Source organism: Zosterops lateralis, assembly GCF_965231275.1.
Source record: "Zosterops lateralis genome assembly, chromosome: 7".
Taxonomy (NCBI): domain Eukaryota; kingdom Metazoa; phylum Chordata; class Aves; order Passeriformes; family Zosteropidae; genus Zosterops; species Zosterops lateralis.
Genome location: NC_139767.1, coordinates 4920709 through 5154231, shown reverse-complemented (window position 1 = coordinate 5154231; position 233523 = coordinate 4920709). Strand labels below are relative to the sequence as shown.

Genomic DNA, 233523 nt, shown 5'->3' with positions numbered 1-233523 from the left:
TGAGGTACAGTTGAGTTTCTTGTCAGAAACAGAAAAAAATTGAACGTAGTTTATGATGCAAAGCCAGGGATAAGTCCATTCTATTTTCAGTGGAAGCTTTTCTTTTGCTTAGTCGTTGATAAGCATTTGAAATTCTTTCAGCTCGCTTTTCTCCCCGATTGCCTCTGTTGGGCACTAGAGGGACCCTAGAGTTTTCCAACCCATGAAAACATCCCAACGATGCCGAGGAGGGAGCCCTGTCTTTCCCGGTCACCTACACCTAGGTGTTTCCAAGGAGAAAGGTGGGGAAAAAACTCTCAACGTGCTCACAGGCTGCAAATATGCCACTGAGAGTAATGTGCGAGGAGACTGTAGCCATACTTTGTTTCATTAACCTCACTGGTGCTCGCAGCTCTTCCCATCATCAATAAATAAGAGCTGACTTTGACTTGACTGCTGATTGCTCAGCTAATGTTATGGCATTGGAGCCAAGGCTTGAGTCACTGTGTTTTTGAGAAATTAAATGTTTCCTTCCCCAGTCTGAAGTGATGCCAAATACCCAGGTTGCCACTACTGCATCCCAATTAAACTCTCAGGGGAGCAGTGGGGAATTGTTACTTCACTGTATAGTAAGAGACAAAGTATTGACACAAATTCCTTTTAAAACAGCATTTCCCAGACAGTTTCAAATTAACCTGTTCTAAAGACAGCTATAGGGAATGTCATTCCTTTTTCTTTTAGCAGACAGGCAAAGAACCCTCTGTATTTGACTTACCAGTCTTCCAAACAGAGATCCATAATTCAGTATCTTAAAGCTTTACTATAAAGCTCATGGTTTATGAGGTGATGCAAAATTTCTTTTTTCCTTTATATAAAAAACGAAAAAAATAGTTTTGCCCAGTATCCCTTAGTGGAATGATGCTTTCTGATCTCTGCATTAATATTTCTGATAAAAATATGTGCATGCATTTTAATATCTCTAACAGGAATTAAAGTACTTTTTTCTGTCTTAAAAATCTAGTGTCAACACTGCTGCTGAATGTTTCATGTGAAGTACAATGTAATTTGCCTAGATAATTATCTCAGGCAAAATGGTGACTGCCTGTTTTTTCTGTGCTTATTTATCATCATCTTTGATGATTGTTTAAAGGAGAGATGCAACTGAATGACTAACTTCCAAGACTCACCTTCTCTCTCTCTCTCTGCAGGCTGCTGCTGAAAAGAGACAGGCTGCTGCTGTGCTGCATCTGAGCTAGAGGCGTTGACTCTCCGTCACACATGGAATATTCTGAGCATGTCTCTGGTTAGTTACACCACCCCTCTGATCTCTAGGAATGTTTATGGATGGTGCACATTGTACATGTGTCTTTCCATTAAGACATCTTTTCATCTTTTCCACGATAGCCACTGCAGTATTTGCTGCCAATGAAAAGTATAGGCTGTCTTTTCCCCTCTCCCTCCTCCCCCTCCCCTTTTTTAAAAAATATTGTAAGCTTTAAATTAATCTAATTTCCATCTGGATGAAGTTTAACTTTTTCTCCTTGACCAAGTCAACTGCTCATTCCCTCTCAGGGCTGCTTCTGATGAGGCTTTATGTAAAGCCTGCATTTGCATTATCTAGGTGGTGAGAGGAAGGACAAAGCTCCTGTGCTTGTGGAGAGAACTCCATCAAGGTCTCTGCATGGACTCCTAGGCCTTCAAGGAGAGGCACAGAAAAAAACCAGCAGGAGAAAGGCACTGCTGGGTACTGCAGACACTGGTGCACATTCCTCATGCCCTGAACCAGGCTCTTTTCTCCTAGCAGCCTGGGAGAAAGACTGCAGCAAATCCATTTCCTCTGAAAGCATCTCCTCTGGAAGGATGTACATCACTGACGGTGAGTAACGAGAAGGGAACGTGATGCCTCTGTCACTTTGGCAAAATCCTGCTCCCTTGGCATGGCACTGATTTACAGATGAGATGTGAGAAAACAGCAGTGGTGGGAAGTTCTCTCAAACAGCTTGAGGAGGGCTCAGGAAAAGAACTGGAAAAATGTTTGTAGTTTTCACTGTTTTTTTTTTTTTTTTTTTTTTTTTTTTTTTTTTTTTTTTTTTTAAATCGTGATTTACGAATACATAAAAAGTACTTAACAAAGCAATTTGGCCTTCCCAAGTCACTTGATTAACACTGACATACCCTTACCATGGAATATATGTGGTAGCTGCTGAGGGATGGCCATTTCTTTATGAAGAATCAGAAGCAAGAGCGGGACCCAGGCTTTGCTGAACTGCATTTTGACCACTCAGTCTAAGACATATATGGGCAAATTACAGGTATGAAACCTTCCAGATAGCCTGTTAAAGCCCATCAAGAGAACAAGTGCTCAGTACACCTGAAAATCATGCTTGAAATCAAACTGGCTACCTAAAATTAGTGACATTTTGGAAAAAAATGTTGATAAACTTGCTCAGTGATGCAGCAAAATGCAACCAAACTGAAATTAATGTTTAAAGTTTTTCCGCTGTAGTGTGGGTAAGAGTGTGCAATCTAGGTCCCCAAATGTAAAGAAAAATAAAGATATTTATCTTCACTTAATCAAAATATAGTACTTTAAAAACATCATTAGAGGCTAATGCACAAATGACATGCTCTGAATTTTGGTTAAGATTCTGACAGACTGACTTTCGCAGTCGTGAATTTTTAACAAACTAGAATTTGCTTAGGAAATAGAAGAGGTAAGAAAGCAGCATTTTACTCTTTCATCTCCAGCACAGGTTGGTTGAAATGAGGCTGTAAGAGGTGAGCTGGGCTGACCCTGTGGCCCTACACCAGTGATGGATATTGTGGGAGGGAGGAATGACTTTGGAGCACAGCGAGTGTCCTGGACACCCCGAGGGGACAGTCCGGCTCGCCAATGTGGCGAGTGACAGAGCCACGGGCTGTCCTGTATTGCCAGACCGCAGGAAATGGCAGTGAAGGCCGGCCCTCAGAGCACGGCGGGGAAGGAGCAGCACCGCGGGGTCTGGGGGCGGTGTGAACGCGGTTTTTTCACCGATCCCACTATTATTTGCTCTCTTTCTCCAGAGGAGAAGGCGGAATCAGACTGAGCCGGGCTCGCACCCTGGGCAGGCCCAGCTGCAATCAGGTGAGGGGTTTGGGAAGGTGCTGTACCCGGAGCCGGGCCGGTGTCCCGGAGCGCGGTGTGTCCGCAATGCAGGGGCCGGGGCGGGGCGGGGCGGAGGGGCGCTCCCGCAGCTCCTGAGGCGCGGGGCCCTGCGGAGCGGCGCGGGGCCGGGGCGGGGCCGGGGGCGGGCCCGGGGGCTGGCGGCGCGCAGGCGGCTCCCGGCCACAGCCCCGGCAGCGCGGGCGGGTGGCGTCCGGCCGGGCACGGCGCGTCCTCCCGCTGCTCCTCGGTGCCGCCGCGGCGCTCAGGTAAGGGACGCGCCGGGCCCGTCGGGCGAGGAGGGGGCCGGGCGGGCGGGGCCGCCGCGGAGTGAGGGGAGTGAGGGCAGCGGGGGGAGCCGGGCGCGCTTCCCGCCCTGCGGCTGTGCCGAGCCCTGCCTGGCGGCTTGTGCCGAGCCCTGCCTGGGGGCTTGTGCCGCCCCGGTCCCGCCGTGCTCCTTCCTTCCTCCCTCCCTCCCTCCATCCTGCGGTCCTTTCTTTGGGCCCTGCGGCCCCGGACCCTTCAGAGCGGAGTTGTCCGCGGGTCGCCCCCGCCCGAGCTCCCGGAGGTGAAAAGGGAGCGGGCGGGCCCCGGTCACGCCCGTTTTCCCCTCCCGGGGGCGGCCGCTCCGGGAGCATCCCCGGGCTGTGAGCCCTCCGAGGATGGGAGCCTGTCCGCTCTGCCCCCGCCCCCGAGCTCCGCTGAGGGGGTCTGCGCGGCGGAACAAAGAGCGCTGTGCCAGGCCAGGGCTCTAAGCGATGGTCATTTGCATCGGGGAGTGGGGGAAAAATAACACAAACCCACCTAAAGAAAATGATTCCCTGTGTCGGATGGATTCCGTGCACGGGAGCCCAGCGGCGAACAATGCCTTTCTGTGCAAGGGGAGATGATGCGGAGTGTGGCCGGCTGGGATGGGCGCAGGTAGCAGCCGCACCGAGCCGCCCATAGCCCCGCCGCCTCCATCCCCCCGGGCCATCCCCGCACCCCACTGCCCTCGGACACAGCTGCCCTGTGGAACACCTTCGGGAGACGAGGGGGTGTCCGCTCACCGGGAGAATTGCTCTCCCTGTGGGAGATACCGACCTGGGTCATTTCCCTGGGTTAAGCCGGAACTTTCCGTTTTCCTCCAAATAAAAATAGTCTCTCGTGGTTTTTGGTGGATTTTCATGTGGGATTCTTACCGAGACAGACGTGTAGGCTTTTGCTTGTAAGTGAGCATTAACGTAGAGTCATGCAGTATAATGGGATGTATGCACACATATGTTGCAAGTCTTATTAATTCTAGGTCTCTAGCATCAATTTTCGTAATTTGTCATGTCTCTGTGGTCATGTCAATAAATCATCTCCATCCTTCCTCAAAGAATCACCTGCTGTCCAGCATTTGTGCTGCTTGTTGTTCAGAAAACCTGTCCCTTTTGTTTTCAGAAGGGTTCTTCCATGTGAGATTGAATCATCTATTCTTTTGGTTCTGTTTCTTCCCATTTTCTCCGCAAACCTTTGTTTTCTCTCCATGAAAGAACCTGTTTCTTTTCACCTCTGCTGGTTTAGACTAGCAGGGGTGTCTAGACTAGGGATCTTACAGCTGGTAGACCCAAGAGGAGGCTCAGCTGCAGAATGTATTTATTTGCTATGGCTTCTTTCTCTTCCCTCCTGGCTGGGTGGCGTTATCTCAGCATCTCAGCCCTTGCCTGGCAAGAGAATGTGCTGAGAGGGCACAACACAGTGAAGTTGCCCCTGCCTTACGTCATAGATCATGAAGAAGTGATTCTGAACAGTGAAAGGCTGGGCATTTTCCCTGATTGTGCTACAAGCTCTCTTCAGTTAGTGCCAGGGCAGCCCAGTTAAGTTTGTGGATGGTGGTTCATTTCTCCAGCTGATGTTCTGAAGGCGTGCCATGTATAACGGAGCCTAAACTCACCCGTGTAGCAGCTGGGACTGGGAACCACCACATTCCTCGCTGTGTGTTTCATTTGCTGGACACTGATGGTGTGCTCAGCAGTGGGCAAGACCTCAGTCTTCATGTGGTACCAGTTTCCTGGAGCTCAGGCATTTACAGGTGAGCTAAAGAGACAGATTGGAAGCAACCCCAATGGCTTAGTGAGGCTTTTCTGCATGGTAATGAAACATGAAGGTGAGCCCTGGCACAGGGCTCTGGGAGGAGGGCTGATCTCAGCACTGGAGCATGGTGCCATGGATTCCATCTCTTCTAATCTTATCTCATCAAGGGACAGGATTTGGTTAATGGAACTTTTCAATTTGTGGCACCCATATTGCATGTTTCCTGTGGGTGTTTGAGAGAAGCCAAAGAGCTGTCATCCCAAGAATTAAAAGTTGCCGTTCTTCTATGGAGAACACAGCAACACTGAAGGGTAGGTCATTGTGCTTGTAATGCAGTTTGTTACATAAAGCAGCATTTGCAGCCTTGATTTAGAGGTCTGATATAATTGTTATGGTATATTATATCATACCCACTTAGCTGTGTTCTTTAATACATTTGGATAATAAAGAAATAGCTGTAATTTAATGACCCCTGAGGTGCTGTGCCTAGGCAGGAGCGATGTGATCACAGCAGTCCCTAAATGAATTGCTGCAGTCTGTAGGTTAAGAATTCCCTTGTTGCTAGATGTTTTTTCTAGAAGCATATCTTTCCTTTCAGTCCATGTCATGCTCTTTTCTGTACAAGTTACCTTTTGCTAAACCATATACCTGAATTCACAGAGGAGATATTTGCTGTGTGTGCTGACACCAGAGTGGGCTCTGGCTCCTCTAGCTCTGGCACTGTGCTCACTTAACAACTGCCTGTGGAAATTGCTAGAAATATCTAACCACAGAAACAAGGGTGAGGCCCATTGCAGATTCTGCTGGCCTGTTTCAGCTTCACCTCCCAATGTGGCATCTCATGCACCTGTGTTGGAGACAGGTTTGTTTTCTTAATGGAGTTGGAAGAAGAAGTCAAAAAGAATTTAGGTTGTGAGGACTTTATGACAGTGGTTTTCTGAAAGTCACCTCTTGATTACTGATGTCTCTACAAAGGCACAGGGTACTGACAGAGCTTGTAACACATCTGCAGCATATGAAGGATCTGAAGCCTCGTCTGTCATGGTGGGACAAATGATAATAAGCTTAAGAGAAGAAAATAAAAGCTCTAATGGTGCCTAAAGCCTGGGTGCCTTACAGATCTTTTGCCTACCGTGCAGGCAGTGGCTGTGCTGTGCTGAGAACTAATCTGGTAAAACTTCTGGCTCACAGTCAGAGGAAAAAAAATCCACCCCTTGGCCTTATTTGGGTTCCAGAAGAGGCATTTCTGGCTGCAGGACCCTTGAAGCTGAACTGAAGCCTTAACTAGGAAGGGATTAGGGAGTGTTGCATTTAACATGCACACAAATAAAGACCAGAAATTTGGAAAGGTGTAATAGGGGTCCTAAGACTAGGTGACCTCGTAAGGTCCTTTCTAAACTGAGTTATCTGATCTAGATATTTTGGGTTTTGTGCTATCATTAAGTCCATGTGTGCAGTTGATGAAGAAATAAAAGTATGCATGTGCTGATAGGTAGAATTGTTCTTTAAGACTCAAGGATGCTTGTTTTGGTCCATCTGTACCTGTTCAGTTCAAACACATGCTTAATTGTGCTTGAAAGTCAGCTGTAAGCATGCTTAAAAGTTAAGCATGCTTTTACAGAAAAGGGAATGTTTTTTTCTGAAAAGAGAAAGAGGATAAATTCATGGCGTGTGGGCTCGGTGTTGTAAACCCCTTGATGATATTTAAGAGATACCAAATACTTCCCGAGAAAGCACGGAAAAATGCAGTGTTCTCGGATATCGTTACATGGCTTATCTCTTCCCAAATACACATGCACACACTAAGGCAGGGTATGAGTGGATCTTGACAATTTAGGGCGGGTGCTTTTTCTTCCATCCTTCTGCTTCATGTACAGGTGTGCTGATTAGCAATGGTGCTGTACTGCATCTCAGTTAATAAGAAAAACAGCATGAGGCTTATTTCCATGGGGTGGAGCTCATTTAGAGGATTGCTGCTGGAAAACAGAGATGGTTTAAGCTGCCTGCCTCGGTAAAGGAAAAAAGCTTTTATTTCATGGTAAGGTTTAATCACAGGTTATGCTATTAAACTGTACGAGAGTGTTTTAGATGGACATTGAGTGTGACATTTTTAATTGCTTTCTAGGTATTGGAGGAAAGAACTGCTGTATCCATGGGGTTAATTTGGATTGTTGTGGCCACATGAGTTACTGTACTAGCTGTTAAGAGGATTTGAGGTCTTGATTGACCCATTTTACTTTGACACTAATTGTTTGCCGTTGTATTAAGGAGAAAAGATGAGCTAATCCTCATGGTTTTACACTCACTGCTGTTTTTCCCTACTGCTGTCTCACAGATGAAACTGATCTTTGTTCCTTTGTCTTGATTGGGGAGGTGGCAGAAAGGGAAAACAGACATCAGCTTCGAAGTGTTAGTGTTTGTATTCATTATTCTGCATCTTTGTTAGGGTGCCAGTCTGAAAGGCATTACGGTGAAAAGGTGTGGCTTGGTCACTTCTCTTTGTTTTCTCCAATCTGTGAGACAGGTTAGTGCTGGCTGATAGGCTTGACCAGTGTTATGATACACTGTTTCTCTTTTAGCGTTTTTAAAGTACATGTTTTTCTAACTTTCTGTCATGTAAGGAGACTATTTATTACTCCACAGAAACTATTTATTTATTTTAGCATATGATGCTTCTAGATAAAATATGTATGTGTTTCATATAGTATAAGGGAGACAATAGCCTAATTACAACCATCAGTGTTAAGAGGTGAAAATCAGAATACTGTGATGAGTTCATTGAATCTGTACCTGACTTGCACCATCTGGAAAGAGACAATGCCATTTGCAGCTCTGTTTTCTGATTATTGAAAATCTGGGGTACTTTATGCCATCAGGGGAATAATCAGTTTACACCTGATAATTCTTAAGTTATGGATTTGTAGGGAGAATTAAGGTCCTCTAGCAAATTTTGCTCCTTCATTTAGGCTTGGCACTCATGGGGATGAGGAGCTGAGGAATATTTTTTGTCTTTTGTCAAGCCCTTGGCAATAAGTAGGAAGATTTCTTTCTTTTAGTACTTCTAGTAGCTCTGAGACAGACTGCAGTAGCTTCCAGTGACTTGAGTCTATGAAGTTACTTTTCTTTCTGCAAAACTTGTAGTTTTATTCCCTGCGAGAGTTTTAAACTAAATTTCAATAACTGTTTGCAAAATTAGCAGTATTTAAAGTATATGCAACCTCTGGATAAACAACACAAAACACCCCAACCAAACCCAGTAGTCCAATCATGTCAGCTAACTTGGCAGCATTTAATTATAGGGCCTATTGATTCAATTAACCCTATGTTTTCACTTTGTTTTCTGGAGAGAATGATAGAGGCTGGTTTCTGGTTTAGAACTAGGAACTGTCAGTTCTGTCTTTAGAAACATAGATTATCTTTTAGAACAGCTGCCTGGCTGTACAAAACTTGCCACTTTTCCTGAGGTTCTCAATTGGATGAACAAAGCTAGGAAATGTCTCAAAATGAAAATGTATTATGAAGGTTCTGAACACAGTTTGGGATGTGATTTTGAAAACTCCTGCATTGGTCCAAATTTGATCCAGAGTTGAACAGTAGAAAATGCTGTAAGCATTCAAAAGTGGTCTGTGTGCTTCACTGCTGGGCCAGAATCCTGCATCTGCTGGCTGTGAGCAAAGATGGATTGGCCTCCTTCCCTGTGTGTCTCAAACACAGTGTTGTCCAGGTTGAGCCTGGAGGACCTTCAGCTGAGTTTGAGGTACAGATAAGTTTCTCTCCTTTTGTTCTCCTCACTTTGTGTAGAAGGTATCTGAATAGCTTGTGCAGCAAGTGCAATTGCAAGGTGCCAGGCATTAAGTGCAAGGACACCTTCATCTCTGGGAAGGCTCAGGGTCTGAGAGGGACTGTGAAGAAAGCATTTTTTCTGTGAAATGGGCTGAAAGCGTGTGTTCAAAACCCTTTGACTTAAAGGAGGGTTCAAGTGTGGATTTGAATTCTGGTTAGCTGGAGGTCTGGTCAGCTGGTTTTAGCTAACCAGGTCTTCTTGTACCAAGTTACTGTTTCCCACAGCATCCCCTCTGTGACCATCAGGTCTGAGCAGAAAGACCTGATCTCCTCATGGGGACTTTGGCCAGACCCAAGGCCATGTGCTGTGCCAGAGCCTACTGCTAAGACTTGCTTTAACATGCTTTACTGTCCCCTGGCTGAGTGTTGGACAAAGAGACCCCACAGTCTTTCAGTGCCCCTGCACACAATTCTTGCAGCTGCTTCAGTGTGATGTCTAAGGTGTGCCCAGGCATCCCTTCCTCTTCTGACCGTGTGGTATCGCTCAGACAGCAAAGCTTCTCCTTTTGTTTGGAGTGCTGTGACTGTGGCTTGATGACCAGCAGCTGTACGTTCATGTGTAGGTTTCTGCTGACAGAAGAGTCCTGCTGACACATCCCTGGCTGCTGGTGCCTGCTGTGCGTTCAGGTGTTGCAGGCTGTGTTACAGGGTGTGCCGGGCAGGCAGGCTGCCCTGCCTGTTTGCAGCGAGACTCCAGTCATGTGTGTAGGCATTTGTCTGCTCCCCTTGAGTGTGCTGAAACTAATACTAGCTTTTATTTCCATAAGCAATTAGAACATTGTTGAAGGAGGCTGAGAAAAAGAAATGCAGGGGTGGAGCTGGATGATTTGCAAAGGAGGAGAGCAAGCCTTGCTCAAGGAGTGGTGTGGATGGTTGGTCATTCATGTCTCATCCTTCTTGTCAATCTGTAGCTTGGGGCAGGAGGGCAGCAGAGATGAAGGCAGGTGTGATGGTCCTAAGCTGATTGGATACCCTATCCTCCTTCAGTGCTCCCCTACTACCTGTATTACAAAATACGTAGTGCAGGGAGGTAGTCACAAGAATAGAAGGGATATTTCTGAATAAGAGTGTCAGCTCCTCCAGATTTCTATCAGAGTTCTTGATTTGCTGATTCACTTAGGGCAGTGTTTGGGCCAAAGGTTGCTCTTCACAGGCTGTTGGCATGCTCGGAACATACCTGGACTCAGTGTCTGTGTTACCAAGAGTCCAGAGCAGACCTAGGTGTTTAGGGTTGTGGCTGAGTGTGTCGCGAAGGATGTGGCCACCCTCTATCTTTTGCAACATGATGGAGTTGATGCCCTATAAAGAAAGTCTTTTCCAGGAGAATGATAAACAAACATATAGATCAGGCAGAAGGAAGCTGTGTATTTCTGTTGTTTTAGGGAGATAAAATATGTATAGTTCTTTAAGTAGTAAAGGGAGAGTTGACAAGTTTGTGAGAGTTGTCTTGATGTGAAAGACAGGTATCTGCCAAGGAAGGCTGGAACCTCCCTTGGAATAGAAGGTGTGATCCCCTTCCCTCCAAATTATTATAACTGAAATTAAGGGGCTTTCAGGCAAAAATATGAGGAAAGAAATAACAGTTTGTTTCTAATATATATATATATAAAAATATATATATAAAACAAGTCAAGCCAAGAGCTCAGAGCCCCCAGCCCTCCCGGGCTCAGCCCTTTCCCCCGGTGCAGTTCCGCTGGCGGCCGCCAGGGGCGCTGCGGGCTCCGGGCAGGGCGGGGCGGTGACTGCCCCGCGCCGGCAGGGGGCGCTGTGCCCGGCCCTGGGGGGAGGGCGGCCATGGCGGGGGAAGCGGCCGGAGAGACGGAAAAGGGGATTCCTTTACAAACCTGCAGCGGCAGCCGGTCCCGGTGCCCCTCTGGATGGGGAAATGAGCTGCAGTGGGAACCTTGGAGCAGCAGCTGGAACAGCAGAGGCAGGCACATCCCGGAGTGGCAGACAAAGCACAGCACAAACTCCACAGCTGTAGCAGGAACCTCTGGGAAGGGGGAGGGGTTTGGGGTCCCCGGTTGTTCCTCTGAGGAACCCGAGTAGGTGGTGAGGGTCCTTTCCTGTGCCATTGGGTGTTCACTGGCTGCTCTTACAAGGCTCCCCCACGGCAAAGAAGAAGCAGTTTAGGGGCTAGAGTCTGCAATGGCGGTGAATTCTCCCCGTGGTGGCAGCAACTTGACTGTCCCCCTCTGATCCCAGAGTGCTGAGCCCAGCCCTGACCCCCAGCCAAAATCTCCAGGTGTCTTTGCCCTTTCCAAGAGAAAAAACGCCCAGGTAGGAGTAGCCAGCTGCTCCCTTCCTGCCACCTTGGCCACTTCTTTTGCCTCCTAAGTACCAATCATTATCATCTCTTCGGGACAAAATTCCCTGAGAGAAAGAAAAAAAAAAAAGAAAAAACCCTAACTTCCAAAAAAGAGTAATTAAAAAAAAAAAAAAAGAAAAACAAACAAACCCCTGTGTGTATGTGGAATGCTTAATAACCCGATTCATTCCAAAGAGCAAAGGATAGAGTGTGGTAAATAAGCTTTCATTCCGTGTTGTTCAACAAAGTTAAGCTTTTCAGGCTGTAAAGAGCTGTTTGTGCTTCTGAATAAAATGCAGCAGAATATTTAATCTAAGCATTTCTTATTACTCAGTGCTGTCTCTTACAGCATATAATAAATTTATGTTTAAACTTTTAATAAAAGGCATTTTGTATTATTGCAAATTAATATATATGGTTTTATACTCCACAGTTTGCCAAAAATAGCAAAAGTGATTTATAGATAATACTTACAGTCTTTTAGTTTAGATAATTTTTAATGGTGTGCTACTAGTGTTGCTTCAAACATTAGCAGTATTTTGAATGCAGTATTAAAAATTCTTCTAAATGTACCTTTCAATAGGAATAGTTGAGAACATTTTTTGTGGAATGCATTTGGGAAAAAAGAAATCCAACTGTATGTATGCACTTAGAATGACCTCTGGTACTCTCCTCTGACCAAAAAAGCTGAATTCACTTAGGCTTTTTTTTTCCTTCACTTGTTCTGATCCACTGTATGCTTGCAGCATTACCCTTAGCAATAAATTGAATTAATAATTTGTTGCAAAGCTTTAATTGATAACTACAGGCACTTGGAAATCAGAGACACATTTCTCATTTTGCCATATTTCTGATATTGATAGTTCAGATGCTGCAATGTGTGTTTATTTCGATGGCAGTGCTGGTATCAGGATGTCAGGGCTGACCTGCATCATTACCTGTGATTAGCAACAGGCACACACAGTTACCACAGGCACAGCCACCCCTGCAGACCGTGAGCCTGTTCACACTGACCTCTGGGTGGGTGCTGACTGGTGAAAGTGCTGCCAGTGTTACCTGATGTGCCCTGAGCAGCTGTAATTATGGGGACTTGTGTCCTTTGATTCATCTGGACTAAGCAGTCTTTGAACCCTGTATTGTGAGCTCAGGCTCTGTGACACTTAAGAGTATCTGCTGAAATAATGCCTGATTCAATGCTTTGAAGTCTTTTTATGAAGTTGATTCTACTTTTTGGTTTTTTTTTATGCACAAATGGATTTGTACTCTGCTATTTATGAGAGAGTAGTCCTTGACTGTAATTAATTTATTTTTTAAAAGATGCTGACAATGACAGTATTTAGTTGGTGGAAAGTGTGTACCTCCCTGAGCCAGCAGATAAAAATTCTACTGGCTGTTTTAAAGCAGATACTCCTTTTTTTGGGGTGGTGTCATGATTTTTCTGTTTTATTCCAGTGATGGGAACAGAGAAACTTGGTGAATGTGCAAGCTGTGCTTAAAGTAACTTCTTTACTCTTTAAGTTGAGTATTTTAGGACTGAATTATTTTACCACCTTTTATTACAAGCAGGAGGAGGGAATAAATACTTGGAAAAAAATGTTGGACAAAACAAATGTATTCCATACTTCAGGGTCGTGAAGTATGAGTCGCGTTTACTACCAGGGTCAGAAAGACTTCCTTGCAGACCCTGTATTGCAGATTGGGCATTATGGGGCATTACTCTGAAATAACTCTGTGGTCAGCACTGGGCGGTTTGTCCTTACTGCTCAGCCAAACCCATGTGAATTTAAGTACTGAAGATTCAGTTACTTGGAAGATTTGGGTTATTTTTGTTTCCAGTTTGTCTGATCTACTGATAGAAGCTGTACATTTTTTTCTGGAGAGGATGGAATTTTTTTCTGCATTTTAAGTTATTGCAAGATGAGTCTTAATGATACTCTTATTCCAGTGTGTAATGGAGTCAATTGTTTGTTTGTATCCTGGGATGGGCAAGAGAATGAGTGTTTTACTTGTACTGTTTGCGTTTTCTGTAGCAGTGTTTTGGTGCCTTTTTCTTGCTTGCTTAAGGGAAAGGGAAGATAAGTGAAACATGAGCTTTCCTCCAGTGAGAAGGTGATCTCTGGGCACATTAAAAAGGCAAGAAAAAAGACATCAGAGAAATGTGCTGTATTTTCACTTGAAAAACCAGCTATGGAGACTTTGTTTCAGCTATTAGAGGTAGATTCAGAGCTGACAGGTCAGTAGGAATAGAGTTTTCCTGTTCCAGCACCTGTTGAACAACAGATAAAAAATAAGTGACTTTTTCCTTATATTCATCTCTTTTCCCCATCCAAGCATGACATAATTTTCTTTAGGATTCTGTTCCTTTCATGCCCTTGCAACTGGAAAATCTGGTGGATTTATCTGCCCTACTGCTCTTACCTGCAGGCAAAGGCTGATCTAGATTGAAGTGTAATCCTCCCAGATTAATAAATAAGCCCTGCCCCATGTCTGTGTCACTAAGCAGATGAGTAGCTCTCTGAAGAATGTTTTCAAGCTTGTGAAAATAATTCCTAGCAGAAACTTGCATTTGAAAAGATACTAAAACATACAGATAGCAGAAAAAATGAACAAGCAAGTAAGTGTGCCTCAAGAATAAGGTACTATATCTTTAGTCACTTGTTAGTATTTCCCTTTCTGTGATGGATTTACTTGGTAGCTGAACTTGAAAATCCTTCACAACTGGCACTGGTGCTGGGCAATTTCCCCTTCCAATGTAGATCTGTCTGCATTTATCTCTTTCAGTTTGTTACCTTTCAGTTTAATCACTCATTTTATATTGAAACATAGCTCTGGGCAGAGCTCCACGTTACTACAAAACCTGCTGTGTAGATGAAACTGTGGAAAAAGAACATTTGATGTTCTTCTGCTGGGTTTTGTTTTGAAATGAGATGTTGCTTGTTTTCCGAGGAGTTTGGGATCGTGGGCAGGACAACTGTGGGATGAGCAGTGCACATGAGCTTGGTGGGGCTCTGGGGAAGTGGTGAGAGCTGCTGGCGTGTCCATCACAGGTGTGCTCTTGGTTTTGGTTTTAGGTTCTCCTGTTTGCTTAGGTCTTGATCCACAGTAGAACTGGAGAAGCTCTTCTTGGCTTGGAAATGATTTGTGTTGGAATTTTCTGGGCAAATTTTAGCTTTGTCTCTGTATCCACCAATAAATGGATCAGGGCCTGTCATATCCCCATAGGCAGTGAAGGCATAGGACGCCTGTAGACTGTGCTGAGGACTGCTGGGCCAGTGGCTCTCTGGGGAACTTGGGTGCCCAAGACCAGCAAAGCAGATTCCTGGCTGCTGGGCAGAGTAGGCATTTTTGCCCCGTGTGTCTCTGACAGCAGCTGCTTCCATTTCATAACCTGCTAATTCCCAAGCACAGCAGGAGCATCCCCACTCTTAGAGATCCCCAGCATAGACCCCTTTGCCATACACTGGAAGGAGTCACAGGGGCTTTTTGTCTTTGCTGTAAAAATGAGTTTTCCCTGTCATGTTTGAGAAATACTGACACAATTTTTTTATGCATGCCCACTGACCCTGTTACTCATATATAACCAGTCTGAAACATTCCTGAGAACTGACTGCTGCAAGTACCCAAGTAAATGTTTTCTGGCTTTGGCCAGAACATTTCTCACAATAAATGGCTCAGTACCCCCACCAATCTGAGTCCCTGCAGTTAGTTGTCACAAGCCTGAAATGTGAGATGCCTTATATGAACTAAATCCTAGCAGGAACCAGGAGAAGCCTTCCTATTGAGTAGTGTGGGATGTGGTCTCGTGGCAGCCAGGGCTTATCCCAGCTGGTTCTTGAGGGTCTTGTGCCTATTTGCTCCTGTGATGCCTGGTCCTTGCCTGACCCTGTGGGAAGCTGGGTCAGTAAGCTGAGCTGGGGCAATGCTAGTGCTGTACAAAAATTGCTTATTTTCTATCAGTCCTAAATTGTTCCAGAAGGGGAAGGGCAGGAATGGGTGTCTGGAAGCTGAAAGGCTTTTACATGTCTTAAAGACAGGGATTTTAAGAAGTTAAACTCTCCATTTTGAAAATAAAGTTCACAGGATCTAACTGCACTGATAGGTTGTGTTGCTCCCTGAAAGAAATCAAATTACCCTAGTTGTCAGTCTTGCTTAATACATTTCAAATCACCTGTTTTCTGTATAAATGGTACTATTATAAAAACTGCTCTTACCTTGGAATTTAATTTTTTTTTTCTTTGTGAAGGACAAAAAGCATGGGGTCACAGTGAAAATGTTGCACTTCCTATTAGGAGTCAGAAATAGTCCTGGCACAGTCTTTTGGTGATAGTCACGGGGAGATACGTGTGATAATAAACATCCCTTCTTGCCTTTCTGCTGTGGGCTCTGAACTTCGCTGTGCTGCAGCTGACTTGCTTGCAATAAAGCCCTTGTCTGTGTCCTTAATGAGGGACTTTCCTGAGGTAGAAATTGCCTTCCTTGGAATTAGGGGAGGAGGAGAAGAAAAGCTAAGCCAGGAAAGCTATTGTGAAGAAAAGCTAAGCCAGGAAACACCTGGCAACCAGATGGCCCCTAGCATGTTGCATTGTGCCCACACCTTCATTAGGGATTACTTTGGCTGTCTTTGGGTAATAGATTTAGGGGTTTGGGGTCATAAAGAATTAGAAAATTGTAGCCAGTTGCAATTAAACATGAGTTATTTTTAGAGGACAAAGAACTGAGCTGAAAGCTGAATTAGAGCTACTTGAAGTGTTAGGGCTCAGATAGTAGGGTGGTATTTTCTAGGTGACAGACAAAGTAGCCCATGCGCTGCAGTCAGAGGCACAAAGCCACCCAGGGTGGTGGCAGGTGGGCTGGAGCTGGCAGAGCTGTGAGCAATGGCAGTTATGTGCAAGTGGCATTATTCTGTTTCCTGAGGGCAGTTGGCCTTAGGTACTTCTCTCTGAATATTCATGTGTGCAACAGATTAGGGTTACTTAGGCTGTTAGAACAGAACTCCGTGGTTTGCACCGTGATTTCTATAAGCCTGGCTCAGTGTCTTACACTTGTGTTTTACCCACATTTAATTTTGTTCTGTGTTTCTCCATCAAAATGCCTGCAGTCCAAAAAGGGCAGGCTCAAGGTTTTAAACTTTTCAGGTGAATTTTAAGAATATTAGTAGGGAAATAGCAATCTAGGCAGAACAGTACACAACATTTTTTGTGTCGTTGACCAGTTGGCAGCAGTTGGTGGCGTGTGGGGGTCAGGAATTCAGGCTGACCGCGTGTGGGTGCACAGAAGTGAGCAAGAGGAAGCTGCTCTCCCTTCTATGTCCTCAAGACTCATCTGCTTACTCCAGCAGGTAAAAAGGGGCACGGCAGTACTGAGGAGCCGTGGGTATGTTTTAGCTGTCTCACAGCTGCTCTGGGAGATGCCTTTTCTTGAGGGAGCTGCTCTGTGATTAAATGGCCCAGATCTCCTGGCTCTTGCTGAATCCAGGACTGATCGATCCCACCGTGTAGTGCTTACCTGCTCCTTGTCCTGCCTTGGAAGGTCTTTAACTACCTTGGGAGAATAACACATGCTGAAGGAACTTTGCTCTCCAGGGGCCATGTAAATGCAGGTTGCCTTCCTTGCAAACACTTCGGAGCATCTTCAGGAAGCTTAAGTAGGTTGTTCATTATGTACTTTCTCATGTTGTTGGTGAAATAATTAAGAGTGTTGCTGGCTTTATCCTGTGTATTCTTTTGAGCAGCTTCTTTGCAGAGGGTGTATATCTTTGTCAGATTCATGTTAAAATGTTTGTAAGCACAACTTGAAAACACTTAAGATTGGACCACCAATTTAATTACTTGTTAGCATTGATAACAAAGCTTATTGTGAATTTAATGCAGTGAGTTCTGAGGAACCCACCTAAAAACCTTGTTTTACGTATTGCTTCAGTTTTTAGGTCTACATCCTGTGGGGCTGGTTCTACAGCTGAGATCCATGGTAAAGATAAACTTCCATTATGCAACTGAAGTGTTTGTATTTTATTAAAAACAAACCAATGGTACTCTACCACCTGCTATATGGGGCAGCCACATAAATATGGAACAGCTGTCTTGAAAGGGTGGATCAAGTTGTTCAATAAGTCTTTTAATTTTCATGTCTCTGAATCTGAAAGGCTACATGGCGTTTCTCTTACCCTCAGGAGAGGAAAAATAAATCTTTGCAGTTCTTGGAAGCTACTGGCCCAGGTTAGGCAGTCCTTACACTAATAGTTTCCTAGGCAGAGAGGCAAAAATACTCTGTGGCTGTGTGTTGATGGTGTCTTCAACCAGTGAAAACCCCACAGCAACAGCTTGGAAGGAAAAGCAGGAGCAGCGTGCCTGAAGGATTTACTGCGCTGCTCTTGGTTTTCCCTTGAGAAGAGCCCAGCTGTCTTCAAGTTGAAATTAAAATGTAAATCCTAAATTAGGCATAATTAGAGTACTTCCTTTAGACAATGTGATGCAGGCAGCTTTCTTTGGTTTTGGGAGTGTGCAGTTTTTTTCAGTGTTTGAGCAGTGAATGTGGGAGGAGATGATTGGCAATTAGTGTATTGTGTTGGTGCTTTCCAAAGTTGGGACAAAAACCAGAACACAAATTCTTTTTCCCCTGGAGTCTTGCTGCTAACAGTGTGGAAACCTGATGAAGACTTGTACTTCTAAATGTACAGAATCACTGCTCCAGTAATACACTGGTGTTAAAATGAGCAGAAGGTTCTGGTATAGGTCTTTCTGTCTTTTGTGTGACATTTTGCAGACTTGGAATGGAAAAGTCTTGGGATGTTTGGCCTTGGTGGGGACTACCTTGGGCCTCCCAAAGTGTTAAAGATCTCTCTGAGTTTAGTTGCAACGTAGCTTGCTTAGCTAGGAATCTTTACTTTGTCTCTGTTGGGCTTGGGTTAATCCTTGAAAGAAGTGTGTTTTGCAAAAACATTTGAAGTGGTGACACAGGCACAATAACTTCATTTTTTGTCAGGGAGTTGAAGTTAGTTCTAACACTGTGTGGAACTTGCTGGAGGCCTGAGCATGTATGAAGCAGTAGAGTTTTGGTTGGAATGGGCCTGGGGAAGCAGGCTGGGACTCATTCCCAGCTGGAAGCTGAATGACTGTTGTGTTTGTTATTCTTGGGGTTTTGGCACCTGCTCTCACACTAAACCAGCTGTTGAGAATGTTGTAAAGGTCTGTAAATGTCTCTGTAAAGGTGCTTAGGGCTCTCTGCTTGTGTCTGACAACTTCAGGCTTCTTTTTCTTTCGTATCTTTTTTCCCCAGAAGACTTGTGGTGTAGGGTAGGAGATGTTAATGACAAAATAGTTTCAAGACTTCAAACTTATAACCAATTAATAGTAGTAATTATTGTTTACAGTATTACTGTTGCTAGAGAATGTCATGAAGTACATACTGAGATGTGTCATACAGACATTCATGGTCTGAAGAGATTGTAAATGGTCTTGAGTTTTGTGGCTAAGGCCAAAATAATTTTTCAATCTAGAAAAAGGCCTCTTTCAGCCTAGCTTTTTAATAGTGTTATGAAGTGGTCTTGTGTGTGATTTAATCATGGTCCTGTACATTGATGTTTAATTTGATGGCTCAGAGACATAAATAATATTATACCAGTGCTTTTAAATAGCGCTTTTTCACATGGTCCAGTTTAATGTATTAACTAGGGAGGCAGAAAGCAGAGCAGATGTTTGTTTTCCTTTTTCCATACTGAAAAAGCTGTTGTTTGATTTTGGTTTTGCCATATAGATTTTTTATGGTGACAACTGGTGAAATCATGCTATTAGTCAGATGGAAAAATGCATCTTTATAAAACGCCATTTGGGATACTGGAAAATGCCTAGCTGGGCTAATGCTGTCACTTATTCTAAGCAAATAGCTTAGATACTTCCTGCACTTTCCTGGAGTCATGTAATGGTCTGCTTTAAGTCCTGGATTTGTGACTCTTGAGCCATGACTCAGTGATTTAGGTGTTTTTTTTTCCATTTGGGGAAGAGACTAAAATAAAGATGATTTTCTACAAGTGCCCAATCCTGAATCTGACTATTTTATAGAGAATTACTGCCTTTCTGTGTAAGTTTTAAAACAACTCAGTCCTTTACTAGAGAATTATTTCTGCTTCATAATGCCATCTGTTGCTTAGAAAAATTCTTCAGGAAGTCTTTTTTTCTTACAAAGAGCTAGGGACATTAAAATTTTCTTACAGAACTGATTTGCAATGCTGTGAAGTTCCCCAAGGATATTCCATACTGCTCAGCATTGATCCTTTTATTGATTTCCAGTAAACTTTTCACTGTACATCCTTACTGATAAAACTATTCATGCATGTGCATGTTTACATGTGCACATATATGACTCCACTGAGCTGAAGGGTATTTAATGTGTAAATACTACTGGAGTCTAATACTTGAATTGTGTTAAACAGAAACAGTGTCAACAGTGGGGACTTGACAGCTCTCAGGTATTGGCAGTCACCTTGAAAGCTGTCACCTGGACAGTTTTCAAGTGAAATATGTTTTACCTGCAGTCGATGCTGCATCATTCAGTTTTGGACTGATGTGCATGAATCACTAAACCCTTCTGCATCCTACAATCACATGCCAGGATAATAGCTCCTGCACATACAGAAAAATTATAAATGGGAAGCTTTTCCTATGACAGAATGACTTACACAATAAGAATAACGCTGTATCAAGAAATGTAACAAATGATAGAAAAACCTGTACGTGTCTTTTGAAATATGAACATTCGTATTATAACAATCTTTATGATCAGTTGACAAGAAAAGACCTATTAAATAATCTTATTAGATTCTTGTTTTACCCACTTGCCATGCTGAGATGATTTCTACAGTATATATTGGTAAGAATGCTTCTTAGTCTTTTTCCCTCAGTTGCTTGGTTGTATGAATCATAACTGTGAGAACATTAGATGGAATAAATAGGTTTTGTGTCTTGTTCTGTAAAGGGGAAGGTTCTGAGTTCTGCTTCCTGTTGCAGGAGAGGCTGATGTCAGCTCTGGTTGTGAGGCTCAGGTTCTGGATTGCCAGCTTTACTCTCCTTAAGGAAGGGAACTGTCATGCAGGACTTTACCAGGAGCCCTGGATATCAGATTGGATATCTGCTATTTCACTGTGAAATCAGTAGGAGAGCAGGAATACAGGATAGAAAAGAGATGGTGTGTAATCTAGAGCCTGTTTGATTCACCAAAAAGAAGTATGTATTGTTAATTATCATCTTCCACTGAAAGAGCTTCGCAAGGCAGATTAAATATTGTGAGGAGCTGCTGTCTCCTACTGAGACATTCTTTACCTAGAATCCTCACAAGAAATAAAGTCTCCTTTATATTCAGTTGGTAAAGTTAGTACAGCATCCGTTTTATAGCAAGCTTGTGGGAGAGACAGTGGTAACTTGGATGAGATTTTTAGTGATTTTCCCATAATTTTCTAGGCTGTCCTACAAATGAGCAGCATAGTGACCTTGCTAAAAATTATGGCATAATTACTGATGTGTGGAATTTTGAAGGGATTCCTTGTAGAGCAAGGACAACGTATAACAAAACCAATGGGCTGCCAGCTTTAGATCTTTTTTTAAAGGGAGAAAGTGCGGATCCTTCAGTGTCAATTGCACGTTATCACATGTAACTTGTACGGTGACTTTTGGGAAGGATGAGGGAGACTTCCTACCTGTTTAGACCATGAACATAAGCTGGCAAATTAATATAAAAACACTAGTATGTGAATGTGTTTTGTTCTGTATTCATTGAAACAGTAGAGAGAGAGAGATTATTTTCACTGCAGTGAAAACTACAGTGTTTCAAAGGTAACTGACACTAGTCACTCCTTTTTTATGTGGAGTTCTATGGACTTGATAGTTCAACAGTTAAGCCTGGACTGTAATCGCTGGGAATCTTTTTGTGAGAGTTATTTTGCAGTTAAACAACTAGCATGATTTATAAATCTTGATGTGTCAATGGAAGGTCACCTGCTTAAACACCACCAGGTGAGGATTTACTCTCTAGGTGCAAGTGAAATCTGCACCTGAATTGTTGGACATTAGATAATTTTTAGTTACTGTATCTAAGTTTCATTTTGGCATTTTCCAGTCAAGGACAAAATCTAGTTTTGGGTTTTTTTTCCAGTTGCGATTGAGACCCTTCTCCTTTAGCAAAAAACAGTTATCTTGTGGCATTGATGCCAGCCTGTTCATTAGGGATAACAAGGAGTCTGTGCTTGTAGATTGCTGCAGGATTAGCACCTAAAGTGTGGTTATTCCCTTTCCTGCTCTTCAAACAGTGCATACCTTGCTGTGGCACTGTCCTTGGAGCTGTCAAGCCTTTGGGGAAAAACTTATCCTTTGCTTGGAACAGCCTGTGTTAGGAGGGAATCTGTGGGTACAAATTTCAGGTTTGTAGGTGGGTTAGAAACAAGGCAGGTTTCAGTCTGCTCTGAAACGGCCTCCTAAATATGCAGGGGAGATATGTTGGTACCAAGGGATCTAGAGAGGGAAGGCATGCTTGAACTGAGCATTTTCCTGTGTTCTGTGGTCCTGGACTCCTGTGCTATGTCTGAGCTAGGTGGTTGTGTCTCTTTGGTTAGACCAAGGGTTGCCAGTGAATGCTTATAGAAAAGGCAGCCACTTCCTCTGCCCAGCCTCCCTAACTAGTCTTTCTTCTAGGAGAAACAGCACTTCCCTCTGTCCTCCAAGGATGTCTGGGTGATTTTGTTATTTCCTTCATGGTTTTCATCTCAAGAGTATTATTTTGGTGCAGGGCCTTAAAGCCCTAAGGCTCTTCCCAGATGCACTGGTGGTAACACCATGCACTCTCCAGGTACCTCTGCAGACTTCCTGATTGATAAATGTTCATTAGTTCTTATCATGGACATTAATCCCATAAGCCAGCTCCAATCAGCAGCTGCGTTGGGGCCAGATTTAGGGAGAGAACCAAGTCTCTCTTTGAGCTCAGGGCACATAGAGGAGAAAAGGGCAGGTCTTAAATCAGGGTGTAATTTAATTGTTTTGGTTTTCTTGAGGCCTTGAAGCAATGCAGCGCAGGTTTTTTGAAGCTGACATAACAAAATACTGGGATATGCTGCCAAGTCCATGTGGGTGGAGAAAAAAAGGAGGTGTTACTGATTTTTATAAACACTTCTCAAGAAAGAAAGAAAAAAAGGAACAGACTTTCCCAATGGTTCTCTCAGAATGTAAATGCCATGAGTATTTTGGTTAATGGCAGAAATGGCATTTCCTGTACTGTCTTTATTGCTCAATTGCCTTGTCCTAGTTACATAAGTTGTATTTTATGAACTGGAGCATATGCATAGAAAACCAGTTGGAGAACTCTACAAGTCATTCATCACTTTCTCACAATTTCCAGCTAAATTACTCACAGTTGTTGTGAAAAGAGAGCTCAGGTATTCTGCATCAAAGCTTTCAAGTTGCATCCTTTCATCTGTAAACAAAATATTTTTTGCCACATATTTGATGATGTATTGGTGGAAAACTTGAAAATTAGCACAAACATCCATCATTGAGACAAACCTCTAAAGTTTTTAGCAGTTATGTGACTTTTTTTCATCCTTGATAAAACCTTATTTCTTGTAGTGGTTGGAGACAAAGTAATTGTCACACTTACAATTACACCTTATGTGGTGAAGGATGCTTGTCAGCAGCCTACATAAACCATTTGCTTTACAACAATATGTTGATTAGCCCAGTATGTTTTATTTATGTGACCAAATCTAAAAAAGATACTTTTTATGGAGACATTCTATGTGTAGATGATTAATTATGACAGATGTGTAAATGGTGTAAAGGTAATTTTGAGTTCTTCAAAAGAGGACAGTGACTTTTTAAGTATTTGGCAGTGCACAGTGTGGCCTGGACATGGAGACTTATCTAGTGGCTGTTCACTTTGATTTGTAGAAGAGGCTTGGAACTGGACTCAGCACTGTTTGCTCTCCATTCTGGTTCTCTTGCTAGGCTGTGATGGCCCTCTAAAGATGCTGTGTGGTTTCTATTAATCTTACTGTCAAGTGCACTCTGTGTTAAAAGAGTCCTTTGCTGTTGAGAGCTCTGAGATGCTGCAGAGCTGGGGCAACATTACTTGAAACAGTGATGACCAACTCAGTTCCAGGCAATCAAAGGAAGGAGATATTGGAAGAAAACAAACTAAAAAATCTAGCTCCATATGGAGCAGAGGACAGTGTTTAGAATAGCAGAAATGTGTGAGGGAATCTGTGAGGCTCATCTTATATTGCATGTCTCTCTTTGGTGAGAGCAGGGATTTAAATTGTGTAGTGACTTGTAGTGAATTGGGATGTGAATGGAGGGACATCCTTGGTTTTGTCTCTTTTTGCCAGCCTGACCTGAACCTGCTTGCTGGTGGAAGCTGTTAGCTGTGGAGCTGTTGATCCCAGCAGTGAAAACAGCCTGTTGTACTAATCACTGGATCAGGCAGTGGGACTGCTAGGTCTTGTTTGCTGAAATTGGCCTAGTAGTGCCTTTCAGTCAGTGGCACTAGGGTGAATAATGTACTCAAAATTTATCTTGGTATCTTCATTGTGGGCCATAGGTCTTACAATGTAAGTTATTAAATTACTGTAGATGAAACACCAGAGAGATTGGTCCTTGAGTCCCTTGGGGACTGCAGATTTGCAAATTAACTCCTCACAATTTACTTAATCAGAGCATGTATTTATTTTTTCAGAAAACCTTCTCCTGTGACAAAAGTTCATGGAGCGGCTAATTGGAGCAGAGGTACAGCTGGGACTCTCAGCTTCCTTCTGAGAGTAGCAAGCTCCTTTTGTCCTTTCTGTGCCAGCTCTCTATGGTGTACTGATATGTAAGGACTTTACATTGAATCTCTGTCAGGGGCAGATGGACCCAAAACTCCTCAGCACTCGCTGTGGAGGAAAGCCACTGTGCTGACTCGGTGCCTCATAGATAATGTGGCTTGCTCCCAGTTTCCAACATGCCCTTCTTTGTTCTTCTCACATGAATTAATGCTGCAGGAGATATTTTTGTTAATGTTACTTGTCTTTCAAAACAAAAAATTATATTCTTTTGTTATATATTGTAAGGTGATACGTCTCCAAGTTCATTGGACCTATGGTGTCAATTACAGTTTGTGTAGTTTAGATTGTAGGACAGCTTTAGAACATCTTTCCTGCTAGTCTGAAAAATCTAGATCCTCAAAGGAAATGAGTACAAATGTTTGTTTCTTCTGTGAAGTGATCTGTTGCCTTCCATGTGCTTGCAGGTGTGGATGTAGGAGCCAAAACCCATAAGGCTGATCTGATATTGTCAAAAGTATCTGAGTGAAACATAGTGGGAGTTGGGATGCACACAAATCCTGAATTTCTTTGTACACAGGCCCAATAAATCACATGCCGCCCATGAGGGCTGGCTGCTGCCCATGTTGTTTGTGCCCTCAAATGTAATCCTAGTGAAATGTTTTCCTTCTGAGCAGCTCAGTGTCTGGGTGGGTGACTGCATGGAGCTGTGTGAGGTGGACATTCAGGTGCCACCTGGCTGAGGAACCTGTGCTCCTCCTCTCAGCTGTCCCAGAGGACTTTGGCCCTGATGTTGATGTCCCTAATTCCCTCCATGCAGGGTAAGTAAACCGTAGAAGATAAAAGCTCCTAGGTCTGGAGTAAAGGGACAATGTTTGTCCTCAAAAAGTGTGTCATTATTTCAGCTCATGAGATGGAATGGGGGAAGAGGCTTTAGTAGTCATAGTTAAGTTTTTATTTTGAGAGAAAGAGAACATGAGGTGAACTTGTCGCTCAGTTTACTTTTCCTAATGCTCATTAAACTTATCTTCGGTGTATCATGTTCAGGTTATCTAATGGACTTGCAATTGCTCCTTTTCTTTTTTCACCCCCAGTTCTCATCTCTACTATCATCACCATTAAAAAAAAGCATTCTATGGCAATAGGTTTGCTGCTCTAAATGAAGGGAGTTCTTTTTAATAAAAGTTTATGTAGTATCTGAAACCAGAAAAGTTTTGTTTGTCTCCTGGATCAAGTGGCTGTAATGGTGAAGACCAGCTGGCACAGGAGCTTTTTGTTTTGTTGATGGAGACAGGTATTTTTATGATAAAGAAAGACATGCAACTTAGGAAATTGGGAATTATAACTTATTTAACATCTAATGTTGACCAAAAAAACCTGAGTGTGCTCAAATATCAGGATATTATTTTTCTGTAGTTAAGACTGTGTTTCCATCGTAAAGACTTTTAGTATCTTTACGGATTACAGGATAATAATAACTTGGCAATTAAAAAAGAAAAATTTGCCAGTTGAAAGTTGGCTACAAATATCTCCTCCTGAGTAGATTTTTTTAACCATATCATAACAAAAACAAACTGTTATATTTAGATCATATCAGATAAAAAAAATTCCTAGCAGTCTGTCATCTGGGGTTGGATCTTTGTGGTGAGAACTGCCTTCTCAAAAGGAGAGATTCAGTTTTGGTGTTTAAAATGCCTGGTGGGTTGTTGTTGTTGTGTGGTTTTTTTTGTTTTTTTTTTTTTTTTTTTTTTTTTTGCTTTGCTGGAGTGGGGTGGTGTGGTTGTCTTTTTTGTTGTTGTTGTTGTAATAGCTAAGCATGCTAGCTATGCTTAGGTATCCTGTAGTTGCAAACAATATGCATGTCTCCAAATTCTAGCTCTGCTGGAAGTGCTGAGAAGTGAGGTTCTGGGGTGGTATTGGTAAGTCCTGGTCTGCCCCTCTAGAGACACAGGTGTGCTTAAAGGTGTGTCCTTGCATGCCATGGCTGTTAGTGAGGGCTGGCTTCTTCACCATGCAGCCTGCTGTGACAGTGCTGTATGGATGCATGTCTATGGATACAGATCCTGATCCTGCAGTGTGCTCTGGAAAGAGCCATTCTGGTTCCACTGGAGTGCTTTGAAAAGGAGTGGATTGCTCTGGGAATCCGTGACCCCACTGTGGCTCTGCCTATGAACAGGCTCTCCATTCCCCCTTCTTCCTTCGCCTTGAGGAGAACTAATGCCTTGCACAAACCCCAAGTGATTTCCAGGAAGTCATTCTGGTCTGCTTTGCAATAATTCTCTCTGAGTGAATTTGTTTGGTAAATTAGCAGTAGTGTCTGGCACACTGAGTGCAGAGTTTCCTGAAGGGAAAACAAATAGGAAATTAATAGAAGAGCTAATTTACATGTTTCTATTTTGAAAACAAATTTTGCACTGTTCTGGAAGCTGGATTAATAGTCCTGGAAGCACAGAGAGACAGGAATAGGAAACATGCAGCTTGAGTGCAACATTTGAGATGCTGAACTGGAGACTCCAGCCTAGCACTTTGGTGCAGAGTTGCTGAAATATTCCTCTCTAAATAACAGACCTTAGAGTTTATTTTGCTGTTTTTATAAAAAGTCTGTTGTGAATCCTTGTTTGCATTATTCATTGGGCCTCAAAGATGGAGGAATAGGTTTTAATGAATTCATGTGCTAATATTTTTCCATCAATAATTGAGTCTATTCCTGGAGGGCAGCATCTGTTTCCATTTGAGATGTGTGGCCACTCAGACCTTGGCATCTTTGCTGATGCTGCCACTGAAGAGGCCAGCTGGGTGGATAATGGATCTTGGGACCCGGATTGCACCATCATGGAATTTCATGCAGCCCCTTTGCATAAGGGTGAAGCAGCACCACTGAGTGAGGCCTGGGAAAATATAGCCCTGATAGGCAGTGCTCCCAAAATAATTCTTAGTTTGTCCTCTTGGAGCACATGTGCTTGTGGCAGAGGTTACTGCTTCAGCCACTGGTGCCCATTCCTGGCTGAGGCAGCTGTGCTGCAGGCTCTCTCTCCCAGTTTGCTGAACTGAGTAACTCTGCTAACTGAGCTTGGTTCAACAAATTCCTGTGAGTAGCTGGACTGGCAGCCCCAGTAGGAGATAGTGTGTTTAATGTGCCTGAGGAGCAGTAACTGGAGAGATGCCGATGCATTTTCTTTTGTAGGCAATATGGGAAGACCAGCTTTGTGTTTATTTTTAAAAAATATTTCTTGCAGCTTAAAACTAGCTCTCTGTTTAGTGCAAGTGTTTTCATTTGAGCCTTTGGAAGTGCTTGTGGTCAGAGGCACTAGCAGCACCTGCAAGTGGACATCTTAGCTAATGCTTGGTCCCTTTTCAGTTTTGTGACATCTTGGAAAGGGAGATCAAAAGATTTGGGAAAACTGATGGGGATGAGTGGGTGAATTGAAACCAAAACAGTTTGATCTGTGGTTGGAGGAAGATGTGTTTCTCTGTTTTGTGGATAGAATACTTTCAGGGCTTTGCCCTTGCTGATTAGGATTACGTGGGCCATGTGACAATCAAGGGTATTCTCTGCTGCCATAGACCAGTGGTGACTCATAACCGGGTGGGTCACTTAATTTCTTGCTGTCAGGTTAGGAATTTTTTCTGTAGCTTGTACTCTCTCTTGTTACTAGGCCTTCTCTGCAGAGTTAGCCTTGACTTGCTCCTCTGCAGGGATGAGGTACTTGCTGGCAGGAACTGCATAATCTGTGTGTGCAGGTTTGAGTGGTTGTTCTGAAAAGTCTGATAGAGTCAGGTGGAGTTCTTAGGTTTCACTGTCTGACCAAATGATGACAGTGATTTGTTTAAAGATATTCTGGCTGCTTAATTATGTGCTTTATTTTTAAAGGGTTCCAGTCACCTCAAATGAGGGATCATAAATAGCTAAAATGTGTTTCTTTTCCAGACTTTTATATAGCTAAATGCATTGCATGACACCAATCTCTCCAGCCACTGAGACGCTCTTGCTGCACAGAGACTCAAGTTTGTTTTCAGAAGCTAGTGAGGGTTTTGCCTTTCACTCAGGCTCAGTTTTCTGAGTCACTTAGTGAAGTTTTATTATATTTTCTTCTTGGTAGGGAGTCCCATCACTGAGAGTTCAAATGCTTGCTCCTTTTTTTATGAGAAATATAGTCTGTCACAGCAAGCAGTGTGGGTAGGCCTGAACTCCACATTGCCGCTGCATTTCTCGGAGATTCTGTGACAAGTGGTATAATGTGTCATTAGAGCTACTGAGCTATTTCCTAGTAAGATTTAGCTCTAAGCTGGAGTTGTATCCATAAAATACTTTTGTTCAGATGTAATATCCTGCATCAGAGTGTTTCTTGCTTTCAAGACAGAGGAAAAGCATTGGATCTCCAAAATGCTTCACAATGGGAAGAGAGGTCTCACTGCAAAGTAAGTTAGGATCAAAGGTTTGACAAAGTCAATCAGAATTTCTAGTAAGCATCTTGTCTTACATCTTTCTTTGAGGGTGCCACTCTGCAGAATTGTAGTGCTTTCCTGTCTCAGTTGCACATGAGTGCAATGTTTTTACCTGAAACATGCTACAATCCACCCATGAGACAGGAGAGCTTTGGAATCACAGCTGAGTATGGCCACTTTGAGGTTCTGTTGTGTAAAACCAACATTGATGTGTCCTGGAATGAATCCAGTGGGTGATAACAAGGTTTGAGGAGACACACAGAGGGAAATGTTTTTCTTCCATCTGGAAGTGTTTTTCTTCCATCTGCCAAGAGGGGAGGTTGTGGGTAAGGGAGGGTGTAGAACAGGTGCTGCCAAACTTTTCTTGAGTGCATGATGAAGGAGCCAGGGCAAAGCATATGAGTTGAAACAGGGTAAATGCCAGGTATATACAAAAACCCCTTTTGTATTATGAGAGTGGTCAAACACTGGAACAGAGTCTGTGAGGGGTTGTAGACACTTCAGTCCTGGAGGTGTTTTGAAGCTCAGTTGGATGAGGTTTGGGTGAACTGCTTGGAATAGTTGAGTAGACAAGAAACCTCAAGAGGCCCTTCCAGCTTGTGTCGTTCTGTGATTCTAGATCTCTGTGAAGACTGTGGCCTCTTGAATGGAAACTGATGAGGAGGATCAGATGTGCTTGAGAGTTGTCAGCTCTTGTGTGACTCATGGGTTGAGTTCTAGCATTGACTTTAAGTGTTCCAGACACAGTAAAGCAGGTGTGCAGGTCCTCCCCCCATACCAGCTCATGCTCTGCTGCCCTTCTGGTTTGGAGGGTTTGCTGTAAGCTGTTGGACAATAATTTTGTGTGGATGTGGTGGAGTTGTGAAGAACAGCAAAGAAACATCAGCAGATGTACAAAACAAGCAGAGTAGCTTTCCGAAGCAGACTAGGTTTTTTGCACTCCTATAGTTTTATACCCTGGCTGCTTATTAAAAGGAACTCCTCTATGTGACATTCCTGGCCTGGCAAAGGGTCTTTTTGAAGTGCCAGGGAAAGAGCTGTACTGCTTTTCCTGAAGAGAGAGGGCACAGTGGCCCAGATGGGTCATCGGAAAATCATAGCAAAGATGGGAAGAGGGTGGTTTGTTTACAACACTTAGCAGTTCAGCTGCTCAACAACCACATGGCCCATGGACAATTCATGGCCAAAACAGCTGATTCTGCACAGCAGTTATTCTCTCTAAGCATCAGAATATGCCCACTGATTGTAGGTTGCTTTTTTCCTCCTCTGGCTAGTCTGTGGGTGACAAATGATTTAACTGAGATCAAGCTGCTGGCTGTTTTTATAACTTGTGCCAAGGTTAAATGTCTTCTGTCTGGTTAAGACTGACTTTTATGAGGTAGGATGTGAAAAGTAGGATGTGAATGAACCTGGGAGAAAAACAGGAGCAATACCAGCTTCTGGTTTGTGTCTCAGTACCATCTTGGGAATCTGCTATGGAAATGCTTAGACTAAAAGATGTCTTTTTTAATGATTGAAAACATCTTTCAGAAGCTCTTAAGTGTTTGAGATAAACAGCACCTTTCATATGTGGGTAATATCAAACTATTATTAAGATTTATTGCTCTCACAATGATCTCTTCATTCCAGCGCATTACTGTGCTTGGGCTTTCTGCCAGATCTGAGCCCTGCACAGTATCCCTTAGCAAATGAATATGACATGGGGACATACGAACGTGGTATTTGTGTGACCATCACTCTAACAGCAGAATTTCACTGACCCCTGAAATTTTATCTGGTAGGTTCTGATCAGACAAAATTAGTCAGTATCATTTCTCTGGTGCTGAAAGCTTCACGTGCACTGCAAAATGGAGTGTGAGATAATCTACCACAATGTATTTCCTGAACCAATCTTGTTGCTTCTCTGTCCTGGGGAAGTGTCGCAGCAATAATTCTCTAGATAAATTTGCTTTCCATCTGTCTTGGTGAATGAGAAAGGGAGATGGAGTAGGAGATGTAAACTTTGTTTTTGAGATCTCCCAGGGACCATTGCCTATAAGGCAGTATGTTGTTTAACAACTCGGGCTGTTTGCTAAAACTACGGGAATTGAGCTAGGACCACTTTACTTTTCTCAGTAATAGTATATTCTTTGGGAGCAAAATGTTTGTTTCTGCTGTACCAGTGTTATTACTGCACAGTAAAGCTTGAGATGACTTTTGCATTTGTATTTAGTAGATGGATCACACACAAAGAAATGTTGAAGAAGCAAACCAACAACAAGAAAATGAAAACATTTGTATCTGGGTAGAGATATTTAATTAGTTCTCCTCTTGGTCTCTCTTAGCTCTTTCTTAGCTTGCTAACATTGCTTTGGTCAGTATAAAAAATACATACCTTGTAGTTTCCTAAATATTACATATTAAATATATGTAATTCCAGACAGCAGCTGTGATGTGTGATTTGCTTGTGTGGGAGAAGGAACTGGGAGGATTGGGACGTGCTTGTGTACCAGGATCTCAGCCTCCACCTCTTTGTCCTCCCTGCAGGAACAGCTGGGAGCTCTGCTGCTCCCCTTGGGTGTGTTTGGTGTCTTTAAATCAGAAACTCTTCAGTAGTTCTTACGGTATTTCTGACACAGCATGACTCAGATGAGGTCCTGATTTCATCTGTGCCTCCATGTCATATCTAGTATAAAAAAAGAGTCTGATAGATTTTATTTTCATACTTGGTGGGTTGTTGCATACCACTAACCTTTTCTTAACAAGAAGATAAGTTTATTTCCATTGATACTTATTATATTAAGACACAAAAAAGAACACTGTACTACAGCCAATAAAAGTGGTCTGTGAATGGTAAATAAAACACAATTTTTTAGTGTCATGATACTAAATTAATTACATTTGCATAAAATAATCCTTCATTTTCTGTATTGCTGCTTCTGGTTTGCTACTTCTTTCCTGCTATTAATTGCTTGGTCAAGTATGATAGCTTTGTCTCACTGCCTTTGTACTACTCATTGGCCTTAGAATTTGTGTTTGCTTGCACAGTTAAATATGTTATAAAAGGCTGAAATAACAAGTATATTATTGCTGCCACTACAAAGCCAGACATGCTGCTTACATATTTAAAAGTCATTATTTAGGGCTGATTGAATGACAAGTTTCTTCCCCCATACTGGGTAAAGTCTGAAAATATTAGTGTTTCTTACAAAAATGCCCTGCAGAACTACTGTTTGCTTAGGTTTACAGTCCTTTAGAATATTACTGATACCTTAAATAAACTGTGTGTCTGCATAGGTAAACATATATTCTGCTGATAAACATATTTTTAGATTTTACTGTTCTTGACTAGGACTGACAGAACTGCACCAAATATACATCACAACTTTGTGAGAAGATTTATTGTCCAAGGAGATAGGTAATTTTCTTTGGGCCTCTATTATTTTGATCTTCTTGGAGGCATAATCCATGAAGCCAGTTGGGTTTAAGGGTATAAATATTGTTGTAAATGAGCCACTAAAACAATTCCTGTGAGAAACCTGATGGATAGTTGATGATTATTAATCAGTCCTTTTTTTTCCTCATTTCTAAATAGTAGAGAACAAAGCAGAGTGTCCATCAAATGAGTAGAGAAATTATTGTTAATCCTTCTGAAGTGCCTTCTGGTGGTAATGAAAACTGCATTAACAATTAAAAAGAACCAAAAATAAGTATTTGTCCAGATGAGAAGTCAGGAGGAAGAGATAAGGCAACATTAATGGAGCTGTCAGAATTGTCTGTAAGCCAAGAGAACAGAGAATAAAATCAGTCTAGATTTCAGCAGCTAATTTAGGACAGAACATCACTGAGGGCAGCAAGCCCCAAACTTTACCAGTATTCAGGGTATGTTCTGATATGTCCCAGGGTATGTATTTATTTACTGTTTTTCTTACTGAACTTGAGGATGTTGTTTAGCTCCTAAAGCAGAGCTTTCCCTTTTTTTTTAAATTCAGCCATGTGAAAATCTTGGTGTGTGCAGAGTTGTCAAGTGGAGTCTGTGGAGTTGCAACAAGACTGAGAAGTGTTTGAGATTCTTGACATTGGGACCTAAGTTTTCACACGGCTTAAGGGATGCTGGAGCTCAGTGTCCTTGCTATAAAACTCTCTGTGCTGTAGCATAAACTGTGTGTGCTGCAAGGGAGGCTGCCTAAGCTCAGTGACATAATTACTTGTGGTAATATGTTGTTCTGGACACCAGAGTAAGACAAGGATGGAGGAGAGCTAAACGCTGATTCATCCAGAGTTACAGCTATGCCCTGCTGTCCCCACACATCAGTAAAGTATCTGCTCTCTATTGTCCCCAGCCTGCACATGTACTTCCCTTTGAGGAGGACATCTGCCTTGCAAGGGTTGCAGAAGGTGTGTTCTCCTCTGAGCTGGTCTTGCTGTCAGGAAGGGCTGAAAATGTAGAACTTTGGCTAATGGTGTTTTCAAAGCAGTGGCTTGCAGCAGCTTCAGTGTTCATGGCAGAACTGTGAACTCTGCTCCAAATGACTGAGGACCAGGTGCGAGGTGTTTGTGTTAGCCTTGGTGGGTAATGAGGTATGATGTCCTACCAGCTGCTCACTGTGCTGCACCATACCCATTCTCTCAAATTAACCCTTGCGGTGCATCTTTCTGCTGAAATAATTCCTTATCAGAGGACCTGCAGTAGTTGTTTCTCTTTTGCATTGAAATTTTTCGCCTTTTCCTCTGTGGGCTGTTTTGTTTATTTGGTTGGGTTTTCTTGCTATGATGTCTCCCTATTCCAGTCTCTTCCTTCCCACAAGGTTGGTTTTTTGATCCCATCCTGTTGTATAGTCCTGGCATTCCACAGGCTAAGAAACAGAGCACGTGGCTGGATGCTCCTGAAAAGAGAGGTCAAAGAGTAATGAATGATGCACAGTAGCCTAAATATGCCAGACAGCCCTGGACACCCAAAGAGGACATTTATGATGTTATGGTGTTTTAACCTATTGCAGGGTAATTTATGTTAGTCTAAAACAGTTTATATTTTATCTGCACTTTCCCCTTCAAACACTGCATTGAGTTCCCCATGATCTTTGAATCATAGACTAGCCTGAAATTGTTGGCATCACCAGACACAGTATATGCTGGCAAACAAGGATGCTTTTTTTAAAAATGTAAATCAGGCCAGCCTGATAGTTACATTTTAAGGGTGGGGAGAGAAAGGCAGTGAGGCATCTGTGATTTAATCCCCTTATCATTGTTTTCATGGCAGTAGATGAGAATTCAGGTTTGCAGGGAGGGCTAGTGAAAAGTTATGTGCATGATTGGATTGTTGCTGGGCTTTGCTTTGCACTGCCACAGCTAGTTTTACTTGTGCATATGCCCCCTGGGTATGTGTTGGCCAAGACCACTTTCTAGTAGAAAACCAGCCCAGTTCCAAAGCCGGCATCAACAGTGACACCCTCCCTTCCTGTACAGTGGAAGGAGAGCTCAGCAATATCCAGCAGATGCTGCCCACTGGATGACAGATGCAGTTAAAATGAGTTGTAAAACTGGATTTGGGATTTTGCAAGTTGAATTGAACAAGAACATGCACTATTTGATGCTCTGTGTGCTTTAAGAGAGAGCTGTATTTTTGATAGACTGAAGTTCTGTGAAAGAATAAAAACAGGTCTTGGAGCTCTGTTCTGTGAAATAGAGTTCCACCTGGGTACTGGAAAGACAGGTTTAGTCCTTGTTTTGTATATAAACTCCATGTGGGTGATCATATGCACCTACTTTGCTCTGTGATGCCAAGATCCCTGATGTTGTCCAAGACTCAGCAGTGGGCTTATAAATGGAGATGTGAAGATGATTAGGTTGTGAACAAATGTTGCACTGTTGCAGCTGTAGAGCTGCTGGGATATCAGATGTATTTCTGGTCCTTGTAGTCAGAGTAGCCATCTTTGGATTCTGTCATACAGGACTCTCTTCTGGTCTCTTCTGCTGCCAGAGTGACTTGGTGGCAGTGAGGTAGCTGGATACAGCTGTGGCGAGGGCTCTGAAACCTGGGGAGTTACTTTGGTTGTGTTCTAGAGTGTTCCAGACCCAACCTTTGAGGTTGTGTAGGGGCCAACATAGATTATGTTGCAGTACACTGCTCTGTTGTTTGCTTTTTTTTCCTTTTTGTTTTTCTTTTAATTTTGGAGGTGTATGCTGCATGTATGGGGGGAGGCCAGACAAAAGTCAATGTCAGTCATTTTTGGGAATTGAGAGTTGAAACAGTTTGTACTGGTACATTTTGAGATGTTCTCTGAAATAACACCTAAACTGAAATCCAACTTCATAAAGAGTAATGTGCTGGGAAGGCCATTTTGAGGTGTAAACAGAGGCTGAAAACCAGGGCATTTGCAGTACACAATGCTCTTCTCACCAAGGCCTTGAGGTGGAATGGTGGTGCAGGATTCTGCCACTGCCTCTGTTTATTTTATCTTTCCATGCATCTGTTGTTCCTTTGAAGGATGTGTCCTTTTGAAGTATCATTTTGATGATTTGGCGATAGGTGGAAATAAGGTGCTGTAACATATTGTGGCTGCCTGAATGGCTGAGTGGCTGTGCTGATGGGAAAATGAGGGAAGGATCAAGAAATCACTGCTAAGTAGAATATCCCACCTGTCCCAAGTACTGAGACTATAGCGTATGATAGAGCAAAGCCCCCATGTGTTGCAGAAAAGCACAAAACATAAAAGAAGTAGCACTTAAATGTATAAAATAAAAGATAAATACACTTCTAAATGTATAAAATAAAAGATAAATGCACTTCTAAGAGATGTCTTATCGTTCCTTATATTGCTTCTCATTTGAGAATGGAAAGGAAAATTGTGATCAGGTTCCCAGCTCTTCAGTGATTGCTTTGAGGAATATCTGTTTCTTTCTGCTGCATTGTGTGGGTGCAGTGCCCTGCTTTGTCCTCATCTATTGCCAGCCTGATAGAGATGCCATAAAAAAGAAGATTGAGGAGACGTTATGACCATCTCTGCCACCCTGCCATTGTACTGCATGGAGATCTTTCCCTTTATATTATGCTACTGTATAATATACTGAAAAATCTCATAGGAAAAAAAATCTCAACCAAAATACTGGCATCTTTTACAGTTTCAAAACATTCCTTTGGGATAGAGGGCATGACAGTTGTCAAACGTCTCTTTATGGTGAATTCAGTGGCATCAAAACAAAGTGAAAAGAACAGAAGGAGTGACTAAAATGCCTTTCCCCAGAAGGCTGCTATTTGCAGAGGAAACTCCTTTAATGTAATGAACATAGAATCTCCTTTGAAACTGTGATATGCTTAAGAAAAGAAAGGGAGGGATTCCCATAGGGAAACTTGAGATCTACAGAATAATTGCCAGGAATGGAGTATAAAGTGTAAAACAAAGATCTACATCTGGTCCACACAAAACTGAAATGGTTGGGAATGTTTTCAGAGTTTGTCATGTTATTACAGGAGATAATTTAGAAAAGAATCTGAAATGTTTGTGTCTGATGGACAAGTTTCAGAAATAGTATTTTATTATTTATCTAGTAATATAAATTCTTCTTACCACTGCAGCAAGTACTAGTAAGTATCTTCATTAAATGTTACCATATTGTTGCAGAAATTAATTTTAATTTTATATACCATAATGAGGATGGCTTGAATATTATAAGCAAACGTTGAAAAGAATGGGAAACTTTCACTACCATAATTTAGAGTAAATTTAAAAAAAAAAAAATTTCCTTCGTTTCTCCTGAACTGCTTGCACACTTTTTACAAACAATTTAAAATTCCAAATGTTTCAATGTCTGGTCAAACAAAATCAAGCGACCCTGAAGGGTAAAGGAGACTTGACTAAAAATGGAAAGCTTTTTGCTGTTTTTCTCTAATATGTTTTTCCAAGACTTTACCTGTTTTAATCTGCAGGCAAGACATAATTGAAAAAGGGTGTGTTACCATTAATTAATCATGATAAAATTAGATTTATCAAAAAATTCATCCTCTTGTATTTGCTTAGAAGTTTTAAATATGTAAGTGGGCAGTAAGCCTATTCTGAAGAGCACAGAAAAGGTAATATTTCTATAATAGCTGCCAAGGCAGCTCCATTAATTAGCCTTCTTTGTTACAGCAGGAAAATATTGAGATGTTTGATTTTCTTTTTCTCATGGCCTCTGCAAAAGGAGTATGTTGTGCACTTTTTCACAAGGATACTTGCCAGCACAGATGTTGCTTTTAAAATAATAATAAACAGGATTGTACCTTTTTTGCTGGAAAAGAGCATTGAAGGTTACGTTATTGTCAAACAGAACATAATACGAAAATTCTTTATTTCCCCTGGTAACATGCAGTTTGATCAGCTTTAGTTATTCTGATTTTTTTCCCTTAGCTGTTGTCTAAATGTTTAATGCTGAGTATAATTTATCTTTTGGAAATTGCAGTTAGATTTTATAAGCTCCTCCTATTACAAAGCATAATTCATGTGTGTATGCTTTCCTGCAAAATTAGGTAATTTGAAAGTCTGGTTCCTTGGTGTGGAACTTCTGCTTTAGTAGAAGGGCAAGGCTCTGGAAACTCATGGTGAGGTATTTGCAGTGAGAGAATGAAATCCAATGGCATTTTTTTGTTGTGTTAAATACCTTAATAAGATAAATATCACCAGTACAACATTTTTTTAATTGGAGGATTGCTGCTTTAAAATTCATGGAAATATTTTAAAGAAAAACCAAAGTCTTTTCCTTGCAAGGTGGAAGAAAAAATAGAATTATCCACAAAATGGCAGATGGAAAGAAGATTTAACTTTCAATTTTTCACAAAAGCTGCGTGATTCATACCCGCATTATGTACCACCAGAGAGCTGTTAAAAGTTTATTTAATTACAGGATTAGCCAGGCCACAAACACTTGTCCACTTTTATTTTCCTTCAGAGGCTGTTGCTCCAAGAGAGAGAGCTGGGTGCTTTGTGCAGGGGTGAGGGGACACTGTTGTGGCCAGAGGCCAGGCCACCTCCCACTTGTGCCAGAGGGACTCTGTGCTTACCCACAGTGTGATGGAACTGAAAAACTTGGGCTTCCACTGGGATGCAGGACAGTTTCCTCTGGCCTAATAACAGCGTGTCTGGTAGTCATCCAAAAGTTGCTGCTGTGTGCTGGACAGTTGTGGTCTCTGCTCTTGTAAAACCAACAAGGATTTCCCAGGCATCTGGGAAAGGAGGAGCAGAAAGGATATTTAGCTTGTGGTTCTTCAGGGAAGCAGCCACTACTGTGTTTTGAGGTATGTCTGTCTATCTATATTGATATCTTTGTGTATGCTGCCTCCTCAGTGGCTCATCCAAACATGCAAGTTAAAGATCCTTCTGACAGTTTAGCAGCACATTTTAGGTTTTTCCTTTTTGGTTGCAGAAATCACTTATGTTTTGCTTGATGAAAGAATATGGTTTACAAGACCCAGTTCTGGGTCGTATTTTATGTGTATCTAGTCCTGTTACACTCATCAAAAGGCACAGAATATTAGATGATATACTTTTTTTTTTGAGAGGTGATAAGGAATTTGTACTCTCTGGTCTGTACTTGCTACCGTGTTTTCAGAAATTCCTCCCCTAAAGCTGAGAACTCTAAAGAATTGGTATAATCTCAGCCATTATCTTGGAAAGTAAGTGTAATTTTATCAATTTATATTCTAATCTGGCAGGAAAATAAATCCTTTGATCTAGTCCCAATGTGCCATGTTAAGCAGGTCTCTAAAGAAATCCATGTTGTAGCAGTTTATGGAATAGTTCATATGAATTCAGAGATAAGGATAGAATATGTAGGTGAGTATTTTAAGTGATGGTTAGTAACCAGAACTGGTGTCCTGGACAGGTGTGAAAGGTGAAAGCAAAGCTGTCAGTTCATATCATTAGAGTTAACACTATAAGATGATGTGAATGGTTTCCTTGTAAGGATAAAACAAGGAAATGTATAAAACCCTGAGCAACCATTGAGGTTTTTTATTTACTCATCTTTTATTCTTCAAGAAAAGGACAAGTGAAAACGTTCTCTGTTGGGGATGATGAGGTGTGTTCTCTTAGCTTGTCTCATTTACGTTGGTTGGTATTTTATTTATGGTCTCAGGTGAGAAGTTGTACTTTGGTTCTGTGCCTTGCCTTAAGGCAAGTACTTTCTGAGCAAATGGGAATGACAGAAAGCACACAGGCTGTGGCCACACAACCAGCTCAGGTGTGCTGAACATCTTCCTGCTTGTTGTGCCTGCAGCTCCACTCTGTTGTGCTACAGTGCTGTTAACCTGCCATGCTATTGTGGTGGCATCCTCCTCTGTGCCTTGGCAAAGTAATTCATCTGTGCTTAAAAAGATCTATCCTCAGTGCCCAAGACACTTGCAGGTAACAGTGGGTACTGAAGCCTTGTCTAACTGGGGGTATTCTGGTTTTTGATTCAGTCTTTGCCAGGCGTTCTCTCCTTAGGGCAGAATTATCCAGTTCTTTGGTTCAGTTACCATTACTGCTGGCGTGTTTGCCTTTGAGCTAGGGGCATTGCAAAGTAGGCCTTAGCCCCGAACACATCATCAGCTCGATGTACCCTTGTTTGTAACTGAGTGTATTTGACTTGAGTGATCTTTGCCCATTGCTGCATGGTCATTTGCTCTGTTGAATGTTCTTTATTCTGTGGTCAGGTACGCAAGAGTAGTCTCTGGGGTATTTATAGCTATGCAGTGTTACATGTAGGGCTTTAGCCCAGACATTTTGCCTCTCTGGTGAACACATCCCATGTCTGCCTGAGGACCATGGAAGGCAGGACGTTGTTGTAGTCAGCTGATGGGGAAAGCAACTTTTGTATTGAACTATGAGCACTTATATCTTGAGTTTTGTAAGGTGGAAGGTTGAGATGAGACATCAGGGCTAAGCAGAGAAGAGAAATCACAGAGTTCTTGTGCCTTATCTGTTGGATGATGATGGTATTACCCCTCGACTGTTGCAGCACTTAGCTTTACATCTTCCTTGGAATTTCTGGAAGTACTAGGAAAAAAGTGCTGACAAGGACAAAGGTAGCTGGCATTATACCAGCACACTGCTAATATTTAAATGGTGTAGAGGAAAGGTGATGGAGGATTGAAAGAAGATAGTGGGAAATCAGAGAAAAATGTGCAGAGCAACCTGCTGAGAGGGATGCTGAGGGAGAAGTCTAGGAACAGTGTAGTTTGTTTGGGTGGATGATGACAAGTACTTGAGCACTGACTATTCTAGGTGATTTTAAGCATTGACATAAAGTGGAGTAAAGACCCATATCAAGGTTACCTGACAGCACATGTGCTTCCTGATGTATTCCATGTTTTTATGCAGGGGCCATAAATTCTACAGTCTTCCTGGGGTCTGTGTGTCTGGGTAAGATCTTACATTCAATACATGAAGGGAGGAAGTGGGAAAAATCCTAACACTTAGACAGAAAAGCCTATATTTATTTGCTCTGTTTAGTTTTCAAACAATTTGGCACCCTGAAGGTTCTTGACTGCATGTCGTAGGGAGTGTCTGCCTCAATTAGTCTTTACCAAAAGTGTCCAGTTCTCCAAAGCCACTGTATGTCTCACTAATGTGAGACTTGTCAAAAGATGATAGTGGGAATTGATTTCTCTGCTGAGAGATTGCAAAAGGCTGCTCAGCAAATTGGGAATGGTGAAAGAGAGGAAAAGTGTAAAACATAAAGCCATTATAGTGCAGATACAAACTGAAAATTGGATGATGTGATTTACCAGTAAGAAGAGTGAATTCTTTTCTGAAGAACTGCAAGCTCACTGTATATAGCAGAGAAGAATGAGCTTCAAGTGTAGAGGGGGCAGTGAGACTGCAGAGTCACTAAGTCATGTTTTCTGCAGCTGCCATGATTTCTGAGCTCTGTTCAGCAGAGTAAGCTGCTGGGGACAGACTGAGCAACAGAACTGTACCCCTGGTGCCAATGTCCAGTGTTCAGATAGTCAGTTTCAGCCCTTGTCGTGTGAGGTGTATGTACCTGACTTCAGGGACTGCTGTGGCTCCTAGGAAGTGATTTATGCTTGCAGTGTGCTCTTGCAGCTATTGGCTTAGCATACCTCTGTGAACCACATGCAGGTAATTCTGCCTGTGGTTTGACATTGATGCTCCTGAGGAAATTGCAGACACTAGGCTTTGCATAGAAAGGATTTGGCATCTTAAAGTCCTTTTCTCGTTGTGCTGTCCTCTGCATTGCTCTGTTAATGATCTTACTGGCGCTTTTTGAAACCTGTAATTAGAGTGGGCTCTTTGATTGATGGGAACCAGCATTAAAGGATTAATGAGTAGAACTGAATATTTTGTGATCCTTGAAGTGTCAACATCAGCATGCATTGGCACATTGCTGATTAGCCTGATTTAGTCGTTGGCAGCCAGCACAAGGCTTTTTCCTGAGAGTGTGCACGTCAGCCACTGCAGAGGGACTCGGTGTCAGAGTTACTATGTTATAGGATTTAAAAAAAAAAAGAAATCTGTGGCTCCATGCCTTTCCTGTATCAAGTGCCACAGCAGAAGGCTCAAATCAGTGGTGCTCTTGGTTTCATCTCAGAGTGGAAGTGGTAATTCTCACTCAGTGGCAGTCTTGTGCTTGTAGAAGCCAGTGCTCAGAAAATAATTGTAGAATCTACTACAATTGAATAGCATGTTAAATTTTTAATGTGTTTGCTCTTTAGATGTTTGTGTCCTGGTTAACTTTCCTTTTCCACCTGCTTTCCATTCTTATATTTTTATAAAAAATAGTTTACATAATTACTCTGTGTGTGTATGTAAATATAGATATATACATGCAAATGCATGCATGCATCCATCCATGCACACCCAAATACTGAGGACCAGAACTTGTGCAGCTTATAGACAGTCTGCTCTTGTTCACGTGAACATAATGACTCTAAGTGGCCTCTGCCTGTGTGGTTGGGTTAACATTGCACACCCTGTCCAACACCTTCCCTGTCTTAAACCAACACGTTGTCTAGAATTTTGACAAGTGTATTCTAATTTATTTAATGCTGCAGCTGGACTTGCCTGCTCACAAGTGCTTTCCTTGTATCTTTTGGGGAAAAAAAAATAAAATAGGCTGTCAAAGAGATTATTCCAGAAACAAGAAGTGTTAGTGGAAATGTTGCATGGGATCCCTTCAGCCCTGTGCTTGGTATGTATTGATTTTACAAGTGGTTATGTGATAAGACTCACTGAGGTTAACAGGACTGTTTAAGTGGTGGAGGGACTACTTTGAAGAATTACATCATCTTGCTGTGCCAGAGCCCAATTTCCTTTTTTTGCTCATAGAATAATTGCCACAGTGGCCAGCTTAGGGCTATTTGAGCAGTTTTCTGAGTATCTGCTTTGAGTGACCAGGTCCCTATTGACTCAAACTCTCCATTTTGAAAGCTCCTTGAACCTTTGAAAATCTCTCTTAAAAAAAAAAAAAAAAAAAAGCTGAAGATGAATTATATATGTAGCATTTTGAAATGTACCTAGACAAGCTCTTTGCTCAGCATCTATAATTACAGTGTTCCGATCCTGAATAGAGGGTTTCAAAAGAAGATAACATTCAAAGCTACTCATTAATTGTGTTACTAAGTGTCAGCCCTTTTAATAAAAGAAAAAGTGCATTCTTCCTTCACTGAAATACAAATACAATAGAGATAATGCCACTTCCCAAGGAAGGATTATTTAGAGCTAGAGTGATGCTTGTGCCTACTAAGTAAAAGTTAATAAATCTGCAAAATATGGGGTTTCTAAGCCAGATTTGAATGAGTTTGAATTGTTACTTGTAATGGAGGTCTTGCTGGTAAGGCACACAGAAAGCCCCACTAGGAGTCCTTGCCTTCCCCTATTAACCTTTTGAGTGGGAAGTGTTGTTAGTGTGCTGTTTCTGTGATGATACTCTCTTTTATATATGGTCTAGGAGGCCACCAAGGACTTTGTATTTACATATTTTATTCAGAATTTAAACACCCTATTTACTTAAAAAGCTTTAAAATGAATTCTAAGTTCTGTAGACTTCCACATGTGTTTCTGGTATGGCTGTAGAAATAGATCCAGTGCTGGTCAGCCCTTGCAGCTCAGACAGTGCCTCTTTTGTCATGTTGCAGCACAAAATGTTACACAGATTCTTAATGCACTGGACCTCAGTCACACCAGATGATGTATCACAGACCAAAAAAAGGCTGTTAAAGGAATCTTTTAACATTGCCGAGTCAAATGGCCCATTTCAGGAAACACTGGAAAAAAGGGTGTTTGTGCAGTCTTTGTGGCAGCCTTCTGCATACATATTACAAAGCATTCTTTAATTATGGGATCACATTATTTCTTGTTTCTGCAGAACTCCAGCCTCATTAAGTGCATGTCCCTCTGTTTGAGAACAGCCACTCAGTGCTTTTGCTTTTCTCCTGTATTTCAGAACACATCCTAATTCCTTCTGTTTTCTGCAAACTCTGTAAGACTGCCCTGACTTTTCTGTATCAGTCATTCTCATATTATCTTGTGTTTAGGAATTTGTATTTCTGAGTCCTGCAGTGAATGGATGGGCACTTCCACTGTAGAGGTGGAAAAAGTCATGTGAAGTCTGAGTAACTTTACCTGCAGGTATCCAGTGGAAGCTGCTTGGGGTCACTGTCAGCACTCTGCTCTGGCCCTGTGTGAGTAATTTGGGCGTGGGGAAGGGGGTTGCTTCCCAGAACCTGCCTAGAGACTGGGAATGAAAGAGTTGTCTAAACTGTGCATCAGGAAACTGGAGTTCAAACTGCTCAGAAAAGGTAATTCTTTAACTGTTTCTTTTCTGGGATGGCAGAGTCTTTTTACTTTATTCAAGATTCATATATCATCATTCTGTTTGAGTATTAAAAGCCTAGGCTGCCACAAATTGAATTGATTTGTTATCTAGTTAAAATAAGATGCCCCAAAGTAATCCTTCATGAATGTGACATGTAGAAACTCCAGAAGAACTCTCATTGATTTCTGATATGAATGCCTTAAACTGAACTTGATTTTTAGAAGTGAGTGTCACTCTTCTCTGTATTATTGAAGCTTTGCATTTTATTCTTGGATTTGCTGTTTGTTGAAAGGAAGCTGTCTATGGTGGTGTTGAAAGAGGGTTTTTTTAACTATTAAACCTTAATTAGTGCTGCTCCTAGACTTTTCAAAGTTGTGTACTTGCCATGAGCCTGTTTGATTAGAACTCAGCATCAGTTGAGACTGCTATGGATGTCATCTGACTAGAGGTCAGTAAATGCTTCCAAAGATTTTACAGGGAACTTGCAATAAACAGTTTCTCTGTGCCTCAGTAACCCTTCTGTAACTGGGGTAACTAATCCTTTCCTGTATGGTACTAGAATTGGGAAGGAGAAGATGATAGGCTAGAAAGTGTTTGGACATTAAAATAGTAGGAGCCTGTAAAGGAGAAGGGAAACTATTCATTTAGTATTTCCTCTTGAAAAGTTGTGATTGGCAGGGCTGAGTGTGGTGATGTGGTTGGAAAGTAATGGTCAGTGGTGAAGCTCCAATTGACTTTGTGGGCTCAGGACCACATGTGAGAGTAACAGAAGAAATGTTTGAGGGTTTTTTTTAGGAATATGTAAATTCTCAGCAAAAGAAAGCAAAGATACTTCTCAAGCATATTTTCATTACTATGGAGAAAAGAATAACTCACTTTGGGGTTTCCTGACACAAGTGTCCAAGATGGATCCTTAACTCCTGTGAACTGGTGGCATTTCCTGGAATTTTTATAGAGCTCTGCTGATCTGTCCTAGCCAAGAATCAGGCCTTTGAGTATGAAATCTGATGGAAGAAGAATAAAGTTTCAGGCTGTTCTTTTCTTCACAGAAAGCTTCCAACCTTGTTAACTCTTACAGTGTAATAAATCAAAAATAATTAATAGCAGATAATAAAAGGATATGATTTAATGTTACTTGCAACTGGATAAACTGAATTAACTCCTGGAAATCAGAACTGCTGTGGGGAGGACATTGCCTATAAATGAGAATGAGAAGCAATTAAAAATTTGCAGACTCATACTTACAGAAGTACCTTGTCATGAGGATAAAGGAATTACTTGAATAAGAAGAATGGTAACAAAATTGATCTCTCTTGAAAGTCAGTGTTTTTTGTTTGTTAAATATTTTCTTGCACTGTTGGTACCCTTGCAGTGTTTTGAGTTGCACCCTTGAAAATGTGTTCAAACGTTAAAAAAATGGATAACAGGATCATTTAGAATACCAAAGAGAAGCTCTGAGACTCTTTGCTGCAGAAGTACTGACAGTCTCAGTGTAGATTTTGTGTGAATTCCTGTCCCTGAAACTGGCAGATTAAAGTTGAAAGGGTATGTACTCCTGGAAATCTGGGCTCTCAGCTTCCATTAAAACTGTTGAATGCATATCTGCTCCTTTTTTGCTCTGCAGGGAAGGTGCCCTAGAGATCTGTTATGTTACTGCCGCTTCAGTTCTGAGCCACAGATCATTTCTCATGTGTAAACAATCTCAAATGTTCTGGGGGTGTTAGAACTCATTCAACTTTCCATTTCACTAGAAGTGGTCAGAGAAGCTATCAAAAAGTACCACAGCAGATGAGGAATGGTCTTAGGTCAGTTAAAGCGAGCATTGAAATTTCTGTCTTTTTAAGGAAATGGAAGATTATTCTGTTCTTCCTTCACACAAACTGCAGTGAGCAGGCTGCTGAACCAGTGGGCTTCAAATGTGAACCCCAGTCCAGGCTGAGTGTGCCTTCAGGGCTGAGGCCTTCAGAGTGCAGCCACAGCTCCTGCAGCTCAGCTTCATCACATGCAGGCAGGTGAACAACCAAAATCTTGGACTGCCCATTATCTTCAGAGCAGATCAAAGAATGGTAAATGTACAAGGCTGGAAGAAATTGCGGGAGGTACAATGCAGGTCTTGGTTTGTGGCAGCAGGTTCCCTGAGATATCTCTATCCCGTCTACCTGTTTTTTTTCTGACTGTCCAGTGAAGGCAACTGACAGCTTCAGAGGGTTCCTAATTTAGTTAGATTACCCTAAATCGCCTTTGCAAGTCTTTCAGACATGTTGAACAACTGCTAGCTTTGTACTTTGTAGGATTATCTCCTGGGCTAAGACATGTCTGTGTGTCAGACAACAGTTAACAGTATGAGGTTGATGGCTCTGACAGAAGAGCTCTGGAGAACCTGTTAGGAACCACCTCTTCAGTGGAAGCTGAATATTCAATTGTTCACTTTGCTGTTACTGTGGGGTGTGACTTGCCTCCACCTAAGAGCCAGCACAGCAGAGAGGAATGTGGGCTTGCACTCCCAGCTCTGGCTGTGTTGTGTACCTGGGCTCAGCCTGTTGGGTTTCAAATAAGATGCTGGTGAATGAAGCTCTATATGGAAACATTTCCTTTTTGCTGCCTCTGCAGCAGCACTGCTGCAGCACTTTGGATCAGAGAGTTCCATGGCATTGATTCTGGATGATTTTGCATGTGATTAAATACTCATAAGCTCTCTCGGCTCAGTGTTTTTTTCTGGCTGCTCACACAAAGCTTTGCAAAGAAGGGATCTTCAGGCTCACCAACTGCAACCCCTTGAGCACACATTCAACCATGCCCCTCCAGAAGAGTACAGGGTATATGTGCTGCCCTTTTCTAGTAAATGTGATATATTGTAACAGAAAGCTGGGTCAGACCAGTTTGTTTTGGTTGGTTCTTTACAGAAGTAGACTTGCTGATGGGGCCATCTGTCTTTCAGATATTTTTAACTAATTCACAGTTTGTTTTGGGAGTCTGAGTTAAGCTGACAGGTCTCCAATTCCCTGTGTGGTTATCATCCTCTTTCCTTTTTATGGTGGTTGCTGGTTCTGTGCTTGCTTTTAGGCAGTGCTTCCAGTCTTCCCTCATTTCCTGTGAGTTCACATTGTCATCTATTAGTGTGTGGTTGGTTTCAGTCTGTTGGTTGGGTTTTTTTAAAATGATAATTTTAGTAAGATTTTATCTTCTTAAGTTGACTTTCCTACATGAATCCCTTCTTTAAACATACTTCTCTGGTGAGCACTGTAGTCAGTTGATGTCTCACCTTTGTTTTACCATAAAATAGTTTTTCTCTGTATTTTTATTCCACCTCTAGCACTTTTCTGCACTTTTTTGGCCTCCTACAAAGCCTCACTGACCTGTGTGGAGTTGCTTAAAATCTCTTTTTTTTTTTTTTTCCTTTGAGATTCACTGCCCTTAATCTGCTGTACTTGTTCCTTCCTTATATTTGAATACTTGATGTTATCATTTTGTGATCACCATTACCTAATCTGTGTTCCACCTTCAGATTTCCAAACAGTTTCTCTCTTTTAGCCAAACCAGCTCCATCTTCTGAAGTGTAGAAGATTGTTGGAAGATGCATCCAGTTATGCCAATGAATTTTTTGGATAAGCTCAGCTCTTGGGGCAGGTGTATACTGAAAGATGGAAAATACTGGACAGGTTTATTTTCCTGTCAGATGTTACTGGAAAGCAGTTAGTGAAAGACTTTGGTAACCAGAGCTGTCAGTGTGACACCAACCTCACATAAAAGCTGACAGCATTAGCAAATGCCACTGTAGTTAGAGAAAAAGGGCAGATAGTTTTGTTCAGTGTAGACTTTAAAGACAGCTCCTGATTTTATCATCCAGCAAGTGTTCAGAAGTCAAAATGCCAATATGTCACAATGCTAATCTTGTTTTCTCTGAGTCAAGCAGTTGGCATGGTATTTTATTAGTAGCCTTTTCCAGAATATGTCCCCTGCTCACCACAGGCTGCATGAGTCAGGGCTGTGATTTGGAAAATCTTGGTGTTTTAAAAACAGAGTTAACTGAGTGTAACTGTAGCGTAAATAGGTGCCTTATTGGTGTTTCATGGCCATTTTTGCAACAAGTCTGTTTCCCTTTTATTATGACCACAGATAGTAGGATGAGTCTGGAGTCCCTAAAGAGTAAATAATTGTGGACCGAGCTGTAAAAATGCTGGAAATTCTGCTTTCTGGAGGTGCTGGGGTAGTGTGCTTGTCCATCATTTGCTCATCAGAAACCTGAGAAAAGGGGTCCTGCTGGTACAATTTTTCCTTGTCTTTGGTTTGGATATGAACTCGGAGCTCCTCAGAGATTGGAGGGTGCTGAGTGGAGTTTTGCTCAAAAGGGGAATATATATGAAAGAATGCTAGAATGCTCAGTCCGGATTTAAGGAATGGTCAGTCTTTGGTGCCTGACTCTGCCCCTGGGGGTGGTACCTTGGACAAACGTTGGTGAGTCTAACCGGCTTACACCTGATTCTCTTCTCAGACATACAGAATTAACCAGAGATAATAAGATCCATGCCTGGCTGGTATATTGTAAGAACTGACTTTTCATTTGCGGCTGTAGAAAGGAAAGAAGAAATAGTAGAGCTTGACTTGCCTTCTTCTGTTCTCCTGGTTGCACCTCCATCTTCATCCTCCGTTAAGACAGCAGTGTGCTGTAGAGACTTAAGTCTTTTTCTGCCTTCAGAAAGTTGTCTCATGCTTAAAAGGAGGGAGGAATGGGGTCTTTGCTTTCTGCTCACAGTTCAGCTGCTGCTTCCTGTTAACTTTGGCAAGACATTGAATCTGCCCTTCTCTACCTTTCTGGGAAAGTAAATGTTCTCTTCTCTAGTTTTGGTAAAGTCAGAGATGAGATTCCCATTGCTTTCAGTGACAACCCCTATGCTTATGTGTACAGGGAGGCATAGCAAAGTTCACTAAAAGTACAAGGTGCTTTTAGCCCTGATGACATTTATCTTCTCCATATCTTTCCCCTGTGGAGCAATGAGTATCTTAAATAGGTGTGTCTGGCTGTGAGTTTTGTTACCCACATTTTGGCAGGAGTTAATTCTGCAGGTAGGGTTCACGCTGATTGAAGGCGATAGGCTGGAAAATGGTCCATTTGTTGGCTGTTGACTTGAAGCTGGGCAGGGAAATCTGTACTTCTTCCTTCTTGTGCAATTCAATGCAATTTGTAAATACCAACAATTTGCAATTTATAGGTGCTTATCCCTTGCCTAGCCATTCCCAGGATTTGCAAAGCAGTAATTAGTCCTTGTTTATGCCATTGTGATGATATTATACCCGTGGTTAGTAACTCAAGCACAAGGCAGTTAGGGACATGCCCAAGGTCCTGTAGTAAAACACCTGTAGCACCAGAGAATTCTCCCCTGGGACTGCTCAGCAGCACTTCCCTCTTCCAGATTTTCTGTTGTACATGATACCACGTTATCTGATACTGAATTAATCGGTCCCATCAGTCTGGTCTGCAGCTTGTAAGCACATCGTTTGTTACTGTGCAGTGTGTCTGTGGGATTCCTGGCAACAAGGAAGCTTTTGGCAAATGAAGTTGTTTGTTTGCTGACTCTGTGTACTTAGGGCAGTTGCTGTTAGTGTCTTCTCTAATTTTTGGCAAATCATCCCCAGTGAATCTAGATACATGAAAGGTCTTCTGCCTTCAGATCATCTTCTTTCTATAAAGAAAGAAGGGATTTAATTGTTTCTATGAAACGCTGATCCTAACAGACACCACAGTGTAGCCTGTGCTTCAGAGTAATCAGCTTTTCCATGGATATTCACTTTATACCAAAGTAGGCATTCTGAAGGCCCGGGCTCTTTGGTAAGACATGGCCTGATGCAAATCAAGGGATGTAAGCAATAATGGCAAGAGAGGTTCTAGTCACTGGAAAAGAGCATTTGGTGTAACTTTGCACATTACTAAAAGCAGAGAAGGAAGATGTTTTCCTATTAACATGTTGCAATTCATGAGTCTTTAATTCATATAATAAAATCAAACCTTTTCCTTTTAACAGCTGCCACTGACTGAGAGCTTTTGTTTTGTTTTGTTTCAGATTGTGGAAACCTGAAATAAAATATCCTGTGACTGACAAGGTGACAACACCACCACAAGGTGGGTCTTCTGTTTTTGTTGGTCTCATACCAATCATTCCAGGGCTCTGGAAATGTTGTGCATCTTGACTTTACTGGGGTTAATTGCCTAATGAATCTCTGGGGCTTGTTCAAACAAACCCAAATAGTTTGACAGGACTCCTCCTGTGCCTGCATATACATGTGTTATGTATTGTAATGGTGTTTTAAACAAAGAAAAAATGTACATTTTCTGTGCTGCACAGTGAAGGTGTTTTTGGCACAGAGGTGGAAACAAGTGAAAGTAAAAACACATTGGGGTTTTTGCCAACTTTTTTGGGTAGACATCTTTTCTGTAGGAAATGTCCTCTTGTCATTGAGAGTTGAGCTATCCAAAAGCTGCTGCTGCTGCTGAGCACAAGCTCTGCAAGTTGAATCTGTGATGTGGCATTTTTTTCTTTTCACACTTCAAATTTAGAGTTCACAGTTAGCAAAAAAAATTCCTTGCAACATGTGCTGATTACTTGTGTGTTAGTCACCACACGCTCACCTTGTCTGAGCATTCGTTGCTCTGTTTTGTTGAAATGTTTTATTGAGGTTGTTTATGGGGTATGCAAATTTGCAACACAGCCCAGATGCCAAGAGATGCTGATCCCAGGATTTCCCACTTGCACCCTGGTATTATCTGTTCAGAGAGGAGTTGCTGTAATGGGTGAAGACAGCTTTTAGTTATTTGAACAACTTAAGTGAAAAACAGCACAGAGAGAGCTGGTAAATGGCATTTTCAACTTAGCCATTGGTTACTGGAAAAAAAATTACTTGGTCATTTCTCTTCCAAGAAAAGTTAAATTTTCAAGCACCAGGTTTATCTGGTGACACCCAGAGTCATGATGAAGTTGGATTTTGTTCTTGAATTTGGTGTTTTCCTTTTCTGCAGCTGCTTCTTGTCAGTCTTCTTTATAGGGTGGAGAATAAAGTTAAAACTGGGATGTGTTGCCTGTATCTGTGTGCTGAGGGCAGTTTTTGGTCACAACATTGCTGCTCCTATTGCAGCCTCACATTTCTCTCTTGGAAGTCGTAGTTGTTTCCTTTGTGTGAAGATGTGGGTCTTTGCAGAGTGTGTCCCCAGCCAGAGAGTGAGTGGCGGTATTTCAGTGCAGCAGTCTCTCTGCTGGGTATTTCAGAGTATGTTTCTTGTCACCAGCTCTGAAATAGTGCATTATAATAGCTGTGACAGGCTGCAGTGCAGATGTACCACTTGTATTTCTCAAGATGTTTTAAAAAATTGTCACAGTTGTGCAAGCCTCCTGTCTTGCAGTGAGAGAATCAGGCAAGATGTGAGAATTTATCAGCAAGGCTCCTGTTGTCATTGTTCTCGAGTGGAAACTGCCAGGGGCCCTGCTCATGGTATTGATCTTTATCCAGTGAGGTCCAGCTTTGATTTCAGTGAGTACATGAGGTTTCTTTTATCTGCTCCTTGTCAGCCTCTGCATGTGATTGAACTTGAATCATTAGGCAAAAAGTTAAATGGTCACGAACAGACAGGTCTTTCAAAGCTGTTGTAAGGCCAAATCCAAAAACTGTAATAGGAAGAAGCGATTGAGGATGTGAGCTAAAAGTATAGACAAAGCTGTTTGGTGGGTGCTCTTTGCAAAGAGCAGCAGGGAAGTTGAGGAGAGTTCATTCTGCATTTCACTTCACTGGTGCTGGTCTGTGTTTCAGTAGTCTTTGTGGCAGGGTTTGAATGCCCTGTCTGTTCTTACCAAAGATTTATCACAGTTCATGCCTGTAACCAGGAAATTCAGAGCAGGCTGATGAACTCAGCTGAAAGGGGTAGGTAAACTCCTGTCTGCTTATAGAATTGAGTAGTAATGCAATTCTTCCAGTGCCTAAAATACTGGTACTTTCAGCTGCATTTGGTCTGCTCACAGTTTATCAATAGGAGCTGTGTTCTTTCATAAATGGGGAGCAAAAGACCTTCTTGTAATTAAATAATTAGTTGTCTAAATCTCATTTTTATTAAGCTGCACACACAGCACAGACTAGACAAGCAGCCCTGTACCAGGGCTGTTTAAACACATCAAACTTTTTCATTTTATTATATTTTGTTCTTCTCTTTCTGTCTTCTCCACGTGAATCTAAGGCACATGCAGATCATGCTCAGTTCTCTTTTTTTGTCTTGGTAGTACTCCTTATAACCGGCTCTTAGGCTTGTACACAACCCATATAATGGCACAGAGAAGCTCTTCACCTATTTATTGGTCTCACTCTGTTGCATCATTTTCTGAACTGCCCCAAAGCACTTTATTTGCTCATCAGACAGTAGTGCATCTTGCACAAAGCAAGACTTTTTTTCTCATGCTTGTCTCTGCAAGCTCAGGCATGTATTGAACATAAATATTACTTAATTTTTCATGCTTGAAGGGCAATAAACCCCCAATCCTCAAAAGAAAATATTATATGTAAGCAGAACTATTGTGTTTTACTGAGAACCTGGGGAAAAAGAAAAGGCAACAAAAAGATGGTTTTATTTCTTACGAGAATATTTCACAGGAACAACCTAAGTGTATGTAATGCTACCAAAGCCTGTAGTTCTTAATGGTGAATTTCTCTGTAGTATGAACAAAAAACAGAAGAGAATTTTATCAAAAAGCCTGTAGACCTGCATTGCCTAGCCTAACATTAGGCCCTTTTATATCATTACTGCTTGCAAGATGTGTGCTTACCCTGCTCACCTGCTGCAGAGAGCAGACAATCTACATGAGCATCTCAGGAAGCTGGGAAGGTCATGTGTGATTGAACCATTTTCTGAAGAACCTCTCTCTTTCCATTGAATCTAGAAGAAGAATATAGAATATGTAGAATGAAAGGAATGAGTGAGCTGCTGTTCTTAGAAGCCCTATTAACAGACAGAGCTAGCTGAACATTTGCCTTTATGTTGTTTTTAAAAGATACAAGAACTGGCATCACCATTTACACTGTGGAGTCTTTTGTACTTCTGTCTCTAAATTGCTGCTGTTCTGGACTGTTTCTCTTGTACAAGTGATCTGCAGTAACCCTGCAAATAAAAAATTGTAATAAGGCACCTGATCTCTTGGAGAAATCTAAGTTTCATTCTGTCAGGGTATACTGGTTCTCTAGTTCCCAGTGTAAGATTATGCACCTCAAGTTATTTTGCAGAGCTGCTCATCTGTGCACACCATTACCATTCTCTCCTACTCTACTGCTAGGAACAGAAAGTGTAAAGGGATTCAGCAGTTCAAATTTGCTCCCTCAGAAGAGGTTCCTGAGGAAAGCAATGTCATGTGTGGTACAGAGGACTGAGAACAGTCCACATGGTCAAACAGCAGGATATTATCCTTGGGCCCTACCTCTTTCTCTGTGACAGGTATTCTGTATGATATTCTCCTTGTGCTAGAATAAAAAAAAAAAAAAAAAGAAAGAGAAAGGCAAACCTACCTCTTGAAGGCATTGAGATTACAGCCTGGAACATCCATTGGAGAGGATCTCTTTGAGAGAGAATAATGTGAGACAGAAGCTATTTAGACTAAGCCTTCACTATTTATGTTGACGTTGTAAGCAACTTGAGCTTGCCCCAAAAAGACCTACCAGCATTCCAATTGCTTGGAAGTGCTCCTTGTCTTGTTGTTCCAAGTTCTCCTCTTGTAAGAAGTAGCCCTGCAGTGGGGTGTTGGGCAGAGGGAGAGTTTCTCCACTAGAGTTCTCCTCTGGTGTTTGCCCCCAGCAGTGCTTTGCTGGGATGTGCAGCACGCTGTCTTGCACTCTCAGTGGGCAATCCTGTTAGCCCTGGGCAGTGGGAGAGCTGTGGTCCATCCACTATGGTGCTGACTTAGAAAAATACATGACTTGGGCTGCATCCAGTAGTTCAGGATGGAGGCCACCAAACTGTGACATCAACCAGCCCAGCTTGTGGCCTTGCAGAACTGTGGGATGCTCCCTGTGCTCATAGGTGAAAAAGCAGGAAAGGTGTTGGTGTCTTGTCTTCTTCCCCAGAAGCTTGTGGGTATGATGGGGACCTAAGTCCTGTATCAGGGAGGAAAAAAAGGGGGAGATGCTGAATGAGATAGTGGCTGTAGATGTTTTGCAGATAAATCAGTTGGCACCCATATGACTCTGAACCAGGTGTGCTTGTAGTATGAAGTCTAAGGGACCAGATTTCTTGTAGGAGAAGGGAATACAGGTGACCTGGTCCCTGATCAGGTAATTAACAGCTGTGTTAATTACAATACAGCCTCACCCTTGATGAGCCACAGCTGTATCCAATAAAGATAAGTGTGATAAAAAGGAGTGGGTTAGCTGTGAGGGGGAACCATGAAGGAGGAAGCTTGAGGAAGAGGGAACCATGTAGAAAAAGGATCCTGGGCAGAGAGAATCCCTGCAGTGAGGTCAGTGTGGGTGTGCAGTCAGAGCCTGTTGTTGAACCTGCAGTCACAGTCTGGCTGGGGAAAAGCTGCAGTCACAGGCTGCAAACTGATCCCTGCAGTCAGAGCTCAGCAGGAAATAAGCAGCAGTCAGAGGCTGCAGGGGAAAGCTCCAGCAGGAGCTTGGTGCAGGCAGAGTCAGTGAATGGTTGGGGTCAGGATGGCTGAGGTGTGAAGAGGAATAAACCAGGGCCCTTTTCATGCTGTGGTAAACAAGAAGTCTTTGACTCAGCTCATTTCTACCCTCCAACAGGAGGGCTGCTGCGACAATTGCTCATTAACATGGCTCTACTGAAGTCCTTACAAGAATGTTGTTATTGCACAGCAGCAGAGCTGGGTTGTGGGTTTAGTTCTCTTTCAGGTACATCTGAGCCACTTGGGTTACATGTCCAAACTCTACCTGCTGAAATAATCCAAAGCCTGAGATTATGAATATACAGAAATAGGTATTCTTTTAAGGGCCACTTTACTTCACTCCCTGAGATTATGTATGACATATGAAAATGCAGTTTTCTGAGTAATAACAAATACCTGGGTTACCATTCTGCCAAACACCAGATGTGAAACCCAGAGGCTAGCAAAGTATCTATTGAGGGAGTATCTGAGGAAGCTGTTCTTATTGATGACAGCAGCTCCTGTGTGTTAGTTAGTTAACCAAGTAAATGTTTGTGGGTTGTTTTTAATGGTTAATTCCATTGCCAGCAATGTCTTCAGAAAAAAAAAAAATGGAAGGAACAGGTGGTGCACAACTTCTTTTTAAAAAGGAAACAGCATACTGTAGAACTGCAAGCATCTGCTTCTATTTAATGCTTAGTCTTCAGACACTCTGTGATGCCGTTCATTTATGTGGAATAAATTGCTATACCAGCTAGTAGCCTCTTACAATGTTTTTTGACCTTATTTTATTTAGTGGGGCAAAACCACATTCCTTACTACCTTCTGTGTACCATACCAGGAGACTGGAAGGCAATAGGATAAACAGTTTTGATTAGATCCTTCTCCAGAGTAGAAAGTAGAGGAGTTTTACTTTTGACTTCAATGGGAGTAGGAGCCAAACCTTTTTTGTGATGTGCAGCAGTGACATCTTCTGAGACAGTCTTGAAAAAACATTATGCCTTTTAATTCTAACCTGAAAGGTTCAAACTGAGCAAGACAAGTCTCTTTGGAGATAGAAAATGTCATTTATGAGATTATTTAATACAGCAGGAAAAATAGATAAGTTTGCAGGTGAATGGTGAAGACCTTGATAAAAGCTTTTATTCCTGAAAGATTTTTCAGTGTGTGTTTTTTTTCTCCCTGTCCCCCAAGTGTAGGAGATACTATCTTTATCTACAAGATTTGCTTCATGTACAGCCTTTGAGAATAGTGGTTGTAATGCCTTTACATCTTCAGTGTCTTTTATTATTAGTGGGGAGAGAGCATTTCAGTCAGTGTGTGTAGCACTCAGAGGTAGAAGCTCTTCTGTTGCTTAGAGCCCCAACTCATATCCTGTTCATAGATTTTTATCTCCATTTCTAATGTCTTCACAGGTTTCTGGACACATTACCACTTAACAATTGATATGTCAAAAGTCCCTCTTCTATAAAGTCACTCATAGTTCGGGGTTTTTTCCTACTGATACTAGTAATAACAGAACCAGTGTTAAAGCTATTCAATCTGATAAGGCTATATAAAATGTCTCACTGAAGCTCTTCCTAAAGGCAATGTCAGATTTTCTGGTGTGGCCAGGTCTGGAATAGAAAAGGGCTGACATCCTGAGGAAAAAGAGATTACAGTCATGGGAAGAATCAGTTATTTTTCTTCCACTTCTTAAATGCTGCAGGCATAAACATGCCTCATCATCTAAAGGTAATACAGTTTTTCCTTTTGTGTTGCTTCTCACCTTGGAAGTATATGGTATTAATGGGAAGCCATTCACCAAACTCTTGATTTTCAGGTGGACTGTAGAATTCACTTCATTTGTCTGAGCAATGGATCAAGACAGGAGTTACTGACTTAAAAACCTTCATGTGAAACCCAACTGATTTTGCTTGGAACTGATTTTCCTTTTTACTATTAGAATATAGTGTGTGTATATGTATGTCAAAAATATATAAATAATATATTATTTGGTTATTTTGTGCTATGAACGAAACATGTAACGCTTTTAAGAATACACAAATTATACATCCTGATTACACCTGTATTACATCTCTGGATATGTTTGTGTAGCTGAAATAACTTTGTCAAGTTTATAATTCCTAGTCTGTTAAGACTAGTGTCTCAAATCCTGATAAAATCAAGTCACCTCTACAATTCTGGGGGGCTGGATAATGTTCTGATTCTGATCAAAAAAGAGGAAAATACTTATTTAGATGCCCATGTCTCTGTTGTCCATATTTACCCACTGCTGGCACACAGGGCTTATGCTTTGCTGTGTTTCTCCATCACATAGGTTTGTAATCCAAATGCTATAAAATGTGGTGCTTTACACTGCCAGAATTGATATAAATGCACTTTTCTCACACTTTATTGTTGTGATTTCTCATACTGCATTTGTTGTGGTTGTTTTGAGCTTCCAAAAACCCATTTGAATACAAGTCAATGGGAATGGTGTGGCTGAAAACATCAATCCTTAGTTTATAAGAGCATTCTTAGGAGAGATTTAGTTGTGGTCTGGAGCTGTAGGCAAGAATTCAAATGATTCATGTGCTTTTGACAGAGCTGTCTCACTCAGACTGCTCTTTCTAAATATTTGAATCAGAATCTCAGAGATAGAGGAAATTTAATTAATCACAATGGTACTGCATTTGAAATCCAGAGTTTTATAAGCTTCTGTTAACTATTTTTTTACCTCGAGGTACCTGCTGAACTAAATAATAATCTTTCTATAGAAAAGATTATGGAAATGTGTGTAATGGAGTTAGCAGCCAGGTGGGTGGTGAGGCTCTGTGTGTTTGAATGTTTACATTTGAGAAGGGCTTTTGGATATGGTTTGGAAAAAAAACAGTCAAGAAGTAGTGTCTGCATAAGAATTGTTGCTATGGAGGTGAATGTAAAGGTGCAGGAGTCGCAAATGAGTTTGAACTCATCCAAGACTGTGGGTAGAGGGAAGCCCCTGTTCTCCAGCAGTGTACAGTGTACAGCTCTGTGTCTTTGCTCTCCTTGTGATGAGGAGGCCAAGTTTAGAAGCCAGAAAAATGCCATGTTACTCTTTTGTGAAGGTGTTTTGTTCTAGAGTTGGGGCAGTAAAGGGGGGAGCGTTCTTGGGCATCCAGTCCTGAAGTACAAGGTGTCTCCATTAGGAGACTCTGTTAGTGTTTCCAGTTTGCATCTGAGGAAATGAGGAACGTTGAGATATTAATGTTATCTGCAGGCAATAAGTATAGGCAGGTCTGTGACCCAGCTGGGATCAGATTCCAATCTCTTGAGCCTCATGCAGTGCTTTGTTGTTTCTCCCACCAAAGTGGCTTTTCCTGCTGTACATCTTAATTAGCAGCTTTATCCTGATCTAACAACTGAAATAGCTTCATAGTGCAAACAATAACAGTACCGGCCGATGTGTGTATACAATTGTATTTTGTTTCTAATTAGAGCACGGGTGCATGCCTCTGAGACACTTTACAATGTGCTCAGAAGGAGAAAATGTGGACTACAACCCATCTAGTAGGAAACTATTGCTTTGGATGAAAAGCTGATGCTTTTTTCAGGCAAGTTTCATATGTGGGTCATGAGAGCTGAGCAAGAAAGCTTGGACTTTAAAATACAATTTGGACTGATTCTGCCAGTGTTTTGTATTGACAATTTTGCATTTTCATAATCAGTAAGATCTGAAGATAAGGATTGCTGTACTCAAGCTCTTCTTGTCAGAATGCAATTGTGCATTTTGTATTTGTGCTAGATGGCTTGAAGCAACAGGGCCACATGCTTTTTTATCTCTGAAATTGCTTAGGTCCATTAATTTCAAAAGACTTGCACCCACATGCAGTTACAGCCAGCAAAACCAGGCTCTTGAGTCTCAGAAATACAGCATGAAGGTACCAGGCAACATCTGTAGCATAGCAACAGGAAAACCTTTTTGCCTCATTTACAACTGGTCTTGGACCTTGGCAGTAATAGCGAGCATGTTGTGAAGAGTTTGCTTTCTTTTTGGTCAGGCTGGTCAAATCGTTTGGGAGTGTAATGTTGACTGAGTTTAAAGCAACCAGATGTGGTAGTGGTGCAAGGACACAGTTTTGAGGAACCTCATCTTTGGTTCAGTGGTAAGGTCTGGAGAGATGTCACACATCAGCATGAGTCGGTGATTCTTGCTTGCTTTCCATGGCATTAACCTACCCCCTGTGTTAAGTTTGGCCTTCCGCATTCCATTAGAAACTGTGCCAACAGGTTCTGGCCTGTTTCCTCCCAGGCAGTGCAGTTGCATGCTGTATGGGCAACAGAAGGCCCAGGGTTCCATCTCCTGGTGTGCTCTTTCAGGGAATGAAAGGAAGTGCCTTTTGTGCCCAGCAGAAGGAGGTGCTGGGACTGGGAGAATAGCTGGGGGCCGTGAGCAGGCTATTAAATATTCCTTGGGATCAGCATTTCTGCTTCTGATAATCAGCAGAGACCTGAGATCAGTGTGGCCCCTGCTGATGTGGCTGCTTTTTGTCTGCTGTCAGGTGTCTCAGAGTCTTATGCAAATAAACCATTAAAAAAACCTAATTACTTAAATCAAGCCATTCTGGAAAGGATATCACCAGATTCTGTATCAGCCAGATACCAGAAAGATGTCCTATATTTACACAAATGTAGCAGGTGTGTTTTCCCCAGCATCTTTTGTGGTTTTTACATTGTTTGCCTTTAATTTCTTCAAGGGCAGAGTGGGAAGTAGCATGAGTGTTGTAACTATGTCCTGTAGTTATACAACCAAAAGAAACAGAAAAAAGCCTTCTATGTGTCTTCTACATATTGGGATTTTGTTAAGTGTCCATGTGCTGACAGAACATGATGGGAAATTGCTTTCAGTGCTCACCTGTTACCACGTGAGATGGAAGAAACAAGTCTCACAAAAGTACTGTAGTACAAGAACTTGCCTTTTTTGTTTCAAATAACTTGAGGTGCATAGTCTTACACTGGGAACTAGAGAACCAGGGTACCCTGATAGAATGAAACTTTGATTTCTCATCATGGGCACTTTCCTCCCTTTGTTTAAAATGGTTTTCTGATGTCTCAGTGAATAGACAAAAGTGATTCTGTTTTCATAAGTGCAGTACCGGGGTAAACACCTCACGTAAGAAAGGGTATTTCAGAACAAAATCTGGAGCTGAGTTTGAAGTGTTAGTCTGTTCCTACAGCACTGCTAATCATTAACTAAGAATAGATTAATTTGCAGTTCAGAGAAATGCTGTAATCTATTCATGCCTGTGGGAAAATATTGCTTTCACTGTGTTCTTTGGGACAACTGCAATAATTTGAAGGAAAAGAGGTTAGGAAGGTGTGTTTTGCTGCATGTCAGCTGAAGCAGCTCTGTGTTTTCTTGGCTACTGTACTGATGCAAACCCCTCCATTCAGGAAGATGGTAAAACCAAATGTGCAAACAGAAGCAGCTTGCCAGTTGTCCTACCCAGTTCTGTGCTCAGGCTTGGTGGATGAACTCAAACTACCCGAGTGCTTGTGTTACTCCTGACTGGAAAGGCCAGAGAGAGCAGTCAAAAGAGAAACAGGAGATGCCCAGACCCAGCTCCCTGCTGGTGGGAGGACACCACCCCGGCACCCTCAGAGTCAAACTGTTCTGTATTGTGTGGTTGCAATGAAGGCAGCAGGTGTAAAGATGGGTGGGCCTTGCAGCCTGTTTGCTGGGACAAGAAAGTTGGTGTTCAGCTGAGCCATAAATGGAGAGGCTGCTGAGGTGGAGGAGACCTGTGGGTTTCATGGAGAATGTGCCATTTAGACCCTGCAGGTTACCTGGAAAAGCAGTGTGGTAGGTAATTTCTTTTGAAATAGGGTCAAAGTCTGGTATATTTTTTAGCTAGAAGTCAAGAGCAGGATATCAGTTTTCTTTATGCTGACTTCACCCACCCTTCCTCAGTGAGTCCCTGTGGCTGTGAAAAGACCTGACTGGCACAAGGGGGCTGCTCTTCTTTATGGAACTATTTCCTGTATTTCTCGTTGAGAAGATGAGTTTTGAAGATGGAAGCACTCCTCTTTGGAAACAGTATTCATAGGATGGATCATGCATGGATGCTGACTACTGATATTGTTGATGCAGTCTTTTCTAAACTGTAGTCTCTTCAGGCAGCTAAGGAATGAAGCTGAGGCTGAAGGTTACCCAGGTTTTTTCAAGCTTACAGAGTATATTTGCAGGAGAAGCAATCTGCACCTCATCTTTAGAATTAGTGTCAGTGCAGAAGAGAGTAGGCAACCCTCAAACAACTTTATTGTGGTTATGAATCATGTGTCTAGGCACAGCAACTGTGATTTGTGGTTTCAGGGCATTTTTAAAGTGCATGACTTTGTGGATAAAACTTGCTCTTGCAAAGGAGGAAAAAAAAAGAGAAGGACATTTAGATTAAGTGGAGTGACTGAGACTTGGACCAGAAGCTTTAAAAAAAGCAGTGGAGTATTTTTCTGCATTGAATGTCAGTTTAGAGTCTCTGAGTAGGAAAGCCTAAGATTAACTTCACAGCTCTGGAAATGTTGCTGGTCTGTCCACAAATCCTGTGATTTCCCACTTGCACAGAGCCCTGTGTAGCTGTAGCAGGGGATGGCATTTTGCAGAACCTGCTCTCCAGTGGGCAGCATGACCCAACCAGGTCAGGCTGGCTGAGCCCTTGCTATGAGGTTAAGGGGGTGGTCAGTGTGTTCTTCTCAGTCAGGGCAGGGTAGACACTGACCTGCTCCTATTAGGCTGTGTCTGCCTTCATCAGGAAGCAGGATTTGCTCCCTGATTAGCTATATACAGCAGCTGGAAGTTGGAGTTTAGGTATAAGTTCAGTTATGGCCTATGTGGAATCAGAAAGACATAGAGAAATGGGGTGAAAGTCTGAGTTTTGCATTTGCAGGTGCAGGCATAATAAAGGGGGATGTAAGCCCACAGAGTGTTTTTCATACCAACTTTCACAAGGGCAGTAGATCTCAGAAGGCTGTTACCTACCCTGTGAATCTGGAAATAGACTCTTTGGAGCAGGGGATAGGCAAGAAGAGGCTGTGTTAATGAAAGAGTTTGGGACCTGGTCTGGTTGCATTGCTCTGGGTCAGTTTTCCAGGCAGATTGAACAAAATATTTTAACTGTGAAATCCTGAGAAGCAGCCTGTAAAATGTCAGTGCTTGCATTTCCAGAAAGGCTATTTTCTTCAGCTCTGGTTGATTTCCTCTGCAAGTATGCTATTTAGTTTTGAAGGTTTATGTGAATTCGATGTGTCTCAATACATATGCCCGTAGACTCTTTGCATGGGAGCTGTCACATTCTCACCTTGACTTCAAGCTGTCTTTAATTCTCCTGTTTAAAATCTTGCCCTCCTCTGGAATTGTCTTCTGATTTGCCCTTGATTAATAAGTATTGCTGCAGACCCTCTTCTCCAGCAGCGAGCAGTGGACCAGGGTATATTGGTGAGTTGTTGGGAAAAGGGCTCCCATACATGTCTTGTGTTTCAGGGACGTGCATTTTATGGGCATTTTATGGGGCATTGTGTCTCTGATTGTGTCTCCTCTCAGTCTTGTGTAATGTGGTTGTGCTGTATTGTGCTAGGTCATGCTTTTAAGCCACAGAATTTCTGAGTGCTGATTGCAGATTGAAAAGGAAAGGCTGCTTGGATTATCAGCAGGAAAACAGTAGACGACATGACCTTCTCCTACTCCTCAGGGCGAAGCAGAGATCCTTGTAGCGTTCTGCTTTGAAACAAATTGGTAAATAGCAGGGATGTTTTGATCTATAACAGCTTAGCTGCTGAGGTCTTTGTAGGCTTCCTGGGTGCTAAAGGAGATGGAGTGGAAAAGACATTTTATAGATATAAGAACATGGAAAGAAAAGTCATGTAGAGTTGTAGAAATAGCTTATTCAGGCAGGAATAATGAAATCTAGTAAAGTTAGGCCAAATGAAGTGGTGCAGATGAAAATATTGCCTGAGTGCAGAGAACAGGCTGTGACTATTTACCATGATGAGGTTAGATCAGGGATGGTGTGAGCTGCAGGGAGTGCAGCAGCTAGGAAATAAAAGTGACCAAAAGGTTAGTGCTCAGAGCCAGGTAAATGAGCCATGCCATAGGGCAGGGGGCAGTGCCAGGGCTCCCTGGAGATGGGATTGCAGAGGTGATGTATTCTGGTGTTGTCCTTGACAAGGAGAACAGGGCTGACAGTAACTGGCTGTGCCTTATGTGCTGGTTTGAATTCATGAGAATTTGGTGTGATGAGGTTAGTACACTGTGGTCTGCCCATAAATGATGCCTTGAGAGGGTACCTAGAACAGAGGCCAGACAGTGTTAAAGGAATAAAGTTGGTATTTATTAAAAAGCCTTCAAAGGATGTGCCTTGGGCACTACAAGAGCCTGGCTGAGGCTACACCCAAGATGGACAACAGGTCACATATTTTCACACTTTTATAAGTTTTGATCCGTTTACATGTTGGGGTTAATTGTCCAATTACAGCCTCAGTAAATATAACTTCCAGATCCCCTTTTCTGTTTGTTGTAAGATGGATTTCTGTTATCAGACATGAATATGACTTGAATATTTTTCCTGAATTTTCAATATCAATTTTGACAAGTACTTGGGAAATACACAGTTCTTCCAGTTGCAGGACACTTCTTTGAAATGCTTTTCATTTAAAATAACAAGTGGAACAAGATACTTGTTAGTGCTATAGGAACAGTTGTTGCATAATTGTATTATGAAGGGTCTAAAGTAGGCATTAAAATTACTTTAAAGCCTAACTTCTGAATTACTGTGATTTTTGACTATTACATAATTCTGAGAGTGAGCACCAGAAGCTGACAACACCACCACATACCTCTGCATTCAGGCAGGGAGTCCCACCAACTCACCTACACTTCCCAGACCAGATGTTTGATGTGTTACATGCTTAGATTTGCAGTTTCATATAACTTCTTCTCCAGACCAGTCCTTGCTTATGGTTTAGATTTTGGCCTTCACACCCATGTCTGCAGCCCAGCAAACGTCTGTAATTTGGCACTACCGCAGGTCCCTCACTGTTGTGCTTGGCTGCATGAGAGCCAAACTCTGCTGCAGCATCACATTTGCAGGACAGCAGTGGGAGTGTTAGAGGGAGAAGCTGCTAGTTAGTATGTGTGTGGGGAGCAGAATATGGTCCTTAGAAAGCACAGAAAAAAGGTGCTGGGGATGGGGGAGTTACTAAGTTCCTAGAAAAGCTGGTGATGGCTTTTCTAGGAATGGTAGTTTAGAGCCACATAATGGAAACAGCAAAACCAGCCTGAAAAATTGGCTCAGTGAGGTCACAGAAGCTCAAGAAATGGTAGAAAAATGTCCTAGGTTTTCTTGTTCTTTTTTAGTGTGGTACCAGGATTGGTTCTAAGTTTTCTGTGCATGTATATGTGTATGTGTGACCATGGCTGGCTTTGAACACTGTGATGCAGAGCACTGTGTAATTAATATCTCTGTGAATCTTGGTCCTGTGGCCAGCAGAAAGGGTGAGTGGGTTTCAAGCAGGCTGTGCTCCAAGCCCAGTTCTGCTATTGACTTCCGGGGGACCTCAAGCAATGTAGCAATACAATTAGCTTGCTGCAGAACCATGCAGCAAATTTGCTGTCCTTAGATGTGCATTGCTGCTAGAAAACTGGTTTCATAAACAAAAACAAGCTTTAGAGAGGAGTTGGCATAATTTGAGAGAAGCCTACTGTTTATTGCATGCCAAACATTGAGGAGTAACTAGTAAAATCTGCCTCAAGTCCTAGCCAGATGATACAGCCAAATTGTCATTATCATTGCACATCGCAAAAGCTGTTTGGGAGGAGATTCAGCTGTTTGTTCATTGATGGCTTAGACCAACACCACCACCCTGCAATAGCAGCCACGTTTGTGCAAACATTTCCTCATTCTGTGACGAAAGCACTCGTATTGGCAGGTTAGGAAATTTTTGTATTAAAAGGCTTTGCCTGTAGCTGTGGACCTGGTTAAGTAATATGCTATTAAGCTCAATTAGAGTGGTACAGTGAAAATAGATGTAATACTTCTGCAAGGAAACAGCATGTAAAGGCCTGAATAAATGAGGTGCTAGGAATAATGCTCCCTTACGTGAGTAGAGCCATTCAAGTCAGGGGCTCTGCAGTTCTGTTTCATGGTGTGTCTGTTACTGTTTTGTTGACTTTGTTTTGATGCCTTATGTTGACTGAAACATTTTAATGTTTTTATCTTAAAACTCAGTAACTGAAGCTTGCTAATGCAAATAAACAAAGTGGATAAAGCATCTCCTGGAATCCTTTATGCTTTGCTGTATGGACTGGAAAGAGACTGCCTCTCTATTCCCTTTTTTTTCAACCATATAGAATTGCAAGTTAGGTTGTCCTGTGATAGCATGCCTTTTGGAGTGAGTGTAAAACCATCCTGTCTGTGCATGATCCATGTAATACGTGAGAAAAAATTTTCTATCTAGTAACTGATGAAGACAATTTCCTGTAGGCCAGTTCTTGTGGTCTCTGGTCTCTAGCCAGATCTATTTTTACTTTTTATTTTCTTTCTTTTTTTTTTCCCCTCTCCCCTAGTTTATTTTTTCTTAAGAAGAAAAAAATGTCTGCTTGGCAGTGTTATAATCATGACTCTTACATGCAGATGGGCTACAGTTCCAAAAGGCACCAACAAAGCCCTGAAGGAAAAATGTGTATTCTGATCACCTTGAATTAAAGCTTTTGAGCCACATCATAAAGTCAGCATCAGTGCACGAGAGCAGAAGAGACTGAATGAACATTTGCCTGTGCTGGTTATCATTGTTGAGCTAAAGCCAGGTCCAAGTAATTCTGTATTACTGTAGCCAAAAATGTTTTGTTCCTGACACTGCTAACACTTAGGCTGATGTCACATAAGGATCTAGGAGCAAGTAAGTAATTGCAGTAGCAGGCCTGATAATTCACCTGACTAGTAAATAAAGCTGAGGAGACTTACACTGAGAGTGCAAGGGGAGTCCAGCATTGTCCAGCCTGGTGTTAGTGAAGGAGGTCCAAATGTATGGAGGGAGTGAGCAAATTAAATGGGATCCAAGTAAAAGTGCAGGAGGGTAGAGATGTGAGAGGGGAATAATTTAGAACAGTCTTTTTCCACTAATGTAAATGGAAATCCTGGTTGCAACTATAGAAATGTCATGCTGCAAGTCATGTGTGTATTTAAAACCAATCTCAGTCTGTTTGAATTTTTTTTCCCCAAGACTTAGGAATCTGTGAATCTTTCAGAAAACAGTTAACATCAAGCAGGAGAGTGGGTTGGAGATATGAGTCTATGGTGATAGACATTGAGCTTGAAAGATTCTAGTAGCCAGATTCTTAGGATTGCCAAAGGAGAAAGGCAGGGCAATGCTGTCACAGCTCCTGCTTCACAGATGGGAATTTCAGCTTTGGATGACTCTCTGTAGTCATCCTTTTCCCCCCTCAACTCATTTGCTTTTTCCCCCTCAACTTTGTAAATCTTATTTCTGGACTGGATCAAGAAAGCTGCACATTCTGCAAGCAAAAAGCCACAAACATGCAATGTACACACGGGACATAGGGTCGGTTTCCTAATAAAGGAACAGTGAGTGCATGTCTTGGTGCTTGCAAGCAGATTGCCCTGGTTGGTACCCTCAGTAAGGTGATTAGATATTTAATTAGGAAGCTGAGTATATCTACTTTCCTATAGGTAGCCACAGCAGGAATCATTTGGGATCTGAAACACAGTTTGTACAAATCAGATCTAGCAATAGTTGGATTTTCCTCCCATTACATTAGTATGTTGAATGGTTGTTGGTTATGTTTTAAATGTTAACCTGGCTACTCTAGGATGAGCACATCTGGTCCTCTGGTCCTGGAAATATTTGAAAAATTGCCTTTGGGTTTTTCCTGTGGTTTCTGAATACTGATCCTTAGATCAGTCACTGTGCCACTTTTTGGTTTTCAGTGAACAAATGCTTTCATGTGTTTCTTAAGAAATAGATTATATTCAGAAAAACGTGTGCTGAAATGGCCTTTTTGTAAAATAAGATGTTGGCAAATTTTTTATGCTACAGTGACAACAAATTATCATTGGCAGATTCCAGAGGAGGTGTGACTTCTGCCCTCTTGACAAGGTGCCACTGTTGCTTTGGAACATTGCTGAGAGGTGGGAATAGTCTTTCTGGTCTTCACTGGACACAGCTGTCACAGCAATAGCATTGGACTGGCATTTTGTTGCAGGAAACAATTTGGTTATTGCATGTTATTCCTGACAGTTGCAGCATTACTTCAGCTAAATACTGTTGAGTAGACTGGCAGTGATGTTTGCTGTGAATCATCCTCACTAATGAACATATTTGATAGAGAAGCAATAATTATTAGCAAGTTGACGTTTCTGTTCTGAATCACTGTGCCTTTTTGTCTTTACTGTCCTCCATTAACTATTTTGCAAGTTTCCATTGGGCTGAAGGGTTTCATTCTCTTCATTCTGGAAACAAATATGTTGGTGTGATTGGAAAATACTTTTAATAGCAGAAAGGACTCTTTATTTTTGCACTCCAAAAGTGTTTGCTTCTGTTGTGTTTTTATTCTGTTTTCATTTCGCATTTAAATTATCATGAGTGGCTGGAAAACCTTGAGTCAGTGGTATTGGAAGTCCTGCAGGCAGACTGTTCAATGGTATTTTTGAAGTGTCTAACTGAGGAACATGAACATTAAATGATAACGTTCCTACAGTTGTCTTGGAATGCTTCGATTTCCCATCACTTTAGGAAATGATAGGCTCCTTCCCTCCAGAAAAATAATGAAATGTAGTCTTAATTTTCAAGCCTGTAAATAGATTCTAGAGAACTATGTATATGGTTGAAGTTATTCTCTTACATAAGAGCTTTTTCCCAGGCTGTGGCCTGAAGCCTGAGATGTGAATGTTGCTGTTTGTCATCTGTCTGCTTAAACATCCTTCTTCCCTTGGCTCTTGGTTGTGCAGAAGAGATGTTAATGAACTCAGCTCCTGCCCAAGAAGATAAGCCTCATGGTCAGTGAAACTGCTGGGTGAATGGAACAAAATGTGCCAAAAATCATTTAAAATGGAGATGATTTATTACATTGTCTGGAGTCCACTGTGTTTGAGCCTGGGGTACAAGATTGGAGGAAGCTCTGGTCATTCCAGCTTGGTGATGCTTATATCCCAAGTATCATCCACATGGTGCATTGAGGGTGTGAGGAAGTATTACTTTTAGAAAAACATCTCTCTCATGTAATCCAGACTGCATCTCTCTAGAGAAAAAGCATGCTTATACCATAAGAAAATGAAGTTTACAGCTGTTTAGCAATACATCAGATAAAGGAGACAGTTCCTTTCCGGTTGTAGCTGAAACACTCAAGCTTTGGGTGGAACATACTTGGGGTGTGTCTACACATTCATCTGTCCAACTTTGTTTTTCCTTGCAAAATTGAACTGCACACCATTATCCCCATCTTTGGAAACACACTGATTCCTTGTTTGACCTTAGAATGACTTGAGCTGTGGAAATCTCCCTGCTCCCCACTCTGATTTTAAATGTTCTTGATGAGGCAGAGGAATCAGTGCTCTAGGGGAAGCATATAGGATCAGTCCAGGAGATGTCTGTGGATGCAGGTGTGCAACAGACAGTAAAAGCAGATTCTTTAGAAACTTGAGAATTAGCAGAGGATGTAAAGAGGTTATGTGCTTATATGCTAGTGGCCCAACAAATTTGTGCCAGTACTTCCAGGGCTGTCCTAGTGGTGGCTCAGCTCATGAGGAAACATCGAAGACCTTGAGTAATTGCATTCTCCAGAGCTCCTTTCAAAAGCAGAAAACCATTATGGAAGTGATGCCACAAAGGCTCACCCAAGTGGGTGGTTTTATCTACACAGTTTCTGGCCTTTAGGCAGCTGTCCTTCCAGTTTAATAATACTGAGTCATACCTTTTGTTTCTACCGTTCAAGTCACCAAGGTATCTATCTTGTCCTCTTCTCATGCAAAGCAAGAAAGGATTCAAGACACTTTCCAGCCAGGAGAGCAGGAAAGGTTTCAGCAGCAAGGGGATCACCCCAGCTGGTGCTCAGTCTCAGAGCAAAGAACAGTGGTGAGACCTGTGTGAGGAGCGTGGGGCACTTGGCAGAGGGGTGGCTTTCCTGGCCATTTATTTGCTGGAGACTTCTCTGCTAAAGCAGGTGCTCTGTTGAGAGCTTACCCCTGGATTTTAAAAATCACAGTCCTGTGTCCTTTTTTATTTCATTATCTCCTATGCATCTTAGACGTTGTCTTGTACCCTTTCCCATTTTTTCTGTTTTCTTTCAGTTTTTTTTTTGTCCTGATCCCTTTAATGGAATGGGTATGTGTATTAGTGTAAGTTTTAGCCATACTTCAGAAAACAAGTGGGTTTGCATTTGTATCAGACTTACATCCCTTTTTTGTGATCTTCTTGTAGTAGGACAGCAAGTATGGTTTAATAAATAGGACATGAAACACACATGTTTTGCTCAGCCTTTAATGACATGCAGTGTTTTATACAAGCTATGAGACTTGATACTGCCTCTTTCATTTAGAAGGCTGTGTGCACTTTCTTTCTTTGATGTAATTCAGTTGACAGTAGTGGGGTTGTTCCTGACTTACACTTGGAGAAATGAATAGGCCGTCAAGAGCAGCACAAGTTCACACCCAGTGTGTGTTGACTCATTTGCTCATTGTCTTCTGTGTAGCAGAAAATGCTTTTAGGGTACCCCTGAGGAATGTATCCAAGTGGAGCCAAGTTTGAGATGAGGTATGACTTTAGCTGAGGGCTGTGCAAAGCCAGGGATTATCATACGATTTGTAATGAAGGTGAAAATCGGTATTTTCATGTGGGAAAGGACTAACATTCACTGACCTGACCAATTAACATGCAGGCCTGTGAGTTTTTTAATTGCATTTCTAATTAAACTGAACCAAAGGGTTGTTTTAGCTGTCTTCTGGACAAAGAGTTGCTCCTGTGAACATGTGCAACCCTGCTTGTGCACAGGGGTTGAACAGGGCAAATCTCCAGAGGCCCCTGCCAACCTCAACTAGTTGGTGGTTCTGTTCTGGAATGCACAAGGACTTATGCTTTTATTGCAGTAGCTTGCTTTTTGCTCTGACTGTGTGTTTCGTTTGGGACATTTCCAGTCTGTGAAGTTACCTCATCCCAAATTCCTCCTTGCCTTCTCCTTCCTGCTGCTGGGCTCTCATCTCAGATGTTCGTGTTTCATCACTGTGGTCTAGGAAACTGTTGCCTTCTTATGGTAGTTCTTGCATCTCTTTTAGCTCTGATTTTTTAAAAGTGAAATAAGATGCAGGGTCCAGCACATCAGGCCTCACTGTGGCATGCCAGAGCTTGGCTTTATTTCTGGATCAAAGCATCTGAACAGTGTTTAGGTGCAGCCATCTTCTCCAGTCTGCTGTCAGTAGCTTGCTTTACTTTTCCCATGTCAGAGCTGTCTAGATCCCATTAATAGTCTGGGCTTGTGGCTAAGATGCTGAACATTACTAATCCCTTTGTCTGGAGAGCTTGGGATGAAGCATCCTCTCATCATCAGCCAGGGACTTATAGTATGGATGATGGGCAAATCCAGTCTTCACAGCAGGCTCCTAAATGATGGTGTAGCTGTGTGCTCAGTGTCTTCTGTTCCTCTGGCACTCTCTGAAGACAGCTTGATCCTGCCTCTGTGTCTTTCTGGCTCAGTTTTCTCTTCAGCCAATGCTCTGTTGTGTCCTAGTTAGCTTTTTCTTCTGTGTACACAAAAGCTGTGTGCCTCTGAAAGAGGAACATCTTGCTCTCCTGTGTACAGCATTTCTAAGTTAATAAACAGAGATGTTGCCATTGCTCATCTAGGGGAAGAAGTAGCACTAAAACTGGTGAAATAAGTTATTGTTTAGAGCTGTAATTAAACTTCCAGACTTAGGCAATAAAAGGTCAGTAGACCAAAGGTTTGTGCCTGGGAATTCAGAACCTTTTTTTTTTCTTTTTAATTAAGGACTATTTTGTTTGATGATTAGATGAATGGGACCAGAAGTAACTGAATCAGCCAGCAAACCTGCCAATGACTGGTGAGTTTGTTGTGAAAACTGTCAGATAGTTGACACACAGCTCAGATTGCATACAGTGCTCAATGCCAAAGTAAATCATATAGTCTGTTAACCTTGGGACCTGGAGAGGGTAGATTACAGAGCCTTGCTGGCTGGAGCGCCTGTAGTAGCTCAGCATGTGGAGGTATATGTGTAGAGGAGGCTTTTAAATAAATGTCAAATGTCTTCCAAGTTGGCTGAAGGCAACCTAAGGGAGAGGGGTGGTATCTTATAACTTTAGATGTGTTACCATGGTGACATGAGCCAATAAACTAGAGCAAGCCTGGGTGTGATCTATAATTGAGAAGTATAGGAGAGGCAAAGTGGCATTGCTGTTTGCAGAGATTCAGGTGAACCTAATGCTACATTCATTGTACTCATTCTAAAGAGTACTTAGAGTTTGTTTACTGCTGGTTTTCAAAGGCTCCCTGTCACTTGAAATACATACATTTGTTTCATTTAACAGCAAGTTGTTGACCCCTGCCAGCCTCTGATCCCAATCAGTGGTTTTTATGTACTGCACAAATAGGATATACATGCTGCATCTGGGAACCATACTGTAAAAGCAAAGCAAATTTTGGTCTGAAACTTCTGGAACTGCTGGCTCTGTGTTTCAGTTGCACTGTGGCAGCTGGATAGTCCCGTAAAGACATAACTCTGAAGCCTCGAGTCAGCGATGCCACCAAGCGCATGATTTAGTCTAAGTGCTTAAGTGCTCTCAGTGAGGATGGATAGCCCAAGTGCCTAAAGTTATACACATGCTTAAATGCTTTGTAAACTCAGTGTTTAAGGACTTTATCCCAAAGGATGCTGTAGAAACCTCCACTGAAGTAAGTGAGGATGAAGGAGTCCTCATGCAGTGTCAGCAGCTACAAGAATTGTATGAAAGAAGGCATGTTATTGATATTAAGTTCTTGCATACTTTACTGTGGAAAATATAATCACCAAAATTGCTTCTGGGTTTGGTTTGGGTTTTTTTTGGGGGGGGCTGAGGGAGTGCATGGCAGAAGAGGGGCATACAGTATGATAAGTATTTGGATAATTTTATCAGCATTTAAACTCATTTTAATTATAAAACCAGTATGGGTGGGAAGTGGAACAGAATCCACACAGTCCATCCTTTTGAGGTCATGAATAGCCCTTTTCATTTACATAGGGTTTTAAAAAATGTTAAAATAGGAAGAAAGTATTTTCATTCAAGATGGTGTTTATGATCCATGCTTTACAACAGTTTTCAAACCGATGTTAAATACACTGGAGTACTTGTCTTTTAACATTACTTACAAATGTTAATGGAATTGAGCACTTTGTTTTACTTGTGTTTTAAATGTGAGAGATCCTTTACAACAAACAAAGCATTCCTGGTATAAAATGTTGACTATCCACCACATCTAGGGTTTTGCTCTCTAGCTCAAGTTGTTTAAAGTAATAAAAAAAATCCGCTGCTTTCATCAGAAGTTGCAGTGTTCAAAGTAGTAGTCTCTGTTTAGACAAACAGTGTATTTACACTATGTAAATGAAGAACTTTATTTGTTGTTTTCCTCCTCCATTGATATTTAATGATAACTGAGATAAGCAGACTTGTTGGGACAGGGATCTTCCACTGTCCTTCAGTAATACTTGCATTTTCAGAATCTGTGGTGGTTTTTTTTTTTTTTTTTTTTTTTTTTTTTCTTCTTCTTCCCTACAAAAGAGTTCCCAGGAAATGAAAATAAGTGCCTGTAGCTTCAGGCAAAGCAGCATTTTTACCCCACTACAAAAGAGTCCTGGAGTTGCTAGAAAATCTGTTTGTGAAATGCTTTTACTGCTCATTTTCCACAAAAACATCAATCCCGTATAACCCCTATGTATCCATATAAACATTCTTGCTGTGTTTTTGTACAGCACCTGGTAGAAGGCAGAGCCATTCTCAGCTGATTCCTGAACACTGTTGTGATCAAAATAAGCGGTAATGAGGTTTTACTTAATAGCTGTAGCCTTTCACAAAGGGGTGTTGGGGAGAAGCCTGTTCCTGGGAAGAATGGGAGAAGCTGTAATTGTACAGGGATTATAAAGAACATAAAATCCTAAGATGCAGTCACTTCTGCAGAGCAATTGAGCACCAGTATGAGTTTGTTTGTGGTTGCATAGCTGGGTTTTTAGCACTGCTAGTGTGAGACATGTAAGCTGTGCCAAGCCTTGATGTGTAGAACGCAAATTGCATCATTCCTCATTGAGCAAATCATAACTCCAAACTCCCTACAACAATGTTTTTCACATTGCTCTGACTGGTTCCATGTGAGACATTTGAGGAAAGAAAAATTTTGTGAATGAACAAAACGTTTTGAGTTCATTGCAGTTTCTCTTTGATTTGGGGGCAGGAGTGGCAAAACCCAAATAAATCCCTTAGACAGTCAAGAAAAAGAGCTGAGGGTTTGTGAATGTTTTTCCTGTTCAGATCCTGTGTATCCCTTGAACTGAAGTATTTCCCCCAATGTTTCTGAGGCTCAGAGTCATATGCAAGTGAAGGAAAAAGGCCATGCATTTTCTTTCCCTCCTGCCCACCCCTCTGTACTCTGCTCAATTATTTCCTGTGTTCATACAAATAAAAAAGATAATTGTTTTCCTCCTAACCTTACTTGAAAACAGCCCTCATTAAACTCTTTGGTGGAAAAAGGGTTGGATAGGATGCCAGTGTGTTAAAGGGCTTCTCTGTCTGGCTTGGGAAGTGCCTTATGTAAGGAGCTATGACACCGCAGCACAGCCGCGGGAACAGGGACGAGACGGCGCCTTTGAACGTGACCATGGCTGGGATCCCTGATGGAGACCTTGCAGCGACTGTGGTGGCGCTGGGGAAACAAAGTGGGGGTTCTTCCCCACCATCCCAAGTGCATCTGTGCTCTCCCAGTTTGGAGCTACGTGTTGGTGTGGCCTTTCTGCTGCCTGCTGGGGTAGCATTGGCACAGAGCTGCCTCCAGCCCTTTTATGACAGACAGGCACTGCAAGGGAGACAAGACTTGGTCATCTAATAGCACCCTGCTGCCTGAAGAAATGGCATATTTAGTGTTTTTCTGATGTTCTCCTAGCTGCTTTTTCTCACCAAACAACCCACCTAGTGCCTAGAAGATGTCCATGGGATTGCTTCTGAATTAAAACTTCCTGCATAAAGTGGTGCATTTCACATCTTGCAAAGTGGAAGGCTACGATCCAGCAGATGTGCTCTATGCTGCCTCTGGAAGCAGGAGGGAATGTAGCAGGACAGAATGATGGTGTATTAAATTGAAAATCACAGCAATGGAGGGGAGAAGCAGCTGTGTTGGGGGCTGCCAAAATTGAAAATAAAATTATTTGGCTGGGTTAAGGAAGGTGGTTAGCTGGAAGTTAGAGTTTGTTCCCCAGTCTCTTTGCTGTAGTTCAGGGATGCAATGCATGGAGTGGTGCTACTGCTGCTTAATTTTTTATTCATTGTCCTTACTGATAGAAAATTCCTCCAATACTGTTTAGATTTTTAATGCTTTAATGACCTGTTTATCATGTCCACTGCATGTGTTCTCTGTTGTGCACAGTAATCGTGCAAATATTTGAATATGATACTTTAATCTCTGCTATCGTCTGAACATCTGTTGATTTAGTCTTTCTGCATAGGTCTTGCTTTATTGAAGTAGAGTTATTTTTATTGCTGCAGCAAACTGGATAGCCAAGGGGAATGAACTCTAAATAATCCTCCCAGAAAAGTGGCTGTTGGTCTGTGGTGGTCATGGAAGAGCTGCACTGGCTTGGCAGCTGAGCAGAGCTGCAGCTGTGTGACACAGGTGAGGAGGGGCATGCTGCTGAAGCACAAATGAAATCAGGATCTGTCTGGTGATGTTCTCAAGTCCCATCCTCAGCTGTGTGTGGTTCAGTGGCTCAGCAATTGATTGCTTAAATCTGAGGGGTTTTTCTGCCCTGTCAGCTTTATTCTTGGCCACATCAAGTACTCTGAGCAAGTTGCCTTGGAGAATTCAGCCTTTGGGTGCTTCTAATTCAGAAAATGGATTTTCTGGATTGTGAATAACATGTTTGTGTCCTTGGATTTCCCTGTGGTTCTGTCAAACTGAAGTTTTTATTTGTCAGCTTAGAGAGACAGTGAAAGGCAGAAGAGTTGAAAGAGGGAAGAACTGCATTCAGTTCAGGAAGAAGTGTGGTACTTTGCACCATCCCAGAGTGCTGTGAGCAGTGATGATCCTGCTGCTTGTCCTGCAGCCTGGTGCAGGCTTTGGTGGGCATGGAAATGAATGAGCACTTGTTTACCATTGAGGAACTTGTCTTTCTCTAATATGAGTACAGCCCTTCTGCAATACAGCAAACCAGCCTGGACTTGGGCATTAGGAATTTTGCACCAGGCTGCAACCCTGATATTTATGGTTTGTTTATATAGATAGGCATACCTCACTCTACTAGAGAGGTACGGGATTGGGATTTACCAGGAAGTAGGCTGTAACAACTACTCGAGCAAACAAGGGACTTTGCACTGTTAGTAGTTTACTTTTTGTATGTCAATTTCAAAGAGTTCTCATGGTCCTGTGCAGGGCTCTGGGGAGACAGCAGAGAGGGAATCACAGGGCCACCTCACTGTGCTTCTTATGGTGGTGACTTTTATGGGTTGAAGGCTGCTGGTGTACATGTGTATGGATGTGGCCACATCGCTGTGAGCTTGTGGCAGTCTGGGCTTTGAGAGCAAACCTGGCCTTCTGTAAGTGTGTGTGTCCTAGGTGAGCAAGCTGTGAGGGCTCTTACGTGCTGGTGCAGCTGCTCAGCTGTCACACTTAAGTGTAAAGTGGAAGAGGCTGCTGGAACAAAGTGAATCACATCTATTTAGCAAGTGCTCCTGAGTAATTTGGTGGACTGACACCAGATCTTGACAATACACATTGAAGGGTTAGTGGTGTCATCAGTCAGCTTGTGTTTGGCTGCTGCTCTGTTGTGGCCTCTCTTGCTCTATTTCTTCTTGAAGAGCTGTGTAGCTGTAGTTATTTTAAGTTTTATCTTTATCCTAACTGCAGGAGATAAATGCGATATGGTCAATATTATGACAACCAGATTCCCTTGGTCCATTCACTGGCTTCTCATTTGGTTTAATAATGGCGATAAATCTAACAGTTCCTGCTTCCACACAGAGCATACACCTGTGTTTTCTGTCATCCGTGGCTACAAGAAAGCAGGTAAGTGAGGCCAAGATGTAGAAGAGTAATTTATGAATGGCTGGTTATCAGAGTTGGGTTTCTGTCGTGAATTTATGATGGTGTAAGAGTGAATGGCAAATTTTGTTTGGTCCATAAAACATTATAATAGAGTCAATTTGGACATGAAGCCTTGTAAAGCGCATAATGCCATCTCTGAAATAATGCTGGTTTCTTAAACACATGTGCATAACAGATGCTTCTGAAGCAACTATTTGTACAGGGTGTTTAAGAAACTGTTTTGGGTATCTTTCTCAACAAGTTTACTTGATGTTCCTTTTACCCCTAGGTTATAATGCTCTCATCTGCTGAAGTCTTAGTTAAGTAAGGGCAATTTTCAGTAAGATTAGTTTTGCATTCAAAGTTACAGGTATGTTGATGCTCTTCTTGAAGAAGGAGGTTGTTTTTTTAGTAATCCAGTGTGTTATGAAATACTCTTTTAGGCAGTGATGTAAACAGCCATTAGCTTTCAGTAGTAGTTAGAAAGAGAGGCAACACATGTCTTTGCAAACTAGGGCAGGCACAGATGAGTGTATTAAATTGAATGTTGGGTTATATGAAATGATGAGTGGAGGGTGCTGGTGTCCCATGCAGACTGGGTTGAAGGTGTACCAGTACAAGCAGCTGTAGAGACTCTCCATCATTTGAGATGACAGGAGTCCTTTGCTTTGATGCCAAGGACTTGGGAGTCCTGATTTTCCACCAGCATGAAAGTGAAACATCCACAGTAATTTTATTTATCTGAATGTTTGTTATGTTGATTCACAACATTGGCATCAGGCTGTTGGATTAAAACTTGTTTTGGACACACATTGTACTCCGCTGAGTACAGAGATGCTGCTTTGTATGTGATTGTGCAGATGGGACCCCAATGTGTCTGGGTGAAACATAAGTGTACAGCTTATTTCTAGGCTTCTGAAAAAAACTTAACTTGCAGAAATGAAAGAATCTGGTCCTGGGGTTCACCCACGAGAAGCATTCAACTGCTTTTCAGTAACATGGTGAAGATGGAGCATTTGGCATAACAGCCTGGTGTGAGGAGGCTGCTGCCTCAGGGTGTGTGGTGAGTCTCTCAGCAGTGGCGCAGGACTCTCTGTGGCTACAAACTCTGGAGAGAAGCAATAAAGCCAGCCAGAGTCACATGTCAGTGTTTTGAGGGTCTGTTTAGGTAAAGTTTATTTAGCTTTCTAGGAAGCTGCAGTATTTAATCTGACCTGAAGCAGCAAACAGATGGAGGGATGTATTCTGTCAGAGAAGAGAACTGTATTTTTGGCTTTCACTTCAAGCAAGAGATTTGTAGGTGGCTTGCTTAGTGTTCTATGAATTGGATGCTCTATATATTGCTAAACTGATCCTATCTTTTGTAAGCAACATAATTTTACAGCCTCCTTATGCTTAAACTACTTCTTTGCCCAGGAGTTAAAAGCAGGTTCCTTCCAAATTTGATTCCCTGTTAGACCATACGTTCTGCTGCTGCAGGGAGCAAGTCATTCATGTCAGTCAGTCAGCCCTTGGCTTGACTGGGAGTTACTTATATCCTCCAGTGGAACCATGTGTTTCACTTTACAGATGAGCCAGTGTATTCTGGTTTTGTGTTTACATATCTGAAAGGCAGGATTCTTTCAGGATTCATTTCTTTATAAGGCTCTTTACTGAACAGAGGCTCTTTCCTGTTAAATTGAACTCAACTTTCACTAGTGCATGTGTGTGTGTAAACTTCTCCCTCCCCCCGAGACCATGCCCAGTTAAGAGGAGGAGAAAAGTGAGCATTCTTGGGGAGGTTTGTTCTCATCATATCATAGCCTCTTATAAAACAGAAACAAAACTGAAATTGTTTCAATGCTGCTTACGTAAATAACAGTGTAAGTTGGGGCTTGAAAATAGTTAGTTCTGCCTTTTTTTTTTTCAGGGTTTCAGCTTTTTTTTGAAAGCTATTCAGCATTCCAAACTGGCTTGTGCTGCGAGCAGACATCACCAGCAAGGTATTTCCTGTCTCCTTTTGCCAAATGCTAATAATAATAATAACAACAACAGTAAAGATTTAAAAAAATATACTCAAATCAGAACTATGCCACACATGACTTCATTTGGCAGCACAGGGCTTGCTCTGTCTTTATTTTTTTTACTTAAATGCCTGCCAAGAGCTTCTGAATTAATTTGGCCCTTTCTCACTCCGTGTCTTCCCCCTGCTGAAGGAAAGGCACAGTGTATGACAGTGAGCCAGAGGAACATATGGGATGGAGGAGCTCCACCTGACCAGTTCAGGGGCTCGGCTGTCATGTGAGGACAGTGTCTTGGTCACTGAAGCTGAGCTGTGTCTCCCCTTGAGCTCCATCTCAGGCAGGCTGCCTCTCCCCAGCACTGCTGCTTCTTGAAGGTGTAATTTCTTACTGGCTTTTACTGGTGATTATGTCTCAATTTGGGCTTCCTTTCCAATTGAGTTTGGCCACATTGGCCATAAGAAATAGGTGCCCCCTTCTTTCTGACCTCCTCTGAACAAGGAAGAGTAGTAGCTTTTTTTTTTTTTTTTTTTTTTTTTTTTTTTTTTTTTTTTTTTGTGGAGCACAGGGTCTCTATTCCTTTAAGTGGGTGCCTAATCCATGACAGATTCTAGTCATGCTCTAAAATGTTTCAGATCTCTTTGATCTATGGTTACATCAGGAAAAATGAAATAAAATCTCTGGTACTGACTGATGAAGAGAAAAGAGAGAGTTTGCCTGTAAAGAGTGAAAAAGTGATATGCAAGAAAGCACAGCCTTGCCAACGAATATCCCTGTCACAGGGAAAACCATGAGAACGTTTCTGAAGTTTCAGTTCTGCAGATTAACCAAGAAGGAATGAGTGGGAATTTCTTTTTCATTGAGGGCAAAAGAAATATGTGAAAGTATTTTAAGTGTGATACTCTGAGCTGCCTCTGCTTGTGAAATGGTGGTACCCTGAAGAGGCTGGCTTAGATTTGTGGCACATTAAAATGAAGTAACAGTTTCATGGTAGTTGATAGTAGTTTATGACACATCAGTTCCAGTTTCTGCTTTGTTAAACATTTCTAAAGCTGCTTCAGTGCACCCAGCTTCCCTTCCTTAACTACTGGGAACTCTGTGAACTCCTGGCTTGCTTGTTTCAGTCACAGCTGGAAATGCTGGGTGGGTCCCAGCACCCCATTTTGCCTAGGCAGCACCTGTGTTTTCTGAGGTAAAATCTAATATACAAATATGAACATAATTTCTGGAATCAGTTAGAAACTGTGTATCTACATGATCCTCTGTGTACATGTGAATTGTTTTTCTTTGTCTTGTTAAATTCATTATAGAAAAAAGTTTCTGGTGGAGCCCAGTTCTGATGAGCCCATACAGGTTAAAAGGGAAGAAGTAGTTACTGTCCAGAAATCACTTTCTTTTGGCATTTGTTCCCTCTAGTCCTTTGTGATCTTACCTGGAGGTTTTTATCTGATACTGGTTTTGGATTGAGTCTGCATTGCTGATGGTGCATTTGGCTGTAAAGATGAGGTTTAATTGATTTTCAAGGGTAGGAGAAAACGGTGTTCTTGATAACCATAGCAATTGCAGGCAGCATATGCTAACACTGATGTGTGTGCTGCTCAGAGCAATAACTGGCTGACCTGACCTACCTTGGCTGTAAGATGCTTAGTAGAACTTGCTGTGGCCTTGTAAAGAGTTTTTTGTATTTTCATGTCTGTCTGCTGATGGATCTCTAGTGTACATCTCCCTAGATTTGCATCAGGATTTAATAATCAACATAGAAACAAATCAGGTTGCTCCCTGCTAAGACTTCGACCTTGTTTTTTCAGCTCTTTAGTGTGGAGGGGCTTTCAAGAGTGGGTGAAAAAGCTGTATACCTTCCCAGTTTGTACCAGAGGACAAAAAACTCCACCTAGACCCTTTTCTGTCCATTTCCTGGGGCAGCACATGATTTGTGTGTCTCCATGACATTTCACGAAAGCTCAGGGTAATAGCTGTATGTGATTGATTAATAAATACCTAAATAGCTTTGACAGGGAAAACTAGCATCTCATGGCTACTTCAGAAGGGCAGCAGCAGGCTGGAAAAACTGCAGTGTGCTGACTCTCTCCTGACCTGCTGTTCCTGCAAAGTTCCCACCAAAGAACTCTCAAGGGAGCTGAGTTTTATTTCAGAACACCAAAGAAAAATATGGAAGGGTTTGGAGATGTCAGTGCTGGAAGAGGGGCTTGCCAGGAGTAGTAACAGACCAAACTTGTAAGGCAAACAATGCTGCACCACGGGCTGACAATATCCCCCCATAATGTGTATTAAAAATAGATTTTGCAGGCTCCAGTTTTAGCATTATCCATTCAGTAATTCATACGGCATTCCCATATGTTAGGGTGAGAGGAAGGTGGAAATTGTGGGAGTCGGAGAAAAAGACACTGACTGATCCTTATGCCATTTCAGTGCAGTTAATTGCATGTGTTTAAAATGTTGTAACGTGAGCAGATGGGGTGTTTCACAGTTATGTGCTCTGTGTCTGGGTATATATACACACACGTATATATGAAGTTCTCTAGCATTGATTCCACAGAGCTGTGCTGAGGCTTTACCAGCCACAGTGGGTGAGAGAATGCCATCAGTGGTGGGATGGGGGATGAGTGATCTAATATTGCTGTCCCCAAAACCATGAGATGTGCACATGTTCAGTGAGCAGTCCCATAGCTTGTGGCTGTGTTGTGTTTAGTGACAACCTCAAGACACTCTCTCAAAGGTTGTCGTGTCTTCTTGTTTGAAGCCACACAGCTCTGAAATCAGTAAACAAACTTTTTCAGGAGTCTATGTCTCAAATGGACTTAATAATTCATTATGAGGGTAGTTTCAGTCTGGGAATAACTTCTAGAAGAAGGAGAACTGTCCCTGGGATCAGTGGTGGTGTATCCTGCAAAGTTGCAGGAATGTGTGTTCCCTCCTCTGGCCAAGGTTGCTGGAGCAGCCTGGCTGCCAAGAGCTGGATGCCAGTGAGCCCCATCCAGCTTGGGCAGCATTCTGGTCACAGCTGGGATAATGGGCGTCCTACTGGCCATGGTGAAATCCCCCTTCAGTCCTGGCTCTGCAGTCTCCTTGCTCCCTGTTGCTGGCAGCATCAGTGCTGAGCCAAATCACCAGGCTGCTTTCCTCAGCTGTTTTCTGGTCTCCTTCCCTCAGTTCTGTCCCTCTTGCCTGCCCTGCACCCTGGCCCCTTCCACACAGGGGCTTTTGGGGAGGGGGCAGCCTCCTCTCCACACAGAGCAGCCTGTTGTTCCTGTGCTCCTCAGCAGGAGTGTGGCAAACAGGCTGTTTTCCTCCTTGCTGCAACAGCCCTCGAAGGATAGAGCAAAGCAGATGGCACAGTGCTTAATGAACAGCCAGCAATTGGGTGAGCCTGTTTGTCAGCTTGGGCTTTGCTCTGCTTGTGTATCCCATGTTTGCCAAAGCTGGGCTTGTCAGTTGGAGCCTCTGCTCCTGCTGGGATCTCACTGGGAAGATGAGGAGCCCCTCCTCTTTCCCCAAACTCTGGTCCCGAAAGCCAGCCTTTGCTCAGATCAGCTCTTCCCTGAGAGCAGCCAGCTTTTCAGCAGGATCTGTGGGTATGGCTGGGCTTCACTCTGTGTAATGTAATTTCTCTAAGTCTTCAGGTAAGACAAATCTTTTATTTAAAATCCATTTTTCTTTTCTGTTTTTCTTAATGAATTCTTTGAGGTAGTTTGTAGCTTTTAAGAGCTTGAAGACACCTGGCTGAACCCAGGGGTTTTGCTTTCTTTTACTTAGACTGGTAGAGACATTCTTGGTCGATTTCATCATGGGCTGTAAGTGATTTGGACCCAACTGCTCTTTGCCTATAGGGATTTTGTTTCATTGGGTTTTTTGTCTGTGTTAGTTCTAGGACCAGTCATTCCATACAGCACTTGGACTCAATTTTGAAGCTGCATCCTCTTTGCCTTCTTTCCTGCTCCTCTCCACATGGATTGAGAGGTGTGAGGAAGGATCTTGTGGCAGCCAAAGCACTGTGCTGTTCCAGAGGATTCCTGTGTCGTGCAATACCAGGTGAAAGTGCCTCAGCAGGTGGCTGAGACATCACCTCCCCTGCAGCTGGCAGGTGTGGTCCATCCCTATTTACACATGCCAACCGTGAGCTGGTACAAGTGAAAGCAGGACTTCATACTCTGGGGCTGATTTGGAACTGAGGTCTCAAGCTGCTTCTGTGTAACAAAATGGAAGCTACACAATAATCTTGCCCTGCTATTGGGTAAGAAAGGCCAAATATGTAGTAAAGCTGGGTTGAAGAGATACTTTCTCACACAGTTTCTGGAAATCAGGGCAGAGATGCAGGAGCTGAGTTGAGCTGTTGCCTCTGGCTCCAATGAGGTACTTGGTGCCTTACAGCCCTTTCCTCCTCCCACCCATGATTTTGTCTCATGCATTAATTTCTTAGCAGGTGCTCTCACACTAGGAGAGCTTTAATACTGAAGAGTCTTTGTGGGCTTCAGAAGGAAAATAAGAATAATTGACTGGGCAGTACAGGCAAAGATCAGCTGTCACTACCCTTGGTATACCCAGGGGAAATAAGGAAATTCAGTCCAGTGCTTTTCAAGAATGAAAGATTAGTTCAGGATGAGAGAGTCTTTTGGTCTTTTAAAGGGGCAAAACCTTGAGCCACAGAAATTAAATAGCAACATGTAGAGTAGTAGCTGAATAAAAATAAAATGAAAGCACAAAAAAAAAAAGCGCCTTAAGCTCTTAAGTTTATCTTACTCTCCAAGTTCTGTATCTGATGGCAAGTACCTCGATATTAGGGGCATGCAGTCAGGAGACTTTTTATCTTCAACTATTACCTGCCTTTACACTCTGCCTTCCATTCATGTGCTGATCACATGTTGCAGGGTGAGAAAGCATTTTCTGGTCACAGTGGATTGTTTTTCAGCTTACTGAAGTGTAAAATCATTTCTACCAAGGCATTACAAAATAAAATAGTTTCCAGTTATTTCTGTCTTGGCTGTACGTTGGAGTCAATCTGAACCAATGTGTGTGTTTATACTTATTAATAAAATATAGCTTTATATAGAGAACATTCCCACACTTGGTTTCTCCCTTGTTCAAGGGAATGAAAAGAGACAAGGGAAAAGGCTTTAAGGTACGCTAAGAGATGGATGAAAGCCAAAGTCAGAGAATTTTATGAATTTCAGGAAACAGGTTGAAGAACAAGGGAAAAAATGTAAAAAATGGAGTGTTAGTAAGGTGACTATGTATTACACATTTGTCTAATTTTAAATTCACTTACATTTGCTCCTGTATTTATAGTACAGAAACATTTGAGAGTTATCCTAAATCTCTCAGGAGAAGACAACGTTTTCTTACCTGAAAGCATGTGCTGTGACCCCTAGGAAGAGCCTCTAGAAACAGACATCAGAAGCTCATTCCTTTTTCTTTTTTCTTCCCCAAAAGGTTTTAATGCTTTTAAAAGTTCACAGTGTTTAACAGTTGATAGATCCTGTTAAACTCTAGAGTAACAGAGTATTTTGGATTTTGGGAAAGGTGAGTGTTGTGGTTTGACACTGGCCCAATGCCAGGCACCCATGGAAGTCCCTCGTTCACCCTCCTCTGCCACAGCTGGGCAGAGGAGAGGAAAAAAGATTAACTAAGTGTTCATGAGTTAAGGATTGGGAAATAATACTCCAAGGGCAAAACAGGCTCAACTTAATGTTGCAAAGTGAATTTATTACTAACAGAGTCAGAAGAGCATAATGACAAGTAAAATAAGCCTTTAAAATACCTTTTTCCCCCCACCCCTCCTTCCTTCCCACTGACAGCACAGGAAGACAGGGCATGGCGGGGTTTGGTCTGTTTGTCACCTGAGGTTTTCTTCTGCTGCTCTGGGAGAGGATTCCTTCCTCTTTGAGACTCTGGGGTCTCTTCCCATGGGAGACAGTTCTCTGTGACCTCCAGCATGGATCCACTCCCATGAGCAGCAGTTCTCCAAACCTGCTGCAGTGTGAGTCGCTCCCTAAGGCAAACAGTCCTCCCCAGACTGCTGTGGCCTGGGTCACTCTGCCACGGGGTGCAGCCCTCCAAGGACAGGCTGCTCCAGCCTGGAAGCAAAGGCCTCCTCTCTCCACAGGGTCTCCCACTGGAGCACAGCCTGATCCAGGCTTCACCTGCTCTGGGATGGGCACCTCCCTATGGGCTGTGGGGGGATCTCTGCATCCCCCTGGATCCCCATGGGCTGTGGGGGGATCTCTGCATCCCCCCTGGATCCCCATGGGCTGTGGGGGGATCTCTGCATCCCCCATGGATCCCCATGGGCTGTGGGGGGATCTCTGCATCCCCCATGGATCCCCATGGGCTGTGGGGGGATCTCTGCATCCCCCATGGATCCCCATGGGCTGTGGGGGGATCTCTGCATCCCCCATGGATCCCCATGGGCTGTGGGGGGATCTCTGCATCCCCCTCGATCCCCATGGGCTGTGGGGGGATCTCTGCATCCCCCAGGGATCCCCATGGGCTGTGGGTGGATCTCTGCATCCCCCATGGATCCCCATGGGCTGTGGGTGGATCTCTGCATCCCCCAGGGATCCCCATGGGCTGTGGGTGGATCTCTGCATCCCCCAGGGATCCCCATGGGCTGTGGGGGGATCTCTGCATCCCCCCTGGATCCCCATGGGCTGCAGGAGCACAGATCATGGTCTCACCATGGCCTGCAGAGGAATCTTGGCTCTGGCACCTGCAGCACCTTCTGCCCTTCTCCACTGCCCTTGGTGTCTCCATGTTGTTTCTCTCACATGTTCTCACCTCCTCCTCTCTGACTGAAAGAAAAAAACCTGTGCCCCACATTTTTTTATTTTCTTCTTAAATCTGTTATTACAGAGGCATTACCAGCCTCTCTCACTGGCCCAGCCTTGGCCAGCAGCAGCTCCATCCTCAGGGACTGGCTCTGCCAGACATGGTGGAAGCTTCCAGCAGCTTCTCACAGAAGCCACCTCTGTGGCTCCCCATTACCAAAAACCAGGCTGTGCAAAACTAACACAGTGGGAAACAGCTGGTCTTTTTGACAGTCAGGACATGGGATATGTGCAGAGATGTCTTTTTACTGATAAGATGCTCCTAAGGCTCTCCAAAGATGTAAGGAAAAGAAATGCCCTTTGGTCCAGCCAGCATCTTTCACTGAACCTTGGCATGTGCTCTTTGAGTGACTTGCCTCTTTAATGTTGAACCCTGCCCTCAGGAGAGGCTGAAGAAGAGATTGGAATAGAGACCTATGCACGTAAGGTCAGGGAACAGTGGCAGAAGAAAATCTGAGCAAGTTTCATCAGGGCCCCCTCCTGCTGGACTGGACAGGGGCAGTAGCTGGAAGGATCACCAAAAATGCTCTGTTGAGGGAATAAAAAGGGCTGGAAGAAAAGTCTACTGCCCAGCACTGCAGTGGTTAGAGCTGAGCACTCATGTAATCAGTGGATGGTCTTTGTGAAACATTTAGCATGAATTTTAATAGAGCTCCAATAGCTTAACAGGTGGCATCTTGTAGCAAAGAATTTAAATATCCTGGAGGAATATCACATGTTAATAAAGGATCAGGCAGCTTTACCAGATGTGAATTTTCTTTCTCTTGACCTGCAGCTCTCTGTACGAATTTTGTCACCAGCTGGTGAAGGTTGGTTACTTTGGCATGGCCCTGTGTATTTTTATTAGTAAAGCTGTTGAGTTATAAATGACTTTTCATGGGTCCTTTTATTAAGAGGTGCATTAAATATTTCTTTCTCTGTTCTCCAAGATTTTGTCTCTGAATATGAAAGAATAAGAGATTAACTCAAGCAGAGGATTGGTAGTTTCCAAATCAACATGCAATCTCTTAAAAACCTCACATATGCAATGAATAGAGTATAAGTTCTATAAGAAAAACCTATTTCTTTTTCACTAATCTCTTGTCCTGTGAAAGCTCTGTCAGGCAGAAGATTTATATCTGAGTGTAAGCAATGAAATGTTGAGGTATGATTTTGCCAGTTGCAAGTTCTGAGGCTTGGGGTTTGTGTTGACCGGAAAGCAAAAATGATTAATGATAGTACAAAATGTTAGGAAATTGCTACTTCTGCTGTTGAGAGAGTTGCATCCCAAGTTTTTTCTATTTGAGTTGATTTGGGGTTTGCTTTATAATCTGAAGTCAGTTTGTAGGAGATGAGTGTGTATCTTTGGGAGAGATTTGCTGCACTGAGGTGGGTGGAGGGAATGGCCCTCGGAGCTTCCTCTCTGCTCACTGAAATGCTGCTGGGCCACAGGCAAAATGCAAATTCTGCAAAGGGAGAATCCCAGGGAGAGTCAAGAAAGCAGCATTGTGCCCAAATCCAGGGCTTACGAAGGTGAGGCTAAGATGAGGAAAACATCTCTAACAAGATCTCCAGCAGCTAAAAAATAATACCAAAAAAGGCTAGTATCCTCATAAACTAGATTCTATTTATAGGGCTTTTGTGGCTCTGTGCATGTATCTGCAGCCAGACTGCAGCCAGGAACGGGCTCTGTGGGATCCATTTGGCCACGCTCACCTGGATGAGTGGCTCTTACAGCTCCAGCCATCCTGCTAATGGCAGCAGACCAGAAAATACAATCCTTGTGTGCAGCTGGGCAGAAGTCCTACTAAGGTGTGGAGGGTTGCAGGAGGATGCCCTCCTGTTCATGGCTTCTGCTCTGGTGGGGCTTCAGACACGTTGAGCCATGCTCTATTACATTTTCTGTCCTACCTTCTTGCAGAAAAGTGGGCTAGTTGCTTCTCATTGACTTAGCTGTGGTGAGTGATGATGTTACAGTGTAAATCTAAAAAGACTTTTGTGATTTGTGCTGCCACAAGCCACGCTGGGAACTGGGAAGATTTGCAAGGATAGCTTTAGGACATCAGGAGTTAATTTGGAGTTGGTTACCCTAATAATGTGAGCTTTTGGTTCATGGTAGGATCCTAGTAGTCCTTTCTGTAAATAAATAGAGTTGTGCATTGGTTTTATGGCATTTTTGGTTGTTTGGTTTTGGGTTTTTTTTTCCTCTTTCTTTTTGACCTTTCATCCTCTTAAGAAATTTATCTAGTCTGATCTCTTTCAGTTTTTGAAATTCTAGCTTTTTATTCTTCATGAGAAAAAAAAATGCATTTCAGTCTTACTGAGTTTCATTAACATCTTTCCCCTCAAACATGGCAGCAAGCCAGTAAAATTAATGTGCTGTTTGTCTCTTAGCACAGTTTATTTGCTCAGAAACTGTCTTGTGCAAAACTCCAGGCCTTGAACTAGAGGCTGACATGAGTGTGCCTGACTCCATTGCTGATGGGCCTTTAAAAGGTGTCAGTGGAAATTCCTCTGTACAAGATTCAGCTCCTAGGAGGGGATACCCTCATGTTTTGGTCCTGAGTTTGTCTACAGGGCCAACTTCCAAAAGCAGTGAAAGCTCAAGCTCTTATCAACTATGTGCAGAGAATCATCAGTTAAGAAAGGCACAGAAAACTGGGTGCTTGTTAATAGTCATCCTTAAATGATTTAAAAGGCTAAAAAGAATAAACAAGTGACACTTTATGTTTTGCTACAGCAGTCTCCTATCCTTGTTTACTATTGTTAGTGGGGAGCTTGAGTCCAGAAGGGTGTTTGGTGACACCATCAGCTGAATAAGGTCTTTCAGACGTGTCTGTCTGCATTAGTAATGAGAATGCTTGCTCTTGTCTTACAAAGGAACCATTTCTTTAAAATATAACCTCCTCCTTCCCAGTCCCTCCACAAATGATTCCATCATCAGAATTCTCATTACAGCCGTCTTTCATCCCTTTAACATTGGATGAAAATCTCTTTGTCTTCAAGTTCCTTCAATTATTAATGATTCAGTTGTATTCTTTTTGCCAATTGGTGCAGAGAGAACCTTGGAGCAAATGGGTATTAGTTATTTCATTTATTCTCTCCTCTTCATTCCTTCTGTGGTCTTTCTTAATAGTGCTGCTCTCCTGGTTTCTCACTCACAGGTTCTGCATCATTGCATGGGGGTTTTTTACCTCAGATAAAGGAGCCATTGTGCCCCAAACACTAACTTTATTTTTGAAACCTTCTAAAAAGAAGTAGGGAGCCTTCTTGCAAATGCCGAGACCATCTTTATTTTTCAGTCTTTACCGTGGTGTTAATAAGTGGTCAGACACCTTTATCTGAGCCAGTTGCACCCTGTGGACCATGTGGAGGTCTGGGGGATGGCAGGTCATAGAGACAGTAAAATTGTTAGCTCCAGATGCTAAAGTACAATCTCAATGGCACTGTGGAGAGGCAAGGGCCAGCCTTAGTGCCCCCTCCACCCCACTGAGGTCCTCCAGCAGCAAAGAGGGAAGGAGTAGGTGGGGTTCATGTGGAGGAGCTACAGGCCTTGTCCTCTGAGGGACTGAGCTGACGTAGTGGGAAGCCCTATAGGAGCTCCCTTTGGCCTTCCTTTTCCAGCCCCAGTGTCCCTGAAGCTGTAGGCTTTGCAGCTCTCTGGACATTAAAGGCAGATTGGGGCTGAGATTCCCAGCACTCCAGCTGGCCCACATTAGGAAGGTGTGGAGGGAGCAGTGCTATACTCTGCACCAGCAATCCTCATTAGGCTTGGGAAGGATGGAGAGAATGCAGGGTTAGTTAGTCCTGTGGCCAGGTGAGCTTTGCTGGAGGCTGTACCAGTTGCGCATTTAGAGAAACTAGATGCCTGTGGGACAACAGGATCCTTATTCTCTTCAAGGAGGATTCCAGCTTCTTGGTGCTCTTTGTAGAAAAATAAATAATTTATCCTTCCTCAGTAGCAGGGGTTTTAGTAACCACGCACACCACACACACAGAGGTTTGCTTTTAATTAGCCCAGTGAATTATTCTTTTATTCCCCCCTCCTTGATCCCCCTCACCCATCCCCCCACTGATTTAGAATGTAATTGCTTTCTTCCTTCAGAAATTGTATTATCTGGAAGATTTTTGTTACTGTTTGGGTTTTCTGTACTTTGGAGAAACCTATCTGAAAACATGTGCTTTACAAGGAAAGATTAGAAGAATGTTTTCCCAAACTCTCCTTTTTGCTTATCTGGACTCTCCCCAGTTTGCCAGTATCTGTCTCTACTGTGCAAACTCCACATTTTGGCATTTCTTCAGCTGAGACACCACCACCAAAGAAAATGGAATAATTATCCTTGTGTTTTAGGGATAGCATCCCCATTAGGATAAATAAAACCGCGGTTTATCGTTTTTCTGCCCACAGTAAGCCTTTTCCTGTCAAACTACTGCCAAGCTACTTACTCCTGATTTGTCTAGTTATGTGTCTGAGGCCTTATCTCTCAATATGCTGTTTAGTCCTTTTTTTTTTCCTGATTTCCTGCATTTAGATCTTGGACTGCAGTGCAATATGCTGCAATGATCTTGGTTTTGGAAGATGCTTTCCTGTGACAAACTCATCCTAACTTGGGGTGAAACCCAAATTTTATAAAAGCGAAGTCAGGAGTGGTGAGATGAGTTTGTTGGCATTTATTACTGACAAGCTGTTATTGCCAGAAGTATTCTTTTACTTGTACTCTTACCCTGTAGGTATTTAGGTACTTGTAAACTACTTGGTTTATTTTTTTTCCAAAATCGTTGCAAAGATGGTGTTTAACTGATTGGTTTGTAATTTTCCATGGCTTCAAGAGACCTTTCAAGAGAGAGTGTGGTGTTTGGGAAGATGTTTGTGAAGATAAAGGAGACTCTTTTCTAGTTTGTTCTGAAGTCTGAAATACTCTTCTTGAGTCAGGGAAGATCCACACAACTTTCTAAGCTGCATCTGCCTTGTTTTGAGTGTTTCTTAAGTTGCTCTTTCCTGTTCTAACCTGAAGTTCTGTTTCTTTTTAAAACAGTCATATGCAGTATGTGCTCACTGTTGGTCTTGTGAAAATTGAATTAGTTGAGTATGTTGAGTTGTAGCCTTCTGTGCATCATTTTTGTTATGCCTCTCTGCTGAACCATGACTTGTCCTGTCTGTGTTTCAGATCATGTAGATTCTTCTTTTGTTGCCTTTTTTGTTCCTGGCTAATCATAATTCAGTTTGTTCCTTAGCTTTTCTGATTATATTCCCATACTTTCCCTTTTCCTTGTTTATATGGGATTTGTCTCTGTTTTCTGCATGCTTTTTATTTGAATATTCAGGCTCTAAAAAGGCTTAGCATATTCTTCCTATGTATTTGTAGAATTTGTTGTTAAAGATGCTAAACTCTCTTAATTCTGCCTTTCCTTTCTTGTTGTATATCTCTAGAGCCTTGCACAGAGCATAAACCCCCTTATCTTTTGAGCTGTCCATCCTTCTGTTCCCTGCCAAACTGAATAGGAGTCTTCCAAAGAAACTCAGGTAGGATGGTAGAGGAGCCAAGACTGGCAACTCCTCTCTCCATCCTCCCCTCTACCTTTCCGCTTTTAAAATCCTGATCATATTCTCCTTGGTGCCCTAGAGTTGCTGTAGGATCACTTCTCTCCTGAACAGTACCATCCTTTGAAACCAATGTACACCAGTGTCTGGATGGCTTATAGTAGCAAGGAGTCCTGTGCCAGTCATAGAAATAGCAGGAGAAGTTTCCTGACTTACTGGCCATGCTGCTGTTTAGGCCTGTCATCTAAAATGCCATTGATCAAAGTATTACTTCATCTAAAAGAAGGTCGTATCCCTTGAGGTATATGACATAAGGTCCTAAGTCTTTCATTTATCCAAAAATCCCTTTTGTCTAATGACTTTCATGTTTTCCACCCTATTCTGATAAAATAGATTTGACTATAATCACATTACATTTCCCAAAAGTCTCTGTGATGATGGTGACTGGATGTGGTACCCTGAGCTCATGGACAGTATGAGTGCTGTGAAATAGCTACTGCCTTTCACCCTTGGGGCAACTTCCTTGTTGAGATGAGAGAAGTTATTTACATGTACAGACAGCATAAAAATAATTGTGGACAGCACTGAATGAAGGCTGTGCTTAAGTTACCTAATGCAAGTCTCCAGTCATTAAATGCATTTTAGTCTTGATGTGGTAAGTACTGTGGATATGGTGGAGCAGTGGCTGGCTTAAATGTCTGTCAGCAAAGAGGGAATTGGAATCATTGTGTTAACCACAGGAAATCTGCTTTTATGATGATGAAAACAAGACTCAATCATAAGCAGCTAATGAATTAGCCTACAGTATCTGCTATGTTCGTTTCACAGTAGATGTGATAGTCAGACTCCATTAAGAAACCCTTGCGAGGGGGTCCTCTGCAAAGGGTATCTGTAACGTGCAGTGCCCACTGCCAGCCCTCCTCACCTTTATCTGAAATGCTACAGGAGTGCGCATAAACACAAGTTCTGATCCAGGTGCACTGGAGTCAGGAAAGGGCTTCTGTTGGTTTTAGCAGGGCTTTGTCTGGGAGGTCAGAGTGGCTGTGGGTGGTTTTACTGGAAATCTGCAGTCTGTGAAGGGCAGGTACTGGACAGGCTCAGCATGGCTGCCCATGTGAAGAGGGGATAAGCTGTTACATCATGCTGGCAGTGTCACATCTGAGCCCATGTGGGTCAGGCTGACAGCCAGGCAGTGTTCTCATAAGGCTGCTCTTGTTGTCTCTCCTCTGAGGTGAGGAGAGAGCTGCTTCCCCTCCACATGGCTCAGCTGCCGGGAGCTCTTCCATGGGTTTCTGCCTGACTGCCTTCCTTACATAAAGTGTTCCGGAGTGAGAAGCTGTTGAAACCAATTGTGCTACATGTTACTACATGTTTCTACAATTTCTAGTGCCTGTCTGGTTGGTTTTGCTGTCGAGGAACAGCAGTTAGCTGAGCTAACCATATTAAAAAAAAATCATGAAGGAAAGTATGGACATGAGAGAAAATAATCACCTGGCAGCTTTTAGGAAGGCAGTACTTATCTGCTAGAGAACATATTTCTGAGAAGAGATTGATGTTTAAGTTAAGGAGCAAGGACCTTTTCACTGAAAGGGGTGACAGATCCATCTTCTTTCAGTCAAACCTCTGTTGTCAGTAGGGCATTAACTATATTCCAATGTCCTATTGACTGAAAAAAGCATGTTTCCCTAAATATAAGTGGTATTTGAATTGAAATACTATTCAAAACCTAGGACTAGACAAACAGATAAATCTGTGTATTTTGCATTGCAGTTATGTTTTATATGTCTTTAAGACCATGTCAGCTTTGTTTATATTTTAATTGCATACTTTTCAAAATCTGCTTCAACAAGTGATTCATTAGTTTAGAATGTCTTATTTATAAATTTAATGTAGAATAATAGCTAAGGCCTCTGTTAAAAGTTATGACATGACACTTAATTTAAAAGCATTAGGTTACTTGATTAAGTGAAGTACAAACTGATCCATAAATAAATTCTATTTTGCAGTAGCTGTGATATTTTACAGTAAGTTTTTGTCTTGACTCATCACCCCACTGGTAGGCCAGGAGAGAGAAAAGGTGAGAACAAGTGGTACAGATTCTATCTGCAGTATTTTCTTAGTCATAACCCATGTGATAGGATGGAGAAACATTTGGTGTTTCTCTTAGACGCACAGCTTGTCACGTGGACCCCCATCAGGACAGGGGCTGTGTGTTCACTCATACAGTCTCTGAGCCTCCCACTGATCCAGCGTTGCCTGCACAGGGTGCAGCCTTTGTGCTCCTGGATGTGTGCAGTGCAGTGATCTGGTTTGGTCTCAGCTGGCATTGGTTTCTGCAGGAGGGTTGGTGCTGTCAATTGCTACTGATACTGTGGGCACAGGGAATCAACTGAAAATTTAGGTGGCCTTCCAGGAGCAGTGCAGTCACAAAGCACTTTCAGGCTGTACCAGCTGGGACGCGTCAGATGTCTTCATAAGGTTCCAGCGATTCTCTGAGGTGGAGGTTTGCTTCTGCTGTGTCAAAATTTGGGGTGTGATTGCTCACTCACCTCTTTGCTTTTCCTTTGTGGATGGAATTTGAGGTTGGGGTGTTTGTTTTTGCCCAGCTGTCAGTGACAGTAGCACCCCAGAAACAGCAGGCCAAACAAAGCAGTGAAACCTCACCGTGTTCCTCCACATGCCGTAACCAGGGCAGAGGGGGTGGTTTATTTTAGGGTGACTATACAAAAGCTTGCACTGCAGCTGTTACTCTGTATCTCTGCCACATACACATACAAGGTTTAGGGACTAACATGTTTCATGAATTTTGCTTTCTTATTCTTTTGTCCTCACTGATCTCTAAGCTAGAAATGAAGAATTTCCTCAAAAAGCCAAAGAATTTGGTAGCTTCAAAGGGTTAAGTGCAATATTGGTTGTTCTGACAATCAGACCTGAGAGTATTTGAATATCCTACATCTTCAGCTTGATTTTAGTGACATGGTGGCACAGAGAGAAATAGAGAATCCTTTTCTAGATATTCCACATATCAATTATTTAGATGAGGAGAGTCAGCTAGGATTCACAAAAGGGAGATCATGCCTGAAAGTATCTGTTTGACACATTTAAAACAAATAAGCTGAAACAGGGGAAAGAGAGGCTGTAATATGCCTGGGATTTGAAGATTCATTTATATAACCACGCTGCACAGAGCCCCATGTTGTATCAGCTGGTGTGTCAGTGGATGCAGGAGAGCTGGCCATGATAGTCAGTGTGAGGGATGACTTTGGCTGAATGCTGAAAGGGTGATGTCACCAGTACGGGCCTGTTTTATTGGTACACTGGGAGGAAGGACAGATGAGTCCCATAAAGATGTTGGGATCTGCTATGGATACAAAGCTGGTGGCACCACCAGTGTAAAGGAAATAATAGTATGGTTGAAAAGGCTCTGGACTGGCTGCATGAGGTGGGCAGTTCAGCTCTTGCATGCTTGTACTTTGATGAGAAGACTGAAAACAAAACCAGGGTCCCCCTGCATCCTGAAGCTTTCTAACCTGCCTTGAAGTCCTTGTTATCCACAGAGGCTACTAACCGGGCCTGTGGCTCTTCATAACTGCTCCACATCCATCCTCAGTTTCGTCAGTGACTCCAGCCTTATAGCCATCCTCACTACATAGCCCTGGTGAAAGAGCTAGTGTGTAAACTGCATATGTTTTTCTAGAATTCATTAATGCTCTTCTGTTTTGTTTTTCCCCTGCCTTGAGAAGGAGAAAAAAAAAAAAAAAGGCAAGTTTTTCCCCTCATATGAATCGTAAAATAAATGGTCTGATGTTTATTACTACTGCAGAAGATCAGACAATATTTAGAGAGTCTGGTGAAGCATTTGTCTCCTCTCAAGCTCTCCAGAAGGCAGTCATCCCTGTTTCAAGTGCTAAGACAATAGCGAATAAAAAGAAAATTCCCTGTTCCAGGGCTATTTTTACCAGAGTGGTGCAGTTCCTGTTCAGTAGACCTATGCCTCTTAATCTACATCACTGATGATATTGGAAGCTATTTTAGGCATTGCATAAAATGTTCATCCAGTCTTTGCTAAAAAAGAAGCAACCAACCCACAAGTCCTTTGTTAAACACTGGTTGCAAGGCTTCAGCAGGGATTTGGGTAGAAAGATCTCAGGCTGAGGTTGTGGAAGCACCTTGCTTTGTTTGGGAACAGAGATTGTGTATGACCTTGGGAAAGCCCAAACTGATGATCGTTCTTCCCCCACCCCCTCATTGTCCTGAAAATGAGGAGAACACTACCATAATCTCGTTAGGGTTTTCCCCCCTCTTTATAATGGCAGCTGTCTTCTGTTTTGCCCAGCATCTTGCACAGAGGGACCCAGTATGCAGATGGACAGGAATGACATTGAGTTCATTATCTTGTGTGAATGTGGTCATGGAATAAAACACACCTGAACCAGCAAAATCTTTTGGAGTTTAGATCAGGCCTCAGTCACCTCCTCTACTGAGTCTCACCTCTTTACCAAGATTGTAAATATCTTTACTCCTCTTCGAGAAGTACAGTGCTGAAACTGTAATTTAATACTTTCCAGGATTTTGACTTGACAACTTCCTTACATATTTGTGTTTTCACTGTGTTGGGATGCATTGATTTTATGTGATGAGTTTCGTATGTCTGTGAGTAAGTAAATATGAGGTTAAATCTCAGACTAGGCTGAGTGTTCTCTGTGTTCCAGCATCTATCTGGATTAGGCTTTTCATCCCTGTCTCCTCCTATGCCTTCTGTCTTGTCAGAAGTATTTTTATAGGTATGAAAAAATATATTGCAGGGCAGCCAGAACAAACTTGATGATTAAGATGGTTTTTATTTGCAGTGTCTTAAGATGAAACCATTGGCCATGGGCTGTTTCAGCAGATTGTGTCTCTGGAAATGCTTGCATGGGCAGACTGAACATGTTTTGGGTAGCTGGTTGAAGATTCATCCCTAGGCTTCAGGATGTGGGACACAGGCTGGCCACATTTATCCATCCCAGATGAGTTCTGTTAGGAACCTCTGAGACAAATTACAGGAGAGTTTTCAGGACTTCTTATTCTTCCACTGTCCCAGCTCCACGGTGGGACCTCCCAGAGCTCCTGGTTACTTTGACTAGTGAAGGAGAGATCATAGCAAGGTTGTGAACAAGCACCAACTGGTAAATGGTGGAGCTGAGGAAGCCGAGGCAGGATTAGGGTTTCCTTGGTTTCTGCAGAGGATGATCTCTGCAGTGGGAGGTTTGGCAGCAGCAGGCACCCCTTCCCATGAGTCACAGGAGGCTTTTTCTGAGGAAAGGTCTAAGAATTGTGCTAGTGCCACTCTTACTTGTTTTTTTCTGTTCCTTCCAAAAGGTCTTTTTGCCGCCATGTGGAACTTGCTCCACTGTCATCCTTGTCCCATACAGCATACCTTCCTTCATTTCCTCATCCTCCTCACTCCTGTGGTGGTTGAGAGAGTGGGGAAAAACTGTCAGCTCAGGATAGATGCTCTTAAGTTACTAAGATCTGTTTATAGCAGTGAGGGTGGAATTTCTGTTTGATGCAACGGTTGATGGATGTGTGAAGTCATCCTGTGGTTGTGGGGGAAGACAGAAGGGAATTGATTCCCTTTGCAGCCCTCTACCCCCAAAATTTGGGGAGACAACCCCTGGAAATTAATGGGAGATTTGTTACTCCTTCCTGTAAGCCCCCTGGCTCCCACCCAAAAGTACATGGGGTTTGTTGGACCTCTCCCAAATTTTGTGGTACAGAGATGTTTTATTTTCCTGGTGATAGCCTTCCCTGTCAAGTGCTCTGCTGTCACAGGGACTGAGAAACACCAGCTTTACTGCTGGCAAGTGAACCTAGTTGACTTCTGTGTCCTGAGTGCAGGGAAATTTAAGCTTGTCTTCAGTCCTTAACTGTGTGCTGGTTGCTCCTTGGTTACTCTTAATTGCTTCTTTGCTGTGTATGCTGTTTTATTACAAACTTAAAATGCTTGAAAGCAAACCAGTTCATCTTTTAATTTTTCTTATATTCTTTTAGAAAATTCGTTTATGTTTCTCTACCTCTTCTTTACTGTCCCTCCCCAGCTGAGCTGTTTAGCACCCCAGCTCCTCACAGAACACGGGGTGATTTCCAAATTCACAGGTTCCTTTTCCTACTGAGATTAATATTGTCCTGAAGAAAGCCTTGGAATAAGGAGATGAAATCAAAGCAGACACAACAACTGAATAGTGGCAGTAAAACTGAAGTCCTCACTTCACAAAGAACTTATTTCTGAGCTGAGCTGTGCAGTGAGCCCTGTTACACTCTTTTATTAGTCCTGAAGGGTCCTCGCTTGCTCCTGCAGTCCTGCAGCACTTCTGCATTTTCCCTGGTTTTATTTTCCCTTGGTGTGAATAAGCAAATGCAAGGCTCAAATAGCATAGTCAAGCTGGTTCCAACATTTGAACAGCACTAGATAGAAAAATAAAACGAGGAGAGCAAATTGCCTTCTCATCTGTAAAGCAGAAAATCCCTCCAGACCTCTTTTTTATTGCATACTGTCCATAAACGCTGTTTGGGATTTGGATCAGCAGCGCGGCAGAACCGGGCGCGTTGCTGCCTGTGTGCAGCGCAGGCTTGTGTGTGTCTGGCAGCAGCACAAAAGAAACCAGTCGATGATATTCATCGGATTAAAGGCCCCATTCCTGGGGACACACTTGGTTGGATGCAATTAAAATGCCTGTCAGGCATTTGATACCAGCAACCCCTTGACAAACTGCCTGAGCAGCCGCGAGGTGCAGCATCCTATTGTAAGTGGATGATGGCGGAGCCGGCTGGCTCGTCGTCGTTCTCGAAATTTCTGTGGCCAGTGAACTCCCTCTTCCTCTCCCACTCACCCTCTTTTCCTCCTCACCACTGCGGGGACTTCTCCTAATTTGCAGTTTTCCTTTTCCTGACGTACACATGGTAGATCCAAGCTGGTGGCTTTGCAGACTGCGTCTGTCTGGAGATAGGCAGCGAGCCGATGGATAACACAGCACTCCGGGAGAATGATTATGCAGCAGTTATTTAAGGATAGGCTTTTGTGGTATGGCAGCACATGAGCTGGTAATGATTTTATTTAAAAAATGTCAGCTTTGTTTGCTTGTTGAGAATTTGAAAGAGTTATACCTTTGTGCTGAAGCTTTTTGGATTTTGTCTGCTGTAGATTAAAAAATCTGTAGTAGTGCACACTGGATGAATTAAAATGAATAGGTAATGAACTTCTGTGGATTTGTTTATAAATACATTGATGCATGCACAGTACGTGTTATATGCAGACACACCTTCATACATACATGACTGTATGGATATGTTTATGCATTTTTGTCTTTGTATGATAGAAGAAACACTTTTCTCATAGCTAAAGACGGTTTTTCATCAAAAAATAAGTGTTTTCAGGGTTTTTTTTGTCCCTCCCTTTGTTTTGTATTAGCAGATTCTTCAGTGTATAGTCTTGGACGCAGCGTGCTGATTGGAATCTTCTTGTTCAAAGATCGGAAAGGTAGGATGCCTCTCTTTGAATGTGGTGCAGGGTGTGGGCTGCTCTTCATTATTTTGTTTTTCCTTTTTGATTGAAACAATAATATTTTTTTAAAATTTTTTTGTGGTTTATTTTTTTTAGACTGTATTTTTTGGTCAGCTTTGCAGAGATTTTCATATTGTTGTGCCAGGCACTGTAAAGTTATTTTTGATGTGTAAGCATATGCTCTAGGTACCTAATTAGTCCTTTTGGCTGCAGCTACCACAAACCCGAATGCTTGTCTGTTGGCTTGTGGTAAGTGTAGTGAGGGTGTAAGCTGTCTCCTGTGACACCACGTTTGGGTTCATCCTAATACTGATTTAGCATCAGCAAGGACAGGGTTAAACTCGCAGGCTTATTGCAAGAAGGTACAATCTCTCACAGGAAAGCAGCTCGTGGTTCCAGCAGCCTGTCAGTGCTGGCTGAGCATCTGTCTGATGGCTTTTTGACACAGCACTGGCACTTCAGAAATTACGTCTGTGTATCAAAACGAGGAAAACAAGCTGAGTTTTTTGACTATGTCCTTGCTCATTCCCAGCAGTAGCAGTTTATGGTCCTCTTCTCCTAGTACCTTTTGGCTGTGGTTACTTTAAGCTCTTGCCTCTGTAAAGGAAGAAGGGAGATAAAATGTTACAGAATAAGATCTCTAAGTTACCTTGTATTGGACTTCAAGGTGTGTCAAGTAGCTAAGGAATGAATACAGGTTTCATAGATTTGAAATGAGGACTGCACTCCAAAAAAAAAAAAAAAAAAAAAAAATCAAAATCTAGGCAGAATTGGAAATCTGCTCCCTTCACTTTGATGGAGACAGGAAAAAGTATATCCATCTTGAATTAACTTCTTAGGTGCCAGTTCTCACCCAACACCTACCAAACCAGACTTTATGATATTCTTCTCTGTTATGGTGCCCTACAGGTGATCATAATTCTTAGGTCAGCATTTAGACCTCGTGGGAATGTGTGCAATCACAATATGCATGTGTCTTTAGTCTGAAGTTTTAAGGGCCCTTTTAAAAACCTGAAAAAAACCCACATAATTTTTCCTGGAATGGCAGTTACGTTTCACTCTTTGAGAAAGCCTGGACTCCTGAAATGGCTGTTGTGGCTCCCCAGACAGGCAGAAATCCCAAGCCAGAACCTGACAAAGGTGTGGGCCACTGCTAACAGCAAAGCATGCCTCACAAAGGTGATGAATAATCAATATAATTGAAATTAATTTCTGTGACTGGTTGATAAATGCTGTTTACTGAGGGAAGGCATTGTGAATTTTTCCAGATAGTCTCTGTCCTGTTTTCTTATGTACAATTCTCTTCTTTGTTTTCCTCTTCTACACATCTTTCCATTCTCTTGGCCCTTGTAGTTTTTCTGTCTTTGGCAGAAAGCTTTTTACCTAATAGATTTTCCTGGCTGAATAAAATTTTTGAAGGGAATTCTTTACTTGCTAGTTTATCTTAGCTGCTTTTAATACTGTTTCCTCCTGCTTTCAGTTACCACTAGACTCATTGAAATAGAAAAGCCTGTAGTAAATAGTGTTTAAAATGCTTTAATTTGTGAAAAATGCATTCAACTATTTGATTTTAGCTAAGAGCAAGTTATTTCTCCTCCCTCTACTTTTAATTTCACTTCCATTGTCCAAGGCAGCAAGCCAAACTGCAGTCTCATTCTGATTTCATTAATGTTTTGCAAACTCTGTCTCAAGGACTAATACTGCTTGCTGGGCTTGATGTCAGAATCCAAGGTTTTGCTGCAGCACTGGAGAAGGGGAAAGGAAGGGTCTCTCACAAATAGAAATTACAGCAGTGTTAGCAGACAAGTAGAACTGCCTGGTTTTTATAATATTGGTGGATAAAGAGTCCAATTTTTTGACAACGTGATCCCTTCAGATCCCGGCAGGTTTTCATCTGCTGTGGAAATGGATCTTATCTCCTGTGCACAGCATGTTAGCAGTCCTCTATGGTATCCTAAAAACAAAGGAAGGGCATCAGCTATTTGTTATTAAATCAGAGTTGGTGGAGACTGGATTTTCTTATTACATATAGAAATACATATACATTTCTTGTATTTGTGATTTAGCACTCATTTTGGCCTCCTTCTTTTATCTGGGTTTTTAAGATTCGTGTTACAAACCATTCCTTCAGGCTACAGAGAAGCAAATGAGATGCTATACTGGCAAAAACGGAAATGATTTCAAACAATATAACTTTCTTGCCTAAAAGGTAAGGGGCACTTAAGCTGTAAGAAGAGAATTAATTCTAGATTGACAGGATTTAAAAATCCTGTGGCCACAGGGGTAGTGTAACTCGGCTTGGAATATCAAAAGAAAAACATTTTGTTAGCTGATACAAAAAGGCAAGAGAAGCCAGAGTGTGCAGTGCAATGAGGTGTGCTGGGTTAGAGTTGGTGACGTGATGTTTGGCACTTGCCTTCAATTAAACATATGACACGGTGACCAAATGCACCAAAGGCATCCAAGGGAAACGTGGTGTCAGTTCATCCCCAGGGCTCCCCTGCAGGGAGCAGCTTCAGGGGTGAACTTGGGCCTCCATATCTGTCCCCACCCTGAGATTGTCAAATGGGTTTTAACCCTGCTCGTAATGACCCTCACAGAGGAGGTAAGGAGGCCATTTGCTTTATGACTGTTCTAGGCTGAGTCTCAACATGCTTGCTTTGTTTGCTAGGGTTAGATCACCAGGAATAATGTTGTCTTGTCCTATGATTATATGAAACAAGTAGTGGTTTGAGCATTGGAATAGATGGTGCTGACTTGGATTTATGTCTTGTGCTTGGTGAACAGTTCTCAACGATGATTTTCTTGCTGTTCTACTAATTAGAAAGACTGTGTCCTAGGCAAATCATTTGGTGGCAAATAATAGTCCTATATTATGGTTTTTCTTTCAGCTGCAACATGAGCAGGGTCCCTTGCAGGGTCTGCTTTTTCTACTTGAATGCTGGTTTTCATGGGACTTGTAGGAAGGCAGTTACCTTTGTGACAAAACAGGCTGAAATGGGTCAAGGGACTCAAAAGTTACTAGCTGCAGAGAACATAATCTACATAAAACTTTCAATGACTAAGACTGGAGCCAGTATATCCTTATGGAAGTTCTTTCATATGCATTTGCATCTTGTGTCCTCTCTTCTCGTGCCAGAGCTTCCGTTATTCCAGTTTCTGTGTGGCTGTGTGCTGCCAGCTGGGCAGGTCAGAGGCAGTGAATGGTGAGGTTATGGCAGTGCTTTCTTCATTTAAAGGAAGAACTCAATTTAATTTCCTTTTTCATTTCTAGGAAGAGAAGTTTCTGTCCTTAATTCTCTGTCAAGCTACATTTAAATATTAAAAGCGAGGTAAAAAGTTATCAGAAGTTTTGGTTTAGTAGTGTTAGAAAGGACCCTGCGTAACTTGTCAAGAAAGTAATCATTAAAGCACGAGAATCCAGTGGAGGATGAACTGGAGCAGGAGCTGGGCTGGCATGGCCTCAACTGGAGGAAGAAGGTGCACCTGATTAGGTGCAGGCCTGTGGTTCCTGTGAATGGCTGTCAACTGCCAGGTTAATTCCTGAAAGTTTGTGTCCTCTTTCCCTTCCTTGTTTTCTTTGTCTCTAAAACAGACAAAGAAATGCCAGTGTATTTCTCAGGAGAAGTATTCATCAGCTTTGTAAAATGGCTGGGATCCTTGGTTACAGAAAACTGCCAAATTTGATCATGAGACTTAGGATGGTGAGTTTTGTCTTGGCTGCAGTGACAAAGGTGTTTGTGGTATTACTGCAGTAGCAGTAACGATAAAAAGGTTAAAATGCATTTACTAACACTTGATTTCTCCCCGCTTCACCCATCAACTCTTCTTCTTTGCTGTATTGAATTATGTTGTGATCACAGAGGTCAGTGATGACATTTAGATGTTAATGAATAAATAGTAATCAATTAATCTGTCCCATTTCATACAAAAGAATGGCTGTTTCCTGATGGACACTTAGCTGGCATACCAAAGCTGTGAAAGGCAGAGTCTGTGCTGCCAGTAGCATGCTAGAAAAAAACCTCTCTAGCAGCAATGCTGCTGACTCATGCTTTACAACCCTGGAACATTCCCTGAAAGGCTGGAGATGCAGATTAACTTCCTTTCCCAGTCCTGGTCAGGGGACAGTTCATTCTATTATTTGCCACCAAGTGAAGCCTCTAGATAGTTATGCACTGCTGCTGTTTTCACTGACCTTTCACGGAGTGCATTAGCATGGAGCTTGCGAGAAATCATGGGCAATTTATTTTAATACCTTGGGTGTCAGTCGGTGCTAAATCACAGGAGCTATTTACGTTTATTTCCTGAGTCATCTCAGTTCTTGGGATAAGGTGATTTTTTCAGTGTATATGGTTAGTAAACTGCATTTATCTCTCCTTTTTCTTATTTGGTGTGTGTATTTTGCTTTAAAATGCAAATGTATGCCTTAATTGGCTAAAAGAAAATGAATCATATATAAGAAAATGCCTTTCTTTGCTTTTTCATTGTCAAGGGGAAAGGGTTCATGGCTGCTGGAGACAGAATAGAGAATAGTGGGGGAAAGATCAGAGATGTGTATTAAGTGGCAGGATAAAAGTCCCTGTACCATCCAGTTGCCTCTGTCTCTATGGTTCCCAAGTTGCTTCCTTCCTCATGCCCAAAGGGACCTGAGATGCTCCTCAGCATGGTAGCATTTGATACTGAGAAGCTTGATCTTATGGTAGAATTCATAGCCCTGAATTTGGCTGGGGAGAAAAATACGTGCGGGACAGCTCTGGGGACTTGCACATCCTCAAATATCTGTTTCAATTGTTTGAGATGTGGAAACAAGGTGACAACACATCTCTGTGAAAAGTTCCTTGGCAAATTGCTGCCAGCTGCAAGTACAAGGCAGCACAGTCCAAGCAAAGGTGGTGGGAAGGCTGATCTGAAACAGAAACTGGACAGAGCTAGAGAATAAAGTAGGTATTTATTGAGGGACCTTTAGAGGCTACACCTTGGGCAGGACAAGAGCCTGGCCAGGGCTACAAGCAAGGTGGACCCAAAATGGTCGCAAAATGGACAAATGGTCATGAGGTCTCACACTTTTATAAGTTTTGGTCCATTTGCATATCGGGGTTTAATTGTCCAATTACAGCTTTGGGTTGTGAAGTACCATCCTTCTTGTTCTCCTTCAGTCCACTGTTGTTCATGCTTTTGGTCCTGAAAGTTGTCCTTGGTCTCCATCAGGAAAAGGATTTGTTTTGTCTCCCTACTCTGTGAAGAGCTGAGTGACACTTAATGTGAGGCTCAGAACTGCACCCCTGGGCAGCACAGAATCTGAAAAACATGAAAGTTAAAACTTAAAGCATCATAGATAGTACAGAGAAGGGAAGATTATGCTGAACTGGTGTCTCATTTTTGCTCTGGAGAAAGCCCCTGGTTTTTCCTGCTCTATAGTGCCAGGAGCACTGTTCACCTGCCCGTACATCCCTGTGCTGCTGGGCTGTGGTGTTGGGCAGTGTGTTCTCAGGCCCCACGTGGGCCTCTGGCAGCACTGCACAGGTGAGGGACTACTGCTCTCTTGCCACTGTATTCTACATCTTCTCTGAGCATTGGGAGGGTCTCTATTTAAATATTATTTATTTCTGAGCTGACAATTTGCAATATTAGATGTCAATGGAGTTGATTTGGAGTTTCAGAGGCTTAGAAGTCTTTTTTGCCAGGGTGGATTTTCTATACCCACACCCTCTCCCCCCCTATTTTTTTAAATACTTGAGGCTGAGGTATTATGGAGAAAGAGCAGCAGAAGTGGACAGCACAGGGCTGTAACAACATGGAGATTGATCAGGTTCAATCAATGGCCTTGGAAACCAGCCTGCTCTGTTTGGGATTCAGCACTGCTGCATTGTTCTTCCCTTGGATCCAGCCCTGAGCGCACCAGAAGACAAGTTCACTGGTAGCTCCAGCTTTGCCTTTGCCTCTGTCTGCAATCAGAGATATAAAAACCCTGTCTGCAGTCATAGTCTACCTGAGGTTGTCTCTGGCAGGGGTTAGAGAAGGAACAATTCTACTAACATTTCATGATTTAGGACAGAGCTATCTGCTTTAGGATTTCCATAGTTGCAACAGTTTAACTAAAGTCTGTTTAAAGATGGATTTACTTGTATTGATCCAAACCCCTTCTCAGCACTTTTTACTGGGATTATGGTGACCTGGCAGATGAATTGGCATTAGACTCCTCCAAGCTGGAAATGGGGTATAAACCAAGTTTATGATGAATCCAGATGGCTGATACCTGTATTGATAAATGCATATTAAATCTGGGTTTAGTTGTTGCTGCATTTTTAGCGTATGCCAGCAAGTCTGTGTTGCCAGGCCTCATCCTGGAGCTACAGGTGTAACCCTGCCCACCACAGAGGTGCTCACCACCCTCATGGTCAGCTATCCAGTGAGGACAGATCCCTGACACAATGGCATTCTGCTCCAGTGGCTTCCCCAGGCTTCTGGCAAAGTTGACTGGAGTCTGACTGTTGATCCTGACTGTTGATCCTGCGTCTCTTTAAAATTTACAGGAAATTGGAAACATGCATATGTCACTTCTAAGTGAAGCAAGGTGCAGTTGAATGTGCAGTGAGCTCCTCACTCATAATACGTACTCTGCTAGAGCCAGTGTGCAGCTCTTACATGTATCTCTGAATCTCTAAATGACAAGACAACATTTGAGTAATCTTTTCTTGGATTTAGCAAAATGATGATAAAATTGAAGGAACATTAGAAGTTAAAAAATGAGTCAAGATGGCACTGATTTTTTTTTATAAACATGTAACAAAATAGAAGGTAAAACTACAAATTGAGAACCTCAGTAATGTGCCCTCAGAAAAAATAGAAAGCTAAGATGTAAATTTCTGTGATCTTCCCATATCCCATAGTCCTGTGCATATTCAAAAAGGGCTGTGCTCTCTTTCCAGAACCTGCTGGGGTCCGCAGAGATTTATGCTCAGCACCAGTTGGGCTCACTGGACTCAGAGCTGCTCTTGATGTCCCCTTGAGCAGGAGCTTGTTTTTTTTCTTCTTGGGTGGATGTGCAGTGCCTGGGAGAAATGAGTCCTCTTCTTGGAAAGTTGCCATGAAGTAGGGCTGCAGTGCAGCTTAGCATATTAACAATCATTAAAGTAAGAATTGGTGCCATTATTTGTAGTGGTGGTGTTACATAGTGAGTAATAAGAGCAGCAGTACTCGTAAGGGCAGAATGAGGCATGGGCAGAACTGCTCATTTGGACAGCCTTCCCTGAAATGAATGCTCATGAAGGTCTTAATGATTGGGCTCACGGTATTTAGTGTCCATTAGTAAACATGTCTTTTAGCAAACACTTGTGGAAGTCATTATGGAAAGGTAAATTCAAGACCAACTTAGACAACTACTAAAAGTAGTTTTATGATTGTATGCTAGCTGCGGTGTGTAAAATCTTTAAATACCAATGTGTGTGTTACAAGGCGGAAACTTGAGCACTTTAGTGATTAATTATAGAACAAAAGAGATGGAAACCATGCTCCATGACACAAGTAAGGCATCCATGCAGCTCATAGTCTGCAAACCATAAATAGCTCCTTGAAAGAACCCACTAAAGAATAAAAATCCCCAAAGAAACAAAATCAAAAGAAAAGAAAACAAAACAAAAGCAGAGTTCTCTGTGGTTTCCTGCACTGTCATTCTGAACTGATGCACATCTCTTGGTTCCCATTAATTCTGCAGTGTCCCCTGAGAGTTGTGTTTTGCAACTCTTGCAGTGGGTGGGTAGGTGTAAGAGCAGAGTAGTCAGAGATTTTGATCTTCATAAACCTATTAGTTCAATGTGGTGGGATGGCCCTTAGTATATGGAACTGGCTAGGCTGGATTCTGGTGTTTGAGTGGGCATGTTGTTATTGTGGTGAAGTCCTGTTATTTTCTGTGGTGTTGTCCTGTAACTTTTACCTCAGAATGATACTTGCAGATTGAGCAAAGCCTAGAGCCAACCTTTTTTTGTGTGCTATCATTTCTCATTTTGTGTGTCAGTAGGAAATGCAATGTGTTTAATCTTACCTGGCATATTGAATGGAGGGAACAAGAGCAGAAGGGTGTGTTGAATCCAACAGTTCCTGCTCCTGGGTGTTTGTGCTTGGCAGCCCAGGTGCAGGTCAGAACCCTCCAGGCAGAAGGCTGTGCACAGCTGTATTGCTGTGGTTTGCCTGCACAAGTTGGACATGGATGTCTTTAGGCAGGAGGGTCTGCACATGAGCAGAGAAATGCCTCCTGTTGTGCTGTTTCTGTGCTGGTGGTGTTGTTCTCCACCACATTGAAGGCCACCGCTCCTGCTGTCAGTTCTGTCACACTGGTGCTGGGTCTCCAGCTCTCCTGCACAATAGGAGGGACACATCTGCACCTTTTGCTGAAGGTCATGTTGATTTTTTTTATTCTCTCAGTTGTAAAGAGATCTGTGCAGGAAATATTCCTCTAACTTGTGCTGCTGCATTTGAAAAAGGGCGTGTAGAAGCTTAGGGCTATTGAGAAGTCCTTTATAGGTACTTTGGCAGATGATTGTGGTTCTGCTTCAGAGATGTCTTGAGCACCAAAGCCACCTCAATTACCTTTTGGATTGTGGTTTGATGTGACTGTGACTGTGCTACAAAATACTTCTTGGCTGTGCAACCCAAAACTTTTTTTGTTGTTACTGTTCTTCATATGTTAAAGGTAAATCTGAGCCCAGCAGACTGAACATAAATATTCAGCCAATGGTGGATGGCTTTGAAAAATATTTGTGGTTTTCCCCCTAAAATATCAATCTGTCGTTAACAGTGGAGAGAAGCAGTGAGATGTATGAAAGGGGATACAGTCAAATCATTGCATCAGTGTCCACGTGTTCACCTACATTTTGTTAGTGTTTGTGTTTGCATTTTCCAGAACTCTCTTTACTACAAATAGTGCTTGTAATATCACTGTTGTGACCTGTGAAATTCCTGTCTGCAGTATCCAAATGGGCATGAGAAATACCAAAACAAACTCTTCCATATAACATCAATGAAGGAGTGCTGGAGTTAGAAATATTTTTGAGATCTGTTGCAGTAAAGTACTGTGGACAGACCAATTCTGGAACAAATAAGCTTCTTCCTGTAACCAAATTTGTCCTATGTATATATAAATATGTGCATAATCAAATATAATTTAGAAATGGTGTCAGGAGGGGAAGAAAATAGTGTATCTTCTTTCACTCACCCAGAATTTCACTCAGTTTATAAAATCCCAGTGTTTGGGTTGTTTTAGGGTGGGTTTTTTTAACTTTCTACATCTATCAGAGGGGAGATGATTGTTTCTATCTTGTCAGGCGGAAGGGTTATTTGGGTGTTCTGAAATATTTTTGCTGAGCTAAAATTGATAAAATAATTAAGAAATACTCTTACTAGGCCCATTGTAGCAACTATTGACTGTTGCCTTGAAAAACCTTGAAAGATAATCCCAGATGTGGGCATCTGCTTTCCCACATGTATTTCTGTTTGAATAGTTTACTAAATATAATGAAAGGCTCAAACTGTTCATGTATATTCTGTCAAAAATATGTTACCACCTGTTATGAACAGGTTTAAACCCAGAACAGCAAAGAAAGCTGAGTCTCTGTGTAAAAAAATGGGAAGAACTTGGAAGGTTCAAAATAGTCCCGAAATCGAGATTAAAACCAAACAAGATTAAATGTTGGTGCCGAAAAAATTGATACATTTTTATTTAATAGAAAGAGAGGCAAAGAAAAAGGTTAGAAAGAAGCCAAGGTTACTTTAAAAAGCATTGGATAGGTCATTACCACACTACTCGCCTTGCTGCTGCTGAGACGGGGTGGGGGGAGCAGAACAGTTTTTGCCTTTTTTATGTTTTTCCCTGCTGTTTGAAGTGTCTTCTCTGCCTTTCCTGATCTCTGGAGCAGTTTGGATGGGATGCAGCAGCCCATCCTCTGAGATGCAGGCCTTTTCCTGGGCCATGGTCTGTACCACGTGTAGTTTTCAGGTGTTGAAGAGTGGTTATGATAAGCAGACATCATGACAAAGCACTTTTTGAAACCTTTCAGATGTTAAGCAGTCACAATGACAAAGCACTTTTTGAAGCCCTTCTCTTATTATTAGGTTCTTACACCACCTTTGGATTCATGTTATGGTGCTAATACGCTTTCTTGCAGTTTTGCTCCTTCTTAAATCAAGAGGAAGAAATATTTGTATAATAAACCATGTTATGAGAAAGTCATATGTTATGACAAAGCTTAAAAAGGCTTTTGAGGATTTACAGCCATGAATGTTGATGAGAACTGAACTCATTTTCATTTCCCAGCAATCCTATTTGCAGAGATCATCGGGAGTCGGATATCTAGAAAGGTGAATTAGTGCAGGATGTCAGGGAGGTGGGAAGCAGGGACCCCCAGCTCCTGCAGGAAGCTGCTGGCCATGTCTGGAATGCTGACTGCTAGGACTGTGGCTGATGGGCCTGCCTGGCAGCACAAAGACAGTGGCACTGTCTCTGCAGGTTTGCTGTAGGAAGGTTAAGCCTATGGATTGAGGTAATCCTCACAATATTAAAAGCCCCAGTCTTGCAGTGTCTGTAGGGAAAGGGTCTGTCGGACATCACAGAAACTTGCTGATACGTCTCTGAGTGTCTCTCACCAGCCCCTCCAATGTGTCCCCTGCAGTTTTTTGGTTTGCTCTGGCTGTTTGTCAGGCTGATCAGCAGCTTTTGGTTTTGGTGAAATGTTCTGTCCCCCAACAGAAATTGGCCTTGGATCTGAGCCTCTTGGCTGCTTAGCGGAATTAAGTCTTTCACCGCTCTGTGTCATTCAATATTCACTGCAGCCCACTGGCTCTGGCTCTCCTGGCTGACACTGCTTTTCTGGTCCTTTTGCCCTCTATCTGTCACTGATTCTGTCAGTGCAGAAAGTTTGTATCTCTGAAGTGATTTTTTTTTTCTTCGTGCTCTGCTGTCCATGGCAGCTTGTCTCAGAACCCCAGTGAAACGCTGGGCTTACCAGGCTGTCTGCCACATTTCCAACAGTGTGCCCCTGCCTTTCCCAGAGCTGTGCTGTTTTGTTCCTGGGTCTGAAGCATGTGTTTGCAAGGCACAGAGGCCTAGCTTATCACTGCTGGGCAGGAGCATCTGTCCAGGCTCTTCTTACATTGTGCTTGATGGAGAGAATGGGTGAATTGCTAAATGAAAGCATGGAAGGAAACCCCATGACCTCTGCACCTGTTTTAGGTTAGAGGGCTTCATGGGACAAGAGCCAGCCTTTGAATCAGCATGTCTAGAGCTGGGCTGGGCGTAGGAAAACTACTTATCTGTTTAAATAGACTTGATGGCTATTGTGTGGCTGCCATCTGTCCTATTTCACACACGGTAACTTTGTTTTATTATCATCTTTAACCATGTCTTACTAGGACTCTAAACTGCTGGTCAGTCTGCATTCATTATTGAATAAAGAGGCTGCCACTTTCTTTAACAGAAAATAATCTTACTACAATAGTGGTAAATGAGCCTTTCCCCCCTGTTTTGGCGTGACTGCCTTTCTGCCCAAGAAATGTGATTGATAGCAGGGACCTCACTGCAGCATTTATCATCCTGATTAATCACAGCATTTTAATAGGGCACTTTGCTTTAAACAGAAGACAGTGGCTATCTAAACAATAGCTGGAGCATTAAGCATTGAAAGCCAAAATGCATGTTATGATTTTTTTTTATATTAGGAGGAGAAAAAAAAAGCAAAGCAGGCTCTCAAGAGAACAAGTGTTGGATGTGGAGGATGCTTCAGGGAACTCTGTGAAAAGTTTGTTAGCAGGAGTTAAGATATTTGAAGGAGTTTTCAAGGGGGATAACAGTAATAAAAATGTAATAGCAAATGTGTAATGCACTGTAAACATTGTTTATTGTGCCAATGCATATCCCAGTCAGTCTGCTTACCTGCTGTCAGGAGATGGTAGTGATTCATGTGCTGATGGATGGTTCCACTGTCTGCATGGCAGTAGGGAGCAGACTGAAAGTCTTGGTATCTCTGGACCACCTCTGGATCCAGTTACATGCAGCAGCTGCAGGAGACCTGCAGCACTGCGTGGGAATGGGAATGGGAGTCACTCTGCAGTTCATGTTTTATTGGTCTGTTCTTTGCAAGTGCTCTCAACATCAGCAGTGAAGAGTTTTAAAAGGTTGCAAGCATTGAAGTGCCCAAGTGGCATTCTTCCCTTTGGCAGCCTGTCGTTAGAGTTTCAATACTTGCAAGAAAGCAGGAATTTTCTGGAAGATTTCTGAAGGTGTTTGTTGTCCTCAGACAGAGGTTAAGCCCAGGCAAGTTCAGGGTTCTCCTGTTGCAGTTGGAAGTGTCCTCTTACCGTTGTGGTCCTGAGGGCTGCAGGGAGCCCTGTGGTTGTGCAGAGATGATCGAATTGTCTTTGGGTGCTTAACACTGTCACTTGCCAATGCACATCTGTGAACTCAAAATTGAATGTGGTCTTAGCTCTTTCTCTTTCTGTAGCAAAATCCTACACAGATTTCTGTGCTGACAGGGCAAGAGGGAGGGGCGAGTCCTCCAGGATGTGAAATACACCACTCTCAGGACCTTGCTTCCTTCACCAGAGGTGACAGTTGGGAGGTGGTTGGTATGAATGAGTTAATAGATAATTGAGAATTTTAAGGTCTTTGCAGAACTGTGTTGGTCTCTTTTTGCCCATTTCATTGTCTTTGTCTCATTGACATCTGTTGAACTTCTACAAAAATTTCGAAGTGCCCCAGTAAGCACTGCAGGAATCTATTCTTAATATATCCTAAAGAGGTTATTGCTATGGAGTGCTGTGCCTAGGCTGTTGAGTCAGTGGTGGTGGTAGTTGACAATATCAGCAAGGGAATGACCAAGAGAATATTTCCTTTTGGGTGCTTCTAGTCGTAACTACTCTGTGTTAGGAGTCCCTTGCTGCTTGGAGGGGAAGCATCTGTCTGCAAAACTTAAGCCAAAACTTGAAAAAAAAAAACAACCCTAATGAAACAAAAAGAAAAGTGGCAGAGGAGGAATAGAAAGATTCTGTTCTGTTTTGAATTCCTGTTGACTAGCCACCTGTGTGGCTTTGGTATTGTTCTGTTGCAGCAAATAATAATCTTTATAAGCAAGTAAATAATGCAGCAAGTAAAGTAGAAAATGACCATTCATTCCTCCTTCCCCGACCACCCTGAGCACTGTTTGCATTTAGGATGGGAGGAGGAAGGACTATGGGGTTGCTGCATTGTCACTTAAGCAAAACTAAATAGCAACTACAGGGTGTTTGGGCCATTATAAAAGGAAACCTAAGTAACTGTAGATGGTTAGACACGCTGAATAAAACAATTTGAGAGAAGGGAAACTGGTGTGGGGACACTGATACATAACGCAATTGCGCTTATGAGAATATATTATTTCACTTGCTGTGATTTTTAAGTTCAAAATAATGGAACAATTGTTACCCTTAAAGGGTAAAAAAATAGATAGGAGCAAATAAGCACCCTCAGATTAGATCCTTGACCCTACAGTATGTTGTGGATATGTAAAATGTACAGGTTGGGAGGACAGCTGTTCCCAGAGCTTGCAGCGTGTTTGTGTCAGTACTGCTGTGGGAACCTGCTGCCATATCTCCTTGGTGGCTGCAGAAATAAGCCCAACTGCATGTTTGCTGACTACTCCTTGGGTTGTCTTGCCTGTAGGGTTTTCCTCACTTTGTTGTTCCAGTTTTAGTTTTTGTCTTAGGCTCCAGTTGTACAACTAGTGATCCTTGCTTACCTGGTGTCAGTTGCAGTTTCTGGCAGGGGGGAGAGGAGAAGGCTGGAGATGAAGAGGCAGTCCATAAACTTTGAGTAGCTTATGTGATGGGGCAGCTCTGCAGTGCTTGAGTTCTCTAGAAAAGCTGGCAGACAAAATTGCTTGCATGAAGACAGTTTCCTCCTAGATCTTCCACTGATTCCTCTGTAGTTTGGGATGAGTAGTTTAGTTCCTGCTCTCAATACATTACCTTTTCTTACATAGAAAATATGTGGAAAACATGTTTCTGGAGACCATGGGATAGATACCTAAACTGTAGGAATGTGAATAGTTATCTGAAGCCTGTACATATCTTACATTCACTTGAAACTGAGGTGACAAGGTCAGTCTCATGTCAGGAGTGGACCCTAGACCATGCAAAAGGATTCACAAGTTGAAGTCATTGCTGTTAGAGTGTGCTGTGGATGGGGTAAGTGCAAAGAACTAAATGACAGTACTTTGGATTTTGCAGCGAACAAAACTCTCTGGTCTGTAGCATGGCAAGGCACTAGCCTAGCATTTGCTTACATAAGCAGAAATTACAAATGGTTTTACTTTGGTATTTAAAATACCAGAAATTAACATTTTAACTGCTTAAAAGTCATCATATGGGAAACTTGCTGTTAGGGCCTAAGTTTCACTGTACAGCATATGGTATATGAAACGCCTGTGCGTACCTGAATCCTGATTATGCCAGGACAGAGTTATCAGAAGACCTGGGTTTAGTTGTTTTCTGGTCTAATAAAGATCAAGTTGTTGATGCTGAAGGCCACAAAAAGAGAAGTACTCCTGGACTCAGAGCAATGGACTTTGTATAACTTTTCTCTACACTCCATCAGAAAGCAGAGATCTAACAAATGATCTTTTTAATATGTTAATTTCACCTTCCCCTTTCTTGAGTCATCTAATCTTGCCATAAACTTTTGTGTGTGTTTGTGTGCAGCTCTTAAAAGCTTTTCTGCATGCAAAACCTGTACCATTTGACCCATAGGTGTATTAAGGGGCTGTGGATAATTAAACAAGTGTGCACTTGCTTTGTTTGTGCCCAAGAAAGACTGAAGTTTTTTTTCACTCTGCGGCCACATCCCTTCTCAGTCAGTCTGGCTTGTAGGTCTGTAGAGATTTTGGTGGTATGTGACACCTACGTGGTATCACATCACTTGGATACTATGGTTTGTGTGGTTAAGGTTTGACATAAGAGTTCCCTTTTGGGAGAGAACTCACTCCCTGGCAAAGGAGTAGGGACTGGAGGTGGTGTTCACAGAGGCAAATACTGGACTACTCCTGCCTCTGCATGACAGCATCCAGGATGGGGAGCAGATGCTTTCTGTGAGGGCATATCTCACTGTGTCCCTTCAGCTAGGAGCTGTCATTGCACTGTGCACCACAGCTGTAGACCAGCATGGGATGGGCTTCTGAAACCACCTCTCAGCTCCTAAACACTCCTGATGTAACAGAAGTTTCTTCTGACCACCCTTTTCCTAAGGGCAGAGGAACACAGGATTGCATAAAACAGATTTTCCCCCTTTTCTCTCTGTGTTACATGTGAGAAGTGTGTGATGCTGTCAAGAGAACATGGTTCAAAGCCTCTTGAAACTCAGGTGAAAACTTCCATCAGCTTCAATGGGTTTTGGATTGGTCCCCTAAGGACCTGCTTTGATCAGTAAAGAGAGTGCACTGGGCAGATTTAAGTACTGACACGGGAAGGGCTGCTCTTGCTCGTGGGGATCTTTTCTGCTGAGGTTTGCAGGTGAAGACAATGGCTCTTCGGGTCCAGTCCCACTGCTAAGGGAAGGAGAGGCAGGCTGTCTGCAGGGCACATGGCAGCTGGGGAGGAAGGCACGTCAGATGCCAGCTCAAACAACGTGCAAAATGACTTGAGCAAAGTGAAGCTTAGATGGCATGACCTACTTGACTCAGAACACCACTTCACCTCAGCTGCAGTCAGTCTTGTTCAGGGAGAAGATGGAGTAAACATGCATTTTTTAACAGGTGACAGGTGAGATAAAGATGAGGGAAGTTAATTGGAATTGTCACTGCAGAGTCTTTTGCCAGAGGCTGACGTTATGCTGAAAAGTGCTGACATTAATCATGTTTGCAGGATGGAACAATCTATTGTTTAATATTAACAACTAAAGTTCACCTTCTAATTATTCATTTAAATTGAGGTGGGAGAGCTTTGGCTTTCTTTAGTTTCCAAACTGCCGTTTCCTCTGAAGTGCTCCTGACTGCCACAGATAGTACTGTAATACAACCCTTACATCTAAAAAGCTCTCACTGTTTTGCTGGGGATGTCTGTTCCTTGGTTGATCACCTTTAGTGGAGTAAATGAGTGTAATGATCCATGTCTTATTGATCAGCTAAGGTATAGCTAAGGTGCAATTGGGTGTGAATTTAGAGGTGTTTGAGTGTGTGCTCTATGTATACAAATTAAGGTGCTTTAATTCACATATTTACATAATTATAACAAATACTTAGACAGTAATTGTGATGGACCTGGCTGAATGTTAAAGGTAAGAATGGTGAAGGAAAATACCAAAAAGGCCCTTTAAAATAAATTGTTACTTACAAGTGGTTTGATAGCAACACATAGATGGGGAGGGCTCAGCCTTAAACCTTTTAAATTTACATGAAATGCTTTCATTTTTCTATTCAAACAAACTAGTATGTTTTTATTAACTGGTTGCAAATAGTACATTAAAGCATATGCAGTCAAAATGGTGTTGACTTTGGGGATGGCTTTTAGCTTCCTTGTGTGTTTCAGGATTTTATAACATGACAGAAATGATTATTTGCTATTTGGGCACCTTTTCAGCTGTTGGGGAAAGGCTAAAAATTGGGTGCAAGTTTTGAGCTCATGGCATTTGTAGGGCAGGCCACAGTGAATATCTCCCCCCTCACTTGGTTGTGAGCTTCTTTAGCTGTTGCCAGTTGAGGATGCTTTCCTGTTAAATTGCCTGTGTCACTTTTGGAGATGATTTTCCATGAGTTGGTACTTTTAATGATCCATAGGAAAGAGTAATGTTATGGAGAAGACTTCTAGTAGGGATGCACATCTCATTTTCAGAGGTGAAGCCATAGGTGGACTTTAAAGGCAGTTACTGTTTGTGTACACATGTGCTGCAGTAGGAAATGCACCTTTTGTGCCCTGATTGCTCTTAGCTTATCACTTCTGGAAGCCAAAACTCATGCTAGCCCTTATCATGCGAGATTTTGCCTATTGTATAGTGTAGTTCAGTTTTCAGTTCCAGTAATAAAAATATCTTTTGCAAGGTTGTTTTTTTTTTTTTCTGTAACTAGCAAGTTTAGGGTGGATTGTTCGTTTATTTAACTAGTTACCTTAATTTTCTTGGGAATAACAAGATTGGAACAAGTAATTCATAACATGCAGTTTATCCAAAAGAACAGGTCCCCTCTTCCAACTCTTCAAGACCCATTAGTCTCTTAGGGATTGAATAGCCTTGTGGAGTAGTGTTAGTGAGACTGCATCTTCATAGGCTGTTAACAACTGAACAGAGTTGAAGCAAATTTATTACAAGTGCACATATAAATACAGTAAATTGTTTTGCAGTATTATTTTCTTGCTTTAAACAGTTACCTTCATACCAAGAATGTGCTCGGTCTTTATTTTGGCATTTCTTCGTTTCACTTTTTTGAGGTTTGGGCTAAGGGTTAAATCCTCTTGATCCTTTCAGGCTGTTACCGGTGCAGTGATGAGTAAAGTGTACCATCTCATATATCCATCTGAATTGAAAATACCCTGGCTAACTTTACAGAGTGAGCCATTGAGATACCAGAATATGGCAAAATTTTATCCACTAGTTACTGATACATCAGGGCTTGTTTTCACCCAACTGCACAGTTGCCAAGCAGAGGTTGTGTGACAGCAGGAGGATATAGCCTAATCGAGGCAAATTGATTATTTATTTTGTGACACTGAGCACATATACTGGGTTACAGGGGATTAATTCTGTCTTCAGTTTCACAGACTTTATGGCCCCACTGTCACACATGTTCAGGATGAGTTGTGTCCATATTTACTCCTGGTGGAGCCTGTTGCTGGGACACCGTATGTCTCTACAGAATTCAGACACACATTTTAGGTAACGTTATATTGGTGGCAACTTCTCCTGTCAAATGCCTTTTTTTTTTTTTTTTTTTTTTTTTTTTCTTCCATGAGTGAAGAGCACCACATTGTAATTCTGCCTTTGTAAGTCAGACTACACTTAATCATTGGTAGTAGGCCTTTGAACTTCCCTGTCTCAACCTTGATTCTTGTCTCCCAATATCCCATGTCTCCCATGTGGAGTGTGGCACAGCTTGGAGCAAATGTCTGTGGACTCTTTGGCCAAAAGAGGGAAGGGACTCTAGGTTCCCTCAAGCATTTTTGGGTTACTGCCACCATGGCTGGGGTCTTGCATAAAAAACCATGGCAGTCAATAAGGAGAGCAAAATGCAGCTTAAAAAAAATATGCTCAGCCAAGAGGCAATTAATTTCAAAACCCGTAAAACTGTTTTAATTAGTTTGTAGGGGTGTGCTACTTCACATGGCATATGTTATCTGGGAAATGGTCCAGCTCAGTATTTAGAGGCTACAAGAAAATTGTCACTAAATATGTGGATACAAGGAGCTTGAAGGTTGAAACCTTAATAAAGGCCAGTACTGTTTGATTTACTTCAAAGAGGCTAAGTTCAGGTGTCTTCTAGGAGTACTGACAGTTCTGTTGCCTTAAACAAGTATTCTGTTGGTGACCAAATTTTGCATTCTAGCTCATGCTTTAAGGCCACACTCCCATCTGATGGAGTCTAGAGTTGTGGCATTCAGGGCACTCTGCTTGTTTTGAGCCGAACCAGGTCTGGTAACAATATACCTCTTTAGGAATAGATAAAATACTGACCAGGTGAGCACAGAGAAGTGCAAGTGATAGGTGTAGTTGTATTAATAGGGCACAGTTGTATTCTTGTGTATGCTGTGATGTCATCACTGGATATAGGGAATTATCCTTTCTTTGGAAGACCAAACCCAGTCCTGTTCCCGTAGTCTTAGAGCACCTTCCCCAGAACAGACTTAGAACTGAGGAGCCCATCTCCCAAAGGAGAGAGTATGTGTACAGGATGTATATCACCTGACATTCTGCCTCCTTACCCATTTGGGTCCTCATCCAGCAGGAAAGAGAAAACATACCATGGCTAGTCCAATTAGCCAGGAGTTGTGCTTTCATTTTGGGGGAGAAGGTGCTGTTCAGCAAAATGCCCTCGTGTGTGCCCAGAAGGAAAGGTGGAAAAAGGAGTGGCTGTCCATTTGTAATAGGTAACTGAGCAAGGTTTTCATTCCTTCCACACCTCTAGTTTGGCTGTTACTTCCTTTAATCTCCAGACAGTGTTTTCTGATCAATGTGGAGCTGAAGAGGGTCCCTTCAGCATCTGAAAAGAGAAGTGGAAGGAAGAGGCAGACAAAGCTCCCTCCCACTCCATTGCTCATTGCTCATTTCCTGTTTTGATGTATTTCCACAATTCCTACAAAACCCAGAGAAATCTGTTTCTTAATGCCTTAGAATAAGAAACAGCAAAGCACTGGGATTTCTTAGTTTGCATCCAAAATACCGTGTCTTCTAATCATCTCAGAGCAGCAGACATGAAAGCTCCTTCCAGAGAGATGTCACAAAGGTCACACGTTTTCCTTTGAATAAGGAGATTAAGATAAACTTCAGGCCTATGGCTCATATGATCTGTTTACTTCATATAAAGACTGCAGCCCTGAGCTAAGCAGGAGCAGTGATTCTGTCACTAGAGCTTGAATTGAAACTCCAAAAATCTTGCATGTGATTTCCTGATGTACCATAGAGCCCGCGCATGTTTTCAGGCAAGGCATTTTATCTTACTTAGCCTCAATTCATTATCTTTAAAAAAAATGGGCACAATACAACACAATTCTTAACTATTTTTGAAAATGATTCCAAGAATCAGGGGCAGGGAGCAGAAAATAGTGGAGCAGCTGGGGAATGGGAATCAGGTTATGGAAGAACAAACATAGATACAAACATAGATAACTTTCCTGTTGTATAACTTGCATCTGAACAAATTCTGCACTGATGCTGAAGGACAAGTTGTTTGATTATTACAGAGACATTCTGTATCATAAATACAGGTACATAGAAACAGCTGGGGTTTCCTTTTCTCTCTTCTGTTTGCTGCATTGGGGTATAAACCGTTCAAGGATTGATGCCTTTTCTCAGTATGGGCACTGCCTACTTTTATGGGGTCCCATTGTTGGCCACAGCCTACACGTGTTAAAGATGTACTTGGCATTTGGGTGTAAACTAGAAATAAGTAGAATCAGATCCTACAAGGTTGTTGGTGCTTACTCTGCTGATTAGAACCACAGAATCACAGAACTATTTGGATTGGAAGGGGCCTTAAAGACTGTGAAGTTCCAACCCCCTCTGCCATGGGCAGGGACACCTTCTGCTAGGCCAGGTTGCTCCAAGTCCTGTCCAACTTGGCCTTGAACTCTTCCAGGGATGAGGCATCAACAACTTCTCTGGACAACTTGTTCCAGTGCCTCACCACCCTCTCAGGAAAGAATTTTTTCCTAGTATTCAATCTAAACCTCCTCTCTGTTACTGTGAAACCATTCCCCCTTTTCTTTCACTTGATGTTGTAATAGGTAGTCCTTGCTGGCTCCCTTCAGGTACTGCAATTGAGTTATCCCAAAGGCTGAACAATCCCAGTTCTTTCAGCCTTTCCTCACAGGAGAGGTGCTCTAGCCCTCTAATCAACTTGGTGTCTCTCCTCTGGACTTGCTCTAACATTTTAGAGCTGATAGAGCTGTGGGATACAGAACTCAAAGGCACTCTGCTGAAAAAATGAAGTCTTTCAGGCCCTGTGGTTGAAAACAAAACCTTTTTCTCAGAGTTTAGGTGCCTCAGTCCCTGGCCCTGAGGCAGAAAAAGAACAGCTAAGAACAGGTGAGTTGGTTTGACTCCGTAAGGTGCACCACAGGGTGATCCCATAACTGAGATGGGGCTCAGCCTGAGCTCAGTCTGCATGGGGCTGTATGAATTGACTCCAGCAGTGATTCTCCAGCACTGTGCCCTCAACAAAGAGATTCTGTGGCTGTAGTGTCTGGCAGTCACTGTCTGGCTAATTTGTTGCTGGAATCTGATAGTAGCTTTCGTGTGTGCAGGAAAAGCTGCCTCCTTCAGCTCTGGGAGCATATGGAGCTTTCTGCCTTTGCACAACAGCCATGGAAGTTTGCTGTTTCTCTTGGCTGAGAAGGTTTTGATGCATCACACACCTTGCTTATGTTTCTCTAGCACAGGAGTTTGTCCTCAGCAGAGCTCATTGCCTGACAAGTGCTCCCTCAGGATCAATCCCTGAACTTTGGACCGAGAACTGCAAGTGTTGTCACATCCTCCTGCATGTGATGTAAAGGGCACAACAGTTCTGGAGTTGAAAGTAAAACCTTTACTTCTGGCATCATGTTAAACAGTGTGATCATCCTCCTCTTTTAAGGAGATCTACTATGTCTTTACATTTTTGGAAATAATTTTTGAGCTATAGGGTGGGATTATAAATTGTAATAGCCTCAAAATAGAAAGCATTAATTTTATTAGCAAATGCATCAATGCAGTAATTGAGATTCTCTTTATTGTGTTTTTGTTGCTGTCCACAAATGTTTTTTAAACAGCTCTTTATTTTAAACAGCTCTGTAATGTTGTCACCAGATCTTGGAAGCCATTTTCAAATGTGTGAATTGAAAGTGTGGAGTTGGAATGTAAAAAAAAAAAAAAAAAAAAAAAAAAGGCATCTTCCAGGAGGGCAGAAATGCTATTCTCTATATAACTGAATTTTCTTTAAGTCTTCCCACAATGTGTGACTCATCATTGTGCTTAAGTATCCCAAATCCTTTGTTGCAGAAGGCTGCAGCTCTTGTGCTCAAATAGGTCAGTAATCTTTGATTTCAGGCACTTTCCTTAATCTTTATTAAGGTATTTCTGTAACAGAGCAGTGTTTTAAGGAAGCTCTTATGTGGTTCTGAGTAATGGCCTTTTGCTTTGAAAGATCCACAAGTTCTTCATGCTAGCTCTAAAAAAGAGGCAAGTTTGCTAAGAGAATTAGGGAATGGAATACTTATTTTAAAAATTGTTCCAACAGCTGTTAGGTGTTAATGGCTTTACTGTGATGCATAAAGTCCATAATCTTAAGGTCAAAACAGTATTTTTGACTCGTTCTGTTTTGATAAAAGTGTTGCAATCACTTTTGGCTTTTGTTGGAGAAAACATGGCACTGTGAGTAACTGATGCAGCCTGGTACTTACGTAGTCTCCAGCAAGTGAAGCACAGCTTTTCACCAGGCAAATCATTTCCCAAGATTGGTCCACTTAGGGTAAAGCATTGCTATTTTAATGCATTTTGATACAATCAGAAGCATGTGGTGCTGAGAGAGAATAGTAATTTTCTTCAAGGGATTTAATTTCAAGACATTAGGAATCTGCATTTGTCCAGCTTTTCTTGTTGGCTTCCGCTTGCTAAGTGTTTTCAGTTGCACCGTACAGTTCTTTTGGGGGAGCAAATAAGCCATCCTAATGCTTTCCATTGTTTTACCCCATGTTTTCTCATCTCCTTAGCATTGCCTGCTTGCTAGTCGAAAGCTAATTAGAGTGTAGTAGTGGAATACACTTTAGAACTGCTAATATAAATGAAGGGAGTTATTAGAGAAAGGGTGTTAGAAAATTAGGAGGAGGAGCATTTTGTGAGCATTTTGTCTGGCAATATAATCTGTGCTTCCTGCAGGGCAGGCAATTACTGTTCCTGGTGAGTTTGTCTGATTTTGTCCAGTCACTGACACCAGGATTTTCATAGGAAAGGAGATATTACAATGGGGATTTTAGAGCGCACCAGGACCCTTTCAACTTCCTGTGGTTTTTATTTCACTGCTTCATCTTGCCCTAGTCTTATGTCACAATCTTATCAGCCGTTAATTAGTTGTGTGTTGGGAATTGTCGGTATCCCCCAGGACCTGAGGCAGGCCTTGCTGAATCCCCATGGCACAGATACCCCCCTGCCCTGGCAAAGCTGTGGGGAGGTGCAGGGTCTCACCCTGGAAACCTCAACAGATCAGTGTTCACTGGCCCATCTCAAACTTCCTGCTGGAACCAAGGCCTTTCACATTAACTGGATGGCACCTGATGCTCAAAGCCCTGGCAGTTTGCAGAAAGTTGCTTTTAGATTTGCAGATCTAAAAGCTGAGTGCCCTGTGAGGTTGATGGTGGACAGTAATGGGCCATAGTGATTCTTACTTTGTATTTTGCTGTGTGTCACCCACAGTGGCCGGGAAGCTCAGACTTCACCCAGAATTTCCCACTGGAGCCTGGTGAAGCAGTGGAGGGTGACACTTCCTCTGCAGCTCCAGGCTCAGCTGTCACAATGTCTTGGTTTGGAAAGACAGGTGTCTGCCAAGGAAGGCAGGAGCCTCCCTTTTAATGGAGAATGTAAACCCTCTCCTTCTAAATTATTATAATTTTGAAATTAAGGGGCTTTCAGGCAAAGATAGGGGAATAAGAATAACAGATCTTTACTAGGAAAATTAATAAAAATGTAGTACCAAAAAAAGTGCAAACAAACAAAAAAACACTGACAGAAAATACAACCTGACACCCTTGTGTGGGTAGCAGTCCAGTTAAGTCCTCCTGCAGTGACAGATGCGGTTCTGTTGGAGCAGAGATGATCCTGCAGAAGGGGTGTAGTTTTCCTCTGAAGGTCCAGTGGTGGTGAGATGGGTCTGGTCTCCCTCTGGGAATCCAGTGCAAACAGGCTGTGCTGGTGTTCTGAATGGTTTTATCCAGGTAGGAATGCTGGGCTCCTCCCCCTGGGTGGAGCATCTCCCCATGGGATGATGTTGATACTGCAGTGAGCCTGGATGGCCCATGGACAGCAGAGATCCCCTGGGGGGAGGATGGGTCTTGGAAGAGATAAAAAACACAGGCCCACCTGGTTGAACAGCTGGTAATAGAATACAGACTGCTGGTTACATCTTGCATTGCAACCCAAGGCACACAGGCACAGCTGGACTGAGTATTTTATTGTAAAAGAGGAGGTGGGACTGATTTCTGTAGGATGTTTAAGCCCTCACTGCAGGAACCTCCACATAGCTTCTGGCTTGTAACAAAAGTCGTTAGGAGTTTGTGTTATTTTTTAAGTATGTAGGGGGAAAAAAGTGCAACAGTTCCTCCTGAACTCACAATACAGTGGATTTCCACTTCTGGCAGCTTCTAGTTATTTTAGACTTTGTGAAAGATGTGGGGTATTTTATTACAGTAAACAAAGCTGTCTGAAATGAGTGTTAGAAAAGGAAAACACTCCTATTTTTACTAAACCCCTAAATTTCAATAAAGTTTGTCAATAAGGTCACAGAAGTGTATATTCTTTATGGGCACTCTGGCCTCAGCTCAACCTCAGTCAGCTCTATTTCTTAGTAACTTACATTCTGCTGAATTGGGCTTTTATGAGTTATAGCTTAAGATACTGAATATAGAATGTTTGGTTTCCCAGGAACTTCATGATTTTCAAATAAACAAGTGCTTTGAATATATACATTACTGGGGAGAGTCCTCACAGCAAACTGATCCCCCAGATGAAAGCTAGTTAGTTCATTCTGTCTTGTCTCTGGAGAAAGTAAGGAAGGCCTTGTTTCCCAGAATTAGGTTTGGAGTTGATACTGAAGTAGGAAGTTGAGCTTAATGGAGTCCATTTACTCAAACAGTTATTTTAACAGGGGGAAAAAGAATCTGTGTGAAATGCTAACTGTTTTCTGGGGAAAGGATTAGTTTCAAAAACATCCTGTTCCTGAAAATTCCTTCCCCTTTTTTTGATTTTAAAATGCATTTTTTAGGCATTTTGGAAACAGAAAAAAAAATTCATTCAGTTTAGAATAGCTCAAATTTCTGAGGGAAAACTCGAAGAAAAAAACCAAGTAAAACATAGCTGAAACATTTAATTTGACTTAGTCTGAAATGCTTAGGGTTTTTTGATATCTTGAGCTTGGATTGACAAAAATTTCAGAAACTGTCTTAGGAACTGGCAAGGTGATCTCTGCCAGCTCTGGGCATTGATGATCAGTGCAGTGCAGCACTGATCTACTCAGGGGGTTCCTTCCTGGTTTAGTGCAGCCCAGTAAGGAAACACTAACTTGTGTTTCAAAAGCACCATGACTGCTGCAATCCTTCATGTTTCAGCAAGGCTCATGGGCTCTCAGTGTGAGGTGTGGGATCAGCCTGGATTCTGCTGGAGCTGGAGAGGGTGCCCACAGCATGAAGGAACCTCTCCAATAGCCACCCATGTGGACAAGGCCAGCTCATGATTTTTTTCAGAAGTAAAAGAATAATGTAATTAATAAAAAATGTGATGGGAGAAAAAAAAATCAGCAGTCAAGTGGTTACAGGAAGATTTGTGTCTTTAGCTGTGTTTATGGGCACATTATTTTGTTCCAGTCCTGCTGCCTGCATCCTGTGTGGAAAGAGCCCTGAAAATAAAGTAGGATTTCTTGTAAGAGCAGACAGGCAGAATGGATTAATGACAGGATGCACTTACAAGTGCCCTTGAGCCCAAAGCCATGAGGCTGGCCCTCTGTTCCCATGTGCTCCAGACATGGAATGTTAGTGCTGGCAGGCACTGAGCCTGGCTGAGGGTGTGTGGGAATGCATCCTGAAGAGCCTGTGCAGGGTGAGCTGGGCACTGCATGTTTGTGGGACCCCAGGAGAATGGAGACTGAAGATTTCTGCGGTCAACTGGGCTCCAGACACCTTAAGAAGTACATAAATGGAGGGTGACATACTTGCTGGGTATAATGGTGTAAATTTTGTGACTAGAAATTGTTTGCAGATGTTTTTTGGAGAGGAGATTTGAGCCTGGCCTTTACAGCCTCTCAGGGAGCACCCATAGTCTGGTTTGGACCCCCTACCCCAGCTTGAAATTCTCTTTTAGGGCATCCCTCTGCCCAATCCCAGCACTATATTTACAAATTTATTAGCTGCATGTAGTGAGATATCTGTACCTGAATTCTTATCTGTAAAAGCCACCTGTACTCTACTGAAAATAGCCAAGGGCTTTCATGAAACTGGGACAGCAGGAGAAGAGACTTTGCCACTATTTTCCTCATTTCTTTATTAGATAGAAAAGTCAGAGCTTGGGGGTTTTTACAGGGAATCCAGGGACACTGAGGCTCTTAAGGACTAGAGAACTATTATACTGTAGTCTATCTGGACAATTTTCCTACTGTCACACCTCTGTGGCTGACATGACTTGTGGGACCCATGTCCTGTAAGCATCAATCACCTTTAAATGAAATTGGTATTTCTTACCAAATGACTGATGATAGGCAAATATCACTTGAGTTTGCTGCTCTTAATTGTTGAGCAGGGACAAGAGAGAAGACATGCTGAATGAAGGGAAAATACTGAAGGGAGCAAGGCTGGATGTGGATGTGCTGGTGCCAGCCATCCTTGTGTTCTAGGAGTGATACTGTGACTACTGGCGAGTCCTGTTTCACAGTGGAAACATCTCTTCCTGGGTGGTTCTGGTATCATATTTTCTCTGGCACAGAGCATTGCTTATTTGCATAAGTCATCAGCGGGTTACTAGTTTTTCCACAAAGCAGGATGCATGCTAAGAGGAATTTTGTGGCAGGTGTAGCTGCTTCAGCAGTCCCTGGCCTGGGGGAGACACTCTGCTTTTGTAAACATTGACTTGGGTCGAGCAGAAAATCTAGTGATGCTGTATTTCGGATTAAGCCTGGTTGTGCTATGAGTGGTGGTGGGCTTTTCTAGGGGCTCTCAAAGTGCAGACCTTCAGGCAGGCCTGGAGAAAATGATGGCAGGAGATGTCTGGAAAATCCCCAGCAGAGCAAGCAAAAAGCTTGCTGTTTTCAACTACTGAAAGACTCTGCTTTACTTAATTCCTCTTCACACTGTGACAGGTAACTTGTGCATTCCAGATTGCTAATGGAGATAAGTGGTTTAGAGGTGACTTAAGAAATAACAGGTTTAAAGCCTCTGGGAGATTTTGCTCAGCAGTTACATTGTGTATAGGAAGTGCGTGTATTATAGGAATATTTGTGCAGTGGGCTTCTCAGTATGATCCTGAGCAAAATTCCTATGATTCTGTGGTTCTTTCCAAAACAGTGTCAGTAAAACTTCCAGAATGTGCCATGGGATGGGATCAGTACTGCTACAGTACTGCTTGATTGTAATGCTCTAAAGTGGGGAGAAAGAAAAAGCAGAAATCCAAAGTATGGTAAAAAAATTATTTAAAAAGGTGGGGAACACTGGCTAACCTGTACTGCATCCCCTGTCTTATTTTGCTCCCATGTGGAGGTCTTCAGGCAATGGTTTTTTGCCATCTATGTTTATCTTGGATGTCTCTGGTGGCACATAAGCTGTGACATTGGAGCCATGCCTTTGAGGATGTACTCTAGCAAATGTCTTGTGTGTCCCTTCCTTATTATGGTGCTTTGGGCCTTCTGATCTCAAAGACATCCATATCAGTGCAAAAATCTGCAGCTTAAGCTCAGTTTCTAGGGTTGCCCAGCACAGCTTGCCCAGCTTGCTCTTGACTCTTCAAAGTTAACTTAAGTGGCTTTGAAATTAGAGATAACACAGAGGCACCTGATTACAGAAACCCATGTACTGGCCATAGGCGTCCCTCTGCACTCCCAGAGCAGCTGTGCACACTGAACTGGTGCTCTTCTCTTGCCATCATTTTACTGGGAAAAGGCTGTGCTTGGTTACTGCAGGATTACAGAGCTGTTAGATCATGGCTGTGCTGGGAGTGGATGTTCAACCTTATCATAAGGTGCAGGATCCGAGAGACCTTGGTTTTGGTCCTGTCTCAGACAGTAACCTGCTTTGTTACCCACAGAAAGTCTCTCAGTCTGTAATCCTGTCTAAGAGGGCTTTTACTTTTTCAAGAGAATCATCTGAAGTTTTATTGACACCTTTAATTTGTATCGTGTCACACGGATGATCAGAAAAACAAACTCATCACAAGCCAAAATAAGTGATATATTTTATTGTGTCTTATTTTGTATTTCCATCACATCTCTGATACACCAGCTTGACTCTTGGGTTATAGGATGTACTGAGGAAATTTTCTATCTGCCTGTAGAGATATCACAGAAAAATCTTTAGGATAAACAGAACTGGTGTAAAAGAAAAGACTACTCAAGGAAGAGGATGGGCCCAAACCAGTGCAACAGTTCTTGCTTTCTAACCCTGTCTCATAAACTCATATATCCTCAATTTCTTACTGACATAAGACTTGCCCCAGCTCTGTTAGTAACAGAAAGGCTCCTGTGCTGTCCTTTGGAAGGTGGTTCATCTGTCTTGTCTGTTCACCTCCACCCCATGCACGGGCTGTAGCTGTGTTACAGTCCCGGATGCTGTAGGGAAAGGAAACACATCTTTCATTTTGGACAAAAGAGCCTGGAAGCCAAAGCAGCAATGAGCTTATCATGGAGCAGCATATGCTGCTTTCCTAGAGTGTCCTAGAGTTCAACAGCAGCAGCTGAAAATGCCCTCACTGCTGCCGAGTTGAAGTGTGTCCCTGGAGTGGAGCAGCACAGACCTGAGGCCAGTCTCCAGTGTGTGCTCATGCCAGGCTTGTCCAGATGTGCAGCATCCTTAAATCCTTGCTTAGCAAAGCTGAAGTGGCTCTGGCCAGCTGTCAGTCTCATTGTGATGCTTTGTCCTGACACTCCATCCCAGCTCCTCAGGCTCTCTTCTTCCATCCTCCCCGCCCTGCCTTTTTCCTCCCTCTGAATTACTGTGATGATTAAGGGAAAGACTCTTACACTTGTTGGTTTGGAACATCTTCACTGTCAAGGCATTTGTAAGGAGATGAAAGGCAGTGGCTGGTTTTCTCTGTTGATTGTGTCTGTCACTCATGAGTGAAAGCCCTTTGCACATCCTGGCTTTATTCATTGCAAGAGCACTGCCTGGGAACAGCCTGATTTGAGCACACACTCTTGGATTTGTATCACCACAAACATTTGGATTTCCATCCATAGGCTAACTCAGGAGTAGAGCTTGTTTTAGAAAGTGCTATTAGTCTAAAGACAGATTAAAAGCAGAGTTCAATAAGATGCACATAGTACAATACCTGTATTCTGAAGTAGGTTATTTGGGTTTTTTTTGCTGTTCACTGAAAAAAAAAAAAAAAAAAAAAAAAAAAAAAAAAAAAAAAAGAGAGAGAAGTTATAATAACTTCTTAATAGTCTTTTTCATTGTCTTGTCTCTGTGATGTAGGGGGAATGTAAAGTAATGTCCCAAATGGGAAAGTCTCCAGCTTCCAATGGGAGCTCTTTTTTGTAGTGCTGGACCAAGGTATGGAAACATATCAAACATATCTTCCATGTGTGTGATGTTGATAGGCGTGTTCCTAATAGATGGAAGATTTCTCAGTCCCAGATGTTAAATATTTTCTTTTGGATACCAACTTGTAGGGGTGGTGGTTTCTGTTTCACTAAATGACTATTAGACAGTCCCTGTCCAGAATCCCTAGTGAGCTTTTCCTATCCAGCATGGAAGGATATAATTGTATATTCTATGGGTGTCTGAAATATCTGAGGCCTCCTGAAGTGAATGCAAAGACTGTAGTACCTTGCTATGGCAGCATCTTCATTAGCAGTGAAAGTCCTATGACAGCCTTTCTTCTGGAGGTAAGACCCTTCAGTGGAGGGAGATGGGCTGAGCTGTGGCCCAAGTGGGTGACAAGAGCAGCTCAGTGACTCTCTCTGCTTTGCTGACCAGCTGGGAAAAAAAAATAGGCCAGCAATCCATTTTGCAAGTCTCTTAAGCTATCATAAGAATTTATAGGAACTCATTATACAATAAATTATAGATATAAAATAGCGTGTGGTACATCTTTCAAGTATTATGTATTAAAATTCAACTTGACAAGACCAGGAAAACAGCCCCCAGACCTATCTTCAATGAGTAACTGCAGGGGAAGTGAGTTGTGGTTAAGAGAAGTGGAGTGTTAATGACAGGTCTGTGCCAGTAAACACAACAAAATGCCTCAGTGGTAATTGTCATCAGAACGATTTCCTTCCCTGCTAGTTACAAAATCAAATAAACTATTAGAAACACCATTTGTAAAACCCAGACAGCGTATATTTCCATCAAATGTAGCAGTTGTCTCTGTCTCTGAGGTTCCTGAAACAAACCCCCTTGGGGTTCTAGCTGGGCTGCTGAATAGAAGCTGTGAAAATACTGCCATGCTCATTTTATCCTTTGCTTTCCTTGTCCTTCTCTGATTCCATTCTTTAATCCTTACTTAGTGGCAGCCACTGATGTAGCCAAGTTACTTCTGCGTCAAGAGGATCAGGGAACTGTTTCCTCTCAGGCCAAATGTGCTGACACTGCTAACCTTGGTTTCTATAAATGATTGAACAGTGTCTCCTGTGTGCTGTGTATTTCAGGCCTCACTTAGCCAAGATTCTTGTATGCTGAGACAGCTTTTCATCTTCCCCGTCTCCTCCTCTCAATCATAACCAAGCCAGACTTTGTCTCCTCTGCCTTCATGACTGTGAGCAGCTTAGACTGGCAGTAGCAACCCCAAGATGCTTTTCCCTATGAACAGACTTTTCTCAGTTGGCAGGGGTTTAAAAATTTCTTTTACCTTACTGAAAGACTTGGTGTAGATGTTTTAGTGAAAACGAGTCACCAGACAAGCAATGGGAATTAAGAGGTGTTGAGAGTAGTCCAGTCATTTTAATGCAAATGCAGTGCAGTAGTTTTATGGAATAAATAAATGTTGATGGTATTATCAGCACTGCTTGGTTTTGCATCGTTAAAACCTTTTCTAAATCAGCTTGGTCAAAAGGAAACATGTCCCTACTGCTGAGCTGGCTTTCAGAGGCAGCATGTTGCAGGAGTGAGAGGAGTACTGAGTTATGTGCTGCCCAAAGCCAACTCAGACTGGTGGTGAAAATCTCAGTACGGGTTTTCCCTCAGTGTGGCTCTGGAGTCTTGATTCTCAAGTCGAGGCAACATCTGCTGCAGTCTTTTCTGAATGTCAGGGCCACACCTACAGCCACAGCAAGCTGCTGACTTCTGCTGATGGTTGGTAATTTACAGCACCACAACCTGGCCTCTGGTTTGCCTCCTTTAGCTGGAGTGGTTTAAAGGCATTTGCTCTCTGCATCAACCCTAGCTGAAGTTCAGATATATTTGACCTTCATTCCCTAGCACTTTGGAAGCCGAATAATAATAATAATAAATGTTTAGTGAATTCTGCCCTGCAGATAACCAGAATATGGTTTTTTGCATCCCTTTGAAAAATGTGTTATTTTAAGCCTCTGCTGCCAAGGGGGAATCATGGGGTACATGGAAAGTAGGAAGGAGGAGGAGAGTGTAATGTAAAAGGAAGAAGCTGTGGGGAAAGGTTTGGTGCTCATAGATTGGATCTATTTGCAGCATTGTTGGGCAAAGCACTAAAGGCTGAAAAGTAATTTGTGGCAATTTAGGCTTTTATCATAGTGTGTATGTTGCTCTTGAGGTATATATAGCAAAAGACAAGGTCCCAGACTGAAGAGTTTATAACCTTAAAAGTGCATTTCTGCAGGCAGATTGGTGAAGCTAATGGATATCTGCAAGGCACAGTCAGGGCCTCGGGTGAATGGGCTGATCCATCAGGGCAACAGCACAGCTCCTTTCTCAGAGGAGCAAGTGGAACATCTTAGGAAAAGAATGCACTTAATCCTTACAATTTTCATTATAGGACTCTGCAGAACAGGTGTATTGTTGGGTAGGTCATACAGAAGTATTTGAACACACACAAACCCTCCAATGAGAAAGTAAAGCAGCTCCTGAAAAAGACAGATCTATTTTTTAAAATTAGTTCAATATATAAATTTATCAATCCGGTTGGTTTTGAGAATTTTGTAAGAGGAGAAGTAGGAGTAAGTAAGTGCACATTAATGAAGAATAGTTACAAATACATTGTGCAAAGAATAAAACCTCAGTCCTCTGTTGTGCATGTGTATGTATATGCACACTGGGTTTTTTCCATCAGTTTTTGTAGGTAGAAGTCAAAGTGTTTACCAAAAAGTAGAAATGGCAATCCCTAATGGATACAGCAGAGGAAGTAGTGTGCTTTATCCACAGACAAATGGCAGAGCCAGAATGAGCAGGCTTCCTTGGATGTTGATGCTTGGTCACACTGCATCCAGCCTAGAGCTGTCCAGCCCTTTATTAGTCTGCATCAACAGAGAATCTGTCTCATGTTCTTCAGTGAAAGAAAACGTGCTGAATGCACTTACCAGGCTGTATTTGTGGACAAAACTTCAAGTTTGCTTCATTGTGATAAGCTTGTGTGTCCTGACATAGGTTTCCATATCCAAGATAGAAGATAGTAATCACAGCTTCCCATTAGGAGTGAAAAAACCAGCTCATCTGTTTTGTGCCCTGTCCCTTGTGGAAGGTGTTGCTTGGAGCAGCCAAAGTTCCATCCCCTGCCATCCTGCCTCTGGGGCATCAATAAGCCAGCAAGTCCCTTCATCAGAGCACAAAGCTTTTCCAAAGACACTGCCAGTTTCAAGTCATTCCTTCTTGGGACAGGTTTTTCTGCATTTCTCTCCCAAGCAACAGGGTTTGGGAGAAATACAAACAAAAATCACTCTTCCTAATACATTCTGCACTGTGATTATTAGAAGAAGCTTGCGGGAAATGGTAAACCCCATTTGGACATGTGGTGCCTCATTCTGACCAGGCACTGAAATGTTAACTTCTTGCTTTTTGTTTAAATGCCCTGAACGTGGATTTGTGGGCATCTCTGTGTGGGTGGGTGTGTCTTCTGTTCTCTAGCAGAAGAACTTTTAAATCATCTTGTTTTCCTCCCTGTCAGCAAGAGGTGGAAATGGTGATAACAGCCTGAATTGAGCAAATTAGTGGGGCAGCAAAAATGCTGCCCACTTCTGGCATTTGTATTTTGATTGTCTGATATTTTTGGTATTCTGCTAGTGGCTAAAATCACGTTTATTCCAGTCAGCCTTCAGCAGAGAGGTTTCAGTTCAGACTACTGGGACACGTGTTTAATGGTGGTAGAATAGATAATGAAAGTGCAAAGCCAAGTTTGTTTTTGGTAAAAATGCCATCTCACCATCTGGCACACAAGTAGCAGGTGTCTCCATCCTTCTGTTAATGTCCCTGTTGAATGAAGGCCTCTGTCTTCCGTGCTGGCCCCTCCCAAGAGGGATGTTCCAGCTCCTCTGGTTCTGACTGTGGACCTTTGTTGCAGTGGTGACACGTCAGGGGCTGTTGGGATGCCACGTGCTGAACCCTTGGCTGTCAAGAACATTGATCTTTCTGCTGAGCCAGAGAAAATTTAATTAGCTTATTTTAACATTCATCTTTGTCCTGTGGGTTGGTAGAGTTGATGCTGGCTTGAGTCTCATTTCCACCATAGCTCATTTACTGTAACTAATTATTGCTTGTAAGGTGGAATTTATTCCATTTCAGATTTTTAATTTATTTGCTGTTAGAACCATACGAAACCTTCCCCCTTTGGGGCAGCAAAATCTTTCTGTTCTTGTTAGATGTTAACTGGGCAAACTGATGGAAAGCTGAGGTTAGCACAACTCCATGCCAGTGATGTGGTAGAGACAAGGTGACTAATTCAGTGACAAAGGATGACAGTCCAGGAAATAAAACCTGAGCTGCTCTGTAGCTTAAGGTTATTCGCCTTTGTCACTCTGATTTCACACTTATGTCTTACTTCTTGTCATTACCTTCTATTCTTCTTTTTAATTTGGTTTAGTTATCTTACTACTCTGGTTCCTGGGAAGGCCTGTCCTGTTCTTGCTAAAGCTTTTAAGACAGTGAAATTTCAAACAAAAGCATTAACCTGAGTCAGATACCCTGTACAGGGAATTAATTTCTGAATGACTAAAGTCAGAAAAGTCGCAAGTGCCTTAGTCATGAGGAAGTGCAGCCTTAAATATAGGTGATAGTCCTAGCTGGCTCCATAATACTTGGGGATGCTCAAAGAACATGTGGTAGGGAGACCCCTTTCTCCTTGATTGGAGCCACTTGTGTGTCTGTCTGCTGCTTGTACCTGTAATGTTTTCCCCAGTGTCCTCTGGTCAAAGACATAGAGAAAGGAGAGAGGATGTCTGGTGGGGCATGCAGAGGCTGTTTCAGCAAGATAACCACATTTACTGCCCAGGCATTTCTCCCTGATCAAAGAGGGTCACAAAAAGGGCACTGACATCTGTGGTAACCTTTGTTGCTTTTCCCAGCTAAACTTAAGACCCTCTGCTAGAACTTGGGCAAGAAAAACAGTTTAAAGAAGAAATTGTGCAAGTTCCCTGCCTTGGTATCTTCAGCTGTTTTGAAGTGTTGATATTGGGAAGTCGATGAGGGACTCTTGATCTTCTTCCATTACTGTCTGTGCATCTTAGCAACCGCTTTGCTCATTCCTGCTCAGGATTGCCCTGCAGTAGAGAATCTGCATAAAGCAGCTCTGACAGTTGTCCCAGTGGAGGGAGTCTGGCTGGAATTGTGCTGTGCTCTATTTGCCTTCCCTGATGGACAGGTTTTTGGAGCCAGTGCCAGCTTTTTTTAGGGCTGGCCTAGGGAGTAAGCAGCTCCTTGGTGGTCCCACAGCAGGCTGCACATAACAGGGAATCTGAATTAATGAGTCTTGGGAAATAAAGCTGAGAGAAATAGGCTCAGACAGAAATGTACACATAAGATGTAAGGACACTTTATAGTCCATTACAGTGTTGAGTTTATGCTAAATTCACTGTATAGAGACTAAATAGTGAGCATATTTTTCTATTTCTTTGTAGGAACAGAGGGTTTCCCTTGTTTAACAACCAGACACAGCATCCTATCACCTGCCTACCCAAGTATGACCTCTTAACTTGTTAGCCTAGTTTAACAACCAGGCTGCTTCAACAAACTAAGAAAGCTTGAGAAAATGTCTCTGGCTCCTGCAACACTTAATGTTTCTGGGGCTACTTCCTGTTTTTGCAGTACTCCTACTTTTAAAAATTAGGAGTATTTTAAGTAGGTTTATTTTAAAAGCCTCCTGTATCTGATGGGAGACACAATATCCATTGTCAAAGCAGCTGTCTCACTTTTGGCTTAGCAAGAACCTGCTTACAGCCCTGGGTAGAAAGGGCCTAAATGGTGATGATACAAAGGCAGAGCATCTGAGAGAGGTGACAGTGCTCCTGCACTCTGCTCTGGTTTGTCATATTCTGCTGCTGCACTGAGTCGTACACAGAAAAGATGGGAATGATTTGGCAGAGTAATCACAAGCACAATGCTTCCAGATCTCCAGAATCAAATATGATTGGCTTGGATCAAAGAAACATATTTTGGATCAAAGAAATGCAGAAATTTTTCTGCTTTTTGGAAAGAGAAAACATTCAGGAGACTCCTGTCCCAGAAGAATAAAAACAAGCGTTAAGGAAAACCTCTGTAATGTAGAGGAGCAGATACTTGTTTTGTCAGTATTTCTGTATGCACATGTATTCACTTCAGTTTGATTTTCAATGAACATAGTTGCTGTTTTCACAAGGATGAGCTTAAAATGCTGAAGACAGAATACTGAACTCTAGTAAATGGGAACAGGGTTTGATTGAAAAACTACCTCTGAAGTGTAAGGAAGAGATGCAGTGTGAGCAGGGCGGCAAAATGCCCAAGCTTCTGCTGGTGTAACTTGGGCAGGGGGAAATGCTGCCTTTATTTTGGGAAGAAGTGGTGTGTTTGCTCTGGCCTTGCAACACAAGCAAAACGAGGGTTTCAGTGAGCACAGACACCTGTGCAGGAGATGCTCATGTAAGGCATAACAGGATGGTGGGCCCCTTCCCTGGGTGTCCTCTCTACCCAACAAGTTAGAGAAGGTTCAGACTCTGCATCCTTTGAAGGGTAGCATGAACACATACATGAGCCTGAAAGTTTTATTCAGGTGGTAAAAGTGCCTGCTCTGCCTTGTCACTAATGAAGAGGAAGGTGCTGGAATATGGCAGTTTAGGACACATTTCTTCTGTGAGATTCATACTTGAGCAGTGAGCAAAATCAGTCTCCTGTATTCTCCTTGAGTAGTCAGTGCCATGCTTCTGAGGCTGCCAGGATACTTAATGATGAAAAAGTGGAAGGATCAAGCACAGGTTTAAAGGAAGTCAAGCTGATACTACAGGATGAAAAAAGGTAATAGTGTATGATGTGGGATTTGTATGGATGTGCACATGTGCACTTGTGTGTATGTATTGGGTACAAGGCTGGTTTTGGACTTGAGCTATTATAAGCCTGAAAATCTATCAATTTCCCAACCAGCCCCTAGTTTACTGCTGCATGCAGTCTCTCCTGGATTTATGAATTTGAAAGAAATTGAAATAGAGAATCAAATTTGGTTCGTGGCATTTGTAGGCTGTAAAAAGCAGACACACAAGTACGAGGCAGTTGACTTTCATATGTGAACTTTTCTCTCTCACAAGCCATGGCAGCACGGGCCTGACATGGGCTGTGGAGGCACATAAAGTGTGTATGTGCCAGCCTCTCAAATCTCTGAGACTTTTGATGTGCCTGGGGGTTAAGGTGCTTCTTGTTTTGTAAAATTTCAGTGCTACTCCTCCTGGAAAGCACAGTACAGGCAACCTAGCAGTTTTGGAAGGAGCCTTTCACCTTCTGTGCCTGAAACTGTGGAGGGGCAGGAGCCACCACAGGCCTGGCATTTGCTCCTGTGAGGCTCCTGTTTGCTCCTGGAGGCAGCCAGCATGTCCAGCACCCTGCAGGCTCCTGCCAGCCTCTGCCAGGCCAGAGAGGCACCGTAAGCAGTGATCCTGCACGCTTCAGGAATTTTCCCATGGCCTCAGAGTACCCTTGCAGCAGTGCAAGTACTAAATGAAGGATTAAATTAGCCTGCAAGACTTAAAGTAACAGGCAGTTTTATTGCAGTTGCCATTTCACTATTGGTAATATTCCACTAGTGATAAAGTAAGTTCTCAGTTGTCTGCTGTGCAAAGCTTAAATTGTCTCTGCAGATCCCAGCCTTAACTGACACACTTAAATTATTGCTCTTGAAATAAAGAGTATATCTATGGAGTGTTCTTGATGCTGCTCAGAGGCCACAGACAGTTTAAGAAGCTGGCAAGTCTGAAATGGAAAGAGAGAGAAACAATCTTACAGAACTAGCATTTTCTTCTCAGGGTTGCTACATCAGTGATTGGGAGATAAAATACTGGTGTAAGATCTTGTGAGCCTTGCGGTCTCTCCTGTGTTCTTTGTCTCTGTGTGACTAAAAGTAACAGTGAGAATTAGCAGTGGAAATTATGTATCACAGCTGTGTGACAGGGAAAATTGTGACAACGGAGGTGAGGGCTCAGCAAAACGAGATGTGTTTGCCCCCTGTGTAAGAGCATCCCCCAAGGCTGGGCTGCTGGATGGGGAGGGGAAGTAACAGAGCCAGGAAGGTGGCACAGAGGGCATCAGGAATGGGGATGGATGATAAAGCTCATGTTCTTCTGAGCTGGAATGTCAGTACAGCCTTTTGCAGCATTTGGAGCTGAGGACTCAGCTCTGGAGGAATTGCAGCATTTTCTGATTCTGCGGGATGCTTCTGGGGCTGCTGCAGTGAATCTTCATGCTGGTCACTGTGATTCCCTGTGCATTGTGAACGAAAACAGCATCTCCTCCTGACACAAACATTTCTCTGTGTGAGCTGTCTCTCTGAAGGGACCCCAAGACATGAAGGTGCCAAGATTTGCTCATCTGGCGCTGTTTCTAAGCAGGAGAGGGGAACTTTTAACACCCTCCTAGGGCTCTGTCACATTGAGATTACATGTAATTTTGCGTAACCTTTTGACTGTAAGCATTATTTGAATTTCTTTTTCTACTGTGAACCTAATACTCAGGAGACACATAGATGGGGATGGAGCTTGGCAACAGCCATCTGGAACAGAGCCTTGAGGGCAGCAGGAGGTCAAGTGTACTCAGGGAGAACATTTGTGTATTGATACTTTGTTCGATTAGGCTGGAACCTCTTTGGATACAGGCCCATCTTAGATGAATTTTGTACAGAGCATAAGTACACCATAGCTTGTGTTTTAGAGTTAGAAATTTCCCATATCAGTTATTAAAAGTTAACATTATACAGAAAGAAGTCAGTGAGGAATGATTACAACAGTTTTTTAAAAAGGGATATGAATTGATACTCACTAGGAGGGTGAGTAGTAGCTGTAGAAGAAATGTTGGCTTGATTTCTGAAGAGTAAAAAATGCTAGGGAGGTTCTTGTTTTTCATTTTGCTTACTTTGGGTTGTTTTGTTTGGTTTGTTTTTTTGCAGTGATTGTAGCACTAGGGAAAGTTGGCAAGTGGGCAGAGTGCAAGGTGGAGCTTAGTGGCATTATTGGCATTGTCTTCTCCTTTCCCACGCAGTTGGCTTGAGTGTCTCCTGCTTAGCGTTGGGGGGGGCTGCAATGAGGCATCCCCACCTGATTGTTTCTGACATGGGGCTGCAGGAGGCTCTTGGCACACTTACTGTCACAGTCGGTGTGGCATCCATTCCTCTTTCACCAGCCTTACTCTTAAAAATAGTCTCCTACCAACCAGTAGGCTGTTCTACAATCTCACTTGCTTCCAGGTAAAAGTTACAAAAGGTCCTTGTACCAAACCAGCCTTTGGGATTTCCTCCTTTGCGTTTATCACGTAGCACCAATCTACCTGCACCTTCTTTCATTTGCAAACACCTGTTTAGAGCACAAGCTGGTTTGAATATTCTGTTACTTGTATTTATGAATGTCAAAGGTAGAATTTGCTACATTTTGAAAGGATTCAGACGTGATCCTTAAGCAGTGGGAAGGACACAGTGTCCTGTGTTACTGTCAAATCATGATGACAGTGGTGGTGTTAGTAATACTCCTGTATAGCAGACTGAGTCACTAGTAAATGCTTAAAAGCTGTTTACAGCCAAGAATCAAAGCAATTCAGGCAGAAATTGACAGACGGGTACCTGACTTGCTGCAGCTTTTCTGTAAGCCTCTTCCAACTCTTTAGATGCAAGAGGTGGACTAGAGAGCAAGAAGGAAATGCCATCCTTCCTTTCCCCTCTGTTGTGAGGAGCCACAGAGTTTAATTTCAAGGAAAAGATTGGTATGGAAGGGAAACAGGTGTCCTGTGTGTTGCAGCTTATGCTTGATTCCTTTGTCAGGATCAGCAGCCAACCCCAATACAGAACTTTTCCATTTCTGTGCAGTACTTAAAAGTGACTTTATGGAGTGGCAAAATTAAGCAAGTGATGGTGACTTGCTGAGCTGCATTTTTGGTTTTGTGAACACTTACTGCAATTATTTCTGCATCTCCAGCAGTCAAGTCAACATAATCCCTCTTGTAGCTCAGGAACCAGTTCAGCTAATGCTGAATTCTCACAACTGTGAGTTTTGTCCCCTAGGTGACATGGAGGGAAAGAAAACACCATGGAATAGAAGCTCATCTCTTCCAAAGGCAGTTGAATTTTTGCTGTGAACATCCTTTTGAAAATAATATCTTGCTAAGGATTATAGCTTTTCAGCTATATGAAAAAGGAATTGCTCACACTTGTAAAAATTACAGTTGCAGTTTTCCAAAGTCCTTGCTGAGTGGTGCACATCAGCTCTTCTTTCTCAGGAACTGCAGGGCAGCTCTGTGTTGTTCTGATGTCACAGCACTATCTGCCAGGTGTGACTGCTCAGAAAGGCCTTGTATCACCTGTCTCCTCGAGTGGTCTGACAGACCACTTGTCCCTTGTTCATCTTCTCAGCAAACCCTGCTGCTGTCTGAAACCACCTTAGTCCTGTGCCAGGCTTTCTTGTACTTTCCTGTGGAGCATCTTGTTCTGGTGTCAGGACAAGGGTGCAGCACACAGGGATGTGCTTCTGTCTCTCACTGAAGGGGGAGCTAGAAGTCAGTGCTGCCTGCAAAGCAGCTGGGGGGAAAAGGATCCCAATTCACACTTAGTACCTGCAAATAACTTTGTAATGCAAGTCACCAGTTCCTGAGCAATACAGCTTGTAAGTTCAGCGTTAGAGAACCTGACACTCAGAGTTAAGCCTTCTTTAAGTGTAGTTAAGCAGTTGTGATAGTAAACATGCTGTTGAAAGAGAGAGTGGGAATACAGGGTGTGCTGTGAGCATTCTCCAGGAGAGAAGTTTGAGAGGCACAGATTGGTTTGTATTGAGGAATGACACTTATGAGAAGAGCAGATGTTTAAATCCTAGTGTTTTTTCCAGCATAGTTGATAAAACCTTTCATAATCATGACCAAAAATTACTGTAGTTGTCATCCTTAAGATGAGTCCTTTTTTTTTTTTCCCCTCTTATTTTTAATCCCTCTGAGACTTTGGTCCCTTCTGAAGCAGGAAGTTATAATTCAGTGCAGTCTCTAGCCATGACATTTTGGACAGCTGGAATAATTACACAGGGAGGGGGGTATAATACACCATGCCAAGCAAGGTCTTGATGTGAAGCCATCCTCCCATGGCTTGTCTCTTTGTTGATTTCCAAATCATCCTTGAATTTTACATCAAAAGACTTCAGGACCTTACTGTAAGATTGCTGGTTGTTCTGCCTTTTGCCATGTCTGTGTGGGAAATCTGGGGTAAATTGCAAGGCACTGTGATCAGGAGTCCTGCTTCAAATGACTAATTCCTAATGTTGCCCATACCTGCATCTCTGTGAGCTTCCTGCAGCATACTCTTAATAACAGCTCCCTGGTATTCTTATTTCAATTGTAACTTCTGGGGTGAGGAAAAGGGTTTTGATTTTTTACATAGTTACTCTTGTATCAGTTTGACTGCTAACAATCATAAGAACATCCACTCAGTGCTGAAAACAGACACAACAGGATTTTGAGTCTAAGGTTAATGGTGATATGCCTGGGAACTGGATACTGTGTACAACAGCTTCTGCTGTGATTCTTCTTAATGCTGCATGATTCATTGCTGTATCTATCATAATATTAGTAACTAGGTGTCCAAGTCTGTATTAGATCACTGTTGTGTTAGATGCTGTGTGCTCAAACAGCAGAATTGTTCCAGACCCCAAGGAGCTTACAGTCATATCTCCATAGAGGCATGGAGCATTAAGCAGCCAGAAAGGACACTTGGTGAGACCATATTTGCCAGTGTAATTAGTACCTTAGAGACTCCATAGTTTGTGCTGGGAAATTGTATCCTCATAGGATATGTTGCCTACAAGGGATCAAATCCTATTTTACTTGGGGTTGTTTCAATTTAAAATCCAGTGTATGGTGAGTTTTGAAATACAGGGGGTTAGTTTCACCTCTCATTTGTCTCTGCTGTTTTAGTATGTTTTCTGTTGGGAATGTTGTTTTCTCTAATACAGCAAAACTCTAGTTATTAATGCAGCTCTGTTTCTGCATATTGTTCACTGTAGCAAGTAACATAAAAGGACAAAATAGTTCATCTCCATTTAAAAATAATCTAAATGTTGATTTCCTGACTTACTGTTGCATTTTTAATTCCTATCAAAGACAGTTCTTTGTACAAGTATTTTTAGAAATGAGCATCCCATCAGAAGAAGAAATGCAGCAAGCTTTATATAGATTCCTGGAGGAAAGATGTGGGAAGTGCTGTGGAGTATTTGTGAAAGAAGTCATTTAGAGACAAGGTAATTGGTCAGGCCAGCAGCCCTATGGAGTTGAAATAAGAATCTGCATTTTTGTTTGTTTTTATGATAATACCAACAGCAGGGACTCCTTAATGTGGTTTGTAGGCTGCAACCTTCATCAGAGACTTCACATCCAAATTTTAAACTGTGGCTATTCCATCAGTCCTTGCACATGGGAAGGAGACAGCCCTTTCCCTGAAGGGTTTGCAGCATAAATAGGCAAGTTACACTCTGCCTTTCTAAAGATCCTTGTGATTGTAGGAATATATGTATTACACCACAATTATATGAGGAAGGAAACCTCTTTTTGAGTGAAATAATCTTGAAGGCACTTCCATTGGTGCATGAAAGTCTGCATCCCTTAATCAACTTCAGCCAATTCTATGTAGGTAATGCCTAATGGAAGAAGACAGATTACCACAAAATAATAAATCAGCAATAATCCATAAAAGACATGAAACAATCATGGTCTTAGCAGTCTATAGATAATAAGAGGGAAACCTCTTTATTTAAAGTTTTTAATGTTACTAATCTCCTGGTAAATCCATGCCTGTGAAGGATAAGTCAAGCTTTTTTTTTTAAACGTGGTTTTCTTGTCAGTGGGAGGTTTGGATGATCATAAGCATTTTTCTTCTCCTATTTGCAGCTCTATTGAGGGCATGATCCCAGAGTCACTGCAACTGGCAGAAAGAAATTGAGGAGGAAAAGCAATAGAAAATTGTGCCATTGAGCCAAGGGGCTGCCTGAGCTGGTCCTGCTGGCCTAAACTGGCACAGACACTGTGTTGTGGGTCATCAGCATGAAAGTGAGTTGCACAGAGCTCATGGCTAATGTCATTCTGATTGTTCTGTCATCAGCTCAGCCCTCTTCTCATAATCTCTTTGCACCTTATCTCACCCTCCAGTATGATGTGCCCATGGTCTTCTGAGTATCCAGGGTCAATCTTTGCTTGTTTTGCCTATGTGGGGTACAGCCCATGGAAGTTGGTGGAGTCAGTTCTGTATGTATGCAGGAGCAGGAATGGGTTGACATGGAAGCTCCAGGCAGTCAGTGGGTATGGATTTGGGCGTGGGGTAAGTGAAGGTAGTCCTCTTGACCTCAATGAAATTACCTGTGGTAGATGCTCCTTAAAATTCTTCCCCAAAAGATGACTGACAGTGATCTAAAAAGTCTTTTAGGATCTTGTCTGGTGGAGGTTATGATACTCTCTACATCCGATGTTCTAAGTTCAAGCAAATACACTTGTGGTTTTCTGCATGGCTGAGAGTCTGTGGTGACACTGGAAGATGTTTGTGCCTCCCCCAGCCTAGGTGGTACAATCTTCCCGTGCAGCCTGTGTGATTTGGATAGGACAGCTCCATCTTTTAGGGTATCCCTGCTGCTGGTCCATGGGTTTGTTCCCTTCTCTGGTGGACCCTTTATCATCTGCAATGCAGGTGAAAGTACAGCTGCAAGTGCACACTTTACACATAACGTTCAAAATGGAGAGAGCAACTACTGATGTTGTGTAAAGATGCAAGTGAAGGGCTGGGAGAGCTGCCTGCTCCACTGAAGTTATATCAAAGGTCTGTTTTATCCTCTTTGTTTCAACTTGGTACGTTTTCCTTTTGAGAAAGGGATATCTAGGGTTTCTGGGACTGTTCAGGTTCATGCCATCTCTCTATCTGGCTGAAAGATTTTTCCTCATGGAACTGCTGCTTTTGAAGCATAAAGGATGCCCAGTGTTCCAGAATGGAGTGTTGTGGGGAGGGTGATTGATCTTTTTCCAGGGAAATTCATTCTGTTCTCACCTTTGATGAGATATAGTTTGGCTGGTCCCTTAATTACAATAGCAATCGTTTCCCTCCTGTAGAGGAGTCAGAAATGTCTTTCAAGAGAGGGCTCTGTGAGATGGCTTCTTCTGAGTAAATGCCTGTAAGTTGTTCTGATTAGGGGTGTGAAACTCTTCCCCCTTTCTTGCCCACCACTGCTTGCAGGCTGTTCCTGCAGTCTGCATCAGTTGTGGCATTTAACACACACACTGCTGACCAAGCTGCTTGCTGTGGTTTGTGGCTGGCTTTTGTTTCAGCCACAGTCTAATTGTCTGTTTTGACATGGCTGAAGGCTTGGGGTGCAAACTCTGGCTCCTAACCAGACTGCAGGAATGCAGCATCCATGGCCATTAATCCAAGTGTAAGGCTGTAAATTAAAAAGGAAAAAAAAAACCCCAAAAAACCCAACCAAAACAAGAAGCCTAGAAGATACAGTGCTATCACTTGAGTTTCTACAAGTAAATAGTCATAAAAATGAGCATAAATTTATAAAGTTAACAAATTTGTAGGATGAAGGGGAAAGCAAAGAGTTTCATAGCTTTGATTTATCTCAAATATCAACAAAAAGCCTTTTTGGCCTGGGTGGCTGTCGGAGTTGCCCTCACATTTAACATACATGTAATGGTCTGGTTTTCAAATCAAACCTTGTCTCATGGTCCAGAACATGTGTGTGTGCTTCCTTGAATCGAATATTGTATAAAAGTACTGGACAACAACCAAACTGTCAGCTAAATTTTTTCCTGAATAAAGTATTCAGCAAAATATATCTCTCTGGTTGTCTCTGCTGCCTCTTACTGCAGAAGGCTGGGGAGCTTGTGAGAATGCTGCAATGCAGCAAGTGTACTACCACTGATTAAAAGTATGTATTTTTTTATTATTTTATTTTTTCTTGTTTTGTTGTTGTTTTTACCCCCTTCCTGCAAGCTTGTGGGTGGCATTTGAATCGAGTTCTCATGGTAACAAGCATAATTTAAAAGCACCAAAGCCTACAAAATTAGGCTTTTTTCTCTATGTGATTGAGGTGGGTGTTCAAGTCATTACAACTGCAGTGATGCTGGTTATTTCAGGGTTTCTGGTGCAGAGATGACAAGGGAAGTAAAATGGAAGCAGGTGCTGCTAAATGCAGAAAACATTCATCATCTTTTTACCAGATTCCATTGTTGTTCTTTCTGTAAAGAGGGTGCAATTAAAGTAGCATGTAATGTACTCCTTACGTTGCCATTTCATTCTTTTAGATGTATTCTGGCATCACAGTTATGCCATATTTGTAATTCCTGAGGGAGGCAGGTTTATTGACTGATGTTTTGATTTACTATTGCAAACATGAGCCCCCATCAAAGCAAACATGAAAATCCTTGAGAAACTGTGGAATTCTGTATGGAGTTATCATGTATGTCTGCACGTAGGAAAAGATGCAGGGAAAAAGCAGCAAGAAGGGGTTAAAATGAAATCATGAAGGACCTGATTTGAGTGCCTAAACCTCCTGTTAATGAATTGATCTTGAGAACATTACATGGCTAAAACATGCTAACTCATGGAAGTCTGTTGGATGTGTCTGGTGCTTTGCCATGTGTGATGTAAATATGTTGTGTTTGATGCCGTGATTTTATAGTGCCATGTGTTTGCACTCCTGCAAAAAGGCAGTGACAAAGGTAATGCAGGTCACTAATCCTGTAGGGGTGTTAGAAAATTTAAGATACAGCTCAGTCCTAGCTGCTGAGGGGAAAAAAACCACTTGATTTACAATGAAAAAATATACTGATATTTCCACTACCTCTTAAATACATGAAGTTTCATTTTTTGTGGTGTGGTGTTTTTAGTGGTGGTGTGGTTTGTGGTTTGGTGGTATTGTTGTTGTTGTCTTATTGTCATTTTTTTGGGTTTTTTTCTGTTCTTTTGTGATTTTTTTTTAACTGTTTTTTTTTTGTATATTTGGTTTTTTATTTTTTGTTTTGGTGGATTTTTTTGTTATTATATATAATTTATATATATCTATATATATGCTATTTTGTTAGTATATAAATTATATATATATATTTGCTTACATGAACAGTGAAGGATTGAAGGATTTAACAGTGTAACACCCCAAATATCCTTGCCTAGCTTATTTGCAGAAGAATTCAATCCTAGTGTCAGGAGCTGGATGTCAGGGATCGTTGATGCTTCTTGGTGATTTCCCAGCAGACATGCCTGGCTTTGTTGGTAGGACCAAGCCCACACCTTCAGAAGAGTGTTGGAAGTAGGATTTTCAGGCACACCAGGATTGCCAGTAAGACAGAATGCTGCATTTAGGGGTTGGGGAAGGATAGAAACATCTTGGCTATGGAGAAGGAAGTTCTCCTTGTCTCCCTGGCTTTCCACACAGGTATTGATCTGTTTTGCTGCAAGGCTCTTCCTCCTGCTCAAGAACATCTTGGATACTTAGACTTCTTCCTGCCAAGGGACTGGCTATTCCTTTTATTGTATAAAAGTCCAGTTCTGCCCTTTTGTACCTGATTAGGCCTTGCATTAGCACTTCACAATGATTTGCAGAGAAGGGGATGTCCAAGGGCCTGAGTGTATGTTCTGTACCATGGCTATGGCACTGGGCTTTGCTGCTGTCCCTGTTCTTATGACCATGTGTCTTGTTTGGCAGTTGCTGAAATGGGAAAACGAATGTTGGGAATTAAATTGCAATGAATTTTTAATCTAGATTTTAACAAGAGGTAAAGTGAGAAGTGTTCTTGTACCATGTCTTTAGAGTATTCTCCCTGTTTTTTATACCATTGACTGAAAACTAGGGTGGGAATTTGAGCAGAAGGCTGTGAATTCTGTACTGGTCATCCCTAATGTGAGCTCTTTCTGTACCTCTTTCTACCTGCAGAAGATAGTTCTGCTGTGATAAAGAAAGCTTTGGACAGTGTTCATAAATCTTCCTGTTGTCTTTGGAAGTCTTTCACATTAAAGCCTTCCAGGGTTTTGAACAGGTAAATCAGTAGAAAAAGCAGTAAAAGGTCAAGAGCCAAAGAAAATAGAGCTGTATTGGGTTTCATACTAGGGAACAAAGAGAGCAATGAAATATTAACTATATGGAGAGAACGGATTAAACAGTAACTTTCTGTCACCTTTGTCTTCGTTTAGTATTGATAGAAACCTTTTATTTAAAAGCATACCTTAGCAGTTCCTTTCTGTGGCTAGAGGAAGAATACCACCTGCATTTCAGAAGCTGCAGGTGGCTATGAGCAAAACTTCCAGATTCCTTGGAAGCTGTACAACAAAGTGAAGTGCCCTGCATTCTTCAAAGCAGTGTATCATTGGAATGGTTGATGTCTGAAACATCAACTGTGTTTTTTAAATGGTGTGGGTTTTTTTTTTTTTTTTTTTCACTGATCATGGGCTTTATGTCAAATATAATGAAGTGGATATTGTAGTCTCTATTAGCCTGATGTTAACAATATATAGTTCACAAATAAAGACCCCTACACTGATCAGAAATCTGAAGAAAATTGAAATGTCTTGAGGACTGCAAAAATTTGCTTCAAGAAAAATCTCCTGACTTTTTTTAATATTCACAGAGGAACACTGACAAAGCAGCAGAGTAAGCCCTCTCTGAAAATCTTTGCCAATTGGCATGAACACAGTAGGATTTGATCCTAGCAGTGCTTCAGGAAAAGGAGCTTTTAGGATTTCATTATTCTAGTTTGTGCTGCAGTCCCACTCATGTAAAGTGTTTCAAACTGGTAAGAGCTAAAAGGACAGCAGCAAAGTCATTCTTGTTATAATATGTAAGTATTCTGCCCCCCCCCCCCCCCAAAAAGGGGGGGGGGGGGGGAGGGGGTTCATAATTTCTTGGTCTTTGACAGTGTATATGTAGGGTACCCAGTGATGCTGGAAAATACTTCAGTCCTCTACCCTGGAAAAATGCCTCCAAATGCTACATCATCCTAATAAAGTGCAGACATCAGGTGTGGGGTGGGAGGGAACCATGACAATCTGTGAATTGATCAAGAAGTCTCCATCGCTGAACTTGTCTTCATCTTCATTTTCACGGCCACAGGGGTGTTTCAGAGATTGCTGTAGGGCTGGACATGGGCTGTGTGCTGAGGCACATCTCCTGTGCCCAGAGAGGGGCTAAGGGGGAGTGAGACTGAAGAGGGACACACTGGCACAGGTACAGTTAGTTTGTGTCTTACTGAATTTACTCCCTGTTTATTCACAGCTGCATTCTCACAGTTTTGAAGCCTGTGATGGGGGGAGTCTTCTGTTTCACATGGTGCAAATCTGGATGCAGAGAAAGCAGTGGTGGTTTATTGCTCCTGGTAATTTTTGGAGGTGGGGCAGGTTCTTTTTCTGGACTTATGAAAAAGGTGTCGATGTTCTGCATGGGATCTGTTCCTTGGGCTGTTGGCAGCCTCAGTAAGACATTTTGGCACTGCCCAGGACAAACCTTGTCTCAGGGCTCAGACTGAGTAAATTCAGGTAATTTTGTACCTTTGAGCCTGGATCTGGGACAAGTATCTTGCTGCTTGTTTCTCAGCACTGGTTCTCTGGGAGATGGGAGGGAGGCCCCTGGCATATTGTGCCCCTTTGGATGGCCAGGACCTGCCTGGGCGGCACCTGTGGCTCAGACACTTTGTGCTGGCAGTGCCAGAGGAAAAGACCAGAGGTTATGGAATCCACAATAGGAGAAATGAACACTGCATTACTGTCAGCAAGAGGGGCTCAGAAAGTCCAAAACCATTGCCTCTGAACTTCCAGAATTCAAGCTGACTCTTCCTGAAAGCCATTCCAGCAGCACCAGGAGTTTGGACAGGAATAGAGCCCAGATCTGAGTGGCAGGCAGCACTCTGCTGATGAAGAGTATATGGCAAAGCCTTTGAGATGCCTCTGTTGGGAGTTCTTAGCTTTCCCCTGACTGGATCTTGTACTTCCTTTCAGGAGATACAAAGAAGGGCTGTCTGCCTCTTCAGAAAAGTCTTTGCAGGTCTCTCTACACCTTGTACTTCAAATCAGACAATCAGACTCTGGCCTGCAGTGTGGTCAGCGCATGTCTTGCCACACATATGGATATGGCAATCCTGTCTGCTCATGCATCTGAGCCTAACATGCCCATCCCCTTACTCGTTTTCTGGTCAGGGTGTTGCAGGTGGGGGTGCCAGCCCAGGTACCTTGCTACTTTTCATTATTAGACCTTGTTTCTATTACCACTTTGCCAAACTCTTTTGTAGCTTAGGTTATAATATTCCTCTCTGGCAGTCAGGCTCATATTGCTCTCTTTTAAACGTGTTTTGGCCCAAGTTGCCCTTTCCTGGGACAAAGCTGCCTTCCCAGGCTGCATTGAGGAGTCCAGGTTTGCTCTTTTAACTCAAGTTAAAACTTGTCTTTGAAGTTCTTTAATGATCTTGATGTTGGGGAGGGGATAACACATCTTTTCAACATTTACTGTCAGGAGAGACTTGCTGAAGCCTCTGCTGCTTCAAACCTCCCTGAGCCTGACCAGCCTGATACATATCATATCATAACACTGTGAGTGAGGGGGAAAAAATAAGTTACTGCCTTCTCCTTAGCTTACAGTATCTGGAAGAGGAGAAGAAAGTATATGCTTTAAAAATCAGGGGAAACCAAAGTTAGAAAACATGGCCAAGAACTTGTGAAAGCAGGGAGTGAAGGGCAGAAGAGACAGCTTTAATAAAAGATGTGTGGGGAAAAGTGAGGATGGGAAAGCAGAGAAATAGAGGCAGGTTGGAGAGAGGGGCTGAATGGGACAGAGAAGTCCAGGAAGGAAAACTGGAAGTTAATAAAGGAATGGGAAACCGCTGATTGGAATGCAGCCTGCAGGAGAGGACCTGGAAGTGGCCCTTGGTGTGGGAAGGATAATACTCGCAATGTCTGCAGTGGTGAAAGCTGCACACTGGAAAGCAAACATGGACAGGCCCTGGGAGAGGGACTGAAGCCTGTGGGGCAATGGCTGGACAGCTGGTGCAGTAGATACTGAGATAACCTAGACAGAGGGAATGGGAAGAATAAATTATGTTTATTGAACTAGGCAGTAGCCTATATGTGCAGGAGACCCAGTTAGGGTTATACAGTTATCTCTCTTTTCTTTCACAGCTCAATTCCTGTGGTGTAACTGTGCAATCTTAATGGCATTTTAGATAACTCTGTATGTGTGATAGATGTTGATGCACCTCTAGACAAAGTGTGATTTGTGACAGTTACTTGTTTTCTCCTTTTGCATTATTGGCAGTTTTTAATATGCTCTGTCAACAAAAGCAGAACAAGACTTTCTATTCTTAAACAAATAAAGTTAAGCACTACCCAGATATGTATATTCAAGTGGCTGCCATGGCTGGATTTTGTTGCTGCCTGACAGATAATGATTCATTCTGTAAGTTTTGTGCCCTGAGCTTTCAGAAATACACTACTTTTCATCATGAAGCCCTGCAGAAGTCTAGCAGTAATAATTAGCAAGCCATAAAAATCGACCTGATTTGTGGGAACCACTGAAGAATGCAAGGAGACATTTCTGTTCAAGGAGCTAGGAACAAAAGCGCGTGGTTACTGACCCAGTCATGTCAGACCTAAATTTTGAGGGAATCCCAAGTGATAAGTGTTCTGCAGTCTGAATACTGCCTATTCATTCAGCCCTTCTAGCAGAGTGAATGAATCATCTTTTCAGCCAGAGACAGCCCCTCTGGGTCAGAGTCGAGGTCATTGGTGGGACATGTGTTTCAGACTGCCTGCCCTACATGAAAAAGAAAACGTACAAGACTTTGCTTACACTGTTGGAGCTTTCAGCCTCTCAGCTATAAAACATTTACACACACTGTCTCGTCAGACCTCTTACAAGTAGTGGCTCTAACCAGGTCCTTCTAAAAGGGCCATTTGTCTTCCTTGTTGCTCATGTGCTATTCCTCTTCAGCAGCACCCCTGGGCAGAACATTTTTCTCAGCCGATCTTCCTGGTGATGTCCCCTACCTCTGTGTCACTGTAGTCACCTCAGTGCTGCCTCTAGATTTTTAACATGAGGTGATCAAGTTGATTCCACAGAATGAGTTGAAATTGGGCACTTCCTTTCTTCATGTAGTGAACCAGCTCCATGCAAGTAGCAAGACATGGTCTGCAGGGAACTTCTTTTGCTGCATCAGCGGAGGGATATCTGGGGTTAATGTTGTGTTTCAGTTAGGAATTTATCACAGCAACAAAGCTGTTCATTTGCTAGAGCCTGCCTGATCAGTGGGTGCTTTTCATTTGCAGAGCAGTAGTCTATGTCATAAAGTGTTTTTTCATTAGAAGTTGTTAAACGCTGTGGTGCTCAGAGAGGGGATATGACATTTTATTACGCTTTAAAAATGAACGAAGAGACCACACAATGATTTAAAGTCAATATTAAAATAGCAAACAAAACCTCTAATCCGCATTAGAGCTACATATTATTTATGTGGTAAAACATTGCTTTCCTCAAAAAGGCTCTCAGATTGAGAAACCATGGGAAAAACAACAAAGGGAAAATTCACCAGTTTGCTCTTGAACCTATGTAAAATTCCATCATGCACCACCTGCTGCACAGTGTAATTCCATACAGTGGGAAGAATCACTGTTGTATTTTTTTGCAGGGGGCCCATCACCAGTGAGTTCTGTTTGATGCACTGTAGCTCTTTGTGGAGAGAGGATTGTTTGTTTTCTCTTCTCTGCTTATCTTCTCCCTGCACACTTGTGTGCGTTTTTGTAAACATTTATCCCATTCCCTTCTTTCCCAGGATGAAGAGTTAGCCTGTGAAAGTCATTCCTTTCACAGAAGCTTCTCCATGTCTTTTATCATCCTTGTTGAGCTCTCTGTACCTTTTCCAGGTCTACTTTATTTCACTTGTGATTAATAATTAATGCTTTCAGGCAACCTGAACAAACATCAGCATTAGTGCCGCTGACAGACTTTGCAAAACAAAATATACAGAGAAATTCAAGATGAATCTGGGATCCAGGCTGGATCCTGGGCACCTTTAAAAAAAGACATCAGAAGTCCTCAAGCACGTGTGAATATTCTGTGCTCTGCATGACCTCTTGGACCTGTTATGCTTTTTTTGTGTCTTCTTGGCCTTTTAGTAGAAATCTCTGACTACTGTCCATGGAGGGACAAACATAGGCTCCTTTCCTTGTCCAGAAAGTCACCCTGTGAGTGCCTTCTGTGTGTAGTGCTTGAGTATTGGAAAGAGTGTGATGATACAGATCCTTGTGGACATGAAGGCACCTGGTCCTGATGGAAATCACCAGAACTATGTCACTTGGTAGAGACTGAGTTGGGGAAATGCAGATGTTTGGCCTGAGCTCTGTGGAGCTCCTTGTTTCTTCATGTGGAGCAGCTCATGCCGGCCACTGCCCATGGCAGGAGTCTGGGCTGGATGGTTGGGTTGGAGATTAACCTGGCTTTCCTCCTTCCCACCACCTGTCTGCATTAAAACAACACTCTGCCCCACGGCTTGGGGTTTTTCCAGGCCTTTTCCTCAGTGAATGTGTTCCTCAGTCACATCTTGCCATTCTTGACAGGCTGTTTCTTCATCCAATGCAACTTCTTACCTTTCCCTACTCCCTGGTCTGGGCTTGTTCCTATCTCACACCAACTCTTCATGTTATCCCAGGAGTGTGCCATTGACTGAATGTTCATCAGCTCCTTGGCACTGGGTGGCAAGAAAAGGGGTGGCAGCAGAACAAGGTTAAACTCAACCTGTAGCAGGATTTAGGTAGTTGCACACACCCACAGGAGCTTAGAGAGAAAATGAGTCTCTGGACCTTTGCTGTGACAGAAAATCCTGCAGTTGAGATTCAGAATGGCTGAGTGTCTCAGTGACTTGGGTCCTGCTCATGCTTTAGATACCTTGATTTTCTAAGTTCGAAAACACAAGGAATTAAAAATTAAACTTTTCAAATATTACTGTAGTTAAAGTACAGGCTGAGGCATATATACTTCTCTTTCAGTGCACAGTCCAAGAGCTTAATTGAAACACTTTTGAAGGAAAATCTTCCTCTGAAAGTGAGACTGCAAAATCAGTTCCTGTGGCTCCAAGTTCCTTCAGTACTGTCTCTGTCCTCCTTGCCCTCTTGTCTTTGCCTGAGCAGGCTAGAGGGTGACTTCAGGCTTTATTTTCTTTGTATGTTGGTTGAGTAAAGATCTGGCAGGGTAAACCTACCATATGATAAAACTATATCCCAAATATTGTGATTTTACTGTCTAGAGCATTTAGAGCATAGAGCACAGAAGATTCCTGTGTATTCTCATTTTGAGACTGGAGAGATTATTTTATTTGCCAGGCTATACAGTCATTGGTCATACAAGTGGGTGGTTGAGTGTGGGTGGACAGCATATTTTTAAATCATACAAGTATAAGGGTATATTTAATTTAAAATAAATTCTTTATTTGTAACATCATTAGTTAAAAAATAGTATGAAGGGATGAAATAATCTTACCACTTCTGACCAAGGATTTGCAAAACAACAAACAGTACTCAGGCATTCCCTAGGAAAGAAAATTCTAGCACTAACTAATCCGTGCCAAGTTTGTTATAAATATAGAAACAAGCTGAATTTGTGGATGACCTCTCTCCCAATCAGTTTACCAGTGCTTTGTCTCCTTATTTCTATTTATTTATTTAGAGTTAGAAGCTTTGTGCTGCAGCTAAAAGCTTTGACTCCTGTTGGCTATAATGGGTTCCTGGGCCCTTTAAGGTTTCCTGACCAATAATCTGAGAATCAAAGCTGCTGAAGCGAGTCTGGGTGGAGGGACCTGGGCACCAGCTTTCTTTTGCCTGGTGCTCTTTTTCAGCATGAATAAACAATGTCTCTGGTAGACAGTGCAATGCTTTTACTTGACTGTGTGCCTGGCATGATTGCCTGGTGTGTCTGAATGTTAAGAAGAGAGGCTCAAAGTACTCTCAGCAAGAGAATAATCTGCTACCCTTGACTTAGGGAGAAAACTTCTCTCACAGGAGCACGAATTTTTACCCAAACAAGCTGGAGCAGCTTGAAGATCCTTTCCTGTTATCCCCTTCATACTTCATTTTAGTATCATCATCTTTGTGGTGCTCGTTCAGTTATAGAACAATTGACCATATTCCTTTAATTCATCCTATGGAAAGACAGAATTAATTTAGGATGGCAGCTGGATCAGGAACTCCATCTCTGGATCTCCTTTTGGATTCATGGCCTTGGAGAGGGTGCGAAGAGCTGTGTTTTAGAATTCTACTGTAGGCTGGTTCCCTGCATGTATTTAGAGGGAAGAATCTGCCAGAAATTAGCCCAGGACATATGTTTTACCATTTGCAGTAGCTGACATGATGATGTTCCCAAAGATAGCATCTAGGTTTTTTCAAAAATTGTGTTGTAGCAGGGGTAGAATTAGTTTACAAAGGTAGGGAAGACCTTTGAAAAATCAAAATGTGCAGACACATTTATAGAGGCAGCATTTATTGTTTTATCATTAAAAGCTCACTGAATAAAGTCAAGATCGTGAGTAAATGTGTCATGCTTGATGAGATCTTGGTGAAACCAGAAGAAATGAGGGTTGTGTCAATAAATTATGTGTGCAGGGAAGGCAAAGACATACCAGTGCAGTTAAACAGCTTTATTCTGGATAAATGAGATTTTGCTGTGTGTGTGTCTTTGCTTAGCAGACAAGTTTATATGACCTCTGCTGAATGGTCCAGTTTGCCTCACCTGCATGAAGAGCAGCTCACCTGCAGTTGGCAAGAGCACAGACTTCTGCCCTATGTGGAGAATATGCAAGTAATATATTAGCATAATTAATTAATTCCTCACTGCCCAACATGAGCTGTCATCCATCCTGGAATCTCTTGAGAGAAGAGATACAACATCAAATCAATGTATCTTGGTAAAGTCAGTGTGAGGAAAACAAACCTTTAAGGTTTTCACTCCAGTCTTTTTGTGGGTTACCTGCACCAGCCCCTGTCCAAATGCAAGTGCTGATCAGTTGTAATTTCAGAGCAAAGGAAGCATGTAGCTGTGTGGGCTGTTTGCAGGGTCTGTGGCAAATGCCCAGATTGGCTGACATTTCACAAAACAGGTTTGAAAATGTGAGGGTGAGAATTAGATGATTGTCTGTGCAGTGTATACTGTAGCTGCTTTCTGTACCTGTGCAATAAATACAAAGGTGATTACTTTGTCTCAGCTGTTTATAAGTACTGAAAAATATAATGGAAATGGCAATGGGAAGGGAACTAAACATTCAATATTCATTTCTATTAGTCAGCCAAGGTTTTAGCTGGCCAAACTTGTGAAATGTTGGCAGCATTGATAGTGCTTTTAATGTGATGTCTTTGTGATTATTTGTTGTAGTTGTACCTTGTTTTCCCTAGCCTGCCATGGCTATAGCACCTTCTTCTTCCCTGACCAGGGAAGAATTTTCCTCCTTAAATAGTATTTTAAGTACTCTTGTCTTATCTAGCCCATCCTCCAGCTCAGCTGTGGTGTTGTCATGGATCTTCAACTCTCTCTTTACGGAGGTTTGAAGTGATTGTGCTAAGAGGGAAATATGAAGAAAAAAAAAAAATAAATTCTTCTTTTAGAGTCAGATTTCCTGGGTGCAATCTGAATCATTTTTTGCCTTCAAAATCACCTCCATAAACTAAAGGTTTCCTCTGTTCTTCTTAGCTTTTTGAAGGTTTGTTTATATAAATGAGGCAAATCTTTTATAATTATTTTGGTAGGAAAAAACAGACTCTAAAAGTAAAAGTAAGGACTCGGTTTTTGAGTGTTCATTTCATTAAGCTTTCAGTATAGACCTGAAAATCTCTGAAGTGTACCATGAAGAAAGGTTTGATTTCCAGTTAGATTATTGCAGTGTTTTAAAGAACAAGGGGGTTAGAGGAGGAAAGCTGTGCAGAGGGTGACAAAGTATTTGAACTGGGAAAGGACCCACTGCTTGGTGTGCCTACCCTGAGCAATCCTGTGTAGCAAACCAGTGAACTGAATGCCCTGAGAAAAGCTCTAAGAGGACCCTGCCTTTGAATATTTCCCTGTCTGATCACAGCCCTTGGAGCCAGTGCTGTTTGTTTAAGGTGGGTTTTAATGTGCCTTCTGCACTGGGGGTGAAAAAGCTGATGTAGCCACAAGTGCTGGTGAATCTTTTTCTCTGCCAGAACTGAAGTCAGAGCCTTGGCACAGGTTGTTTAGATGGCTGCTGGCTAAAGGCTGCAGAGCCTCCTGTTTCAGCCAAGTCTACCAACTGCAGTGCCTTCTCTGAAGTGGATGCTGTCCATTTGCAATTGTGCTTGGTGGAAAAGTCAATGCAGTGTGTCTGACTCAGAGATGCTCCCATGAGAGGAACCCTGTTCTTCTTGTTCAGGCCTTGTCTCAATGACTCTCGTGGAAACAAAAGGCTCCACTGAGAAATTTGGGAGCTGCCAGGAAACTTCCTGGCTTCCCAGAAGCACTCCTTCCCTCCCTCCAGCTCCCTTGAGACAGGAGAGGTCTCAGCTGGGGTTGAGCAGAGACTGCCTTCTTTGTTCCCTGATCAGAAGGCAGGGCAGTCGTGGTGCTTCACCTTAAGAGGAGTGTATGCAGTTTAATCCAGGGACGCTTGTGTGTTGTCACCTGCACTAATTGCTACAGCTTCTTTGGTGCTTTTCCCATCCTTATTGTGGACCAAATTTATTGGTAATAAGTTCTTGCTGTATTTCATGTTTCAGATACCACTTGTAGTTGTCATGGTGCTGTTGTTATGGTTACCATCTCCTTCACCAGCTAAAATGCCTTTCCTGTATCCTGCAGGAAGCAATTATGATAGATAGGAGTGTGAGGGTTTGTTGAAAAGGGTTGGTGTTGAAGCAATAAGGGGTGTACAGGGATTCTGTTTTATCTAGAAGTGAGCTCTAATGGATTTTTTTTTATTAGGGTTTTTCTTTCAGTCACAAGCTTCTAGTACCATGATGTCACCATTTCAAGAGAGAAGGGCACTCAGTTTTACACTTCTGGAGTTTGAGCAAGTTAGTGTATGGTCCCTGAGCATGGGAGTGAGGGCAGCCCTCCAAGCTGGGCAAGAATGTCTCAGAGGGGAGCACCCAAGAGGAGTCAGCTGAGGTGTTTTACAGCAGCCCAGAGAAGTGAACACCTTCCCAAAGGAGGAAGGAGTAACAACTGAATGGCTCATTCTTGTACCTGTGCCTGTGTTCTGCATTGGGACAGACCTGCTCCTACCATTGGAAATACAACCTACTGCGTCTCATCCCTCTCTGTTCAGCCCTGGGTGCACCACCTGGCTGAGCAGGGTTTGCAGCTTGGCACAGAGCAGGGCTTGGTAAGGTAAATATTTCCCAAAATGAAAGTATTCCCCTTTCTTTAGGACCTGGGCAATTTCTGCAGTGGGATAACCCACCCTTCCCACCTGCCTGGCTCTGCTGGTATCCAGCTCAGCTGCTGGGAACTCTTGAGAAGGGTTTAAATCTCTGCTGTCAGAGGCCTGGACACTGCAGGAAGGATCAGAGGATTTGTCTCTGCTGTGCCGGTGCTGCAGGTCTGATCCACTGCTTTTGAGGCTGCAGCCATCCCTCATTCTTGGCTCTGGCAGGCACGCAGCTTGTGGTTTGTTTTCTTCCTCTTCCCACAGTAAGCTTCCTTTGTTCAGCCTCTGGTCCAGGCATCATCTGTTGGTTTTCATCTGTTTCGTAATCCAAGGTACAATCCAAAGGATTGTCTACAAATAATGTGTAGCTATTGACTAACTGTTTGCAGTGTGGAAATGGAAAAGCCTTTTAAACCCCCCAAATGCAAGTAGAAGTGTGGGGAGATGAACATTGCCTGCATTTTTAAGGGGTGCAAGATGGTGTTTAAGTAACAAGGTAGTCTGGCTCTTGTTGTTGAGAAAGAGGGATCTAGCTGCAAGCTAATAACTCAAGCAGTGGAACAGAAAGAAATAAATCATAGTTGTTAAAAAATATCAGAGAAATTTGTTCATCATTTATTCAGCTAGAGTGGCTCCTATGGAGAGAATGTGTAATTCTCTCTAATAATATTCCATATTACTGCACTCAGACATTTAGCATCAAGTGTAGCTTTGGTTAATTGTTTCGTGGCTTCTGGACCATGACTCCTCTCAGGAAGCTGACATGGTCCCCATCAGACACCATGAGACTTTCTCCCTCTCCCTGCTGTGTTCTGTCCTTTTGTTTGAGCAGTGTGAAGCACACCACTCACATCTGAAAATAATCACATTGATTTGAGAGATGTATGTTAGCTGAACTGCAAGGTTGAAATGGCATCCAAAATTGGCCTTCTTGTTTTGTGAATGTGTGGAGAGTCCATGAAGACAGCAGTGATGGTAAGGTTTGTTTACTATATACCACAGCCTGAGCTTTTGATGGTGGCAGGAGGTTATTGGAACTTGTCCATATAAATTTCCTACCTTCTGCCTCTTGTTTCTATTCCAGCCTCCTGATACCTCCTGCTTTCCTTGGCTCTTCCAGATGTAAGTTGTTAGCAAGTTCAATTTACTGCCAGATTCCATTGGGACCTTTTAAATAACTGTGCCTAGTATTTAATATTCAGATCCATCATCCCTGTCGGACAGTTGGTGTGTGGTTATGAAATTTCTTTTGTTGTGTTATTTACTAGTGTTAATTCAATTGCACCCTATTTGTGTATAGTGCAACTCATTTTGAATATACCTTAATTTCTTCTATAATTCTTGGTGCCCTTCTTTCTGCAAAAAATGATGAACACGTCACCTCATTAATTTCTTTTCTCTGAAAGAAATTCTCTGAATTTCTTAAATTTCTTTAAAAAGCCCCTCTTCTAGGCAGTCTAGTTGAGGAGTTTTGGAAGCCCTGGACACCTGAGGTCATTAGCCATATCTGTGCACTCCAGCCTGCATCTGTGGAGCAATCCCCTCCCTCTCCTCTCTCTAGACTTGGAAGCAGCTGCAACTCAGAGCAACTGAGTCAGTACTGTGGTGCATCTGAGTTAAATTGCCCTCTGGGAAGCAGGATTTGGTCCTGGAGCCACGCCCAGGGCACATCCCCTCTTCTTCCCAGTGTGCTCAGGATCTGGCCATACACCCTGACAGAGTTCGTTTTTCTTTTTTTAAAGAGTGTATTGTCTCTCCCTTCAGGAACCTCCAGTGATAATTTTTTGCCTGAACTAGAATTGCAGCTCTTCCTCCATGTGTCGAGGTGGCTGTTTCTCTTAGCTGATAAATTAGCTTCCCTGAAACTAAATATTCTCATTTTACTCTGATTGGGCTCATAGATACAAGAGCAGGTAAAAACATGGCTTGAAGCAGGCTATTTGCAAAAGTCTTCAGTATTGGCCTAATTCTGTGGTCTTAAAAAGTAAGAAATTTGTTGGAAATGCATCCGTCTATATGCAAAGGCAATGTTAATATAACACTAAGATGATTGTGGACAGCTAGTGCGACAGGGAATTTAAATCAGCATTATCTTGGGTTTTGCATATCATGGCATATCATGCTGTGTTACTGTGGGTGATTTGCTATGCATAGAGTTCAAAGTGTTCAGGCTTGGTTCAACCCAGCCATGGCAGCAGGAGCTGGTGTCACATAGAAGAGCATATGGATTAATAAATATATGTAGAGTGCCTGCAAAAGGAGGAGGTGACTGCAACATCAGACCACATATCACCCAGGAGATTTGTCCCTCTCTGTTGAAGTATTTTCTGTCTCTGTACAGATCCCAGATGGCTGGGAGGGTTCATTTTTATCATAATTTCTCCTCCAGGTTATTAGTTCAGAAGACAAGATGTCCAGTTCAGATCCATAATGCTGTCTCCTCAGTGCACTGCCTGAGTTATAACAACATGAACTAAAGGTCTGTGAAGTGTCTCTTCACTGCTGCATCACTGCTGCTGCCAGTGCAGCTTGATCTCTCCAGACAAGCAATGGCCTCAGTAGGGTCCTCCATGTCACTCTGGACAAGGAAAGCCTTTTGGGAGGGCTGTGCATGGCCCACAGGTGTGGGTCAGTATCACTGATGTGATCTGTGGTGCTCAACAGTACCTGCTTGATCCCTCTGGAAGGAGGGGACATTTCCCACCCCCATCTTATACTGTGATTTGTGTGGGTGACTTTGATCAGACTTGAAGGTGAGGGCCATCCTGAGGGAGGAGTGTTACCACAGTCCTGTGCTGTGTAGCTCACGCAGCCTGCCCCAGTGTGGGCCAGAATGGCTTTGGAGTAAGGGGTTGTGCTGGTGGGTTGATGCAGCCAGGGCTGGTACTGTCTGTGAGCTCTTTCTGCTGTGCTCAAGCTCCTGCCTTGGTCACCCTCCCACTACCACTGGCCTTAGACAAAGAGTGAGAACATGCTGTAAGGTTGCTGCTGTGCGTTCCCTGATAAAGCAGCTCTTTTGTAATGGTTAGCAAAGAAAGGCTCATGAAGACCCAAATCAATTTTAACTAAAGCAGCATGGCATTCTAGAGGACTGGCTGTGCCTTCTTATCTATGTTTTTTTGAAAGCCTTCACTGCAGCTTATGCAAAGAATAAGAAACTCATGGTAAAAAGAGGGACTGTTTGCTTCCTTGAAGTACAGAGCTCCCCTAGGTTGTCCAAATTATTCCATATTTTTTCTTGTTACATAGCTATCACTATTTAAATTCTGCTGTATTGTCTGGCTACTCTTGGTATTTCTGTCAATATTTACATTACCTGATTAATTTAATTTCATTGTATGCTAATGATATGAAAGAAAAACAACTCACTTGATGGTGCAAAGCACACCTGTGTATTCTGGATTTTAACCCAGGCTGTAGATGAATCACAGCACACAGCAGATAGTCATTGCTAAATTGCTGAGTACAAAGATGCATTGTGTGACTCACTCGCTGTTTCTCTCCTACCATTATAAACCCTGAGAGCACTTGATGAATAACAGGGAGGCAAGAATGAATTCATCCATGCTTTACTCTCTAACCATCTTTTCTAAGTACTGAGCCAAATTCTGCCTCCAGATACACGCAGCTCGCATTGAAGTCTGCCCACTGTATTTATTTTTAAAGATAAAAGCACTTTTGTTATTTTCACTGGGGACTTCTGTGACACAGTCCATTGTGAGGATGTGAATATCCTTCCTCAAGAGCTTTGAGTGAAGCAGGGAGTGTCTGCCTGGAACCAGGAAGGATACTTCAGGGATAATAGCTACCAAACTGCGGTGGTGGAATATAACCATTCCATTTTGTCCCAGTGATTTTCAGAGCCACATTCCCCACACTTGGCTCTTTCATAACCCTTCCTGTCCTGCTGTGCCTCTGGGCTCCTCTCATGGGTGACACAGGGGCTGAACTGGTGAAGCTGGTGGGCAGGTTCATCCTGCTCCTGGGTCTTGCTCTCAGCTTGGTGGGGGAAGTCTTGAGTTAAGTCTTGGGCTTTTTCTTTGGTTGTTTTTTTTTTTTTTTTGTGTGTGTTTTTTTCCTGAGCTTCTCCAAGGAACGTAAATGAAAATTGTCTCATTTTCCCCCAGAATAGGATTTGTTCTGTCTTCATATCCCAAATGTTGAATGTTGGTGGCTTTGAATGTGTGCTGCTCATTCCTGTAAAAAGGGAGACGTTTGTCCCATGGCCTCATGTTTTGGAAAGACTCTGATCAGAAAATGTTCTCTAGAATCATGCAGTAAACAGATCTAGAGGCAGAGGTGTTTATTTTTTGTTTCTAGGAGGAGGTTTTTGACCATCTTGGGCTGTTTTTTGTAGTGATGCCATCAGTTCTTCTGGTATGACATGAGATATTGGGGAAAGCAAGGGGATGTTGTGTGTGCTTACTCTTTCCTTACCTGTGTTTGACTGAGGCATGTCTCCTTCCTTTGTCATACTGCTCATCCCATCATTTTCATTACAGCTCAAAGGAAAACCTGGGCTGCAAGTTTCACCGGCTCCTTCAGTCTTTATGCAGTCAGTTACCTCCAGGGGATGATGCTGGGTCAGGGTGAGAGCGGGCAGAGCACTTTCTAAAACAACAAGATTTCACCGTGAGGCAAAAGAGTTATTAGTCCTTTTTGATATGGAACTCCAGTTTGAGTCACATCATGTGAATGAAATCTAATTTTGTGATTCACCACGGTTTTTAAAAAATCCAAAGTAGCTCTGAAATTTAATTATTATGAAATGATAATGTCTGATCAGAAAGAGGTAAAATTATCAATTATGAATAATTATCTGACAAATAGCCTTTTCTCACATTTAGAGGTTTTCTTCAAATTGACCTGACATTGTGGAAACTAATTTCTTTTTCTGGTTTGTTTTTTGTTAAATGTCTGCAGAATAAATGCACTATCCAGTTTGTGCTGCCTTTTCTAGACTGCTCAGCCTCTTGATATGTGGCTGGTTGACTGCGTTCAGATCTCTGCTTTTATGTTTTTTCCTCCCAGGGAGAAAAAGAGGTGGCAAGTGCTTTTGGAAAGGCCTGCTGGTTTCCACTTTGAAGTCGCTAATTCAGGGCGTGTTGCCTTCTCCTCTCCAGAGGCTGCTGTATCATCAAAACATGATGATTTATTGCCTTCCTAGGTTTACATATTGAGGAGCTACTGCTGCATTTATCTCTGAGGAATAGCCAAGTGCATTTGGCTTATGCAGTGGCTTCTTTCCTTGGCTTGGGCAGATGAGAGCTAACTAACAGGAGTGAAATATATGTGAGGGATCAAATAATGATTAGTTTTATTTCTGTGTAAGTGCTGATAGTCAAAAGAGAATGCAAATGCTTGTGTGAGAAACAAACTGTTCCCCATGGACTTTTTTGGACAAAAGGTTGGAAAAATGTGTGTGACTGTTCACATAACAGCATTTAGAGGGGATTTAACTGGAGTCAAACAGCATGGGTGTTCAGGAAGCCAGTGCACATTCCCAGACTTGGCTTCTGTCATGACAAGTAGCAGATTGCATGTGCTAGAGAGGCCATGTCACCTTGTGCTTCTGTGCCTGACAAGCCCCCCTGGGTGCCACTGCAGCAGTTGTGGTATTTCTTCCTTTATTGCCCTGGGAATGGCTGGTGGCACTGTGATGACAGATTCACTTCTTGTTAACTGGGTTGGTATTTTAACTGCAATTAATGCGTTAAAATCAGGTTAATGAATGGGCAGCCATCAAGAAAATGGTGCTAATAATTGCAAGGCATGTGAGAGTCAGGGAGGGCTTGACCTGTAATTTTTACAGGTAGTTTCTCTTGGGTTTAAATCAGTGCACTCACGGCTAGGACAAATACACAGGGATACTTTCCCTGTGCCAGACTCGAATTTACCAGCAGCAGTGCTGGTGACATGCTTGTGTTTATGGTCAAGAACGCAGTCACCCATTGGGAACTGACCTCTCCTGCTCATGTCGTTACAGGCCAAGCGGTGAAGGCAAGGAGCCATGGCCGAGGATAGGAAAGACGAAGCCAAGGCGCCACACTGGACTCCAGGTCAGCTAACAGAGGCTTCTTCACACCCACATTCACCTGAAATTAAGGATCAGGGTGGCGCAAGCGCCGGACTGGTGAGGAGTGCCAATGGATTTCCCTTCCGAGAGGATGAGGAGCTGAGGCTGGGCGGCCACGAGCAGCCGGGGACGTTTGCTCAGACCAAAGAGAACAGCATCAACGGAGAGCTGTCATCAGGGAACAGGGAGACTGCAGGTAATGCTCCTCGATGCCCTGCTGCACAACACAGCACATCCTTGGGTATTTCTCCAGGAGGAAATGTTAGCTGGAGTCGAGCATGGCACGAGGGAGCTGACATGAGGAGGGTGTATGCATTTTGGAAGGGCACTAGCTGGGCTACATCTTCACCCAGGGTTACAGAGATGATACCTGCTCAGGATTCTGGGCAGTGCTCTGAGAAGGCTTCAGGAAAAGGTCTTCTTCCTAAATGAGACAGGGTTACCTGTTAAAGGATGTGGCCACAGGCTGGTACAGAGCAGCTGCTCAGGTCCTCTGGGCTATGAGGGAATAGGAAATGGCCCAGCTGTTGTACATGGATGACTCGTGCATTTGTGTGTGCAACAAGGATGGATTCTCCTGTTATTGCTCATGAGTAACAAGACCTTCTTGAAACCATGTACTATTTGCAAAATAATGCATTGCTCATGCTGGCTGGGAACACCGCAACTCAGTATCAGCATTTGTTTGTCCTTGCCCAGCCATATTTCACTGGATGCTCACTGGGACTAGGTCTATTTGTAAACTATGTAAGGTTTTTAGAATTCAGCTTGTTATTTGCAGAAAAAAAGAAGAGTGTGACTGTGTCAAAATGAAATATGCAAAGCAAGTTTCCTGTTTTAGAAGTAAATGCTAATTATCTTTGTGCAGAGTTCTCACTCCAAACCCCAAAAGCACAGTGCAAGAAGAATTTCTCTTGTATAGACACAACTGCCCTTGATGCATCCATTCATGCATGCTAAGGAGATCTTTCTAGCAATGTTTTTTTTGGCTGTTGACAGCATTTGGAGATGCTATCCATAATTTCTCTGCAGCTGGAGAATTTTAAGGCTCCTGAACTGTAGAGTAATTTCATAAGTAATTGTGCTGGAAATGGAGATCTCTACTAAAAGTAAATGTTTTTTAGTTATTCAGTCTCTTCTTTCAGGTTGGCTTTCAAATTTTGGCTGAGGTAAAACAAGCATTCAGGTGAACAGAGTGTTGATGATGGGAGAGATGATACCAAGGTCTTGTCTCTTTGCTGTAACCCAGCTTTATTCTATGTTTATCCAGCAGATAAGTGAGAGAGGTGAGCTGATGTAGTTCTTAACAGTGAGGAGACTGAGTGCATTTCTTTTTGCCATAGATTTGTTGCCTCATGTTGGACAGGTCCCCCCCATACAATCCCCCCCATGGAAAAGTGGGGATTACTTTACAGGGTGAAGAGGAATTTCCTATCCTTAGAAAGGGAGGAGAGAAATGCTTTTCTCAGGCTATCTCAAGCTCAGTTTCTGAGTGCTGGTCAGAGAGAGACCCAGATGTTTAATTGAGTTTGTAGCTAATGGATGACAGCAGGAAGGAAACCACTGCTGGCCATCAGAAGGCATTACAGTAGTGCCTTTTCATGATGCTTTTTGAGACAAGTGGTTAAAAGCAGAACAAATTGAGGAAGCATGTTCTAGGGCATGCAGTGGTGCTGGGGACGCCCCTTTGCTTAGGGAGCAAGAGTGCTCTTGATCCAGGTGAAGTTTGCTTCTGTCACCACTTTGTGGCCTCATTTCCTCCTTCCTTCAGTTTCCTCACTGTCTGCTCAGACTCTGAGATCTCTGGTGTGGAGACTTACTGTCAGTATGTACAGCTTTTGTTTGGGAGTCTTAATATAGCTTATCTCATGACATCTTTGTCCTTGAGCCCTGGAAAAGTCCCCAGAACTGCTTGCCTTCATGCCTGAATTCCTCTGGAGCTCTCTGGAAACTTGTGCACTGCACACTCAGGCCTTCTTAGAATACTTAAGATACATTTCTTTCAATATTTTTTCTCATTTTGAAGGAGAAACCATTTAACAACTTACTGTAGTGATAGAAAGGGACCAGGGTGTGCATTGCCACTTCATATTAGTATTTACTGGCTCGATGTGCCTAATGCAGTGTGGGACAGGACTTCTAGATCTTTGATGTTCAGTTCAGAATTTGAAATCAGGATTCCTATTCACAGCGAAATTGTCATCTTTGCTGTGTTTGTCTGCTTGCAAATTGTGACTTTGGTGGGATATTGCATCAGGTAGGGCTTTTAAATGCCACTCTGATACACATAATTGTCAATAATGTAAATAATTTAATCATTTGTAGTAGCTTACTAACTCCAAACATCTGAGGAGAAAATGCTCAGGAAGCCAAGGTCGATGGAGATAATTAAGCCAAGCTGTGGGTTTGAGTGGATTTACAGGGATTTTATTTTCTCTGGTACAGGTCCAGCACTGTAACCTAGGGAAATCTTTGGCTTCTCAGCCTTCATGTTGGAGTCTGTAAATCCCCAGCAATTGCAACAACCTTATGTGCAGCAGAGCACTAGTTTAAACAGGGATTTCCCAGGCAGCTGTGCATCACCCAATCCCTGCTGCATTTTGAGGTGTTTCCCCTAGGGAAGGGCTGCTGCATTTCACTGACCCAGGAGCTGGGATTTAGCCACAAAATGCCTCTCTCCTAGGGAGGGGTGTTCTGTAGCAGAGCAATGGACCCTTCAAGGCACAGCAAAGCAGCAGGACACCCATTTGCAGGGCTTGTGCTGTGAAATCAGAGGGCTGTGTGTTAAGGGCAGAGTTAGGATGAGGCCACCACGACAAAGACACTTTGTGCCAACACTGATGCTGAGGCAAGGGATGTGATGGGGGAGGAGGTGACAGTTCTTCCCAGAACTCACCCAATCCATCACTACAAGTGACATTTTTAGATTTGCACAGTTAAAATCTGCCTTTCTGTATATGTGTCTCTCTCAGTGTCTAAGAGTTACAGAATCTGACCTCAATTTTTGGAATCGTGTGAATCTGGCTGTTGTGTTGCCTTTGATTGATCTGTCTCAGCATCGTGCTGGTAATAGCTGCATTATGGAGACACATCAATGCTCTCCTTTCAAACAGGCCGATAGCAACGTGGGAGAGCACACAGAGCTGTGGACAGGGCACCCTCAGGGCCTGGTCTGGCAGCCACCCAAGTCCAAGGCAGATATGTGCAAGAGAATAGGCCGGGGTTTTTGGCATAGCCCACAGGAACCCATTAGGGGTGTGATATAAGTGTGGGTGGTAAAGCACCTATTTCTTCTCATATGCATTTTGTGCATATAAATTTGTATGTATACTTGGGCCACCCCTGGCAGACCATGTGCTTCTGGCACACACAAATCCCACGCTGCTCTGGAGGTGCTCCTGAGGATACCTTGCCTTTGGTGCTGCATCCCACAGCCTGAGACCACTGAGTTTCAGTGTGTTCTCCCTGCTCCGTGCTGTCCATGTCCCTTCTCCCTTGCACACACAGAGCATCTTTGGTGAAGACCATGGAATTATTGAGTGGAGAATGAGATCTGTAGGTTTTGTCAAGCCAAACATTTTCATGTCGTGTGAAATGTGTGATGCAAAGGGACATGCTAGCGTGACCCTCAGAAGCTCACTCTGAAGTAGGCTAACAAGGAAAGCTTTGGATTGGACCCAGTGGTAGAGTACAGGATGTGGCTGACTTGCAGTGAAACACAGGAGTGGCAGCCTTTTCTTTGCTCACTGGAAAGTTGTGGTCAGCTAACTGGGAGGAAGCTATGAGGAGGACTACAGATGCTGCAGCATTCTCTGGGAACCAGCAATTCAACATAATCCATTTTGTTAGAATTGCAAGAACATCAAGCTACAAAGGTTTGGCTTTTTGCACTTAAAATGCATCTATTTTTTCAGTAATGCACTAACTAACCAGTCAAATTTATATAATCAGGGATAACAGTGGTGAACATTGTTACAATATATCTTCTACAATATATCTTTATATATAGTGACTCAACTGATGAAGCGCTTTCTTCATTATATGCCAAATTCAGGTTTGTAATTGGGAGGGGTTTGGATTACCCACACTGTTATTTGATGAATTATTTTTTTGACAGATGAGGGGAAAGCATTTCCTGAAATCCTATTACCAGAGCCTCAGGACAGTGTCTGTGTCCTGGTGTCAGACGGTGTTAAGGACAGTAACATGTCATACCAGAGTGACAAAATGTAGCCCTACATTAATTGGCAGGGAACCCAGACCATGTGGGATGCAAAGGGACTCTGTGGTGCACTACAGCAAGTTCCCTGACATGGCAACAAAAATGTGACTACAGGCTGGGCACTTTTGGCTGTGGAATCATCAGGAAGGTGGGTGAGAGGGCAGCCCATGGCACATTCATGAGAGGGGCTGGGGGAAGGCAGACACTGCTGTCTGTCAGTCTGTAATTGAACCAGAAGGAGGGAGCCCTAGACCTGTGAAGAGGAATGAAGAAGTGACAGTATTGATCTGAGGGAGGAGTAAGGGCTGACCAATGTGGGGAAACAGACTCAGCTGCAGGAGAGCTGGTGAGATGGAGGCTATGAGAGAGCGAGGCAGGGGAAAAAAAGAAAATTGTAGGATAAGCTAAGGACAATGGTAAAAGGTCCAGTTTTATCTGCTGATCCAGGACAAACCAGCTTTTGTGTGATGCCAGATACTACCCCAGAAAGGAGGAGATTCAGACAGCAGGAAACATCTGAAGAGAAAACTGGGAAGGGACAAACCACATTACAGCTTGGAATGTAATTTATCCTAATTCAGCCCTTTGTTTCAGGCTTTGTAAAGCTGGACTAAATGGGTATCTGGAACAGACTTAGTCCTCTGACCATCTACTCTTTTAGACAAGCATATTTCTATAAGGTGCAGAGAATATGAGCCTGAAAGACTGCCCTGTCTTGGCAAGTAGTGCTTGAGCAGAGTCCCTTTAGGTTATGCAAAAAAACCCCAGTTGTGTTGAAGGCAGGAATTATGCTTGTTTCAGCCTCCTGCTGTGTGTCAAGGAAACTGTCTGTATCTCATTGTCTTCCATAACCTTGCCTTGTAGTAGGCAGTGTCCAGGTAAAGTGGATGTTGTTCACAGCCCTCATCAGCACAGCACTGTCAGAAAATCACCGTGGTGCTCAGTTGTGCAGGCTGAGGGCCCTCAGCCCCTCTGCACTGAGCTCTGTTTGGAGTCACCCAATGCCACAGCCTCCCCAGGCTGAAATGCACTGTCATAGCCTGGTCCCATGGTGTGCTGGTGGTTTGTTCCCTCCTCTGGTGACATCTCATTAAATCTCCATTTCCTTTCTCTTGCCATACAAGTGGTAATATTCTGATGGCACTAGCAGTAGACATACAAACAGGCCTTCTTTGTACGGGGATATTTTTGGTCTTTCCAACAGGACTGCTTTTGTCAGAGCTTTGCTTTTTGTTTGGCTGTTTGCACTGGCTGCCCTGCTGCTGCCCAAGCCTTGAGGAGCTAGTAAGCCCCTCCCCAATAAGCTCCCTGAATGCCTATTTCCCAAAAGAGCCTCCCAGCCTTGTTGTCAGATGTGCATTTTCAGCAAGCGACGTGTCTTGAGCAATGCAGACAAAATGCACAGAAGGATGTAAAATCAATGACATTCAGAGCTGGATGTGACTGCTGGGTTTGTCCCATTTCTGTTATTTAATTTACAGAGCTGGAAGAAGGTGTCTTACCATGTCATTGATGGCTCCCATGGGAGAGAAGCTGTTAATTAGGCATTTTGATCTCATTCCCTTTGCCCAGGAAATATGACAGTAATTACTGTACACCATCATCTCTGCCAATTTAGATACAGGCAAACATACCAGTCTGAAACTTTTCTTGTCTGTGTGAAGTATAGTACAAATGTCATTTTCTGGGACACGTTATTGGAATGTTATGGACAAAGTATGTTGCTGAAGACAGTGTAGGTGGGGACAACAGAACCCCTCTGGGGCACTTGTAGAAAATGCTGAGAGGTTTACTCTTCTCTACAAGTCCTTCTCAGTTGTTCTCCTGCAGAGGACCAGGAATAAAAGCACAGAAATTCCATCTTTTCACATTCCCTACCCACAGCTATCTTCTCCCTGACTCTAAAATATTCAATAACTACTGTATAGACCAGTCTCTCTGGGTTTTTCTGTGGCTGGCCCTATCAATCAATCAATCCAGTAAGACATTTTTTTTGTCCAGTCATAAGCTCTCTGAGCAGCTGGCTCTGCTCTCCCACCTCCTCTTAGGGCTTCGGAAATCAGTCAGTGATTGACATGTGTTGGTAGGAGCTGGAGGGTCTGGCACAGTTGTGGGCAGAATGCAAAAATTACTGTCTGAAAGGGAGCAAGGTGAGGCAACCTGGTGTGCAGGTGCTGTTGGTTCCCTTGGCTGGGAGTCGGGCACCTAGAGAACATCAGCCATCAGTCTCTTTCATCCCTAAACTCCTCTGGGAGTGTGTGGCTCAGATTTGCTTTTGAAAACCACATCTCAAGCCAGGTGCAGTAACACCATTAGAGCCAACTGCTGCATCATACCACATCAGTGCTGCATTTGGCCCAGAGAAGACATCAACCAAGCCATCTCCTTTTTAATTCACTTTGGTGTTTTCTGGTTACAATACCAGAATTGCAAAAGCAGCTGTGTTTCCTTAAGAAGTGAGAGCAGAGCGCCTGTGAGCGTGTTGGCTTGGCAACCAGCACGCACTTGATGCTGTCAGTGCTCCCAGAAAACATCATCTATAACCTCAGAGATGTAACAAGGAACAACAAGAAGCATCTTTCATAACATGTTCCAGCCACGCCATAGTTCAGATTGTACGCCATGAGCTCTGTTTGTCAAAGTTCCCTTTGGAAACATCTGCAGCCCTTCTTGGGGGACTGCTGTACCCAGGAGAGTTATTGCTGCTGCAAACGTCAAATATCAAATGCATTTTGGGAGTTTCATTTTTGCCTTGTCGTTGATTTTTATGTTTGCCTCTGCTCTCCCTCCCCACCATCCATGTTTGAAGTACCTGTTCTGATGAGGGCTGTAAATGTTTCTGGTCAGATCTCGACCATCCAGCAGTGGCATTAGCTGAGTGACTGGTGGGGCAGGTGTTCCCAGGAGACACATTCTAATTTGTGGCCTGTTCTGTTGGAGTCCTTTTCAGTTTATAATGTGTGTGGTAGGAGACAGCTTGTGCATTTATCAATTACATAAAGTAGACAGGACTTGTACAAGGCAGGAGAAAAGGCACAAGGGTGGAGAGAGGTACCCCAGGTGAGTCAGGAGGTCACAGCCACAGGTGGCCCAGCACTGTGCAGGATTGTGTGTCATCTCCACTCGGGCTTCTGCCCTCTGGGCTGGGCTCAGCTAGCTCTGTCCCTTGAGGGAGGTAGAGATGGGATGCTTCAAAGGCTCATTCCTGTTCTGTTTAAAGGGTCTATCATGGTCTCCATCACCATGAGGACATCATAAAGGACATTCAGAAACACTGGGTAATATTTGGCACCAAACAGCTGGGAAGTGGTATTGCTGGGGACTGTGCCAGCATATAATCTTTTGTTCCAGTTTTGATCTGAGGGCAGAAGGATTTGGAAGGAGGTTCGTTACTAAACAACAGAGCCTTGTTATGCAGGCACACAGCTACTCTTGTTTCAGGCAGAGCTGAAATGGCATCTTCTCCTCCAAAGTCACCTTGCAAGGGAAGCAGCAGGTTCGTAGGTGACAGCCTGGGATGTGCTGGTGAGCATTGCTGGCCCCATTTCCAGGTCCCTTGAAAGGACCCTGTGTCACACTCATTAACCCCCTCAGTCCTGTGCTTCACAAATCCTTTCCTCCCATTTTTCCACTGTGGTGTTAGGCTGATGTACTTTCCAGCCCAGGACAAGGAAAGCCCAGGCCTGGCTGCTGGGGGCAGGTCCTGCCAGCACACACAGGGTGGACAACACACAGCCCTGCCTCACCCGCTGGGCACAGGTTTAACTTTTGGTGGAGAGGAGGTAGGTACCATCACATCTCTCACGAAAACGAGAGTCACACAAAGTCTGCTGCTCCTGGCAAGGAGTGCCAGGCTTGCTGATTCCTTTTCCCCCCCGTTGCCATGCCAACGTGGCCCTGCTCAAAGTGAGATCTCTTTTTAAGCTCCGCTGAGAGAAAGTATGTAGCCTAGGAGATTATTTAGCATTCAGAAGTGCACAGGCTCCCTGTGACGTCTGTGAGCCACAGTCAGGCTGGCTGACAAAGGAAAGGAGGATTTAGGTTTTTTCCTCTTTTCCTCTAGCATTTGCTTCTCAAGGTTAAGAGAGATAGGGAGGGACTGCAAGCACTTTGTGATTGGGACCTCACTCTGTAGTCCTCCCTGAGGCACCATTTCCATGGAAATTAAAAGAAAATATTACTTTGGGGTACATTTTCTGTACAAGGTACAAGTATGAGAGAGGTATATGTGCAAATTCCTTGATTTGACTAACCACGATGAGCTACTCTATTAAAATTGGAAAGCAAAGGCAATCTGGATTTTAATTTGAGTGAGAAACTCAAAGGAAATAGTAGAAGGAAGCAAGGGAACACCCCCTGTCTTTCATGTTGTTTTAACCTGTGAGGTTTCAGTAGAGAAAAGAAACCATCTCTTCTCTTGCTGTATTCATATCCTGGGTAAGGACAGCAAAACTTGGTGTGTAGTAGTGTTTTGGTTAGGGTTTTTTGTTCTGTGGAGTTGCTACTGGTAGATTAACTGCTCACTTTAAATTCAGTCTTTCTAATGATAATACAGATTTGCTTGCCTTTGCCAGCTGAGGAGATGGAAATCAGCACAAAACAGCTGGTATTAGCTGGCAGATGAGCACTGATGATCCAATGGCTGATCTGGAAATTCAAAGACAAGACTTAAAGTGAGATGTCTGTGTAATGGTGTTTACACTCATTTGTTCTTTGGGAGATTTTGAGCAAAACATTTACATTTTCTCTGCTGTTTCACAGACTGACTACAGATCATAGTCAGTGGTGCTTGGAAAACCTCTTCTTGAAGTGAAGATTTAGAAATGCAGTTTTGATTTATTTTTGGGATTTTGTTAGTACTGAGGCATTCCTCATGACATGCAAGGAGTGCAGGAAACCGAAGGCACTCCAGCTGTGTACATTAGATTATGGGAGTGAGCCCTTCTCCTGTGTTTGGAAAATAACTGTTCAAAACTTTAGTTTTAGTTGCATGCAGTATATGGAAAATAACTGAGAGATATCATTAGCTCCAGGGCAGGAAAACCTCTCAGCTGCTTCCCAGAGAGTTATTTCACTCAGGACTGAGTAGATTGAATAGTTCATGGAAATCAGTTTCACTGGGAGGCACTGTGTATTTTGGGAGGGAAAAATAAACCCCAGATACTTCACATTTGTTTTTATTTCTTTCCTTGAAACTAATTCATAATGATACATGATCAATTTGCTAGAGCTTCCAACAACCCATATAGCCTATGGCAGTTGGGATAAAACTGATTTGCAGTCTGGTTCTCTGTCTGTGGCTCTGGCCAGACAGATACTTGTGCTCCTCTTTATGAATGTGTCAGCTGCCAGTGCTGTGTAGATGTGGCCGTCCTGCTGATGCCCTGAAACTGTTTTCATCCACAGCCTTGCACCCCATAGGAGAAGAGGGAATGGGATTCAGTGGTGACTGTTGCTTTTTTACCCCAAATTCAGAATATGTGCCACATCTAGGGTAATACAGCCTACACAGGTTGCTGGTGAGCTGAAACTAGTCCCTAGCTAGTCCTGTGTATGAGTTGCTTTCTCTTTCCTTCCCCTGTCATCCTTTCTCTGTATTTAAGAATATGTCATCTTTCTCAATGATTGATGTGTCATTTCTTCATTCTCTTTCTCCTTTCTCACTTCTCTTGTCTCTACCTTTTTTAATCTTGTTCTCCATATATGCTTCCAGCTTTATCCCAGCCATCCAGTGTAGCTCCTCTGCCACCTGGAATTTCCACAACTGCTCCTCATTTTCAGTGCACTAAGGAGCTCAGCCTCTCTATGCAGCTCTCTTGGAGGCTGCAGTGTCCCCAGCCCTGGTCTCAGCTCTCCCCTCAGCAGCTGGACATCTTCTGGCTGCAGAAGCTTGCAGGTATTGAGGTGCCCAGACAAGACAGCTTTGCCAAAAGAGGAAGAGGCAGTTCAGAAGGTCACTAAACCATAGAATGGTTTGGGTGGGAAGGGACCTTAAATCTCATCTCATTCCAATCCCATGCCATGGGCAGGGACACCTTCCACTATCCCAGGTTGCTCCAAGCCCCATCCAGCCTGACCTTGGACACTTCCAGGGATGGAGCAGCCACAGCTTCTCTGGGCAGCCTGTGCCAGTGCACTGATAGGCACTGATGATGTGCACCTCTCACATTTTCCTTCTTCAAGAGCAGGTGCACATTTCTCTTTTCTAATCCCATTGCACACATAGAGGTGTGAGCTGGTTCTCTCCAAGAGAGGGCAGACAGTGGGCCAGGAGCAGGCTGTGTGAGCATTCAGGGATGAGTCCTGGTCAGAGGCAAGGCTTCTTTCAGCTGCAGCAGTGCCAGAAAAGAGGGGGAGAGGTGGGAGAACTGCTGACCTTGGCTGAGAACTGCTCTGAAAGTCCATCTGCAGCACAGCTTCTGTGGGACTGGGTTAGTCTGTACATGACCCAGGTCACATTCAGTCTGCCTGTCTATGGACACACTTGCACATGCTCCTTTGGAAGGATGCAGCACCATTGCTCTGTTGGCAGGACAAACACACCTGCCTTGGTACGGGTGCAGGCTGGACTGGGAAGCAGGGCTTGAAAGAGATCAGCCGTGCAGCAGCCCTCTTGTTAGAGGGTAGAAATGAGCCCAGACACAGACTCCTTGTTTACCACAGCATGAAAAGGGCCCTGGTTTATTCCTCTTCACACCTCAGCCATCCTGACCCCAACCATTCACTGACTCTGCCTGCACCAAGCTCCTGCTGGAGGTTTCCCCTGCAGCCTCTGACTGCTGCTTATTTCCTGCTGAGCTCTGACTGCAGGGATCAGTTTGCAGCCTGTGACTGCAGCTTTTCCCCAGCCAGACTGTGACTGCAGGTTCAACAACAGGCTCTGACTGCACACCCACACTGACCTCACTGCAGGGATTCTCTCTGCCCAGGATCCTGCTTCTTCATGGTCCTCATGATCCTTCATGATGATGGTCCCTTCACCTCCCTTTATCACACTTATCTTTATTGGATACAGCTGTGGCTCATTGGGGCCAGGCTGTATTGTAATTAACACAGCTGTTACTTATCAGGGGCCAGGTCACTTGTATTCCCTTCTCCTAGAAGTGCAGAGCTGGACCAACAGCACTGAGCACTGAGATGAGCAGGGCATGGCATTGCTGTATTTTATGTGTTAAATATCCCTTGATGGGTTAAACCAGCCTTCTGTTGGCATTGACAGATTGATCTTCAGTCCTCTTGACCAGGCATGACTAAATCCCATACAGTATGTGCACAGGTTAGTGTTCATTTTAAATTTAAATCCAGCGACATTTCTATAGCATAGTGTAGATCCTTTTTAAAAAAGATCAGAGAAAGCACTATAAAAAGTGTTTAAAATCATCCCAAAAGGAGCTAAAAATGAACCTTAAGGGATGCATCACCTCCTTCTGTAGGTGGCTGATGCTTCATTGACTTCTGAAGAGGTTTTTAAAAGTCTGTTTGTTTAAAATGTTAACTTGTACTAAAGTCCAAAAGTAATATTGATTTAAAAGTGAGTCACTCACTGTATATTTACTCGCATTCAAAGGATTAAATATCTGGTTCTTTGTTTTGAAGCCAAAGTGGTTTCTTCTGTGTAAGTCCTAGGGAATAAATGTTTCAGATACAGCTGCTTTGTATGTGCAGGTGTCGTTTTGAGCTGATACCAAGTCCCAGGAAAGGCAGTGGAACATCACTGCAGTGCCCTGGCTGAGGTTTAGAGCTAATATTGCATGTTAGCTCTAAATTGTGTTGCTCATGCATCAGACAAAACAGAACTGATAGCTTTTCCCACCTCTGATATGTCTGGGAAATGCTGACAGTAAATATTTTGTTCCAGGCAGTCGACTTAAGAAGATGGACTCAGGGGATGCACAGGAAACAAGTATTGCAGTAATGAGGGCTCATTTTTAAAGCATTGCATTATTATACTGACATTGGTATGACTCCTTTTTAACAGACTTACATATTTCAGGGGGGGCTGAGGAGGGGACTGGTCCCTTGGTGTTTTGTTCTACAGCTGCCTGACAGTGTGGCAGAGGCCTCTGCCTAATAAATGTGCTAGGGAGCTGGAGGAGAGGGCTCACTGGAGCTTTCAGAATGGCTCCTGCTCCTAGCATCAGTCACTTTAGATTTTACACTGTGTGCCTTGGAAATTTGCACTATGTGTCCAGCTCTCTCACTGAAGAAAATGACCAGGAAAATTCAGTCAGAGCTGGGGACTGAAACACACTTAGAACATATGGAAGCAATCCAAGGACAGGCATCCTGAACTTCCCTGCTGCTTCCTTGAGTGGTGCAGAGCAGCTGAGGGTGCCCAGGAAAGCCACCCTGAAGCCTTGTGTTTGTATCAGAGCACAGCCAGGCCAGCACTGCTCCACTGCAGCCAGGGCTCCAGCTATGCACCATATTTATTCTGATACAAAGCAGATAGCAGAAGGATCATAGATTCATTGAGGCTGGAAAAGACCTCCAAGAACATCAAGTTCAAAAGTGTTAAGGAGCTCTGAGTAGTGGTAATTCAGATTTACAATCCAGAGTTTAGGGACAGCATAGGAGGGGCTGTTGAATACCCCAAAACTCAGAGGTGTAACATTTGCAGTGGGGCTCCCCAGGGTATGGAGCTGCTGTGCCAGGTACTCAGCTGTAGCTCACCTGTTCTGCCCTTCTCACACAGTGACTTCAATACATCTTCCCCGATGATAATCTGAATGTTCATACCTTGGGAATCCAATGCATTAAACCATCAAAGCTCTTCCTTTCCCAAAACACAGACCTTTTCGGGCCTGTTCTTTGGATAGCTGGTGAATCCTGATGATTAAATTAATCTGTCACTATCCTCATGCATGCTGCAGTAGCTTAAAGTCAGTGAGTTTATTAGGGAAATGATACTTGTCAGTTGTGTTGTGGCTGCATTTAATTTAAAAGCTGATGTTCCTATTATTTGCCTTCATACCTCCTGCCAATTATTGTTAATATTGCCAACATCCAGATCAAGGACCTACTTACAGCAAAATATTTACACTCACTAAAACCCTTTGAAAGCCAGTATTTGAATTCTGTAAAGCTACATTATGGCTTTTTCCTTCAATCTCAAGCACTTTAATAATCTGTTGGCACTTTTTGGGGTTTATATAACTTATTCATAATACTTTGATTGCTGCTGTGCATTTACCTTTTAATCTGCATGCAAAAAGGCAACATTTAGAGCTGTCGTGATCCCAGAGATCAACCCCCAGATGTATCTTTGGTATTTCCACCCCAAAAATGTCACTTTTCCCCCCGCCCCGCAACATTTCAGTAGTCTTGACTGAAAGAAGTCATCCACCAGCTTCCAGGAGAGCTGTGCATGAATTCAGGAGCTGTCCTTGGGGGTCTGGCTAATGCCTCTAAACAAATCGAACTGCTCTTTGGTTTATGGCCCGGCTGCACTCGGAATTGTGGTTCCCCGGGGGAAAAAGATCTATATAGGTCCTGTTTTGCTTTTCGAATCATCTAAGATAGCAAATAGCCATTTTGTTTCTTCTGTCTGCAGGAATATGTGGGGTGTTTTGCCTCACAAGGCAGTGCAGGTTGCTTTGTGCTTTTGTTGTTGATTCAATTCCACTGTGCCAACAATTAGTGCTGGTTACCTTGGAAACTGCTCTGAATCCCACTGAGGATTTTGACAGGCACATCTTGACTGAAATTGCTTTGTTTTCATAATTCTGCAAGTATACACATACCTAATCCTTTTGCTGTGCTCTGCCTGTGTTCTTTCCCTGAAATGTAGCAAAATTAATGAAACATATTATTTTATCCTTTCCATCTCATTGCAGCTTTCTTTAATCCCTTGTTTTGCCTCAGTGCTCCAGGGATATTAATTACCCCTTACTTTAACCAGACTCACTGGTTTCTTTTGGTAGGTGTTTTGAGAGGTGACCCTATGAGTGTGTGTCAAGTTTTGACAAATTTGCCATCTCCTTCTTTCTGTCCTTCCTTTTCTTTGGTTTTCTCCTGGAGCATTTCTTGTGCCATGCAGTTCAAGCACGTTAAACTTTGTTTATGCCTCAAACAAGTTGTGCTTGCACCTCAGAGACCAGGTGGCATTTTCTGTGGCCACAGGAAACTCAAGGTCTTGCTGCCACCTTGGCATTGGGTAGAGCTGTTGCCAGAAAGAGGAAGAGGTGATCTTGCTCTAGTCTGGGAAGACTGTTCTGATGAAATTGTGGAGACGTGATATGCATTTTCATATTAGGAGGCACTGTCCTTGTTGCTGTGAAATGGGTTCTCAAGGTGAGAAGAAGCAATAGATAAGTGGGCTGAGTGATCTTGCTGAATGGCAGTAATGAAACACAGGTGACTACAGGCAGGAAAGGAGAAGAGCTGAGGAGACAAGCTCTGATCTGACTGGAGCAGCTCCTGAGAAGTCACTGACACTGTTAGGTGAGGTGACAACCAGGCAAGCTGTCCTAGCTCTCAGTTTGCTGCCAGCAGGATCCCTGCATCAGTGCCAGTCACGTACCTGTGAGGCAGGGAGAGGCTGAGAGCCCTGCCCATAGGCAGTGTCTCCTGTCCAAAACAGCCCTCAGAATAAGCACACAGCATTGCACTTCTCTCTAGGGGAGAGAAGATAAAAGGCACTGCTGGATTAGGGCTGTCAGAAACAAACAGCTAAGAAGTGGTGTTCATAGCAAACTCTGCTTCTCCGTGAGCTGAGTCTGGGGTTGTGGTAGGTTGGAAGAGAGGAAAAAGTGCTAGAGGCTGGAGGACAACCGTTTAAAGGGCACATAAAGAACAGACATCACCTATTACTGTGGAGATGTCTCACAGAGCTGATTTTTGCTCTTGCTTTTATAGTTGCAGATTTTTAAAAAACCCATTTTTTAAAACTATTTTGCAGAATTGTTTATGTCAGGATCTGAAAGCTCAGACACCTATTTTAAAAGGCTCTTGCCACTGTCTGTGTGTGTCTCTGGAGCTTGTAAACATGTCTGTTATAAAACTTAATGGAATGGAAGGCTGTCATGGGAAATGAAAGTATTGTAGGTAACATGCCAGTGGAGACATCTGCAGTCCATTGACAAATGCAGCAGGATCAATAAGGAATGAAGGAGAGCTTGGAAATGACATCTTGGCCTTGTACAGGATCTGATCCCAGATACTGGATGGTGCTGTAGCCAGTCTTTGGCAGGTAACCTCATTTAACAGCCCCTGAGTCTGTAGGAAGGAGGCCTTGGGTATCAGGAGGGAATGATGCTGCTTCAGTGTCATTCTCAGTGCTGGAGTGCCTGGGGTAGGGACTGGGCAGCTCTTGTGCCCTTGGGTGCACTTGTGAGGAGGGCAGCAGCCTTTGGAGGCAGCAGGCCTTATAAACACAGCCAGGAGGGAAGGCTGTGGCTGGTTCAGCATCCTCTGTGCACCTTAGTGCTCTGGAGAGGGTTTGTGTCCCTGAGTCATCTCAGGGACACACAGATTCTAGATCTCCTGATTTGGTCTGCTGGGGTTTGTAGAAGAATTGGGCTGACTTCCAAAACCAGAAGCACAGAGTGCTTAGTTTGTTTAACTTTGGTTTGAATCAGTGTGGTGCCCCAGACAGGGCTCTGTCCTCTCAGCAGGGCAGAGTCCTCTGTTCCTGCCACAGAGCAGCTGTGGCACTGGCAGCAGCTGGGCAGAGCTGACCTGGAGCCCTGTTGGACTGTGCTCTGAAGTGACCTTTGAGGGAGCAGCAGAACTTCATCCTGCTCTATCAGCCCCTGGCTTCTCACCTCAGCCTGCTCCCTGTCAGGGCTTTGGAGAGTTCATGCTGAGGGTTTTCACTGTGTTTTCTCTCTGGTTTGGGCATCCCATTCAAGGACTGCCTGTACTTTAGGATACTGTATTCCCTGAAATCAAGCTTTGAAGCTCATTCTGTGTCCTGTATCATGAACAGCTGACATCTTGGTAAAAAGGAGCAGCATTTTACTCTCTACAAAATACAAAGAAAAGGCATGTTGCTGTTCCTTGTTCTGCTGGAGTCTAATGTAAAGCTATGCTCTTATTGCCTGTAAGAAATAAATCTATTGGTTGTAACTTGTTGTATGTTAGTGCTGTTTCTGTGGCATAAAGTGGAGTCAGAGAGAGTCTGCTGGTTTAAATGAGGAAAAATAAATGTCTACAAGCAAAACCATGTCTAATAAATACATAGCCTGGCTTCCACAGCATCCAAGCTCCCCAATTTTCTTTCTTTGTTTTTGTTTGTTTGGTTGATTTTTTTGTTGGTTTTTTTTGGGGGGGGATTGTCTGGTTTCTTGTTTGTTCTTTATCATTGGGCTGCCTTGAACTTTAACTGAACCATAAGGAAACTATGAAAAGTCTCAATAGCAGCCCTGTGAGGATTTGACTTACCCGCTGGATCTTCTATTTATAGTGTCCATTAGTACAGAAAAGTCTGTCCTTTTGCAGCAGTCATGTATGGCAAAAGCACTGTTCTTCTGATGAGCTGCCCATGCCTCCTGTGTCACCCAAAATATCCATCACCAGAGTGTTCAGAAGTAAGCCTTTTTTGATTAAAGAACACTGCCAAACAAAACAAGCTGAACAAAACCCTCAAGCCCAGAGGCCATTTGTGTTTTTATTTACTTATTTTGCGTAGCCTGAAATAGAATTTTTTTTTTTTTATCAGGAGACAACCTTTCACCCTCTGACATAGCTCCCAGTGGAACATTCTCTTTGTCCCAAGCAGATTAAATCAGGAAGAGAGCTGGGAGGGTGAGAACTGTCTTCCGGGCTTATGGAACCCATTTCTACTAGAGAACCAGGCTGGCTGGGAACAAGCAGAAATTCTATTACAAAGGAGGCAGTTTTTAATTTGTCTTAACCCTGCTGGGAGGAGGGTTGCAGTAGATTGGCTGATGGAAAGCAGTTGACCAAGGGGATTTCCTTTGGATATGCTCCAGGGTACTAAGCCTGATATACATTTGCATATTCTATATCAGAAATTAATTGGAGGCTTTCATTAAAATTTCTGTGTGAACATAAGCTTCAAGAATTCTTTTAACACTCTTCCTCACTGAGCCTTGATTTGTTTATCTGAGCTAATGGCATAGTCTTGATGATGTTGCTTTTGTCCATGGTGTTGTGATTAGTGGCTTGGTGGAACTTCTGACAGGAGGGCTGTGTGTCACATCCTTCAGGTGTGAAGGGATGGCAGGAATTGGTGCAGGGTCTTCTGTAGCTGTGGCACTCAGTGAAGCCTGTGCTGTCCTCCACGCTCACCAGAGCTGTCAGGGTGATGCTCTTTCCTGCTCTGAAGGAGCAGAATCTGAACAGGGTGTCCAAGGATGCTTTCTGGAGGAGCAGCTTGTCTCCAAGCCATGGAAGGTGCTGCAGCACGCCCTGGTGTGGGGAGGGCCCCGTGTGCCTGCAGGAGGAGATGGGCCAAACCACAGGTTCGTTCTCCCAGGTTTTCCCAGCATGTGCTTTGCAGGCTGTGTGTGCCTCACAATCCTGAGGAGCAGTCAGGGCCTCTGAGGAGCCCAGATTTCTGTCCAGTCCCCTGGTCTGCAGCAGCAGCACCATGTGAGGGGCTGGGAAGTGTCTGGTTTGTGTTTCTCTCGAGAGGAAGAAAGCAAGATGTGCCAAGGAACACCCCCAGCATCCAGCAGGTGTGGAAGCAGCCCAGAATGAGGTGCAAAGCCCCCAAATGACATGTAGGCCCCTGAAAGGCACCTGAGAAAATTGCTGGGCTTTAAATCAATATCCCTGTTCTTTAATCTATAGGACTGCCCATATGCATTACTTGATTGATGGGGTTATGGTGCTCAATTTGGTCTGCTTGACCACAAAGGGGAGTTCCATCTCATACTAGGGACGTGTTGTTGAACAGAAGAACAAAACTAGAGCTACTATTTGGAGTCTCCTCCTACAGGCACCTATAGCATACATAGCCTCATCTCAAAAACCATTTTTTTTTCCTCCAATGTGGAAAGCTGCCAGAACTCCTCACCCCTGACAGTAGGAAAAGCAGCATCTTCAGATTTCTAATCTGAATTTATCCTCAAGTTTATATTCATGTATTTCAAATGTGGTTTTTTTTTCAAATCAGCTTACTTTTTTCATTGCTTGGTAGTTTTTCTGGTGTATTCACCCATCTACTTTAGCTGTTGGCAGCAGCCAGTGGAACTGTTGCAGTCACTGCCCTCCAGGTGACCAGCCAGGAGAGCAGTGAATTGTAAGGTATAAACACCAACAATTAGGAATGTTCTTTGCCAGTATTCTCATTAAATAGTTTGTGTAAAAGAAAGATTAACCTAGCACTTTGATTTTAGACAAATGTGGCTGTGGTAACTCACATCTGTGTATTTTGGGGAAAAACAATTTGTTTTTCTAAAGGACAAATGAAGAGGGATAGCTTCACATTAAAAGTACAAGGGAATTCTGTAAGAGTAACTGTGAAAGTAAATCATTATTAATCTAATGGACAGTCCCTTGTCAGCGTGGTTGCTGTGAAGTTACATGTAGGGCATTGATTCCCAGCCAGTTCTTGCCTGAAGGACGTGGTAATGGGTGAGCAGAGCTTTCATTCCTGCCCTCAGGATGGTGATTAATGGGGGCTCTGGCAGGAGCAGGGTGTATTGACATCTGCCATTACAAGCCTCTGTCTCTGCACAAGGGCTGGAGAAGCAGTGAAGTTTTGCTCTGCTCCCAGGTGTGCCCAGCTGTGCGGGGTGGCCTTCCCTGGGGGTCAGCTCCATCTGTTGGAAACAGTTCTCAGACAGCGCTTGGATGTAGCTGGAGAGGGAAGGGTTTATTTCCACTGAGTTTGGCTGAGAGAGAGAAATACATTGATTAATGACTAAGGGAGGGCAGGCTCGTATACAGGTGAGAACCACAAACTCTTTGCTCTCTGGATTCTGCTGGACCAGCCCTTAAGATCTTGATTTGTTACATTGAAGGTATGTGAGCTTCCAGAGGGGAGGAAGCTTCTCTGGTTGCTTCCACCTGCAGCTCTGTGCCTGGTGACATTTCACTGCACCTTTGAGTGGGTCTGGAGTCGAGCTGAGACAGTTTCTCAGTTTGGAAGAATTCTTTCCCTGAGTGGTCCTACTGCTACTTTCAGCTCACCAGAGCAGGCAGATCCTCAGCCCTTCTCCGGCTGTGGGGAGGAGCAAAGTTTGGGTTCTGTGGCTCCCAACTCTGCCAGGCAGCAGTGCCTGAGTCAGCTCCATGCACAAGAGCATGTCGGGGGCAGCAGCAAAGAGCTCATTCCACCAAAAAAATGTTATTCTCTGCATGATACTCAGACCTACTGTTTAAATAAAGCTTTGTGTGGCAGTGCTGAAAGGGGCGAGGAAGATGAAGTATTGATTTTAATCATGCAGGAATGTTATTTGGCCCTTCAAGTCCCTCATCAGCATAGCTGACTGTATGGGAAGTGCTTTTAATGCATACTGTGTGCTGCTGAGGAGGAATTAGCATCCAAAGGGCATGTTGGAATGCAGCTAACTTCATACATTGTCAAGAAATTGCATTGCTCAGCTGCCCATTCTACCCCTGTTTGCAAAACAATACCTACAGAATTTTTTCTAGATCTTTAGTACATCATAGTCTTAAAATACTGCAGTTGCTGCACATTGTCCCTAAAAGACAGAACATTTAATAATGATGCTTTGTGTATCTTGCATAGAGCAAGCTCCTGATTTTTATAAATACTTGGCATTTTCCACTGAAACCTTTGGAATATCTTGTCCTCCTTCTTTATTTTTAACAATTTTCTTATATTTCGGGGAAAAAATACCTTTTAGAAATGAATTAAGTCAGCCTCTTGAGTTTTTTATTGTTTAGACTAATCTTTCTGATTTTAAAACACCATTCTGATTAGCATGCTTTTCTTTCTTTTTTTTTGACTTTGCTACTGCCACAGAAGAAGTGTCTGCGAGGATAGTACAAGTAGTAACAGCTGAAGCTGTAGCAGTCCTGAAAGGTGAACAGGAAAAAGAAGCCCAGCACAAAGATCAGCCTGGATCACTACCTTTAGGTAAAATGAGACAAAGAATATTCCAGGTATCCTCGTGTCTGCAAATGTCTGTATGTGTTTTTAAAAATGCAGTTCCAGCTGTGTATCCACATTGGTTACGGTTGTAGCCACCACTGGATAAATGCTGCACCCACAGGATTATGGCAGGATCTTTGTATTCTTGGTTCTTCATGGCCCTGTGTCTCATTCCCTGTTTGCTCTACCAGCAGTTCTCCCCCTTGTTTCTGACTCCCAAGGAGCCCAGCCATGAGTGTGTTTGGTGGTGGGGTTTTGTCATCGCCTTGGTTGGGACTGTTTGTGTTCAGCCACATACAACACGAAGGATTAATGTCTGAAGAGGCAAACACGGAGTGACACATAAAAAGAAAGTGAGGCTTTGCTGGTTGGGTGGTAACTGCTCAAGTAGATGGAGGGGGAGCAGCTCCACGGGAAGCAGAAAGGAATGGGGCACACCAGGTTGAGAGCACCTGGCAGAGTGAGGGCAGATTGTGGAAGGAGTGACATGGTAAAAGCAAAAGCCAGCAGTCTGTACAGGAAGGGGTAACAGTGCCACTGGTCCATGCTGTGTCTCCATCCTGCTGTCACCTCCTTTGTGAAATATCTCTGAAATAGAGACACGTGTGTATTTATCTATCTATAAAGGAAGGTAAGTATATGGCCATTTGTACCTGAAGTGCTTGCTCCTTGCCAGAAAACTTCTGCAGTAGCTCAAAACATGTTCACCAAAGGCCAGAGAAAGGACATACTCCATCTTGAGGTAAGGAAGTCTTGCAAGCCTGTCCCAGGAGAGATTCTGCTGAGTTGAGTGCATGTTCATTGTGATTAAATCAAAACAATGCCCTGAGGTGTTTTCCCCACAGGCAATCTGCCTGCTTTGGTGCAGTGCTTGGCCCTTGCCTAGGAATGAATAAAGTCAATGAGTAATTTAGAATATTCATTGGAAATTTGGTTCCCACAGTTTTTTGCTTCATTGAGCTAACTTAGAACTGCAGCAGGGAGATGTTGCTTGGTAATTCCCTTCTTTACAGAGACTCAGTTTTACATGGAAGACCCCAATTCTCCAAATCACCCAGGCCTAGGAGAGGCAAAATGGATATTCAGTTCCCTCTAGTCAGATGAGTAATTTAAAAGATACTGTGGGAAGTATGTTTTTAGTTGGTGTTACAGTTCCTGCGGTCAGATGAATTGTGATGAGTTTATAAATACTCTGTCCCTGGACAGCCCATCTTAAGGACAAGTCTCATATGGTCTTTTCCAAATCACACTGAAATCAATAGGAGGAAGCCTGGAAAATTCTGCTGGGGCTTTGAAAGTGGCCTGTCTGTGCCAGGAAAGAAGCTCTGAACAGTAAACTGAGATCTGCCTGTTGAAAGGTGCTATTGATAAGACAGATCTCTTAAAACATATTTGGTGTTTTTTTTAAAAAATGCTGGTTAAGACCCAGGAGATGATCTGTTTTTAAAGAAAAAAAATTCTCAAAGCGATTGGTATGAGATCTAATGCAAAGGTTATGCTGAGTTCATTTAAGAAGCTTGTTTAGGATTTCATCATTCTTGAATTGAAGTAATTGAAATAAAATAATTTCTTTTCAGCATCTGGTCTCCTGCCTGGGAATTAATGTAAATTCCAGTCCAAATACATCTAAGTTTTCACTGTGCCTTGCTCAGCTGAATCACTGTTATGTCACAGCTGATATAAGTTCCCTATGCTATCTTTTGCATTTAGACAAGCAATATTAGCATGTGTTCTGCAATTAACCTTGAACTCAGCAGAAGAAAAAAAGTGTTCAGAATGGAGTTTTTTTCATGTACTCAAGGTGGATTAAAGAGATTGGATGCCAGTTTCTGATCATTGGTGTGAGTTTATAATACCTCTGTGCTCATATGCTTTTTTATTGTTGCTTTGGGTGACTGAATGCTTTTTAAGAGGCAATACTGATTTAAAAGAGTATCTGCTGTATTTGATTTTTATATTGTTCTCTATAACCAGAATTTTGTAAATAATTCATACCATTAGAAAACAAATCAATGACAGAAGAATAAATCATTTTATTATCATTTTAGAAGTCCATGTATTCTGCGAGAGTCTGTCCAGAAATCCAGCAGGCCCCTGAGTCCCCATCAGATAATTCCTCAACTGGGCAGAACTGCAGCTGACTGCAGCTTATATCGTGTATTGGTCTTCCTGGAATTAATGACTGTATCTCATTTTCACTGTTTGATTTCTAGCAGTTGAAGAGTCAGCCAACCTGCCTCCTTCCCCACCTCCATCACCAGCTTCTGAGCAGACTGGAGTTCTGGAGGAAGGTAAGGGTCTCCTGGACACTGCAGTGCAGAGCTGTCAGCAGAAGATGAGACATGAATGTAAAGGATGGGGGAATCAGAGAATGGAGATGCTTTCTGCAGTGGAAATACTTCTCATGTGAAAAGATAAGGCAATCTCAGCAATAACTCCTTATCTGCAAACCAACTGCAGTGCATGGATGAGGTAGACACATGCACAGAGGTAGCTGAGGGATATGCTAAGTACATCCATGCTAAAGAAAAAGAGATAGTGTTGTTCACATTTTGTCTGTTGTATGCAATCTGAGCCAAGGTGTCTGCTGTCCCAGTGTGGTCATCCAAACTGCCATTAAGTATAGGTCATCTTTTGTTTCTTGAGATGTGTTTGGTGGCTGCATTTTTAAAATTACCATTGCCTTTTGGTTTGGAATCTTAAATGCATGAAAGCAAGGAGATTCAGAGCTGGATCATTTCTTTGGCTTCGACCTGTAATTCATGCTCCAGTGCCTGCATGTATTGGGAGTTCTGTACACCAAGTGCAGCAGTCACATTCTAGTCTTACAAAGCAAATTTCTGTTCTGCTCAGCACAATGTTCAGTTTCAGTAGCTATGATCACTGCATTTTCCTCCTTGTGGAATCTCCTCCAGCAAAGAGCTGAAGTGTTGGCTTGGTGTTAACCAGGGGCCCAAATCCCAGCGAAGCTGCTGTGGTGTAGGCGTGTGCGTGAGCGCTTGGTTCAGCAGAAGATCGCTGCTGCATCAAGGCCAGCAGTACAGGGAGACAGCACTGTGTTAAAACTCAGCTCTGTCATGGGGATAAGGAGGAGGGATTTGGGTTCAGAATCTCCAGGGGGACTGTCAGTTGAACCCTGCCATGTCAGTAACGTCTTTGTGTCTGCTTACCTCCTTCTTGGATTTTCTTTCAGCGTTTTCTGTTTGTTACATAAGTGCATGAAAATAATTTCCTATCATCTGCTGAACAAACCTTGTTGGTATTTTAACACAGAGCCTCTATGAATTTTGCAAGTGGATGGTTGCTATTTCACATGCTGGTGTACTCTGACTCAGTTTAGGAGGACACTACAATTAGGCATGCTCCATCACGCACTCGTTTCTGACACAATGAAATTACAGGCTGTGTTAACAACAGTATTTGTAGGCAGGGCCTACTGGGTGTGGTTAGTAATAGGTTATAAAGAACTTGAATAATTGGTGGTTGTTGTTTTTTTTAAAAAAATCTGCCTGCTTTGTGTTTAAAAAATAATACGACAGTTCCTAGACTCATGACACAGAGGTAATGGCAATCAAAACTACTCACTGAAAAGAAAACTGGTAAGGCATTAGCAAAGATTTTTAGAATTGTTACCAGAGCGTTATCACTGTGTTTTAATATATAATTCACTTGGCTACTCCTGTATGCTTTTTGATTTTTTTCATGTCACGGTAAAGGGCTTGTTCTTCTGCTTCAGGCCAATGTCAAGGTTTTCCATTAGCCTCAGGTTTAGATTTGGCTTTGTGTGCTGCTTGTTTCAGCTGTATATTTGCATGTATTTTAGGATTTTATAAAGCACTTACATGGACTAATTGTCAGAAGGTTGTAGATTGGCCCCACAGCAAATGGAAAGCATTTTGCTAGTTGTACTAACACAGGAGGGTGGCAAAACACTCTACAACCTGAGGTTATTATCAACTGCCAGACTGCAGTTCCCAGCTGTGCAAATGACTCAGCAAGTCACTTAACATTGTTGGTTTTTTCTTTCCTTGCATGAAGAATCAAATTAATATAATAGCACTTACCCTTCAGAGGTGGTTACAAGGACTGAAAGGACAGTGTTTGGGAGATGTTTCAATGAAACATGACCAGTGCCATGTTTTTTAATAACTTTCAAATAATTTTCTTTAACATTCGTCAAAAGAGACTTTTCCACAACATGGAAGATTTTGATTCCGTTTTAAGAGCAGATGGCTGGTTTTGTAAGGGAAGTATGGATAGAAGTGGTGTCCTGAGTCTTTAATGAACTGTGCTGGAAGCTTCTTGTTTATTTCTGCCTCTCAAACAGGAACTCAAGCTAGAGTTGTTTGAAGCAACAGAAAGAACTTGGAAATCATTTCACCAGAAACTTATTATGTTACTTTTTACCAAAATATCAGTGTTGTCAGTTCAGTGTAATAAAAATGGTAGTAAAAATCTTGTGCTTAGCTCTGTGTTAGAAGATACAGTCCTTATTTTCTGTGGGGAAGTTCAGTTTTTGCTGACCTGAGCGAGCCAGATCTGTCAATTTTACTCAGGCAAAGTTCCCATTCAGAAGAGTTTGCCTCAGTAGGGTTTGATCCAGTTTTACTGTACTTGTTTAAACCTCCTGTTCCCTATACCATCCATCCTCATTCATCTTTACATTGTCTTTCTGCTTAGTAAAATACAGTTTATTAGTTTATTGAACAAAAAAAGTGAGCACTTGGTGTATCTGCCTCAGACCTTTTCTTTTCCTTCTCCTAGAAGCTTTTCTTAATGCACTTGTCAGTGTGTGTGGCATTGCTTTGAATCCAAGAGACTTCTTCAGTCAGTGTAGGAAGGAAATCACTGTTGTACACTGACAAAGGTGGATGTGGCCAGCCATGCAGCAAACACAAATTAAAAAAAAAAAAAAGGTAGGAAAGACAGAGAGGTTTGTGGGTCAAGTTTATTTCATGAGAGAAAGGAGTCGGTTGGATGTAGGTTTCTTTGATCTGGCTGCAGGAAAGCATTCAAATGAACCTGTCCCTTTTTACTGCTGCAGAAGGTAAGAGAACTGATTTGCCTTATTGAAATTATTATATTTATTTCAACTATAATAAGATAATTTCGTTCAGGAAATTAAATTCTCTTAGCACCCTCTAATCCTTTTATCAGTGTATCTGGTCATGCAGGACTGACGTAAAATTCTAATTTCTTGGTATTTCTTTTGTGCTCTGTGCCTTTTGAGGATGGTCGACAATGTCTTCATGTAAAAAAAATATTAAACATTACAAGATAGAAGGTTGCCTCTGATGGGCTGTATTCCACTTTGAGATAGGCAGGTTAGCCTTTATATACCAAATAAGAATGTTTTGTAAACTGAAAAGAATCAAGTGTTGTATGAAAATGGATCTGTTGACAGTGAAAATTACTTATTGAAAGGCATTCTCAAAATATACAAGTAAAGTAAAGCAGAATTAGCCTTTGTGAGAAGTGATTTTAATCTTGGGCTTTAAAATGCATTAGGGATTTTTCCTGTGCTTTGAGATGGAAAAGATTAGAAGGGACTGTAATAACAAAGGATTTTTCTTGTTGCTGAAATAAAAGCATAGCCTCTTTAGAAGACATCATTATCCTGTTAATGAAATTATCTGCATTAATTCTGAAAATATCTTTATTCAAATTGATAAAAAACCAATGTAAATCTGTAAAATAGCCACAGATGTAACAGCCCCAAACAGTACCAGGCTTGGCACTCCTGGTGATTTTGGACCATCACAATAGCATGTATTAAGCATTTTTACTGCTGTTAGTTTCTGCAGTTCTAAGGATCAGAGGCAAGGCCTCTGTTTTCATGCCTACAGTCTCTTCAGAGACTATAAAGAAGGGATTTTCAGCCTTATTTGCAACAATATAGAGAATTTCACCTGGGATTTCACCTTCACTCGTGTTGATGCATTTTGCTTTTGAAGAGCCCTTGGATAAATAAATCCACATCTGGAAGGAGACCCTCCTCTTCTGCACATCTGCATTCAGCTTCTTGACCGTATCAGATTTCCCTTCTTTTCTTCATGTTGTCCCAGTGCCAGCTGAAGAGGTGGCAAGTGCTTCTGCTCATTGAGCTATTCAGTAATTCATGGGCTGATGTGAGGGCAGAGAAGGGGGAGTTGAAGTTTTGAACCTTCTTGGATTTAGGAGGGCATTGATTCCTGGTCTCTTGTGCCCTGAACTGTGGGCTCACCCCCTGTAATTTGCCTTTTGCAAACTCTGAGCCCCCTCAAACCCGTTACAGAATTTTGTAGATGTTTCTGTGGAGAAAAAAATCCACAGGTTCTGTGCTGCAAGTAGATTAAGAGGATTCCCTGCAGCCTTGTTTCTGGCTCTCAAGTACTAGGGAAAAATGGGGAAACTTGGGCACAATGCTGTGCTTATAGCATTTCCTGTTGCAGTGCTCTGCAGAGCTTCCTACTGGGCAGAAGGGGCTTGCCAGGTTATCTTTTAATATTGCGTAAACCCTTGGATGTGGGGGTTGGATCCCACTACAGAAGAGAAGCAGCTAAACCATCAGTGTTTTGGGCACTCTTCATTCCCTGAAAGAAACTGGGAATACAGTTCTCCTCACTGAGTTCCGTGTGTGGTCTTTGTGCACACAGCATACCTTCAGTCCCAGCCAGCCTCAGAGCTGGCACCAGTCTTAAATATGGACCATCTTTCTATGGCAGGACTGTGACACAGATAGAAGCTGCTCATACTGACATTCATTGCTACTTTTTCTTCCCTCTGGGAGATGATGGAGCCTGAATGGGTTTCTCCTACAGCAATCCTTTCCCAGGCAGAGGAAATGCATCCATGACATTACAGGACACTTGCTGCCAGTTCCTTGAGAAAGCAGAGGAGTTTTTGGTAAAGACACAGAGCTTGTTTTATCATGTTGTACTATAGAAAGAAACTTAAAACTTACTGTGGTTGGCTAGGAAGAACCTTAAAGCTCTTATAAATGGATTGTTTTGGATCAAAATTGTTTCCAAGACTTGTTTAATCGTAGTTATAGTAGTATTCCTCAGCCATCTTGTTTTGTTGTCCTACAAAGAGGTTATGCTGCCTGTGTTAAAGCCTTGCTTTCTGACTTAGTGTTTTGGATCTAAGAGTGAAATTTGTGGGGGCTCTGGGGGAAATCCTGTGAGTTATAATTGCCTATAGAAAGACCATGGACACAAAATATGGGCTTGTACTTGAAGCTGGTAGGAAATCCAGTGGAATAGCTGCATCTGTTCAAGGTACCCCATGAATCAGTGTTCATCAAGCTGCCAGTTGTCATATACTGGGAATGGACTTAAACATCTCTTCTCTAGCACTAGATGTTTACTTTTTCATAGCTTTATTCATGATGAGAGGACAGGAGGTCTCAAGTTTCCCCTCTAGGCTCATATGGATGAGGTGGTAGGCCAGTCATTTTCATTGGGTAGAGTTATTTTTCTCTGTCTTGCAGAAACAACTCAAATTGCCCCTCCCTGTACTTGTCAGTAGCTGGTATAGTCCCACTAATGTGATTTTCTGCAAGGCTACAGTGATGGGAATAAACCTGTCATTCCAAAGCATTAGCAAACACTGAGGTGGGAGCTAGTTCACCCACAGAAACATGACACAACAGCATAAAATATAGGAGTAGCAGAGACTGCTGTGAGCAGCATTTTGTGGCCTTTATCAGGAAAAAAAAAAAGATAGCTTGCTATTTGGGGAAGGGTTTCTTTTGTTGTTTAAATGCTGCATTTTTATAGGGAAAAAAGTGGGGAAATTTGAAACAGATACAATGAAAAATAAAGCCACCACTGACCAAACTGTAAGCTGGTTTTCTTTTTTTTAAAGAACTTTTTAAATTTTACATTTTTAAGTACTAAATCTGATGACTATGACGGATACAACTATGTCAAGACACTTCAGAGGTTTTTAGTACAGTCAGTCAGGTATATATTACATTTGGGTATAGTATGAGATGTGGTTTGTGCACAGCATGTGTTCTTCTAAGTAATTCCTGTGTAGTTTTGAAATACACTTACTCCTAGGGTTGGTTTCTGATGCTGATAAACCCAGTAGAAAGGGCAGGTCCACGGTCCATGTGTTAAAATGCACAACTGCCTCATTTCTCCATCCTGCATTAACCTATAGCCTGGCTGGTGTCATCCACTCCAGCATGACATGGTGGTTGGTGGTGCTAGAGCGTGTGTCCATGCTGTTTTATTTTTCCTCTGTGTGTCTGTCTGTCTGTCCTGCAGCCTTTGTCTGTGTGTCTGTTTGTAGATGCAGGGGCGGAGGATGAGGTGGGGCTGCCACAGCAGTGCCCTGGCAGGGGGTGGTGCAGACACCTGGCCCCCTCTATTTCAGTGTCTGTGCCCCAGGAGGAGCCCTGCAGTTCGGATGAGGAGTACTATGAGCACCCTTTGTTCAGCTCGGAGTGGGCTGGCTCTAGTACACACCCCAGTGCCACAGGGAGAAGCACACAGGTCTTGTGGGGCCATGATGAAGGTGAACTGCGCATGGTCCCGTTTGGTTCCTCTTCCCCTCTACTCACCTGCCATCCATTCCATTCTTTATGTGCCTGGGATTGCTGCCTTCTGGGGAGGGAAATCCAGTTGTATTTTCTCCCCAGATGGAAGTGATGCCCCGCCAAGAGCCTCTTCATGTCTTAGTAAAGCTGCAGCATGAGCAGCTTTGGGGTCAGTAACATGGTACCCACTTAAATCAGGGCTCCTGTTCTTCAGACATGGCTTATAGAAGAAGCAAAAGGAGCAGCAGCCAGTTAAAAGAACTGGAAGCAAATTTGTTCTTTGTGCCAGAGAAATACTGCCAAGAACAGTATGCAGAGTAGGCCAAAATATTGTTACTGAAAGTAAGTCAGTTGTTTACACAATGGGGGAAAAATATGTCTGTACCAAAGATAGTCCAGGAAGAACTTTAATTCTCCAGCAGTAAGCTAGTTTTACCCCAATGTATACAGGTAATTTCAGGCCATACTGGGTCATATTTGATTTCCAGTTGTCTTGAGGACACACTCCATTTGCATTGTGCCAACTGACTGCAAACATGGAGGGGAAAAAAGCCTCTCTGTACCTCCTGTTTCTATGAGCACATCAGTAAGTAGTATTTTATCAGTAGGGGCTATGTAAAAGTAAAATCAAGGGAGAGTCTTTTTCAGTAACTAACAGAACAGCTGACTTCTCCAAAGTGAAATAGATGATGTTTCATTTCACAGCACTCAGTCTTAGGAGCTGAAGTTAAAAATGGTACTGAATCCTCCAAAGGTTTGTGTCTCAGGAGGATGGAGCTGTCTCCCTGACACTGGTCACTGGCTCATTTTAAGAAGACCAGAGTTGTTCAGAATTAACAGGATAATTACAGAAGTAACAGCACCAGCAAGAGATCAGCACTAATAATTGAAGATTGTTCATGCCAGCATGTCTGACCAAAGGCAGGGAGATAGAAAAGTCACAGGGGTAGCCTTACTCTAGCTATGTACGGCCTATAGCTGTACATAACAGCCTGATTAGTTCATTAATTCCTTGTCAGTCATATCATCTATCTCTAGTGGAAGTGTAAATCTCAGAATATCCATGTAGGGGAGAAAAAAGGCCAATAAGCTGGATCATGAGTGGAAAGATCGGTATTATGAGACCCTGAGATCCTCTCAGCTGGTGAGAGCACGGTGCTAAAATGCCAAGATTCAATTCCTGTGCAGGTCAGTCACTTGAGAGTGGGACTTGATGATCTTCTGGGTCCCTTCCAACTGAGACTATTGTGTGAAACAGCTGTCCTTGCTGGCCAGCAGTCTGTTTGGCATAGGAGTCTGCTGCACAAACAGAGGCTTTATGATAATTTTGTTAATTCAGGGTCAACTTTCTAGTTTGAGTAATGATTTTTATTCATGTGGCTTTGTGTAAAGTGTTTCAGGAAATGAAGGAGTACTGCTTAGAGTAAAATAAGAGGCTTTCCTTAGCATTTTTTAATTGAGAGGGATGCACCTGCAAAAGTACATAAAATCAGAAAAAGAAAACTAAAGAAAGTTATTGAAGTCACGGTCTTCTGTAGCTGGAGACCTGTTGTCCTGCAAGTCTGCTTTTACAATCTGGCTGTGTGCAAATATTTCTACAATGCTCAGGCATTGGTCCAGGTCTGATTCTGAATCTTCTGGCTTCTGTTCATTTAAGATGCAGTATCTAACCTTAATTATTTTATGTTATTAATAATATGTTGTTCTTTACATAATGATACTTTCTCAGCTTCAAACAGTGTTCATGTTCCTTAAATCACTCTTTTAAAAGGCCATAGCTGACATGCGTGATTGATTTTCTGGTTTTCACTGGGCTAAACTCAGGAGAAAAATGAAGCCCTTGTAATTCCAAGAGGCTGGTTACAGCCACCTCCAGATTTGAAACAGCTTTGCTCTAGGCCTGATTCAGTGAAGTACTTCCTTGTGAGACACATTTTAAACTCAGGGATGTCATCAGGTTGCCTGCAGCATGGCTACTGGTCAGCTCCTTGAGTATGTGGCTAAATCAAAGGATTCACACTTAATCCTGACTTCTTACCAGAGGGAATACTAATAGTGCACAGTAATTTTTGTCTGAGTAGCAGAGGCAGGAGTACAGGCCTGGAATGGAGATTTTTCTAATAATTCTTCTGCCAAGGCACAAGCAAAGACTGTTCTTGATTCTACTATACTGTTCCTAACAGGCTATGGGCTGAGTGGTGTGTTTTAGAAATTTGAATGAACAAAGAGTTATATTGCATTCATTGGTTTCTTTGACTTAATTGATGATGAGGAGCCTGGGGATAAGTGGGGTAACGCCAAACAAAATGAAAGTCCTTGTGTTAAAATAGTGATTTTCACATGCAGATTTCAGATGTTAGACAGTGTAAGGAAGAAATCATGTACAAACCCATTCAGTGTAGGAATCTTGGCAGAAATCTTGCAAAACCCATTAATTATTAGCCATGCATAAGGCCTGTTATGACTATGAATGTTCTTAGTATTTTGCCAAATCCAGGATTCATACAATAGATTGACTTGCTGGCATTCAGCAGTCTGTATTACCAAGGTCAATGGAAAGAAATCAATGCCTCATACCTTCCTCCACCTCAGCTGAATGTCTTGTACTGGACTAAACAGCACATTTATTAGAAAAATACCAGTGTACTTTGAGCTCATTGATGCATTAATGTTGTCAGAGCCATCCATCATTCCATTCCATCTCCATTTCCAATGACTATTTGACCCACTGTCATCCTTGGGAGAAGTATGCCTGTAAAACACTTTCAGCTCCCATCTTACAGCATAAACATCCATGTCTGGGGGGAGGCAGGCTTTTGGTTTGTTTTTTTCCCTAAGGAAAATTGGTGGCTAAAATGAACTGGATACTGGCAGTCCTTTACAGACTTAAATCGAAAATATTGAGCTGAAGGGGTTATGTAAATGCAGTCCTGAAAGGGTTATGTAAAGGCAATCCTGTTCAGCTGTGCACTTGGCGTTTACTGTTGGTGTCACCTGTTTTTTCCATCCTCAAGATGAAGAAGCAGTAAAGAGTCCAATGGCTGTGGAAGTGAAACCTGCTGCTCTTCCTGGGAAGGAAGTGGGGAAAGAGCACAGGCCCCTTCAGCCTGGAGACCAGGCAAAGGGCCTCTGTGAGGGTCAGTCAGATTCTGGTTCAGTGTGTCACCAAGACAAAGTGCCCAGTGTGGCATCCAGCAGGGACAGTGGGACCTTTGTGGGGGACACACCCCCTTCCTTGGCTGAGGAAGGTGTGTCCTCCCTGGGTTTGCATGTGTTTGCTGCCAGCAAGTCCTTCTCCAGCTTTCTCCAGTGCTTTCCAAGCCTGCTTCATTTTCTGTTTTGCCCATTTATTAGTATGACTGCTCTTGTTATTATGCTTGAAGAGTGTGTAGTGGATAATAATATGATTGTGTAGGTGCTGTATGACAACATGGTTTCCCACTGCTGTGGCTGATTCCTGAGTTTTTTACTTTGCCATGATAAAATATGCTTTGCAGCTAAGCTTATTCCTCTGTGTAAGCCTTTTTTCCCCCATCTCAGATGTGTTTGCCAGTCACATTGCTAATCTATGTATTTTTTTTTTTGCTTTTTGGTGCAGAGGTTCATCTGCATTTCTTTGAAACAGCAGATTTACTGCCTTTGACTATGACATAAAGATGCTTAAACTGTAGAAATGTTTTCATTTGCAGCGTGCAGGTTTTTGGTTTGGTTGGTTTGGTTTTTTTGTGTGTGCTTCAGTGCATTCTGGTTTAGCTTCCTTAAAGCTATTGCTTCTTATATCATACCCTTGTCATCCATTGCAATCCACCCCTCCTCTCCTCAGTCATTGCCAGAACTCTTATTTTTTGAGTGTGTCACTTTATGACGAATGTTAAACCCTGCTGGAGTGCCCTTCTTAGGCAAAATCTCCATCACTTCCACTGGGACCTTTGCCTTCAAAGTGAAGGTTAGGACTGGGTGCACTGGGTGAAGTTTAGACTTAGCCTCTGAACAAAATATTTATTGCAGTCATCTTTGAGTACACAAGAACTAGTATTTTTCTTTTAATGGTATTTCTCTTCAGCCAGTGGAACGAGGTGCAAGGACACCTTGTGTGGAGTAGTGATGCACCCACTCTGTGCCTGGCTAAGGGAAGGCTGCATTTAGGAGCCTTGTGTTCTGAATGGCCCAGCTGAGGAACACTGAATTCCTCTGGCAGTCACAATATACTTTGATGCCATTGGTATTGTTCTCTTGCACTACAGTAGGAGACATAGCAGGATAATGGAGAAAAGCAATATCTAACTACTTATTTTCTGTGAAACGAGGGTGACATCAGCCCAATGGCTCTGCTTTACACTTCATGGGGATTGCAAGTCAGTCACCAAATGTAAAGGAGCAATAAATATGTAAATATAAAGGAGCAAAATTACTGTAGGTGTAGATTTATAGTTTGGTTACCTGTAGATTTTAGAATGGCATTTGCTTTTTTGACTCAGTATTAGCATATATTCAATATATTCAAAGAATGAGCAGTACTTCTATACTAATTGTTCTAAAAATAGTCAGATTTATCAGAGCAAAAAGATGGTTTCATGGACTTCAGATGGGAAATTCAGAGTTGTTACAACTACAATGCTAGTTGTAACAAGCTTTAGAAAAACTCATAAAACCTTTTTTAGAGATTAGTACAGAAAGATATGCCACATTCTGTATTCCTTCTCTTTGTATTTTCCATTATAGGAAGATTTCAGTGAGATAGGAATCATTATCTTCCACAGGACAGTAAAAAAAATCAAGCTATTGATGATTAACAGAGTGGTGGGTATTTAAAAAAACTTAACTAGATATTCCTCTCTGAAAATAAAGTGGCAGAGTATAAGGGTAGCCTTTTTAGTTTCAAATTAACTTAATTAGGGCCTGATCTAGAGTCACAGAAACATGCCAAGTATTCTTTGACTTCAGCTACAGCTGTAGGTGACTGGCCATTTTGAAGACCAGACCTTCAAGATCTGGGACTATTAATTGGTCTCTTGTTGATTTCCACATGCTGGTTTGGTGACAGCAGTGGGATTTTGGACATTTGACAAAGAGAGAGTGTTATAAGTTGGTACAGTTTAAAAAAGCAACCTCTTCTGAAATTTGCAAAACCCTTTGCAGGCATTATCTCTAGTTTAGGCTGCATGTAGAAGAAAAATGCATAAAAATACATAGAAATATATAACTGTGTATGTTTTAAATATCAGCAACACACAAAGGTACTATTGATTCCTTTAAAGTTGGAGACTTCACTAACACAAAACTAACATAAGCCACGGAGTCCAGCAGAGCTTCTAATGAAGTGAGGTTATTTGTGGTTTTGCTGTTGTACACAAATCATGAAGATGAAGAATTTACATGAAATCATCTCATTTCAGTGCTCACATTTATATGTGTACAACTCACATTTTCCTTATAAAACCTTATGTATTGAAAGGGAACTAGTATTTAACACTTTAAAGCAGATTTCTAGGTGGATGCCTTGCTGCATGTTCACATCTTTTTCCCTTTCCATTCCATCATTCATACCAAAATGTTGTAAGCTACATGATTGCCTGCCTGTAAGTGCTTTAAATAATTTTGCTATAAAACCCAAACAAACTACTTCAGATTTACTTGCAGCCACGAAGATGAAATTCCGTGTCCAGGAGGGCACGTGCCCTTTTGCAGCAGAACCATTAGACACAAAGCAACGTGAATCTGGGAAAGACAATAAGACTGTTGAGCAACCTAAAAATGATGCCTTAGTTCCACAGTCAGCAAAAACAGAGGCTGCAGATAAAAAGGATTCAGAGAGCAAAGAAAAAGAAAAAATCCTTCCACCTCCATCAGAATGGATCTTGCAAACTGATTCACAGAAGAAAGGGGAAGCCAGTTTTGCAGAACGTGCTGCTCAAGAAAAAGAGAGCAGAGTAGAAGAAAGGACTGCAGGTGTGCCCTCATCAACCAACGAAGTTATGGCTGTCAAATTGCAAGACACGCTCAAAGATATCCAAGGTGCCATCAGCTATGGTGTAAGTTCTGTATTGCTACCAGAACCTAAGGCAGAAGCAGCCAAAAGTGAACTTCTTTCAGGCCCATCTCCTGCTTTCCCCCAGGAGCTTTCACTCAAAGACACTTTCAAAATAATTCAGGAATCTGCTGACAAACTGTTTGCCAAAGATCTCAGTAAAGAGGAACACATCCATAGAGACAGGACATTTTCTCTACCAGATGTCTCAGCAGTAACATTAGATGGATTGAAAACTCCAAGCACCCCAAAAATCCCTCCATGGGGAGAGGAAAAGGACATGACTAAGGATGAGAGTGATGAGGAAGAAAGGTATGACTTCTTTGATAGCGGGGAGGTTCGACTATTAGATAGTAAAATTACTGCAAAACCAGAAGTCAAGACGCTTTCTCTAGACAAAACAGACTTTCAAAAGGATGGTGAAGCTAAAAAGTTACCTGATACTCTCAAAGCAGAAAAAGAAACAGACCCAAGTGGGCTCTCAGCAGCAGCAGATGTGAAAAAAGAGGCACAGCAAAGCACACAGGTACCCCCAGCTAAGTTAAGCCATGAACTGACCCTTGAGAAAACAACAGAGCGCCCTGATACCGCTCAGTCATCCAGAGTCACAGAGAAAGCCCCTGAGGCACCAGGTTTAACCGCTGAGAAGACTCCTACTCTTGAAGCTTCTCAAGAGAAAGATGTTAAAAAAGGTACTGAGGAGGATAAGACAAGTGTTTCAGCTCCTCATCAAATGAAAGAAGAGGAGGATCAGTCAGGAATGTCGAAGTATTTTGAAACCTCTGCTCTGAAAGAGGAAGCCTTTAAAGCAGATGGTCTTAAACAAAGCAGTGATTACTATGAGCTAAGTGACACTAAAGAGAGTAAATATGAGCCTTATCAGAGAGGTCGGCTAATACCTGAAGATGAAGAGGAGGAGGAGGAGGAGGAAGAATTTCAGACAGAATTGAATCAGCAGCAGAATGTGCATACTCGGGAAATGGGGTACAGCACCCTGGCTCAGAGCTATACACCAGACACATCTGAAGAACCCAGTTCTCCAACAGAAAGAATGTTCACTATTGACCCCAAAGTCTATGGGGATAAGAGAGAACTTCACAGTAAAAATAAAGACGACTTAACTCTGAGCAGGAGCTTGGGACTTGGGGGAAGATCTGCAATTGAGCAGAGAAGTATGTCTATTAATTTACCCATGTCCTGTCTGGACTCAATAGCCCTAGGATTTAGTTTTGGTCGTGCACATGATCTTTCTCCCCTCGCTTCAGATATTCTAACTAACACTAGTGGAAGTATGGATGAAGGTGATGACTACTTGCCAGCAACCACACCAGCATTGGAGAAGGCCCCCTGCTTCCCCATTGAAAGTAGAGAGGAAGAGGAGCAAATAGAAGAAGAAAAAGTAATGGCAGAAGAAAAAGTCCAGCCTGAGACCTTGGCTGAACCATCCTTCCAGGCCAAAGATTACTACAAAAATGGGGCTGTCCTGGCTCCTGACCTGCCTGAAATGTTAGATTTGGCAGGGACAAGATCTAGATTAGCCTCTGTGAGTGCAGATGCTGAGGTGGCACAGAAGAAGTCAGTTCCTTCTGACACTGTTGTGGAAGACAGCAGCACAGCCCTGCCACCTGTGACAAATGAGAACCATGTAATTCTAAAAGCTGAAAGTCAGCTGGAAGACTTGGGCTACTGTGTTTTCAATAAGTACACAGTACCACTCCCTTCTCCAGTTCAGGACAGTGAGAACTTAACGAGTGAAACCTGTCCCTTCTACGAAGGCACAGATGAAAAACTGAGACGTGGCCTCGCTCCTGACTTGTCTTTAATAGAAGTGAAGCTGGCAGCTGCTGAAAAATCAAAAGAAGACTTCTTCAGTGAGAAAGACTTGCCTCAGCATGGTGAGTCTGTTCTGGGGAGAGACTTTGAGGAGGCGAAAAAAGAGAAACTGGATACTGTGCTAGAAAAAAGTGAAGATCAAATTGAATCTAAAGAGGTCTGTCCCATTAAAGGAGCAGAACCAGAGAAGACAAGAGCTGAGGCAATGTTAGAAAGGAAAGAAGAAAGCATGGCTAGTAAAGTTCACTTACCTGCTGATACAATGTATGACAGAATTTCTGCTTCAGAGATGTCAATAGAAAAGGATTCTGTTTGTTTGTTGATGGAGAAGGAGAAGACTCTTAGTGTTGTTCCTGAAATAGCTGAGATAGAAGCTCCAGTTAAACCAGATTACAATGCTATTAAACATGATATGGAGGTGGCAGCAAGGAGAGCTGACCAAGAACTTCAGAGTAAGTTAGACACTAAGATTAGTGAGGCTGTTTCTCTTCCTTCAGGGAAGGACAAAGACACTCAGCAGAAAGAGGAGACCACCTTCTCCAGAGAAGCAAAGGATGCCGATGTACTTTCCAAGACTGAGCCTGGTTATGTGAAGGACAGCACCAAACTGTCAGAAATGGAAATTAAGGAAAAAGTAACTAAGCCAGATCTGGTACATCAAGAGGCAGTTGATAAGGAGGAATCTTATGAATCTAGTGGAGAGCATGATCAAGCCCAAGAAAGTCTGAATGGAGAATCTGTGAAACCAGAGGATGTCAAAGCAGAACATCCCAAACCTCCCGTGTCTGGGGAAGAGGTGCCTACACAGTTACCAGCAAAGGGGACTTCTGAGGAGCTTCCCTCTCCAAAAGCTGAGCCTCTCCAGGAGGAGCCTGCTGAGATTCAGATGGAGAGCATACCACAATCTGTAGAAGGAGCTGAAGAGGCTGTTGATAGCGCTGTGAAACCCACAGAAACCCAAAAGCTGCTGCCATGTGAACTGGCAGCTGGGGCCCCCAAAGGGGAAGAACATGAGGAAGAAGAGGTGGAAGCAGGGCAAGAAGCAAAAGAAGAGGATAAACAGCATCTTGTATCAGCAATGCCCCCAGAGTTTGGCAAGCCTGCTGTAGAGGAAATGGGAGCCAGGGGTAGCCCAGAAGCAGTGCCTGAACTGAAAGGCATTATTGAATCAGTGGTGACAGTGGAGGATGACTTCATCACAGTGGTGCAGACAACAGTTGATGAGGGTGAATCTGCTTCTCACAGCGTGCGCTTCGCTGCTACTCAGCAGGAGGACATTGAGACAGGAGACTCCCAGGCTGAAGAGGAGCTAGATGTTGAAGAAGTGGAAGTTGAGCCCAAGGAAGGCTCCCGAGAGGCTCCTGCTTCACCCCAGAGAGAAGAAATCCTGCTCACGAACTACAAAACAGAGACGTGTGATGATTACAGAGATGAAACAACAATTGATGACTCCATCATGGACACAGACAGTCTCTGGGCAGACACTCAAGGTGTGCATTATCCTTTCTGTTTTGTCTGTTGAATATTTTTGCTTCCAAATCATAATGATTGAAAAGCAGAATTATTACAGTTTTAATAGTAATCTCAGCATGTTTCAGAAAAATGGTAAAAATAGTTTGTTTTTTTTTTAATTAATTGTCTGCTTTGTCTTCAGCTATTTTTTCCCTGCTCCTCTGAAGTATTGTTAACATTTGTTACTAATCTTCTGTTTGTTGTAATTTGCTCTGATCCTACAGATGATGATAGGAGCATCATGACTGAACAGTTAGAGACTGTTCCTAAAGAGGAGAAAGCAGAGAGAGAATTGCGAAGATCATCTCTTGATAAGCATAAAAAAGAGAAACCTTTTAAAACTGGGAGAGGCAGGATTTCTACTCCTGAAAGGAAAATAGCTAAAAAGGAACCTAGCACACTCTCCAGAGATGAAGTGAGAAGGAAAAAAGGTTCATTTCACACTCCTATTACAATTCTTTTTTTTATTTTCTTACTATTTTCCAGTACTATCTGGTTACTGTGTCGTAGATTCTGTGCACTGTGACATTATTAACGGTAGTGTTTTTTAATGAGATATTGTACAACTGTGCAAGAAGCCATGTCCAAGGCTCACTGCTCCACTGGTCCTATTTCATTGTAGACAGTCCCCATTGATCACTGGGTAATGCATCTGAGCCAGTGCATGAGTGCTCCTCCTCTTCCAGCAAAGGATTAGTTCCCCTCAGAAGAAGCAACGCGTTGGGTTGGAGCTGTGGAGCAGTGGGCCTGACACTTGATGTATTGATCATATGAAATGGTTTGCTGGGCTTTTTTCTGATTCTGTGTTTTTGTGTTCTTTTTATCCATAGCAGTGTATAAGAAAGCTGAACTTGCTAAAAAAACTGAAGTTCAGGCCCACTCTCCCTCCAGGAAAATAATTTTAAAACCTGCTATCAAATATACTAGACCAACTCATCTCTCCTGTGTTAAACGGAAGCAGACAGGTGACTGCATTCTGTTCAGTTATGCAATGTGGCTGGCAAACATAGACATTTTCTTTTGTAAATCTCATAGCTCTATCAGCTTCTCTATTTTTTTTTTCCTCCAAGAGTATCAATCTACACAAATAGTATTGCTTTTTAGTGTTTTGTGCCATTTTTTCTTTTATTCTTTCTTTCTTTCCCAGTATTTGTTTGTTTGTTTGATGGAGGCCATGATCATGTATGCTTGTCATTGCTTGGGCCTCCAAGTGCTGTGGTTGTAACTTGGCATCTTGCTTAGAGTGTGGTGTTCTAGGAATCTGTACTCATCTTTTTTTGTTTCTTTTTAATTTTTTTTTTAATTATGCTATTTTTTTTTCTGGTGGGAAAATGTTGGCAACTTAAACCATGGTATGCATTTCCATTATTCTGCTTTTTTACTCTCACGCATAATAAGAAGTGTTTCAGATTTTTATTTTGTTTACTGATGTTATCTGCATTGACAATTCCCAATCTGTCACTGATGTTTATGCTGTACAGTCAAAATCCACAGGGAGAATCCAGCCACATGCAGCATGGAGCTGAGAGAGAAGAAATCTGGGCTCACACTGCGAAATGCATTCCAAGCAAAAATCTTAATATTTGGTAGAGGAAGATGAAAGGAAGAAAGAAATGATTCCTGTTATGACTTCATAGGTGTATCATTATTTAGAGGACAAAAATAACTCTTCCAGCATTTTCACATATTATTGGTGGTTCCCGTGAGTTCAGAGTGGAAAGATGAACATCTTGACTTTCATTGTGATCTTAAAAAAATTTGCTAAAAGAGGCCAGGTTTTCTGTCGTGTATCGTAGCCACATGCTGTGGAGTGGTTGTTTGGAACCAGGGCTAATAAAAGCAGAATGATGCACAGCAATGCAGAAGTGCGTCTTCTCACAGCTTAGAAGTTAACAGGAAGATTCATTACCCATCAAATGGTTAAGCAAAGCAATATAGGTGTCCCTGGGCAGTCATTCCTCTGCAGTTTTGCACCAGTCACTCCTGCTGTAGATGCAGACCAGCCCCAGCAGGGAGCTGTGGCCAGTGCAGATGCAGTAAGAAGATGGTGACATGAGGGCAGGTTTAGTGTGGTGCCTCTGCTGTATAAAGTGCAGATTGTATCCTGGCTGTGTTCCAGTAGGACACCAGAACTAATGATCCCATCACCTTGCTCCTGTGACAGAATCTCATCCTTTTACTTCCTTCTCTCAGGAGAAATGGAACCAGGAAAGGAAAGGCTGGTTCAGTCCCCTCTGTGTTGCACTGATGGCTCCTCCTCAATTGGCAGTCTCTGGGCTCTCCTAACTTGCACTCTGAACCAGAACTACCCAAGAGGGAGGCATTTAAAAAAAGAATTAAAACATTTCTCCTTGCTATCTTTTACTGCTTGCTGAAGCACAGCTTGATAGCTCAGAAGTTACAACCCATAATTTACATGTTCTTTCAAAAGCCCCAGGGGGGTTCAGTAAGTGTGGACATTGGTGGGGAGAAGGCATTGGCTTTGTGGTGTTCTCAGCTTCATCTACACTTCTACAGCTGTGTGGTCAGTGCTGTCATGCCCTCAGGTACTCTGCCACTGCCTCCTCTGAACTCTTCTGACCTGTAGGATCCCAAAGAGAACTGAGTCCTACCAATGGACTTGGATAGGGGAATCTGCCCTGTGCCTGAAATGTGTGCTGCCTTGGCAGATCTCAGAGGTTTTTCTCTCTCATGCAATACACAGTGAAGCAGATGTATTAATCAGAGTGAGAAATATAATTCAAAAACTACCTCCTCAACTTAAGTCCTCCTTTATTTAAGTCCTGAGGTGGAGAGCAACCAAAATAATGGACCCAGATTCATCATAAAACTTTCAGAAATGTGGCTTGAACTTTGAGCTCTAAAGCAGAGGAGCTGGAACCATGCCAGAAAGTGATCAAAAGTATTTTCTTAGAATGTTTCAGCACCCTCTTTGTTGCTGGAAAAATTACAGTGTGCCTTATTTTCTTCTACCTCCCATTTTTATACTTCCTGATGGGACTTGGGGGGAGACCATCAGAAAGACTGCAATGCTGTGTTGTATTAGTGCAGGTGGTCAGATGTTATCTTACATATCCCTCAGCTTGAATGTGTCATCCAGGTCTCTCCAGGATCTGGAATACAAGAGGGATATTGTCTCTCTCCCATTTTCTTTTTATTGAAATATGGCACCATTTCTGGAAGCCAGTTTTGACTTCCAGCACATCCTGTTTGGAGTGGTCTTGTCAGTTTTAGTGATGCCTGGGTAATGAAACCCCACAAAAGTTCTTGACAGTGTAGTCTACAGAGCTTTGAATGTGTTGCAGTCAGTTAAAACTCCACACTGCATTTACCCTGACTTCAAAATGAAACATGTCCAGTGATAAGATAGAGATATCTACCAAAAGAAGTTAATATTTGCTTTTATGTTTTGCACAGTAGCCCAGAAAAGTACATCTTTCCATAATGCCCCTCAATACCTGAAAAAAAAAGAAATCCCACATCACTGGTAAGCACTGGCAAATACCAGCAACTTACCATATCCATGAGGTAGGGACTGTGTTTTGAGAGATTTGTCCCTTTTGGAAAATAAATTGCATGGCCAACCCTGACAAGAGAATTGGGAATTCTTTGCCTTGACAAGTGTAGCTCCAAGAGTGAAACCCCCAGCCTGGCCTGTGTTTTGTTTGTGGCTGTGAGATGCTCAGAGGAGTGGATTTGGAGGCAAGGCCAGGACAGTGACCTGGCCATGATGTGCATCTGTTTCCTGTTTTCAGTTCTGGGCTCAGCCCCTGAGCTGAAACATGTTTGTTATGTATTTAAGCCAGCAGCAGGGCCTGTAGGAATCTTGTGTTCAGATGGAGAAGTTGTGGTTGTTACCAGGCATATTGGCACAAGTGACACAGCTTTTTTCCACCTTGCAGTGGAGACTGCTTAGGGTTGAATGCCAAGGGAAGGAGGAAGGAAGCTGTTTGTGGTTATCTAGAAGAGATGGGAACCAGACCCAAACCAGCAATAACAGCTGTGGTAAAGTGTAACACAGGAAGGCTCTGCTGTACTTACCTCTCTTAGAAGAACTGAAGCATGAAGCTACATGTTCCTTTTCTTCTCACAAGTTCTCTCTCCTACACCTTGGACTAGAGTTGGGTAGTGTGACAGAAAACCAGGGATAACTTCACCACGCCTGGAAGCTGCATTAGAAAAGGGAGAAATTAACCTGACCTTTCCTGTATGAGGAATTAGGGTTGGGTTTAGAGTTGGAAGACAGTTGGGTTTACAGCAGAAGGTTGTCATCTGTGATTGCTGTCCTGCTTCTGCTTTTACCAAGGGCATCCTGGCACAGGGGCCAGAAGATTTCATGTCTGGTGGCACATCACTTCCTAAGCAGCAGTGTTGGGGTGAAATTAATAACCTGCTTTCCAAGAAGCTACCCCATTCAAAAACCAAGTGTGGAAGGATTCAAAGTCCAAGAGAAAGATCTTACCTCAAACTATGTTGTACATATAAATGAAGTACTGAATTAACATTCTTGATGTCATAGATAAACTTTGAATTTCTAAATTCTTGAGAGCTTACTTGACCATGACACACTGACCTTGTTGACACAATTAGGATAATAATTCAACAGTGACTCTCTCTCTTTCCATTATGAATGTTGGCTAATATTTTGCAAGTGGTGACTATAGAGGCCTCTCTTAAAATTTAAATTTGTTGATGATTTAAAGGAGCCTGATTTTTAGAGGACAGTCCTGAAAATCAAGATGCTAAGTTGTCTGAGGATTGACCAGAACTCTTATATTTGTCAGCTATTTCTGGAACGTTTTTCTTGTAGTTTATAGACTTTTAGGAACATGAGTACAAAATTTCATTTTGTTCCAAACACCAGTTACCAGAATACCAGTTTACCTCAAGTAAGATGAATACAGAAAATTTTTAAGGCAAGTAAAGTCTGCATACAAATTCACTGAGGATAATTCACAAAGTATTTGCTTTGCAGAGTAGTTTCAAGGCATTTAACTGATCTAACAAGTGTACTAAATGAAAATGCTTATTGTTACTGTCTTTAACTATCAAGTCTTTCTTTGGATTTCTCAGCAGCAGGTGGTGAAACAAACCAGGCTCCTGCTGTATTTAAACAAGCAAAGGAAAAACTCTCAGTGAGTAAAATCATCTTATTGTTCATCTTTATAATCTCCTTTTGCCCTTATTTCACATCTTTTTGTGTTAATTCAGTAAGTAACTGTGTGTTCCATTTAAAATTTGTTCACCATATTCATTATTCATTTAAAAGGATAATTAAAACCACCTTTCCTGAATAACCTTTGAAGTCTAGTCTCAAATAGTAGATGGTGACAGTTTGCAGATCCATAGAGGGCACACAGACTCCCCACTTCAGGACTTGAAGTGTGGTCAGCATTTTGAGGCCACTCTGTGGGATAAGCTGCAGATCTTGGCCCTTCCTGCAGCACCCAGCTGGCACTGCCACCTTGCTGGAGTGCTGTGTAGGCAGAAGCCCTCCCTCAGGACTGCTGGATATTTCCAGTGTTATGCAGGGGCCGTGCCTGTGTGGAAGTTACTGGCCAGGAGAATTTACATGTGATGCAGAGCTGTCAGTCTGGCCACTCCCTGGGCCACTGTCTGTGTTATAACCTGTCAGATTACAGCCTTGCCTTGCCTTGCCTTGCCTTGCCTTGCCTTGCCTTCAGCTGCTCTACAGCCTTTTCTGCTTCCTGTGTCTCTTAAGGAAAGACTCCCTTGCTCCTTGCTGACCTGCACTGTTTCTGTCCCACCCCTCCAAAATCCCCAGGAAACCAGCCTCCATTCACTCTCCCCTGTGCAATTATATTTTCCATAAGTGACACATGCTAATTCACATCTGCAGCACAACACTTTGTCATTGTTGTCATAGAATATGTTGAGTTGGAAGGGACCTATCAGGATCAACCCCCAACATTAAAAAATAAGAATTTCTTTAGAATTTCTCTAAATTTCCCAACATATTTCCTAGTATATTCCATGGGTGATTTCTTCCATTTATTAAAACAGACTCTCAGTTCTTTGGGGAGTAAAAAAGCATTGTCACATGAAGTGCAAAACATTGTTTATGAATCAGGAGAAACTGGTAGTGCTGGGAGCAGCATAACCAATTGGAGGCTTTGGAGGAACCATGGCTTTTCAGGTCTGACTCATTCCAGCTCATAACTAGGAAACTATTAGAGCTTTTTTACAAGTACAGTGAGTAAGATCTGTGCAGGTTTCTGGGCCGAGTCTGAGCATATTTTATTACTGTCTTTTCTTGACAGACCATCAACACTTGCACAAGAGAAGCCAATACTTCCCCATTGTCAGTGTTTATGGAGTGCTCTAATAAAAGCACTGCAAAATCATTCTGTGAAATTATTTCTGTATACCTTCCCTATTCCTGCCCCTTTTGTTATAGCATAGTTCAGAAAACTGTCCCCTGCTTACTTTCTCTCTCTCTTGCCTTGCCTCTCTGGTTGCCACACTCACACACCTCTTGGACATTTTCTCCTCTGTGCTTTGCCTTTGCCTCTGCTTTTATAAAGATCTCTCCCTATTTTTGTTGTTTTGTTTCTTCGTGGTTTTCAGCTTTTTTGTCCTTCAAGTGCAGCCTTTTCCTCTCCACTGGTAATGTTAGATCATCCAGCCTGGTCAGTTTTGTTATTCATGTTCAGAATGCAGTTTACACAGGACAAATTCAGCAAAGGCTAAACAGTTCCATCTGCTGGAAGCTGCTGTGCACCTGCCATTCACAGTGAGGTGATGAAAACCTGTGCCATGTCTTAGGAGATACATTTTCAATTCAAATTGCTTGAAATAAAATGAGGGTTCTGCATCCCCACTTCAGCAGTCCCTGAGTTTCAGTGAGACTTACATAGATATTTGTCCTCTGGACAGCTAACCCTTCCAGCAACATAAATTAAAACAGAGGTCAGAGATAATGTATTGCCAACAGAGTTTTCCTGCAGGGGTTGAGACATGGTTTCTTTGCTTGCTCAACCAGCTTTAGGCAGATTCTGTTGCTATTACTGATGCTAAAAAGTGCCTTGTTACCTAAGTAACATGGAGAGACTCTAGACTGCGATAACCAGAGCTGTGCAGCAGCTCAAGGTCATGCCTTTTCCCCATTTATTCCATTGACAGATCTCAGTGTTGTCCATCTTTAGCATCCACATTAGATTCATGTATTCACAGAGGACACTGAGCAGTATGAGTGAAAAGTCTTTGCACTATGGCTAGAACCTTAATCTGTAAGAGTTTTTCAGTCTCATTATAGGGGTAATTTCATGCATGCCAATTGAAAATGGTGAAAACCACAGAATGAAGATTTGGGCCTCAAAAAATGTGTGCTTAGTTCTATGTCTAGTTCAGAAAGCCATGTGAAAGGTGCTTGCAGCATGTCTGCTTCTTGGGGCCACCCAACCTACATACCCTGCTTCCAAAGAGTTTAAGCATCAATAAATATCTTCATGGATTTCTAAACAGGATCCAAAGTTTCCCGAATGGAGGAGACCCATAAATGGAACTGTGACAAACCAGTCAAAGTCTGGAAAAGCCTTTGATTTGACAGAAACACACACTCTGTAGTTTCTGTGTAAAATAATTATTCACTGGTTTTCTTCTGTTTGTTCTCAGACAGTAAAATAAGTATTAAAAAGAAAGAGACATAAAGACATTGCAAAACTCATTTATGGGCATATGTTCTTGCTGGTAAAGGACATCCATCCTAATTTCTTGTCTTGATATTTGGTCTGGAGGATGGCATCCAATAGAACTCCTCTCAGCTGTACTCTAGGACTGGAATTGCTTGTTACAGTTCTGCAACTCCTAATCCTGTGGGTGATGCCATGGATGACATTCAGCACACCAGTCTCATTTTTCCATAGGCTGAGTATTTAGCCCAAGCCAGAGGCCTGTCAGAGCTGGACAACCCATTCTTTTCTCATTTTCTAATGAGAAAAATTAAAAGCGACTCATGTACCTTTTCTGAACATTGGGAACATCTAGGGGATTGATTGAGATCAAATGCCAAGTTCAATGCTAAAAATCAGTACAAATCCCAGAATGACAGGCCCATTGGGATTGTTCCTATGTGTAATTTCACGCTAGTATGACTGCAGAGAGGATCAGGACTACCAAGGTAACACCTTTGCAATTGCTCTAATACCAGTTATACCAATAGAAGAAAAAAAAGTTCTTCTTAACCAAGTAGTCCTATTCTGTTTCAAGGAGATTCCTTTCTGTAAAGCAGTAGAGTGCTCCTAAGTATTAACGTTTTTGTCTGACCTGATGGTGTTAAATTGTTCTTTCAATACCAAATTGTCATATTTTGGTACCAAACAAGTATTTGTTCACAATAAAATACCATGTCAGCCTTTCAACCATATATATATAGGGCATTCCTCATTCCAGGACTCCATACTGCCAGTATAAATTTATGAATTTCTGTGGAGTGACACCAAATGCACAGGGCAGTATCCGGGGTGTGTTAAGGATTTTGTCTGTACACAGTGCCAAAAGAAGGAATACTGTCTTGTCCTGCTGTGGTGGGAATACTTGTGTAACTTTGCTTCTGAGATTCCCACTGGTTTATTCTTGATTTTAGACTGAGGGGATATATTTAACTTTAAAGGGCTGGGATCTCTTGGTGCTCCTGTAGCTTTGCACTTGTTTCTAATGCAGCCAACCAGCAGTTGTACCAGTTAAATGCCACACCTGGCACCAGTTTTTTCCTAATAATACAAGACCAAAATAGCATCTGCACAGAAAAAGGCAGATTCCTAGAATCAATTACTCTGTCCAGACCTAGGAAGTGTCAGTCACAAAACTGAAACTTCCATGATTGTCAGATCTGCATAGACCATTACCAGACACAGGAAAAGTATTAATTCATAGCTTGGCGTATTTTTTTTTTGGTCCGTGTTGCATGTATTTTCCTTTTGTCCAGCTTCATGTTGTGTTTTGTTTGTTTTCTCATGACTAGACTGCCTCTTTGTCAAAGATTCCTGCCTCAAAGTCTAGAGCAAAGTCATTGCTTCCTCCAAGACCCAGCTCAGCTTGCTCATTACCCACTCAAAGGGCCACATTTCTCGATACAGACAGTTATTTTGTTCGGCCCTCCTCTGCAGGCCCAAGAGACTCAAAATCAGATGCTAAGGTAAGGTAGCAGAGTTAGTAAAGAGAGTTAGAGATGCACAGGTGAACTCCATGAAACACATTATCTACCCACTGAATTTGAGTAATTCTCTGCAAAGCTCCTGTGGGATTACTTACATCCAGTGGCAGGAAAACTGATTAGCAGGCTACGAGATCTCTGCTACAAAATGGATAAAAACGGAGATACTCCAGAGGAAAGGTAAGTGAAATAAGTTGTAACTAGAGACAGATCCTCTTCCCGTTTATCATATGGATGCTACTTCATTAACTGCCAAGAAGTTACAGCCGTTTGCAAGTGGTGCTAAAGAACAGCAGGACTAATGTGCCATGCAAGTTTAAAAAAATAGAATTTTTGACCTGTTAATATTCTTTGAAATCAAATTCAGTCTCCAGCATAAGTAGTACAATTCTAACTACCAGCATTAGGTGATAGAATAGGGCAGAATCCAAATGCTCAAAGAACCAAATTTAGTCAATGCATCGGACTTTGTGAAGAAGTTGCAGTATAAATTTTAAAGATGTTTGGCAGTCCATTCCAGCTTCTCTGTGTTTACATTTCACTTGTGTTTCTAACCATTATGGTGAGTTAACTATTCCCATTTAAAAATTGTTTTTGCCATTGACTTATATTTTTTGTTTAATGCCATACTTGGTGTGTCTTTTACTGGCTGGGGCCATCATCATTTGTCTTTATGCTAGTCTGTCTTTGGCTGCACATCCCATAAGCTCAAAAATATTCTAACATACATGTCTATTGCTTTAATGGTAAAGAGGGGTTTATTTCGCCTTGGTAAAGAGAAGGTATGCACTGATTTCAAAAAGTAAACATTTTATTATAGAAGGAATTAAAACAATGGGATTTATAATCCCACACTTAGGAAAAAAATAGAAAAAAACAACAAAACATGTAGCTAAAAGTTTGTCTTCTTAAGAAATTTATAAGTTATTGTTTGAATATGCAAAAATCACACAACACCTGCCAATCTAGTGTATGGTGTATCCTGGGCACCAGTAGTGCAGTTACTCTGCAGGTAAATTCACATAGCAATTTCACACTTGAGCTCTAGAGAGTTTTTTTACTTTTAACTTGCACTTAAAAACCCCACGTTTTCCTTATTAAGAGCCAGCTATGGGATCCATCCCTACTTAGATCCAAGAATATCCCTGTATGTCTTGGGATAGTCATCAGAAGATGTTTTGATGCAGTAAAGAAGCACAAGGGAGCTAAAGCAGAGCATGGAGGGTGACTGATCCCCTCAGGCTCCTGTGTGAGGAGCAAACTGGACCCATAGGGTCAGATTTCCCCCTCTGTGTATAGATGCAGGAACTCAGAGCCCAAAGAGTGAGCCTGGAAAACTAACCCTTCCCTTGTTGTTGTGCTGCAATCAGGATGGAGTGAGCAAGAGCCCCGAGAAGCGCTCGTCTCTGCCAAGGCCTTCCTCCATCCTTCCTCCTCGACGGGGTGTGTCAGGAGAGCGGGACAGAGAGGAGAACTCCCTCTCCCTCACAACCTCCCTCTCCTCCTCAGTACGAAGGACTACACGTATGTTGTCTCTTTTTTGGCATAGTAACCTTCTCCTGCTTCTGTGGTTGTCTCCATCCTCTTTAGATTTGTCACATGGCACAGCATCATGTGTCCCTACCTTTGAGACAGAGTGGGTCTGGAAATCAGAGCCCACACACTGGGTTTGTTCATGTGCCTGAAAGCAGGGACAGGATGATTCTGCAGTGCCCAGAGCGAGGACTGCTGCCCAGACTAATTGCTGATATTAGAAAATGCCTTTGCAGGGAACTCAGAGCTGGGTGAAGTATTTAACACAGAGCACTTACAAATAGCAGCAAGAAATAATGAGTCAAAACTGAAGTAAACAACCTGAAATATCCTGACGTATCTTGGAAAAGTGAACCTGATAGTTACAGTCATTAATTTGTTGTTTCCCAGTAATTATCTCCCTGTGCTCTACTCCTAGGGTAAAATAAAAAGCTCTGCTGAGAATTGAGATGTTAACTAACAGAGTGACTCACTGGGGGCAGTTAAAATAGTGAACCAGCTGAGTTCCTTTTATGAGGACCAAAGTTACCAAATCACAAGCCAAAATAAATTACAGGACAAAGGCAATTTACTAAATAACCCCAGAACTTTTAGCCAGGCCTTAGAACCCACATGTGGCTTCCTGCTTTCCAATAGGAGTTCCTCTGTCTTCTCATTAGAAACCAATCTCGGGCTTTTTAAAGACAGCTTAAAGGAACTAGATTATTAAATTCTGCAAAAAAAGTCCTTTGAAATTCCTAAGTGAAATGTGTAAGATGCTCCAAAAGTAAAAAAGAGACCCTTTGAAAGCAGAGTGACCTCCAGCTGGCACAGCAGCCAGCCCAGTCTCCTGACCAGGAGTGAGAGGCCATTAAGCATTTGGCAGTGTGGTGAAGGGCTGAGGAATGAAAAATAAATATACCAGACCTGCAAGGAGGTGGGAAAAAAATAATTCCCTTTCTGTCTCAGATGGTTTAGTGAGAAGCTTTAGGGTTGGAAGGAAAGAAACTTGTTCAGGAAAAGGGGAGGTGAGTGGAGTATGTTCAGTGTGCCTAATGAATTGTGTAGAGCAAAGAGTGTCTCCTGAGCCCCAGGGACAGGAGTGCATTGGGTTTGGGCCACCAAATGCATATGGCCATCAACGCATAAACAGAATGATTAGCAAATACTTTAAATAAGAATTTGTTTAGTTTCACTGGATGCTTTTGAGAGGCCCATTGGATTTACAATATCTGGACATTTGAAGAGTGAAAACATACATGCATTCATTTGGCATTGGGGTTCTCAGGTTTTGAGAGTTACTTTGATCTTTCTCTCCATAAGTATTCTCAGCAAAATTTTACTTTGGAGATATCTCAGCTTCTGTTTATTTATGTTTGAGAGTTAGGAGCAGAGCTGGCTGCAGAAAGCACAGCTAAGCTGATCTTTGTGCCCAGTGAAAAGGACTGGGAATGCCATAAACATTGGATGGAGCTGCTACAAAATGATATAGTTGGGGTTTTTTTACTTGCATGCAAATGTAAGTAGAATGTGCCTTTTTATCAAGGTTGCCTCTGGTAATGGCTTGCTTTCACAGCACTAATGAAAAATAGCAATTGAATGTGAGGACATCTACCCATCCACACAACAGAGCTCTAGCTTGTGCACCATCTGAATGCCCACCTGGGGTTCACCTGCAGTTTACCAGCAGTGGTATGAGAAACAGCACCAGCCAGGCACTCACGGCTTTTCATTTCAGGAATATCATCAGAATTTTTACTGCTTTCTAGTTTATTGCCCAGGTCCACTGAAATTGGTTGGATCAAGTCCCAAAGGTTGGATTCCAAGGATGCTTCTTGTCCTTTCCCCAAAAAGGAAATAAATGTGATGATGTGCCTTGTTTAGCCAGCTTTTCAGGAAGCAGAGGTACTGTGGGAAGCACTCCTGTGTTACAGAATGGAGAGCTCAATCACTCTAGCGGCATTAGCTCAACCTCTCATGGCAAGGTAGTTCCTGGCAGGTTGATTAACAAAATAAAACACAGACCCATTCAAGCTGCTATTCCAGCAGTAGCACTTCCATCTTAAGAGCTGTGTCTCACTTGGCACACAGGGATGCAGTTTTGGGGGTACAAAGGGAAGAAGAGATGTACTTCTGTGGCTCTAAAGCTGTTGTTTTGTTTTGGTTTTTTTCCCTGAATGCAGGATCAGAGCCAATTCGTAGCAGAACGGGAAAAAGTGGAACTTCTACCCCCACTACTCCTGGCTCCACTGCCATCACTCCAGGGACACCACCAAGCTATGCCTCCCGTACCCCAGGCACTCCAGGGACCCCCAGTTACTCCAGAACTCCCCACACTCCTGGGACCCCCAAATCTGCAATACTGGTACCTACTGAGAAAAAAGTTGCCATAATTCGTACACCTCCTAAATCTCCAGCCACTCCAAAGCAGCTCCGAGTTATTAATCAGCCTCTACCTGACCTCAAGAATGTCAGGTCCAAAATTGGGTCAACAGAGAATATCAAATACCAGCCTAAAGGAGGGCAGGTAAGGATTCCACTCTTTATGTTCACCCATATGTTATTTACTCTTTGTGTGCACCTTTGTGACAGGAGACATTTTGAGTTGCCTTGTAAAGCCTCTTCTGTTCTCCAAATCCCTTGTTTGTTTAAGGGATGTTACATGACAGAGAAGAGGACAGTCTTCAGAAACCATCTTGCCACATGAAAACTAACAGTTCCTGATATACATGAAAAAATTTCAAACAGGACTTTGCACTCCATGCCATAGATACATTTCTGCCCGAGTCCCAGCAGTTGCTGCTTACTTAGTCTTTATCAGTACAAACAAATAAGAGGTTTGCTTAATTCAAACAAGCTGAAAATCAATCCACGTACATGTTAGCAGGATTACACAGCACACTGCCTTTTCCTGTGCCATTTATATGACATGTATTATGTTGGGTGAAGTTAATTAGGGTTGCAGCCTCCAACCTGGTAAATGCACCCCACAGTAAAGATGGGGGAAGGGGGCAGATATTAAACTTAACTGGTTTTCTTGCTCCTGGGTTCAAATAAGCAGGAACAGGGTTTTAAGCTGTATAAACTGGAGGATGCATATAAGTGTAAACATAAGAATGTGTCATAAGGCAGATCAGGATTTTCTTTTCTCACTGAAAGAACAAGAATTCAGTGACATCTTGAGGTGATTAAGTGCTGAAAAAGAGGTAATGTCATACCTTGCAGTTATGCAATGAAGCACATTTTCATAGGGATTGCTTTCAGCTAAAGACCAAACCTGTGTGCAGGGTGGCAAAATCAAAGGATCTCAGAATGCTTTGGGTTGGAGGTGACCCTAAACATAATCCTAGCCTGTTCCCATGTGGCCTTGAACACTTCCAGGGATGGGGCACCAACCACTTCTCTGGGCAATCTGTGCCAGCACCTCACCACCCTTACAATCAAGAATTTCTTCCCAATGTCCTATCAAACCCTGCCCTCTGGCAATTTGAAGCCTTTCCCCCTTGTCCTGTGACTCCTGGCCCTTGTCCAAAGTCCCTTTCCAGATGTCTTGGAGCTCCTTTAGGCACTGGAAGGGGCTCTGAGGTTTCCTGGTGCTTACACCTCTGCTTGATACTCTACCAAGCAGAGCCAAAGCCAGAGCTGGAATAGTCTTCCCTCATTTTTGAGCAATGCTGAAATGCTAACACAGATGGCATTAAAAGCCAAAATTATGTCCAAGCAATTTGGTTTTCTGTCCATCTGGAAGAATTGTTCTAACTTACAGTAGGAAGCCATCCATTCTGTTAATGTTTAAGGAGATATAAAACCAGTAGTAACCTGATAGATATTCTATGTCATTTAGTAACAAAGAGGTGGATGGAGGAAAAAGAATACAGCTTACCAGCATTTATGCTAAAAATACAGACAACTCAGTCTTGTGGGTGTAAACAGTTATGTTGATGTATTTTTTGTAAGGAGTACCTATGTATTTCATATTGATTCTAGACAGAACCATGTAGTGAAAACACCCAGAGCCTTCAGCTCCCTTTTACTTCCTGAGTTACAGGAATGGCAATGCGAGTGCTTTATGAAGGTTCATTTCTCAGCTGCCTCCAGGGACAGGACATCAGGGTGGATAACACACTTCCATTTGGTTCTCCTGAAAACAAGGCATTCCAGAAATCTGGGTTGCACAGTTTCCAGATCACATACTTATATATGTGTGTATTAGTATTGAAGTTAATTGTGGAACTTACAGAACAATGAGGTTTGCCTAATGCTGTCTCAGAAAGAAATAATAAATTGGATCAAAACTTAACATTGCAGCCCTGTGCCTGCTGCAGGTCTTCCAGAGAAAAAGAGCAGGCTCATATTTTAAACAGTGAGATATCTCCAAGATGTTAATCCTGTTTTCATGGTAAATTAACATATTCAGTACTTTCCAGGATTTGGACAGTAGCCAGTTACTCATAAAGTCGAGCAGATAATGTCTCAGCAAAGGTACTTCTGCCTTTATTTTGACAGGTGTGATTATTTTGCATGGGAGCTCCACTCTGACAAACCTTGTAGCAGATGGTTGTTGTGTGCAGGGGCTCCAGCAATACAAATTCAGATTGTGCTTCTGGATTAGCATTGCTCATACAGGCCCAGCTGTTGGACTTAGGGCCCAAAACCAGCACCATGGTACCCTGTGCTCCTCCTCTCTGCACTGTAACAATTATATAAGAACCAGGGGGGCCCAGCAAATTGTATTTCTTTGTAGTCACCATGCCTAGACAACTAAATTTCCTTAGCAGCTCTAAAGAACTGCTCAGAGTCTTTGCAGAGCAGGGAAGGATGGCACAGCATGGCATTTCACTGTTGTGGGCATTACAGGGGAAATCTGCTGGGTGAGCAAAACATCACTACAGCTAAAGCATTTTTTTTTAGTTCCAGTGGTGTGTAGCCACTGAGCTGTGGGCTGGGCAAAGAGAAGCTCACTGAATTTTTCCTGTTTGTCTCCTTTACGCTCCTCCATAGTTGCTCAGTCTAGACAAAAGGTTTTAGGATAATTCTTTTCCAGTTTCTACAGTTGAATTTTATGGGGTCTGTGAGAGCCACACACGAAAGCTAATTTCATTTCCTTGTGTCTGCTCAGTTCTTTAATGTCTGGTAGCAATATTACCCTGGCTAAAATGAGCTGTTATCTGCTATTTGCATTTACTGATGATACATGAAACAAACAGAAAGCTTCTTTATAACCTGAACTGGAGGTGCTGATAGCAATAGCCACAGGAAAAACAAGCAGAGAAAAACCCAGCATATATCTGGGCAAGTTAAGTACATAAACATAACATGCAAATCACTAAGGGAATACACACAGGCTGCCCAAAAGTGTCATTTGGAGACAGACTGTCCTTTTACCAGTGGTATATTTGGACTCTTCTTAACTTGGAGCTGTTCTAGAGAAAGCTGCACTCTGAAACTGCTAGAGGCTGGGGTGCAAAACTAAAGAAGTTCTTGGAGATGTTTGAATGCTAAATAAATCAAGAAGTGCAGTGCTTCAGCCTGGAATTTTATCAAATGTTTATCAGACTGTTCTCCTTCAGCTCTGACTTGCCAGCCGGAAAAACAAAAGAAAAGGGGAGAAATCATTCCACCTGATGGGAGTTGTGTGAGTGTGGTGTGTGAAGAGAATGCTTTTAAGGGAAGAAACAAGCTAAATTAGTGCTGCATTAAGCTCCTACTAGGAATAGATGGCTTGAAACATGTTTTAATTGGTATTCTGCAGTGGGGAGAAATGAGGGCTTCTCCGCTCTGTGATGCAGCCAGAAGGTGTTGTCTGGTTTTCTCTTTATGGTGCAGTGTGGTGAAATGTATCCTTACTGGCAAAGCTCAGAGGCGACTTGCTCATGGCTGTGTCTGCTGGGCTTCAGATGGATTTTCACACTGCATCAGCTGTGCAGGAAATGCTCTGCTCTCAGAAGTAACCCATTTGCATCTGTTATTTCTCAGACAGCCCAAGGGAAGCATGGGGAGCTGGGAGAGGGTGTTGGAAATCTGTTTCAGATGCCAAGACTGATTTTTTGTTGTGCTTTTTTGGTTCAGATTTTTGATTTTCCTTTTGAAATTCTGTCTATGAATGTGGTTGGTCCATATCAGAGAAGAGAACTAATTGAGTTTTTTCATTTTTGGCAAGGCAGAGTATTTATAATACACCATGGGCCAGCAACCAAGGATAAAACTAACCTAGATTTCTCTTAATTTTCTCTTCAAATGTATACCTAAAATCTCAGCCACAGGCAAGAACTTCAGTGGATGTGAAGCAGCAAAGCTTCATCAAAGTGAATGGAGCTGCACAGACTAGAATTACATGCATATGTAATTTATATAATAATTTTAAATACCACTAATTATAGTGACAACCAGGCACCTTGTAAAAAGTAAGATGGCACAAAGAAAAATGATATATCTAAGCCATGCTGAAGAATGAAACGTTCCTTGAAAAATTTTAGGAAGATTAAGGAAGAAAGAACTTCACCATCCTCCCTAAACTGTAGAAAATGAAGTGCAATTAGTAATGAGTCAGAAAGTTAGAACAAATTGATGACACCACTATTCAATAGATGCTTTCCAAAAAGTACAGAAATGCTCACAAGGAGAATGGGCATGTGTGTTAGGTGATAAAATAGACTGGCACTGGGAAGACCTCAGAGGTGGGCAGAGGAGGAGACTTGAATGAGTGTCTTTTATTAGCTTCAAAATCAGTTTGGATTGATGCCAAATTGATTTTTTTTTTTTTTTTTTTTTTTTTTTTTTTTTTTTTTTGCCTTGTCTCGTTTTATATATTCTCTGTGTTTGCTGTACATAAATTTGTAGCTCTGTAGCCTATCTCCAGTACTTTTCCTAACCCTACCCAATATGCAAAAGACAAAACATGTTCCAAAGGTTCCAAGCTGGGGGCCTGAGACTCCTATCCTCTCTTGGTTCTTCCTGGGAACTAAGGTTGAGACATATTTTTATACACAGAGTTTAGTCCCTATCTAGAGGAGGCAGCATTCCAAAAAGAGTTGAACTGGGGGGATTACCTCACCAGCTATGCTTCTAATTGAAGATTCTTGTCAGATATGCTAATTTGCAAAACCTATTAAAAATGTATACACGTTATACTGTGTGTGCATCTTTGGCATTTTCCACTTGGTGACTTGTGCACCAAAGGATCCTTATAAAGGTAACCTCTTTTTATCACCCTCACTGTGTCTGGCTTGTGATTTCAGGACAGTGAAAAGGCATCAGGATGGCAGGAGAGATTTTCCCCCAACACACACCCCAGACCCTCATCTTCATGATTTACCGCCCTGTGTGCAGAGATCAGTGTGCTTCTGGCATGTTCCCTGCCTCAGTGACAACGTGCCAGGGTGCAGTCAGTACAGACACAGCTCTGGTTGGTGCACCAAGGCTGAGCACCTCCTGGAGAAAGGCAGGTCAAAAGTTCTCAGTTAAGTTCCCCTTGAGGTGGCATCTTATAATTGCTCCTCCTTCTGCTGTTTCACATCTCTTTGCACCAGTTTATGAACACTCATGACTGCCCAAAATCTGAAAGTCTTTAAGTTATGTACTGTTGGTGCAATGGCTGCTGAAGAGGGTCCAGACAGATGATGCAGAGCAAGGCTTCACAAAAAGTGCAGTCTGAGCTGTTACTGGAGCCCACTCTCCTTCCAGCACATCGTGTGCTTTTTCTCAAGTCCATTGTAACAACATGGATGAATCAAAACCACTTGGGCCCAAGTTAAGAGGATGTTCCTGCACAGGTCAGTGATGAACATAAATGAGTTTATAAGGGCCAAAGTCAGTGCTTTCCCCAGCCAGAGGCAGGTGAGGAGCCATGCAGGGAGGTGTGGATTCACATGGATCATGGCTGTTGTTACATGATGGAGCTGAGACACTGGGAGGCAATTGTTTCCACATTGTTGGCTGCACTCATTGGAATAAGTCAGTGCATTTGTCAGCTCAACAATTCAAAACTGTGAAATAAATTAATCTCTGCCAGTCTGCTTTTGCTTTCTTTGTACATTCCCAGGTTTGGGGATTTGCAAGATATTTGAAGGGATTTGTTCTGCACTGAAAATTAGAAACAAATTCACCACTTGGTAATTGCAGATTTACAAATGTGAAGAGAAATGCAGAGTGTCAGGTACACCTTCAAAACTCTGTCAGAGCTCAAACCTGTAATTTTTAAGTTTATGAAATTTAGATTTTTGGCTGAAAATTACAGATTGGACAGAAATAATATCTTGCAGCTCCTGTGTTCAGACTGCACTTGTTTAAAGGAAGGCTTGCCTGAGTACAGCCTGTACAGCTAAGCCTTGAATTATTCTGGATAAAAAGCTAGATGTTCTTCCTGACTCATCTTTTAGAAAAATTAAGCAATCACTTCCAGCCTCTAGCAAGTTTTAGAAGGGCTTTTTTGAGGGAAAGGTGTTTGGTTGCTAGGAATGAGCAGGGAATTAGGACATGCTGTGTGGCAGTGGCAGAGTAACACCACTGCTGTACCAATCCCATCTGTAGATGTGCACCCTGGGGTGAGGCAAACTGTGAGCCACACTCAAGAGGCTCCCAAGCACTCCCATGGGCTCCAGCCACTAACAGAGCTTCTTCCCACTGCAGGAGCCATATGTCTCTGTTTTTTGGAGCCAGTGAGCAGCAGTGCCCTGATTTCTGCCACTCAGATGTTGTCTAGGGATGAAGGTACCACTTTTTCTGGATGATTCAGTGTGTCTATCCACCAACTACAGTTGGCAGCTTAAGCAACCACTTCCAGCTCTTAGCTGGCTAATCTTAGAAGAGTCAGATCCCAGCTGTGTTGTTGTTCTCCCATTAATGAGTATGGGGAGAAGCTGTATTTTTTTTTCCTAGAGGAGATTGAAATTACCAGGATGTAAATTCCTGTGAAAGTCTGAGTTATCCCAGCAGCAAGCTCAGCAAAGGAGGTGTTTCCAGCTGAGCTCTAACTAGTCTAAATTTTGAGAAATAAAATGAGAAAGGGTGTTGTTTTGGGAAAAAATGTTCAGGGAATACGTAATCTGGATTAGAGCTGTTTCATCATGTAAGTGTGTTGCATTTTGCATGGAAAGGTTAGAAAAACTTTGATTTGCTGGACAGGAAAAGGCAGGGGGAAAAAAAGAATAGAAACCTTAGGTTTTATGTTGGAAATTTGGATTTGAACAATAAAGAAATGCTAAGGGACATATCTGCTGAATGCTGGGAAAGCCAGCTTGCATGAAGAGAAGACTACAAGATATTTTTGAACTTGAACTGAACAACCTAATTGTCTCCATTATGCTGGAGTGAAGAAATTCCAGATGTAGCGACTCAAAACTCATCTGTTCTCAAAGATACAGAAACTGATGTGGAAACTGATACCTGATGCTCAACACTTGATATTTGAAGCTAATAGTACTCCCTTCCATGAGTAGGAACTGTTGTGTCTAAAATTTAAGTATCGGACTCTGAATTTTAGCAAAATCTTAATTGTTGTTGGGTTGTTGTTGTTGTTGAAGGGAGTATTAAACCAAGGATTTTGTATTTGAGGGGAATTAATTGCACTCACAGGATTTTTTTATTTGGTGTGAATCTTCAATTTTTCACAGTTCTTTTGATCAGCTCCCCAGCTTTAGTGAGGAATGTGATTGCAGAATGTGCTGCAGTTCATCTGACAGGGACCTTGCACTTCCTTGAACTCTCTGTTAAATTCAGCTGTTGCCTATTGACTGTAAACTCTTTGGCATGAAAAATGGTCATTTCACTTTATACTTCAGCATAATTATGCAGACCCTCAGAATTTGTCCATAGGCCCTTCCTCCCCTTATTGGTAGAGCCATACCTAGTTCAGCATGGCCATCTTATTAATTACTTTAGTACAGTGATGTGCAGGTAGGTATAAAGGAGCTTGTAAATCAGCCACTCTTGTCCTATGCAAGGATTCAAGACTTGCCTGAATCACGGTATTATCTGCTCAGTGTCTGCCTCTCAGTATGTTTTTAAATGTCAGAAATTACTGTACCTTGCTCACCCTTTACTAAGAGGAGGGGGAAGATGGTACATTATTTTGCCTGTGTCCAGCACAGCCTTTTATTTTGAATATCAGTAGCTTCTGGACTGGCAGCCTTGCTGGTGTGTGTATCCACTTACTGCAGGAGTGCAAAGGCTGAACATCATCACAAGCGCTGTCTGTAGGGGTGGAAAATCTGAGGAATAGTCTTTCTCTTCAAGGACTTTACCAGGCCAAATAAATACCTCTCTTTCCTCTCCCTGTAGCCTCTGCCAGGAGCATGAAGATGAGTATCATCTGTCCTTGGCAGCAGATAAATTTGGAAGCAGTTTGAACACTCTCTTCATTCTAATCAGCTTTTAACCTTAACCTTACTTCCTGTGCAAGACCAATTCTTGTCTCACTTAAATACCTGTGTTAACCTGGAGATCAAACACTGAAATAATGTCTGGTTCCTGGGATGTAGCTTAGTCAGATTGCTGTGGTAAATAGAAGGAACCTTTCCTTTTTGATGAGCTATTAGGAGTCTGGAAACTTTTCCCAGTGTCACAGCTCCACAGCACGTTCAAACAGCAAGTAGAGCCAAGCTAGAGTATTTTTAAATGCTTTAGGCAGTGTATGTGGCAGAGCTTCTCAGAGGCCCGAATTGCAAGGCAGGGAGAACATAAGCCATCATCTCCTTGGAAAAAATATCCAGAACATGTAATTTCATCAGCATCACAATTTTTGTTCTTCAAATACCTGTTTGAATGTATACCAGTGTAGTATGCCATAGAAGGGAAACTGTTTATGGACTCTCTGCCCAGATGTTGGTAAGTCAGGGGCTTTTCCTCTTCTTGTGAAAAGCAACTGAACTGAATTATTGTAGGTAGCAATGGAATAGAATTCTTTCTCTTGCATAAGCAGCTCTTGGACATTGGTGTTGTCTTTGGCAGTGAACTAAACAGCTAATCACAACTGAACTAAATTCTCTTAGGCACTTCTCTGCCTTCCTCTCAATGTTTCTATAAATTCCTGCTCATCACAAACACAGTGGTGTAGTACTGGCAGAGGAGGACCTGCAAACTGTTGTAATGGAGCCTTGGAAATCCAACTTATACTCTGCTTAACAGGAGGCATATACCTGACTGGAAGATTCACAAGTATTGTGTCTCATACCCTGTCTTCTTGTGCCAGCAAGTTTAATCCAAAACTATTCCCTGTGCATTAGTGTAGATGTTTCCCTTGGACCACAACCCCCAGCTGTTCTGATTGCCAGTCAGGCACTGAAGGAGCAGGAAGGGAATTGGTTAACTCTGCTGAGTGCAGAGCAATATATACCCCATCTAAATCAACTCTGAGGAAAATACCTTCACTTGTTTTCCTTGCAGGCTGTGCATAAATAAATGCTCCACATTGCCCAGAGCTCTCACAAGTAGCATTCAAACTGTGTAGGTGGGTGTTGGAGTGCATTCTCCCAGTCCTGCTGGGGACTCTCTGGAAGCAGTGGGAGTCACTGGGGCCATGCTGTGTGCATGTTGGCACACAAATCTGCCTTGGGCTTCAGTTCTGGACCATTGCTGAGGAGTCATCAAAGACAGAGTAAGGGGAAAGCCTGTCACACTTCCAGGGCTTCAGACAGAAGCCAGTTTTTTCTTGGGCAGTATGGTTTTGTAGAATAATCCTTGCATTGTCTGTAAGGCTTTAATTTTCCACTGTGGTTTAATTACACGTAATTATGACAATTGCTGAGGAACTTCAGCTTTGTCTTGATCCAAAAACTGACTTTCAGGCCCTTCCCAGCATACCTGGGCAAAACAGTATCACATCAGGAGAGAATGTGCCCACTTCATACTGGCAGGTCAGAGCAAGGGTTACAAGGGACTCTGTCACAAGAAAATCTTGTTGAGATTTCTAGAGAGTGTGGAGTGGAAAGCAGTCCTGTTTCTGCCACAGGCAAAATGTTCCCTTTCCTGAATGAGAGCATGAGCGGGCTTGAGCTTTCATTTAACTTCCAGCACAACTGAAGTGCATGTATGTGCATCCCTACCACACCTCCACCCACACACAAGGTGTATGTACACATTTGGAACACAGAGAACCTTCCTGGTGAGTCATGGTGTTTGTGCTGCCTCTGTTGCCGGCAGCTGCATCATCTAATTCCTTTCATCAAGTGCCATCATAAAAGTTTACCCTTTTCTTGTAGCTGTGCTCCCTCACGTGGCAGTTCCAGAGCCTCCCTACTCTGATAGATGAAGATTTCCCTCCAGATGCCAGCTTCAAATGATTCACAGTCAGTTTACATTCTTTGTTTGCAAGCCAAAGTTTCTCTTTAGCCTAAATAGTTCCTGGCCCTTTCTGGTAAGCTCCCTCTCCTGATTACAGTCTGATTCCTCAAACACAACCACTCCTGCAGCCACACTGGCAATCTCAGCCATTCTCAACTCATTTGGAACTCATTTGTTGGCCAATTTCAGCCAGTGCTGGCAAGGGAGCAGTGGTGAGAAATACAGGCAGTCCCTCCACATGGAGTGATGGTTCTTGACAGAGTATGAAATAGAGACTCAGCATAACACCATCACTGGAGTAAAGGCAGTGAACTCAGCCCTTCTCCACAATCAAGGACAACAAACAGTTGGCTGGTTGTGTATTAGCCTGTTTTCCCACTCTTGAGAGACTTGGGAGAAAGCTTGGGACAAAATGCTGGCTAGAAGGATTAGGGCTTGCTGAAGTATACAGGATGGATGAATTCAGCAGTTTAGGCCCTAATCTACAGGGATCTCCATTCATTTGTGGAACACTTAGTTATAGAGAGTGGTTATGATTTAAATATGTGCAGGGATACTGATCCATCCCAGGAATGGGAGAAACGGATCATCAGGGAAAACCTGAATCAGCTGAGTTCCTCCCTGTGCCAGGTGACCAGCAGAATACATGCGTGTCACTGAGCTCTCTCCAGCCATCAGCACAGGACACAAATTATCTCCTGCTGGCCCTGCCACACAGGGGCACATTTCACCCTGTGAGACAGAGAGGATAATTGAGATGATTAGTTCTTTAAATATCTGCTAGCCAGGTCCATGGGCCATGAGACTCATGAACTGTCAGGCTTCTGAGTGCAAATCAACCCTTAGGCAGTTGATCAGAGGCACTCTCTCAACTTTTCACCTTGCTTTGGCTCCATTTTAAGCTACAGGCCCCCAGTGCTCAGTGCAGAGGTCTTGCCATGACCCGTAAGTCAGCGTTTTCAGAGCAAATAAATCCCTATGGCCATAGCTAAGAAGTGCTGCTGATCCATCACTGAGAGACGTGCTCAGAAAGTGCCAGGAAGGCTTTCTGTTTTGCCCAGTTGTGTCTGGCTGGAAGCTGTCTGAGAACCACATCTGAATACACATCTAATGTGTGTTTCTGTAACTGATGTGACATGTGTCTTATATAGCACTGGGGTGCCTTTTTAACCAAACATTATATTGAGAGAAAGCACAAGCATAAAATTCCAAAGGCATTTGCTTTCATGTTCCAGCATATGTTGGTTCACTTGGACAGATAAGTAGATGGGAAGGGGAAAGACAAAAATCAGTTTGACTATTGAAGATGCCCTTCTGAAGGTGACTTACCAGTTGTGTGGGGTTTGCTGGTGCTGTCGTCATTGCCATCACACCAGATCTTTGTCAGTTAAAGCAAGGCTTTTGCTTTAAACTAAGAAGTCGAGGTTAAAAAGAATCTTAACATTCTGATGGTTTGATTTAGTTGTTATATGTAATGAGAAGGCTCTGTGAAAACAGGTTGCTATGAAGAACTTCTTCATATTAGCTGCAAAGAGTGACCCTCAGCACATTTCTCCTGAGAGTTTACTGGGTTTAAGTTAAGGGTGCACTCCAGGTGCTCAGTACCAGAGGATTCAACTCACTATCTAAATGTGCCCTTATCCCCATTGCAGAAGCCAAAAGCTGCAAAACCTGATGCCCCTGTGAGAGGGCAAATAGTCTTTTCCTAGTCTGGAGAAGTGAGCCACAGAGGGAGTGATTTGTCTGAGATTTATCAGGGAACCTGGGGCAGTTTGGGGACCTGAAGCCAGGAAGCAGAACCTTCACAGAGTTCTGCTTCCTCCCACTGACTGCTTCAGCTGTTTTGGTGCTGCTCTGTGTTCCCAAAGTGGTGAGAAGGCGCAGTAAGGAACCCCAGTGTGCATTTCCCTCTGCCCTATCTCACTATTGCTTAGTCACTGTAGGTTTACCTACCACAGGAGCCAACAGGGCTGTGCTAAGTACTCTGTCAGTGTAAGTGCCATTTAGCAATATGCATAGATAGTAACCCAAGTTCTGTGGCTTTCTGTACAGGAAAGAGTATAAATTCCTATTGTATATTAATACATAAAAATAAAATCCAATGTAACACTTGATTAAAGATTCCATATTTAAACCAGAGAAAGAATGCCATGGGTGGCATTCTGGTGGGAAGAAGGCAGGTGCAGCCTTGGATGGAAACACCTTCTCACACACCTGAAAACTCTTATTACTGATGAGCACAACCCCCTGCTCTTGCTCAGAAATAAATCTGAGAATGGTGCTAGTCAGGTGTGCACCCAGTTGTCCCTGCCCACCAGTAATTGCCATCCAGCTGCATGTCATTCCCTGGGAGTACAATTATTGCTGGCACCTGAGTTCTGCTAAGTAGAGAAGCTGCTTTGCTGTGGGGGTCAAGCACAGGACAGCATGGCCTGCCCTTGACAGAGTTTGCCTCCAGGCTGTGTCTTATGCCTGCAGTGCATCTGTGGCTAAGGTAATGCATTAAAAATGTGGAGTTCTGGCATATGTAAGGGAGGCTGGCATCATTGAGGGTAAAAGCAAAAAAAAAAAATAATCTTGTTGTGTGAAGAGACTAAGAACACAGGGAGAAGCACAGTGCTGCAACCACTAGGAAGTAATTGTACCCAAATCTGGCACACAAGATTTCTGGCTGGCACCAGAAATCAAAAACCAGTGATTGCAGCTCTAGGTTTCCAGATGCTGTTGTTTTCTGCCTTGCCCTGTAATAGATGACAGTAAAGAGAGAGAGCAGTAGAGAACTGTGACTACAGTTTTAAGTAGTTTAAATTTGTTGCTCCTCTTTAATGGGGCTCTGAGGTCTGTTTCATGTGTGTAGCTGCTGTTAGAGCTGTATGGTAGAAGGTGGGTTGAAATACCTCAGGATTGCAGCCTGTGCTGGCTGGATCTGGGATTTCTGCACCAAAGGCTGGAGTGCTGAGCTGTGGGAAGGAAGGTTCCCATCTTCTTGTGGGCAGTTCAGCAGAAAACATCACTCAATAGACCCTAGGACAAGCTGTCCAAAGACTAGGTCCAGTCCAGGCAAGCATGGAGTTCTTTAAATTTTTCAGGGAAAATCCACCTCTCATACCTCCCAGTATAGAACTTCCCCCTTTATATTTCACCACCACTTTGTGAGGTACAAAAAGAGCAGCATAAGATATTTGTAGATGCTGTGTGAACTTACTAAGCACAGACTGACAGGGTTAATTTCCTCACATTTCAATACAAGTGTCAGAGGAAGGAGTCACTGTAGGAGGCAAATTACCTTGGTTTCCTCATCCTGCACCCCCAACTGTGTGTATGTGGTATATAGTAAGTTACCTCCAATTCCTTTTAGGTTAGGATTTTAAACAAGAAGATCGATTTTAGCGATATTCAGTCCCGGTGTGGTTCCAGAGATAACATCAAACATTCTGCAGGGGGAGGAAATGTAAGTAGTATGGACACCCTGTGAACAGGCACTTCCACTGTGGTGATGCACCTCACACAGCCAGAACCTTCTGTCTCCCTCCTCTGAGCACTGCTTCCCTTCTTGCTGCTGTTTCACGTGTGAGTTTGGTCTGGTAGTCGAGTGAGACCTGTGTATGCAGTGGTGGCCTCCTGATCTTTCCCCACAGAGCACAACACATTTTCAGAACTTGGGCAGGGAAAGGAAATTATAAAATAAAGGTTATCTCTAAATGCCCAAGTGAAAGTGCAGTGTGAGCTGAAGTGGTTCAGTGCCTTTCTTTCCAGAGAAAGTAATTTCCAGAAAGAGACTGCAGCTCACAATGAGACTCTAGCCTCCCTGTTGGGCATTTTCTATGCAGCAGTCCTTTCTCAGCTAACCTTTCAGTTATGTGCATTCAGCAGAGGGGAAGGAGAAAAATAAACCAGAAGGACAGAGAAAGCTCAGAGGAGAGGGTGTGATCAGCCAGCCTGCTGAGTGCTGATGTCACAGCATTATTACAGCATAAGAAACTGAGGTGGCCCAGGGTTTGACCAGACACCTGCTGGTTTTATCGGGCACACTGGAATAGCTTAAGGTGGCTACAGCTGTCCTGATGGAAATGATCACCCCTCAAATGGGAAGAGCTGCTGGTGTGGGCATGTCTGATCCAGGCAGGTTCAGTACAGCTGCTGGCAGTGTGGTGAGCAAACCAGTGGCACTGCAGTTACCCTGGAGGGCTGTGATTTCCTGGGGCCTGCCAGCTCAGTGCCTGTGGGCCACATATTGGGGCTATTTGGGAGTACAGGCAGAGACAGGAGTGTCACTCTGTGGCTGTTCCCAAGCTGGGCTCAGCATAGGTGGCTGCCAGCAGGGCAGGGAGCAGCAGCAGGTGGGAGGGTGCCTGCCCTGCTGCTCCCCTGTGAGCTCTGAGCCAGCTGGCTGAACCTCAACCTGCTCAGGTACAGCTGCAGGAGGCACATGTGTAGATTGCTCAGACTCTCCATAGTGGATTGACAGGAAATGCATACCATATTTAGATGCAGAAAAATATAAAACAGATGGTAGGGAAAAAAACAGTCACCAAAATATCCTAGTTGCCAGGATGCATAATCAAGACAGAAGCAAATGGGATGGGTCCTGCTGTGTGCAGGGCTTTGGAGCACCCACTCTGAAAGGAGGAGGCTCAGAAACATTTTAGGAAGAACCCACAAGCTGATCTACTTTATCCTCCTCTTCATTTTGCTTATAGTAAAGCTTAACCCAGCTCTATCATCTCCCTAGGTGGGAAGTTTCCTCCTTTGTGGCATGGTCTGTTTTCTACTAACCACTTCTTCTTTTCCAGTGGTTTCTAGAAGCCTCTCACTCTTTCTCTGCAGGGCTTGGCTTTTTATTTATTTATCTTTTTTTATTCTCTTCATTCCTGTAATTTGTACATGTGTGCACTTTTGACAGGTACAAATTGTCACCAAGAAGATTGACCTGAGTCATGTAACTTCCAAGTGTGGCTCACTCAAGAATATCCACCACAAACCAGGTACTGTTGGAATTTCTGGGTTGTGGGACAAAGCAAGGACCTAATACTTACTGAACTCAAAGTTATTTGAACTCAAAGTCATGGATGATATCATTCTCTTTTACAGTCAAAGAGAAAACAAATACCCTTTAGTAATAAAAATATATTAAACTACTTAACTAAATATATAAAGACCTAAAGGTATGAGACCACCTAGTTTAGAGACGTGATAAAAAAATTAAGTCAGAGGATGGTGCTCTGGCATAAGATTGAAATACAGGCTGAAGTCAGTGAAATACTTGAGTATGTGCTTAAATCCCATGAAAACCAGTAGGGCTGCACCACCTGCTTAGTGTTAAAATATATGTTGAATCATTTATATTTTACTGAACATGCAGAGCATTATTGTGTTCTTCTCCAAAACTATTAGATCTCAACTAGAAGGGAAATAATGTGAGGGCACTCATGCTTCAGGTTACACTTTCTCCTGCACCATTTCGACTTCTTAATCTGTGTTTCCTTTTCCTCTGTAGGAGGTGGGCGTGTGAAAATTGAGAGTGTGAAACTGGATTTCAAAGAAAAAGCTCAGGCTAAAGTTGGTTCACTGGAAAATGCCCACCACGTACCTGGTGGTGGTAATGTCAAGGTAAAGGAACAGCTGTCAGAAAAGACTCCCAGTGCTCCTGGCCCAGTGAAATTACCAGAGCTGTGAATTCAGTGATGGCTCTGAATTGAGTAGGAAACATCTGTCTGTCCTCTTTCAAGCACATGCATGTACCAATTTGTTCCCTTTGAAATTTGGAATGACCAAGCTTTCATCCACATCTAAGCTGAGAGTGAATGTCATGTAGTTTGTGCACTCTTTTCCCCTAAAGATAAACTTTGAGACTGTTGGACAGCACAGGTATGATCTGAGGACTCCATTGTGGAACAGGAGGAAAACATCCTGAAAATAAGATCATTCCCACAGAGATTTGAAAATACAGATGTAGAAAACAAATCATAGTGCCCATGTAACGCTTACGAAATTTGTACAGGTAGGAGCAATGGTACTTCTCTTTAAAGACAGAAATGGTAAGAGAATGTAACATAGTACGCCAGTAGCTATTAAATGTCCAGTTTCAATTTTCTAAGGAGTGAAGTAGTTTCAATCCTTCTAATAGTTTTTAAAAGTAAGCAAAATGATGGCCAGATGATGATGATGTATAATGAGGTAACTCAGTGACTATACAATGAGTGCCATTGTTTGTTTCCCCGGGGCAGATTGACAGCCAGAAGCTGAACTTCAGAGAGCACGCCAAGGCCCGTGTTGACCACGGGGCCGAGATCATCACGCAGTCCCCGGGCAGGTCCAGCATGGCCTCTCCGCGCCGCCTCAGCAACGTCTCGTCCTCGGGGAGCATCAACCTGCTCGAGTCCCCCCAGCTTGCTACCCTTGCTGAAGACGTCACGGCAGCCCTGGCCAAGCAGGGCTTATGAATCCGCTCCTTCTGCGTCGTATGAAGTAATAATAATATTTAGGCATGAGCTCTTGGCAGGAATGGGCTCAGAGCAGGTGTTATGTTCATTCTTTACCATGTCTAAAACTAAGTTACATCCCAAGACTTGTAGTTACCATACAGTTAAAAACAAAACAAAAAAAAAAAAAAAAAGGAAAAAAAAAATTATAATTCCATAGATGCAGAAATTGGCCTGACCTCCATTCACAACAGGAAGACACTGGCTTTTTATGGGTATACAGCGGTATGTTACATTGGACAATTATTGTTGCTCTGCTCTGTCTTGCATGGAGTACTGTAGTATGATAAAATGCATTTTTACCTTTCATGTGCCTGAAGGCCATCCACCTCTTTCTGAAGAGCCTTGTTAATAACCCAAGTTGCTCATTTCACAGTTCTTTTGATAGATGGGGAAATAAAAAAGAGAAGTTGCCCATTGTAAGTTATTATAGGTTAAGTTAACAGTCTGCTTACCAGAAGGAAGGGCATATAGGGAAATTCAACTTTAATAAAAAATAATATGTTACTTTGTATAAATGAGTAGAACAAAAGTTGAATTAAGTTATTAACATTTTTTGAACCTGGTTAATTATGTCAGTGTATAGCTGAAAAGCCAATAAATTATTTAACTAATAACTAAAAATACTAGCTGAAAACATTCGAATCATGCTTTGGGAAGTGACATAAAAAAGCTGCTGAAAGCAAGCACTCACACCCCAACAGACTTGTGTCTGACTAGAAAAGTTGGTTAAGCAGCTAGATTTGTGTGCATACCTCCAGTTTCACATTCTTTCCATCTGTTTGATACAGTATTATATAGATATATATATTTCTCCGTGGCCATTTGTGATACGCCCTCCTCATATACTTGAATATTCTACTTCTTTATTCACAGTATCTGTGTCTCTTGCACCCTTTGGTGTTGCAATTTTAGGTATGTAAAAGTAGATGTTAGCAGGGGGTTTTTTCCCTATTCATAAGAATACATTTAAAAAAGATGAAAATTGTAGCATGAAGTTGCTTTCTGTAACAACTAAAAGCCGTGACCCTGTTTTAGTGACAGATGCAAGTCTATTCTGTGATGCTAGAAAAAGGATTCCTACCTTCTTTTCCCTTTCCTCCCTTTCTTCACAAAGGAATGATTTTTGTGGGGTCCAGATGTCTATAAAAGGGTCTCCAAAGAAGGCTGAGTTTGGACTATGGATTTTTTAAAAATCCACAATAGTTTGGTCCTTCCCTTCCTTCCCTTCCTCCCTCCCTTCCTCATCTTTTTTTTCATTCCCATATTAACAATGAATGTTTGATTTATTGTTTTTCTTTTGCTAAAGTTGAAACACAGAAAAAATATTAAGATGTTGTTTCCACACTCTTTTAGTGATGTCTCACATGTACATCAGGCACTCAGATAACTGATAATCACAGCAGAGGTGCCTGTAAATTACAACACGTGAATAAATAAAAGAGAGCTCCCTAGACTGGTTGTTGTAGTGATTCACCAATTAAATGGGGCATCTTAAAATCTGAGCAAAGTAGGATGATATTGACTATAAAAAGTATAAGAAAAAGTGTGCATGAGAGATAAAAGGCACATACACAACCAGCCAGTCTAGTGGAGTTACCCAAGAGAACACTGGTGATGGGGACGATCCTCAGCAGCAGTTAATCACCTGCTGATGATGCCCTGTGTACATGAGACATTATGAAATGACCAGTTTACATTCTTGCAGATTGTTTTATCTTTTCTTTTTGAAACCTTGTAACTAAACTTTGCACTGTCAGTTGAGCTATACTTGATCTATGTATTAGGTTAATGATGTGTTTTGGAAACTTTTGATCTGTTCTTTTTCCTTCTTTTTGTGTGTGTGTGTGTGTGTGTGTGTGTGTGTTGGGGTTTGGTCTGAAAAGACTCCCAGAGATTTTTATGTCTGTGGAGATTCTAATAATGACTGGCACAGGATTCCCCATCCTTACATTGGAGCAGTATGAATAGTTACTGGACAGTAAATATCCAGTGGACCAAAGTGGGGTTCTGGCTAAGCTGCTACAGCAGTACAGACACAAAACGGAGTGGTCAAATCTCTCAAACTTTTACAGATTATGAACTTCTGACAGCCCCACACGTGACATTTCAGCTCTGCAAAAAGCTTTTTCACACAATGAAGTACCTAACACTGTTTGTAAGTAAGTCAGTTGTTTCATACAAAGGACAGTGAGTTTAGAACCATCCCAAGTGCAATTGGAGGATTCTGATTTCTGCCTTGTATTTGTTACACTTCTACTTAAAGTAATCCTAAGAATTCACACAGAAACAGTGTCAAGTGATGTGCATTAAAAACTTCTTCCCATTTTTTCAGGAAAACAACAGACAGAAAGGAAAACTGACAGTATTTGTATCACATTGCTCTGATTATGCTATTGATATAAATTAGCCTTGCAGTGGTTTTTCTTTCTATGCCTTTTGCCAGTGAAGGAGAAAAATTATGGTACTGCTGAACCTCTGCTCTCTGGACCTGAGCAGCATCTCATGGGAACAGTGTTAACCTGTGACTCAAGTGTTTTTATTCTGCTTTTAAAATTGGCATACTCTAGAAAATTAAACTTAGTTAATCCACCTATGAGTCCAAAGTTAGAGTGGTGTAACACACCAAGTCATTTATTTCATGCATTAAAATGAGCTTTCTTGTTTTGGCTGAAGCAAAGACCTTTGTAATCATTATCATCCTTCAATAGAAAGAATCCTAGAATGCTGTGGAGTTAGATGAAAAGAAATTAAGAGTTTTGTGCTTTTAAATAATAATTAAAAAAACAAGTTGTTACATGACTCTAGATGTTCACGGAAAAGCTCATATTAATCTTAACTTTCTCAAGAAGAGTGTTCGTTTTAAAAACAACAGTCTGTAAATATGTAATGCCCACTAAAGAAGATAGAGCCAGCTTCCTGGAAACTGCATCTGTTGTGTTTCTTTTCCACAGGCATGTTGAGCCAGCAGGTTTGTTGGGTGCCTGAGACCCAATTCTGTAACAAAGCAGAGCTAATCCAAACAAAAGAAATGGTGAAACTTTGTTTGGGTACCCAGGGGAGCACCCCAAATTTCATAATCCATCGCGTTGTAGAGATGAAAGAGTGCTTCTGCTCCATCTGCAGTTTTGTTTCTATGTAACCACAAGCTGAAAGAAATCAAAGTTGAGCAAACCTCTATCCAGCAAGAGTAAAGGAAAAACTAATTCTGATGAGGGAAATTATGAGCCCACAAGGGCAATTTTCACTGTACAGCAGTAAATGGAATTACTAATTCAGTCCTCTGCTATGGTACAGTAGTAACCTCATCATGACTGCTCACACATCTAAGTTTGCCTAAATACATGACTCAAAGGGAGTCAAAAGGCAGCCTGTGTTGGCTACCACAAGAGCAGAAGTTTTTTCCATGCTGGAATAAATACTGTTTGAAACCCAAGCGTATGTCCCTTCAAAGGCAAATGCCTTGAAGAGTAGATCACATTAGCTGTGAAAATCAGCGCAGGTAGGTTTCTAGCCTAGGTGTCTTGTGAGTTCACTCACTAGTCAGATTGCTAAAGCAACTCCCTCTGCAACTCCAGCAATTCCCACTGCAGGAAGGTAAATTAGTTTCACACTGGGAAAAGTCAAGCGTATAAAAGCCACTTCAACTTTAGCAAAGAGAAAAAGCCAACAAGTAAACATGCTGTATGCTGGGATATCAAGGAATACAGTCTGCTGTTACAAACCTGTGTTTTTTCTGATAATTCTAGAGCCTGTTACCATAAAAGAGGCATTTCTTGAATGGCTGGTGGTAGGTAGTTCATGTTTTTCAATCCAATTTGCAATTGTATTTGTTGCTGTATAGTGATTGTTTTGCAAAATAAACTCGCTTGTCATCTAATTGCACGTGTTAGCTTCCTGTGTTTGTGATCCAGCTCCTCCTGGACCCCAGCCCTGCACAACCAGCATCTGCTGGTACTGCCTTCAGTCTGCCCAAGAGCACTCACAGCAGATCCTGCTGTATTGTTCAGCTAATCCCTTTTGCTTTTATACAAAAGGATCCGTTTTCCTGGCTTCCACCCTCCTCTGCGAGTCAGTATCTCCCTGCTGGGTGACACTGAGGGTCAGAGAGGGTGATCAGACTTAGGAACTGGCTGCCAGGGAGGTGGTGGAGTCACTGTCCCTGAAGGTATTTAGACACTTGGTCCATGCTCTGGCTGACAAGGCAGCGTTGGTTGGATTAGATGATCTTAAAGGCCTGGAGAAGACTGCCCAGCCAGACTGAGCCTGGCTCCTGGGGTGCTGTATGCCTGCACCCTGCACAGCCCAGCACAGCCTGGATACACCCACCCCCCCTCTGTGGAGGGGCTGCCACCGGCACAAACACCCCTCTGGGTTAGGGTGAGAGAAAACTTCCATGGGCCTCTGCAGCCACGTTAATATCTCTGAGGTTTCCTTGTGCTATTGGTTAAGCTCATGTCACTGTGTTCAGCCCTCGTTCAGCACATATGCACCCCTCCTAGAATGTTCTGCCTTCCCTTGAGCCCCGTTAGCTCGTCTTGCCGCAGTGTTCCACCCTTGTTAGCCTGTTTGGTTCCCCCCGGTTCCTCATTTACCCGTCTGCACCACTTTCCCCTCTCCCGCAGATCCGCCCCATTTATCTTGTTCATAACCCTGTGCCCTCGGCCCTCATCAGTCTCATCTCTGGATTTTATTCGAGGCTGTTTGTGTCCCTGAGCCTCTGCTCTGCGTGCCTGGAGCCCGTCGCTATCCCCACCTGTGTTCCAGAATAAACAGTGTTCGGCTACCCAAAGCAGGCCCCGTCCCTCGGCCGCTCCCTCAGGAGCCCGCGCATGCGCTGTGGCGCCCCCAGCCCTCACGGCGGGGCCCGGTGTGGCGGGGCCCGGGTGGCGGGGCCGCCTCCGCCCGCCCTCCCTCCCCGTGGGGTCCCGCTGGGCACTGCCGGCGTGGTGAAGGTGACAGGAGCTGGGGCTTGCGGCTGAGCTTTTGGCTCCGGCTTGGAAACTAACGGGGAAGCAGCGCAGACTTCGAGGGACGCTTGGAGCGCGTCATTACAGATGTGTGGGGGACGCTCAGTGCCAGCCTGAGCTCGGGCTGAGGGGAGTGCGGCCCTGTGCTGTGGGGGGGACGGAGAAATCACAGCTCGGTGTGGAAGGGACCTGAAAGCTCATCTCATTGTACCCCCTGCCATGGGCAGGGACACCTTCCCCTAGACTGGGTTCCACCAAGTCCTGTCCAACCTGGCCTTGAACATTTCTAGGGATGGGGCAGCCACAGCTTCTGTGGGCAGCTTTCTACTGACAGTACTGGTGTATACAACATACTGCTGAGAGTTCTGCTGTACATAAAATACTGCTGAGAGTACTGCTGTGTACAAAATACTACTGAGAGTACTGCTGCGGCTCTAGGCAGCAAACACTGCAGAGAATGTTTTGTGTGCTGGCACAGGCCGCCCCGGTGTGCTGGGTGCTTGCTCAGCACGGGGCGTGGTGTAGAGGGGAAATACAACTGAACACGGTGCCTTAAGTATCCCGAGCCTTGAGCAAGCTGGACTTCACACACAAGGCTGCAGTGTTTCCTAAGTGAATGCTGTCGAACGACCTGGAGGAATGATTAAGTGCCATTAATTACCCAACAGAAGCATCCTCCTAAGCATGCTTAGGTACAAGGCAGAACTAATGCATCATCTCTCTGTGGAAAGACAAAAGATAAAGAAGCTAAGAAAAAAGGGTAAACCATGATTTAAGCATTCACAGCTAGAACAGTGATTGAGGACAGCTGGTAAGAACCTTTCAAAGTGAACACAGAAGAGATGATATTTCTGTGATTGTTGAGTCTTATTAGCAGCATGTGGTGAGTGATCTATTTTCATAATTTGCTAGCAGAGTGTGGTGTTGGAGCATTGAGATGAGTACAATTTGTGAACAAAATCTTGATTAATTACTTGTTATTGAAAGGGAGGGAGGCCCATGAATCCTGCTACAATTTGTTTGTTAGAGGTACAGAGTATCTGTTCATCCTGTGCCAGTCTCAGCTCAGGAGGTGTTCTTGCATTGTACAGGAGGATGGTAGAAAG

General features: G+C 42.6%; 1 protein-coding gene across 21 annotated transcripts; it reads left to right on the top strand.

Moving 5' to 3' along the window:
* Nucleotides 1-3319: 3319 nt before the first annotated feature.
* Nucleotides 3320-231316, top strand: MAP2 (microtubule associated protein 2). Of its 21 annotated transcripts, none has more exons than XM_083864621.1 (17): nucleotides 3320-3390; nucleotides 49404-49462; nucleotides 97090-97155; nucleotides 159758-160043; nucleotides 179974-180084; nucleotides 182313-182390; nucleotides 194267-197977; nucleotides 198224-198430; nucleotides 198830-198964; nucleotides 203076-203134; nucleotides 206983-207156; nucleotides 208545-208698; nucleotides 210870-211213; nucleotides 224324-224416; nucleotides 225869-225950; nucleotides 226463-226575; nucleotides 227193-231316. In XM_083864621.1, exons 4-17 carry the CDS (start codon nucleotides 159782-159784, stop codon nucleotides 227406-227408), a joined length of 5739 nt encoding a protein of 1912 aa, XP_083720747.1. In that variant the 5' UTR covers nucleotides 3320-3390; nucleotides 49404-49462; nucleotides 97090-97155; nucleotides 159758-159781; the 3' UTR covers nucleotides 227409-231316. The 21 variants fall into 21 exon arrangements, with proteins under 21 accessions (XP_083720747.1, XP_083720746.1, XP_083720728.1 ...); XM_083864620.1 differs by having other exon boundaries at nucleotides 179971-180084; nucleotides 182316-182390; XM_083864602.1 differs by having other exon boundaries at nucleotides 179971-180084.
* The last annotated feature ends 2207 nt before the right edge of the window (nucleotides 231317-233523 follow it).

Excerpts from the sequence above, each read along its gene's own strand:
- MAP2 (XM_083864613.1), top strand. The coding sequence starts at position 159,782 with ATGGCCGAGGATAGGAAAGACGAAGCCAAGGCGCCACACTGGACTCCA. Across the intron at positions 203,135-206,982 it reads AAGCAAAGGAAAAACTCTCA|ACTGCCTCTTTGTCAAAGAT; the intron begins GTGAGTAAAATC and ends TCTCATGACTAG. Across the intron at positions 208,699-210,869 it reads CTCAGTACGAAGGACTACAC|GATCAGAGCCAATTCGTAGC; the intron begins GTATGTTGTCTC and ends CCCTGAATGCAG.